This window comes from Mustelus asterias, chromosome 21, assembly GCF_964213995.1.
Source record: "Mustelus asterias chromosome 21, sMusAst1.hap1.1, whole genome shotgun sequence".
Classification (NCBI taxonomy): Eukaryota; Metazoa; Chordata; class Chondrichthyes; order Carcharhiniformes; family Triakidae; genus Mustelus; species Mustelus asterias.
The window spans coordinates 59,512,512-59,758,470 of record NC_135821.1 but is presented as its reverse complement, the minus strand read 5'-3'; the positions used below and the strand labels follow the sequence as shown (position 1 = coordinate 59,758,470).

Here is a 245,959-nt window from a genome sequence, read left to right as displayed (position 1 = left end):
TGTTGCTAACCCTTGAGGAATGGCCTGGAGTGTCCAAGATTTGCAGGTCCATCACAAGACACCATTGTGAGCAACCCAGGAGAAAAATCACAGAACATTTAAAAATGTTTTTACAAAATGGGGCGGCACGGTTGGTCAGTGGTTAGCAGCGCTGCCGCACAGCACCAGGGATCCGGGTTCGATTCCCGGCTTGGGTTACTGTCTGTGCGGAGTCTGCACGTTCTTCCCGTGTTTGCATGTGTTTCCTCTGGGTGCTCCAGTTTCCTCCCACAGTCTGAAAGACGTGCTGGTTAGGTGCATTGACTCGAACAGGCACCAGAGTGTGGAAACTAGGGAAATTTCACAGTAACTTCACTGTAGTGTTAATGTATGCCTTACTTGTGACTAATAAATAAACTTAAAAAAAATATGTTTACCCACTGACTTGCTTTGGACTTTTTTTGTTATTTAGTTATGGTAATAGTGCAGATGGGGAAAAAAATTATCCAATTGTTGTGAGGTGGTGGTGCGCTGGGAGGTTGGTCATGTTGGCCAACCGATGTTGGGAGGCTGGGGATGGGGCTGTTGAAAACAGGGTCATGCAATGAACCCTCCGAGGCAAAGATCCAACCCTATTTGAGGCACCAACACAGAACTGAGCTTGGTGGGGCAATGAGATCAAAACCCTTCAGCAATGGAAACGAGCATTATTTGAACCATTGTCAACCAAGGATCTCCAGACAAAGCACTCGCACATTGCAGTTCCATCATCACCTTTTACTTCAGTGAGTTTAGGAGAATAACCAGAGGCTGGGGATCAGGATGGCTGCACCGATGTTTACACAGCACTTTGTTGTATTTTCTAAGTGAGAAGCGCGAGCAAGTAGAAGAGAATAACATCTGCTGTAGCAAGGGAACACAACATCCAGGACTGTTTATGTTTGATTTAATTTGATGAACGATACAGTGCCTTACCTCTTAGAAATACTTTTCAATGTTTGTACATGAGTTTGTTCATTGATCATTGTTCATCGATTTTTATTTATTCCGCATTGGCAAATAGCCACAATGCCACCATCTCCGCTAATGATAATACACGGGTAACCCGGAGGCCCAGGCTGATGTTCTGAGGAATAAAAAGGCAAGGTGCTGGAAAAGCTAAGCTGGTCTGGCAGCAACTGTGGAGAGAAAAACAGAGTTAATGCTTCAAGGCCAATATGACTCTTTTGGAGTTCCATTCTTGTGTTGTTGGAGCTACACTCATCCAGACAAGTGGAAAGCATTCCATCACACTCCTGACGTGTGCCTTATAGATGTGGACAGACTTTGGGGTGTCAAGTTAGCATGCAGGAAGGCAAACGGCATGTTTGCCTTTATTGCAAGGAGATGGGAGTAAAAGTGTAAGGATACAGCACTTTGGTGAGACCACGTGGAGTAGCATACACAGTTTTGGTCTCCATATTTTAAGGATACACTTGCATTGGAGCCAGTACAGCACAAGATTGGTTTATAAGATGGGAAGGTTAGAGAGAGGCTGAGGAAATTGGGCCTGTACTCTCTGGTATTTAGAATGTGATCTCATTGAAACCTACAATATTCTGAAAGGGTTTGACAGAGTAGACACATTGAGGTTGTTTCCACAGGCTGGGAAATGTAGATCAGGGCAGGGCAGGATAAATGGTCAATCATTTAGGACTAAGGTAAAGTGAGATCTTTGCAAGTCTCTACTCCAGATGGCCACAATGCTCCATCGTTGAATAGATTGAAGGCTTGGGTGGACAAACTCTTGGTGTCTTAGATAATCAAAGAATATGGGGAATGAATGGGAAAATGGAGTTGAATCTCAAGATTAGCCATGATTGTAATGCATGGCGGAGTAGGCTCGACAAACTGTATGCTCTGCTTCTGCTTCTATTTCTTATGTTCTTGTGACAGGGCTATCAATGGTGCCAGCTTACGAGTACAATGATGAGGTCTGAGAAACATCTTCCATCAATCCTCAGACCCCTCAGTTTACTCAAACTTTCCCTAGAGCACAACTGTCACCTGTAACAACTTGCTTAGAATGACAGAACTTTACAGCAGAGAAGGAAATTATTCAGCCTGTCAGGTCTTTGCCACTTGTACTCTTTCTGACGAGACCATATATCAATGAAATCTGCCCTCTCAGGTGAATATAAAAGATCCCATAGCACAGTTCCAAAGAAGCATAGGAGCTTTTACATAGAACAGTACAGCACAGAACAGGCCCTTCGGCCCACGATGTTGTGCCGAGCTTTATCTGAAACCAAGATCAAGCTATCCCACTCCCTATCATCCTGGTGTGCTCCATGTGCCTATCCAATAACCGCTTAAATGTTTCTAAAGTGTCTGACTCCACTATCACTGCAGGCAGTCCATTCCACACCCCAACCACTCTCTGCGTAAAGAACCTACCTCTGATATCCGTCCTGTATCTCCCACCACGAACCCTATAGTTATGCCCCCTTGTCCCAATGTCCTGACCAATATTTAGTCCTCAACCAATATCATCGCAGCTCATTTAACTTGCTATTTATGGGAACCTTATTATTTGCAAATTAGCTGCCTCATTTGAAGTTAGAAGCCTTACAACACCAGGTTAAAGTCCAACAGGTTTATTTGGAATCACGAGCTTTCAGAGCACTGCTCCTTCCTCAGGTGACAACATTTGAAACTACACTTCAGGAGTACTTTGTTGGCTGTGAAGCTCTTTGGGACATCCTGAGGTTGTGAAAGGCTCTATAAAAATAAGAGTTTTTTTAATTCTTCTTTTACTTCCAATGTTTTGCAACATGGACTGCCTCGACACTGCGCAGTTAGCTTCACATGTACAACTGTCCCTCAATGTGAAGTATTTCAATCTAAACAGTCTGTTCATCGTGTGTCAAAGAAATGTCACTTCGTAATGCTGGTACTCAGGTTCAATACCCGTTTGGGTCACTGTCTGTGCAGTCTGCACGTTCTCCCCATGTCTGCATGGGTTTCCTCCGGATGCTCCGGTTTCCTCCCACAGTCCGAAAGACATGCTGGTCAGGTGCATTGGCCATGCTAAATTCCCCTTTAGTGTACCCGAACAGGCGGTGGAGTGTGGCGACTAGGGGATTTTCACAGTAACTTCATTACAGTGTTAACGTTAGCCTATTTGTGATACCAATAAATAAAATTTAACTTTAAAGAACTTTACTCATTTTCATTTGGATTCCAGTAGACTGAACTACCTTCCAGCAGTTGCACGGCTAAACCCAGCTCCTTCATCACAGCAACAGAACTAGTAATCAAAATAAAAATATAGCTTTGATATTAAAAACTGCAGTCCAGCAGAATCCTGTGACTTATGGACTAATAAAAGTCATGAATAATTGACGGCACAGCAACAGAGAAAGGTATGATTGTAGTTTTATTCAGGATTTAAAAATGTCATGTCTGGAATGAGAAATGTATGAGAAAACCCAGCATGTTAAGGCACCTCTCCCTTAAACAAATGAGAAAAGCAACAAGGAAAAAAAAAAATCACATATGGGAGCAGACATGACACACTTGTGTTTTTTCCATTTAAAAACATTAAAAGCAGGGTTACAAAAATAACAACGTTGAATCCACCGAGTTGGTTTCATTGTACAGAAGCCAATTAACAAGGCCATTAGGTGGCATGCCAAACCCTTTCCAACTCAGGACCGTCCCCTGATCTCCAGATGGACAGCCAGCAACAGACCAGAAATATTAAATAAAACCAAGGAAACTACTTAAAAAACCTGAGTTATTTTCCTGTCATTCACTGTTGCATATTTGCAACATGATTTTTTAAAATAATAAAATAAAATCCCTTTACCCTTCCCTTTCCTGTAGGCACTGATTCCCACAGGCATGTGGCTCCATGGGTCCAGACTATTCCCTTGATAACTCAGCTCAACAGCCACTCTTCATGGGTAGCTCTAGAAGAATGAGTCCGAGAAGGTCACTTGGCATTGGAGGGTCTGAGGTGAGTGCATGTTCACACACACACTGTCCAGTGTCACTGGATTACACTCGGGAGTTGGGATCCTGGCTCATTTTTCTCTCTCTCTCCTTTGCAGACGTGGCAAGGACTGCTGCCCCATCACAAACCAAGAGCAAACCTGGAGGACTCTGCTGTGCAAGAGTTTAGGACTGAGGAGGGAGCTCAGCAAATCACTGGGGCATCTATTCATAGCTGTGTAAGGAAAGCAAAGATGCTGGCTTCACAGCACAGTAGAGTCAGTGGGTAAACAGAAAATCCCAAGGCTCCATTGTCTTTGTCAAGACAAAATTTGGTCATTCTCAGGTGACCTGAAAGTGCACCTCACTGTCCCCTTAAGCAACTGGGGGGGTGAGGGGGCTATTAAAATTTGTAAGACAAGACAAATGAGTCACCCATATCCCATGCATACCCACCACCTGCCAGTTATTCACAATGCAGCAACGACTGGTGGAGGGAGGCAATGTGGTGGCAAGTTATCAGCTGTGCAGAGACAAGGGGATGAGAGCAAAATAAAATTAAATACACTTGTTGGTCTCCTGCTCATGAACAGTTTTGGCCGTTGTTGCAAAGGGTTTTTACAGATTTGTTTCTCCAGTCGAGTTAACATGGGTTGAATTTCAAAAAAAAATTAAACCTACACAACAAATGAATATAACCTCCAGTTCAATGCCAGTCAGTCAGATCTCTCCAAAATAGATTGCAATTTTACATATTGCAACCGATTGAGTGTGCTATGGTATAAAATGCCATCAGTAATCCAAATTGTTACGGTCTCTGGTTTACATTTGCTGAAGAATAAAATACCAACCCAGGTGTGCAGTAAGTAACCTCTGAACTAGTAATAGACTATCCAGGTTAACATATAGTAAGAGCCTCCTTTAATCTAGGCCAACACACACACACTATCTCAAAAAAGGTCAACTGTTACAATGACTAAGAGGGAAATGCTTGCACCTAAACTCCAGTGCAATTGACACATTTCGCAAATGGCTATAGGTACCAAAAATATCTTATTCCTATTCATGAGGTGAATTGGATTCTAGTGAAGGTCCTATAGCTTGAGGAGTTAAATAAACTCCAGTAAATGATGAGACTATAATAAATAGAATTACAGGCACAACATTGATACTCACCTGCCTGAATTTGTTTGTAAGAACTTTTAACAGGACTTTGATCTGGGCAAGGGTTTGCACTCAAGGTGGGACTCTCTGATTATTTTAATGAATTGGAATAGTTCTTAATTAGAGCTAGATCTCGGTGATATTTTTTGAACAATGTACCAGAAATTAATTTCCATTTGGACAATGAAGTGGAATGGAATTGAACAACCTCACTGGTCCCACAGTCTTTGGTAGGACTGCGCTGAACAGAACCAACCTAAATCAGACCCCCAAGAGTGAGCGAAAGATGACATGTGGCATAAGGCTATGTCACCTTAGCTCTTTCACTTCTAGGCTTCCTTCATCTTCTGCCTCCAAGCTATTGGTGTGATGGTTTACACACCAGAAACTTCAAATTCCACCATTTCTGGGTTACAAAAAACCCTTCGGAGATGGAATTGCTAAATGGATACTAGATCCAACTTGGTTCACATATCCAGAAAAAAACAATAATTCTCTGCTCACAGCATCCAATTGCTTTCTAAGTGATTTTTGCCTCAACTGACCTACCCAGAGACATCTCCCTTTAATGCTCAATGTCCCTTTATGCTGAGAGTGATTTGTTCAACAAAAACTATGAAAGGCCCTGAGTGACTGGACTGAGGAAGAGGATTTTTGTGCACGTTTGATTTTTAAAAAAATTCAACTGACCTATAACCAGTAGGAATCTACTTTTTTTAATAAAAGAAAGCAGCACTGAATGAGAACAAAATACACCAAAAAACAATATTACATAAGAGCAACAGTAATGTTCAATTATTTACAACTCATGAAAATGTACATACAACAACTATACAGACTGCAAAACAAAAATCAACGTGTGTCTTTCGTTTAAAAAGAAAATTCCCAATGGAGGCTGGATTTTAACAATGTCTTTTTAACCTTCCTCTTGGCACAGCTGCATTTTATAATTGGGGGGGGGGGGGAAATCATTGAGTGGACAGTCTTGACACACCGGATCCCCCCCAAAACAGTACCACTGTGGTGTGGGTTCAAACAAGTAAACTCTCGAGCTGAACCAGGGAGAAAGGTACAAGGAAGACTTTTTTAAAATACCCAATGCCTTACAAAAAGGGAACGTATTAACATACTTTTCTAAAACATTACATACATGTGCAATAATTCTCTTTTCTAAAAAGGGGAAGGGGGAGGAGGGGGGCTGTCCTTAAATCCCTGTCACATTGTATGTGCTGGTTTAAACAAAATAAAAATACTAAATTAGATTCTTAGCAGTTTAGAATGCCCGAAAACTCCAGTGTGTAGTAGCACCCTTATATTCTTGCCCTGTGAATTATTTAATTTGCTCTCCTTTCTTCTTTCTTGCAGTCAGTGACTCATGAAGGAGGGCACAATAAATTGTCTAGTATTACCTCCCCCCGACCCCTCACCCCCTCGCCAAATTTGGCGATTCTTCAAGTGCAAACCTAGTGAGAACTTTGGCAGGCCCTTCAATGACCCAGCACGATCCTGTCCAACATGCCTTAGCTGCAAGAGCTATCATATAGCAATCAGGAGTGGGAACCCTGCCTGAATTTCCTCCTCAGCCCAGGGACACTGCAACGTCCAAGTTGTTATCCTGATGAGATATTGGTTAAAGTAGCATGGGGCAGATTTCAAACTGGGGATCTTTCCAGCCTGTATGGCTCAGTATTAACACCAAACTGGTGCGTTAACCAAAAATCTACTAGGGATCTCATTCGACTGTTATCAGGGAGGCACATTCCTATGTGTATTATTGACCCGAGTGACCAATAATGACATGCAGCACAAACACAAATGCCAAGGCTCACTATGGTTCGACAGCAAGCGAGCCAAAATGTTCATGCTTTTCAAAACTTATTTATTCTCTCCAGTTCCTCCTTACCTTTTATGGACTGTGAAGGACAGAAAGCAGAAGAGAAGCAAGAATGTTGATGCATAACAGGTACCGTTCAATCTATGTTATGAGCAGGCAACAGAATCAAATGTTGTCCATCACTAACTGGGTAGCTGTTCAATGTCAGTGTGCCTGGCCTGCTCTTCACTTCAATGCAGTGACAAATATTTTGACTTTACGCCCTTCCCATGTTAAAACCCAAATACTAACAAAGAGCATATATTTTAGTTGGATATAATGGAGAATGGTGAAAAAGTCTGCCTGGAAACTGAAGTATGATTAAGAGTGTAGTTAACCAAGACAGTCTCACTGGTCTGTTCATATTCAAGAGCCTTGTAATAATGCTGTCCGGAGAATATTACAAATAAAACAGAGAAAGTGCCTCACTCTAAGTAAAGACAAATCCTGCAAGCTAGTCAGCACATTCCACCATGAAACACGACCAGAACTTACTGAGCTGTCCAAATCAACATAAAACGCAGAAATCTATTGCTTGATAATCAGGGAAAATACCAGAGAGAATGATTTTAATAAAAACCATAACAAATCATGATCTCCCCAGCCAAACCTGCCTGTTGTATGCTATCAACCTCGAGAATGAGAAAATAAATTTGCTAAGAATTAAGGCAACTTAAAATGTCTAGGAGATAGAACTTAAAGCAAATGTATATTTGTTTGTTTGAGAAGGAATTCACCCCAAGTAGTGTTTTAAGTGTATTCTGATTTGTTTTTTTTTAAAAAGTCACATAATACTTTTATTTAATAATTAAACAGGAAGACAAATGTACACATACTGACTCAATCTAAACCAATGTTTTATACAGCAGTCGAGAGTGAGGCATTTCTCCCACAGGGGCATGATTAGTAGTCCAGTACAAACCAATCCCTGATTTTGTATAAAGGAATATGTTTTCTCCCCCACAGAACTGTTGTGTCTTCCAGATGGAAAGTAAAAGACTCCAGGTGCTGTAATACCTTCCTTTCAACAGAGGCCTGCTTCAGTGAAAACAGCACTTTTTAATTTAAAGAGCGAGAGAGAGAGGCAAGAAATTGACTCTTATATGGAATTGGTCACATGAAAAATAAAATCGAGTCTTCTGCTGAAGTTGTTCCAGGAATCTCAATTTCCCACTGGAGAAACTAGCAGCTCAAGGCTACAGGACAGACCGTGGATACAAAGACATTGCAGAAATGGAGGTCTGGGACAGCTATTCTTGGACCAAAGATCACATTGACCAAGAACAACCTCCCATCGACGTGTCCAAGCAAAGCCATCATAGATGGTAGGGGCCCAAAGGGTGTGGTGAGTAGGAGGAGGGGAGTCCAACCTTAGTCCGCATACACAGACCTATACTTTCCAGCTCAAGCACAAGAGAAATACAACCACTCCCAAGCACACAATTCCAGCAGCTCTTAAAGTCTTTTTGGCGCTGCAATTTCAAACCGGCCGCAGTATTGTATAAATCTGGAGGTGCAGAGACAGATAGAATCAAGGGGAACCTCCATTTTGAGGATTTGTTAATTGATGAAAGCAGGATTTACATATGATACGGTTATCAAGTATTGATTTTTCTCTCCATGGCACCAGGTTCATCGAAAGTGTATTGAATATATTGTACACAACTGTCAGTACAACACGGCTTCATGTACAGTACTCAGGGATAGACTTTATCCCCATACTGTGTAGCTAGATTTCCATCTGCATCTGTACACGTTCTTATGGTCGATGAAACCTATAGAAAATAAATAAGGGTTAAAACAAGAATGACTTGATGATTTTATTTAAACACAATCCTCGTTTCTTTTTCCTTACAGCCTTGGTTCAGTCAGTAACACTCACTTCCAAGTCAGAAGGTTGAGAGATGCCCTATTTAAGACATGAGCTCATCTACACTATGGTTAAGTGGCGTACTTGAGGAGCCCTGCATTGTTAGAGATGCTGTCTTTTCAATAAGATATTCAACCAAGGCCAAAGTGGTTCCTTGGTGCTATTTCAAAGAGGAGCAAGGCAGATCCTCTAGTGTCCTGGCCAACATTTGTTCTTCATTAAAAACCGATCATCTGGTCATTTCCCTCATTACCGCTTTTGGGATCTCACTGCGGTGCACAAGGGTACTTGCCTATCTTGGCAACCGCTCTTCAAAATGGGCTTTGGGGAGTTGGGAGGTAAGTTACTCATCACAGAAATTTCAACCTTTGACCTGCTCTTGCAGCCACAATATTTATACGATTGGTCAATGGTGAACCCTTGGATGGTGATAGTGGGGGATTCAGCAATGGTACCACCGGGCGGCACAGTGACACAGTAGTTAGCCCTGCTGCCTCTCAGTGGCACAGTAGTTAGCCCTGCTGCCTCACAGTGCCAAAGACCAGGATTCGATTCCAGCCTTGGGTGATGTGGAACTTGCACGTTCTCCCAACGTCTGAGCGGGCTTCCTCCGGGTGCTCTGGTTTCCTCCCACAATCGAAAGATATGCATGCAGGATAGGTTGATTGGTCGTGCTAAACTGTCCCTTAGTGTTCAAAAAGATGTGCAGGTTATGGGCATCAGCCATGATCAATGTGCAGGGCTACAAGGATAGGGTGGGAGAATGGGCCTAAGTAGAGTTCTCTTTTGGAGAGTCGATGCTGACTCGATGGGTCAAATGGCCTCCTTCTGCACTGTAAGGATTCTATGGATTGAATGTCAAGAGAAGATAATTAGCTTCTTCCTTGTTGGAGATGTCATTGCCTGTCAATGGAGTAGCGCAAACATTACCTGCCACTTAGCAACCCAAGTCAGAATATTGTCTAGGTTGATGCAGGGTATCCTCAGTGTGAAGACAGAACTTTGTCTCCAGAAGGACTGTGGAGTAGCCACTCCTGCCAAGACTGTCATGAACAGGTTGGTTGGTGAGGATGAGGTCAAGTAGGTTTACCCTCTTGGTTCCCACAACACTGGCCCCAGATCCAGTCTGGCAGCTACATCCATTAGGACTCAGCCAGCTTGGTTGGTAGTGGTGCCACAAGCTACTCTTGGTGATGGACACCACTTAGAGTACATTGTGTGCCCTTGCTACCCACAGTGCTCCTTCTAATTGGTGTTCGACATGGAGGAGTATTGACTCATCAGTTGAGGTGGTGGCGGGGGGGATATTTCCATGTGCATGTTTGACCTGATGTCACAAAACTTCAAGGGGTCTGGAGTCAATATTGAGGACACTCAGGGCAAATCCCTTCTGACAGTATGCCATTGTGCTACCACTGCTGCTGGGTCTATCCTGTTGGCGGGCTATCACTATTCACCACCCCATTGCCACTCACTCTCGAGATATTAGGGTGCAAACTTTACAATGCTAATGGATGCACAAAGCCAACATTTGGTACTATAAAGCAACAACAGAGTTCATTTTTGGAATTAAAATAGATTTTACCTTGTATACATTCTGCTTTCTTCATGCACCTCCATCTCTGTACTTTTGAATTCATTTAGTTCTTTTCGTATCGCTGCCTGTAAGGGTACAACAGAGAAGGGTTTGAAACAAGTATGTAAATGCGCTCTGAATCATTGCATCACAAAGGTGGCACAGCAATTATTCACTTCAACAATTCAATTGAAAAAACAATATACCTGGTTCTGTACTAGCACCTGTATGCACTCTGCAGCAAAGGGTGCTCCCCCTGAAGCGAGGAGCAGGTACTGCAAGAATAGATAACCTACTGTGTCAGTCCTATTTAACTCTGAGTGATCTGCATCATTCAAGTATAGTGAAGAGTTTATGAAAGAACGGGGCAATTTCTTGTCCCAAAAGAAAATGGGAAGGCAAATGATTTAAAAATTCCAAAGGATGACCCGGTCAGAATAGAGGTCTTGAAAATTATGAAGGGATTTGAGGGGGTCAACCGAGACAAGATATTTGTATTTGTGAGAAGGCCAAAACTAGGGACCATAAAATATAAGATAGTTACTAATAAATCAAATAGGAAATTTCAGGGAAACTCCTTTACCTGGAGAGTGGTTAGAATGTGAAACTTGCTATCACAAGGTTCAAGGGTCATTGAAGTAATTTTAAAGTAATTTGTATATTGGTACTTCGAATTACAAGAAAAATTATTTGTTTTAGCACCACTTCTTGCACGATGCTCTTAACTCATTATTTCAAGTAGCCCCTACCTACATTACCAGCAACAGACCTGCAACTATCATTCCAAAGAACACAAAGAACTCGCTCCAGACCTGAATGAAGCCAAGAGAGACCAATGCATAATTGTACAGCTCTTCTTTCCCCCATTTCAATTGCAAAGTGACCATTACTATCAGGGAGCTTTCGAGTGCAGTGAGCAGAAATCTCAAATGGAATGTCATAAGATGGCATGATGCCAACATGTCTGCAAAACGTGTTAATAATTCAGGATGAGCAGATGGAGTGCGAGAAAAGCATGAAAGCAATAAGGAAGTGCTGACCCCCGCAAAGCCAGCCTGACCCCTCAATGTCTGGAGAGCGATAAAAAGATTGTCAGTGTTCATACGCACAAGGAGGGAAAGCTAATTATTGGTGTACTAAGTACCAAACTGCACAAAAGTACAGCACACTGAGGAATTGTAGGATCTCAAAAGATTGTGAAATGCAAGGGATGTTTATGAATCCCCAGTGTATTTGCGAGCACAAAGGTGTCTATTTCTTTAGTGTATAAGTTGGGTTGCTATAAATTTGATGAAGAATATGGATCCAATGAATCCATCAGAGTTGAAGTAAAAAGAGGTTTGCCCCAACAACATCCATTACGCTTCCCACTAATCCAAGTGACAGTTAATATGAATCCTAATTAATTGGAAGAAAGCAGTCATTTATACGAAGACAAGATCACAGCCAACTCATCGCCACAAACACTCCCCCACCTTATCTGCTGGTGTTAATTTAGTCCATGGTTTGTCTGCACGTCGATCATAGTCATGGGCGTCCGTTACTTCAACGTACTCGTGGAAGCGCAGGATTTTTCTAGCCTGAAGCTCTGCCACTGTGGGTCTTTGACTGAGCTAAAGTAATCAGAGATCACACAAGTCACAAAAACATTTATACTTGCCTTGAAGATCCACAGTCATTTGAAAAATGTTTTTCTATCATGTAACATTTGCCAATGTGACTTTCTCCAGAATTCTTCTACTGGGTATTTGAATAAAACTGATACAAACATACTTAGAAAGGCACAAGGAAGGACTGGGATGAGAAGAGCCAGCCCTGCACAAAACTCAACAGAGCAGCATTGAGAGAGGTGCTGTCAATTTAAACTTCTCAGCTCCCAGATTGGATATACAAGGGCCAGACACTCAGCCTGGAGGGTCAGAACACCGATTTCTAAAACAGGCTTTCATACAACAAATTACAAACGGTCTACTTTAGTACCTTTCTGGTAAGCCGTCTCTTGATCTCTCGTTTCTCTGCCTCATGTTGTTCCTCATCTTTATCTGTAGAGGTAAAAATGTTATTTAATCAGTACAATACATGAGCTGATGAGATTAGTAGTCAACTTTCTTTTTCAGTACATTGACTAAGGTCAATTGGTACACTGTACCAATCCAAGGAAAACTTCTGCCCTTTCTACTGAATCAGTGTAGAATTATCTCCAATACTAAAATAGAGGACTTCAAGAAAGAATATTAACACAAACAAATATACAAAAAAATTGCACAGAGGAGACACGCTGTTGAAGCTTAAAATTAGCCTTTCCCAACCAAAATTTCTAACTTCATTTGGGCTTTTATACCAAAAGAAATGAAATTGCAATACTGGTTAGGAAAATTACAGGGAGTTATCCTATACAAGTAACAACTTGCTTTTATAAAGTATTACTTACATGCTGGAAGAAATCTCAAAAACTTCACAAAAAGAAAAAGAGGGATATGGTGGACATCATGCAAGGGAAAAAGAGGAGAGGACTAGCTTAGGGAAGCAAAAATATAATCAAAAGGGATGATTTTTGGAAGGAATAAGAGATGGTGAGGAAGAGGGAAGCCGATAGAGAGTTCCATGGGGCAAGAGAACAATGTCTGAACCGGGTTTAAAAAAAACCTCAATACTTTGTGTAGTTGGCTTTACACATCCAACCCAAAGAATATTGGTGTTTACAAAATAATATTCAACAATCATGCAATAAATAACTCAGCCTGTAATTTCATAAATTCAGTCTACTTGCTATCCCTCAACGTGTCTCCAACAGCTATGTCTGTTTCAACACCAGCATGTCAAAAATAACCAGTCATGGGTAAAACCACATCAATGTCCTTCTCACTACAATGTGAACTAAATTAGCATCTCATGATATAAGGTGTACTAACTTTTAAGGATATTCCTTTGCTCCAGCTCTTCTGCAGTTGGCCTTTGACTCAGACGCCTGTTAAAATGGAAGAGGATAAATTATTTCAGGTGACAGCTCTGTCTGAAGTTTAGGTTTCTAACATCCTCCCAACACCATGACGACTTAGGGTGTGGAGGTGCCTCGCTTATTAAACTTGTGCCACTGTGGTTAGTTGTAGCATCCTGAACTTTTATCTGTGTGGAAGTCAGCTAATTCAGCACAACCTGGGAACTGAACCCAAGATTGACTAGTGTGTGGGGCTATGGTACACACAGGTCATTGCATGGTGTCTGGAATTTACCCACCTCGGTATAATCGCCCTTATTGGCCATGCATTTATCTTTCTGGATGTCAAAGAGCAATATGTGAGGGAGAAGGGTCGTGGAGTAAACCCCACATATAATGACATGTGTTAAATGATGCCATGTTGGAAAACCTATTCTTCAGTCTACATGGTGTACAACCAGTGTAGGGGTATTGTTGAGATGTCAATCAACTGCCAGCAGTGAACCAGAACACTGTTGTATGCATTGGTCACAATTGGAAGCACAACCAAAGCCCACCATACACCAAATGACAGTCAACACAGGAGTGCAAGCACTAATTGGCACTCTCTAGAATCAGTCTCAAGGGCCATCCACAACCCACAATATCATAAGAATTTGCATTGATAGAGCATTTTTCATGGTCTCAGGGTTTCATTTGGCAGTAAAGTGTTTTTGGAAGTACTCTATGTGTGCCACGATTGTGGTGTAGGGAAACACAGAAGCTAATCTGAGCTTGGCAAGATCCCACAAACAGCACATGATAAGAACCAGATAATGTTTCTTTAAAGTGATGTTGGTTGAGGGAAAAATAATGGCCAAAAGCTGCTTTTCTTCAAATAGTACCACAGAATCTTATATGTCTGCCCGAGAGAGCGAACAGGGCCTCAGTGTAATGTCTCATCTAATCAATGGAGCTTCTGACTGGGTAACAGTGTCTCAGTGCTGCACTAAAGTGTCAGCCTAGACATTCTGTGTTCAAGTCCCTGATTTGGGATTTGAACCCACAACCATCTAACTTGGAGGAATGGGTGCTAGCAACTGAACCATGGCTGATACTCTATTAGGCAGTGAAGCTTGCTCACTATCAAAGTCCTATGACTATTGCACCAGTGTGTATGCAGCAAATATTAATAAGTTAAGTTTAAGTTAAAAAGGCAAAGCAATGTTGTCTGTAGGATTGAGAAATCTGCTGTCCATTTTCAGGGTGGCCTACCTGATCAACGCTGTTCCAATCTGCTGTCGAATCTCTAGTCTTTCCTGATCAGACTGACGAGGTAGGATGTTCTTCTCTATAAGTTCCTGCTTTGTAGGTCTGTTGCTCAGTTTAAGGGCCAAAGTATCTTTCCGCTTTACTTTATTGGCCAATGAACCTAAACAGGATTTTGGAAAAGATTTTACACAACATGAAATAAGATACTTTGCTTTTTCTTCCAAATGACTCTGCAGCTAAACAAGGCTCCTCATTTTTAATTTTTGTGGAAAAGGGTGAAATTAAATTCCAATCAAATTACAAAACGTACAACATTGTAAGTGTGCAGTAGGCTAATATCAGTCCTGGGATAATTAGTAAAATACTAAGTAGCTGTAGTTACAAAGGAGGGATCATGAAAAACCGATCTCTGGACTTGGCGCTCAGGGTAGACAAGATTGGTACAATCTCATTTGGACATATGCAACTGTGACTTCTAATCCTCCTCGACAAAAATAGATTAACAAATGATCTGCAAATAGCATTATCACCGAAGTGTACATATTTTAATTTAATGAATATAAACACATACTGGGTTGATCATCTTCCTCATCCTCATCGTAGTCATCCTTGTATAGTACTGGGCCATCATCATCCGAGTCGCTTACGTCTTCATCCTGCCTCACGAGTTCTGGAATGATGATAACTGATGAAACTAGTGCTGGGTAGTCTTGTTTCTCGGGCCTCTGCTCTTCCTCCTCCTCCTCCTCATCCTCAGTGTTCTCTTCATCAGAGGGGCTAGGTAATCAGGTTGTATGAAACGGGGTTACTTATTTAATGAAAGTACCAGCAACGCCTATCTGTGGAAAACATTACACATTGCACAATACCAAAATGCACAGACAACCTAAGAACATTGAACATGGTTAACTGTGATTAGAACTGTGAGTGACTCCAGGGAGACATGGACAGATTAGTAGATTGGACAGAGAGAGAGAGAGAGAGGGATCGATCACATGAAATTTAATGCAGAGAAGTATGAGGAAATCTATCTTGGGATGAATAATATTGTGGAGACTACAACTTTAAAGAAAATTATGAGGAATTTTGATAGGCTGGACAATAGGGAGAGACTATTAATTCAGGAGGGTCACCGTGGGGCAGCGCGGTGGTTAGCACCTGCTGCCTCTCAGTACCAGGGATCCGGTTCGATTCGGCCTTGTGTGCCTGTCTATGTGGAGTTTGCACATTCTCACTGTGTCTGCACCGGTTTCTTCTGGGTGCTCCAGTTTTCTCCCACAATCCAAAGATGTGCAGGTTAGGTGGATTGGCCATGCCAAATTGCCCAAGACGTGGTTTAGACGGATGGTAAACGTGTGAGGTTACAGTGATAGGGCAGGGGAGGGGGCCTGGACAAGATACTCTGTCTGAGAGTCGATGCAAACTTGATGGGCCGAATGCCCTGTTCTGCATTGTAGGGATTCTGTGAATAAGTAGAGGATCTGGATTTAAGATAATTTGCAAAAGGATCAGAGGCGTGTTGCAAATTTCTTAATGCAGTGAAGTACGCTGATCTGGATACACTACCTAAAAAGTTAACAAAAGCAGATTCAATAGTAACTTTGATATGGGAATTGGCTAATATTTGAAAAAGCAGAAATTTGCAGGGCTACAAGGACAGAGCAGAAAGAGTGCGACTAATTAAATAACTCTTCTACAAGTACGATGGGCCTCATTCCTTCGTTCTATGTAGCATCATTCTCAGAGTAGTAAGACTGATGAGTTTAAAGTAGAAGGACAAATTGATAACGCTGTTAGGTTTTATAAACAGAAGCTATGAAGCACATCAGCAAGAGGCTTGCTGAATTTATATAACACAACAACAAAAAACAAAAGGCTGGAAAATCTCAGCAGGTCTGACAGCATCTGTGGGGAGAGAATAGAGCCAAGGTTGAGAGTCTGGATGACCCTTCATATCAGCTCTGACGAAGGGATCGATCATATGAAAGTTAATGCAGAGAAATTCGAGAAAATCCATCTTGGGATGAATATTGTGGCGACTACAACAAATGGTGAAACCTTAAAGAAATCAGCTCTGACGAAGGGTCATCCGGACTCAAAACGCTGGCTCTATTCTCTCCCCACAGATGCTATCAGGCCTGCTGAGATTTTCCAGCATTCTGTTTTTGTTTCAGATTCCAGCATCCACAGTATTTTGCTTTTATATTATCTGAATTGCTTCTGAAGCTGCAGCCAAAATATTGATTTCAGTTTTGTTCACCCTACTTTAGGATGAAAAAAGAAGAGATTCTCCAAGGTAAAAGTGTGGGTAAGAACAGATGAAAGAAACTGGTGACTTATGTCAATAAAACAGAGGGGTTAAGGTGGGATGTCCTTAAAATTGTGCGCTTTGCTAAGTCAGGGCAAAACCACTTCCACTGACCAACAAGCTGGTAACTGAGGGACATAACTTTTTAAATTGTCTTTCTTCGAATGAAGGGAGAGATCAGGGGACTTAAAAAAAAGGTCGTTAAAGAATGTCTTGCCCAGAACATGAAGGGAGCAGAACCAATAATACTTTTTGAATTTTTTTTTAAGGGTAGGGGAAAAGGAGAGAGAAATGCCACTAAATAGACATGTTCATCAGAGATCTAGTGCCGGTGGAATGAGCTGACAGGATCCCTTCTCTCCTGTCTAGACTCTGTTAAAAGTTGTGCTATGAAAATGCTCCCAACACAAGGTGCAAGCTTTGTTTTTCTCTCCATGGATACTGTCTGATCTGCTGAATACTTCCAGCATTTTTCTGTTTCTAGTTCATGCTTAGTTGGCAGAACAGATTTGAGTCAGGGCAGTTCTACAGAATGTGAACTGGCACGAGAGGCTCTGGGCTTGAATTTAAATTCCGTTGCTAAGTCTGGAATATAAAGCTAGTCTTTGTAACGGTGACCAAGAAACTATCACTGATTTTCATAAAAACCTATGTCCTTTTGAGAAGGAAGTCTGACATTGTTACTTGGTCTGGCCTACATGTGGCTCCAAGTTCACATAATGTGGTTGGTTTTTACCTGTCCTCTGTCAAAGCTAGCGTAGTGGTAATACTATTGGACAAATAATCCAGAGGCCCAGACTAATGCTCTGGTGATGGCTAATGGTGTGGAGATGCTGGCATTGGACTGGGTAAGCACAACACAACACCAGGTTAAAGTCCAACAGGTTTATTTGGTAGCACAAGCCACAAGCTTGTGACTTGTGCTACCAAATAAACCTGTTGGACCATGGCTAATGGCTCAGACTAGCTCTGGCGACACAGGTATACAGCCTGTCAAAGCTCATACACAGATAAAGACAGCCAGCATGGCCCACCCTAGCATGAGTCAGTGTCTTTAGGTGAAGGGAGGGAAGAGAAAATGGAGAAATCTATCTAGCTGAGAGAACTGGTCTTGATGTGGACATGTCGGCGTTGGACTGGGGGTAAGCACAGTAAGAAGTTTCACAACACCAGGTTAAACCTGTTGGACTTTAACCTGGTGTTGTGAGAATTCTTACTGAGCTGGTCTTAGCAGATGCAGCAGTAGGTGACGAAAAGCACACACTGGACAACCCCTAACTCAGGGAGAACATAAGAACATAAGAAATAGGAGCAGGAGTAGGCCATCTAGCCCCTCGAGCCTGCCCCGCCATTCAATAAGATCATGGCTGATCTGAAGTGGATCAGTTCCACTTACCCGCCTGATCCCCATAACCCCTAATTCCCTTACCGATCAGGAATCCATCTATCCGCGATTTAAACATATTCAACGAGGTAGCCTCCACCACCTCAGTGGGCAGAGAATTCCAGAGATTCACCACCCTCTGAGAGAAGAAGTTCCTCCTCAACTCTGTCCTAAACTGACCCCCCTTTATTTTGAGGCTGTGCCCTCTAGTTCTAGTTTCCTTTCTAAGTGGAAAGAATCTCTCCACCTCTACCCTATCCAGCCCCTTCATTATCTTATAGGTCTCTATAAGATCCCCCCTCAGCCTTCTAAATTCCAACGAGTACAAACCCAATCTGCTCAGTCTCTCCTCATAATCAACACCCCTCATCTCTGGTATCAACCTGGTGAACCTTCTCTGCACTCCCTCCAAGGCCAATATATCCTTCCGCAAATAAGGGGACCAATACTGCACACAGTATTCCAGCTGCGGCCTCACCAATGCCCTGTACAGATGCAGCAAGACATCTCTGCTTTTATATTCTATCCCCCTTGCGATATAGGCCAACATCCCATTTGCCTTCTTGATCATCTGTTGCACCTGCAGACTGGGTTTTTGCGCCTCATGCACAAGGACCCCCAGGTCCCTCTGCACAGCAGCATGTTGTAATTTCTTTCCATTTAGATAATAATCCAATTTGTTATTATTTCTTCCAAAGTGAATAACCTTGCATTTGTCAACGTTATACTCCATCTGCCAGATCCTCGCCCACTCACTCAGCCTGTCCAAATCTCTCTGCAGACCTTCTACGCCCTCCACACGATTCACCTTTCCACTTATCTTTGTGTCGTCTGCAAACATTGTTACCCTACACTCAGTCCCTACACTGAGGAGACAAGCAGCCAAGGCTCTTTATCCTAAATGCCATTCAGCACTCCCTGCGCAAACATTCAGCATCCAAAGAAAGAATCTGGCAAGGCTGAGGTCTCATGCCTCCTAATTTTTACCATCTAGGCTTGCCTACAAATAATGCCATCTGAATGGGGGACTGGAGGGTGAATGACAAACAGGCATTGATATGCTGGAATGGAGACAATGCCTTCTGAGGTGGGGGAAATTGAGCTGAGAAACCTTTGCAAGCAAAATCACAGAAACCATGTATTAGAAATAAAAACTGAAAGGCATAGAAATGCAAAGGGTCACAAAGATGGCTTTGCAGTTGACTCAAAATCAGAATTCTATTACTTTTTAAAGGACTTCCACGCAAGTTGGTCAAAAATTAAAAGTGAATTAAATACATCTTAAGGAATTCTGATTCAGCCTCCCCTGTGGGTTCCCTCTGAAATGTTAACCAATCTTTTGTGTTTATGATGCTCATAGGATGAAGCACAGACAGACATTCCTTCTGGTAATCATTAGTATATGCTCAACTACATCCTTAGAAGCACAACTCTGTCACCTATGCGGACTTTTAAACTTCCAAAGCTCAGTGAATGCTTGCTGTAGAGTACTTTCTCACTGCAACCAAGGTCTAGTGATGCACTTGTGACATACCATTCAACTTAACCTAGTTTTCCACTATTTGCTACATTCTGATAAACTCGGGTCAGTTTACAAAGCTCACCCAACCCCAACACAAAAACAATTATCTAGGTTAATTAGAACAATGAACAAAGGCTAAAGGTGTACCAATGCTCACTGAAATTTGGGTACATTTGGCATTGAAAGGGCAATTACATAGAAAGTACAGCACAGAAACAGGTAACTGGGTATGTCTGGTATAACTTTCTATTCTGTTCTCCATCATGTGTTTAATTCACTTCTGCCTGAGTACATTTTTACTATTCACCTCATCTATTTCACTGATAGAGATCACCTTTTAAGCACTCTAGTTTTTCATTGTTACATGCTTCAAACTCAGGTTTGGAAGGCAGTAACAGGCAGGATTTACCATGTTTGGGGGTGGGGGGATGGGGGGGGAGTTAGTGGTTGTCATACTAAAAGAATCAATGTCAAAGAAGAGTAGGGAGTGCTGGTCAACATTCCTCCCTTATCAAATAATGCTGTAAAAGGGTTAACTGAACATCAATTTCACTGCTATATGCGAGATCTTCCTGCTTGCAAAGTGGCTGCTATGTTTGGCCTCCATAACAAATGACTACATTAAATGCTTTGTTGACTGTGACCCTGTGATATGCTTAGAGATTTTTGTAAATACAAATACTTTTTTTTCCCCCCCAAGTGAGTTGGATGCACTGCCTTCCGATCCATTTCCTGACGCCCACAAACCCACTGCACAAGACAGCCCTGAACTTGACACCAATTAGCAGTCACAGAGGCAAAAGTATGGCTGGTGTGGGAAAGGCTCTTTGAAGAGCAGTGGGATGCTTTCTGAGGTTGGGAACAAAGAATAGTACAGCACAGGAACAAGCCCTTTGGCCCTCCAAGCCTGCGCTGATCATGTTTACCGATCGAGACCAACCACTTATATCCCTCTATTCCCCATTTATTCATATGCCTATCAAGGTAAGTCTTAGATGTGGCTCACGTAACTAACTGCCTCAACCACCTCACTTGGCAGTGTATTCCAGGCCCCCACCACCCTGTGTGTAAAAAACTTCCCCCGCACATCTCCACCCCCCCCCCCCCCCGCCTTATCTTGAACTTGTGCCCCTTTGTAATTGTCATTTTTGCCCTGGGAAAAAGCTTCCAACTGTTCACCCTATCTATACCTCTCATAATTTTACAAACTTCTATCGGTTGCCCCCTCAGCCTCTGATTTTCAAGGGAGAACAATCCCAGTTTATTTAAACTCTCCTCATAGCTAATACCCTCCATATCAGGCAACATCCTGGTAAACCTTTCCTGCACTCTCTCCAAAGTCTCCATGCCCTTCTGGTAGTGAGACCAGAATTGGACACAGTATTCCAAATGTGGCCTAACCAATGTTTTATACAACTGTAACATAATTTATCAACTTTTATACTCGATGCCCCGTCCGATGAAGGCAAGCATGCCGTATGCTTTCCTCACCACCTTTTCCATCTGTGCTGACACTTTTAAGGATCTGTGGATCTGTACTCCCAGATCTCTCTATGTGTCTACGCTCCTGATGGTTCTGCTCATTTATTTTATAGCTCCCACCTGAATTGGATCTACCAAAGTGCATCACCTCGCATTTGTCCGGATTAAATTCTATCTGCCATTTCTCTGCCCAGTTTTCCTGCCTATCTATACCTTGCTGTATTCTCTGACAATCTTCATCACTATCCACAACTCCGCCAATCTTAGTATCATCTGCAATGATATTGTGACAGATACTAATGGACAGTGATATCTTCATTAAACGTGAGCTTGGGTGTACTTGGAAGCTGACACTGGGTGCCTGAGAAAGAGAGTTCCATCACCCAACACTGCTTATCTTGAGGGGCACAAAATTAGAACAACAGTCATTTCAAATAACACAAGTACTCACCATTTTAACTTCTCCAAGGTGACTTGCAAAGCCCGGCTCTTATTAGCATCTTCAAAAGCAGTCTCAAAAAGCAATGACTTTGCCGTATTTGAACCGTCAGCTGCAGTGACAACCGGCCGAGGGCTACACAACGCTTGCTGGATCATTATGTGCAAAGGAACTTGAGATTGGCGAGTCGGAAGGAGCTCAGGACAGTCATCAGATGAAGGATGAGGCTGTTGGTCAGGTTCTTTTTCATGTTGCACATTGGCATGACAGAATGTCAATACAGGGGGAGTAACTCTGACTGGAGGTCTTGGGGGGTGGGACTGACGAGGAGCGGGTTCTGGTGCAGAAGGTGGGCGTGAAGGAAATGCCGGCGATGGCGTAGGTGCATGTGCTGACGTTGATATTTGCATTGGCAGCTGTGGTCTCTCCTTGTTCTCGCATGCATTCTGGGTAGTGTTGTTTGGCTCAGCCACAGGCGGGTTGAAGCTTATCCTCCTGTGAGACCCTGGTGGCGAATGCTTACCTGGCACAACCAGGCCAGGGGTCATGATGTGACTAAGTTCCGCTGAAACACAATTTTGCAAATTGAGTCAGCGTTCCAAAACTTGCCTGCTTTAAGAGTTGTACCACTACTCATTGCTTAGTAACATAAACTTCATCCTGATAAGATAAGGGCATTGTGAGACCTTGAGTGTTAAACAAACAGCAAGGCAATTAGTTTGAGTGATGGTCAGCTGGACAGAATAAAATATCCTATGGCAGGCAGTTGTGGTCAATATATGAAAATATTAAATATGGCATTATGACTTGAGCACAAACCATGCTCAGTACAAGGTTGAACATTCCTTTCTTAAATCTTTTCCATTTAACTCTGCCTTGGAAGAACACAGGTTAACTTTCAATCAACCGCACCATCATGCCTCAGGCTTTTACATTAACATGAGATATGTATATATTGACAAAAGATTTATGACATCAGAAGAGCAACAGATTAGTAATACAGCATCAAGATGTTCAGGAGTGAGTAATGCTGCTATATATGGACGAAGGACAATAGGGAAAGGTTATTGGACAAGTTTGAAAGCATTTGCTACAGTATTAGCCTTTTTGTGTGCAGGCATTAAACAGTCACTGTGATAAGTGTAAACTATTTCATCCCTTGACTCTGTTACACCATTTAATTAGATCATGGCTGACCTGTGCCTCAACTCCATTTATCTGCCTTTGTTCCATATCCCTAGATACCTTTACCTGACAAAAGCTTACCAATCTCAGTCTTAGAGGATTTTAATTGACCCCAAACATCCACAAACATTTTGGAGAAGCGACTTCCAGATTTCAACTAGCCTTTGTATGAGAAAGTGGTTTCACTTCTAAGTGGCCACAGTCTAATTTTAAGGCTAAAACCCTGTTCGTCTGTATGCTCTCGCCAGAGAAAATAATGTCGCTGTATGGACACCTCCAAATCCCGGAATAATTTTAAACAATTTAATCACATTGTCCTTAAACCTTATGTTTATGCACCTTATCCTCATAATTTAAACCTTTAAGCTCTGGTAAACTTGTGCCGCACATATATTACAAAGGTAACTATACTTCAAAAAAATGAGTAATTGGCCATAAAGTGCTTTGAATGCTCTGAGAATGTGAAAAGTGCTGTGTAAAGGAAAGTCATTTGCTTTCACTCTCCAATGCCAATATATATTTCTAACAATTTGATTCACCAAACTAACTCCAGATGGGATCTGATCAAAACCATGTACAATTGAAGTCCTGATGTGGAGATGCCGGCGTTGGACTGGGGTAAACACAGTAAGAAGTTTAACAACACCAGGTTAAAGTCCAACAGGTTTATTTGGTAGCAAAAGCCACACAAGCTTTCGGAGCTGCAAGCCCCTTCTTCAGGTGAGTACATTGAAGTCCAACAGGTTTATTTGGCATCACGAGCTTTTGGAGCACTTCAGATTCACCTGATGAAGGAGCAGCGCTCTGAAAGCTCGTGATACCAAATAAACCTGTTGGACTATAACCTGGTGTTGTGAGACTTACTGTGCCCACCCCAGTCCAAGGCGGGCATCTCCACATCATGTACAATTGAAACATCACTTCCTCAGTTGCGCATTCCAATCCTCTAAGATAAAAGCCAATATTCCTTTAAGCTTTTCCGATCACTTTTTGTACCCGTGAATTAGGTTTTTTTTTGTGAGTTATATGCATAGATTCTTAAACCCATTAGCCTCTCCACAGCTCCCATCCTTTCACCATTAAGAAAATATAAATATTCCAATTTGACTTTCTTCAATACAAACTTTATGAATTTTCACTGCCCACATTGAGCTCCACCTGTTAGGGTAATGGATAAGCAACATCTGCAATTGCCTTCCATTTCAGGGTCAAAATCTACCTGCTGCTTACTTTGTCAACTATGCCATGCGGTGATACGTCGAGACTTACCAAACAAAGGATTGCTATTCCGATTGGGCTTTGGAGGCGGAATCGGGGGCTGCTTGGCAGGAGCAGGGGTGCTGGTGGTGGTGGTGGTGGTATTTGTAGCCGTGGCCAAAGAGTCAGTGGTATTGGTGGTAGTGGTGGAACAGGAAGTGGGGAAACAGGAAATAATGGAAGCGACGTCCTTGGCAGTGGTCAAGTTGGCTCCAGGATCTTTCACTTGCCCCTCACCGGCTTCTAGAGTGGGAGCTGACAGGTGCCTTTTAGGAGGAAGCAAAGCCTGTTTGTGGTCACGTATGTGTTCCATCCCTGACATCGGGCGTCGGTCTGCAGCCTCTGCTAATATAAAAAACATTTGCAGAAAACGCACATCAGACAGAGGAAGCACGAAACTGGGAGAGGTGATATGAGAGAATGAAAAGCACAAGGGAACTGACAACTCAAAAAGAACACACCCCTCACTAAAAACTGGAAAACTTATTTCTGGAGAAGAGGCAGAAATGCCATGTGGGACTCTCCTCTCAACTACCAAAATTACTACACTGGAAAGACAAAAAGAATTCACTAAACACTTATGCGGACATTGTCAGTTTTATAAAATGGTTATTTATTAGACAGCAGAAAACAGCGCAATAGAGTATAACCTATTAAGCTAAAACTAGACGTTGTTCAGTGTATGATGATCCAATTACAAGATGGCCTTCTCAATTCCTTGAAAATAGTTTACACAATGCACAGCCATCCTTAGTACAATGGAGGACAACCAAATAAGAATCATAGAATCCCTACAACATCGAGCCTGCACCAACAACAATCCCACCCAGGCCCTATCCCAGTAACCCCATGTATTTAGCCTGCTAGTCCCCCTGACATTAAGGGGCAATTTGGCATGGCCAATCGACCTAACCCGCACATCTCTGGACTATGGGAGGAAACTGGAGCACCCGGAAGAAACCCACGCAGACACAGAGAGAACGTGCAAACTCCAGAAATACTAAGGCACAAAGGGTTTAGCATGAAGGAGGGACTGAAGGAAATCCTTATTAGTCAGGAAATTGTATTCGGGAAATTGCTGGGATTAAAGCCCAGTAAGTCCCCAGGGCCTGATGCTCTGCACCCCAGAGTACTCAAGGATGTGGCTCTAGAAATAGTGGACGCATTGGTGCTCATTTTTCCAGCATTCTATAGACTCTGGGAGAGTTCCAGTGGATTGGAAGGTAGCTAATGTAACCACACTTTATAAAAAAGGGAGAGAAAACAGGGAACCATAGAGCGGTTAGTCTGACATTGGTGCTGGGGAAAATGCTGGAGTCAATTATTAACAATGTAATAACTGCGTATTTGGAAAGCGGTGACAGGATCGGTTCAAGTCAGCATAGATTCACTAAAGAGAAATCGTGCTTGACAAATCTTCTGGAGTTTTTTGAGGATTTGACCTGTAGATGTTGTATATCTGAACTTTCAAAAGGCCTTTCGCAGGGTCCCACACAAGAGATTAGTGAGCAAAATTGAATCTCATGATATTGGGGTAATGTATTGACATGGATAGGGAACTGGTGGGCAGAAGGAAGCAGAGAGTGGGAATAAACGGGTCCTTTTCAGAGTGGCTGGCAGTGACTAGTGGGGTACCGCAGATTTCAGTGCTGGGACCCCAGCTATTCACAATGTACATCAATGATTTGGACAAAGGAATTGAATGCAACATCTCCAAATTTGCAGACGACATTAAGCTAGGTGGCAGTGTGTGCTGTGAGGAGGATGCGAAGAGGCTGCAGGGTGATTTCGACAGGCTGGCTGAGTGGGCAAATACAATGTGGATAAATATGAGGTTATCCACTTTGGTGTCAAAAACATGAAGGAAGATTATCTGGATGGTGGCAGTTTGGGAAAAGGGGAAGTGCAACATCACCTGGGTGTCATGGTGGAACAGTTGCTGAAGGTTTGCATGCAGGTTCAGCAGGCGGCGAGGAAAGCTAATGGCATGCTGGCCTTCACAGCGAAAGGATTTGAGAATAGGAGTAAGAATGTCTTGCTGCAGTTATACAGGGCCTTGGTGAGGCCACACCTTGAGTATTGTGTGCAGTTTTGGTCTCCTAGTCTGAGGAAGGACATTTTTGCCATTGAGGGAGTCCAGTGAAGGTTCACCAGACTGATTCCTGGAATGGCAGGACTAACATATGAAGAAACTGGACTTGTACTCACTGGAATTTAGGAGAATGAGAGGGGATCTCATAGAAACATAAAATCCTGATGGGATTGGACAAGCTAGATGCGGGAAGAATGTTCCCAATGTTGGGGAAGTGCAGAACTAGGGGTCACAGTCTAAGAATAAGGGGTAAGCCATTCAGGACTGAGATGAGGAAGAACTTCTTCACTCAGAGTTTGAGAGCCTGTGGAATTCTCTACTGCAGAAAGCTGTTGGGGCCAGTTTGATAGATAATGTTCAAGAGGGAGCTGGACGTGGCTCTTGTGGCTAAAGGGATCAAGGGGTATGGAGAGAAAGCGGGAATGGGATACTGAAAGTGCATGATCAACCATGATCATATTGAATAGTGGTGCAGGCTTGAAGGGCCAAATAGCCTGCCCTTGCAACTATTTTCTACGTTTCTGTACTTCTATGTTTCCACACAGATGGGCACCCAAGGCCGGAATTGAATCTGGGTCCCAGGTGCTGAGAGGCAGCAGTGCTAACCACTGTGTGCTACCATGCCGCCCAAGATACAGAGATAAGATACCAAGTGAATGCACTGGCTCTATACGTTGACAAGTCAATTAAGTTTAAAGGGAATCAAATCTTTATACTGCCTTTATATCTTTAAGGCAAAGGGAAAGGTAAGGAAATTAAGGCTAGACAGCTCCTGTATAATAGCTAGCACCAACAGATACACACTGGGTCGAATGGCCAGCTCTTGCACAGCAAATTTGATTTTACTGTAATTCAGTGAAGCTGCCAAACTAAAAAAAATTTTAGAAAGATGCAAGTTGCGATAAATTACTTAAAATACATTATGCAATGCTGTTATATTTTGCTGTACTGATGTTGCTTGAATACATACAACAGTGGACCCATCACTCAAAGTCAAACATTTACAGCTTGCAGACATGAAGCGTGAAAAAATATATCCGGGTGAAATAGTTTAATTGGGTCACGCAGCGATGAGGAAATTGACTAGACTTTAAGTATGAAAAAGTTAATTTTCAAATACGGTGTTATTTAAACTGTACAAAAGAGAGACAAGCCTTTCTTTTGCTCATCATTCTACACATTATGTACAATAGTAAAGATGGGTGTTTTAATTACTGAACTAAAACAGTTTAAACCTGATGAAACAAAGTGTTTTAAAGAAAACAGAAAATGTTTTGATTTCTTACCTTTAATTCTTTGTGGTTCCTCAGCAGAGATCTTCACTCTCTCCTCTGCTTCCTGTGGAGTTTTTGAAAAACTCAATCTTTTTTCACCCTTGGCTACTGGTTCAGCCTCTGTTGAGGTAGACAATTCACCCACAGGAACTGTGTGCCCATTCTTTAGTGTACTGTTTTGGGCAGGTTTGCTGTTAATTTCCCCATCTGAAGAATGGAAGAAATAGAAGTTTGGTAAGTTTTTGACTGAGCAGTAGATAAGGAGAAACCATTTCCATTGGCAGCAGAGTCAGTAACCAGGGAACTTTATTTAAGGTAATTGCCAAAAGAACTAAAGGGAAGATGAGCAGAATTTTCTTTATACGGCAGTTTACAACTTGGAATGCACTGTCAGAAAAGACAGTTGGAAGCAGATTCCTTGGTAACTTGGAAACAAGAACTGGAGATATACTTGAGAAGCGGAAATTTGCAGGGCCATGGGCAAAGAGAGGAGAGTGATTAATTAGGCAACTGTTTCAAAAGGGCCACCACAGGCAAAATGGGCTGAATAGTCTTACTTCTGCATCCTCTTAAAGGCAATCAGTGGCACTGCTTAATACCATCTCACTCTGCAAACCAGTAATACAAACCCAAGTGTGGGTTGGGACATGTAAGAAAATGATTTTGTAACCAATCTGTGTTCTCAAAGTTACTGCTCATGCAGTATGACAAGAATTCCTGTGTAGTATCTACTCGCTAAACAGACATTGCAGATAATTTGTTTATACCCTCTTATCAGCTCCTTTCTGTGCCTTACATTTTGCAATGTCTTTATCTCTCTATAATCTGCTTAGAGCCATTGCTATCTGTTTGGGCAGCCTCCGTTGCAACAGTGCTCATCACCGTCCTTTCCAGTCACACTGCATTCTGCTCATACCTTTGTGCTTCAGCCTATCACACCACTGGCTCTTTAAAGGCTTGAGACAATTTCTTTAAAATGTTCCAAGGCCCTCTCAGCAGATTACTTTGAAATTCTTTGCGTTCTTTTCAGCATCAAAAAGCCATGGATCAATGATTTCTCCTTGGCTTTAACAGTGGAGGAGCTGGTGTTGCAAACAAGATCTGATCAGCACCCAGGTCCTCAGAACGGTCACTCAGTCGAGCTAGAGACTCAGCCTGCATTCCATCACTGATGCACCTAATTAATACCCCAAAGCTTGGAGACCAACATGCATCTAAGTTTGTCAACTCTGGTTGGACACATTTCTTGGGCTGTTACCACGTGACTATCCTACCCCACCCCCAAGCTCCCACCACGTTGACCTGTAGTGTTCCACCTTCTACGGTCAAATGGAAAGTGTACAGACTTTTAATTACACTTATTGGATTATTATCGACTTGCTAGTCAAACACCCTTCTCCATCTCTAAAATGTGTAACTAATAAAGCAAATGGCATAAAAATCATTTTGCTTTTAACATTCCCTACCATCTTACTCCAGGGTTACAGAAAGCAATGGGCAGGAGACCAATCTTCTAATGCCAGAGACTCCAAGACATTTCTAGAGGGTTGACAACCATACTTTAATCAGAAATTAATGCATTAAATTAATACAAAGTTTCAAGCTGACAACAATTATTATTTGCAGCAGGGACGCCTTTGGTAAGAATAAAACCCAACTGCATTTCATTTATGGGGTGGGTGGAGGGGAAGATGGGGACATTTATCCCTCTCCAGCTGATCTTCTGCCTTTCATCTATCCGCAGGAATTTCCAGGACATTCATCAACTGCTAAGTCTCCTCCTCTTCCCTTTGCTCTGAACCATCTTCAGCTGGTCGCTACAAATTCTATTTCAATGGGGTACAATTATCCAGCTCTTTTAAAGGTAGAAAACATCCCAAAGCACTGCACTGCGGCATAATTAAAAGAAAAACTCAAATAAACAATCAGAAGGGGCAAAGTAGTCTTACTGCAGTTGTGGAGCGCTTTGGTGAGACCTCAGAGGTATTTGGTCCCTTTATCGAAATAAGGATATATTTTCCATAGAGGGAGTGCATCAGAGCTTCGCCAGATTAATCCCTGGGATGGCACGATTGTTTAATGGGGCTAAAGGGGAGACTGGGTCTGGATTTCTTTGAGTTTTGAAGAATGAGGGATGACCTCACTGAAACTTTGAAAATCCTTACAGGGTGTGACAGGGTGGATATAGATAGGATGTTTCCCCTGTTTGGTGAATTGAAAACAAGGAGAGACAATCTCAGGATAAGGGGTTTGCCATTTAAGACAGAGCTGAGGAGGTGGTGGTGAATCTTTGGAACACTCTATCTCAGAGGGCTGTGGAAGCTTAATCATTGAGCATGTTCAAACACGAAGTTGATAGATTTCTGGAGATGAATGACACCAAACAATATGGAGTTAGTTTGGGAAAGCGATGTGGAGGTAGATGATCAGACATAATCTAATATAATGATGGAGCAGGCTCAATGGGCTGAATGGCTACTCCTGTTCCTACGTTACTAAAATATTTTACAGCACAGAAATCCCTGTAGCCCATCTTGGCTGCCATGATTGTGAAAGAGTTATCCACTTTGTCCCATCTTTCTACTGCATTTCTTAAATTTTCATTTTCAACTATTTATTTCCTTTTTAAAAATCAGTGATGGATTTTGCTCCCACCACTATTTCTGGATGGACAATCCATCTGCTACAGAACCTTCTGCATGAAGAAATTTCTCCCAAACTCTGTTTTATCAATTTGAAGATCTTACAAAGAACAAAGAAAATTACAGCACAGGAACAGGGTCTTCAGCCCTCCAAGCCTGCATGATCAGGCTGCCCGTCTGAACTGCCCTTCCAGGGACCATATCCCTCTATTCCCATCGTATTCATTATTTGTCAAAACGCCCCTTAAAAGTCACTATCATATCTGCTTCCACTACCTCCCCCGGCAGTGAATTCCAGGCACCCACCACCCTCTGTGTAAAAACAATTTGCCTCGTACATCTCCTCTAAACCTTGCCCCTCGCACCTTAAACCGATGCCCCCCCCCCCAGTAATTGACTCTTCCACCCTTGGAAAAATGTTATACTTTCAAGCTACTGAATCTTCAACCAGCAAAAATCTCACAAAAAACTTTCACTATTCTGACTAGTGAACTCTGAACATGTACCAGTTCCAGGTGTAACTCTATTTCTCCCCCTTCTCTTAAAACTTCTTCATTTGTATTGCAGCAACTCACTTCTTAGACAGTACTTCCCAAAGTTCATGACCTCCACAATCTAGAAGGACAAGAGCAGCAGGTACATAGGAACACCATCACCTCTAGTCACAGCATTGTGACCTGGGGCAAATACTGCTGCTGCATTTTCATTTGTTCCAAATCCTTCAACTCTCGAAGAGCACTGTAGGGAACACCTTCATCGCATGGATTGCAGAGGCTCAAGGTGGTGGTTCACCACCATCTTCTCGGGGCAACCAGGGAAAGGCAATAAATGCCAGAAATCCTGAGAATGAATAGTTTTTAAAATTCTGAGCGCCTTTGAACCATTGCCAGTTTGTCAGCATATAATACGAAGGAATGGCTTTTATCATTGGCATTAGGGACTGCTGGCATTAAGCCAATCAGATCATTTCAACAGGTGGAACTGGAGCTCAGGAGAAAGAATATGTTGCAGAGTAGGAATGGAATCAGATATTATTTTGCAGGTGTACCGAATGCAAACTTGATGAAGAAAAGAGTTATAAGGTGTTGGCTTCGGAGTCTAATCACACGTTTATAGAATCGTGCAGCCCACGGTTTGGCCCATACCGCTTGTGCTGGTTCTTTGATCTATCCTTTTGAATTATATATCCAAATCCCTTTAGAAATACTTTTGAAACTCTCTGTTAACCTTTCAGGCAATGCTTTCCAGGTCATCATAACCTACTGTGTAAACAAACAAAAATACTCATCTCCCTCTGGCTCAGTTACCAACTGCTTTAACTCTTGTTTTTTTTACTACTGACCCTCCGGCCAGTGCAAACAGTTTGTCCTCTTCCCTCTATCAAAACACTCTGCTGTTCCTTCATTGGCGCTAGGTCAAAATCCTGCGACTCCCTCCCGAACAGCAGTGTGTGTGTGTGCCTACAGCTCAGGGACTGCAGTGGTTCAAGGCAGCAGCTCATGACCACCTTCTCAAGGGCAATTAGGGATGGGCAATAAATGGTGGCCAGCAGTGACGCACACATCCTGCAAATGAAAACAAAAAGTTTACTCTGTCTTTGCCTCCAAATGCTACATATTACAATTGTTAAAATGCATGAATTAAAATCTTAACTTCCTCAAAAGAAACTTCTAGGGCATGCCAGGTTGTTGCCTTGTGTGAAGATTTACTCATTCAAAATTCTATTTGGTAACATTTTATTTTATAAAATAAAGGTGGCTATTCCCTGTTGTGGATACATTAGTTAGCGTTACTTGACCACAGCTTTATACAGCAATGCAATAAAATATGCTAAGGCACTTCACAGGAGCATTAGTGGATGGAAGGAGGGTCCACGAACAGGCCTCTATAGTGGCCAAAGTCATGATGATGTCTGCTACGTTTAATGACTGCAAGAAGGGGGCAATACATAGATTTTGCTGTAAATGTGATGGCGCATTGCATCAAAATGTCCAAATTCCTGAGGCTCCTGGGCAAGTAGATAAAGTTATCATTGGTGGAAGGGTTGAGAATTGGAGGACACCGATTTAAGGTGATTCGCAAAAGAAACAATGGCAACATGAAGAACTTTAAAAAAAAACACAGCGAGTGGTTAGGATCTGGAGTGCACTGGCTGACAGTATGTATGGTGGAGGCAGAATCAGCCATGGGTTTTGAAAGGGAAATGGATAAACACCTGAAGAGAAAAAATTGCAGGGCTGCAGGAAAAGGGTAGATGAGTGGTACCAGTTGAGTTTGTCTCCTAGAGAGCTAGCATTGACACGATGGGGTGAATGGTCCCCTTCTATGTTACAACTATCATCAGATTCTATAATTGTCATGGTATAAATGACTTCAGAAGCTTAATTACTTGAAAGGAGACCTTCTCACCCACAATGAAAACAGCACGAGACTCATCAACTACAAAGTCAACATTTCCATGACCAGTTTGAAATAGGGTTGCCGATTCTAGCTGACAATTTCAAAGCCTTCCACAATTAAAGAATATCGCAGAAGCATACGATATAGGTGGTGGTAATTTTGCCATTCGCACCCATGACAGCTTTTTGAAAAGCTATCCAATTAGTCCTACTATGTATCTCTGCAAATATTTCCTTTTCAATATTATAGCTACTTTTCTCTTTGAAGGTTACTGTTGAATCTGCTGTCGCCATCCTCTCAGGCATTCCAGATTATATCACATAGTACAGAAATCGGCCATTCAGCCTAACTGGTGGAGCATTTATGCTTCACACGAACCTCCTCCTGCCCTACCTCATTGAACCGCATCAACGAATCTTTCTATTCTTTCCTCCTTCATGTACAAATCCAGCTTTCTCCTTAATGCATCCATGCTATCTGCCTAAACACACTGTGGCCACAGTTTCCATATTCTAATTACTTATTGGATAGAGAAGTTTCTCCTGAATTCCTTACAAGCCAAGTTGACACTTTGTGGGATCTGTCACAGGAGAACATGCCACACCAAGTCACTTGCTCACTCTATATTTAACTTTGCTTACCAGCTGATCTGCAGCAATCATGGAGCTCCAGCCGTGAAGTGTGAAAGCCTCAGCAGAATTGTTAAAGGAACTGCTACTACTGTTGTCACCAGGCTTCAGTCTATTAACACCCGAAACATTATAGGCGCTTACGTTTAAATAAAAAGAAAAATCACACTACCCTGTGGAAGCTGTAGCTTTCATTTGTTGCTGCCAATTTATTGGTGACACTGACACAGACTTGTATCCATGAGAACTTCATCCTGATGCTGTACGGCTCCAAATGCTTTATCATAGAATCCCTACAGTGCAGAAGGAGGCCATTCGGCTCATTGGGACTGCACCGACTCTCTGACAGAGTATCTCATCCAGGCCCTCTTCCCCCACTCTATCCCCGTAATACCACGTATTTACTCTGCTAATCTACACATCTTGGGACACTAAGGGACAATTTATCATGGCCAATCCACCTTTCTCCAGACACAACTCAAATCAGTAATAAACTGGGTACTTTTCACAGATAAAGTGGCAATTGTCAGGGAAGTTTCACAATTCCAAAGTTATGACTTAATGAAATCCCAGTGACAATATACATTGCTATACAAAGGCTATTCAATCACAGAGTTTGGGTGGGACGGGGGACCCAACTTGTTCATTACTTGATTGGACTACATTAGTCAATTCCAGATATATCAAACCTCTCTTAATTCTGTGCACATTATACTTGCCTTGTTCAGGAATTTCTTTCAACACTCCCTTCTTAACCAGTTCAGCTCTGCTCTGTCTCACAGACAACTTCCTGTCCAAAACTGGAATTATAAAAATATGTCCATGAACAGACTTTCAGATAAATGTTTCTCCAAAGCCCCCTTAAGTGACATCATAAAATACACTTTAAAAACTCGAACAGGGGCGCTGGGACAAGTCATTTAAAAAAATTCTTAGGGCATAGAATACCCCTCTAGAAATAGTGATGGAAGCATAATCTATAACAGCTTTTATAAGGAATAAAAATTCAAGTGATATAAGAAAAGGGGATTAAGTGGAGAGCTCCTTCTAAGAGCCTACACAGATACAATGGAATAAGTTGCCACATGCCATGCTTAGAATCCAGTGATTCTATCAATGTAAGCAGATCTGTCCATCTTCAATATAACAAGGCATTCAAGGCTTTAGGCAGACTTTGCTCATGCTTAGCGAGAAAGATCAAGCAGTGTTTCTGCCCGGTTTCGAAACTGGGCCTTTTTGCGTGCGAAGCGAACATGTTAACCACTCTCCTACAGAAACAGTGCTTATATAATAGGCTTGGTAGCTGTGTTAAGTACTTTCAAAGCTAAAACGAGGTGCTTCACAACATTGTCACAGGACTTGCTTGGCAGACAGGAAGAAAACAATCACTTTAACCAAAATACTTCAGCTGTGTACTAATATCCTTCTTGTATGAACCAAAAGCAGAAAATACTGGAGGTACTCAGGAAGTATCCATTGAGAAAATGCTGGACAATGTACATTTCAGATATTACACCTTTCAGAACTGAATCTGGTGTTCTGTGCCTGGTGAGTACTTTGTTTGTGTTTCATGTTTTCAGCTGAAAGTATCTGGGATATTTAATTTTTACTTGTAAATATTCTTTGCCCATCATCTTCTAGCACTATCGCCGCAGTACTTCACTAGTTTTACACAGAACAAAACGCTCTTCAAAACAATTAATTCAAATCCCATAGCTATGTTGTTGGATGTTTTCCATGATTCTGATGGACAAGGCACGGAAACTTGACCCGCTCACTATTAAATTGTACTGAGATTCTTGAGACAAATATGCTGCATGAAATAATTTAGGGACTTTAGGGAATTTAAGAATTTACGATGAGTTTGAAAAGAGCTCCAGGGGAGATGGAAGAGATGGAAAGGAAACTGGACAGGGTCATGGATTCAGGGCTGTGTCAAGGGTTAAAGGATATTTCAATTGTTGGGAAAGAGGAGTGAGTAAGCAGAAGATGGCCTAAAGACAACGAGGAGTTTCTCATACTTGGAGATAAGGGTGGAGGGGGAAGAGGGGTGTTTAAGGAGATGGTTGGTACTCGAGAAAAGTAGTCTGGAGTTAACTCAAATGTGCGTGGCTTTGGTAAATAGTGAAGCCTGAGAGCGAGACATGAGAGAGTCTGATCTGAGGACAGATGACTAATCCAGGGGTTTGCCACATGTACACAAATCTGAGTTGCATGTACTTGGGTTAGTATGACAGACATCAAAGGCATTATTGAATCAGGGACTCAACAAAATTACACGTGTACATACATACCTATGAATTAGGAGCAGGAGTCAGCCACCCAACCTACTCCGCCATTCAATAAGATCATGGCTGGTCTGAATGTAACCTCAACTCCAGCTTCTGGCCCATCCTTGCTAACCTTTCAGCTTTCTTGTTAATCAAGAATCTATCTGGCTCTGTCTTAAAAATATTTGAAGATTCCACTGCCTTTTGAGAAAGAGTGCCAGAGACCCATGCCCTTCAGAGAAAAAAAATTCTCATCTCCATCTTAAATGAGTGACCTCTTATTTTTAAACAGTGACCCCTTGTTCTCGATTCTCCAACAAGAGGAAACACCCTCTCCACATTCACCCTGTCAATATCACTCAGGATCTTAAAGGACTTGCTCAAGTTGCCTCTTCTCAACTCTCCAATCTTTCCTCATAAGAAAACCTGGCCATTCCTGGTATTAGTCTAGCAAACCTTTCCTGATCTGTTTCTAATGTATTTATTTTCTTCCTTAAAGAGACCAATACTGCACACAAGATTCCAGATGTGGTCTCACCAATACCTTGTACAACTGAAGAATAACCTCCCTACTTTTTAAACCAATTCCCCTTGCAATAAACAATAACATTCTATTAATTTTCCTTTACTTGCTGTACCTGCATGCTAGCCCTTTGTGGTTCATGCACTAAGACACCCAGATCTCTCTGCACCTCAGAGCTCTACAATTTCTCACCATTTAAATAAGCTTTTTATTCGTCCTGCCAAAATGTACAATTTCACTTTTGCCTACATTATACTCCATTTGCTAGGTGCTTGCCCACTCATGTAATCATGTCCCTTTGTAGCATCCTTGCATCCTCTTCACAATTTACTTTACCTGTCTTTGCGTCATCAGCAAATTTAGCAACCATATCTTTAGTCCTTTTATCCAAGTCACTAATATAAATTGAGTGGTGTGCCACACAGACATCAAGGGCAATATTGAATCAGGGACTCAACAAAATTACACGTGTACATACATACCTATGAATTAGGACACACCGCTCCTTACATCCTGCCAACCAGGAAGAGAACCATTTATGTCAACTGTTTCCTGTTAGCACGCCAATCTTCAATCTATGCCAATATGTTACCCCCTACAGTATGAACTTTTATTTTCCGCAATAACCTTTGATGTGGCAACTTAGCAAATGCCTTTTGGAAATTTAAGTACAGTACATTAAGTACTTTCACTGGTTCTCCTTTATCCACAGTACATGTGACTCTTTCAAAGAACTTCAATAAATTGGTTAAACATGATTTCCCTTTCACAAAACTATGTTGACTCTGCCCGATGGGCTTGAATTTTTCCAAGTGCCCTGCCATAACATATTTAATAACGGCTTCTAACATTTTCCCTATGACAGATGTTAAGCTAACTGGCCCGTAGTTTCCCGCTTTCTGTCTCCCTTTTCAAATAAAGGTGTTAAATTTGCTATCTCCTAATCTAGCGGAACCATCCTCAAATCTAAGGAATTTTGGAAAATTAAAACTAATGCATTAACTCTCATTAGCCATTTCTTTCACGAGGGTGAAGTCCATCTGGACCAAGGGATATGTCAGCCCATAGACCCAACAATTTGCTCAATACCACTGTACTTCCCTGGTGATTCTAATTTTCCTGAGTTCATTCCTCTCTTCCATTTCCTGATTGAGTTATTTCTGGGATGTTACTTGTGTCCTCTAGAGCGAAGACCGATGCTAAATACCTATTTAATTCCATAGCTCTACTAATCATTATCAATTCCCCAGATGCACTTTCTACAGGACCAATGTTCAGTGTGTCAACTCTTTTCTTATTTAACTATCTATAAAAACTCTATCAGTCTTTATATTACTAGCCAGCTGAAAGCTAGCTGCCCACCTCTTAGATTTACTCAAAGTCCAGGCATCTATCATAGTCTGCGGTAGTGAATTCCACAGACTCAACCCTTTGAGAGGAAGTAATTTTGGGCCCTCCCCTTGGAATTCTTTCTTTCTCATTGGAATGTATCTATTCTGTGTATTCTGAAATATCCCTTTAAATGACTGCCACTGAACCTCTATTGACCTACCTCCCAAGCACATTTGCCATGTCACTTTAGCTAGCTCTGCTTTCATGTCCTTATAATTGCCCTTATTTAAATTTGAATGCCGCCGTACCTTTCTGACAAGCTCCCCATTATCTCTTCTTTTATACTCTGCCCTACCGTGTAGTACAATTAGAGTGCCTGTACGCCACTCTGACAAGTGAATTCTTGCTTTTATAATTTCTCATTTCAATCAAAATTGATTTTAGTTTCATGAACTTAGATCATCCCTTTCTAATGTGCTAATACCATCATTAATTTCCACCTTTTCTCAACCTCCTGTGTTTCTTAAATGTCACATACCCTTCAATATTAAAGGTCCTAATCTATTTCATCCTGTCACCTTGTCTCTGTAATGGCTATCAGGTCGTACTTATTCATTTCTTTTTGCACTATCAGATCATCTGTTCTGTTTCGGATGCTTTGTGCGTTTACATACAACGTCTTTAATTTAATTATTTTTGTGGCATCTAGTCTTACCTGCTGATCTACTCTTAGATATGTACTCTTTGCCCCTTCCTGCCACAGTCTGTTCATCATTTGCCATATTAGTACCTTTCTTACACATTTTGGTCCTACTGTTTGGCATACATCTTCCCAAGTTTGATTCCTTGCTCCCACTATTCAGTTTAAACTCCCCTTTGCTTCCCTAGTTATTGGCTCGCTAGAACATCAGCTGTTGACCGTCTCAATGGTACAGATCCCACTTTGCCCAGTACTGGTGCAGTGCCCCACAACCGGAACCCACTTTCCGCACACCAGTGTTTGAGCCACACATTCATTTCTCTAATCTTATTTGTCCTATGCCAATTTGCACATGGCTCAATTCTTACCTTTGAGGTTTTGCTTCTTAATTTGGTGCCCCCACTGCTCATACTGACTATATCTCCTTCCTCATCCTACCTATATGGACCATGATCACTGGATCCTCCTCCTCCCAACTCAAGTTCCCCCTTGAGCAGATGTCCTGAATCCTGGCACCAGACAGGCAACACAGCCGCCTGGACTCTCGCTCCTTGAACAGAGAACAGTGTCAATCCCCCTCATTATATTGTCCCCTATTACCACTACGTTCTAATGTGTTCCCCCAGTTGAAAAGCTGCCTGTATCACCGTGTCAAGATCAGTCAGCTCATCCAATCTGCAGCCCCCACTCTCATCCAAACAAGCTGAAAGAACCTCAAACCTGTTGGACAACTGCAGAGGCTGACACTCCTGTCCTCTGGGTCCCTTTCCCTGCCTCAACTATAGTCACACCCTTTTGTCCCTGACCACTTTGCAAACCAGTAGACCCTATCTTAAGGGTTGTAATCGCCTCCTGAAATGAAATGTCCAGATGACTCCTTCCCTCCGTCTGCTACTCAGCCTCCAGCTCAATGACATTCCTTCAAAGTTCCTCAAACTGCAAACACTCATTTCACAATGTTATCCAGGAGCTCCCACATGCTGCAGCCTTGACATATCATCTGCCTGCCATCCTTTGTGTTTTAAATAATTACTTAATTAAATTATCTACTTACTTATGGTGCTTTGAATGCATTTTAACTTTACCACCAAGTTGTGTACTGTTTTAAACTTTATGGATAAAGTAGAATTTACCCACTTACCAGATTCTCCCCAAACAGCAAAGAAATGACACAAATGGCACTAAGTCCCCCAGACCAAACAGCTTCCATACCAGGATTTTAAAAGTACCACCCAAACTATAATCCTCCAAAGTTCTTTCAATTTGGAGCAATTCACTTAGATTGGAAATTTACACATGTCGCTCAGTTACTTACAAAGGTGACAGAGGGAAACCATAAAATGAAAGACCAGCTAGCCCATCATTAATTTCCTGACAATTAGAGTCTATTACTAAGGATAGGGTGACTGAATATGTTGAAAATTTTCAGTAGATCAGGCAGTCAACAGGGACCTGTAAATTACTAATTTTCTTTTAAGAGACAATTGAAGTAACAGACAGGGGAATGTCGATTAATCTTTCTTGTATGGTTTTCCAGAAGGCATTTGATAAAAATCCTTCAGAAGAGACTGTTTGCTGAAGTTGAAACTCATGAAATTGGTGCCAAATTGTTGACCTTGTTAGAAGTTGGTTGAGTAGTAGCATCCAAGAGTGGGGATAATGGAGGACAGGAGTTAAGAATAACTGAAAGAGTTTAAATACAATCTTAAATCAAATACTTAATGTGAAGACATTAGTGCATATTATCATGCATGTCGAGGCTCAAATGTCGTCACTGTTGAGCAATTGGACAGAGGGAAATTATGAACTTTACATCTGTGGATTCTACATGCAAATCCATTCCAGTTGCGGACCCAGCACTGATCCCAGTGGATTCTTCCTCACGGAAGGGGTCCAAAACTGTGCGCAGTACTCCAGATTCAGTCTCACCTATGCCCTATACAATTGCAACAGCACTTTCCTACTTTAATACTCTATTCCATTAGCAATGAACGCCAAAATTTAATTTGCCTTCCTTATTACCTGCTGCACCCCTATGCTAACTTTCTATGATTTGTGCATGAGGCCACCCAGATCCCTCTGCACAGAAGCATTCTGAAGCTCCTCACCATTTAGGCGTTGCCTGTCAACAGCTTAGGCTGTATTGATCTTTTCTTCCCCCCACTTCTTTCCTCCTTCAATTCAGGATTTTTTTGACTAAAGAAAAAATTGGCATAGGATGTTTGGTAATGCGCGTGTTAAAAACTGCACTTTCAGAAGCAGATATTGCATTACATTGCCTCAAAAAGGACATGCGAACCGTCCCAGATCAAGACCCTTCTTCAGAAATGAGGACTTAATTGAGACATTAAGTTTCTTTTTACAGGTAAACGCTGATCTGCATTATTCATGCCTTATTTTAGAAAATTTCAGCTTCAGTTTTCATACTTAAGAAAAGCTCTCAATTGCCTCAATTACATTGTAAGATTAAGTGGCAGTTTTCTAAATAAAATAAGTCAATCATCCACTAAACTATAATTGGAACAGCTGCATAAATGGCTTATCTGATGAAGACAGAATATAAAACGTGTTTACAATTTACAGATTACTCTCCTTTCATGTCATGCTATTGGGAACTGCAGGTTAGTGAGCTAGGTAATGAATAAATATTTAATCTAATTAAAATCACAGGATCAGGAATTTCCCTTGATGGTCTCGTGTGCAAATGCAGCACAGAGCCATTCAGACCTAAATGTTCCTCTGTTTACACAGAGTTAACTCATCTCTGCCAAAGTAGCAGCTGAGATGCAACAACCGGTCTCCGAATCCTGCGGCAAAAGGGAGAGAAGAGAAAAAAAATTCAGCTGGGGTTTCCCACTGCTGCTTACAAACCCATGATTCCCACTGTGCTCCATTACACACCCATTTACACGGAAACAAACTGCCAACCTTCACTGTTTTGGATTCTCATAGAATGGCCATTGGTTCAAAGTACCCAGAGTAAACAGCTTTCTAAAATGGAGACTCTGTCTCCTTTGGAGTGGAGAGATTACAAAATAATAAATCACAGAACTGAGATCCAATATAGACCAGCCACCCGGTGCATTACGTACTTCTACTACAAAGCTGAACACGAGGGTTAAAAGTAAAGTTAAAAGTTAAAGCTTATTTATTAGTCACAAGTAGTCTTACATTAACACTGCAATGAAGTTACTGTGAAAATATCCTAGTTGCCACACTCTGGCACCTGTTTGGATACATTGAGGGGAAATTTGACATGGCCAATGCACCTAACCTGCACATGTTTGGACTGTGGGAGGAAGCCCACGCAGACACGGGGAGAATGTGCAAACACTACACAGACAGTGACCCAAGCTGGGAATTGCTGTGCTAACCACTGTGCCACCCTAAAAAATTGGAAATGACAATCTTTGCGGTTTCCATGCCACAATTCAGGACAACAAGGAAAACCAAAGACAAACTCTATTCTAATCAAACAGCTGTAAATAGAATGGTGGCAAGCAGGAGTGAGACGTGATAAACATCTACAGGAGTAAGAATCACCACGAAAGAGTCGAGAGTCACCAATGAGAAGTAAAGAGTGTTTACCCGCTGGCCAGGATACACCTGCAGCTCAGTTTACAAGGAAGTCTCATATCAAAACACACTATATGGTTTTCCATTACTTCAAAGTAGAGCTCTGTGAAAGGAAATTCATAGCCGAAAACAGGCTTTTGCCTTGAAGAATGTAAAGATGGCTGCCCTCTCAATTGGCCATGTGTTCTGATGGAATTCCTATGTCTATTTTGAAAAGGTATTAACCTATTTAAAATAGACAGATCATTTTTAAACTTGATGGAATAGATATTGAATGGTAGATCAAGCTTGAGGAACTATTAGCCTCCTCCTCCTATTTATTTTCTTACCTTAAAGCGATAGACAAAGGAATATATAGAATCATACAATGCAGAAGAGATCCTTTGGCCCTCTGCATCTGCACCAACACGTGAGGAACACCTGAACTCCCACCTAATCCAATCTACCAGCACTTGGCCCATTCCCTCTAGAAGCCTATATAGTTGTTTTCAAGCTGGATACAGGAACGACCAATTCTGATGCAACACTGATGTGAACCACTCCCTGATGTTATTCATCAGAAGCAAGATATCTGACTTGAGAAGTAGAGGTAACCGCAGTTTCACGGGGCTATTACAAACCTAGATATCTCATTGTTACCAGTAGGAAGATCCTGAACTTCTCAGTCAATGAAGAGCTAATCTTAATCACAGCGTCCTTAAAATCTAAGTGCCTTGCAATAACACATTTGTAGTGCAAAGGATGAATGCATTTGAAAGGAAGGAGTATCCCTGTATTACTAAAGCTCCTCAGCAATGCGCTCAGACCCTTTAAGTTAATAAAGGTAACACTCGTAATACTTCCCAAACACTTCTCTCCAGCGTAACCATTTTCTACTGGCAGTGAATACTGCGTACAAGCATTCATCCACATCACTGAGCTAAGGAGAGAGGAGTACAAGGACAGATACCACACAACGTCAAAACAGAGTTTAATGTTTACTCTCGATTTGTATTGAAGCCACAGTGACAGCACAAGTAGATTACAATATGAAAGTATCCTGCAAACACTAACCTTCTAGCCTATTGCGTTGTCACTGCAGTCATTATGTTACATGTAACCAAATCCAATGACCCCTCAACAACTCTTTGCAGTATAAATTTATGTAAATACAGTCACTATAGAAATCAAACTGGCAGATTCCAATTACTGTCATCACCTCCCACACCCACTCCCAATTTAGAAAGTTGATGGAAAACTCAATTAAATGCTAGTTCTGGGATGTGTTGAAAGGTACAGATGGGGTGGAAGCTAAACTGCTGAATTAGGATAAATCTACTCTGAACAGCAGCTAACCGAGGTTTGAAACTAAGGGTTTGTTTTAATAAACTGTGCCTGTGCTGCAATGGACAATGCCTTGCATTGCCAAGATGCAATTTCAATTTGCTGCAAGATTTCCCATCTTCTAACAATGACTCAAGACAGTGACTGCATCGTGCAGTGATATCGAGGCAGACAAACTGAGGCTAACCTCCAGGTTCCATCCCTGGTTTGTTTAGCAAGCCGATTTCAGCTGGAGATCATAGAATCTCCACAGTGCAGAAGGAGGCCATTCAACCCTTCAAGTCTGCACCGCCCCTCCAACAGAGCATCTTACCCAGGCCCACACCCTCCCCACGCATTTACCCCACTAATCTCCCTATACATCTTTGGACACGATGGAGCAATTTAGCGTGGTCAAGCCCCCTAACCTGCACATCTTTGGATTGTGGGAGGAAAACGGAGCACCCAGAGGCAACCCACACAGAGTCACCCAAGGCTGGAATTGAACCCAGGTCCCCAACATGAGGCAGCAGCACTAACCACTATGCCACCATGCTGTCCCAATGCTAGCAGATTGAACAGCTAGCTTTTAGGTTTCTGAGCTGAAGAGGGGAAAAATAAAGGAGAGCTGGGTTTCTTTGTTGCCATTTATATTGAATTGAATTCTGAAGACCAACTTGGACTTGGCTGCGATATAAAGCGATGGCACCATATCCCAGCCTTCAAAACAAAAGAGAGGAAGTAGATATTGGAAAAAGGTTTCTGATGTCTGCCACATTGTAGGAGTGGGATTTAAATTGAGGGCAGACATTTTATCTAAAGGGCAATTACAATCAGCAGCTGATTAGCCCAGACGAATATAAAGTAGCAAGACAGGCCAGAATTTCAATGTACACCATTAGTACGAGACATTGATGGTGTAATCTGTTGCACTCTCCAACCACAGATATTAACATCCGGGGGAAGGCAATTAGATAAAATAAATATCATGGCCAATTTCTGAGAAATTTGAGGGGAAATTCCTTCTCAACTCCTCAAGGCAATTAAGCAAGCTCCAGAAGACCATGCTAATGCATCATACATCCCTAGATGCACATAACCAACACACTCAGTCCCATGAGTGTTTGAGAAGTTATGTTAAACATTCTCTTTGACTATTTTCAATTTGAATTAAGAGACATCAAACAATTATGGTAATTTCCCATTTTCTTCAAGCTAGATAGCTTTTCAATTGTGTGGAGTAGGCAAAGCATTAGAGGGAAATGAGAAATATTTGTTACCTCGAACACCAATAGGGGCACATGAACGGACAGATAAAGAACCTCTGTCCATCCAGCCTATCCCACACAATTACGATACCTTTTGCATCACAATATATACACTCTCAGTTTAGTTTAATTTTCAAAGGAAATAGATGAACAGGTGGGCTTTCCTAGTCCTCCTTCAATCCTGCTACTGAATTTCCAATTCTTTTTCATTTCACTAGACTACTTAATCCTAGAACATTAAAAGTGTGGAACTCTTCCCTTGCTCTGTACAGCCAGTTTAAAGCTGAGTTGATTTATTGTTGTCACAAGCAAGCTTACATTAACACTGCAACGAAGTTACCGTGAAAATCCCCTAACCGTCACACTCTGGTGCCTGTTCAGGTACACGGAGGGAGAATTTAGCATTTCCAATGCACCTAACCAGCATGTCTTTTGGACTGAGGGGGGAAACCAGAGCACCCAGAGGAAACCCACACAGACAGTGCCTCAAGCCGGGAATCAAACCTGGGTCCCTGGCGCTGAGAGGCAGCAATGCTAACCACTGTGCCACCATACCCCCCCAAACTTGAATTCAACTAACAAGACCACTTAACATGTTTTCTAGGGGATTTTCACAGTAACTTCATTGCAGTGTTAATGTAAGCCTACTTGTGACACAAATTTTAAACTTTTCTGATATTTACAAACTTTATGACATTATAGCATCGCATTTTAGGTGGTAGCTGTGATACATTTGTCTAAGGTTCGGACAATCATGTGCCCATGTCCCACTCTAGACACTTGAACACAAAATCTGAGCTGATACTCCCCATAGAAACATAGAAACCCTACAGTGCAGAAGGAGGCCATTCGGCCCATCGAGTCTGCACCTACCACAATCCCACCCAGGCCCTACCCCCACATATTTACCCGCTAATCCCTCTAACCTACGCATCCCAGGACTCTAAGGGGCAATTTTTAACCTGGCCAATCAACCTAACTCCACACAGACAGTGACCCGAGCCGGGAATCGAACCCAGGACCCTGGAGCTGTGAAGCAGCAGTGCTAACCACTGTGCTACCGTGCCACCCCATAGAACCATAGAACCCCTACAGTGCAGAAGGAGGCCATTCGGCCCATCGAGTCTGCACCGACTACAATCCCACCCAGGCCTTACCCCCATATTCCTACATATTTACCCACTAATCCCTCTAACCTACATATCTCAGGACACTAAGGGGCAATTTTAGCATGGCCAATCAACCTAACCCGCACATTTTTGGACTGTGGGAGGAAACCGGAGCACCCGGAGGAAACCCACGCAGACACGAGGAGAATGTGCAAACTCCACACAGACAGTGACCCAAGCCGGGAATCGAACCCAGGTCCCTGGAGCTGTGAAGCAGCAGTGCTAACCACTGTGCTACCGTGCCGTGGTACCGTACCGTACTCAGGACTGAGGAGCATTGCAAAGCCAAAGCTGCTGTCTTTTGAATCAGATGCCCCCACCTGTCCCCTCACCTGGAAGCAAAAGCTCCTACGGCAACATATCGAATTACAGCAGGGAGCGTTCTCCCTGGTGCTCTGGCCAATATTTATCCTTCAATCATCATTTTCAAAAAACTGCGGGTCATTATGACATTTACAGGAGCTTGCTGCGTACAAATTAGCTGCTGCTTTACAACAGCAATGACACTAAAATAGCACATAATTTACTGTAAAGGGGTTTTGGCGTTCCAGAGGTTGTGAAAGACACTATTTGGAAAGACCAAATGCAGATTGCGTGACTGCTTTGCGGAACTCCTCCATTTGGTCCATAAACTTCTAATAACATGCCATTTTAATTCTCTGCCTCACTCCCACCCTACTGTTCTGTCCTCAGCCCCCCTACACTATTCCAATGAAGTTTATTGAAGAACACCACTTATGCACTGTCCAATCTTCTAGAATCAACACAGAGTTTAATACTTTCAGATCATAAGCACGGCTTTCATTTTATTCAGACAACAAATGCCAGTAATCATTCTGCTATTAACTCCACTTTCTTGCCCGTCTCCCCATAACTCTCAGCTCCCACACTGATCAAAAATCTGACTAACTCAGCCCTGAATATATTCAGTGACCCAGCCTCCACTGCTCTCTGTGGAAGAGAATGCCAAAGAGTAAAGACCCTCAGAAGAGAAAAAATTTCTCACCTCCATCTTAAATGGGAAACCCCTTATTTTTAAAACTGATTCTCCCGTGAGAGGAAACATTCTCTCAGAATCTACCATCTCAAGCCTCCTCAGAATCCTCTAAGTTTCAATAAGTTTACTTCTCATTCTTCTAAACACTGAGTATAGGACCAACTTGCTCAACCTTTTCTCACAAGACAACTCCATCACAGGAATCAACTTAGCGAACCTTCTTTGAATGTCTTCCAATGCAAGTATATCCCGCTCCTCCCCTCAGATTATACACGCTACTCAGGTGCAGTCACACCAATGCCCTACACAGTTGTAGCAAGATTTCCCTACTTTTATATTCCATTCCCCCTCGAAATATAGGCCAACCTTCAAACTGCCTGCCTAATTATTTGCTGTATGGACATGCTAATTATTTGAGAGTCCTGTACAATAATGCACAGATCCCTCTGTAACTGCAGTATTCTGCAGTCTATTTGAATAATATTCTGCTTTTCTATTCTTCCTGCCAAAGTGGACAACCTCATATTTTCCCACATTGTACTCCCACCTGCCAAATTTTTGCCAACACACTTATCTATATCCCTTACTTTCCTTCCAATTAGCAGCAAATTCAGCTGCAATATAGTTGGTCCCTTCATCCAAGTCGTTAATATAGATCACAAATAATTGAGGCCCCAGTGCTGATCCCTGTGACATTCTGTTAATTGCAGTTTGCTAACCCAAAAATGACTGTTTCCCAAAGCTCGCACCTTATAACCAATTTTGAATTGTAGTTACTTTGCAATGCAGAAAACGTGGCTGCTAATTTGTGCAAGCTACAAGAAATAGCAACACGATAATGACCAGATAAGTAACATACAGCAGGGCACAGTGGATAACTCCCTGATCAGCTTTGAAATAGTGCCAGAGGATCTTACAGCTGAAAGATCAGACAGAGCCCCGGTTTAAAGTCTAATCCAAAAGATGGCACCTACAGCAGTGTAGCTCTCCCTCAGTGCTGAACTGGGGGCATTTTTCTAGATTTCTCAAATGTCTGGTGTGGAGAAGAACTGTTTCTCTCTCCACAGATGCTGTAGGACCTGCTGAGTATTTCCAGCATGGTCTGTTTAGAGTATAAATATAAGTCTTTCCCCTTTCATCTAAGAGTTTCTTTCTTTAAAATGCATGTTTTTCATCACACAGGTTCTCTGTTCCAATTGGTAGATGCAAGTGTTGACTACCTTTTGGAAAGAATTAATTGCAGGAGGAATCATAACTAGGAAAGAAGACACTTGCTTTGATGATTTGCTGCAATGACTGCCTTCACTATTTTAGAAGAAAAGACAGGGTTTTAGAAAATTCTTTCATGGGATGTGTGCATCACTGGCAAGGCCAGCACTTGTTATCCATCTCAAATTACTCTCAAGAAGGTGATAGTGAGCCAACTTCTTAAACTGCTGCACTACATCTGGCATAGGTACAACCACAGTGCTGTTAGGAAGGGAGTTCCAGGATTCTGACCCAGCAACAGTGAAGGAATAGTGACATAATTCCAAGTCTAAAGGCAGTGGTGTTCTCCAGAGGTTGTTCTTAACAACGCATTAATAACCCAAATTTTGAGATACAGGGCATAGTGTTAAAGTTTTAGGATAATCTGAAAAAATGAAGTATAGTAAACAATGAGGACCGTAACAAACTCCAGGATATAAACAGACTTGCAAAATGGACAAACATATGGCAGATGGAATTTAACACAGAAGTGCAAAATGCTACATTTTGCTAGGAAGTAAGGCAATAGGAACTAAATCGCCCAAACATACAAGGAATGCAGGAAGAGATTCGGACATGTATTTTTACAAAGGGGAGATGGTGGTGTAGTGGTAATGTCATTGGACTAGTAATTCACAGACCCAGGCTAATGGTCTGGGTATAGGGGTACAAAACCCACTATGGCACATGGTGAAATTTAAATTCAATTCATAAAATCTGGAATAGAAGCTAGTCTGAGTAATGGTGACCATGACAACTATGATCAATTGTTGCAAAAACCCATCTGGTTCACTAGTGTCCTTTAGGGAAGGAAATCTGCCATCCTTATCTGGCCTACTGTGGCCTTCTCTGAACTGCCTTCTGAAATGAAAACAGAAAATGCTGGAAAATCTCAGCAGGCCTGACAGCATCTGTGAAGAGAGAATAGAGCCAATGTTTTGAGTCATGATCACCCTTTAGTCAGAGCTCATTACCAGACTCTGAAGACACAGATGCTATCAGACCTGCTGAGTTTTCCAGCATTTTTCTGTTTTTGTTTCAGATTCCAGCATCTGCAGTATTTTTGCAAGGCCTGGCAAGTCACTCAGTTCAAGGCAATTAGGGTGCCTTGCCAATGACACCCTGGAAAAAAGTTAAACAAATCTCTGACAGTGGCAAGATAAGTTGAGAAATCTGAAGAAAATTCAAGATTCTTGGTTTGATTAGTGGAGGAATGAAGAACAAATACAAGGAGGTTACGCTAAAGCTACATAAACACTGGTTAGGTCTCAGCTGGAATATTGCGCTCAATTCTGGGCACGACACTTTCAAAAGAACCTCAAGGCCTTGGAGAAGTTGCAGATTTAATAAAATTGAGGGATTCAGTTGTGTGTAGAGCCTGGAGAAGCTTCAGTTGTTTATGGTTGAATTCAATAGAGGTGTGCAAAATCAAGAACAGCTTTGGTAAGGGTAAACAGAGAAACTGTATGCAGTGGCAGATGGGCCAGCAACCAGTGGACACGGGTTTAAGGTTTTTGACCACTTTCAAAAGAGAATAAGATGGCTACTTGAAGGGAAGAAACACAAAGGGATATGAGGACAGAACTGGGTGCACATGACTAATTGGGCAACTCTGTCAAAGTGCTGATACAGGCACGATGGGTGAACAACACCCTGTATCATTCCAGGATTCTAATTAATGAATGGACCCAGCCAAATGCGAAAATACTTTTTCTCCCTACATTGACTCTGCTCATTAAACATGAATCTTATTTTCATGATTGTTCATTCTTGCTGGGATATAATTCCAGCCCTCTTATAAGTTACCAGAGCAGCACTCTTCATGTACCAGGTCAGGCAGTGAATACGGACAGCTGTTCAGCTATAATAGCTGAACACACTCCAGTTTCCATCCAAAGCCCTTACACACAACATCCAACAGACGCTACTGGGAGCGATCAACTGTTTTTCTGTGAACAGTTGTGAAATTTCAATCAGTCTGCACTGATTGAATCAGTTTTCACTTCAGTCAACAAAATTTACATCGGGGCACAGTGACGTAAATAATTTAAACTTTTGATGTGTTACAAACTGTGCTTTAAATTTTTCCCAGTTTCTTACCTGCAGACGTTTCCTTGAACTTTTCACTGGTTTTCTTTTTCCGCCATTTCCACGGTTTGAATATTTTCCCAAATCCCGGAAACTTTCCTCTTCTCCGTGCAGTGGGTGTGTTCGAGCCAGAGATGTTGTTCTCCGAGCCCATTGGCGGACGCTGCTCCCCTTCCTCAGCTACATAGTCATTGGAAGAGAAAATAAAACCCAATTAAATTCTGGGGTGCAAAATGAGGGAATAGAATTAAACAACAAAGCAAGTGGCATCAAGGAAATCAGTTGTGGAGTACTGGTTTCCAGTTCTTAAATAGCCTTACCTAAAGCAACGTCAACCAGAGCCCACTAGTGCAGAGGGAACATGTTTTAGTAGCTTGTGAATAATGTTGTATGGGGGTGGGGAGGGAAAGAGAGGGGGAAGTTGGGGGAGAGCGAGCGCGCCGGCCCGGGGGGGGGGGGGGGGGGGGGGGGGGGGGGGGGGGGGGAGAGGTTGTGGGAGAGCGAGCGAGGTTGGGGGGGGTTCAAGGCTGGGGGAAAGCACACCAAACGGGAGAGAGAGAGAGAGAGACGGGAAAGTTGGGTAGAGAGAAATGGTGGGTGGGAAGAGAGAAACGCAAATGGGGAGAGAGAAAGGAGGTGGAGAGTTGGAGAAAGGGAAGTGGAGATAAAAGGAGAGAAAGGCGGGGAGATGAGAGAAAAAAGGAGGGCGGGGAAAATGGAGCAGGAAAGGGAAGAACAAAGATATAGCAAGAAAAGCAAAAGAAGAAAGAGGATTGGGGGGGGGGGGGGGGGGGGGGTGGGAATTGATGGGGCACTGGACTCCACACAAGCTTTCACATCTTGAACCAGAATTTGAATCCAGCCTCGGATTATAGGACACCCATTTCTGTTGTCAATTTGAAGATTCCTTGGCAAAATGGGTTCTACAGAAATACCCGGTTTGCTTTAAGTGCTGCCCAATAGGTCCTTTAATCCCAACAGGTGTGTGACACATGGTTTGGGAACCCTTGTTCCCAAGCACTCCGGAATGCTTGATTTAAAACATACAAATGCTAGTCTTCTTTCGTTTGCTTTTTTTACGTGCAAGATAAACTGCTGACCAGAGATTTCATCAAAAACTCAAAAACCTCTTTCACCAATTCATTGTAATCAAATCGATGGATAGACTGCAAACTCTTGCACACATCACTCTTCTGTTATTTGGTTTATTTTTCCATTCCGAGAAGAAGCATATAAACAATTTTTCTTACTCTACTCTTCAACATGCCATACAATAAATTTCTGCTTGGGTCAGTGTGTGTGTGGAGTCTGCACGTTCTCCCCATGTCTGCATGGGTTTCTTCCGGGTGCTCCGGTTTCCTCCCACAATCTGAAAGACGTGCTGGTTAGGTGCATTGACCAGAACAGGTGCCGGAGTGTGGCGACTAGGAGAATTTCACAGTAACTTCATTGCAGCGTAAGTGCAAGCCTTACTTGTGACTAATGAATAAACTTTACTTTATATACATAGAACTTAGTGATCCAAGGCATAGCAGATTCCACTTAAAGTTTAACTCAATGATACGAGAACCTAGAGAGATGATGAGAAACTTGGATCTTCACCTTGCAAGAGGCTGTTCAGATGGCATGACATCTTCATGGAGCAGCAGATTTCCAGTTTCAGGACTACAGAATGACATACAGCAGCCTACTTGCCATTTGGTCCTGCTCTAAACATTGGCCAAAAGCAGCAGTTCAGAATTTAGCTGAAGGAAAATATCTGTTCATGTTTCCATGATCTAAAAGATCATCATGGAAAGTAAGCATTTGTTGGCAGTCGAGATCAGTCATAAAGTTAAATCGTTTCTGACCTCATGTATGCACTAGGTGTTAGGACGTTTAAAACCGAATTAAAATGAGCTCTGCCAACAATCCCAGACAAAAAGGAAAGGCCTGATGAACCGATTAGACAAAACTGTGGCAGATGGAGTTCAATTAAGTGTGAGGTCATATGCTTTGAATTCAAGAATGATAAATCTTCTAAAAACCAAAGGATTAGGAACATTGAGAAAGTGAAGGGTTTGGGGCACCTACCCACACCAATTATTAAAAGGCAGCAGACAGGTAGAAAAGGAGGTGGGAGTAGTTGGGCTCAAAGGTGTGTGTTAGGTAGATTGGCCATGTTAAACTGTCCTGTACTGTCAGGGGAACTAGATAGGGTAAATGCATGGGGTTATGGGGATAGGGCCCGGGTGGGGTTGTGGTCGGTGCAGACTCGATGGGCTGAATGGCCTCCTTCGGCACTGTGTGGCTTTATGATTCTAAATAGGAGAGAGGAAGTTATGCTTCAGAGCTTTGGTTAGACTCCACCTGTGGAGTGCTGCACTCATCTTTGGGCACAAAACCTCGAAGGATAAGTTTGCCTTGAGGGGGCATAGCATGGGCTGAGTGATACTGGGTGTCTGATGAAGTTAAATTATGAGGATAGGTTGCATTAACCTGGCTTATATTTTTCACCATGAAGGCTGAGGAGTGATCCAACCAATGCACTTAAAATGATAAAATGAGTTGATAGGGTAGATAGAGGTGACTGCACCCAGTGGGAAATTCAGGACAAGGGGACAAAAAAAAAGCTTGGTTATTCAGGAGTGAAATCAGGAAGCATATTCTCTCACAAAGGGTAATGGAAACTCTACCCCAAAAAACAGTGGCTCACGGAGCAATTAAAACGTTCAACACTGAAACTGATAGATTTTGGAGGGGAGGGGTGGAGAGAAGATAGAGAGGGGGGTAAGAAAGGAGTTGAAAGGGAGGGGAGAGGAAAGGGCAATTGAAACAACTATCTGTTAGGTAAACACTGAGTTAAATTTTACATAGAATGCACAGTGCAGAAATAGGCCATTCAATCCAACTGGCCCATGCAGAACTTTATGCTCCGAGCCCCCTCTACCCTACTTTATCCTATCTTATCAAGATCTATTGCTACAAGAACAGAGTACACTGGAAAAATTCAGGAGGTCTGCCAGTGTCTATTAGGAGGGAAACAGTTAACGTTTTGAGTCCTTAAACTCTTCGTCAAAGAATCCAAGCATCCTCCTCGTTTCAGATTTCAGCATTCGCAGTATTTTGCTTATTTCAGCATCTACTTTTTCTCTATGGAGTTGGAAATCCAATATACACAAATTATTCACAATGGCTTTGAACAGAAAGGGAACTTGTATGCTTTTACACACCGACAAAAATTCACTGTCCTTGTAAATAATTTTTGAAAAGGTGTTCAACACAATGGAAAACATCCAGCAAAGAAATTTTTCCATCAAAATAAAAGTTTCTTTATACGTGATCATGTCCTTTGTATTAGAGTCAACTAAAGCAGGGTGGGGCATCTTCTACTTATTCAAGTGGCTGACTGAATTTTGAAAGGTATAAAGTCTCAGAGTCAATCCAGCAAAGATTTAAGTTGAGCACGTGTAAAGAGGTTTTCTTTTATACAGAAAGGCTGTATAATGAACATTCTCCATTCTTAGCTTTCCACAGTCTGATTCAAAAGGTTCTTAAGAACTATCCGATGTGTAAATTTACTCCTAGCAAGTGTTCCCTGATATTTTTAAATGCATCAAGAAAAGGGGGCACCTCTATGTAAGCCATTCCTCCAGGGTTGTTTGTGGAGGCATTCACAGTCTGGTTCTGTCTGTGAATTGAACTGCTGCGATGCAAATGTCCTCAGTGCTGTGCATTGCCACTTCACGGTTTCAAAACTCTCAAGCCACCATTGCAAACTTGGTTTGCTGCAACAGTGACAAGATCAGAAAGATCACTGTGACTCCAGACTTAAGACAAAATTTCAGCCCAATTACCATCACTCTTCAATTGCGCTTGGTCCCTTTTACGCAGGGCGAATATACACCTCTAAACATGCGACAGGTCAAATCCCACATTGAGGGCCATCCAATTTTTGGGAGGAACAGTGTGGACAGGGAGTTGATTGATTAATAATGTTGAGAAATGAAAACCAGAGTTTTCTCCTGGTGGTGGATTCTGTAGCAGCCCATCCTCCCTCCCTCCCACGAGGAAAGTGGTTACATACAGAAGAGCAAAGGTGTTCAGATTTGCGAGTGCACGGGGCTTGTAATAAAAAACACACATACCACGTTCTGCCCTCCAGTAGGGTTACCCCAGGCCTCAATGAATGCTGTGCCAGATACTCAGAGCTTGTGGGGCAGGAATAACCTTTCCTTCAATTATCCTCAAGGAACTAACCTTTAGATAGTGACTTTCACATCCTCAGGTCATCTCAAAGCAGTTCACAGCCAACAAAATACATTATAGTCAAATGTGAGAGCCAATTTGCACAAAGCCCGTTCCCACAAACAACCCCAAGATAAATGGTCAGTTAATCAACTTGTATTACTATTGAGCAGGAGTAATTGTGATGGGAGAATGCCCTTGTTCTTTTTCTAATAATCTCATGGAATCTATATTAATTTCTCGAGTTCAGTGCTGATATCAACGCACCTGGGTTCATTGTTGATATCTACCTTAAGCCACCATGTGCCTGCTCCTGAAGCTGCACATCAAACTTCTTCCCTGTTATTAACGGCAACTCAGTCTTCAAATGCTTAGAGAACCCTTTCATCTGTTCTTCTGAGCTTGTGTTGTATTATAATGTATTGTAGGCATTCTATCCCCATGCTCCCCGCCGATCCTCCACTCCATCCCTCTCCAATTTCAGAGTATGTGAAGCATCTTAGGAGTATATATTGATGCAATATCTTGTTGAATAGCCATCCTTCTCAAAAGGGCAACCTTCCTAATACATGAGTAATGATGGAATGAATAATTTTGAAATGCCTCCTCATATGCCGTATAATTTTAAAATTAGTTGCAGATGCACTATGTTTAAAAAGATACAAAGCAAGAGCACACCTAGAACCCAAGAGCTTTCATGTTCGATATGCCAAGACAAGCAAGTCATATAACTTTGAAAATGTTCCAAAATCCTAATCTTTAAGCTCCTCTCCAAAGAATGCAAAATCTTTCCGAGAGAGATCAGTACCAGGACACCAAGATGAGACGATAATGGACCTCAATGGAAAAAATTTTTTAAATTAGCTTCACATACCACATCCAACAGTTCCAAAATTGAATTTGAAGCAGCATTTACAATGCAACTTCTTTGCTTATACAAAGGTCTCCTTTTGAAACACAAGCTCTCTTATTCCTTAACAGGAGAACATTAATATATCCTGATCCTGCAGGCGACCTACCAACTTAAAGACTATCCATAGAGTTATGACAATTTAAGCAGATCACACATCACTACACTGCAAGGACTAGGATTTTCAACATTGTAGCCTTAACAACTTGCATCTATCTGGTTACCTGTTACATGACGTGACATCGCAGCTAACTATCAGGAATCAATTTATTTGGAGGGAGGGAGGGATAGTCAGAGTGTTGGAGCGAGGCAGGGCTGGTCGCAGTGTCGGCAGGAGGGAGGCAGGGCTGGTCGTGGTGTTGGCAGGAGGGAGGCAGGGCTGGTCGCAGTGTTGGCAGGAGGGAGGCAGGGCTGGTCGCAGTGTTGGCAGGAGGGAGGCAGGGCTGGTCGCGGTGCTGGCAGGAGGGAGGCAGGGCGGGTCCCAGTGTTAGAAAGAGGCAGGGCGGGTCCAAGTGTTGGATGGAGATGGACTGAGTGCTGGAGGGAGATAGGGATGGCCCAAGTGTTGGAGGGAGGGAGGCAGGGCGGGTCCAAGTGTTGGCGGGAGGGAGATAGGGATGGCCCGAGTGTTGGAGGGAGGAAGATAGGGATGGCCTGAGTGTTGGAGGGAGGGAGGCAGGGCGGGTCCGAGTGTTGGATGGAGATGGACTGAGTGTTGGAGGGAGATAGGGACGGCCCGAGTGTTGGAGGGAGGGAGGCAGGGCGGGTCCAAGTGTTGGATGGAGATGGACTGAGTGCTGGAGGGAGATAGGGATGGCCCAAGTGTTGGAGGGAGGGAGGCAGGGCGGGTCCAAGTGTTGGCGGGAGGGAGATAGGGATGGTCCGAGTGTTGGAGGGAGGGAGGCACGGCTGGTCCGAGTGTTAGAAACAAGATGCAGCTTTTTTCTAAAATAGCACCCAAAACAATGGAAACAATTTCAAAATAAAATACCCTGCCATGTAAAACAAACAGTTCAAATTATTCACTCACTATTGGTGAATGAATGAATGATAAATTTGGAATAGAAAAGAACATTCTTTGGCTGAATCAGATGATTTAATAAGTTAAGAACATAAGTTCCAGAAATAGAGACCAGCCCATGAAGCCCACTAAATCCAGAGTCTATTCACATCAACATATGGATTTGATGAGTAGGAACACACCAGCTGTTAGCACCCACCACACCAATTGGTAATGTATTCCAGAGTCTCACTACTCTGAAAAGAAACGTCCAACATCCAGTCCACTGCTATTTATACACAGTTTAAACTCAGTCTCTGCTCCTTTCCATTCTGTTACTCTGAAATAATCAATCACCAGGCACCATAATTAAATAACTATATAATTATGTTGCAGAAATTTATCTGGTCACTTCTACACCTATGCTGCTCTTAAGTAAATAGATTTCGGACTGAGTGGGGAAGATTTTTTTTTAAAGCTAAGAATTGCTCTTGGGACTCTCCTTATAGGAGCTAAATATATTCTAATGGGGCGGCACGATGGCACAGTGGTTCGCACTGCTGCCTCACAGCGCCAGGGCCCAGGGTTCAATTCCCAGCTTGAGTCACTGTGCGGAGTTTGCACGCTCTCCCCATAACTGCCCGGGTTTCCTCTGGGTGCTCCGGTTCCCCCTCAGTCCGAAAGACATGCTGGTTAGGTGAATTGGCCATGCTAAATTCTCCCTCAGTGTACCCAAACAGGCGCCGGAGTGTGGCAACCAGGGGATTTTCACAGTAACTTCATTGTAGTGTTAATGTAAGCCTACTTGTGACACTAATAAATAAATTGTACAAACTTTCCTTCTAATCAATATCCCTGGATATCAGCAAGTGCTGGCATTTTCAAGAGAGCAGGAGTGGGAAGAAAATTGGCAGAGAAAGGAGGAAATCTGAGTAAACGGATCTTGAAAACGTGCTTCCCTGTGAAGGGGGTCAATGCCACTCACAAACGCAACACAAAACTGAAGATCATTACGTACCTGCTCTCATCTCCACATATTTGCGGTACACTTTCCTGCATCAATTTAAACCACCTACACAACACAAATCTCACATCTAGAGTAAGCTTTAAAGGCAGAAATTTGCTGAACATTGGTTGGCAAATTCATTTTAAATAACTGTTTCAAAGATTCTAGCCAAAAACGTACAAGCAATTGTTTCTGCCTCTCTGGTAGCAGACAGTGCGCATCTCTTTTATACAATCAATTAATGCCACTACTTTTCATAAAGGCCAAAAAGATTTGCAAGTTCTTCCAGAAAAATGCAGATTCCAGAAATACAACCCTCAGAACATCAGCAAGCATCCTGGAATTTCGTGTTTCCAAAATACAAGGTTAAATTTGACTCCGACACATGTGCCCCACAAATCCATCATTCTCTTAACTAATAACTGGGGAATTTTATCCAGAGGTGATGACTGTTTTACTGTGACGTTGGATGGGGCCCACTTTCAGAAATTGCAATGAAAATCAATCTAAAAAAAGACCCAGTTCCCATGCCCAGGGAGGCATGATCAACAGTTTAAACTTTTGAAGGGAAAAAACCTCTTTCCTCTTGCAAATATTCTCCTCGTCAATCACATGAAGCATCTTTAGTTAAAGTTTATTTATTAGTCACAAGTAGGACTACATTAACACTGCAATGAAGTTACTGTGAAAATCCCCTAGTCGCTACACTCTAGCGCCTGTTCGGGTACACTGAGGGAGAATTTAGCATAGTCAATGCACCCAACCAGCACACCTTTCAGTCTGTGGTAGGAAACTGGAGCACCCAGAGGAAACCCACGCAGACACGAGGAGAACGTGCAGATTCCGCACAGACAGTGACCCAAGTCGGGAATCAAACCCAGGTCCCTGGTGCTGTGAGGCAGCAGTGCTAACCACTGTGTCACCGTGCTGCCCCAATCGCTCAAACAATAACTTGCATTTATATAGCACATTTAACATAGTAAACACAACCAAGGTGTTTCACAGGAATATTATAAATTTTTAACATCAAGCCACATAAAGAGACAAGTGAAAACAATCACGATTGACTCTACCAAAATCTTCTATAATTTTAAAAATCTCAAGAAAAAAAGAGACATCCTTTTCATCCTGTTCTGGTAGTTATCCTTTGCATTTCTGGTAAAATCCTTGGATAAAGCAGGAAGTTTTGTGAAGAATTTTAATTAAGAGGTAGAAATAAAAGGGGAGAAATTCCAGAGCTTAGGACCCAGGCACCTGAAGACATGGCCAGCAATGGTGGAATGAAGGAAACCAGGGATGCGCAAGGGGCCAGAATTGGGGGATGGAATAATTCATGAAAAAGACAAATTAGTGGGACATGCATCGTCTGAGAAAAGGGAACCATTTTCACGCTGTATCCTGAAGCTGCAGTTTGCTAGGTCCAAGGGAGAATGGTTGTTTTCACTATAAATAAAATCGTTTTGCAAAAAACATCGTTCTTACTGACTTGCATAGCCAGTAGAATGTCTGGGCTCGTTTGCACCACACAGTACAGCTTACAAAAGATCTAAAAGCATATCTTAATTTCTTAACACAGGCATGCCATTGAGTGAAATCTGATATACAGCAGCTTTTCACAGCCCTTGAATTCCTATCACCAGATCAGTTCACCTGCACCAGAATGGTGTAACATCACCCAAGTAAACTGAATGCTCTCTCTGTCACACAGCACTTACCACAAATGGCTGCCTCAGGCACCTTCGTAAAGGAAGCCTGACCCATTCTAAACTTTCTTCCTCTGCTATTTATCTTGACAATCATGTAGTCCCAGGATCGCTGTCAATGTAGAAAACTAAGGGCTGCATGATTCAGTCTCGTCCAAGTGTTGTGCTTAGCGGCTTGACTCATTCTAAATCCTCAGGGGCTGTCCTGGGTTCATAAATAAGGTAATCTTACTACTTCCCTTCTCAGATGAACGCCCATCATTCCTCAATGCAGATTACTTGAAGTCAGAGGTTAAAGGGGGAGGGGATTTGATCCACAAATAGAATGTGCTGCTACTGACACTGTGGGTGTGGGTCTGTGTCCCCACGGGTGTGCGCATATGTGTCTGTGTCTCCACCCACCACTGGATTCTTATGTAAACATTCTGCTGTACCCAGGTCCTGCAACAAATGCACTAAACACTAACTCTTTAGTGCCCCGAACAGAGACAGTATTTTAGATTCATTCGCTAAATCCTTCATTAGTGACCACCATTCATTATTTTTCTACTGGCCCCCATCCTGTAACACTCTGGAGGCAGAGCTGGGGGCATGGGGAAGTTAACACTTCCAAAACGATTCCTGCATATTTGTGCCTCTAACTTTAAAACAAAGAGCACTTTTACATCCAGTATGGGGCCACTGCAGCCAAAAATTCTGAAGCGCTCTTAACACAGAAACTTTAACTGTATCGGTTGACAAGCTTGAGTAGTACTGAGGGATTGCCGTATAGGAGCAGCAGTAGACTATTCAGCCCCTCAAACCTGCTCTGTCATTCGACTAAACAATGGTTGATCTTCTCCTAAACACCAGTTTCCCTTGCTGTCCCCAATCCCTTGATACCTTTAATAATGAAAAATCTACCATAGAGTCAGAGGTTTACAACAGGGTCGAGGTCTTCACGTTTTTAAGGTGTCCAAATCACCAACAACCTGTCCTGGTCCCCCCATGCCGACATTATAGTTAAGAAAGCCCACCAATGTCTCTACTTTCTCAGAAGACTAAGGAAATTTGGCATGTCAGCTATGATTCTCACCAACTTTTACAGATGCACCATAGAAAGCATTCTTTCTGGTTGTATCACACCTTGGTATGGCTCCTGCTCTGACCAAGACCGCAAGGATCTACAAAATGTCGTGAATGTAGCCCAGTCCATCACGCAAACCAGCCTCCCATCCATTGTCTGTCTACACTTCCCGCTGCCTCGGCAAAGCAGCCAGCATAATTAAGAACCCCACGCACCCTGGACATTCTCTCTTCCACCTTCTTCCGTCAGGAAAAAGATACAAAAGTCTGAGGTCACGTACCAACCGACTCAAGAACAGCTTCTTCCCTGCTGCTGTCAGACTTTTGAATGGACCTACCTTGCATTAAGTTGATCTTTCTCTACACCCTAGCTATGATTGCAACACTACATTCTGCACTCTCTCGTTTCCTTCTCTATGAACGGTATGCTTTGTCTGTATAGCACGCTAGAAACAATACTTTTCACTGTATGTTAATACGTGTGACAATAATAAATCAAATCAACTCCTGTATTCAATGTTCTGACCAATGAAACCAAGCATGCCGAATGCCTTCTTCACCACTCTGTCCACCCGTGACTCCACTTTCAATGAGCTATCAATTGCAGTCTTATACATGCTCAGTGACTGAACCTCCACAGCTCCCTGGGGCAGAGAATTCCAAAGATTCACCACCCTCTGTGCGAAAAGATTCCTCCTCATCTCAGTCCTAAATGATCTACCTCAGATTCAGAGACTGTCTCCCCTGATTCTAGATACCTCTCACCCCCTTCTCGCCCTCACTAGGGGAAGCATCCTTCCTACATCTACCCTGTTAAAACCTGTAAGAATGATTAGAGATTATCCTGGGAATTATATTGTCAGAGGTGCCATTTTTCAAATGTGACATTAACCCGAGATCTGAGTTATCTGTTTGAGGTGGATGAAGGTGATCTTAGAGCACTATCTTGAAAAGCAACAACCTGCATTTATAATTGCAGAAAGATTGGGGGGAGAAAAACAAACATGACTCATATAACACGCAGAGAGGTCCAGGGAAATAATCCTAGCATTCAGGACCTCGGCATAGAATTACACAGTATATACAGCACAGAACACACTACTGAACCCATCTAGTCTGTGCTGGCATTTAGGCTGCGTACATGATTCATACCATTTAGCATTTCCTTCTGTTCCTTTCTCATTGTGGGCAGCATGGTAACACACTGGTTAGCAGTGATGTCTCACAGCGCCAGGAACCTGGGTTTGATTCCTGGCTTGGGTCACTGTCTGCACGTTCTCCCCGTGTCTGCATGAGTTTCCTCCGAGTGCTCCGGTTTCCTCCCACAGTCCAAAAGACGTGCTGGTTCGATGCATTGGCCATGCTAAATTCTCCCTCAGTGTACCCGAAGAGGTGCCGGAGTGTGGTGACTAGAGGATTTTCACAGTAAGTTCACTGCAGTGTTAATGTAAGCCTACATGTGACACTAATAAATAAACTTTAAACCTTATCCAGTTACCTTCTTAGACCCTACAAATGGAATGGGAAAGGGAGAGGGCGAGAAAGAGTGAAGGGGATGGATATGAGGTCAGAGTCAGTGGAGTGGAGAACCTGAGGAGTGGAGTGAGGGGATTCTTGGACTGGAGAAGTTGAAAGAGAGGGAGAGGAACATGCCATGAATGTATTTAAACATGGTGGAAAATTTTAAGTTTGAGGATACTGGGAGCTTGAAGCCAATGTAGGTCCCTGATAGGGTGACCAGATTTTCAAAAGCCAAAACCATGACACATTGAAAAGCCTTGGGACAATGGAGTGCTTTGTTATTGACATGTTGGATGACCAAAGGCAGGAGTCTGGGGAAGCTGCAGTTGAGTGTGGGAAGTCATGTGGTGACATTTCCCAGAATTAGCAATCCTATTAAGGCACCCAATTATTGGAGAGAGCAATTATGAACCACAGACTTTTATTTCAATGGCATTTCTCCCTCAGACAAAAAACAGAAAATGCTGGAAAATCTCCATGTCTGACAGCATCTGTGGAGAGAGAATAGAGCCAACGTTTCGAGAGCAAAGAAAATCCGGAGAGATTTATACTACGAGGGTGGGGGGGCTTTGATTGGACAAACGGAACGTAAATAAGAATGAAGGAGGCAGAGGAAGGTGCTAAAAGTGTCCATTAAGTGATCAGAATGTGTGAACAGCAGAAGAGGTACAGATAGTTAAGGCAGTTGCCTTTAAAGGGTAGGGATGGGACAGACAGAGATTGGGAATGGAGAAGTGGAAATATTTAAGTGAGAAAGGAGGATGACAAAACTTTCTGCCTCATCCTCTTTCAAAATAAAACAAGGGTTTGTTTGTCACAAGACTCCTGCTAGAATCTTCTATTCTGCTCTAGCTTCACTGTGTAATGCTTCATGTAGATGGGAGTTGGGCAGCTGGGTCCTGGATGAGCTGAAATTTATGGAGGATCAGAAAACGTTGATGGAAGATCAGCATTAACGAGGAAAGCAATGGAGCTATTCATTCTTCGATGACAACAGCATGGCTGAGCATCTCAACAGAAATTAATTAGATTAGGAACACAATATGGAGCGGGTAGGATGAATGCTCAGTAAAACAGGACTTCAGGGTTCAAAATGGTTTAAGAGAACCTGAGACCGTGACTATGGTGATGGGATGTGAGGTAGGGGGGAGGTGGTTATGGGAATGGAGTCATGGGTGAATGTCTGGAGACAGAGGCCAACGAGTTCGGAGGGAAGGGAGGGGGTCACAAAGAAGAATGCAAAAGAGAGGGGAGAGTGAGGAGGGGAAGAGGGAGGCAGGCAGAGGGGCACATGAAGAACGAAGAGAACACACTTCCATCAGGATGAAAATATTCATCTTTTATAAATGGCCATCTTTCCTAACTGCAGAGGGACCCAGGTTGTTGGATTTCCCGCACCACGGGTTGCTTCAGTTCGTTACTGACATGAAACAATTGTTTGGAATGTTGGACATGAAGCTAATGACTGACACCTCTGGGCCATCAAATAATGTATTCCACAACCCATTCCACCCCCATTTTGACTTGCTTTTCCTTTCACCGTTAAACAGTTAACACAATTAATAGCTTTCAAAAACTTTAGTCCCTAATCTGCAGGATGCCAAATGTGAGGACAGGCGCAACGCTGAGGACCCGCAGCTCAGTGTACTGTTTGTATGCTGCCGGGAAAAGGCCCATGAGGCAACGGAAAAACTGAGTAGCTAAATAAACTTTCAATTTGTGTCCCAGCCAATTGCTCTTCCCAGTAACTAAGCTCACTTTCCCAAACCGTTGACTGCATCTCTGCAAAAAAGGACCCAAAAATTAGCACAAAGTTTCTGGCAGAATTGCTTCCTCACCCATCCCAATGTTCAGCACCAATTAGTGACATGCACTGGGATAGCAGTTTCACAGCAGGGTCACCAGTCATCCCGATTCCTAATCTTCCGCCGTTAGAACGGGCGGCCAAGGACGCCGTTGGCCCGGGCAGCCAAGGACGCCGTTGGCCCGGGCAGCCAAGGACGCCGTTGGCCCGGGCAGGAGAGGTCCATTAGTACCGAGGGAGCACTATACAGCAGAGGGGCGTTACTGAGGGAGCGCTATACAGCAGAGGAGCAGTATTGAGGGAGCATCAAACAGCAGAGGAGCAGTACTGAGGGAGCGCTATACAGCAGAACGGCAATCTTTAACAAGACTTAGGTTCCATTTTGCCTGTTCAATTGCAGGTTAATAAAAACAAATCACAAGAATGCTGTTGCACAAGAGCTTGGGAGTTCCCTCAGGCCCTCGGCCAAATTACCTCCATCAGTAAATACTAAAAACAGATTATCACCAATTTTGTTTGTGGGGCTTTGCTGTGCACCAAATGACCACTAAGTTAGCCTACAATCCATAAGTATCTACACTTCAAAAGTAAGCTCGTGGTTCCAAGTTGCTTTGCAAATATAGGACACAAGGTTGTATCTGTAAATGGAAATTCCTTTCTCCTGTTGCTTAGCACCACATGGTGCAATCCATTAGTAATAGAGCAAGACAAGCAGGTTTTTTCGTAGCACTTTTCCGTTTGACACTCTCTGCCAACAAAAAAAGCAATGGTATTGGAGCTGTACTGTTCTGTGCTTCACTGAGTCTGGCTGATCTTCTTCCAAACTGGAGTGAGAGCAGCAAATAAACACACATCCATTTTAATGACCCAGCAGCCAAGTCAGGTCATCCCAGGAACACACACAAAAAAACTCAGTTTCAGCTCCAATGATCTGTTTTTAATACTGCTCAGGTACCCTGCTATATGCTACTGGTTACAGCCAATGGGCAACAGGCAAATGCAATTCTCCCAGGGTTAAGATACAGTATTACTCACCCTCACACAACAGAGTAAAATCATAGATATGTTACACAAGAATCTCTCAGTTCAGAAGGAGTCCATTCAGCCCATCATGCCTGTGCCAGCTCTTCAAAAAAAAGCTATCCAATTAATTCAATTTCCCTGCTCTTTCCCTATAGCTCTATAAAATATGCTACTGGTTACAGCCAATGGGCAACAGGCAAATGCAATTCTCCCAGGGTTAAGATACAGTATTACTCACCCTCACACAACAGAGTAAAATCATAGATATGTTACACAAGAATCTCTCAGTTCAGAAGGAGTCCATTCAGCCCATCATGCCTGTGCCAGCTCTTCAAAAAAAGCTATCCAATTAATTCAATTTCCCTGCTCTTTCCCTATAGCTCTATAAAATATGCCAACTTGTATTAGGAAAAACATTACTGCCCTACATTTGAAACCTAGCCACATAAGGAGATATTAGGAGAGGTGACCCAAAGTTTGGTACAAGAGGGAAGTTTGAAGGTGCAGCTTAAAGGAGGAGAGCAAGGCATAGTGGTGGAGAGGTTTAGGAAGGGAATTCCAGGGCTTAGGGTCAAGATAGCTGAAGGCATAGCCAGCAATGGTGATGCTGTAACGTTGGGGACACGCACGAGGTCGGAGTAGGACAATGTGGGAGGATTGAGAGGCTGGGGGAGCTTACAATAATGGGGAGGCCATAGAGTGATTTGAAAACAAGAACATTTTAAAATTGTGATGCCAGGGGTTGGGGATAGCCAATATGGTGAGTGAGCACTGGGATCGTGGGTGAATGGGACTTGGCGCAGGTTAGAACACTCAAGGAGTTTTGGATCTGTTCAGGTTTACAGAGGAAAGACACCTGGAACATCCAAGTCTAGCAGAAACCAAGGAAGAATGAGGATTTCAGCAGATCAGCCAAGGCAGCAGTGGGATACGTGGTGGGGTGGAGGATTGATGCCAGAGGGGTTACAGAATGGGAGGATTTGATTTATTGTCACATGTATTAACATAGTGAAAAGTATTGTTTCTTGCAGACAAAACATACAGACAAAACATACTGTTCACAGAGAAGGAAACGTGAGAGTGCAAAATGTAGTGTTACAGTCATAGCTAGGGTGTAGAGAAAGATCAACTTAATGCAAGGTATGTCCATTCAAAAGTCTGATGGCAGCAGGGAAGGTTCCCCATGGTAAGCTATTGCACAAAATACGGACACATGGGATTGAGGGTGATTTAGTGGTTTGGATCAGGAATTGGCTAGCTGTAAGAAAACAAAGGGTGGTGGTTGATGGGAAATATTCATCCTGGAGTTCAGTTACTAGTGGCGTACCGCAAGGATCTGTTTTGGGGCCACTGCTGTTTGTAATTTTTATTAATGACTTGGATGAGGGCGTGGAAGGATGGATTAGTAAATTTGCGGATGACACTAAAGTCGGTGGAGTTGTGGACAGTGCGGAGGGAAGTGGCAGGTTACAGAGGGACATAGATAAGCTGCAGAGCTGGGCTGAGAGGTGGCAAATGGAGTTTAATGCGGAAAAGTGTGAGGTTATTCACTTTGGAAGGAGTAACAGGTATACAGAGTACTGGGCTAATGGTAAGATACTTGGTAGTGTGGATGAACAGAGGGATCTGGGTGTCCATGTGCATAGATCCCTGAAAGTTGGCACGCAGGTTGATAGGGTTGTTAAGAAGGTGTACGGTGTGTTAGCTTTTATTGGTAGAGGGATTGAGTTTCGGAGCCTGGAGGTCATGCTGCAACTGTACAAAACTCTGGTGCGACCGCATTTGGAGTATTGCGTACAGTTCTGGTCACCGCATTATAGGAAAGACGTGGAAGCGCTGAAAAGGGTGCAGAGGAGATTTACCAGGATGTTGCCTGGTATGGTGGGAAGATCGTATGAGGAAAGGCTGAAGGACTTGAGGTTTGATGGAGGAGAACCGGTGGATGCGGTGTTTTTGGATTTCCAAAAGGCGTTTGATAAGGTGCCCCATAAAAGGCTACTGAAGAAGATTAGGGCACACGGAGTTGGGGGTAGTGTGTTAAAGTGGATTGGGGACTGGCTATCCGACAGGAAGCAAAGAGTCGGAATAAATGGGTGTTTTTCCGGTTGGAGGAAGGTAACTAGTGGCGTGCCGCAGGGATCGGTACTCGGGCCGCAACTATTTACCATTTATATAGATGATCTGGAGGAGGGGACGGAGTGTAGGGTAACGAAGTTTGCAGACGACACAAAGATAAGTGGAAAAGTGAATCGTGTGGAGGACGGAGAAGATCTGCAGAGAGATTTGGACAGGCTGAGTGAGTGGGCGAGGATATGGCAAATGGAGTATAACGTTGAGAAATGCGAGGTTATACACTTTGGAGGAAATAATAACAAATGGGATTACTATCTCAATGGAAACAAATTAAAACATGCTACCGTGCAAAGGGACCTGGGGGTCCTTGTGCATGAGACGCAAAAGCCCAGTCTGCAGGTACAACAGGTGATCAAGAAGGCAAATGGGATGTTGGCCTATATTGTGAAGGGGATAGAATATAAAAGCAGGGATGTCTTGATGCACCTGTACAGGGCATTGGTGAGGCCGCAGCTGGAATACTGTGTGCAGTATTGGTCCCCTTATATGAGGAAGGATATATTGGCATTGGAGGGAGTGCAGAGAAGGTTCACCAGGTTGATACCGGAGATGAGGGGTTTGGATTATGAGGAGAGGCTGAGGAGATTGGGTTTGTACTCGTTGGAGTTTAGAAGGATGAGGGGGGATCTTATGGAGACTTATAAGATAATGTGGGGGCTGGATAGGGTGGAGGCGGAGAGATTCTTTCCACTTAGTAAGGAAGTTAAAACTAGAGGACACAGCCTCAAAATAAAGGGGGGTCGGTTTAAGACAGAGTTGAGGAGGAACTTCTTCTCCCAGAGGGTGGTGAATCTCTGGAATTCTCTGCCCACTGAGGTGGTGGAGGCTACCTCGCTGAATATGTTTAAAGCGCGGATGGATGGATTCCTGATCGGTAAGGGAATTAAGGGTTATGGGGATCAGGCGGGTAAGTGGTACTGATCCACGTCAGATCAGCCATGATCTTATTGAATGGCGGGGCAGGCTCGAGGGGCTAGATGGCCTACTCCTGCTCCTATTTCTTATGTTCTTATGTTCTTAGGTTGTTTTCGTTAGAGAGAAGGAGGTTAAGAGGTGACTTAATAGAGGCATACAAGATGATCCACTAGGGTGGATAGTGAGAGCCTTTTTCCTCGGATGGTGATGGCTAACACGAGGGGACATAGCTTTATATTGAGGGGTGAAAGATATAGGACAGATGTTAGAGGTAGGTTCTTTACTCAGAGAGTAGTAAGGGCGTGGAATGCCCTGCCTGCAGCAGTAGTGGACTCGTCAACATTAAGAGCATTCAAATGGTTATTGGATAAACATATGGATGATATTGGAATAGTGTAGATTAGAGGGGCTTTAGATTGGTTTCACTGGTCGGCGCAACATCGAGGGCCGAAGGGCCTGTACTGCGCTGTAATGTTCTATGTTCTATGAAACTGTTCTCGAATCGGTTGGTACATGAGCTCAGACTTTTGTATCTTTTTCCCGACGGAAGAAGGTGGAAGAGAGAATGTCCGGGGTGCGTGGGGTCCTTAATTATGCTGGCTGCTTTGCCAAGGCAGCGGGAAATGTAGACAGAGTCAATGGATGGGAGGCTGGTTTACGTGATGGATTGGGCTACATTTACAACCTTTGGTAGTTCCTTACGGTCTTGGCAGAACAGGAGCCGTACCGAGCTCTGATACAACCAGAAAGAATGCTTTCTATGGTGGAGGACTGAAATCAGAAAAAGTACAAGATTGACCAATGTTGAGACCGAGTTTGACTCTGAATCTGATTATTGAGTTGTCCCCTTCAAAATATTGGCCTTTAAAAAAAAAAGTTTGGAAACGAAAAGCATGGCAAAACCTGCATTCTTCGAGGTAAATCATGTTGGAACATAAGTTGGATGAGAACACACAGGAAGAACGAACAAATGCACTGGTCATTATGAAGCTCAAGAGTTCAGGCTTAGGAGCTGACAATTTAATCTACACTTGAACAGTTCTCATAACACATGCTGGGCTGGATGTCAGACATGGACTGGTCAACACAGCATTCTTTTTCCCCATTTCATTTCCAAACCCGCAACCTCGACCACAAGAACAAGGAGAACAAGGGCATCGGATGCATGGGAATACCATTACCTGCAAGTTCCTCTCCCTGTCACACACCATCCTGACTTTGAATTGTATTGCTGCTCCTTCACTGTCACTGGGATAAAACCTGGAACTCCCTCCCGAACAATAGAGGGTGCACCTATCCCACATGGGCTGCAGCATTTCATCACCACTTTTCCAAGGGAAATTAGGTCGGGCAACACCCACATCTATAAGAAAAATCAACTCCACACCCATTTACCATAAAGCCTGGCATATACGACAACACAATTTTCCACCCCAAGAATCCTGCTTTTGCATATACTTGGCATATAAGTTGACCTCCTTTTCAACCATGACATGCTATACTCACATTAGTAGTCAGCCTCAATTTTTCACCCCACGAATACATACTTCATTCGCCAGCATTTTATAACGGCGCAAGGGATCAGGCAGATGATATGGCTGTGTTAAGAAAATGCGCAGGAGTTTGACATGTCTACACTTTGCATCGGGTGCCAATGACATTTCCAAATGGTGACTGCCCACACCCAAATTGGCGGTTCGCCTTTATACTCGGAGTATTAGTCCATCTCTGCTTTGGGAGCGATCTTTCGAGGCTTCAAATATCAACTTAAAAAGGGAGTGTTAATTTGTCATTTTAGATACAGTTCATGCCTTAGAATGACACAGCTCAGGAGGCTGCCATTTGATCCATCATGTCTGTGCTGGTAGTTGGCAGTTTTCTCCCCCATAAAGCTATGAGTTTGGGAGGCCGCAGCAGCAGAAACTGGGGGGTTGGAAGCTATGAACACAGGCTGCTTTACAAATGACCTTTAACATTGAAGCATAAGGAAAATGGGTCAGTAAGCCAAAGATGATATTAGGAGTGCCCAAAGCTTTGGTCAATCACGAGTTTTAAGGAAAATTATATATAACGTACTGCAAAGAAGCAGGCCATTTGGCCCAATGAGTTTATGCTGGTATTTTGTGCTCCAAATGAGCTTCCTCTCAACTCCATTTCAATTAACCTGATCGTATCCTTCTATTCCTTTCCTCACGTACTTAGTTTCTCATTTCCCCTGAACTGTGTCTGTGTTACTAACCTCAAGCGCTCCATGTGGTAAGAAAATCCCACATTCTAACCACTCTCTGGGTAAACAAATTTCTCCTAACTTCCTTACTGGATTCCTGAATGCTTTTATAAAAATCATAGAATCCCTACTGTGCAGAAGGAGGCCATTCAGCTCATCAAGTCTGCACTGACCATAATCCTACCCAGGCCCTATTCCTGTAACCCCATATATTTACCCTGTTAATCTCCCTGATACTATGGTTAATTTAGCACAGCCAATCAACCTAAACTGTGATGCTTGGATAATAAAGGAGGAGACGGAGATGGAGAAGCAAAGGGATTTAAGGAAGAATTCCTAGAGCATGGGGCTAGGTATTAAGACATGGTTGCCAATGGTGTCATGAAAGCACTGAACGGATGCACAGGAGGTCAAGATTTGAAGCTGTGTTTCAAGGCAGACAATGTTGGGGTCATGAAAAAATTTAAATGAGGTATTTGGCAGCCAGCAATGAATGCAAGTCAACAAGCATAGTTGAGATGAGTGAATCAGGTGTGATACAGAACCTAAACAGCAGAGCTGTCAATGAGTAAAAGTTTACAAAAGTTGGATGATGGAGGGCCAGTTAGCAGAACATTTGAATAGTGAAGGCCGGAGGTGACTTTGATTTGATTTATTATCACATGTATTAGTATACAGTGAAAAGTATTGTTTTTTGCATGCTATACAGACAAAGCATACCGTTCATCGAGAAAGAAGGGAAAGAGTGCAGAATATGGTGTTACAGTCAAAGCTATGTTGTAGAGAAAGATCAACTTAGTGTGAGGTAGATCCATTCAAAAGTTTGATGGCAGCAGGGAAGAAGCTGTTCTTGAATTGGTTGGTACGTGACCTCAGACTTTTGTATCTTTTTCCTGACGGAAGATGGTGGAAGATGGAATGTCCAGGGTGCATGGGGTCCTTGTTTATGCTGGCTGCTTTTCCGAGGCAGCGGAAAGTGTAGAGAGATTCAATGATGGGAGCCTGGTTTGTGTGATGGATTGGGCTACATTCACGACCTTTTGTAGTTTCTTGTGGTCTTGGGCGGAGCAGGAGCCATACCAAGCTGTGATACAACCAGAAAGAATGCTTTCTATGGTGCATCTGACAGCAGGCAAGTTGAGGCAGGGGCAGAGACAGATGAAGTCAGTAGTGGAAGAGTGAGCTGCTTTCCGATGGAGGGTATGAGGTTGTTAGTGGAACAGAAGGTTGAATGGGATTCTGCCTAGTAATGTTCCTCTGAAGCGCCTTAGGCCATTTTTTCTGCGATAAAGGTGCTGGATGCTGTAAGCACAAGTTGTGGTTAAGTCTGCTGAGAAAGGAGAGGAGGTAAAATTAGTGGCAAGGGAATTGAGGATGCTTTTCCTTTCATGTTCCTTCCTTGAGTCGTCATCTGACCCCTGCTCCCAATCCATGCGGTTGAGATTTTGCCTCAAATTCTGAGGAACGATCCCACCAGGATTGCCAAATCACTTTCAGACACTCACAGACCTGTTGTTGCTTCTGTGTACGGCACCAATTATACAAGTCAGCTACCACTAGAGGTCAGACTGCTACCATATTGAAATTGGAAAAATTAATTTCAGCCTAGCAGGATGGTGCAATACTGCATACTCCTCAATTACCAACCCTCCCGTCCCCATTTACTCCTGTATTGTCTACCAAAATAAACACCTCTCTGTAAGGGAACCTTGTAAAATAACCAAAGCAACATTCGTGTTGTTGGAGGCACAGAATCTCTTCTTGAGGGACAGTACTGCCGAATGCAAAGAAACAATGCAGGACTTCGCCATCAAGTTTGGGTAATTCTATCTCATGTCTGACTACAGGAAGGCAGGTCTCTCAGCCTGGATGCACAGGCCAACCACACACTTTTCACCTGCAAGATTCCACAAGTGCACACTGTCCATGACACCATCCTGAACCAATTTCCTCCACTCTTGACTGCCAAATCCAGACCATCCAAAACTACCTTCTAATTTCGTGCTCGCCAACATTACCTACCAACCTGCTTCTATCTCGCAATATTCCCATCTTTATAAAGCTGGCACCACCTGCCTTCAGTAACCAATCCTTAAGTCAAGTCACGGAGTTCACTGCTGCCTCTGAGCTGAACTCACGCCATTCCTTAATGGAGGCTCTGTAATCTGGTTTCACCTCTACCTGGAGGGGGGAGACTCCATTGGTTAAAATTCCTTTCTCAATCTCGTCAGCCTCCTCCCACCTTTCACATTGTCGACCATCTCATCCTCCTTTAAGTGTAATCCACCTATAGGGTACTTCTCTCCTCTGGTTCCATTCATGCCATTGCAATGCTGGCATCACCTTAAACAGAAACATTCATGCATCACCCTCCAAAATCCCTCCTCGTTCTTCAGGTACCACACCCCAAGGCGGCATTGGTGACCAGGAACTTCCATTTGTATTGGTCCATGATTAAGCTTGGCGGAATGTTGCCGTGGTTGCCTTCTGCAGTGTGGTTCACCAGGGAACTCCCTCACTCTTACCCTCTGCCATCAGAAATATTTGAAGGATTTACTGGCTGACAATCAATCTGTTTGATCAGGTTATGAACACACCTTCCATGGCCATCATGTCCTGAAGTGGGACTTGAACCTGAAGCTCTGGCTCAGAGATAAGGGATGCTTCCACAAGACCTCCTTCCACGACCTTTGGAAATCCAAAAAGGCACTGCTGCCAACAAAGTATTTTCATAATAACAGCCATTGTTGCAATGTGGGAAACACAGTGGCTAATTTACACACAACATAGTCCCACAAATAGAATGGTAGTACTGACCAGATAATCTGTATTCAGTGATGTTGGCTGAGTAACAAATATTGGCCAAGATAAAAGGGATAACACCCCTGTTTTTCAAAATTGTGCCATGGAATCTTTCAACTCCACTCGAGGGGACAGATGGGACCTCAGTTTAATGCCTTATCCAAAAGACAGCACCTCCAACAGTGCAGCATTCGCTCAGTAATATACTGAGCTCAAGTCCTGGAGTAGGACTTAAGCCCAAAGCTTTCTGCAACAGAGGCAAGAACGCCACAGAGGGGAAGCACAGAAACGCAAGTACTTGTTGTGATGAAGGGAACCAATAAAAGAATCTTTTCCAATGGAAACAATGCTATATTACAGGGAAGGAATAAGCAGAATCCATTGGGAAGTTACAAAGGACAAAAGTCGAGTCTGTGCCAGTTAAAAGCCCCCATTAATTGCAGGCCAAACACAGAGCAGGTGAGAATGAATCTCCCCCTCAATTCAATAAAAGCTGAAAATAAATCACTGAGTTGCTGAGGGTCTCATTCTACCTGCACCCCACTTTTATCCCCGTCTCAGCTCATCTGCAACTGGAACTTTCACCCAAAGCATTGTCATCTCTAGACTCAACTATTCCAACACTCTTAACTGGCCTCTGCTTTGCACAATCTGCAAGCTGGAAATTGTCCAAACCTCTGGTGTCTGATATCCGATATCCAAACTTAAGACTAGATCCCGAGCAGCCAATAACCTCTGGCTCGCAATCCCTTGCTTTTAAACATTTGCAACCCTAAGTTCAACACCCTCCAAGGCCTCGCTCCTCCCTATCCCTGCAATCTCCACCAGCCAATCATCCATCCAAGATCCATACACTCTTCCAACTCCAGCCTCTTGGATATCCTGTTTTCAATCATTCCATTATCGGTAGCTGTGCTTCCAGTTGCCAGGACCCTAAACTCTGGTATTTCCTCCCTAAATCTCTACCTCTCTTCTATTGACATTGAGATACTCCTTAAAACCTACCTCATTGACCAAGCTTTTGGTCACCGGTCCTAATATCGTCTCATGTGGCCCAGCATCAAATTCTGTTCGATAATGCTGCTGACGTACTATATTAAATGTGCCATATGAATGCATTATGCTGTTGTTGATTGCAAAGAACGAAGGAAAAGATGTGGAATCTCAAAAACCCTTCCAACATTTAAAACAGCACGGTGACCAGGAAAGTCCCTCTCATGGGATTAACTCACTCAGAATGTCGGTTGTGCAAGTTTTCAAATATTTGGTGTATTGGAGAACCAACCTTCCATGGGCCGAGTGGCCTAATTCTGCTCCTATATCTTATCAATTTATGAAGGAGGAATCCTTTTCAAGACTGTGATCATTTTTTCAGGATCAGCATACACTGAGGATTTCCTAGATTTTGGAAGAGAATTAGTTGTTGCAGAGGTGTGTGGAAGGCAAGGAACGGTGAAGGGAAGAATGGAACAACAACCACCTACATTTAAACGGTACTTTTAATGAGGTAAAACTTTCTAACGTGCTTGGGGGGGGGGGGGGGGGGGGGAAGGAGGAGAGAGAGAGAGAGAGAGAAAAAAGGGAGGGAGAGAGAAAGAGAGGTCTTGGGAGGGAGCTTTAAATCTTTGGGTCCAGGCAGCTGAAGGCACATCCACCAACATTGTGGCAAAGGAGATTGGGGTGCACATGAGGAGAGAGTGGAGAAGCTTAAAGAATGACCTCCTCCTGTGAGCTGGTCCTTTTCTGGGTCTGAGCGATTTTGTGCAGTAGTTGACTAGCATTAAAATACAACACTGAAAACTGTGTGGATTACAGAAGGGGCACTTTCCCAAACACGGGGTCCTAGGCTTGTGCTAGTCAGGCTGGACTGTCAGGGCACAGGGCTGGGGATAGCAAAATGACAACAGCCCACTCACTACTCTACAGGGTCTGTCCACAGCATGTGGCCTCTAACTGAGTCAGTCGCTGTCCCAAATTCCAGGAATAGCACACAGATTGTTTTCAGCTCGGAAATGTTCCTACTCTACACAATGCAGTCCATTCAGTAGTGAAAACTGACTGGCCAATTCATGGTGCCAAAGAACGACTGTGCTCTCGCGGCAGAAAAATATTAAACAAGCAATTAGATTGAAGTCAGTAATTTGGTTTTACAGATTACCTGATTTCTCAAGTAAAAAAACGGAATGTTTTAAATTACTAAAACTCGTATCGATAGATTGCTTCTAATGTAAAACATAGAATCCCTACGGTGCAGAAGGAGGCCATGTGATCCATTGATTCTGTACCGACTCTCCAACAGAGCATCCTACCCAGGCCCTATCTCTGTGACCCCATGTATTTACCCCACTAATCCTCCTAGCCTACACATCCTGGGACACAAAGGAGCACTTTAGCATGGTTGATCAAACTAACCCGCACATTTTTGGAGTGTCACAAGGTGCTTCAGAGGGGCATTATCAGACAAAAAGAGACAGTATGACCCAAAAGTTGGATCCAAGAGGCAAGTTTTAAGAAGAATCTTAAAGGAAGAGACAGAGGTGGAGGGGCCGAGAGGTTTAGAGGGGCGATATCAGAACTTGGGGCCCAGGTAGTTAAAGGCAAAATGCTCCAAGAGACTTGATAGCCCCACTAACTCTCCATTACCCATGATGGAAGGTTCCAGGCTCAATCTCTCTCTGATCGATGCCAAAAAAGGTGGCATCAACCAGACAGTTGTAGGAAGGATGTTAACATTGATATCAGTGCTTTTTGGTTAGAAAGGATCAAATTAGCCAATGTTTTCTGCCCAATCACTTTCCATCAGGTATCGCTCGAACTGTGTGCAGGGACCTCAACAAATGACAATATTGACATTGGCTGTGATGCTCCCAAAGTTGATATCCAGATGGCACACTGGTTTAGATATTTTAATGTCAGTGCAGTGGGAGGAAGGCTGGACATCAGTGATGGGGAGGGGAGGGGGAGGGGAGGGGAGGGGGAGGGGAGGGGGGGGGGAGGTGGAGCAAGGGGTTGTGGAAAAGAGGCAAGAAGGGGAAAGGGAAAAATTTGCAGGTTGTAAAACAATGAAGAAAAATAATAAGGATGTACATTTTAAAATTGCAACCAGATTGCAGAACATCTTGGAAGATTAAGATTAGTGTTTGCAGTGAAACTGCATCTTAGTTGTCTTGTCTCTCACTGCTTCAAGATCTGAGCTTAACTGCCCTGTGAAAATGGCCTAGCAAGCCAAGGGCAATTAGGGATGGGCAACAAATGCTGACCTTGACTGTGACACCCACATCCCATGAAAAAAAAAATAATTGAGGGTTTTAATAAAAGTTTAAAGTGAAGAGCTTCAAAATTTAAACAGATTCTACATGGAAACCTGATCTTGATCAAAACTTTAACACACTGCACCAGTGAACCAAATTCTGCCTGGAAACCTAACCTTGAGTTAAAGGGGCTTTGTCTTATTTTTGAAGATCTATTAGCAGTAATTAAATCCTTATCACAATAATGACATTTTCAGGCAAGATCAAACATCTTCTGCAGACTTGGCACAACTGAAAACTGATTTTCAAACTAGATTTTTCACAAGTTTGGCTGACTTTGGCCATGAACAGCATGCTCTGCATTCAAGATAAACATTTGCACCCCAACCAACAGTGTGCAAGTGATCCTGGATCAAACATCGGTGCACAGAAGGCACTCTTTTAAGTTCTTTGTTTTTTTTTAATGTGCTCAATGTGATGTTAGCGTACCTTAAAAGGTTTTTATTAAAGCATGCTCTCTGCAGCTCACAGCCTCAGCGGATATCATTAGCACAGGCTTGTCTGGAGATGTCCTTTTATTGCTCCCTAAATGGGGGTTTATTTTTTTACTGTGGGATCTTTTATGGCTCTGGATTGCTCGGAGACAAACTGGTTGGCAGGTCAGGTGACAGGGGTTTTTTCCCCCCCGCTTTCAGTTTGAGCTGCTGTTTAGTTTTAGAAGGGACAACCAGCTGAAAAGAAGTGTTTTTCTCCCTGTTTTATTTGGAAATTCTGCTGGTTATCTGAAAGCAAGGTCTTGTCTTTTTGAAGGGGGTATCTACTGTTGATAGCTTGGTTAGAGCCCTGGTATTTTGTGAAGCTGTTCTGACTTCAAAGTGTTCTGAGTCTATTCAGAGAACTGCAGACTTCATCCAAAGGACTCAATTCCAGTATCACATGAGCATTAGTCTATGCTGTATTAAACCTATTTAAATGGTCTTTTGTCTATGGGATTGGTTTGATTGGAACACGAGATATATTTGTTAAGGGTTATGCATTATAACAGTTGTTTTGTTTCTTGTTTGTAATCAATAAAAGTTCTTGCTAATTTTCTTACTATACATGTTAACCATATTCTTAAATAAACTTTGTCTGATAAAAGTTCCCTCGTGTATCATTTGAATCATACCTGAAGTGAAACATATCATGCTTATCCTAGCCAAATTCAAGATGTGAAACTTATGATCCAGATGGGCTCTATAAAACACTTTGGAGTTTCTGGTCTGAACCATAACAACAATGAGCAAGAGTAGGTGATGTATCTGTAGCACTGAACAAAGCCTGACCCAGGGCAGCATAGTGACAAAACACATGGAAACGCCAAACACCTCAGTCCAATACACAAACAAATACTGAGTAAAGTAGGGGATTCAGGAAGGGAGGAAAATGGCTTCAGGAAGAAGGAGGAAGGTAGGGTGGAGGAAAGAGACAGTTGATGGGGGGAGGAAGAGAGATGGTCGACAGGGGGGGGGGGGGGAGAAGAGGGGAAAGGAAGAAATGAAAGGGGTAAGTGGAAACAGATCTTGTTCCACAGTACCTTTAATGGTTACAGCCAAATACTCCCAGATTTCTCTCACCAGAATTGAAGTCCAGCCCAGAGCAAAACTTTCAATTCCAATGTAATTATTTGGATTTGACTTGAAATCAAACACAGCAATGGCTGGTGTAGTGAGGAAATAAACATTACAGCAGTGAGGTTGTCAGGGCAGTAAAGATGGGGCTTTACTCTGCAATGAACAATACTAGACATAACTAGGGGAATGCAAGCTGCTGGTACTGGGTACCTGAAACCGAATTGTTGCATTCCCAACGTCAATATCGCACACACGTCGCCGAGTTCAAAAATGTGTCAAATAAATTGAATGAGCTCAAATGGAGAGAACATTTAGTAGAAATCCAAGTTGCACGGTGTTTTTAATTGGGGTCATGTTCCAAGTTGTCCTTCAATTAAAAATGTTGATGGCCTCTTGCACATGGTCCATCCATGACAGCCACCATGGGCTGGCACCTGTTCATTGTCCTGAATAATTCACAGAATGCAGCTCATACTGTGCTGGTAGGGCAGGTTTTTAGCATGCACGGGGTGCAAAATAGGGGTAGGAGAAAGACAGCCTTTTAGGAACTACCTTGAGTGATAAATTTCAAACTACAAATTGCTTTTTATCATGTATTGTAGCTCACACTCAAATGCACTCAATCTACATTCAGGAAATCCAACAAGCACACCTCTGGTGTCACCACTGGCTGAGAGATCTGTGCATTGGGGCTCAAGAGCATGAACCAGTATGAAATCAATAGATAACATCAGCTAGTATTTCCAGGCTGAGACACAGAACACGTCATTTGCAAACCACATTAATGAGACTACAACAGTACATTGTCATCCGATTATACTCTTGCTTATCCACTACTGGGAGTGAGAACTATTACAGAAGCATGCAAAGTATTCAACAGAATATTTTGAATTCTATTGCAGTCAGAATGACAGTCTGGTTTGAATGACAATTGGGAAATGGCCTGTGCAAGAAGAGGTCTGAGGCACCATGACAGCACAATACTAGTCAACTAATGGTGATACCACTCTACCTGTTTGCTCAAACTAGGATGTTATCTTTTATCCAGCACATTGTCAATTCACTGATTCTTTCCGTCCACCAACCGACAATAAATTTGGTCAGCACCTTTCATAGAATTCATAGAAACCATACAGTGCAGAAGCAGGCCATTCGGCCCATCAAGTCTGCACTGTCTTTCCGATAGAGCATCCCACCAAGACATTATCCCTTCAACCCCACGTATTTACCCGCTAATCTACACATCTTTGGGCATGAAAGGGCATCTTTAGCAGGGCCAATCAACCTAACCTACACAACTTTGGACTGTAGCAGGAAATCAGAGCAGCCGGAGGAAACCCACGGAGAGACGATGAGAATGTGCAAACTCCACACAGACAATCAACCAAGGCTGGAATCGAACCCGGGTCCCTGACGCCGAGAGACAGCAGCACTAACCATTGTGTCACCATGCCGCCCAGGGCTGCTTCATTTGGAAAGTGTCAGCCATGGTTCAGTTAGTAGCTCTCCAACATGAGTCAGGCAGTTGAGTTGGCTGTGCCTTCAGCTATCTAGAAGACCCCAAGCTCTGGAGTTGCCTCCCTAAATTTCTATCTCTTTACATTTTGCTCTGCTCTTCTCCTTTAACATACGTCTTAAAACCAAATCTTTGACCAAGCTTTGATCATCAGAATATAAGAACATAAGGGCAGGCCTCTCGAGCCTTGCCATTCAATAGGATTCTGGCTGTTCTGATTGTGATTTAAACTGCACTGCCTGATCTCCGTAAGTCATGACTGCCTTGAAGTTCAAAAATATTTCTATTAACCTTCAATGTATCTGATGACTCAGCCTCCACTGCTCTCTAGAGAATTCCAAAAATTCACAACCCTAAGAAATTCTCTCATTCCTGTCTTGAGAGAGTATGGGACCAGCCTTTTTAAAATTTATTTTTTAATGGAATGTGAGAGTCGCTGGCTGGGTCAGCACTTGTTGCCCTCGAGGTGATGATGAGCTGTTTTCTTGAACTGCTGCAGTCCACAGTGCTGATGCACCCACAGTGCTGTTACGAAGGCTCAACTTTTCCTTACCCCCAGGAATCAACCTAGTGAACCTTCACTGAACTGTTTTCAATGCAAGTATGCCCCTTCTTCAGTAAGGAGACCAAAACTATACACAGTAAGCCAAATATGATCTGACGAACGCTCAGTTATAGCAAGACTTTCCTACAGATGAAACTTTTAATTGAGGTAGTGTCTGCCTTCACAGGGGGACAAAGAGGATTTTATGATACAATCCGAAGAATGGGATTTTTTCCTGGCATCTTGACCAATACAAATGCTGGCTTCACCAAATGGTCAGCTAAACCTTGTCCTTAAACTTGACCACACAAGACATATTGTTCCAAATGTTATGCAGCCCAATCCTCCCTCACACAATATCGCTAGCTGACCATCGGTCATTGTCTTGGACAAACTTCATTGGTTTCAAAGATAGGTAGGAAAGTGAATTGCGAAGAGGATGTAAGGAGGCTACAAAGAGACATCAATAGGATAAGTCAGTGAACAGAAATCTGGCAAATGGAGTATAATGTGGGCAATGTGAAATCGTACATTTGGAAGGAAGATTAAGAAAAGCAGATAATCAAAATTGCAAGAGATTGCACAGCTGCGGTGTGAAGTGATCTGGGTATCTTAGTGCATGAGTCACAAAAGGCTAGTTAGCGCACAGGTATAACTTGCAATTAAGAAAGCTAATAGAATGTTATTGTTTATTCTACGGGGAATTGATTACAACAGTAGGGAGGTTATGCTTCAGTTGTACAGGGCATTGGTGAGACCACATCTGGAATATTGTGTACAGCATTGATCTCCAAATTTAAGAAAAGATTAAATGAGTTAGAAGCGGTTTGGGAAAGGTTTACACCGCCCACTCCTGAAATTTTTCGATTCTCTGAGACCATGAATCTATATATCCCAGCCTTAAATGCATTCAATGATGGAGCATCCGCAAATCTCTGGGTTAAAAAATTCCAAAGATTCACAATCCTTTTTGAGACTCACCCTGACCAAGATAGGTTGCAGAAAGATGATGAAAAGAGGGAGAGTCATCACTAGCAGAGGCCTCAAAACATATTGATGCACTTACCCTATGACACAGACCAACGAGAGGGGGAGGAGGAATTTTTAAAAATTATAAAAATAGCATGGATGTCATTTAACATATTAAAGAACGCATTGAGAATATTATCTTGCCATTGAAGTTGAACTGCTGCTGCCGAGCACACCTGCCTGAAGCTGTTTTCATTCTGAGAGACTCGGAAAAAGACAATCCACTACAACTTGCATTTAAATAACTCCGTACATGTCGCAAAACATCCGAAGGCCCTTCGCAGGAACATTATTAAACTGAATTTGACACCGAACCACACAGTTATTAAGACAGTTGATCAAATACTTGGTCAAAGTTGTCAATGCTGTCCATGCCTATCAAAGTTTGACAGAGCATCTGAAAGGAGGAAGGGTTTAGATCTTGGCGGGGGTAGAGGGGGGGGGGGTGGTCGCAGGTGGCTGTACCTTCAGGTTTAAACAATAATGATGGAGCAAAGAAAATCAGGAAATCAGGGCTGCACAGGAGGCCTGAATTGGAGGAGGATAAAGTTCTTTGAATGTTGGGGGAGATTAGAGAGATAGAGAAGGATGAGGCCATGAGGGATTTTGTAGCTCATCACGAGACTTAAAACAAAATATTTGTGCTGCACAACGCTATGTGCCCAATGCTCCCTATTTCCTCATGTGGAGTATGAGTAGCAATGAGGGTGGAACATAGCTGCTGCATTATGAATCCATGGCCCATTTAAAATCTCATGCTATAATTAACATAACTACCAAAGGTTTACGCACTAAAAATATTTCAAAGATGAACATAATTTCACACGAGAAGAAACCTCTACATTAGCAATCAAACTGACAGCATCATTTCAAGTCCAATCAGGAGCTAAAAGGAGAGTCATCAGATATTTAACATAGCCCAAACTCAACCAGTAACCCTACAAATACTACGAGTTTCTTAAAACGTTCTGAAACTACCATCAGAATCTGTTGTAAAACAGGCAGGGCTTAAGCAAAAACAGCAGCTGACACAATGTCACATTTTTAAAATACGATATTGGGTGCTGTCTTTGAGGACTGAAATAAGGCAAGTAAAATGTGAGGTGGTCTCAAAGTAGCAGGTACACACCAGAAACTTAAATTAAATAAGCTTACTTTCATTCCGAGATACCAGGTTCGTAACACACGACGTACAAAACATGTAAACAACCGGGGCAGTGCTCCAGTGGTCAGATGGGTGTCTTTGGCTCTTGTGTTTCAAGTCAGCTGCCGTTCAAGACTAAGAGAAACTGTAGTGGGCGTAGGCTTGACTCAGTGGTGAATTACGTAGAGGAGGAGGAGGAGATGTCTCTCGCTAATTAATCTCAAAGCCAGAGCTTTAGAGGAGGAGGCGGAGGAGACCAAATGTTTTCCAATTTAAAGCAATGCTGCAGTAAATGTCAAAATAACTGGCAGTATTTAAAAACTGATTTGAAGTTTCCTCTTAAGAAAATCAGGACTTGAAGATAATGGGATTAGTATGAACAACAACATGGGTGCGACCAGGAACAGAAATGCAATCAACAACAAAAGCATTTCATTGGCTACACAGAGTCAGCCAATGCAATTTAACTTCTTGCTTAAAAGTGAAACACTGCAGATGCTGAAATCTGAAATAAAGACACACTATGCTGGAAAAACAGAGCAGGTCTAGCAGCCAAATGTGGAGAGAGAAACAGAGTTATCGCTGAGTCCAATTTGACACTGCATTCCGAAGAGGAGTCATACTGGAATTGAAACAGTAACTCTATTTCATTCTCCACAGACATTGCCAGACCTGCTATGTTTTTCAAGAATTTTCTGTTTTTATTAGCTTCTTTCTTACCCCAAGTTGACGCCAGCTCAAATAAAATTCCTATAGCTTCCATGGCTGTCTCAATTGGCACACCAGAGGTGCTCGCCACTGCCTAACAAGCAACAAGTCAAATTGCCAGTTCCATTCTCTCCCTGCCCACTGGAAGATAATCTTACTGATCTCCTTCGCTTTCATTGATCTCATGTCTGATTCGCTGGATCCTGCCAACGAGTCAGTTATCATCACTCCCTTCTATATGACTTATAAATAAACCCATTACCGTTTATGAACTTATTTGGCTGATCACATTGACATTAATGCCTTAACAGGGACATGAACAGGGACATGGTTGAGGAGTGATGACGTTTTTTCCTTTAATGAAGCTTTCCACCACTTGCCCTACTCACATTGTTTGAACCTTCACACTGCTCATTTAAAATTCTTGTTCTGTACCGTAGACTCAAATATCACTCCAAGTTTCTCACTGAGATATCGTCGCTGCTTTCCTTCCTTAGCCTTTGTACATCCTTAGTGCTTTGTCTTTCAATGCTTCTTGCACTCTCTCCTGAACTTACTCTCCCTCCATATTAAACTATCCTGCCCACATACACAGCAATCTCCTCAATCTTGTTATCTCATATGGCCTCACTACTTCTATCATGAGAAGGCAATCTCTGATCCTTTATACGTAATTGCACTCGACCAATATTCCCTCCCAAAACCACTTCTTTCCGTGCCTAAGGAAAAATTCCTTCCTGAAATCACTTACCACTATACATTCAATTTCCTAACTATCTAGTCTCTGGCCTAAAATTCGTCATGACATTTATGCAGTGAGTGAATTTTTTGCAGCCCCCCCCCCCCCCGCCAACACACACTTATGATTTAGAGATGTAGATTTAGAGATGTAGATTTAAATACATCGGCAAACAATTGGGTTATCCTTGCATCCCTAGATCGGGTTGGACTACTTTTGAATCATGCTCCTCATTGCTAAAACTGTTCACTTTCCTCATCCAGGAATGCACAGATATTCACTGGCTTCTCTTCAACTTCTTCTGCATCTTTCACATTCACATCTGACAATAAGTGCAAAAGGTTCATGTATATTTTTTGATCACAAAAATGCTTCCCTCCCTTCCCCTGCTCCCTTCGGATAAACATCCCCAAGCATTTTCTGCTGCCCTGTCTTCCCTGCATTTGGTCGGAGGAAATTTCTGCTGATCCAGTTATGGATGTTCTACGAGTGGTGTGACAAATCAGACAGTGGACAGGTCCAAAGAGGTGGTGGGATAGAGCAGAGTGCCGTCGGTATATATAAGTGTGGAACATTCGGTCCAGCTGTTGGACAATACTCAAGGGTAGGTAAGAAATAGAAGGGGGTCAAGGATAGACTCTCAATCTCATCGACAATATTCCCTCTCGAGTCCCACATTCCTGCTCACTTGATCCTATTCTAACCAAACTGCTGACCACTCATTCTACCTTCCTGGACCAATGTGAGTTAATACTGGTAACTGTTTCCTCTCGAGGTACTGTCAAGTGCGCTGTTATCATCGCTCTCCCTGCAAACTACCACCCTATCTCGAACCAATCTTTCTCTCCAAAGTCTGTCACATCCCAAATTCGTGCCCATCTCTTTCCACAGTTCAGTGTTTGAATCCCTCCAATCAGATTTATACTGAGCCACAGTACTGACACAGTCTTTTGTCAAGGTTGCAAATGACATTCTTCATCACAGACCCCATCATTTTCAACCATTTTGCAGCCTTTGACACAACTGATCACACCGTTCTCCTCCAACACTTGGCAATCATTCTGCTGGGTGAAACTTCCCTAGCTTGGTTCAATTCTTATCTATTTATCATAGTCAAAATAGCAACTGCAATGGCTTATTTTTCCACTCCCACACTGCTAGCTTCCGCCCTCCCCAGAGGGTCTTTCCTTGAACATTTCTTACCTATCCTTGAATATCAGCTGAACATCAAGTTCCACATTTACACATACCGAGGGCACTCCGTTCTATCCTGCCATCTCTTTGGACCCATCCAATGGCTGATTTGTCATGCCACTTGTCTTACATCCATGATTGGATGAACAGAAATTTCCTCTGACCAAATGCAGGGAAGACTGAAGCCATCCCACTTGGTTCTCACTACAAATTCCTGACCACTCTTTCCAGTTCTAGCAACCGTCTTAACTGAATAAGACCCTTTGGTAAAAGCAAAATACTGCAGGTGCTGGAATCTGAAACATAAACAGAAAATGCTGGAAAATCTCAGCAGGCTTGACAGCATTTATGGAGCGAGAATACAGCCAACATTTCGAGTCTGGATGACCCTTTGTCAGAGCCTTTTGGTGTTGTGTTTAACCCTGAAAAAAGCTTCCAACATCTTCCCTTCTTCATCAAGATGACATATTTTCACCTCCATAACATCATTCGACTCCAGCCCTGCCTCATTTACTCCTGAAACCCTCATCCGTTCCTCTGCTACCTCTAGAGATGATTATTCCAATGTTCTACTTGACAGCCACCCATTTTCCACTGCACGGAAGAGGAGCACAAACTTGCATTCATCTGTACGTGAACCCATTTCAAATCCTGTTCACAAATCACTTCTATGCTTGCTGATTTTCATCAGCTCCTGGTCTGACAATATCTCAATTATAAAGTCCTCCAGATCTTTCCATGGCCTCCCCGCTCTTTATCCCTGGAGTCTCCCTCGAGCTTTACAAACTTTCAAGATTTTGGTACTCCTCCAATTGTGGTCTCTTGGGCTTCCCTAACCCTTACTAGCCATGCCTTCAGCTGGCTAGGCCCCAAGCTCTGGAATTTCTTCTCGAACTCTCTCCCCCCTCTTAAGATGCTTATTAAAACCTCTCTCTTTAATCAAACTTTTGATCACCCGTCCTTCTGTGGGTCAGTGTCTTTATTGATATTGTTTTTGTTAAGCACCTTAGGATGTTTTCCCATGTTAAGCAATCAATGTTGGTCAAGTTGCTTTTCTACTAAAATCCACAAAACAGGAGGTTCAGCCAGTACCATCATTAAACGTTGTGTTTGAATAAGTTCTGTGCGCTGATGAATAAAGTGTTATCCAACTCGCCCAACCAATAATTAACTATGGTACCCAGTAAGGCACTGACCACGTGCAATGTGACAGGCTATACTGAACCAACTAATCTCAGCTAGACTGGCAGCTCACAACATTGGAATTAGACGTAGTATCACTTGAGCTACAAAAATACACAAAACAACCGCCTAATCACTGTAAAATATTTTGAGCAACAGGTAAAAGATCCAAAAATCTGTACTTTTTTGGCTGAGGATGATTTCAAAGCAGAACAGGACCTAGTCTCTCTGTCACTTGCAGTGAGTGCTGAATCCCACCCTGCTTCTTGTTTGTGGAATTAAAACCAACACAACTTCAAAAAGTCATGTGACCTACGTTAAGCAGTTTCAAAGGCACTTCTGATCATCTCAATTATTCAACACTGCAACTTGAAAGCTTTGTTCCTTTTGAATAGGGTATGAGAGCTTAAAAGCTTTCATATTCTCAGGTCCTTTAATATGCTTGCGCCCCTTAATTAAGGGTGTCTGAAGCAGAGTTTCCATGGTAGCCAGAAATAAGGTCTAATCTTGAGGTTTAATTTTAAAGAAAAGTGCACATCTAAACAGGAGTGAAGCTTTAAATAGTGGCAGCCACTTTTATAGGACCCTAAGGTTTAGAACAGACGTGTTGGTTTATGAGGCAATCATTCCACTGTAAGCAGTTTCTGGTAAAATAAGTAGCAGGAAGCAGCCATTGAACTTTAGGGGCCTGTACAACTGACCCCGTTATCCAACAGGATGAGAGAATGGCACACAAAGAAAAATGAGGAGGACAAGGAGGACAACAAACTCCCGAATCATTACGAAAGATGAGAAATGGACCAGGAAGGGAATTCCATTATTGAGGCAGGACACAGAAACAAGGTATGCCTGAAACAACCGGCACTCTTAAGATGCTCCAATCATTGTCTTTGTGATCAATTCCTTTGGTCATAATCAGTTAAGTACCATTTTCCAGATAGGAGTGATGGTAATAACCAAGGATGGTGCAAAGGATGGGCAGCACTATGGCACAGTGGTTAGCACTGCTGCCCCTCAGTGCCAAGGACCCGGTTTGATTCCCAGCTTGGGTCACTGTCTGTGTGGAGTTTGGACGTTCTCCCCATGTCTGCGTGGGTTTCTGCTGGGCGCTCTGGTTTCCTCCCACAGTCCAAAGATGTGCAGGTTAGGTTAATTGGCCATGCTAAATTGCTCCTTAGTGTCAGGGGGACTAGCTAGGGTAAATACATGGGGTTTGGACCTGGGTGGGATTGTGGTCAGTGCAGACTCAATGGGCCGAATGCCTCCTCCTGCACTGTAGGAGTCTATGATTCGAAATGGTGGCTATCTGTCTTTCAACTACATGACATCATCACTCCTGTATCTTAGAAACTAGCCATCTTACTGCTTATGAGTTCCTTGATTTCCATTAGTTCAATAGAATCGTGCATAAAGTAGTATTTTTAAAAATAAAACGACCCATAAGGCAATCTAAACCAAAACCTAGCACCTGCTGGGAGGTGGACATGGCAGCATGGGAAATTCTCACCCATCCAATTCAGTGGCAGTAATGCAATTTTTACTTCTTCCACATGTTTGGTGAATGCTGTGTTTTGGAAAGTTAGGGCCCTTTACAATCAACAACAACCTGCATTTATAGCGCTGATTTAACACCGTAAAACATGTCACGGTAGGAGTACTGACAACCCAAATTTGACACCGAGCCACATATGACATTAGGATAGCTTGGGTTAAAGGAATAGATTTTAAGAAGCGTCTGTAAGAGCAGAGGGAGGTAGAGTGGCAGAAAGGTTTAAGGAGGAAATTCCGGAGGCAAGGGCTGAGAAAGCTGAAAGCACAGCTGTCATTGGTGGAGCAATGAAAAATGGGAAGTTCAAGAGGTGGGAATAGGAGTAGTGCAGAGATCTGGGGGTTGCTAGAATGCAGATCAACAAATACAGGGGTGAAGAGTTCATATGTGGTTAGGATATGGGCACTACAGAGTTATGATGTGGAGATGCCGGCGTTGGACTGGGGTAAACACAGTAAGACGTTTAACAACACCAGGTTAAAGTCCAACAGGTTTATTTGGTAGCAAAAGCCACACAAGCTTTTGAGGCTCTGAGCCCCTTCTTCAGGTGATCAATTCCTTTGGTCATAATCTGAAGAAGGGGCTCAGAGCCTCGAAAGCTTGTGTGGCTTTTGCTACCAAATAAACCTGTTGGACTTTAACCTGGTGTTGTTAAACTTCTTACTACAGAGTTAATCATACTGAATGCAGTGTTTATTTGCGGAACACTGATAGGCTTGGCACATCGTCAAGGCCAACACAACAACTGTAGCTTTAAAGAATAATTCTCAAATGTATAAAACATGAGTCAAAATATTTACAATTGAATTAATCTCTAAAGCAAATTAAAAATAAATACCAGAAAAGGTTTGAAGATAACGCTTTATCAAATTCTTAAGACATCCCAAGTGCTTCACACACAAGGAAACATTTTTCAAGTGCAGATATCCAAGTTGCACACAGCACGATGCTACAAACAGCAAAGGAATAAATGACTAATTAATCTGAAGTAAAATTTGCATACTTTTTTCAAATCCCTCCAAGGCCACCACCCACTGAGGCAACTGCGCTTTTCCAATTCTGGCCTCTTGCGTACCACTGAATTTAAAAGTCGCCTTTATATCTTGTTCCTTCCACTGCTGAAAGTTCTGAAACTCCTTCGCTCAACCTGTTTACCTTTCTATCCTCCATCATGATGCTCCATAAAACCTTCCTCACTTGATCAAGCTTTTGGACATATGTGCTGGCACCTCCTATGAGGCTGTGTCAGGTTTTGTTTGATACGGCTCCTGTGAAGTGCATTGTGACATTTTACATGGTTTTGTGAGAGGGAGGTCATGCCTCACTAACCTGGTGGAGTTTTTTGAAGAAGTGACCAGAATGGTTGACGAGGGAAGGGCCATGGATGTCGTCTATATGGACTTTAGTAAAGCGTTCGACAAAGTCCCTCATGGTAGGCTGGTGAAAAAGGTTGGATCTCATGGGATAAAGGGGGAGGTGGCTAGATGGGTGGAGAACTGGCCTGGTCACAGAAGACAGAGGGTGGTAGTGGAAGGGTCTTTTTCCGGCTGGAGGCCTGTGACTAGTGGTGTTCCGCAGGGCTCTGTATTGGGACCTCTGCTGTTTGTGATTTATATAAACGATCTGGAAGAAGGTGTAACTGGGGTGATCAGTAAGTTTGCGGACGACACAAAATTGGCAGGACTTGCAGATAGTGAGGAGCATTGTCAGAAGCTACAGAAGGATATAGATAGGCTAGAAATTTGAGCAAAGAAATGGCAGATGGAGTTCAATCCTGATAAATGCGAAGTGATGCATTTTGGTAGAAATAATGTAGGGAGGAGCTATACGATAAATGGCAGAACCATAAAGGGTGTAGATACGCAGAGGGACCTGGGTGTGCAAGTCCACAGATCCTTGAAGGTGACGTCACAGGTGGAGAAGGTGGTGAAGAAGGCATATGGCATGCTTGCCTTTATAGGACGGGGCATAGAATATAAAAGTTGGGGTCTGATGTTGCAGATGTATAGAACGTTGGTTCGGCCGCATTTGGAATACTGCGTCCAGTTCTGGTCGCCACACTACCAGAAGGACGTGGAGGCTTTGGAAAGAGTTCAGAGGAGGTTTACCAGGATGTTGCCTGGTATGGAGGGGCTTAGTTATGAGGAGAGATTGGATAAACTGGGGTTGTTCTCCCTGGAAAGACGGAGGATGAGGGGAGACTTAATAGAGGTGTATAAAATTATGAAAGGCGTAGATAGGGTTAACGGTGGGAAGCTTTTCCCCAGGTCGGTGGTGGCGTTCACGAGGGGTCATAGGTTCAGGGTGAAGGGGGGGGGGGGGGGGAGGTTTAACACAGATATCAGAAGGACATATTTTACACACAGGGTGGTGGGGGCCTGGAATGCGCTGCCAGGCAAGGTGGTGGAGGCGGACACACTGGGAACGTTTAAGACTTATCTAGATAGCCATATGAAGGGAGTGGGAATGGAGGGATACAAAAGAATGGTCTAGTTTGGATCAGGGAGCGGCACGGGCTTGGAGGGCCGAAGGGCCTGTTCCTGTGCTGTATTGTTCTTTGTTTGTTTACGACATTAAAGTTACTATACAACAAAGTGGTTGTTGCGTTAGAACTGAGAGCTTCTACCTCAAGAAAAGTCAAACAGGCAGGGTTATTATTATTTTAAAGAGAGAAAGCTGAACCAAGATCTTCGAAATTATGAAAAACTTAGACTGCAAAAACAGAGAGTCTATTTAAAAGATGCTATACACTAATGCAAGTTATTTCTGTCGAGATGTCAGTTGAGGATGAATGTCGAGTTACTGGAATGTTGGCAGGATATTGGATTTGATTACTTGCTCTTCTTTGAATATCACTATTGCATCTTCTAGCATCAGCTGAGCTGAGACTCCCTTCTGAAAACTGATGCCATCTTCATGCACCAAGATCAATCAATTCATTTGATTTCTAGCCTGGGTTTACAATGACAAATCATTGGAAGATTGAATAAGAATGATCAAGGCTCAGTTAGATTTTCTAAGATAAAGGAAATGTGAAGAAAGAATGTGGAAATCATATTTCTGGGTCTTGAGCATTTTTAAGCGCTCCACCACAACTGCTATGCCTTCAGTTGCCAAGGGTCTAAGTTCTGAAATTCCCTCGGGGTCTAAGCTCTGAAACACCCCTCTGCCTCTGGGGGCAGCATGGTGGCACAGTGGATAGCACTGCCGCCTCACAGCACCAGGGACCAGGGTTCGATTCCTGGCTTGGGTCACTGTCTGTGTGGAGTTTGCACGCTCTCAGTGTCTGCATGGGTTTCCTCCGGGTGCTCCGGTTTCCTCCCACAGTCCAAAGATGTGCTGGTTAGGTGCATTGGCCATGCTAAATTCTCCCTCAGTGAACCCGAACAGGCGCCGGAGTGTGGCGACTAGGGAATTTTCACAGTAACTTCATTGCAGTAAACCTAATGTGACTAATAAATAAATACTTTCCTCCTTTAAATCAAACTCTTTGACCGGGTTTTTGACCACCCAACCCAAGATCATCTGATGTGGCTTGGTGTCTTATATTGTTTTATACTGCACACGTGGGATGTTTCATCATGTTAGGTGTTTTCTGCAGTCAGATAGCAACATACAATGAGTTTAAAGTTTATTTATTCGTGTCACAAGTCAGCTTACATTAACACTGCAATGAAGTTACTGTGAAAATCTCCTAGTCACCACACTCCGGCACCTGTTCATGTACACTGAGGGAGAATTTAGCATGGCCAATGCACCTAACCAGCATGTCTTTTGGACTGTGGGAGGAAACCGGAGCACCCGGAGGAAACCCACGCAGACACGAGGAGAATGTGCAAACTCCACACAGACAGTGACCCAAGCTGGGAATCGAACCCAGGTCGCTGGAGCTGTGAAGCAGCAGTGCTAACCACTGTGCTACCGTGCCGCCCAAATTTGCAGGGAGAATTTGCAGACTCCGCACAGACAGTAACCCAAGCTGGGAATCGAACCTGGGTCCCTAGCGCTGAGGCAGCAATGCTAACCACCGTGCCATTAAGTGTACAACAACTAACATTTAGAACCTTTAGCATGGTAAATTGTCAAATATTAAAATAAGCTTCCAGATATTCAGGTTTCTCAAACTTCAAAAATCACAATGTGTTATCAAATACTTAAAACCTGCTCTCTTTAACCATGCCTTCGCCTCCCTCCCGAATTCCTTAATTTCCTATTCAAGAGACTTCTCACCATTATAAAGCACTGAGAAAGCCACCTTTATGAGGAGCATTACCCAAATGCAAAATTGCTTTCAGATGGAGCGCAACAGTGCTGACAGCTCCTAACATAGCCAGCTGCAGCCTGAAGTAAAGTTGGCATTTGGCTGCAAGAGTTGCTAAAAAACCTGATCTTTCCAGATGCCTACATCAACAATGGTGGCAGGTTTATATTTGGCTTTCATCAGATTGTGTTGCTAGGAGCTGCTGCCACCATTAGTGCTATAACTTGCATTTAAAAAGCATCTTTGATGACACCCCAAAGAGCTTCACAGTCAATGAATTCAAGTGCTGCTATCATTTCATAACAGCAATAAAAAGACTTAGTTATACAGCACCTTTCATGACCTCGGCATGTCTCAAAGCACTTTACAGTCAATGAAATACCTCTAAAGGGCAATCGCATTGTAATGTAGGAAACAGGGAAGCCAAATTGAATTCCAAAATCTCCCAAAAATCATAATGTGAGAAATGATCAGATAATCTGTTTAAACAATGTTGGTTTAGAGATAAATATTTGACAGGACAACAGCGAGAACTTCCCTGCTGTTAAAAAAAAGCCATAGGATCATTTACATGCACAGATGAGGTCTCAGATCGCTTTTCTGAAATGAATTACTTTTGTAGCACTGTCCAAGATTTTAACCACATGTGCAAGCGTGCTATGCCCTCATGATTAATAAGATAAAAAGTGGTCACGGTCTCAAATCACACTCCAGTGAGTTCGACCAGCAAGGATGTGCGAACATCAGCTACAAAGAAAATCAGGCATGATGTCCCTTAAAATCACAGAGCCTGCCAACACTTGTTATATTGAATCATATATGAAGAACAGCCACTTGGATGCTTTCTCTGAAGACAACTGGACTGTACTGCAGCACTTGGGGAAATGGCGAACCCTTATGACTCCTGATAAACTCACTGAAAAAGGTGACTTGCACTCTCTGGATCTCAGGATAGCTGGGACGAACAACAATTAAAATACCTTTATATACTGGGACATGTACTATGAGGTAGATTAGTGGAGGAATGAAATTAGGTAATACTAAAGCGAGCAGATTTCCTAAAATTAGAATATATTTCACAATCTTATGTCTCCTCCAAAATAACACAAAAAGTCAAAACAATCTATAGCTGTTCACTGAAATATTTCCAGCAACCATGTTTATATATTTTCCTGCAAGAAATATCCTGAACGAAGCCCTCAGCTTGCCATCATCATGTAGGAAGGCAGCCAACAAAGGGAAGTGACGAATTGAGAAAAGGCACCATTTTATCTGTGTCATGCAACATCTGAGCACAAAGCTGCCAAACACTCCTCCTTGCAGCTGAGTAACCAAACTTTTTGAAACAAGAATAGCATTCTAGTCAGATACTACATGAAAGGAAAGATTATCTAACTATTAGTATTTGATCCTTCATCTAGCCCTCAGACCAGTCAGACAGTCCAATGTCAATGCCAATCCAACAGTAGCAGGAACTTGGGAATAAGATGAGAAGTGTCCTTCCATCCGTTCTGCAGCTATGTACTTAAACATAACAGATGTCGTAGCAAAACTGAAAAATTCAAAGGCAGCCTATTTACAAAGTTAGGGGCCAGGAAAATATTCCAACCAGCCAGTCTGTGATCAGTCAGCACAGTAAAAAAGTTAAAAATGATCACTAACACAAGCTCCCACAGAGTATTATTAAAAATAGAGATTTTTTATGAACTGGAACTTGAGTTCCATCTGGTTCTCCTTTAATACGATAATTATTTTCAGTCCCCATTCTGTTGGGAGCTGCAGTTTTTGGACTGTACTCAGACTTTAACTGCATCACAGGAAAGATCCACCGCCCTAAACAAACCAAACACAATCTTATCACAAGTCAGCATAGTTACTATTTCAGGAAACCCAAGATGAAGGTTACACCAAGTAGAGCATCAGTGACTGAAGCCATTACTGTACTGGATAAAAGAACAGGAAGCATTGGGAGTTCACTATAGTTTGGAACCACCACTGCTCCATTATGTCCATGAAGGCTACATATAGTTAAAAAAAAGCATTTGCTTATTGATATTTCTTAGGATTTGGGAAAGATAAAGCTACAGGTGAGGGCAATAAATGTGGATCACACAAGTCTAAGTACTTGCCTTCAATCATGTGAAAATTTCCTAACATATTTGCCAGCAATAATTTGATTCAATGTCAATTATTTACATATTTTTCTCAGCGCAAAATCAGCTTCTGCCTGTACAAACTTGCCACTGAGGCATCATCTATTAAGAGTATTTTCAACTGTGGACCTTAACAACATTAAAATTTTAATTGAAACAAGGTACTTCAGACAATCCAGTTTAGAAAGGCCAAGGATTTATACTTGTATTGGTTTCCACCATGGATCAAAAGCCTGAATTTAAACTTTTTCTGTCCCCTTCAGAATGTCGAAACTCTTCAATCTGAAATGGCCCTGGGGTCAGGTGCACAGCAACTCACCCAGTTTACATTGCAAAGTGGATTTCACAGCACTCATGGGAACTGCAAGATTGCACACGTACAATTTAAAACGGTGACTTACATTTTCTGGCCACAGACATTCCCTGGTGGTGCTGGCAAAAGGTCACATATGTCAACAATGTAAAAAATGTATAGGTGTCAACTTGCACACAGTATCGAAGGAGCAAGATGGAATGCTGATGCTGCTGCCTCTCCGAGCACATCTGATCTGGGGGGGCCTGCAACCTCCCCTGACCACCCGTGGGGGAAATACCAAGTGGCTATTTGATTACCTAGCCTCAGTCACCAATGTTTGACAGCATGAAGAGGAGAGGCATATGAAAACGCTCCGAGGCCGTGTGCATAAAACTGATAAAGAAAACTGCAAAAAAATATTGTTAGGAGAAAGTCTATCGACTGCCTCTCCAATTATAAAATATCCAGGGGCAGAAATTCAGCCTCACCAGTCACAGATTCCAATCAGACATACATTTCAAGCAACAGGGCATTAACTATTTAAAATAAGCAATTTAACTCCAGAAGGAACTAACTTTTACGACTGATATGATTAATGGATGTCAAAAACAGGTATAATTCATCAGCATTTACTGCAAGTGGTGAATTAGGAAACCTTAAGCTCTGATAAGAGTTGTATCCAAGGCCCTATTCACCATGTCTAATGCAAGCCCAAACTAAGATATTAACTGAACCACAATAAATTGAACTAAACACTATTGCATTTGGCCATATTATTCAACACTGCCCCACCCTTGCCAAGTTGCTCAATCCTATGTCCTTTCCTGTTGACTTACCCACAACTTGATTATTTTCTGGGTGAGAAGTTCCATAAAAATGGCTTGGGGATGTTGCTAGGGGCACAATTGGAAAAAGGCAGGCAGAATGCTCTGAGCATGGCATGTTTTGGTGCGGTGGTGTTACACTAATGAATTTGCATGGAAGTGCAAGTACAAACTCTCCGTTAATTCAGTGCAACTGAGCAGAGTACTCAATTTTAATAGATTCAATATTTAATAGATTCATCCTGAGATGAGGAAAGATTGTGCCTGTATCCAGTGAAATTTAGAAGAATGAGAGGTGATCTTATTAAAACATACACGATCTTGATCAGTCACAATCTTATCAAATTGTGGTTTGAGAAGCCCAATAGCCTATTCCTGTTCCTACTTCATGTGTTTGTACGAGTGTGGAACAAGGAATTCTTAAGGGGAGAGGAATGGGGCTGCTGTATGAAATGAGCCATTCGTCAACTGACTGATTTAATGAACTTGGTTTTAGATTTATATTGAATTCAACTGACTGCTAGTCACTGCTGTCTTCAACTAACAAATTGCAGCAGCAGGATAGGACACACATGGTCACTTACAGGTACAGGTAATCAATGCTGGATTTGAGAGCTTGCGTGTCTGTGAGATCTGGGAGGTGACATGAAGAATCCCCCAGGATGGGTGCAATCCACAGAAACTCACCATTCTGTCCTGGAGACATGGTCAGTTTTTTGGGCAGAATGAGCAAATGGACTTCCGATCCAGCGTAAGAGATCCCACATACTGCAAGGCAAAGCAGCTATGGGTTTAACTCATTGCATTTAAAATTTCAGCATTCTTCAGCATTGCTCCATTTGATTTCACCCAGAATACGCTGCCGTCTAGACAGAAATCATACAAGGACTCCAGACCAAATTATTTTATTGACTCTTTTAGCCTTGCTGCCCCAAATCAATTCTTCCTCTTCCATTTCCCAATAATATTACACTTGCTGCCAGAACACTTCATTAACAAGCGTAAGAGTGACTCACGTCAATGCTCAGGCTGTGGCAGATTTTAGTATTAGCATATTCAAAATATATTCAGATAAACTGTTTATCTTGCTGGATGAAATAGGCAAGTTACATAATCCTATTAATTCACATAACATTATGATTCAGGGATTAACATAAATAAGTGTAAAGTGGGGAACAGGCTTTTTAGCCTTATGCTGAATACGTGCAGCTAGTGTGTATGAATATTCATTCCATAGGCTTCCTCCTCCCATTTCCTGCTACCAGTTGATAATCAAACTAAGGAACAGTGCATTCTCTCCCCCCCCCCCACCAATTCTCCCCTGCAACATTTTTCAACACTTAGTATATCTCTAACTCTCAACAAATTAGTGCATCACAAAGCGTACCCACTTCATTGTGCTTCAAACAGGACATTACACAGCTGCTAGAGCAGCCTTCACACATCACAAACTAGAAATGCAGAGCAGGAAAGGATGCCTGACACTTACCCACACGGTTTTCCATTCCCAGCTACACGTCTCCGTAACAGTACTGCAAAAGAGAGAATAGTTATTGTACAGCAGCTCTGCTAAACATGGCTCGCTGTTACGCAATGCTATCACACTGGGTACGCTATGCTTGATAAATACGAGTTGTGTGTCAAGTCCAAAGTACTGCATTGCACACTATGCACTTGGGTGCTGTGCCTAATCCAAAGCAAACAGAGCACTCAATACTTCAATGTTGTTCTGACTTTTATTTCACTCTGCAAAATATAGAGGATTATTTCACTATGTTAAATCACATTTAGATTTTAGTCAGTCATCCATTTTTAGTTCCTCGTCAGAGTGGATGCCTTACAGCAAGCTCCATCTGCTGTGACATAATAAAATACCACTTCAATGATATCATGAGATGATGTCGTCACGGCTGGGCATGCCTCTGTTCTAATCCTTTATGTTGCCAAAATTCATAGAATCATAGAATCCTACAGCGCAGAAAGAGGCCATTCGGCCCATTGAGTCTGCAACAACCACAATCCCACCTAGGCCCTATCCACATATCCCTACATATTTACCCACTAACCCCTCTAACCTATGCATCCCGGGACACTAAGCGGCAATTTAGAATGGCCAATCAACCTAGCCCGCACATCTTTGGACTGTGGGAGGAAACCGGAGCACCCGGAGGAAACCCACGCAGACACAGGGAGAATGTGCAAACTCCACACAGACAGCGACCCGAGCCGGGATTCGAACCCAGGTCCCTGGAGCTGTGAAGCAGCAGTGCTAACCACTGTGCTTGCAGCAATTTACCAAAACACGCTGTGCACCAGAACGTGAACAGATCCAAGGCTTCATAATATATACAAGTTATGGTACACTTCAGTTTTTTAGAGCAATACATCACAGGAGGCCATTCAACCCATCAGATCTGTGATGGCTCTTTGAAAGACCTGGGGCAGCAAGGTGGCACAGTGGTAAGCACTGCTGCCTTGCAGCACCAGGGACCCAGGTTCGAATCCCGGCTTGGGTAATTGGCTGGAATGTGAGGTTTGCACTTTCTCCTCGTGTCCACGTGGGCTTCCTCCGGGTGCTCCGGTTTCCTCCCACAGTCCAAAAATGTGCGGGTTAGGTGGATTGTCCATGCTAAATTGCCCCTTAGTGTCAGGGGGACTAGCTGGGGTAAATGCTTGGAGTTATGAGGATAGGACCTGGGTGGAATCGTGGTCGGTGCAGTCTCGATGGGCTGAATGGTCTCCTTCTGCACTGTAGGATTGTATGAATCTGTGCCATACCCCCTGCTCTTTCCCTATAGCTCTGCAAGTTATCTTTTTCAAGTACATGTCTTTTTGGAAGTTACTACTGAATCAGGTTCCATCACCCTTTCAGTCAGTACACATCGTTGTGCAAACCTTTCTTTACAGGTCACCTCTGCTCCTTTTGCGAATTACCTTAAATCTGTGTCCTCCAGTTACTGGTGATTCTCCAATTGGAAACACTTCATTTACTGTAACAAAATCCTTCATGATTTTGAACACCTCTATCAAGACCTCTCTCAACCTCCCAACATCTCCAGTCTCTTCACATAACTGAAGACCTGTAAGCCCTAGCTTGACTGTCCAATGACTATTATGGTTTAGGGAAAGCGCTTCGCTCAAACACAAAATTGCTGAATCCGTGGCAGCGGCTGACAAACGTCTCCTTGTCTCGATTGTGAAACCAAACATCAAACATAATCACATTGCAAATGAAGAGGCGCTTGAGATTCCAAGGGCAAAAAGAATTCCAAAAAGTGACATCCAGAAAAAAAATGTCAGTATGCCAGCCATTTGATCAGAGCTGATAAACTACAGAGGTCTCCTCTAAGGAGCAAATTGGATGTCAGCGGAAAGTGGCTGACCTGGGCATTGTTGGATGATGGATGTCACATATGAGCAACAGTAGATGCGTGAACACGATGCAAGACAGAAGAGCGTGACATACCATGACAGCAGATTGCCTGGTACGAGTAGCTATGAACAGGACAGTTCATAGCTACAAGTATAAATACTTGTATATGGACAGTTCATAGCTACTCGTTCAAATTAAGCAATTTTAATAAGAGCACATTGGGCGTTTCATTGCACTGCTTTTATGTGAATGAACAATTCAGTCAAATTAATAAATACTGCATGAAAAATAGGACTTCACTAATGCTTGACGTTAACTGCATTCTGCTGCTGACTACACAGACTCTATGGCCTATTATCCAGCAAACCCAATGGAATTTAATGCATGCTCTGAAAACTGAAGGTACAAACATTCATCGGGTTAGACAGCATCAATGGCGAGAGAAACAGAGTTAACATTTCAGATCAATGACGCTTTGTCAGATTTCCAACATTTGCTGCATTTTGATTGTGTATTATAACAGGAAACCTCAGGGCAATCGACCATTGTTTCCATCGCCCCTCCCACTCACCCCCTCCAAGAACGGGAAGAAGCCAGGAGCAAACCTGGATCTTTCTAACAAATCTGATGCATCAAGTATTCTGACTAAGAATGAGTGCTAATGAAATCCATGTTGTTGGCTGCTAACATTTTCCTTCACCCATCTGCTATGAAAGCAGCACTCTCATGGCAAGAGAATCTTCTTGGACACATTATTATTAGTTACACGCCAATTAGATGGCCATAGGCACAGATTCAGTCAGGTTATGTATTTTCAAAGGGCATCCAGCCATTTTACACATTCACTTTGAAAAATTTGCACTAGCCACAACCAACATACTGATAAAATGGCCCTCCGTCCCACATTAGATGCACATTTAGAAACTCGTTTTAATCAGGATATCATCAGTTATTACTAGCAGAATTAAGGCTGCACGCTGCAAAAAATATCCATTATGTTTAGTTCCATGAAATGTACAGCACAGAAACAGACCATTTGTCCCTACTGGCTATGCCAGTGTTTTATGTTCTGCATGAGCCTTCTTCCGCCCAATTTCATCTCACCCTGTTAACATAACCTTCTTTCCTTTTCTCCCTCAGGTACTTACCCAATTTATGCTGAAAAACATCAATGCTAATCATCTCAACCACTCCTTGGAGTAACAAACTTTACACTTGAATCACTCTCTGCTTAAAGTAGTTACTATCTTAGATTTATGATCCCTAGTTTTGGACACCCCCACAAGTGGAAGCGTTTTCTCTATGTCTACCTTATCAAATTCTTTTCCAACAGAATGGAGGTGTGGCAAATTCACTATATGTTCAGCCTTCAGAGGTTCCAGTCAGTTTTGCTGCGAGTATTCAGTACTGCATTGGAAGTTGAATGAGGCTGCTCACATTCCCAAGGTTCTATTCTCATACCCCCAAACGTATGGGTCCCCTCAGCAACAGAACATCCATAACTCCCTCATACGTAACGTTGAGAAAATCAAAATCATGGTTTCCATCCTGAACTATAAATTCCAATTCCTTGCATCTAACTTCACCTTCAACACACCAGCCACAAGATTCAATATTCTGTTCAACCCTGAGGTAAGTCTTAAATCCTTCATCCCGTACATCATCAAGACCACTTATTTCTACCTGCACAGGATTGCTCATTTCTTTCCCTACTGATGCTTGCTTGCAAGTGCTGAAACCTGTTGCTCTCTCTGAACTTAATTACTATGAATCACCCCCTTCTGGCCTTCCATTCGCCCTCCCTCCATTAATTCCAACCTGTGCTGCTCAACTCAATCACACTCACCCATCAGCATCCCCCTCATCTATTTTAATTCTCCATCCAGGATTCCGTTTCTTCAATGCTCCTCCAATGGCATTAGGTAAGGATTGGATTGGGTTCAACTATGGTATCGCCACAAGTTAAAAACCTTTCCACAAATTGGACTGCCTTGGTTGGCATAGAGAGGATGGGTCACTTAGGTGAGAAGTGTGGGTAGCTGTGGGACTACACCTCAGCACAAATCAGCCTCCAGAACAGATCAAACTAAATCTTTTTTTGAAAATAAAACCTCAAGCATAACAAACCGAAGACAATGAAATAACGTATTCGCACAAAACACCAAAAAGACAGCTGCTCAGGCATTACCGAGTGGTTTGGCCTCAGGCATTCTGAGAAAGAATTAATATAACCCACTCAGCTTCCATACACCCAAATCTAAAGGTACATCATACTTTAATTTATTTACTACAGATGTGTACGATTGCACCAAGCTAAGCAGATTTCTGAAGTTTCAAACAGACGGAGCTTCTGTCACTTTTTAACTCTGAACCAAAAGCATTGGGGGGGAATCTTAACAAAAAATGGCAGTGTGTTGTTTATGGCAAAAAAGCCAACACCATATCTTATGCCACTTCGCCTAAATAAAATCAAGGGATCATGTTTCACACCATCACACAGGGGAGTGGGACTCAACACTGGCAAAACCCAGCTACACAGATCAGGGCGCCATCTTTAAAGGGCGCACTGATCATAGCCAGAATAAACCTACCCCCCCCTCCCCCACCATAGAGGTCTCAGGGGCTGCCCTCCCCACCCCCAATTGAAGTCAGCACTTCTCTTCCCCCAATCATCAACGCACCCCCAGATGGTGAGCGCGCACCGCCATTTCTGTAGATGGAGTGTGCAGGCTCAAAATCGTCCCCATTAGGTCAGTACTCAAGTACTAATATTAGTCACATACAGTCCAGGTTATTTACTTAACCGAAGCATGGAGAGAAATCTCCTTCAATTCAGTGTTCATGATTTTTTTAAAATTCCATATCTTTATCAGTAGTGACAGCAGTTACGTGATGTGTATTCTCTTGGGTTCTAAACAAAATGGTACATGGCTATATGAAATAATAACATCTGCCCTATAAAGAGGTTTGATTATAAATCTTGCCTCGCAGGAAAGCAAAGCGAATATACACACTATTATCCGCGGTTAGTGAATTACTGGGCTGTAATTCAACTAGCAGTTTAGAGAGCAAAAAACTTGAGTGGTTTACCAAAGTTATTGGAACAAAGATTTAATTGCTGCTTTCTATCTGATGCAAGACGCATGTTATTTAAACAGCTGCCTATTTTGATCACGTTTTGCTTTCAAAGGAACACACAATGTTGTAGAGGCCATACAATATCAGTGGGAAGGATATGATGCATCATAAATATCTCTAGAACTCATCGGATACAACATTAAAGCTTTCAACATCTCAGCACTCCTCCAATTCCAGTTTCTTGCATATCCCTGATTCGAATCATTTCACTATTGGTTTCAACTGCTTTGAAATTCTCTTCCTCAACCTCTCTGCCTCGTGACCTCCTTCTTAAAGATTGGTGATTTGCCCCAATATTTCCTTTTCTACAGGATGTCAAATATTCACTTGATGACATGTGTATTGGGCCTAGGAATGTTTTACTGCATTAATGCCCCTTTATAAATGCAAAACATTATTGTCTCACCCAGCAGATGGTCAGAAAATAAAAGTTACATTCAAAATAAATGCATGCAACACAAAACCACAGGGGAGAGAACAAGCAAACAATTGGGATCAGTGGGTAGTGTTTGTGTCTCCAAGTCAGGAAGTGGTGGTTTCAAAACCTAACTCCAAAATTTGTGCACATGATCTTGGTTGGCACACCAGTGCTGGGAGACTGCTGCACTGTCAGAGGTGTAATCGTTCAGTACTAGGCAGATGCCCTGGTTACAGATTCAAGTGGATGGAAAAGTATCCCCGTGCAATTTTACAAAGATGAGCAGGGAGAGTGCTCCTGGTGACTAGCTGACATTCACTCCTCAACCAACATAACAATGAAACAGATTAAACAGTCATCTATTCCATTGACAATTGCTGGCTGCCATGCTTGACAAAGTAACAATGACTGCACTGTAAAAGTAACTATTGGCTGTGAAACACTGAGGATGCAAAAGGCACAATACGACTGCAAGATATTGGGTGGGCCATAGCTGGAGAAGGGATACAAAGGGATACTGAAGCCAAGATGCATTTGCGCATTTCCTGGAGTGACAACAGAGTTGAGTGGGGAGGGGGGGAATTAGTGTTCGGAGTATGAAATAGGGAGATTAGAGGCCCTTTTCATGCATGAAAAATATCAGAGCTCCCGAATACATTTGTGTGTGAAGCAGACACAGTCTGTGCCATCAGTGCTTTGGTTCTCGGTAGGGAAAATGCTTCATCTTTGGCAATCTAGCATTACTGAGATCAAGGAGATTGGTAACTTCAGTGTGCTGTCAACAGGAATACTGTGGGTTTGTTGATTTCACAATATCAGCGACTTTTTAAAATTTGTACTTGAGACGGCAAAATCAGCATTTATCGTTCATCTCCCATTTCCCTAGAGGTGGTGTTGGCGAGCCACCTTCTTGAGCAGTTCATGTGGTGTAGGTACGCCCGCAGTGCTGTTTGGAAGGGAACTCCAGGATTTGACCCAGCAACAGTGAATAGATGATGATATATTTCCAAGTCCCAATGGTATGCGACTTGGAAGGTAACTTGATGGTAGTGGTGTTTCCATGCGTCTGCTGCCCTTGCTCATGTTGGTGGTGGATTCTAAATTGGGGCAAAGACAGGAACTTTCAAAAGTTGATTGGGCAGGCAAAGGGACGTCTGGTAAGTGGGAGGCTTTCAAAAGTGTGTTGACCAGGGTTCAGGGTAAGCCCATTCCTTTTAGAGTGAAGGGCAAGGCTGGTAGAAGTAGGGAACCCTGGATGACTTGGGATATTGAGGCCCTAGTCAAGAAAAAGGCGGCATATGACATGAATAGGCAGCTGGGATCAAGCAGATCCCTTGGGGAGTATAGATAAAAGAGAAATCAGGAGGGCAAAAAGGGGACACAAGATTGCTTTGGCAGATAAGGCAAAGGAGAATCCAAAGAGCTTCTACAAATACATAAAGGACAAAAGACTAACTAGGAAGATAATAGGGCCTCTTAAGGATCAACAAGGTCATATATGTGTGGATATAGGTTTGGAAGGTGCTATTGAAGGAGCCTGGATGAGGTTCTGCAGTGAATCTTGTAGATGGTGCAAACTGTGCAGTGGTGGTAGTGAATATTTCAGAATCACAGAATACTACAGTGCAGAAGAGGCCCTTCGGCCCACCGAGTCTGCACTGACACATGAAATGCCCTGACCTGCCCACCTAATCCCACTTGCCAAACTGGTGGAATGGGTTGCTTTGCTCTGGATAATGTAGACCTTCTTGAATGTTGTTCAAGCCGAACCTAGCCAGGCAAGTGGATCACAGATACAGTACGCAAAGGCTACGCCCTTTCTAAACTAACTGTGGTTAAAACATGGGGAGAGGAGACCGTACAGCACCTCATCCCTTGCCCTTTGGCTGCAGGTTATTTAGAGCATGTTGCAGCAGCTTTGCATAAGATTTCCATAAAGTGACGTTTTCTTACAATGAGCAGGCAGCCCTTTTCAGTGTTATGTGGGCCAAGTCTGCAGTTGGAGGCTGAGTTTACAATCCACTGGACGGCACCACTTCACACAAAAAATCCACACAAACACAATTCAGGCCTTTTGCAGGAGCTTCATTAATTTTGATCTTAGCACACACTTCTTGACCCATGCAGCACTGTAAAGTCAGTAAGGATGAGGATGCCACAGTTCTGCCTACTCACTTGTTCTGCATGTGCCTCCCTCCCAGTTACACAATTTGTTTTGCCTCCCAGTTTCATCTTCCAGCAACACCTCGATTTTAAAAATTCTTATCCTGGTTTTCAAGTCCCTCCTCCGTGGCTTTGCGCCCCCCCCCCCCCCCCCCCCCCCCTTATCTCGGTAATCTATCCTAGTCTGAAAATCAGAGATCTCTGCAATCGTCTATTTTCATCTCTCCCCAGTTGATGGCCATACTTTCAGCTGTCTAGGCCCTAAGACCTGGAATTCTAAATTCCTTAAACCACACTCGCTCTTTCTCCTCTTTTAAGATACTCTTCAAAAAACCCACACTCCTTGGAATAATCTACCACACTAAAAATGTTATATAATAAATGCAAATCATTTTTGTATTTACAACCCACTCCCTGTGTTTCTTTATTCCCGTCATTGACATATGGTGAAAAGCTGAGACCCCAGCAAACATTCCAAGAGAATATCACACCAATCAGAACACCGTACCATGGGCCCTACTATATTTATGTCCTCCTAACTGATTTGTAATCCCTGTCACAAGGCTTCCTCCAATTTATTTTCTAATAACCCGTTGTTCACAACCTTAGCAGATGCATTCTGGAACTCCATATGGGCGTCCATAGATAGGTTCCTATCCACTTTGCTTGTCACTAGCTCAAAAAAATTGCTTGGTAATACAGAACCTGTGTACTGCTGGAAAGAAAAAAGACATGTTGAAACTTTGGGCGGCACGGTGGCTTGGCTAGCACGGCTGCCTCACAGCTCCAGGGACCTGGGTTCGATTCCCGGCTTAGGTCACTTTCTATGCAGAGTTAGCACGTTCTCCCCACGTCTACATGGGTTTCCTCTGGGTGCTCCGGTTTTCTCCCACAGTCTGAAAGATGTGCTGGTTAGGTGCATTGACCCAAACAGACGCGTAGTGTGGCGACTTGGGGAATTTCATTGCAGTGCTAATGTAAACCTCACTTGTGACTAATGAATAAACTTTTACTTTGTCTTGCTCTCATCAGGACAGATGCAAGAATAGCAAATTTCAAGGGAACAACAATTTATATTGGGCGACAAAAGGGTGGCGATTGGTTAGGAAGTGAACTCTGATTAGTTGAGGCGTTGCCATGGAGAATGGCACCAGGGAACAGTTATCCCCCGAGCTTCTGTTTAAATATAAAAAAGGCAAGTTAATTCTGATTGGTCAAGGCATTGCCATGGGGAACATGTCCCCCATGCTTTTATCCACTTGAGAAAATCAGAACGCCTGGGCATTTTCTCTGTTTGAAGAGAGGGTCCTGCAGACGAATATATGTAGCTTCTAATAAGTGTAATTGAGCCACATTGTGAGATCAACTGATAATCCTAAATTGGTTATTAGCATATTTCTTAGCGCACTTGGGATTGCTCAGTGTGTGCTCTCCAATCACAGAATCACCTTTAATATTAGACATTGTGCTCTAAGTTATGCAAGCACAGGCTGTTTGAGTATGGACAGCAATGGCTTGAACAATCGGAATCCACTTGCCATTTTTGAATTTAAGAACATAACATAAGAATATAAAAAGGTAGGAGCAGGAGTAGGCAATTCGGTCCCTTGAGCCCATTCTGCCCTTCGATGAGATCATGGCTGATATTCTACCTCAGCACCATTATCCTGTACAATCCCCATATCCCTTGATGTTTTCAATATGGAGAAACCAATTGATCTCCGTCTTGAACATAATGACGGGCAGAGAAGTCTAAAGATTCTGAGCAAAGAAATTCCTCCTCATCTCAGTCCTAAATGGCCTGCCCCTTGTTGAGATGTTCTTAAACAAAAACTTAGGGTTAACTATTCCCTGGTGCATTCTCCAAGGCAATGCCTCGACCAGAATCCACCTGCTAACCAATCAGCATCCTTTTCTCATGCAGCATAACTGTTGTTCCCTTTGAAATTTGGTATTCTTGCATCTGTCCTGATGCGAGCAAGACAAAGTTTCAACAACATGTCTCCTTTCTTCAGCAATACTCAAAAAAAAATAATTAGACATCTACCCTTTGCAAATTCATGTTGACTCTCTAACTTGCCCGAGTGGTCATGCACTCTTTATTGGATGATGGATGCCAGTACTTTCCCCACAACTGGCAGGTTTAATTTGCCTATTTCTCCTCTTCTTTCTGAAAGAACAAAGTGAAATCTGCAATTTAATGCAATGGACATTGAAGATTCCATGGCCGCATTCATTAAAGAATGGAGTTTCCCAATTCTTTGGCCATCAGCCCATAAACAGGACGTTCGGTTTATTGCTGCTAGTGGGATCTCTGCGTGCAGTCGCTTACTGTCTGAGGTGCTTTGAAACATTCAAGAAAATGTTACTAATCAAAATATTCAAGACAATATTACTAATCAAAAGTCTTATCTGCAAACAAAACTGCACATTAGAGGCACCCAGGGAGCAAACATTTGTGCAGATTTCCTTCCTGCATCTTAATGGAAGCGACCCACCCCAACCCCTCACCCCCAATCTTACAACAGGGGATTCTTCCCATAATCAGCTACCCGTGTGACTGACACCATTCTCTGCTACCTCCCTTTATTAAGAATGTAGCATGAGGAATTTCACTAGTATACAGTCCCTTGAAATGAAGAGCTGGCACACGCACTCTTACAATGCTGCTAATTTATGAGTGGGCTATGAGAAAGGTATCCTTTGTGAATTACATGCATAAATTACACTCACGTTGAGAGCACTTTCATTCATGCGTTTTCGATGTCCTTTTTAAATACGTTTTCATCTAGATTGACGTGGAGATGCTGGCGTTGGACTGGGGTGGGCACAGTAAGCAGTCTCACAACACCAGGTTAAAGTCCAACAGGGTTGTTTGGTAGCACAAGCTTTCGGAGTGTTGCTCCTTCTTCAGGTGAGTGAAGGGTTGTGTTTACAAACAGGGCATACATAGATATAGACTCAATTTACAAGATAATGGTTGGAATGAGAGTCTTTACAGATAAACAAGTCTTAAAGGAACAGACAATGTGAGTGGAGAGAGGGTTAAGCACAGGTTAAAGAGATGTGTATTGTCTCCAGCCAGGACAGTTGGCGAGATTTTGCAAGCCCAGGCAAGTCATGGGGGTTACAGACAGTGTGACACGAACCCAAGATCCTGGTTGAGGTTGTCCTCATGTGTGTGGAACTTGACTATCAATTTTTGCTCGGCAATTCTGCGTTGTCGTGTGTCGCGAAGGCAAAATCTCACTAACTGTCCTGGCTGGAGACAATTCACATCTCTTTAACCTGTGCTTAACCCTCTCTCCACTCACATTGTCTGTACCTTTAAGACTTGATTACCAGTAAAGACTCACATTCCAACCATTATCTTGTAAATTGAGTCTGTATCTATGTATGCCCTGTTTGTGAACACAACTCTTCACTCACCTGAAGGAGCGACACTCCGAAAGCTTGTGCTACCAAATAAACCTGTTGGACTTTAACTTGATATTGTGAAACTTCTTACTGTGTTCATCTAGGTTTCCAGTAGCTGCAAGGGGTCTGCAACTAGTGAAATTATAATTTATAATTTATTAAGTGACACATAGCACCACAGGATGTTTGCCACCCAAGTTTTCCAATCTTTTGACTCCAACTTCATGTGATTTCCCTCATTGTAATCGTGCTTTTAACTCACCCTAAAATTCCCTTTTAAAGAGTCAGCACAAATATGAGTCAAATGGCCTGCTTCAGTGCTGTACGTTTCTATAATTCTTTGAAATTCAGTCTCAGCAAAACATGGTTGGCGGGAACCTAATTTTGTCCTCACCGGGCATGGTGTGCACATTCCAGCACGGCTGAATTTGAGGATAGCTGCTCTGGTTTAAATGTTCAATGCTCAATTAAGAGAAGAGCTCTAGGTCTACCTAAACTGATATTTCATCCTGATTAGCTTTAAAACTGGATAGAACCATGTGTTCATCAAAACGTTAAACCTCTGGATAAAATTTCAAGAATTTTTCCTACCAGAAAAGGCAGCACTGACTGAAAGCACTGTCAAAAGGATACCATTAGAAGAGAGCTTTGAGAATCAAGGAGTAAAACAATGAGGCAGGATTAAGGAAGAGAACTCCAGAGTAGAGAAAGTTTATTTATTAGTCCCAAGTAGGCTGACATTAACACTGCAATGAAGTTAGTGTGAAAATACTGAGAGTCGAGTTGTCTGAACACTGCATCACCAAGGGAGCTACAGAGGGTGGTGAGGATGCACATGAGTTCAGAAACAGTCGGGTACAAGTGGAACTTCAGGTAGCAAGAAGCCATGGAAAGATCTGTTGACAAGAGCTCATACTTGGTGCTGGAAACAGATATTCAAGCAGCTGGAGTAGCTTTCCTAAGGTTTGATCGAAGGCATATTATTGAGGCAGAATAGAGAGCGCTTCACTCTGTATCTAGTCTACCAATGTGTGACCGGGGACGAACTGATGCCAACACTGGGATGCTAGATAAGCAATATATGTATTCCATTCCTCAGCACCAACAAGCCTCAACTTGACAAGCTGCACAATTTCACCAGAAAGAAATTGCGCATGAAGTCTTATGTAAAGTCACAGATACATATTGGTTTCGCCAATCAATGAGACCGGGTCGGTATGTGGGAAGTTAATTGATAGTTGCCACCATGGGTCCAATTATACTCAAAATGCCAGTGTTTTTATTGCAGCTTTTCACTATGCACTCACAGCTGGAGACCCTGACATAACACTACATTATAAAATACACTGCTCCTCCGACAGCTTCAGAGCTGTGCTACAGAATTAACCCCGACCTTTTATAATCCATTCATCTTTATAACCTCATGCATTTATTCACAACAGTGCTGACATTTTTCATGTCGAACTGGCTCACATAAAAGCAGTCTTGTTCACAGATCAACTGGAAGGTATAATTCAGCTCCACATTAGCAGATGTCGGCAAGTTTAAAAAAAGACACGTTAGATTAACTCTTTGATGGTGAAATTTCCTTTATTCTTTAAGGGGCTCCTTAACTAGCTGAACAAGCTATTGTCATCTGCCCTAATTTCTCATGTAGTTCAACGTTACATTTGGTTTGATTAAGCTACTAAATGCCTTGGGATCTTTTACTATGCGAGGGACATTATATAAATGCAAGTTGTTTTTGTTTTAAACTGGCTTCAAATGTTACAAGAAAGAAATTGTTGAGCTTGCCATGCTTTTCATTTTCTGTCTCTCCAATTTTACTCCCCTCCTCTCAAGTGTCAAGAGTTAATGGGGTCAACATCATATATATGCAGGTTCTAAGAAACCTAACCAGTTACATAACCGCATCAAAATGGCTACTCTGCGCAAGCACCTAATTAGCATTGTTTTCAGATCAGTGGGCCATGACGATATCCGAACCCAATACTGGGTTTATCCAACACCCACACATCACAGTAAACTAATCACCATGATCACACTGGCCCTCTATCTCTCACAGGACAGGATCCCAGAGTCCAGCTGTAATGCACCTACTGCTGCCCCTGCAAAGATCAGACAACAAAGCACAGACCACAGAATAGTGACTGAGAGCCTCTGGTCTACATGGATCAGTACTGCATTACATTAAGCCTCCCTAAACCTTGTTGCTTCTCTGCACTTATCCCCTCCTTGAAGATGCTCTTTAAGGTCTACCTCTCACCAAGCTTTTGGTCTCTTGCCCTAATATGGCTCAGCGTCAAATTGACTTTTTGTATTCATTCGTGGGACATGTGCGTCGTTGGCTGGCCAGCATTTATTGCCCATCCCTAGGTGCCCTTGAGAAGGTGGTGGTGAGCTGCCTCCTTGACTCGCTGCAGTCCACGTGCTGTGGGTTGGCCCACAATGCTGTTAGGGAGGGAATTCCAGGATTTTGACCCAGCGACTGCAAAGGAACTGCGACATATTTCCAAGTCAGGATAGTGAATGGCTTGGAGAGGAACTTGCAGGTGGTGGTGTTTCCATTTATCTGCTGCCCTTGTCCTTCTAGGTGGTTGTGGGTTTGGAAGATGCTGTCCAAGGATCTTTGGTGAATTGCTGCAATGCATCTTGTAGATAGTACACACTGCTGCTCCTGAGCGTCGGTGGTGAAGGGATTGAATGTTTGTAGATGTGGTGCCAATCAAGCAGGCTGCTTTGTCCTGGATGGAGTCAAGCTTCCTGCGTGTTGTTGGAGCTGCACCCATCCTGGCAAGTGGGGAGTATTACATCACACTCCTGACTTGTGCCTTGTAGATAATGGGTAGGCTTTGGGGACTCAGGAGGTGAGGTACTCGCCGCAGTATTCTAGCCTCTGACCTGCCTTGTCGTCACTGTGTTTATGTGGTGAGTCCACTTGGGTTTCTGGTCGATGGTAATCCCAAGGATGTTGACAGTGGGGGATTCAGGGATGGTTACATCATTGAATGTTAAGGGGCAGTGGTTAGAGTGTCTTTTACCGGTGATGGTCATTGCCTGGCAACACTGTTCCTGTTAAGCATGGAAAGTTCTACTATGTTAAAGGTGCCACATAAATGTATGTAGCTGTTACGCATTAAGGTTTATATTCATGATGCAACACCCAGATGTTAGCAGTACTACATTTTAATAGAGAGTATGTTATTACAAGGTTTTGATAAAATATGGGGCCGGGTTTTAAGGGGCAAATACATGAATAGGATGGGAATAGAGGGATATGGTCCCCAGAAGGGTAGGGGGTTTTAGTTCAGTCGGGCAGCATGGTCGGTGCAGGCTTGGAGGGCTGAAGGGCCTGTGCTGTAATTTTCTTTGTTCTTTGAAAGGGGAGGGGTTTTGCAATCATGCTACTGCTGTTACACAATCAACCAACTATTCTACAGAATATCTGAAAACAACAAATGTAAATTGATACACCACATGTATAATTGTTCACTGTAAAATTGCATTGCTCAGGATGGTCAGTTTTATTTAATGCAAGTTACTGCTGAATCACTATCCTTTCAGGCAGTGCATGCCAGATCATAACCAACTGCATGAAATAAAATATCATCTCCCCTCTTGCTCTTTTGCCAAGGAATATAGGAAAAGGAGTAGGGTTGAAGAGACCACTCCTTTCCGATGTGAATCCACCTTATTGTGGTTTGGTGACTCAATCTCATACAGGAAAAAGCTACAAAGGTCAAAGCATCTACAAACGCCTGCTGCTGACCGGGCAAGATTCACTATAAATATGCTTCCTTGGTGGCTGTGCATTTCTCTGATTAGGTTTGTACCTTAGATCTGCCTGTGATTGATAAGGAAGAATCAAGGCCGGTCCTACCAATCAAAGTGATGGGTCTGCATGGCAGTAACATTCATTCACTGTGAAAAATAATATTTAGATAAAAGCAATTGACAAAAACCACTCCGTTCTATTCAGGCCATTAGACTGTAGGTTGTTTCACTAATGGAGCTTAAGGAGGCATTGCATAATGGAAAGATGCATTGTGCAGTCAATGAGCTGTGTCACAGACCATGACATCACCCAAACAATAAGGATTCAGGCTCACCCATCTTGCAATTGGAAAGCATTGAGGGCAAGGGTCTCAAGTCTTTTGATAAGGGAGTGATATAGTGAGTAGTGAAAAACCACCGTCAGATAATCAATCTTCAAAAAAAAAATTTTGCAACCAGTTAGACTTTTTTTTATTCGTGTCACAAGTAGGCTTACATTAGCACTGCAATGAAGTTACTGTGAAAATCCCCTAGTCACCACACTTCGTGTACACTGAGGGAGGATTTAGCATGGCCAATGCACTTAACCAGCACGTCTTTCAGACTGTGGGAGGAAACCAGAGCACCCGGAGGAAACCCTCGCAGACATAGGGAGAACGTGCAGACTCCGCACAGACAGTGACCCGAGGCCGGAATTGAACCTGGGTCCCTAGCACTCAAAGGCAGCAGCGCTAACCACTGTGCCACCGTGAGGTCTGGAGTCAAGCTTCACACCCGGAAAAATAAAATACAACCTAACTTCGAGGCACCCAAGAGGTTCTTTGATCTAATGGGCTGGATAAGTCTCCGAATACCTAGTCATTTTGACCTTTTCCTCACCCACCAGCTTAAAAAAGTAAGTTGCTGAATGTGTGAGCTGATAAAAAAATGGCAAGCACACTGGGGAATCTGGGATAGGATCAACAGTCAATCTCCTTAACCAATTAGACTTAAAGATTGAGAAAGAAAGACAGGAACAACAGACAAGGAAATAGGGTCAAATAGGCAAAATGAAAGCAGCAAAAGAAAGGTTGGAGTGAAAGAAAGGAGCGATAGAAAAGTAAGGATTTTGTTAAGACTTGCATCTCCAATGACAATTATATACAGGAATGAGATGTAATACTTAAATTGTTCATTTCAATCTGATTGAATGCAATGCATTGCCAATTGATTGGCATTGCATTGATAAAGAGACAAATATACATGCCCTAAATTTTTCTGGCAAGTTTAATGGGCAAGTAAAAATCCAGTATGAGGGACGGAAGGGGAGATGTTGTTGGGGGGATAGAAAGCAGAAGATTTGATTTGTCACACATATTGGGGTGGCGGGGTGACACGGTGGCACTGCTGCCTCACAGCATCAGGGACCGGGTTCGATTCCCCGCTTGGGTCACTGTCTGTGCGGAGTCTGCACGTTCTCCCCGTGTCTGCGTGGGTTTACTCCGGGTACTCCGGTTTCCTCCCACAGTCCAAAGATGTGCGGGGTAGGTGGATTGGCCATGCAAAATTGACCCTTACTGTCAGGGGACTAGCTAGGGTAAATATGTAGGGTTATGGGGGTAGGGCCTGGGTGGGATTGTGGTTGGTGCAGACTCGATGGACCAAATGGCCTCCTTCTGCATTGTAGGATTTTATGATTCTCTGAAAGGTATTGTTACTTGCGCGCTATACAAAGCGCACCAGTCATAGAGAAGGAAATGAGAGAGTGCGGAATGTGGTGTTACAGTCATAGCTAGGGTATAGAGAAAGATCAACTTAATGCGAGATGGGTCCATTCAAAAGTCTGAATGTGACATAAATAAATCAGCAAGCTCTGGAAATTCGTAACAGGATGTGTAGCTTAAACCCCCAAACCTGCTGGCTGATTTGCAACTTCATTGTTGATGTTTTGAGAGACTCCTGAGGGTAACAGATTGAAGAGGCATAAAAATATGCTTCAGTACCTCAGTTGAATACTACAGTTCTTCCCATATTTAGTTAACAGATGACAATCTGCGTGGAGAAACAGAAGGTGATATTGCAAAGCTGTCTCAACTGATCCCAGGCGCCAAAGAAAAGTTAATTATTTTCTACAGGAAGCAGCAGAAATGCTGTAAACATTATGTGCCAGGAAATGATGAATTTTTCCTTGTGGAACTACAAGTTCCTTCTGACTCATGTTAACTATTTATCATTACTAATAGCCATAGTCATTGCACATGACTGGCCGAGATACGCCCTTCAGTTTCTCCTTGCATTTGTTGCTCAGCTACCGTTTCACATACAATTACACATGTTAACTTTGCCCAAAATAAACGTGAGCCTAAACAGCGAAAGTCCTGTAGGTATCTGACTGCAAGCTAATCACCATCAAATCTAATCCTGCCTTCATGCAGCACCCAAACAGCTGCACTTTCCAGTAAGGGTCACGAGATAGCGATGGGAAGCAGGAGCCCTGGCTGACTCAGTTATTCTCTATAAATCAGAGGTATGGAGGACTGGAGATAGAACATAGAACAGTACAGCACAGGCCCTTTGGCCCTCGATATTGTGCCGAGCTTTGTCCGAAACCAAGATCAAGCTATCCCACTCCCTATCATCCTGGTGTGCTCCATGTGCCTATCCAATAACCGCTTGAAAGTTCCTAAAGTGTCCGACTCCACTATCACATCAGGCAGTCCATTCCACACCCCAACCACTCTCTGAGTAAAGAACCTACCTCGGACATCCCTCCATGAACCTTATAGTTATGCCCCCTAGTAACAGCTACATCCACCCGAGGAAATAGTCTCTGAACGTCCACTCTATCTATCCCCCTCATCATCTTATAAACCTCTATTAAGTCGCCTCTCAACCTCCTCTGCTCTAAAGAGAAAAGCCCTAGCTCCCTCAACCTTTCCTCATAAGACTTACCCTCCAAACCAGGCAGCATCCTGGTAAATCTCCTTTGTACTCTCTCCAATGCTTCCACATCCTTCTTATAGTGAGGTGACCAGAACTACACACAATATTAGCACAAGTTAAAGAGATGTGTATTCTCTCCAGAGAGGACAGCCAGTAAGACTTTGCAAGTCCAGGCAAGTTGTGGGAGTTACAGATAGTGTGACATGAACACAAGATCCCGTTTGAGGTCGTCCTCATGTGTGCGGAACCTGGCTATCAGTCTCTGCTCAGCAACTCTGCGCTGTGTGTCTTTATATGCCCTGTTTGCTGTTTACGAGCAGATCTCCCACTCACCTGACGAAGGAGCAGCGCTCCGAAAACTAGTGGTGTTTGCTACCAAATAAACCTGTTGGACTTTAACCTGGTGTTGTTAGACTCCTTACTGTGTTTACCCCAGTCCAACGCCGGCATCTCCACTTCTATGAATCCGAGGATATATCCCATCTGGCCCAGAGGACTTATCGACCCTCAGGTTTTTCAAAATTGCTAATACATCTTCCCTCAGAACATCTACCTCCTCCAGCCTATCAGCCTGTATCATACTCTCATCCTCAAAAACATGGCCCCTCTCCTTGGTGAACACTGAAGAAAAGTATTCATTCATCGCCTCTCCTATCTCTTCTGACTCCAGGCACAAGTTCCCACTACTGTCCTTGACCGGCCCTAATCTCACCCTGTTCATTCTTTTATTTTTCACATAAGAGTAAAAAGCCTTGGGATTTTCCTTGATCCGACCCGCCAAGGACTTCTCATGCTCCCTCCTAGCTCTCCTAAGCCCTTTTTTAGTTCATTCCTTGCTAACCTGTAACCCTCAATCGACCCAACTGAACCTTGTTTTCTCATCCTTCCATACGCTTCCTTTTTCCTCTTGACAAAACATTCAACCTCTTTTGTGAACCATGGTTCCCTCACTCGGCCATTTCCTCCCTGCCTGACATGGACATGCCTATCAAGGACACGCAGTATTTGTTCCTTGAACAAGCTCCACTTTTCATTTGTGCCTTTCCCTGAGAGCTCCTGTTCCCATCTTATGCTTCCTAATTCTTGCCTAATCGCATCATAATTACTCCTCCCCCAATTATAAACCTTGCCCTGCCGTATGGCCCTATCTCTCTCCATTGCAATAATGAAAGACACCAAATTGTGGTCACTATCTCCAAAGTGCTCTCCCACAACCAAATCTAATACTTGGCCAGATCTGACTCAAAAGCTCCAGGTTCAGTGACTTCAGGGTACTTTTGCCCAGTAAGCCGCTGGAGGAGCCAGCATGCCCTCCATTTTCTGACATTTACACACATCCAATCCAAGGCTCCACTGGTGGGCATAATACCCAGTGCAAAGGAAGATGGTAGTTGTTGGAGGCCATTCATCTCAGTCTCAGGACATTGCTGCAGGAGTTGCTGAGGGTACTGCCCTCAGCCCAACCATCTTCAACCACTTCATCAATGGCCTTCCCTCCATCATAAAGTCAGAAGCGAGGATGTTTGTTGATTGGACAATGTTCAGCACCATTCAGGACTCATCAGATACTGAAGCAGCCCGTGCCCACGTGCAGCAAGAGTTCAACAGCACCTGGGCTAAGTGGCAAATAAAATTGCCATACAAGTGCCAGGGAATGACCATCACGACAACATCCAATCACCTCCCCTCAACATTCAGCAGCTTTAAAAATGCAGAAGCCACATCACCATCCTGGAAATTACCATTTACCAGACATCTTTACCTGTCACATAAGTACTGCGATAACAAAAAGGCCAGATGTTAGGAATTCTGTCTTAATTTCTCAAAGCCTATCCACAATCTCCCCTTGCCTGGATGACTGCAGTTTCAACAACACTCAAGCTCGACACCATCCAGGACAAAGCAGCAGCTTATTCATCACTGGGTACAGAGTGATAGCAGCATGTACCATTGAGAAATTGCATGGTGGCATTATGCCAAGGGTCTATGATAGCACCTTCCAAATCCATGACTTCTGCCACACAGATGAGCAAGGGACAGCAAGTGCATGGGAACATCACCATCGGCAAGTTTACACACCATCCCGACTTGGAAATATATTACTATTCTTTGACTTTCATTGGATCAAAATTGCGGAACTCCCTCCCAAACAACACTGGGGGTGCCCCTCCACAACAAGTGTTTGACAGGTTAAAGGCGATGGGCTCACCACCACTTCTGAAGGATAATTAGGAATGAGGGATAAATGCTGGCCTCGCCAATGATGCTCCCAACCCATGAAGGGTGAAAAACGGCCATCCAAGAACACTCCCACCGCTTATGGCAGACATGCTGGTGTTTAAACAATTTGCTCACAATAAGCAGTGTGTAGTTAAAACCACAATTGGTCAAAAGGTTTCTCAATTTGACCTGTGTTAAACTTCATTTTGTTACCTTTACAGACTGCCTAACATATTTAGTAAGAAGCCTCACAACACCAGGTTAAAGTCCAACAGGTTTATTTGGCAGCACTAGCTTTCGGAGCCTCAAGCTCCTTCATCGGGTGAGTGAGGACTTGTGTTTACAAACAGGGCATATAAAGACACAAACTCAATTTACAAGATAATGGTTGGACCATTATCTTGTAAATTGAGTTTGTGTCTTTACATGCCCTGTTTGTGAACACAAGTCCTCACTCACCCGATGAAGGAGCTTGAGGCTCCGAAAGCTAGTGCTGCCAAATAAACCTGCTGGACTTTAACCTGGTGTTGTGAGACTTCTTGCTGTGCTTACCCCAGTCCAACACCAGCATCTCCACATCATAACATATTTAGGACAGGCTCTAATCAAACAACATTCAAGCGCCAAGGTTTCAGTTGCAACCTATTAATTCATGGCCAGTTTCAATTCTATAATTTACTTTTCCTCCTCCCGCACTCCCATCTCTTCAAAGCTCTAATTTGATGAATCATCAGTGAAGGGCCAATTTCACAAATACACTGGATTAATGAGCTGTAAATTTATTGAAATGATTTATTAAAATCGCTGTCGAGTTTAATAAGTTATAAGCAGTGCCTTTGTAACTGGTTCCAATGGTAATGTCAAAAGAATAGAGCAATTCACCCGATAAACTCAGATTCCCAAGATGGGCACTCGATGTCTAATCCCAAATACAAATGCCCTTTTACAGGGATAAAACAAAGAAACTGATCCGTGAAACAGTGCCAAATCCTGCTTCTTCCTTCCCCAGGTAAACATCTCGCTCACCCCAAAACGGGTCTGACAAGTCACCAAACTGCTTGTTATTCAGTCGTTTTTAAAACCTGAATTCCCAGACAATTGGCCTGGTTTGATTTTCTGTGACAAAAACAGAAAGCAGCTACTCGGAAAGCAGTGGAAAAGCTCAAAATCTACAAGAGTATTAAATCAGATCCTTGCATCAGGAGGGCTGCGAGTGAACAGCTCAGAGTAACTGCATATTTAAATATATTTCTTGCTATTCTAGAAATTGCACATTGAGATACAAAAGTATTCAGACATCATTTCATATTTTACTTGCATTTATATAGTATTTTGAATGTGGTAAAATATTCCACGGCTCATCACAAGACTGAAACAAAATATATTTCCAAGTCACATATGATGATTGTAGGATGGGTAGCCAAAAGCTTCGTCAAAGAGAAAGATTTTAAGGAGCAACTTAAAAGGAGAGGGGCAGAGAGGATCAGAGCTTAAGGCAGCTGAAGGCACGGTCACCATTGGTAGTGTGTTTAAAATCAGATGTGCAAAATATCAGAATCAGAGATCCTGTGGTACAAAGAACCTGAATATCCTAAGCTCTGGAGTTGAATAAGTTTATGTCCTGTGTTCCGTGATTGTACACCTGTCATTAAACGAGTGGAAGGACAAAAAAGGACATGCAGACACACGGAAACACCACCATCTCTAAGCCACACACTACCCTGACTTGGGGTTATATCACTTGTTCCTTCACTGTCACTGGGTCAAAGTCCTGGAACACCCTTCCAAACAGTATTACTGGTGCTCCTATACAACATGGACTGCAGAATGGGCAATAAATGCTGGCCTAGCCAGCGACGCCCACAACTCATAACCAAATAAGAAAAAGAATGCGAGTGACGTTCCGGTGGTGTTGTTACAGCCAGTTGTTAAATTAACTGGAATTTTAATTGCTGCCCGGTCGTTGAGAAAGGAGTGGCTCCATTCAATGCTGTGATTCTGCTGATTTGGCTGGCAAATGAAGTTCCTTACTGACTGTGACAGGAGCCTCTTTACTAAATGCAAATCAGGGTCCTGTGATGTAGGGGAGAACCTGGTGCTATTCTAATTCCACTTCTGGATGTGGGAGCACCACAAAGAAACAGTGTTTGTTTGGAGGCCATCAAAATTCTCCCAGATTAACTTCATATTACTAAAGCTCACTATTACTATAATACCAGTGGTACCCCTCAAGAAATGTCCTGGCTTCAGCTGTCCTGGGTCTCCTCACCCTTACTACCATGGGACCCTCATAACAATCCACACCTCACTGCTGACAAGTTTCTCTTGATACCAGTCGGTGGCTTCCGGACAGCGCTTCCTTTTCCTATCCTAATTGAACAGCCGACCTTCTCCACTGGCACTGAAATGAGGTCTGGCTCTCAAAAATGCAGCAAGTGTCAGGACTCAAAACCCACCCAGGAGTTAGACTAAAGATAAATATGCAAGATGGCGAAGGAGCAATTTTAAAAATCTGTTCAAGAGGTTTATTGCCTGCCACAGGATTACATAGAATTTACAGCACAGAAACAGGCTATTTGACCCAAACTAGCTTATGTCATTGTTTAGGCTCCAAACAAATCTGGGTGGAGCCTCATGACTGTTCACAGGAAGAAAAGATTGTGCACATAAAGTATGCACCAATGCGAGATTTTCAAATAATAAAATGAACAGCTTCATTTTTGGAAATTTTCTCTCCTTGATTTACTGAGGTGGTGGTGGAAATCAAACCATTTCAGACACTGAGTGAAATGCTGAATTTAAGACTGGCTTATTCAGCCTCCATGCTCTTTCCCCCTGCCCATACGTCAGTTTAGTCTCCAATAAACCAGCGTAACTAACACACCCCCTAGTGGAACAAAGCGCAGATCCTCAATCAATCTAGGTTCTTAAAAATATCAGCCACATCCGCCGCCGGCAATTTGATTTCCCCATTCAGATTGCGCCGCTCTCGTGATTCAAACTGCTTTGTTGGATTGGTGGGAATCAAGCGATAGCTTTCTCATTCCTCTCCGGGGCTCATTCCTCAGTCAAAGCATACAAGGTTAATGGTTCAAGTTCCACTCCAGACACATGAGTGCAAAAATCTAGCCCATGTTCCCAATTCAATACTGGGGGTGTGCCAGACTGTCAGAGGTGGCATCTTTTGGATGAGACATTAAACTGAGGCACCATCTGCACTGAGGTGAACGGACAAGATCCCATGGCACTATTTCAAAAAAGAATGGGGGAATTCTGCTTAGCTAACCACTAGTCAAACCTCAGTTTATTCATTAGTCAAAGGTAAGGCTTACATTAACATTGCAAGGGAAGTACTGTGAAATTCCCCTAGTCACCACACTCCAGCGCCTGTTCAGGTCAATGCACTCAACCAGCACATCTTTCAGACTGTGGGAAGAAACCGAAGCACCCGGAGGAAACCCACGCAGACACGAGGAGAACATGCAAACTCCACACAGACAATCACCCAAGCCAGGAATTGAACCCGGGTCCCTGGCGCTGTGAAGTAGCAGTGCTAACCACCGTGCCGCCCAATCACCATCGTAAAATAGGTTACCTTGTCATTATCACTGTGCTGTTTGTGGTATATTGCTGCATGCAATTTGGCTGCCGGAGATTCCTGTATTACAACACTTCAAAAAAGTACTTAATTAGCTGTAAAGCCCTTCAAGACATCGTGAGGTCACGAACCATGCCTTATAAATGCAAGTTCACTCTTCAAGGGTGGGTCCTGGTGGGATGCTGTGTCGGAGAGCCGCTGGCCTCCTCCTGCATTTCAGGGGTGCTATGGTTTCAGGAGGATGTTCAGACTGAACCTCTTGTGCATCTTATGACCTACATGACTGAACAGCTAGCAAACTGATTCAGATGTCAGGTTAATACTTTAAATATTTCTTGTAAGATCCATTTAAAGTAACTAATTTCTACCTGTGTTAACTATACATACTGACAATTTACTTTGGGGGGGTGGGTTAAGGAGGAAAGTGCAGAAGTACTTTACTAAATTTCTGACGAAAGGCCATAGACCTGAAACATTAACTCTTTCTCTTTGCACAGATGCCACCAGGCCCACTAAGTCAGAGTCATAGAGGTTTACAGCATGGAACCAGGCCCTTCGGCCCATATTGTCCATGCCGCCCTTTTTTTTTAAAACCCCCTAAGCTAGTCCCAATTGCCCGCATTTGGCCCATATCCCTCGATACCCATCTTGCCTGTGTAAAAGTCTAAACGCTTTTTAAAAGACAAAATTGTACCCGCCTCTACTACTACATCTGGCAGCTTGTTCCAGACACTCACCACCCTCAGTGAAAAAATTGCCCTTCTGGACACTTTTGTATCTCTCCCCTTAAACCTATGCCCTCTAGTTTTAGACTCCACTACCTTTGGGAAAAGATATTGACTTTCTAGCTGATCTATGCCCCTCATTGTTTTATAGGCCTCTATAAGATCACCCCTCAGCCTTCTACGCTCCAGAGAAAAAAGTCCCAGTCTATCCAGCCTCTCCTTATAACTCAAACCATCAAGTCCCAGTAGCATCCTAGTAAATCTCTTCTGCACTCTTTCTAGTTTAATAATATTCTTTCTATAATAGTGTGACCAGAATTGCACACAACATTCCAAGTGTGGCCTTACCAATGTCTTGTACAACTTCAACAAGACATCCCAACTCCTGTATTCAATGTTCTGACCAATGAAACCAAGCTGGAGGCTAGGCTGCGGACTCACAGTGCTGCTGGTACCCCGCCTGCTCCCTGGAGGCTAGGCTACGGAGTCACGTGCTGCTGCTGCTGCTCCACCTGCTTCCTGGAGGCTAGGCTGCATTCTCACAGTGCTGCTCCTCCCTGCTCCCTGGAGGCCAGGCTGCGGACAATCAGTGCTGCTGTTGCTCTGACTTGTCCCTGGAGGCTAGGCTGTGGACTCACATTGCTGCTCCGCCTGCTTCCTGGAGGCTAGGCTGCGGACTCAGTGCCGTTGCTGCTCCACCTGCTCCCTGGAGGGTAGGCTGCGGACTGACAGTGCTGCTTAATATACTTAATAGACTTAATAGAGGTTTATAAAATGATGAAGGGGATAGATAGAGTGAACGTTCAAAGACTATTTCCTCGGGTGGATGGAGCTATTACAAGGGGGCATAACTATAGGTTTCATGGTGGGAGATATAGAAAGGATATCAGAGGTAGGTTCTTTACTCAGAGTGGTTGGGGTGTGGAATGGACTGCCTGCAGTGATAGTGGAGTCAGACACTTTAAGAACATTTAAGTGGTTATTGGATAGGCACATGGAGCACACCAGGATGATAGGGAGTGGGATAGCTTGATCTTGGTTTCAGATAAAGCTCGGCACAACATCGTGGGCCGAACGGCCTGTTCTGTGCTGTACTGTTCTATGTTCTATTAACTGAGTAAGTTCTGCCCTGGTTCAATCTACCAAAATGCATCACCTCACATTTATCTAAATTAAACTCCATCTGCCATTCGTCAGCCCACTGGCCCAACTGATCAAGATCCCGTTGCAATCCGAGATAACCTTCTTCACTGTCCACTATGCCACCAATCTTGGTGTCATCTGCAAACCTACTAAACCATGCCTCTTATATTCTCATCCAAATCATTAATATAAATGACAAACAGCAGTGGACTCAACACCGGTCCCTGAGGCACACCGCTGGTCACAGGCCTCCAGTTTGAAAAACAACCCTCTACAACCACCCTCTGGCTTCTGTCATCCAACGCCGGCATCTCCACATTCTGTCATCAAGCCAGTTTTGTATCCATTTAGCTACCTCAGCCTGAATCCCATGAGGAACCTTACCAAAGGCCTTGCTAAAGTTCATGTAGACACCATCAACTGCACTGCCCTCATCTACCTTTTTGGTTACCCTTCAAAAAACTCAATTAAATTTGTGAGACATGATTTTCCACTCTCAAAGCCATGCTGACTTTCACTCATCAGTCCTTGCGTCTCTAAATGCCTGTAGACCCTGTCTCTCAAAATACCTTCCAACAACTTACCCACCACAGATGTGAGGCTCACCGGCCTATTGTTCCCAGGCTTTTCCCTGCAGCCCTTTTTAAACAAAGACACAACATTTGCCACTCTCCAATCTTCAGACACCTCATCCGTGACTATCGATGATTCAAATATCTCGGCTAGGGGACCCGCAATTTCCTCCCTAGTCTCCCACAATGTCCTGGGATACGCTTCATCAGTGGTTAACACACTTTTGAAAGCTTCCCACTTAGAGTGTTTTTATCACTTTTCTAAAGCTTGCCACAAATGCTCCAGTCAACATAAATTTCATTTTGAGCAACTTGATGCAATTGTCTTCAGCAGCATCCCTCATAGCAGGATCTGTAGCAGTGGCTAGATTGAAAAATGAACCAAAAGGCTGCAGCCTGTCGGGGCAGCACCAGGATCTCACTCAGAACAATATAGACAAGGAGATGGAAAGGAAAGCCAGATCCAAGAGTACAAGCAGACAGTCTGAGAAGCAGGAAGTCCAAGGCAAGTCCAAGGCAGTGCAGATACCCAAGCCAGGAAAGAGATAATTAAACTTACCTGTCCTGTCCCCTAGCCTTCCACCTGCCGATATTCCAATTTTTATCCCATCTTTTCGTTCCACACATCACCCTTAATCTGCACCAGCTTCTGGCACCTCAAATTTGAAGTTCACATCCTGATGAACAAACCCATCATGGCCTCACCCAGCCCTTTAAGATCTCTGCACTTCTCCAACTGACCTCGTTGAATCATAGAATCCCTACAGTGCAGAAGGAGGCCATTTGGCCCATCGAGTCCACACTGACCACAATCCCACCCAGGCCCCACTCCCATAAACCTTCATGATTACCCCGCTATTTCCCCTGACACTAGGGAGAATTAAGCATGGCCAATCAACCTAACCCACACACCTTTGGGAGGAAACCGGAGCACCCGGAGGAAACCCACGCAGACATGGGGAGAATGTGCAAACTCCACACAGACAGTGACCTGAGGCCGTAATTGAACACGGATCTCTGGTGCTATGAGGTAGCAGTGCTAACCACTGTGCCACCCTGTCACCCCACACCCCCACACATTGGCTCCACCATTGCTGGATGTGCCTTCAGCTATTTCGACCCCAAGCTTTGGAATTCCTTACCCAAACCTCTCTGCCCCTCCATCTCTCCTCCTTTAAATTGTTCCTTAAAACTGCTGCTCTTTGACCCAGTCATTCACATTAATACTTCCTGTATTAAATAACCATCACAGATCACTAACTGTCCATCGTTCAGTAATTCATCAGATTCTATTGTGCAGCTTGTTTGTTCCACGCCTTCTGTGAAAGGCAGAAATTTTCCATTAATGAATGGGGACGAATGATGGCTGAAACCTGCTGTTTGCGGATGACACAGAGACAGTCACATGATGAGTTGGTGAGTTCAGTGCGGAGGCGGAAAGACATTTCAATAACAGATTGTCAAGTGGCTGAAAATGTCACACAGCTAGTGAAAATTAAAGCTAATGTGCAGACGCACACCCAGAGTGAAGTAGCTCAAGGTGTCTTAGCTTTGGGAAGTGAAATGCTGTAGTTTATAATTTATTCCCTCAATGGCTCATTCAATCAATCCTACAATGTGTTGGGATCTAGGGCTCGGATAGTCCCCTTTTATATGGCAGGGGCAGGAATCAAAGCTGCAGTGGCAACTGAGCAGCAGGTGCTTGGGTGCAGCCTTTCAGATTACAACAGGTCGGCACGGTGGTTAGTACTGCTGCCTCACAGCTCCAGGGACCTGGGTTCGATTCCTGGCCTGGCTCACTGTCGATATGGAGTTTGCACGTTCTCCCCGTGTCTGCGTGGATTTCCTCCGGGTGCTCCGATTTCCTCCCACACTCCAAAGATGTGTGGGTTAGGTTGATTGGCCATGTTAAATTGCCCCTTAGTGTCCTGGAATGTGTAGATGTGTGGGGTTGTGGGGATAGGGCGTTGGGTGGGATCGTTGTCGGTGCAGACTTGATGGGCCGAATGGCCTCCTTCTGCTCTGTAGGGTTTCTATGATTAAACTATGAACAAGGCCCTGATGTTGAGGGGAAGTCTCCACAGATCAGCAACAGGAAACATTGAGTGGATGGCATTTACCCTCATCACAAAGCCAGACATTTCGGGGAGTCAATGTATCACATGGTGCCTTACTGAGACACACAAGTACAAAAGAATGTAAAATTAAAAAACAAGCGTACATTTCTATAGCGCCTTTCATAATCTCAGTACATCCAAAAGAGTTCAGTCAATGGTATTTTTGAAGTGTGATCAGCATTTTAATGCTGCAAACTCAATGGGAATTTGTGCACAGGAAGCTCCCACAGACAACAAAGTGATAGTGACCGGATCAGTGATGTTGATTGAGGGGCAAATATTGGCCAGGACATCGCTGCTCTTCTTGGAAACAGTGCCGTGGGAGCCTTTACTTCCATCTGGAGAATAGACAGTGGCTCGGTTTAAAGTCCCACCAAAGGACAGGAAAGAAAAGATTTATAGGGCCTCATTATGTTCACATCCAATTGAATATTTTTGAAATCTAATCACTGTAATTTTGGGAAAAACAGCAGATAATTTTCACAAACCAAAGATCCATAAACAGTGGATTATGTATTTTTGGTTGCTTCTGGTTGAAGGAGAAATGCTGGCCAATAAATTCCTCTTTGCTCTTGTTTGCATAGTGGCATGGGATATTTTACATACACCTGAGCAGGAGGACCGAGACTCTGTTTAACTTCTTATCTGAACAATGACCTCTCCCACAGTGAAGTCCCTTCATGTCTGGTCTAAGACGCCAGTCATGAATCGCAGAAAGGTTCCAGGGTTGAGTAAGGCACACAGCGACGGAGGCATTTCAATGCGGCCTTGTGCTCAGGCTGGAAATCACACCAAGGTTTGGCGCCAGTGCCCCCAAAGATACTGCTGCTTTTTGCCTCAGAGAACTGCTTGGGAGTTGTGTATTATTGCAAAGGGCAAGGACGACACTGTCATCAGCACCACATCACGTGTAGTTCAAAACAGGTATGAATTCAGCAATAGTGACCATTTCTGTCTATCCACCTTGGAAGAAGTGACGAAGATCAGCCCATATCTGAGGCACCACATGCAGAACGGAGCTGCCTGTTCCTCTGCCAAAATTCTGTCCTGCTCAATTTTTCAGGAAGTGAAAAACAAATAAAAGGTTGTCTGTTTGAGGTTGTGCACAGATTATCCCTGGGCCTCTCAATCAACCTTGAACTGTGCAGGCAAGAGTCAGGTTTGGCAGAAAAACGGCTTTGGTAGCAACAACTGATTGTGCAAAACAAAGCAGCTAAGGCTGAGTCAGCACCCAGTGGACAAACAGCATCCCAAATTATCGCATTAAAAGTATAACACTGGAACAGGCTTTTCTACTCTACTCCTCCTACTCTACTTCATCTAACCATACCAATACATTCTATTCCTTTTTCCCTTGTATGTTTATCTAGTTACCATTTAAATCTGAGCTTTTCGCCAAAACTACTCCTTGTATGTGATTTGGGCATGAGCGATACTAACCTATAATTTCACCAGCTGACCAAACATTACTGAACCGTTTAAAAGGGACATTTTAAAGACAAGAAAATGCACCAACTAAAGACGGCCGCCACATGTCACCTGACATCTGGTATTGCAGGTTGACTAACTTCTGGAAAGTTACACTGTGAATTGCAATTCAGACATGCCACAACGTCCTTTTCTGGAATTTCATACCCGAGGGGACATCAAGAACCATTTCAAGGCAGTTTACTGAAAAGGATTGGACATGGCACTTGCACTACAGTAAGATTACCTCAAAATCTACCTCAAAAAGACTACTACAAAATCATCTCCATATAACTATTGTTTGAGCAACATCTTCCTATCTCATCAAGATGATACCTCATTCGGTAAGGTGCTAATGGCTGGGACTTACCAGAATTTATTCACACCCCATCCCAGCCATGAAGCAAAAGCAACCATTGGTTCAAGTCCCTTCTGAAATCATTATGGAGATATCAGGTGATTGAAGAAACCATTTTGCATTCTCTTTAATACAAGCTGCTAAAGGAAAAAGCAGCAAATGGTCTGGAAAAGCTGCCAATGAAGCAGTATTATACTATTTTTATTCATTTTCTCTGGCATGAGGGCATCACTGGCTAGTCCAACATTTATTGCCCATCTCGAACTGTCCTTGAGAAGGTGATAGTGAGCTGCCTTCTTGAATCGCTGCAGTCCATGTGGTGCAGGCACACCCACAGTCTTGTTTGGGAGAGTGTTCCAGTATTTTGACCCAGCAACAGTGAAGGAATATCGATATATTTCCAAGTCTAGATGGTGAATGACTTGGAGGGGAACTCTCAGGTGGTGTTTTCATGCGCTTGCTGCCCTTGTGCTTCTAGATGGTAGCAGTCATGGGGTTGGAAAGTGCTGTTCAAGGAGCCTTGTTGAGTTCTTGTCATGCATCTTGTAGATACTACACACTTCTGTGGTTGTTTGTCAGTGCTGGCGGGTGTGAATCCTTGTGGTTGGGGTACCAATCAAGCTGGCTGTTTTGTCCTGGATGGTGCCAAGCTTCTTAAGTGTTGTTGCAGCTGCACTCATCCACACAAGGGAAGAGTATTCCATCACACCTCTGACTTGTGCCTTGTAGATGGTGGACAGGTTTGGAGTAAGGAGGCGAGTTACGTGCCACAGGATTTCCACCCTCTGACCTGCTGTTATAGCCACAGTTTTTATATGGCCAGTCCAGTTGGGTTTCCGGTCAATGGTAACCCGTCAAGAAGTTGATAGTGGAGGATTCAGCGATTGTCAAGGGACAATGGTCAGATTCTCTCTTATTGGAGATAGTCATTGACTGGCACTTGAGTGGCATGAATGTTATTTGCCACTTGTCAACCCAAGTCTGAGGATATTGTCCCGGGCAGGCTGCATTTGGACATGGACTACTTCAGTATCTGAGTTGCAAATGGTGAACATTGTGCAATCACCAGTTCTGACCTTATGATGGAAGGATGGTCATTGAAGCAGCTGAAGATGGTTGGACTTCCTCCTCTAATTTAAGACCAATCTCCCACAGGTGAAAAAATCCAGCACAGAGATGGTGAATGCTCCATTGAAAGGAACCTCAGGTGCAAAGCTCCAACTTCAGGAAGAGACAGATTACAGAGTAATAAACTGTCTCCAGCAAGTTCAGTTACATGGGCTTCAACTCAACTCCTGGAATCTAAAGGAACTTGGAAACATTTCTGGCATGGCCACAATGACCAACCAAGGACTCAAACTTTAATTTAGCTAAGAAAGTAAATACCTACAGGATAAAGTGTAAATTTTGCATACGTGTGCGCGTTTGCAGCTCACAAATGTTCGAGAATCATGGGTTGGCCTTTTAAATATTTTGCTATCTTCACTTGAGTGGCTTTTTAACTCAATATAAACAAATCCCTTTTTGTTTTAAACTCCAGAAAGCCTATCAGACTAGTTTCTTTGCAATCAGCATTCAAATGGTTAGACACAGGCGTTGAGAAAATTCCTTCATCCTCAATTCACAAGGTAACCTGTTAAGGTTAGACTTGGAGAGGTAGGATTGGGGAATCATTACCTACCCTTTCATGGCTATAACACTAATCAGTTCTGCACACCACTTTCTGGATAAAGTAGTTACTTTCAAATTCCTCATTAGATTTATTAATAACTATCTTACATTTATGGTCTCAATTTTAGTTTCCCCCACAAGTGGAAACATGTTCGCTATGTTTCGCCTATCACAATTTTAGATAACCTCTAAGCTCTCTCTTTTCCAGAGATAAGAGCCGCACCTTGTTCAGTCTTTCCTAATTGTTATCACACCTCAATTTCTGGTATAATTCTTGCAAAAACCTTTTCGCACCTTCTCCAGTGCTTTTATATCTTTTGTGTAATATGGAGACCAGAACTGAACAGAGCACTCTAAATAAGTCTAGAAATCAAAACCCACAGCTTGAAATAGCAATTTATGTCACGGCAGACAATACCAAACATTAAGACTTTTTTTCCAAAACTCTTTTAAACTTTACACAATAAGACTTAAAGGGGAGGGCATAAAATGAGTCAGCCATTCCACAGCAAGTAGCTGCATGTCCTGCAGACAACCAGTTCTGCAGTTAAATGTTCAACTTCCTGCTTTATATTCCTGCCTCTTCCTCAGAGTTTCTATTTTCACATGTTCATTTTACCATCAAACGATTACTCCAGGCAAGTATTTTGAACCATTAAGCAGCAACCAACATCCCTTCCCATCACAGCAGCCTCCAGCTACTGATACAACAGTGTGGTGTCAATGCCAGAGTCATCAGCATCAGATCAAATCCAGGACAAGAAGTTTGATTCTCCAAGTGAGATCATCAAGTGCTGTAGAAGGCATGAAGTTGAGTAGCTAGCAAAGTATATGGGAATCCTGGGCTCCATTGAGACAAAAGCGGGGAAATTATACTGAGCCTTTAATAAGCGTATGGTCAAGCCAAAACTAAAATATTGCACCCTGTTCTGGTGACCACACTTCAGGAAGGATGTGAGGGTCCCTAAAAGGATGCAGAGCAAATTTACCAGAAGGCTGCGTTTATTTGTGTCACAACACTGGGCAGTGGTACTTCCAACACATGCGTAAAGGTGGTGTTAGTCGCAGTGAGTGAGAGATGCTTTTAAGTGCAGATGGTGTCTTATTACTCATTTTATTATTTGCAACTAGACAGACATCCTAAATTAAGCTTTAAGATGTAAACTGAAACCAATTATTAAGGAAACAGAATCATGTTAGGATTGACTGTTCCCCAAAATGTTCTGCTCGCTTGCCAGTCATTATTACTAAAATTCTCAGATTCTCATCAGGACACTGGTTTTTGTTTAAATAGGACTTTTTGCAGACGCTATCAAAAAGACTTTGAGAAGCATCAAAACACATGGTCTTACTCTCTCTTGCATTATTTATGATTTTTTTTTTACAAATTAATGTATTCATCAGTAGTTGGGCTCCTCTTGGAGGCCTCCATTAACTACTTACAATTCTTGTACCTGTGCAAGGGCCTTTACTCACCAGGAAATAAAAAATTACAAAAAATCATCTAGTGTGAGGCTCAAGGCAATGTCTCATTAATTAAGAGGCCCATAAACTATCAAATTTGCTCGCTGGACTATACAGGAATTAAGTTTTGCTGTAACACCACACAGTGCAAGCAAAATGTGCATGCACAACTGATTCTAATCTCTTTCCGGTCAGTGGCAGCAGTTAGTATTACAAGCCTGATTCCAGGGATTTTAGTTATAAAGTTAGTTTGAAGCTGGGGTTGTTCTTCTTGGAGCAAAGAATACTGAGAGGAGATTTGACAAGAGGAGTACAAGATTATGACAAGTCGGGGAGGAGGCAAAGCACAAGGCAACTCTCCCGAATGAGTGTGGGACCTAAACTTATAATCTGATTCGCAGTCTCACAGCCCAAGTGCGCCCGACTCCAAATCATTCAGTGAGCTCGTGGAATGAAGAAGAAATACAAGAGCATCTTCAAGGATGAATTAGGCAAAATTAAAGGCCTGCAGGCGAAGGTCTATGTAGACCTAGAGGCGATCCCTCAGTTCTTTAGGAAGAGACCAGTACCATATGCTTTGCGAGAGAAAGTAGATACTGAATTAAAGCGATTGAAAGAATTGGGCATTTTGCAGCCAGGAATGGGCAGCATCCAGAGTTCCTGCATTGAAACTGGACAAGACCGTTTGCATTTGTGATTACAAGTCAACAGTTACCCCGTGGCCCTGGGCTCAGCTCCTCTCTCTGCGACTGGATCCTGAACTTCCTAACCCACAGAGCGCAATCAGTAAGAATAGGCAACAACACCTCCTCCATCATCATCCTCAACACTAGTGCCCCTGCAAGGCTGTGTCCTTAGCCCCTTCTATACTCCTTAATCCACCTATGACCGTGTGGCCAAATTCCCCTACAACTTGATTTTCAAGTTTGCTGATGACACCACCGTAGTGGGTCGGATCTCAAACAATGACGAGACAGAGTACAGGAATGAGATAGAGAATCTGGTGAACTGGTGCGACAACAATAATCTCTCCCTCAATGTCAACAAAACGAACAAGATAGTTATCAACTTCAGGAAGCATAGAGGAGAACATGCCCCTGTCTACATCAATGGGAACGAAGTAGAAATGGTCGAGAGCTTCAAGCTTTTAGGTGTCCAGATCAGTAATACCCTGTCCTGGTCCCTCCATGCACCATAAAAAGCATTCGTATTGGTTGTATCACAGCTTAGTATGGCTCCCGCTCTGCCCAAGACCACAAGAAACTACAAAGGATCGTGAATGAAGCCCAGTCCATCACACAAACCAGCCTCCCATCCATTGATTCTATCTACACTTCCCACTGCCTCGGAAAAGCAGCTAGCATAATTAAGGACCCCACGCACCCTGGACATTCTCTCTTCCACCTTCTTCCATCAGGAAAAAGATACAAAAGTCTGAGGTCACGTACCAACCGACTCAAGAACAGCTTCTTCGCTGCTGCCATCAGACTTTTGAATGGACCTACCTCACACTAAGCTGATCTTTCTCTACACCTTAGCTATGACTGTAAGGGGCGGCACTGTGGCACAGTGGTTAGCACTGCTGCCTCTCAGCTCCAGGGACCTGGGTTCAACTCCCGGTTTGGGTCACTGTCTGTGTGGAGTTTGCACATTCTCCCCATGTCTGCGTCGGTTTCCTCCAGGTGCTCCGGTTTCCTCCCACAGACCAAAGATGCACGGGTTAGGTTGATTGGCCATGCTAAATTGCCCATAGCGTCCTGGGATGTGTAGGTTAGAGGAATCAGCGGGGTAAATGTTTGGGGTTGTGGGGCTGGGGCCTGGGTGGGATTATTGTTGGTGAAGACTTGATGGGCCGAATGGCCTCCTTCTGCACTGTAGAGTTTCTATGACTACATTCTGCACTCTCTCCTTTCCTTCTTTAAGAACAGTATGCTTTGTCTGTATAGCCTGCAAGAAACAATACTTTTCACTCTAAAATAATAAGTGACAATAATAAATCAAATTAATCAGGCTGCCAAGTTTGATAAATATCCAATTCCGAAGATTGAAGATCTGTATGCAAAGCTGGATGGAGGTCAATCTGATACAAAGCAGGTTATGAATCACGCGCATCAGCAACTCAAATTAGACAATGCTTCCTGACGTTATGTCACACAAAGGGTTTTCCAATACATACGCCTGCCTTTTGGTGCATCTTCAGCATATGCAATTTTCCAGAGGACAATGGAGAGTCTGCTGCAATGGCTGCCACAAGTTGTGGTATACCTTGATGTTCTCATAATGGAATCAACAGAAGCTGAGCATCTAACAAACTTAGAGGAGGGGCTGAAGAGATCTAAAGAGGTTGGAGTTAGCTTCAAGCAGGAGAAACGTACTTTTCAAGCCACTGAGGTAACCTACCAGGGCTATCCTGTAGATGCAGAAGGATTACACCCCATGGAAGGGTCAAGGCCATAAAGGAGGCACTGGCCTTCAAAAGCATACCTAAGCTCAAGTCATTTTTGGGAATGGTAAATCACTATGGCCAGAATTCAACACTGGAGGCCATTGGGTGTTAATGGGCCAAATGGCCTCCTTTTGTACCATAAGAACACTTTTGAAGAAAAACCTGAGGTACATCAAAGCAAAAACAAGCAAGTCTCACTCCAAATTAGTGATGCTTGTTTAAAGATATGAAAGGCACATTTATATTCCAAAGTTGGAACTAATTATAAAATATTATCTGGCTATTAGCTGCAATTAGTGATATAAATTAATCACCATGCCCCATGCACAGCAAATGATATAAATGATCTCCCAGTAACAGTTTCTGATGGTTTTAATGGCCACCAAATTCCCACCTTCACTTCTGCCCAAAGTCAAGCATAAAACTTGGCAGGTGGAACAGTGAAGTGCAGCTGTGGGAGGTTGCAATAATATCACTTTGTTGAAACTGGCACTGAAGTAGTGAAGTATACCAAAACCATAACTAAATTTGTAAAGAGACCAAAAAGGGTACAGCCTAACATCGCAACTATTGCAAAGCAGCAATGTTACAAGAATTCAGAAAAGAGAAGGCTGGTAATCGGAATTACTCCAAAAGATTATTAAATCCCATCAACAACTATAAGCAATCATGACAAGCTGGTACAACCACAAAGCACTGAAAGCACCGATACCATTTTGCCCATTAAGCCTGCGGTGGTATAAAACTGCACAAAACACCCACAGTTATCAGATTTTTCTGCTCCCTTCCTTAATTTCTACATATTCTTTATCAAGCTGCAATGCAAATCCATTTAAAATAATTTATTGATGTTGCTTCAGTATTTCAAATCACCCCAAAGCAAATTTATTTTCCCAATTACTCTTTTAATTCAATTTTGTGAATTTGAAATTATGCACTTGTTACTATTTCATCAACGAGCGAGAACAACCCAGCACTTACTCAATCATGGTGGTCACTATCAGGTCACCCCCATCCTTCGCCTTCTCAAATTATGTCTATCCTCCACCTCATTCCTCATACAGTGGGATGCCCAGAACTCTACACAACATTCCCACTAAGTTCAACATTACCTCCACACTTTTGTGTTTGTATGGCAAGTTCAAAGCTGAGAGTATGTTAGTTTTTTTAAAAATGGCCTTACTATTCATAGAATCCATAGTGCAGGAGGATGCCATTTGGTCTATCTAGTCTGCATCGACTCTCTGAAAGACCATCTTACCCAGGCCCTACCCCTGTAACCCCACATATTTACCTCACTTATCTCCTTAACCAATACCTTGGGACACCTAGGGGCAATTTAGCACAGCCAATCAACCTAACCTGCACACCTTGGGACTGTGGGAGGAAACCAGAGCACCCGGAGGAAACCCACACAGACATGGGGAGAATGTGCAAACTCCACACAGATAGTGACCAACGGCTAGAATTGAACCTGGGTCCCTGGAGCTGAGAGGCAACAGTGCTAACCATTGTGACTGAGAGAGAGTCATGGAGCACTAGTTATGGGATCCAATACCGTTGAAAACTTCAAGGCAAATAGGGTCCACAGACGCAACTAAAAATACAAACATTCATCATCAATGATTTTGGCGCATTCTGAAGATTGCGCCCAGTGTTCCTCTAACTTCTCCATTAAGGCTGTGGGTGTAATGTTTCTGCTACTACAACACATGTTGCAATTTCTTAGCACAACAGCTTCAACTCTGTGTTCTTTCATCTCCCCTCTCCTTTTGAGCTACAGCAGGCAGCACACCAAATCATTACAACTGATAAGCATCTGATGAGACATTCTTTCCACGGGCACCATGTAACGAAATCAGGATGTACACTAACTCCATAAAAAATGTATGAGACTTTTCACTCCCATTAAATGCGAATGATTATATATCTAAATATAAAATGACAACCTAAAATATATATGTTTATGCACTCAATCATTTAATGGATTCATAAAATATATATCTGAATGTAACTCAGTGCAATTTATAAAGCTATTGCGCATATTTCTTGAAAGAAATAAAGGGGAGAAAGTATCACAGAATAGTACACACTGAATTAATCCATTTATCCCATTGAGTCTGTGCCAGTTCTCTCAAAGAGCAATTCAGATGGTCTCACTCCCCTGTATTTTTCCCATCTCCATTTAATTTTTACTTCAAATATTTAACCAATTCTCTTTTGAAAGCCGCTTCCTCAACACTCAGTGCATTCCAAATCCGAACCATCTCTTGCATAATCAAGTTTTTTCCCTCATGTTGCCTCTGGTTCCTTTGCCAATCACATTAAATTTGTACCCTCTGGTTTGTGACCCTTCAGCTATTGAGCGGTGGGGAAGACAGTGAGCGCAAAGGAGAAAAGGGGAGAAAGGCTCAGGACATCTCAAAGTATTTCATTGCTCTTGCAATGCAGAAATATCACCCCACAAAACATCAACTAGTCAAGATCACTTTCATAAAGAAAACATTTACAGAATTTGCAAAATACTTGACTTTTTTCACAGCCCTTCTATTTGGTCTCCTGGTATCAACCGTCCTTAACGTGAGGGAAGCTCCAACTTATCTGAAAACTGGGCCCTTGAGTCTCTCACTGCCCTCTCCAAGGTACTCCAGCTCCCCTTTCCCCACTGCATCAAGTTGGGTTTTTTTCTTGGTCTCACCTCAGCCTACCTTAACGATTTCCTGGTTTGCAACTTGTGACCAGACAATACCTCACTCCCTCATTTCTACCAATGACCACCCACTCTGTAATCGGATGACCCCATCTTTCCACACCACCTCTCCTGCTTTCAGAAATTGCTCCAACCATGCCTTCAGCTCACCATCCAAGCCATTAATTCCCCTCACGTCATCTCTATCTTGTTCCTCCTCGTTGCACAAGATGTTTTGAAGTTTGAGGGAAGCTGTATAAATGCAGGTTGATTTTGGTATTATAGAGTTTAAAATGACACACCATGGACACAACCATATCCTGAAACAAAACCTGTCACAGTACGACTTGATAATTTTCACAGTTCACATGGACTCGATGCAAATTTGACCCTGCTATCATGCTTTACTGAAATTCGAGAAAGGGCACAGTAATTTTGACGCAAGATCATATTGCAGAAAATTCAAAAAATGATGAAAGGAACCAGTTCTTATTTGAAGCACTTCTCTGTCCAGCAAGTTTACAGGTCATCTAGCATGGCATCATGTCGAGGAAATGAGAGAAATCTAGTCTACCAGCCATTCATGTCCAGAGATACTGACCAGATTGTACAATCATACATACGCTTCTGTTCCTAATTCATGCGTTTGCATGTTTGCTTGTGCAATCATACAAACCAAATAGAATCCCTGCAGTGTAGGATGCCATTCGGTCCACTGAGCCTGCACCGACAAAAATCTTACCTAGGTCTTATCCCTGTAACCCCACATATTTACCCTGACACTAAGGGGCAATTTAGCATGGCCAATCAACCTAACCCGCACAACTTTGTAGATGGGAGGAAACCAGAGCAGGAGGAAACTCATGTAGACACGGAAGAGCGTGCAAACTCCACAAGGCTGGAATTGAACCCGGGTCCCTGGCGCTGTGAGGCAACAGTGCTAACCACTGCACCACGATGCCGCAATATGTTCAGCAAAACTAGAAATCATATTTTCACACAACTGAACTGAAAGTTGTAAGTTTTTAATAAATTAAATAGGTAAAGTTAGATGCATTTATTAACAGCCTATGTCTTTGTACAAGGAAGTCAATGCCAAATGTCTACAGGTGAAACAGAGATTAAGACAAGGCCTTATAGGTGTGAATCAGTCTCAATTTCAAAGTCACAATCTGTCCTTACTTTTTTATGTATTGCCATTATAAATTCTTAGATTGATATTTATAATAGAGGGGGCCTATATAAATTTGTCACGCTGTAATTATACGCTCCAGCCAGTGGTGACATTGGGGTGGGGGAGGGAATAGCGTGATATTTGTACAATTTCCATTATAAAATGGACTTGGGGTTTCCAAATGGAAAACATTGACAGGAAGTCCACACAGATGCAAGATGTTAATCACAGATTTATATGGAAAGAGAACAAACTAAAGTACAAAATGTGCTCATTTAATCTGAGCTCTCATCTGCCAGTGCTGTAATCATCAGTCAACAACATGAGAAATATTGCAGGAAAGGGTTAGAGTGCAACAATATCAATTTTAAAATGACCGTGAAGTCAATAAAATATCACCATACAAAGTTGGGTGTGGTGACAAGTTAGAGACACGATGCCAATAAAAAACTGAAAAAGACAATGGGGGCTGGTCCTCTGAAAATTTACTTTAGTGTCTGAAGTAATTGATATGAGTCTTTGCACATAGTTCCAGAAGCCAACTTCATTGGTTGTTCCAAAATGATTACCTTCTACAATTTGGTTGCTACACGCCACCTTATCTCTTGCTGATCAATCAGTTGCTTCCAATTATTTTATGAAAGAGCTGTATTTTCCCAATAACATCGTTCCTTTTTATTGATAATCCTGAGATGGAGGGCCATACCTACAATACAAGATATTACGATTGGCAAGCGTAAAAACACAGGACAATCATACAACATTGATTAAGCAGCACTCAATTTGTGTTTTCCAAGTCTGGGCATTGTAGGAGGGGGGAACTATTGAATAAAGTACAGCTTTCAGGTCCCGGGAAAGATTAAGCTGAACTAAAGAGACAGTGCAATTACAATGTATACAAAGAACTTACAGTACAAAAACAGACTATTCGGCCCAAGCCAGTGTTGATGCTCCACATGAGCCTGACCCCATCAACATATCCTATTGTTTCCATCCTCAAATACTTATCTAGTTTCCCCTGGAATTCATATATAGAACGCACCTCAACTGCTTCCTGCAGTAGCAAGTTGCACATTTTAACCACTATCTGGATAAAAAAGTTTTCCTGAATTCCCTATTGGATTTATTATAGATTATCTTATTTTTATCGTCCCTAAATCTGGTCTCCCCACAAGGAGAAGCATCTTCTCTATTCAATGAATCGTGTTTTCAGTGTAGCATATGACCATAAGACGTAGGAGCAGAAGTAGACCATTCGGCCCATCAAGTCTGCTCCACCATTCAATGAGATCACAACTGATCTGAAATGATAATTCTCAACTCCACTTCCTGCCTTATCTCCACATCCCTTGATTCCTTTACCAATTAAAAATCGGTCTCAGTCTTGGACCCAATGACCCAGCCTCCCCAGCTCTCTGCAGTAAAAATTCCCTCACCCAAGTCATCAACACGGAAGGGAACTGGTGTCAACATTCATGGCATTGAAACGCTGTTCAAATTCACAGTAACCAGCAAAACAGGACTTAGTGAATCTTGCCTCAAGCAGTAACTTTTTCTAACTATTCACATTACAAAGCATCAACTGCCTGATAGTCTGCCAACAGGAATGCCTGCCCCAATGTATAAACCTATCACAGAAATTAGGTGATCACACTACAGCACTGTACTTATATAGTGCATTTGCTGACCCAGATGAAGAACTTTGCATGAAGTGTGAACTAGGTCCAACGTGCAAATTGTCAATCATTGCTTCAAAATTCATAACCAGCTGCCTCAGTTGCCCTCAGCATTTGACATTTCCAACAACTCGGAATTACACGTCTTTAACAAAGTAAAACCTCCCAAGGCGTTTCCCAGGAGTAATTATTAAAATTTGATACCAAGGCACGTAAGGAGATACGAGGAAAGGTGGCCAACAGCTTAGTCATAGAGAACAAAATGAGGTCTTTTTCTAAATTAACCTTTTATTTGCCTAAAATAAGCTTGCTGGAATACAGCTTCATTTAAAAGAAGAGCGGTGAGGTCCCAATTGCAGAATGGCTCAACTGATCATTGCAGCTTGGCACAAGTAAACATCCTAGATCAGATTCCAGATTGAAGTCAATTAAGTTAATATTGGTTTGTGTGTTTAAAGAGAGGGGCCTATTGACACACCCCACGTTGTGCCACTGACCAAGATGGGCTTCTAGTCCTTGGTTCACTGATCTCAGCTGAAGCAGCATCACAGGGATGTGATCTCCTTGACTGGCTTCCAGGAAGAGGGGGCTGGATATTGCAGAATAGTTTCATCCTTAATGGTTCCCCAGAATATCTTGTGCATTTTTTTTGTTTGCTCCAGCAGATCACACGGTTATGAGAGCGGTGGAAAATGTTTAGCCATGATGCTCCTTGTGGAACAGACTTGATGGAGCAGCTGGACTCTTCTTGGCCTTCAATTTTGTACATGGGTAGAACAGAGATGGGTTTACCTCCTACAGGAGTGCTGCTGGAAAACAGGAGTGTCTGTTGAGGAACAAACGGAAGCATGCAATCCTGGCACTTTGGAATTCTCACCAAAAATATTTGACTTTGCTAACTCTCCAGAGCTTCATTCAAAAACTGAGAGAAAGACCTGCCCACAGCCATGTTTTTACTTTCCCGCTATGAACTTTTGCATCAGCATTGGCCTCTCTGGTGTGTAAAGGGCTTTGAAAAATCCTCCAAGAGTGATGCAATATAAATGCCAGCTTCTGTGGACTGTGCTCCTGGTACAATGCCCAGATCCATACAGGAGAACAGGTCACTTGGACAATGGTGGCTGTCTATGAAAGTTTCCTCCAGAGGGCACCTCAGAAGAATATAGTTGGCACAGCAGTGAAGAAAGCCCAGCAGCTAGAATCACCAAACTGACCAGGGTTGGCAGTGAGCAAGAAGACAATTTAAAGAAAAATGTTAAATACGTAGGATACAGGAGCGGCCATGAATGACTTTAAGGCGATGACCAGTAGTCAGTAAACAGAGATGCATTCTGGGACTTCCAAACAATGTCCTTTAACTTGCTATCTAATGATGACTCTATTCCTTAATATGTTTTGGGGAGATGGCGAGGTGGAGAAGAGGTGAAATAAAGTTCAGGCTCTTTGAACTTTGCTTCCAAGTGTTTGTGCGTGAATATTTGTATTATTGATCTGTTTTCTGTGTCTGCCATCGTACATTAAATATTTAACTTTCCGAGAGGCTACAATGACAGATAGCTTGATTAACATTACTTAGTTTGAAATAAATTCTTGTACTTCAAAGGCAAGGGTTAGCTTCTGACATTATTGACAGGTGCATCATTTAATTTTTTGCTCACTATAATTTTCCTTCAGAATTTCACTTGTCAAAGACATTACCTTTCTGTAGACCCTGGGAAAGCTTTAAAACCAACTTCAAAAGTAGGCAGTGAATCAATGCATTATGTAGTGCGGACTGAACCAAATAGACTCCAAAGTTCAAAATTCTAGGTTTAATTCTTCACCAGTGCTGACTTAGTTAATTTCAGCTGTGGGAACAGGAGAGACAATATCAATTACCGTGGCACCTTTGGGCAAAGAAAAATATTTGCTGGGGGGGGGGTACTTGTATTTGCTGGGGGGGGGTACTTGACCCCCCCCCCCCCCCCCCCCCCCCCGCTAAATCTAAATGTTGGGTGAGGTTATTGGGTTAGGAGAGAGCCAGGAAAGCCTGCTGTGGTTAAGTACCATGCCGACACTCACCACCTAGGCTGGCACACTAGAATAACCACTCGAATAGGGCACCAGATGAGGGCACTCAAACTGCAGCAACAAATTGCACCATCAAGGAAGCAGAGGACTTTGAATACTAAACAATTAAAACAAATTACAACAAGTAATTGAGTTAGTTTGTGTTCTAATGCCACCATTGTTTTATTTTTCAAGCAAGTCAGACTTCAAATGTATTTCCTGTTTCTGGAAACATCAAAACCAATTTCAATTAGCAAAAAAATCCAAGATTATTTTCACAACTGCAGTTGCTGTACCCTTATCCACCATGCAGGCAAACTCCAGAAACAAACACAAACTTGTCTACAGTCAAATCATGTTGACCCAACACATGAGGCGACATGTCCAGGAATGCACAATGTAAATCAAAGATATCAGAAGAATGATTGTTTGACTGAGTCACATGCATGCTAGTTTGCTGTAATGCCCAAATTAATTTGAGCTGTGTTGTAAAATTAATTGAAAGTGGGCTTGACAGTTGTTGTGAGAGTAAGTATTTAAAATTGTATTGTTTCCCACAGGTTTGATAATGTAAACATTTGACAAGAGAAGGCTCGAAACCCTGCACAAATCAGATTTTTTAAACTAACCTGTTCAGTCTCACAGCTATTTGATGACAGACACGGCCACTGTTACTATCCCCATGAACAGGCTGCAAAAGACATTGAAAGGGGCAGCATCGTTCACAATATTGCTGGATGCCATGTGGAAACTTTCAAGTTTTATTAAAAATGCGATATGAAAAACACAGCTCCAAGGGCATGAAGCAGATCTCATTACTACCACGTGCCAAATTTCCGAGCAACAAACAGTGGCCATCACTTGATTGTTCCAGACACTGAGGTTGCCACGCAGCTTTCCAAAAAAGAAAAATCTTTAAATACACCCCCTCACTACAACTTCAGCAGGGAGGGCAAGGAAGGAAATTTTTCATCATTAGCTGAACTAGATTTAAATACACTTATTGGGCTTCACCAGTCAGTTGGTAAATATATTCTTCATAGAAATAGAAACCCTACAGTGCAGAAGGAGGCCATTCGGCCCATCGAGTCTGCACCGACCACAATCCCACCCAGGCCCTACCCCACATATTTACCCGCTAATCCCTCTAACCTATGCATCCCAGGACTCTAAGGGGCAATTTTTAACCTGGCCAATCAACCTAACCCGCACATCTTTGGACTGTGGGAGGAAACCGGAGCACCCAGAGGAAACCCACGCAAACACGAGGAGAATGTGCAAACTCCACACAGACAGTGACCCGAGCCGGGAATCGAACCCGGGTCCCTGGAGCTGTGAAGCAGCAGTGCTAACCACTGTGCTACCGTGCCGCCCAATTCAATCTGGAATTAAGGATTCCAGACCAAAGTCATGGGGTTAACCATTGTGCTGAGCAGAAATGAACAGCTGTGGGGTACTTCATGTGCCTTCAACATCTATTGGGTAAAGGTGGGAGGGGAGGCAAGGAAGAGAAAGGATAATTAGCTCCTGATTAGCATTCAAGAACCTCTACTGGAAGATCTTCATCTGTGGGAATGGATTTATCCATTCCATTCACCTTTTCCACTGTGCAAGACCCATGTTAGCACCACTGGTTTGAGGATATAGGTCTGAGAGCTGGACTTAACCCAAAGGCAATTACTGGTTCTTTGTGGCTGGCTGCTTCAGTAAATCTAACACATGCTCCTTAAGATCACAGTGTGGATCCTGTGTGTCTAGACCTGAAGCACCAGCAGGTGGCACAGTGCAAGAGCTGTTTGTGATTCAATGCAAAATCAAGATTCGCAAATTGAGAATGGAACTTTGAGCATGGAACCAGAGAGTTGTCTCAATAGAACCGTATCAATCACTGCTTTCAAGGGATTAAATTAGTGGAGACATTTCTAAGGTAAGCAAAAATAACAATCACAGATGGTGCACAAATACACACCACTGTAAAAGTGGTTTCCAAATTGCTCAGAGGAACTGTCATCTTGAAACCTAAATAAGACTGTGATATTAAACTTTGCAGAGCTTTGTAGTTGGTTTTAGATCGGCAATGATACAAATGGAAAAAACTGAATACACATTAAAATTCTGCTCAGCAGAAAAAGCTTTAATGTCTACAGGCAGCTGATAGTCGGTGCAAAAATGCATCTGTAGACTGTCGTATTAGCTTACAGTCTATCATATTGAATAGATGCAGCAGTGGTCGACTTCATTTCCTCTCCATTTGTGTCAGTATCTATTCCACAGGGCTAACATGTCACAGTAACTGGTATTTGAACCTTGGAAACCTGTACTATTGAGGAGAGTTGTACTGCGACTTGAAGTTCAGAACTGGCTCAAGCGTGGTTCCTATTCTCACCGCTGAGTAACAGAATTGTTGGGGTGAAGTTTCCAGTTTTTGGCTGCCCACAGCGATGCTGGAATGCGAGCCTCAGATCAGTTATTTCTTGGTCTTCAGTCCCACAGTTGAGACTCTGCAGCAGTTATAATTTTGCTTTAGAAATTAGGGTCAGATTCCAAATGGCTAATTATTTTTAACATCTTATCTTCTCCTCCTTTCTGTCTGCATTTGAGCCTTGTTGGCACACATTAATGAATGCCCAAGTGCTCTCTGGCATCCCCCCCCCCCCCCCCCCAGTGACTATTCTTCACATACAAGATTGTGACTCTTGGCAAGACATTTGAGCACTGCTGCCTCACAGCTGAGCCTAATCTTTTTCTTATTTTATACATCCACACATACAATTTTCTGGCTATGGTCATCCACTGGACTGAGATTCAGGAAGGCATGCCCAACGGATTTGCCCTTCCACACGCCAGGAGTGCTGAGGTCAAATGCAGCATCCCAACTGAAATAAAGAAATTCAAGGCAATCCACGCCTCTTGCCTGGCTCAGTTATATTCTGGGTGCATAACAGAGTAACGGACAAGTTCTCAGCCCAGTCATTGCACAAAGGGGCAAAGCAGACATGAGATGCTTTCCCTGCAAGAAGGGATAGTTAATCTGGACAAGTACAACTAGCAAACAGCCTGAAGTAGCAGTGGCTGTGGTTTGGATGTGTGACTGGGAAGAACCAGGGTGAAAAATGCAGAGTGTGTTTGTCCACAGATAAAGCAGCCAATCTGTGCCTGATCTGCCCTCATGTCCCTTCATTCTACCCTCCCCTCCCCCCCAGCCAGAATATGACCAACCAGTCACCAATGCTTGTAGAATGCAAAGCTGTAATTTAACATTGTGTCAGCATGAGTTTCAGTTCAACCCCAGGAAGTGAACAAATGTTTAACTATGCACAGCTAAACCAAGGAGTACACATATTTATAGCTTAATGCCCTCCAGAGCTCCTTCCTCTTTTGGCTGGTTCTCAAAGGTGTTCTCCATCCTGAACAAAAACTAACACTTTTACTGACCTTCCTCTTTCAAATGCTGTCTGGCTTCTCCTGTCTTCCAAGCATTTGTGGTTTTTATTTTTAAGCTGCAACTGTACCACGTTTCCTGTGAAAACTCCTCTTCTGAGAAGCAGATGTCTACTCAAACGTGCAGATTCCTTCACAAGCAAGTTCGTTAAGAAACAAATATAATTAGTGGAAGATGCTATGCATCCATGATCTTTTGACTTGCGTGTCAGCATAGAATGATTACAGTGCAGAATCTATGATCCTGTGATTTACATGTTATACCACAACAGTGGAATTTGTATTTTTGTCTTTTTGAAAAAGCTAAGACTAAAGGTCTGAGAGAGAAAGATAGAAAGGGAGGAATAGAGATAAAGGAAAAGGAGAAAAGGTTCAAAATATTACTGGTGTACACTGTGAAGTAATGTATTAGCTGCTCAAAGGCCAGCCATCAATAAAATAAATGCAGCATGTTAAATAGCATTTGAAATTACAATTGACAGCCAAAGAGCTGCATTGTCGCATTATAATTCGTCAGGCACATTAGTTTTGCACAATATTACAACTGGCTGCACTCATGCATGTAATTCTTTGAAAAGTCAATTGTATTACATGGTGTCACTGGAAGAACATTATCCTTTAACTACACAGCTCCCAGTAAACCTTCCCTGCCCAATCTACAGCACAGGTCTTTAAGGGCAACACAGTCATCACATTCCAGCCTGTTCCCAGACTGGGCATGACATTGCTGGTACAGTCTCAAACATTTCCCCCGTCTCCCATCAATTATTTTTCAGTTGTGACACAAGTATACTTTGGTGGCCATGTTCTGACTTTTTACAACAATAGCATCATTGAGAGAAGTACAATTGACTTACACATATATACCAGTGCCTATTACATCTGCAGAGATCTGTTCCTGTAAATGCAGAGAGCAGCTGATTCCAAAAGTGGCAATGTACAAAGGCAGATGTACTCCCACATCAATTGCACCTGCAATGTAAATAAGTTGAACTCCTGCCGTCCAATCAAGTCAGTGAACTTTCCGTTCTTAGATCCCAAAAGCAGCCATCACAAAGCAGAAAGCACACGCCTCATTCCTCGCGGACCTCCAATAGTCCCTGTCGTCACCAGCTGCATGTTCACAAATGGACAAAGGGAAATCTGACAGTTTGCTGGTCTCTGAGCAGAAATATCACATTGTCGCAGCATCAATATAGCACCCGAGGAGCATTCCTTCCCCTCTCTCTTAAAAGGACGTCAAAATTATGCACACATTGGACAATCTTCCTTATTTAGCAGGCAGAGTGAAAGATTGGCAACACGAGCTGTAACACAGCAATTGATTCCTACTTTGGAAAGTGCACAGGGGCACGATTCTCCTCAAAACCATTAGAGTAGGCATTTCACACAAGCAAACCTCCAGGTCACAACAGACGAGGTCAAGAGCTTCAAGCCGACCATTTGCAACACAAGAGGGAATTATGCTGGATATTTGCTTGTAGGGGGCTGTTAGCTCTTGGAACCCACTGATAACACAATCGATGCACCTTTTTCATTCTGCCCCCAGTGCACAGTTAATTGTCTATAAAGATGAGCTCCTCCCTTTTGACCTCAAACACAAAATGTTGTAGGACCAATTTTTAAAAATACAGGAAGAAAAAAGATTTGCATTTCTATATCGCTGTCACATCTCAGAAATACTTGACATGGATCACTGAACAGATGAGTTATGGATGAAGATTACGCTATTGGACATCTACAACTTCTGGCACCACACATTCATGTTTCCCACAGCTGATTCAGATTATTGTGGCCATTGGTATTGGTGCAGCCTGGAACACTATCACCTGGTTTTGTAACCCAAACTATCGATCTCGCTTTCTAAACAGTAAAAAGGAGCCACAGTGTCAGGAATGGAGTGTGCCTGGAGATATTGCCTATCTTTGCCAACAAGGCCAGTAAGAAGCTACGTTTAAGCTTTAGTTTTAAGTTTATGTATTAGTGTCACAAGTAGACTTACATTAACACTGCAATGAAGTTACTGTGAAAATCCCCTAGTCGCTACATTCCGGCACCTGTTCAGGTACACTGAGGGACAATTTAGCATGGCCAATGCACCTAACCAGCACATCTTTTGGACCGTGGGAGGAAACCGGAGCACCCAGAGGAAACCCCACGCAGACATGGGGAGAATGTCCGCACACAGACAGTGACCCAAGCCAGGAATCGAACCCAGGTCCATGGCGCTGTGAGGCAGCAGTGCGAACAGTGGTGGGTTCATGGCCTGTCCCACAGCCACTATGGATTCCTAACCATCTGTGGAGTGGTATGGGTCAAGGGCAGCTAGACCTCCTGAGACAAGGGGATACATAACACTGATGCTCAGGCTTGGAGGAGGGTTTCTACCAGCTCCTTTGCCTCAGTATAAGCAGGGCTCTGTGGGAAGAATAAGGGGACTCTAATATTTCAAAGCTAAGCAATAGATTAACAGGCAAAATCTGAAGCTGACTAACTCCAAAAGATTTATAGCAAAAATCTCCAAGATAACAATTTGCTTTGGATTTATAGAACCGGAAAATTTGGTGCTAGCTTACATTCTGATGCTGCTTCTGAATTTACACGTAGAACCTGACCAGTAATAGCATCCTGTTCACCACCACACTGCAAGGTCATTTAAGTGGAGAAGAATTACTTCTTCATATTAAGCACCTACTTACTCGGGGATCATCCAGTGTCTTAGCGGTGCTTTGGTATTAAGTGATGCAAACAGAAATTCCCAGTTCTGATCCTCAGTCTAATTTGCTCATCTTGACCTGGGCAGTTAAATGTAACACTGCGCTAGATCTTTGCATCCCGAGCTTTGGAGGAGAGACACCAACCCAGGAATTTCTTAATTACCTGTCCAGTCCCCACTGCTGCAATGCTAACCAGAACCAGGCTTTGCTGATGTTGCTTTACGGATAAATATCAGTAGCAATCAGACATGAAATTCTACACAATTAAAACAAAACGAAGATATCTACTGATATCTGATATCTGAAATAACAATAACAAAACAATCATACATTTTAAACCAGTGTTTCCCAAATCTTTTACTGCTGTGACCCCATTTTATTGCTTCATACTTGGTGAACCCTCAGAGGTGAGTGAGTGGGGTTAAGGGGAGAATTGTTGAGCGCAATAGAGTTTCAAACAGCAGGGAGACAGGCACAAAAAACACCGAGACACCTAACATTTGGCAGGCTCTGCTGGGAGTAAATAATCAGGCCTCAAAGCTCATTAGGTTACTGTAATAGGTCTTCGGAGGCAGAAGTCCCTTCACCAAATTCCCTTTATTTACAAACTCTAACAGCAGTACACAGAGTGCTGGTAGTTAGCAATCCGGGATGTCAGAGGAACTGTTGCTCCCGGTTAAGTACAAGGCAAAGGCTCCCTGATTGGCCCATCAATTGGATCCTTAATCAGGGAGTTCATATTCCAATAGGCCAACCTCAATGGACTGACTAAAGTCATTACAGTTAGGCCACAACAGCATATACAACAGGCACAGTTAAAGGGTCTTGCTGTTGATCCCAGGACTGTCAAAACAGAGTCTCCACTCCACAGCCGCCATTGAAGTTACGCACTCCGAGACAGCAATCGCTTGTCCCACAATCCCGAGGGTTGCCACACACATTTTGGGAACCCGTTTCGAACCCATGCACTGCTGTGGGTTTGTTGATGAGGCATCGATCCGATCAACAGAACAGAGAATCCACACACCCAGAGTACCTTGTCACAGGAGAAGAGGAAGAGAAGAACATAACTAAGATTGCTGCTACACAACACCTAGCATCAACTTTCACAGCATCATAGTGACCCAGCTGGTACCACTCCAAGTCTATTTCCCAAAGCTTAATGCTTAATCCAATTCAGCACAGAGGGGGGGCTGCATTGTCATCCTTCAGATGAGACATTAAATGATTTGTTCTGCCTTCCCGCCACAGGGATCCAGATAGACATGAAAGACAGACAGAGACTTGCATTTATGGGGAATCTGACATGACCGCGGGCATATCCAAGTGTTTCAGAGCCAATTAAGTACTTTTTGACGTAGTCATTGTTGTAAGGTAGGCAGTGTGGCAGCCAAATCATAAACAGCAATGAGATAAATGACCAGGCAATGTTTTCAAGCAATGTTGGTTCAAGGATAAACATTGGCCATGAGATGATCTTCACTGTCCTTCAAATCTAAGATCCTTTATACCCACCCGGAGACTGCAGACCCCCTCTGACTGAATTGCCAAAGTAGGTTAGTGATCCTTGCTTAAAAACTCAATTTAACATAATTTTAAAGTCATGTATTCTTTAGGAACCTTTTTGTTTCCAATTTGTATCACTGTTTTGTTTTTACGTCGTTTGTGTACATTGGAGTTGCATGTCAGTACCACAGGCCAGTGTGCAGTAAATGAACAGAAATCCTATGAACATGAATCAATGCAAACTCAGGCAAAGAATACCAGAAACCCATCTGATGGTGATTGAAGGGCTTGGGTAGCCATCCGCGACACAGGATTAAATGTTCTCTTCAAAGGGTGAAGGAAGCTCGGGAAGAAAATCATTAGGGCAACTAGAGATAAAAGGAGATGTGATGAAAATGTAATGCAACATTTCATGAGTGAAAGGTTACGAAAAGATTTTATTTTAAGTGCAGTTAGCTCTCAGATTGGAAGAGTTGTCGAAGGAAGTACTCAGGGGACATGGTTTCCGAACCTTTCAGAGGAAAATATGACAGATTTCCTGTGGAGTTCAGGGAAAGGGTCGGAAGACCAGAGTCAGAGACATCTCCTCAGTGTCTAATCATAGAGTAAAATTATACAGTACAGAAGGAAGTTATTCAGTCTATCATGTCTGTACCGGCTCTTTGAAATACTGTAGCTATCCAATTAGTCTCATTCCCCTGCTCTTTCTCCATTTCCCAATGCAACGTACTCAATTCAATTTAGTGGGTTTTTTTTGTTTAGTGACTTATTTTATTTGCAAATTATTTCAGCTAAGAATGCACAATGTCGCACATGTATGGTACAGTATTGCAACTTGTACATTTTTTTTTCCAGGCACAAAAATGCCCAAAGACACCAACTCCAGTTTTCAACATTGATTCCTATGGGAACCCACGATTGTCAGGAATGCAACTACGACTCAACATAAGAACATAAGAAATAGGAGCAGGAGTAGGCCATCTAGCCCCACAAGCCTGCCCCGCCATTCAATAAGATCATGGCTGATCTGAAGTGAATCAGTTCCGCTTACTCGCCTGCTCCCCATAACCCTTAATTCAGAAATCCATCTATCCGTGACTTAAACACATTCAACGAGGTAGCCTCCACCACTTCAGTGGGCAGAGAATTCCAGAGATTCACCACCCTCCGAGAGAAGAAGTTGCTCCTCAACTCTGTCCTAAACTGACCCCCCTTTATTTTGAGGCTGTGCCCTCGAGTTCTGGTTTCCTTCCAAGTGGAAAGAATCTCTCCACTTCTACCCTATCCAGCCCCTTCATTATCTTATATGCCTCTATAAGATCACCCCTCAGCCTTCTAAACTCCAATGAGTACAAACCTAATCTGCTCAATCTCTCTTCATAATCTACACCCCTCATCTCCGGTATCAACCCGGTGAACCTTCTCTGCACTCCCTCCAAGGCCAATATATCCTTTCGCAAGTAAGGGGACCAAAACTGCACACAGTATTCCAGCTGCAGCCTCACCAATGCCTTGTACAGATGCAGCAAGACTTCTCTGCTTTTATATTCTATCCCCCTCACGATAAATGCCAACATGGGGCATAGAGTATAAAAGTTGGTGTCTGATGTTGCAGATGTATAGAACGTTGGTTCGGCCGCATTTGGAATACTGCGTCCAGTTCTGGTCGCCACACTACCAGAAGGACGTGGAGGCTTTGGAGAGAGTACAGAGGAGGTTTACCAGGATGTTGCCTGGTATGGAGGGGCTTGGTTATGAGGAGAGATTGGGGAAACTGGGGTTGTTCTCCTTGGAAAGACGGAGGATGAGGGGAGACTTAATAGAGGTGTATAAAATTATGAAAGGCATAGATAGGGTGAACGGTGGGAAGCTTTTCCCCGGGTCGGTGGTGACGTTCACGAGGGGTCATAGGTTCAAGGTGAAGGGGGGGAGGTTTAACACAGATATCAGAAGGACATATTTCACACAGAGGGTCGTGGGGGCCTGGAATGTGTTGCCGGGCAAGGTGGTGGAGGCGGACACACTGGGAACATTTAAGACTTATCTAGACAGCTATATGAACGGAGTGGGAATGGAGGGATACAAAAGAGTGGTCTAGTTTGGACCAGGGAGCGGCGCGGGCTAATTGTTCCTTGTTTCTCGTTTCATGGCTTCATTCTATGATCATCTTGCTGGTGCCAGTACAGAGCGAGACTGCGGATAGTTGGGAACCTGTCTCGGGGGCAGGGAATTCATATGGTGTTCGTGGAAGTGGAAATGACTAGGGTTGGGAAGCATTTTCCGATCAGGGCCATTGTGATCTCCTGGACTCGTTTCGATCGCCTCAGGGGGTCGGAGAGGAATTTCCCAGATTTTTTTTTCCCCCATATTGGCCCTGGGGTTTTTCACTCTGGGTTTTCGCCTCTCCCTGGAGATCACATGGTCTGGAATGGGGGGGTGGGGGTGAGTTAATAGGTTGTAATGAACAAAGCATCGTAGCTGTGAGGGACAGCTCGGTGGATAGGATATTGGTATGTAGATAGGCTGGAAAATTGGGCGGGGATCCTGGATTCAGGATTCAATCCTGGACCGGGGAGCGGCACGGGCTTGGAGGGCCGAAGGGCCTGTTCCTGTGCTGTATTGTTCTTTGTTCTTTTTGTTCTTTATCCCATTTGCCTTCTTGATCACCTGTTGTACTTGCAGACTGAGGTTTTGCGACTCATGCACAAGGACCCCCAGGTCCCTTTGCACAGTAGCATGTTGTAATTTTTTTCCATTTAAATAATAATCCAATTTTCTATTTTTCTTCCAAAGTGAATAACCTCGCATTTGCCAACGTTATACTCCATCTGCCAGATCCTCGCCCACTCACTCAGCCTATTCAAATCTCTCTGCAGACCTTCCGCTTCCTCCACGCAATTCACTTTCCCACTTATCTTTGTGTCGTCAGCAAACCTTGTTACCGTACACTCAGTCTCCTCCTCCAGATCATCTATGTAAATAGTAAACAGTTGAGGCCCCAGTACCGATCCCTGCGGCACGCCACCAGTCACCATCTGCCAACCAGAAAAGCACCCATTTATTCCAACTCTCTGCTTCCTGTTGGATAGCCAATCCCCAATCCACGCTAACACCCTACCCCTAACTCCGTGTGCCCCAATCTTCTGCAGCAACCTTTTGAGAGGCACCTTATCGAATGCCTTTTGGAAATCCAAAAACACCACATCCACCGGTTCCCCTCCGTCAACCTCACTAGTCACATCTTCATAAAAATCCAGTAAGTTCGTCAAACACGACTTTCCTCTCATGAATCCATGCTGCGTCTGCTTGATCGAACCATTCTTATCCAGATGGCCTGCGATTTCTTCTTTAATGATGGATTCCAGCATTTTCCCAACTACAGACGTTAAGCTAACCGGCCTGTAGTTACCCGCCTTTTGTCTACTTCCTTTTTTAAACAGCGGCGTAACAGTAGCCATTTTCCAAATCAGCTGGCACTACCCCAGAGTACAGCGAATTTTGATAAATAACCACTAACGCATCCGCTATTACCTCTGACATTTCTTTCTGTACCCTGGGATGCATTTCATCCGGGCCCGGGGACTTATCCATCTTCAGTCCCGTTAGTCTACCAAGCACTGCCTCTCTAGTAACAATAATTGTATTGAGTACCTCTCCTCCTACCAACACTCGATCGCTAATATTCGGTAAACTATTTGCGTCTTCCACTGTGAAGACCGACACAAAAAACCTATTTAAAGTCTCAGCCATTTCCTCATTTTCCACTATTAAATCCCCCCTCTCGTCCTCCAAGGGCCCAACATTCACTCTAGCCACTCTATTCCTTTTTATAGATTTGTAAAAACTTTTACTATTATTTTTTATGGTTAGAGCTAGTTTAGTTTCATAATCTATCTTTCCTTTCTTTATCGCTTTCTTAGTCATTCTTTGTTGTTTTTTAAAGCTTTCCCAATCTTCTAAGTCTCCACTATTTTTGGCCACTCTGTACGCATCGGTTTTTAATTTAATACTCTCCTTTATTTCCTTACAATATGTGTTCAAGCGCTTCAATAGAACTTGAACCCATATATTCTGACTCAGAGGTAAGAACACAACCATTGAGGCCAAGAGCTGACATTTTAGAGATCCCATGTGATAGTTCAGGATGTTACCTATCTGCTGTGCTCCCCCCACTCTGAGACATGTTATAGCATACTACATAAATGTAAATTATTTCTTTTAAGAGCAGCAATCATGGCTCATCACATCTGTCGCAAATCACGAGTGATGTTACCTTATGACATGGAGAGCAAGAACAACTTTGCTTAAAGCATACATGTTCTCATTAGGACTAACCAATGATTGTAGTATTGCATCCAATTCCAGTCACCACACTTTTAGAAGGATGCTAAGGCCTTCAGAGGACAGAGGAGATTGACTGAATGGTATCAGGGATGAAGGGATGTCAGCTGCATAGCGAGACTAGAAAAAAATATTCTCAGGGCTGAGAATTTTAAGGGGAAATTTGATATATGTGTTTGAAATCACACCAGGGTTTTGATAAGAGTAAATAAGGAGAACATAAGGAATAAATACTGTTTCCAATAACTGTAGGACACGGATTTTAAGTCATCAACAAAAGAACCAGAGGAAATACAAGAATTTAAAAAACATAGCCAGTTACGATGGTTTGGTATTGTTAGGATTTTGGACAAGCCCCCAATTTTGTTAGGGTGTCAGACTAGAACCCCAAATTACATTAGGACACCAGACTAGATCCCAACAATCTTTCTATTTTGGCATAAATGTGAGGAAAGGATACTTCCTCCCAGGAATGATTGCACTGACAAATTAGGGATCTTTTATAGTAAAACAAGCTTTTTTCTTATTCATTCATGAGGCATGGGCGTCACTGGCTGGTCAGCATTTATTGCTCATCCCTAGTTTATTTTATAACACAGTTTAAATATAACAAATGAAGCAACTTAACTATTAAGAGTTGTACAATATTTAAAAATGAATAGGAAACTTTAATTTCTAACTTTTCACTGTTTCAGTTCCAATTAAGCAACATTCCTCTTACAGATTTGCATGCCTCTTTTAATACAGTTCACAATCATAAATATACTTACAATGAGTGTAAACAGTCTTGAAGTTTTCAAAAAGCGAGAGTTCCAGAAGCCTGCAAAATCCTTCTAACTTCAACCAGGCTACAGCTGCAAACTAAACTGCTTTCTGCAAAAGCCTTTTCTCTCTGCTACAGACCCAGGACTGCACGTAAACCAAATCATCACATGTACTTGTCAATCACTACAATCAGAAATCCCAGGGGAACTTAAGTAAACAAATGTCCATTAACTCTACTTAACACAACCACTTACTTGAAAGGCTAAAATGAGTAATTATCCTGCTCTCCCAGCATTTGAATTGCACTCACTCCAGGCATATTGAATGTCTGTAGCATTAAGCTGAATTTTTAAACATTCCCCTTAAACATAAAATATATATCTCCACATCAACTGCACTACTACCACAGTAAGCACTACTTGAAGGGTGTGGAAGCAGACTTCTACATTTTCAGAAGAGAATTAGATAAATGCTGGAAGGAACAATAAAGATTAAGGTGAAAGAGCAAGGGTGTGGGGTAAACTAGATAGGTTTTTCAAAGTCGTCACAGACATGGTGGGCTGAGTAGCCTCCTTCTATTCTATGGCTCTCTGATGCTTATATCATAGAAAAGTAAGTATTATGGCTGGGAAGGTTCCCTTTAGTAACCAGTACCCAAGCAGAGCTCATTTAAAAGAAAACTGCAGTGAAAGTCATGTGTATATTTGTAAGATATTTGTAGATATTTTCAGCAATAAATGTTTTCTGTTTCCAAACAGGCTCTGTTTGAAAGGTAATAAGCTCAGTGATTTACGTGCAGAGTTTTTCATCAAACAAGTGGAAGGTTTCTCCAGATGCTGGACCGAAGGCAACACATCAACTGCACGCAAACAAGCCTAGCATTGTGAGAACAAGGCAGTGATCAAACACAAATTAATCAAACAGTAGCTTGTTCAAACTTTCACCACCCACAGGAGCACACAATCCTGTTCTTGATGGAAGCTAATGCCCGTGGAACAAGATGAACATTTAGTTTAGGAAGAAAAAAAGGGAAACAGAAAAAATAGAGCATTGACAGGCTACACTACAAACTTGCTGAGAATCACCGTGACTGCTCTTTTAGGCAACTGACATAAGAAAATGGGTAAGCCACGTAATTTAATACATATTTTTATTCCTTTTCAAATGTAAGCATCACTGCCATTACTGTCATTCATTGCTCATCCCCAGCGTCCCGGTGATGGCAGGCCTTGTTCTATATGATATAACCGAGAGGTTCATTAGACCATGCTATAGCGCAGATCATACTGGTGTGGCACTCAAGTCACATACAACCTAGATAGGACAGAAGGGAACCTCATGTTCCCTAAAGAACATGAGTGAACCAGTTGGGTTTTTACATCAATCCGACATCTTTATGGTTATTTTTCCTAAGTTTTTATTCCTCAGTTCAAGTTCTCAAACTGTCATTGTGCGACTTGAACTCTCATTCTTTGAACTCCTAGTGAAGGCCCTGGATTAACTTGGTTCCAGTGATCACAACAGTGAGATTTAAGCTAGAGGGGGGATCTGGTACTCTTAACCTTCAATTCCATTACAGTGAGTTCCATTCTCAGCTTTCAGAGGGCACATGAAAGCATGACCTTGCTGCCCCTCCCAACCCTACTTGTCACAAGAAGGTTCCAGAACTCTCATCATTGCGCCACCTCCTCATTGGCGGCACGGTAGCACAGTGGTTAGCACTGCTGCTTCACAGCTCCAGGGACCTGGGTTCGATTCCTGGCTTGGGTCACTGTCTGTGTGGAGTTTGCACATTCTCTTCGTGTCTGCGTGGGTTTCCTCCGGGTGCCCCGGTTTCCTCCCACAGTCCAAAGATGTGCGGGTTAGGTTGATTGGCTATGCTAAAATTGCCCTTAGTGTCCTGGGATGCGTAGGTTAGAGGGATTAGTGGGTAAATATGTAGGGAAATGGGGGTAGGGTCTGGGTGGGATTGTGGTCGGTGCAGACTCGATGGGCCGAATGGCCTTTCTCTGTGCTGTAGGGTTTCTAAGATTCTAAGATTTCCATTAAGAGCTCTTTTAGCTAGTGACAGACGTTGGAGGATGCTACCACCTGGTCGAAGGAACTCATCCACAGCCTGTCTCTTTGACCAAGGTTTTAATTACCTCAACGTCTTGTGTCTCTCAGTGTCAAACTTTTGTTTGATAACCTTCCTATGAAGTATTTTAGGATGCTTCATTACATTAAGACTTATATAAATAATTATATATAAAGCTGCTTGGAGAACTACTGGAAGAATGTTCAATAACTAGTGGGGGAGAATTAAGGCAGAGCCTGGATTTGTCCTCGAAAACCTCATGCATATTCTTGCAAAGGTAACTTGTCCTGAATAAAGATGAGGAGAAATGTCGGCTCAGTAAAATATTCTGTGTAAACTTAAAAGGCATTTTCAGAATTATGGAAGATTTTTAAGAGCGCAAATTGAAGACGACTGTTTGGCAAAATTGTTGAATGAGCACAGACTCAATTACCATTATAACAGAGAACAGGAAGTTAGAATTGTTTCCCCTCCCACATAGAGGACTGTTAGAACATGAAATGATTCACAAGTGGCTACTAAGGCATCACTTGAGAGAATTAAGAACTTGAAAAACAATGGCAGGAATCTTACCACTGTTCACGCCGGTGGGATTTTCCCATCCCGCCGCAGTGAACGGAGGTTTGGCTGGTTGCCAAATTCTCCGACCTCGCTGCAGCGGGAGCGTGGTGTGAACAGGTGGTAAGATCGCGCCCAATAACAAAAAACAGGTCTTCTACTCTGCTGTAATTTCCTTGATCATCAGGAACCCCAGTCCAATTCTTACCCTGTCTAGTACAAAGGAACTGAGGCCAATTGTCTTGCTGTTTCTCAGGCCAGGCGCAAGCAGCGAACCCAACAACCATAGTTACATTATACAAAATCCAAATCATTAGAAATGTCTTAATTTTTTAAATATAACCCACTCCAGGTCGGTACAAGGAGCAATTGTCTATTCACTTGATCAGCAACATATTAGATTGGTACCTATAGGTAGTATGCAAAATTTCCACTTGAGTGTTTAATGTTAACTCGATGCTTTTACACCACCTTCATATCAGTGCTATTATTATTATTAGCAGTTCCTGTTATATAATCTGGGTTTCTTGTTCTCTCCCCATCCATCGTTCTGCACCACAGCAAGCATTCAAGAACACTTAACTGCTGGTGTCACATTGCAACTGTGGAAATTTGGCCTCAGATTTTTCCTGATATCAAGAAGGTGAATTACATAACGTGGACTACAAAGAAGCAGGCCACTGGACTCAACTGGCCCATGCTGGTGGTTACGCACCAACGAGCCTCCTACAATCCTACTTCATCTAACCCTGCCAACATATCCTTCCATTCCTTTCTCCCTCATGTTTATTCACCCCAACTGTTCCTTGTGGTAGCAAGTTCCATTTTCTAACCAGTCGCTTGATAAAAAAGATTCTCCTGAATTCCCTATTGGACATATAAGTACAGTAAGAAGTCTCTCAACACCAGGTTACGGACAAAAAGATTTATTTGGAATCATGAGCTTTCGGAGTGCTGCTCCTTCCTCAGGTGAACCACCCACCTAAAGGAGGAACAACACGCCGAAAGCTCGTGATTCTAAATAAAGACTTTAACCTTTGGACTTTAACCTAATGTTGTGAAACTTCTTACTGTGCTCACCCCAGTCCAATGCCAGCATTTCCACATCATGAACATATTGGTGACCATCTTATATTCATCACCCCTTGTATGGACATTTACACTAAACTAAAAGTGTACAAGGATCCCATTTTGAAGCAGTGCGAACTGAGATCAATCAGACATTTATGCCTCCAATTAGACAAATAGTTAAGAGTGCTTTCTCAAAAAAATTAACCACTCATGCGCATCACAAGAAACAACAACAATAACCTCTATTCCTTTCAATAGGTTTGCTGTTTATAATATTCTTCCCCCAACAATTTAACACTGCCATTTTGAAATTCTTGGTCACATTTAATAAACTCTGTATAATAAATATTTCTTCACTGTCCTCAGCCCCTTTGTCATTCTCAACGGCTTTGGAATTGAGCTCTGCAAACAGCACGTACACGCCAATAAAGCAGCTATTAAACATGAGTGGACAAAAGGACTGTGCAGGAGAGCATTACAATGTCTGTACACTAAGATTCAGTGTTGTCTCATGGCCCATGAGTCTCCAGTTACCAATCCTATCAATTCAGAGTGCTTGGCCCAAAAACATTAACACTCCGCTGCAATGAAAGTTGGGAAACATTAATAAAACTGCACAGATGATTTCTGTTTTGCAGTGGCAAATGGAAAGTCATGTGATTAGCTTCCAGGAATATGTCCAACCAGAATTAGCGACCACAAACCCAGGATCATGCCTTAAGCTATGAATTGACTGAAATGGCTTTTATTGACTGATTGAGTGACTCATGTACCCAGAGCACTCAGTATGCAGTTAACAAGCAAATGTTTCACTTATCTATGGGCCTGCTTACAATGGGTCTTGCTGTGCTGATACCGTGCACATATTGGAAATGATAACGATGTTGAACTTTCAAAATACCACTCCCCCAGAGCAAGTAATTGAGCCACACAAATTCCTGGTATATAAGGAAGGGGCCAGTGCAGCAGCTGGAATATTAACATTAGCTCCTGTACCACTGGGTGGGAAAACTGGCCTGGACGCCAGTTGGTCCCTGATGAAGGCCCAGTAACATTTATTGAAGAACATCAAGTGAGGCTAGAATCAGAAATAAAGATTAAAAAGTGCTGGTAATACTCAGCAGATTTGGTAGCATCTGTGGACAAAGAAACGGAATTAATGCTTCAAATCAAATATGAATTTTATGCTGCCAGACCTGCTGAGTATTTCCAGCATCTCCTGTTTTTACTTCAGATATCCAGCATTTGATTTTTTTTGTGTTTATTTCAGAGGCCAGAATTGGGTATGTTAAATACACTGACAAGAGAGAGAGAGAGATGGTTAACTGATCCAAATAGAACCCTGATCACCTTTCAGCAAGCAGATCAACAGATCAGTTGTTAGTTGGAGTGACCTTTCCCAAAGCCTCAGGCAGCACTAACATTGTACTAAACATGAAAACCAATAGTGCCAGCTGCCTTGAATGATCAACACTCACTACGTAGAATTATAGAATCCCTACAATACAGGAGGAGGCCATCAAGCCTGCATCAACAACAATCCCGCCCAGACCCTATTATCCCCATAACGCCATGTATTTACCCTTCTAATCTCCCTGACGCTGAGGGGCAACTTAGCATGGCCAATCAACCTAAACTCCACATCTTTGGGAGGAAACCAGAGCACTGGGAGGAAACCCACACAGACACGGGGAGAACGTGCAAACTCTACAGTCACCCAAGGCTGGAATTGAACCTGACACTGAGGCAGCATTGCTAACCACCATGCCACTGTGTCGCCCACTTCTCAAAGGCACTGGATACAAGTTAATCTTTTTTGCCAGGAATATACATTGAGTAAATAGTGAAAGTGATGCGCAAATATTCAGTACAACAGATTTTCAGAAGCATTTCCAAGTGTGAATTTAGTAGGTGTCTGTGAACAGGGATCAGAAACGGCTTCTATATCTGTACTCTGGCACCATTCAGTACTGGAATCACTTGATTAATACTTTAAGTAGTGACCCTTCCCTTTGAGACATAAATAAAAAGTTGATTGAAGTAATGGCCTAGTTTCGAATTAATTATATATTTCCCCCCTTTTATTTGATCATTTTTCTTCCCGCCTTTCTCCTGGAGCCATGTTCATTTCCTGTGACCACATTACAAATAATGTATTCTTGGCTGCATTGCCCTTTTGGCTATCATATAAATGCAAGCCTATCTTTCGTTGCCAGGCTGGGAACCAATTCCATGGTGTTCCAAATCTGTAAAGCACAGTGACTCATTGGCTGAACCAGGTAAGATTTGCATAAAGTTGGGCACTGACTATCCTGCCTTAATTCTGCTCTATAGGCTTTGCATCACCCATTGAAAACAATCACTGTCTGCAGCTTGAGTAATTGATTTCAATGATAAATGGTGCCGTTCTGGAACTGCGTACATACGAGTTTGGTGAATGGGGGAGTTTAGTGAGGACGGGAAAGATGTTCCTTTCCTTTTGCTTTTCCGAGCACTTGCATCCCGTCGGAATTGTTTCTTACTCTTTTACAAGGAAAGGTAGCTAACTGCTTGGTTAATATCTTGATGAGTGGTTAAAATCTATTCCAGTCCCAAGTTTAAAAATAGCAAACTGGTGGCAAAGTTAATATAATATATACAATTGGAAAATAAGGTGAATAATATAATTATGTAGAATTAAAAACACATTAATGATAGCAGGACAAGTGACGTGTCAAGGCTGCAGCATGTGGGGGCTCCAGGATGCTGGTGCCATTGAGCTGGCTACCAAGCTGCAGAACCACGGCAACATATCATGGAGGGGGAATTTACCTAGATGCTTTGTACCAGGGGGCAGTCACATTTCTTAGGTCTTTTGATCTGGTCAGTGGTTAAGGGCAAGATATTGAAATACAAAAGAGTTAACAAAGTGAGTGTTGGGGATGTAGAAGGTGAATCTGAAGACTCATCAATGGAAAATGAAAGATAGCAGATTAATTGAACGGGTATTTTGCATCGGTCTTCACCATCAAGTACAGAAGCAATACTCCAGAAATAGCCGTAAATCAGGAAATGGAAGGGAGGGAGGGATGAAGTCGGGAAAATTACAATCACCAGGGAGTGGTATTGAGCAACTGTTGGGAGCTGCAGGTTGATCCTTGGGTCCTGCTGGACTTTATCTTAAGGTCTTAAAGGAAGTGGCTAGTGAGGTCGTTGATATATACCAAATATTTTTCGTCCCAATGCAAAAACCCTCCCTCCCCAATGGGCCATCTGTCATTTAAGTTTTGCTACAGCTTTGTTGCAATCTCTCCTAGTTCCCACAAATCACTGACATTCCACTCTGTTCCACCCCCCTCACATTTCTTTAGTTCTGCAGTAATACGAACGTTAACACCATTTTCATTCCACGTATATGTGGCCAGACCTGCTCAGTTTTTCCAACATTCCCTGTTTTTGTTTTGGATTCCAGAATCTGCAGTATTTTGCTTTTATTTGAGATACTTGATGTGCTGGTTTTAATTTTCCAAAATTCCCTAGATTTGGGGAAGGTTCCATTAGATTGCAAAGTAGTAAATGTAATTTAGCTTAACATCTGTCATAGGAAAAATGCTGGAAACTATTACTAAAGGGTAGTAAAGCAGGGCACTTGGAAAATTTAAGAGTAACCATGGTTTTGTGCAAGGGAAATTATGTTTAACCAATTTACTGGAGTTCGTTGAAGTAACATGTGCTGTTAAAGGAGGACCGGTGGATGTACTGTATTTAGATTTCCAGATAAATCTACTGTATTTAGATTTCAAAGATTATTGCAAAAAATAAAAGCTCATGGTGCAAGGGTAACATGTTGGCATGGTGCAAGTGGGGATTTAGAATAACTTGGGACTAAAGGACTAACAAATCAGTAGATTAATTTTGAGTGAAGTCATAAAGTGCCTGGAATATATCTTACAAAGGTACTGTTTGCATAGAGATACATATAGAGATACATATAGAGATACATATAGAGATACATATAGAGATACATATAGAGATACATATAGAGATACATATAGAGATACATATAGAGATACATATAGAGATACATATAACCACTGATAGAGAACTTAGACACGCATTTTTGAATATTCTGTATAGCTTGGTCAATGGCACAATGCTCTGAGGCATGATAGGGCTTAGTCAAGTAAAACGAACCACATTCTTTGGAAGAATACAGCGACTGAGTGCAGGAAGAAAATTCTTATCAACGTCTCTAGGCTGTCTTCCAAGGATTGCTAGAGTTCTCAGACAGGCCAAATGAATAGACCATACATTATACAAGATAAGGGAAAGTCTAGAGTATCAGGAGACTGTGGGAAACTCAAAGTTCATGAACTAATCACACAGTTCCATGCTGTCCAGGAGTAAATGTTATTGGCCAAGGTAAATAATCCATACTAATAATGATTGGCTCACACCTGGCGGGGGTGAGCAAAGAAGCCGGTAAGTGACTTTTGAAAATTGCATAATTCTAATACTGAGAGCAATGTACTTTTACAGTGATTTTGGATCGCCACCAAAACCACCCTCCCTCACTGCACTGAACCGGGCCTGGGAAATAAAGGAACGTCTTTAACCAGAATATTGTCTCCGTAAGTTTTTGTATTAGCTGAGCCAGCTTAATGTTTCATCTCTGTAAAAAGCTCCAACACATGGATTGAAGATCGGCTAGCTGATAGGAAACAAAGGGCAGCATAAATGGGTCTCTTTCCGTTTGGCAAGATGTAATGAGCAGTGCGCCACAGAGTTCGTTGTACAAGATTACTTAAAGGGACTGAAGGTATGGTTGTTAAATTTGCTGATAACCCAAAAACAGGTAGGATAGTAAATTGTGAAGTGGACATAAGGAGGCTACAAAGAGATATAGATAGGATAAATAAGTGTGCAAAGATCTGGCAAATGGAGTATAATGTGGGAAAGGGCGAAATGATCTACTTTGGGAGGAAAAATAAAAAGCATATCTATCAGTGAGAGGGATCGAGGTAGAATTAACATTCTAACGATGACCATAAAACCATTGTTGATTGCTGCAAAAACCCATCTGGTTCACTAAGTCCCTTAGGGAAGGAAATCTTCTGCTCTTACCCAGTCTGGCCTACGTGACTCCAGGTCCACAGCAATGTGGCTGAATCGCAAATGCCCTGTTTAAGGGCAATTAGGGATGGGCAATAAACGCTGGCCCAGCCAGCGAAGCCCACATCACAGGAATGATTAAAAAAAAACCACACTCATCATTGGTTGCCCAACGCATCTCTCCTAGCGCCTTCCGATAGCCAATCAGAAAATAAATACCCTCTACAACCCCTGAATGGTTCATTTCTGACTGCCAAACAGACACTTTTTACCTATATCCAATATTTTTACAATTAGTAAACAAAACTGTTGAAGAAAATTAAAAATATTTTCATGCCCACATGATTTTTCTACAAAATGTTGCTTGCACCAATGTTCTGGAGATTAGTGTTCAATTTCTGGAGACTCTAGGGCAATCCTGGTGTGTTGGTAATCCAACAATCAACACATGCTGGGAGGGAAGAGATAGATTTCCAAAGAAGCACAGAACCATAGAATCCCTACAGTGCAGAAAGAGGCCACCTGGACCTTCAAGTCTGCACCGACTCGCCGAAAGAGCATCCCACACCCAGGCTCTCCCCTCCACTCTATCCCCGCACATTTACCATGGCTAATTCACCTAACCTACACATCTTTGGATTGTGGGAGGAAACCGGAGCACTCAGAGGAAACCCATGCAGACACAGGGAGGTCGTACAAACTCCATGCAGACAGTCACCCCAGGCCGGAATCGAACCCTGGTCCCTGGAGTTGTGAGGCAGCAGTGCTAACCACTGTGCCGTCTCTATCGTGGATGCTTTAAGTGAAGCAGCCATGGTGAGTATTAGTTTTGGTGTAATACAACTGCCAGCTTGCTTGTCTGTTGGCTCATGCATTTTCAGTCCTTTCGTATGGGAATAAAAGAAGAAATTGGTGATTCTCCAGAGCCAAGTAACACCTGAATTTTTGTCTCAGCACGAGTGTCTAAGCCTTTTGTCTTCTGGGCAAAAGGACAGTAAAGCAGGAACAGAGAATGCAGAAAAAACTCAGCAGGCCTGGCAGCATCCTTAGTGTTTTGTTCCTAAATACAACAGGGTTGCAGTAGACAGCCCTAGTTGAGGAATGAGCACAGTGGGATAAACAGTTTCCAATGCTGGAGAGCTCCACAAGATATCAGAAAATAGCTATTTTCACTGATAAACAGCTTGACTGGTTACCACAAAGAGCAATTGAGGCTAGGACACTGAACTCATTGAACAGCTAGCTGCTGTAATGGAAAATGATGGTGCTGCTTTTCCAGAAAGATATAGTCGAATAAATTGATTCCTGGGATGAGGGTGCTATCCTATGAGAGACTCAATAGCATGAGCCTATATTATCTCGAGGTTAGAAGAGTATGTGTTGATCACATTGAACCGTTTATGATTCTTAGAGGGCTTGACATGGTAGTTGAATACAAATTGTTGCCTTGGCTACAGAGTCTAGAACTAAGCTGTCATAACCTTAGAATAAAGGGTTGGCAATTTTGAATTGAGATTAAGAAAGGTTTCCTCACTCAAATCATTGTGGGTCTTAGGAACTCCCTCCCGGGGGGCTGTGGATGTTCGGTCATTGGGTTTATTCAAGATAGTGGCAGGTTTTTGGACACTATGGGAATCAATGGGATATGGGGATAGGACAGGAAGTGGCCAGTTAAATTAGTACAGAGTAGAATTCGATGGGTTGCTGTATTCATCTCAGATTAGTCTGTAGTTTATAGGAACAATGTAGATTCTACATCTGGCTCAAAACTGTCCCTCTACTATAAAGGTGTAAGGTACACATTAATACCAATAGATCCTGCAGAAAAATACTGATGCAGCTACAACATTAATAGCATTCACGTGCACATCTTTTAAACATGATACTGTATTTCTAAACATGAAAAAATAGGTTGTATGCATGCATCATGGACATTTAGATCCCTCCTATATGGGATCATGTTATAGACTTATGTTTTTATTCGCTCATGAGATGCGGGTGCCCCTGGTTGGGCCAGCATTTATCGGCCGCCCTAATTGTCCTTGAACTGAATGGCTTGTGAAGCCATTTCAGAAGGTATTTTAAGAGTCAACCATATTGCTGCGGATCTGGAGCCACATGTAGGCCACACCAGGTAAGGGTGGAAAATTCCCTTCCCTAAAGAACATTACTGAACCAGATGGGGTTTTTTAAAATGACAATCGACAATGGTTCCACGGTTGTCATTAGACTTTTGATTCCAGATTTTTAGTGAATTCAAATTTCAACATCTGCCATGGTGGGATTCGAAACCAGGTCCGCAGAGCATTACCCTGGGTCTCTGCGTTACTAGTCCAGTGATAATACCACTATGCTATTATCTATAAAATCTAGCATTTTGGGCAGAGGTCCACTTTAGGACTTGATGGCCACAGAAGGCAAGTTCATAATGTGGCCAGATTGATTATCAATCTGTAAATCCTATCAATTTACCTAATGGCAGGCTGAGAGTTTCCTATTCAGCTATACTACAGAAAGAAATGGCAAACCACTGTAAGCATAATCATGGACCAATCAAATGGAAGCCCATGGTCCCCAGTGCCCTCTTGGGGCATGAAACCTGAAGCAGGACTGAAAGAGATACTTTGCGCAGTTTGGGAAGGAGTGTAGGTTGCATTTTCTCCTCCTTCAATTTTACCCCACAGTGCTAAGGTCCTTACCTAGCCTGCTTAACCATTCTTTAGCCTATTCAACCACTCTACACCATTGCATGGGCCATTGGCACTGAGCCCGATTTGAAACTCAAGTATATGTTTGCACTTTCAACAGGGTCACAAGACCACAATTGGAGGAGCGAAAGTTTACCTGCCCAGTTTTGGGACACAGAGGTCAAATAAAGACAAGAGATACTGGAAGTTTTAAGATAAATCTAACCCAGTGATTTTACTGCAGATTGCAGAAACATGTATGGACACGGTGGTACTCTCGCATTCCACAATGATAGCACACAAAGGAATTCCTCACTTGAACCCAATGCCAATTCTGTTTATTTTAACCAATTAAGTTCCAACAAAGAATCAGGTTTAACACATATCCTTTCACCACTAGGATATCCATTTGAATCCTGCCTGCATTTACAGATAAGGTCTCCTGTGTCTGCTAGCTATTAGATCTCTATGTGAAATAAGATTGGACTGTTTCGATGGACTAGACCCAACGCACAAGGTTTCTAGCAGTTGGTATTCTCATCCAGAGGGGCCAAATGGAAAACGCAAATATCCAATACAGCAAGTGCAAAATGATCAAGGGATCTGAGACACAGGACAGTTTTTATTTGAAAAACTTTAGCACTGGAAACTTAGCCCACAATGGTCTCTTTTGGTGCAATGCATCCCTATTGAAACGAGGAACAGAGAAACAGAAGTTTCATTCTACAATCAGCTATGCTGAAAATAACCAAATCTCTTTGCATTCCACACCTGGAAATCCATAAAAATGCAAAACATCTTTCTGATCCCACTGGGTTCCTTAAACCACATGGAACTAACAGAGTACTCAACTTTCAACATTACAGTTGGTTCTATTTGTTTTTCCATGTTGCTGCACAGAGTTTAACTTTCCCACAGATAAGATGTTGACCTATTGTACGTAGCTGGCATGACGATTTTTTTCTTTTAAATACTGCAGAGGGGAAAGGTCAGGGTACTTCCTGTTTTGACAGGAGCCCTGCACAAAGCTCAGCATCCATACTTATCCAGTTCCCAACCAAGTCAGTTGTGTACAGTCCTGCTGATTTGGATTTTACAAAGTGTAAATCCCAAAACTGGTGATCTTCTCCCCACCATGTCTCTAATTCTCTCAATTTTGATTACATTTCAGCAAGTTGCATTTGCAAACAACAATTCTCCCCCAAGTCCTACATCTATCTGTATTGGAGGCAAACAGATGCTGATCACTATCTGAGGGAGTATGCAAGTGATGGAGGTGGCTGAGGGGAGAAGGAAAGAGAAACTGTTGATCACGCAAATTACTCCAGGTTTAGTGAGTGATATATACAAACAATGGTGGATGAATAAAGAGTCTCTGGTCCAGCCAGCACATCCACACATTGTGGTGGACTGTGTGTAAAATATGCAATCTCCACCATGTGATCTGGGAGAGGCAACATACATGAAAAAAATACACAGGCCAAATTGGAAGGAAAGAACACGAGGGCCATTCTTCTCTGGCCCATCTAGGTAATCAAAATAACAGATCTTCACTCTGGCCCTGATAATTCTCCACAGTGCCTACCCTTTTTTAAAGAGATGATATCCACCCCAGTTCACTTGCTGGAGTTCAGTGAATCATCATCCATCACACAAGATGACTGCCTGTTCTAGAGATCCAATATTCTCTGGGAAAATTACCATCCCCTGACACAATTTACATCTGGTCTTGTATAACTTAAAATTGTGACCGCTGATGTGGCATAGGGTCATGTTCAGCTGACAAAAGACAGTGACAATGCCTCAAGGTGGTCAACTGGAGGCAGCACTACAGCTAAACACCACTGAGCTTAAAGGTGTAGACAGAATCTCCCACCCTAGGTCAAGAGTCGAGTGAAATGAAGCTTGATGAGCAGATACCAGCTCGTGTTGGTAGTGCTACTGCAGCATTTGGAAAGCTTCAGGCAAGAGCCTGAAAAAAATCCCATTGCTATTATGAACTCCTATGTGCACACTTACAATGGAAACTGCCTATGTAGACTTGCGAAGCACTGTGTTATCACGGGTGTAATTACAGCACAGCAAGTCTACATACAATTGCCCTTTAAACATGGACAAAGGCATCTATAATGTAAATCTAAAAATGACAATATATAATTTTAAAATTGGCACTAAATATCATTTTCGCACTCTTGTGAAATTATCCCTTACCCACAAACCATCTTGTCTCCCCCTCTCTCTCCCAAGTATGGAACACTAAAAAAGTGATTGGTAATAATATTAATTTACTGTATCATGTCGTACAAACCTGGTGTCAGTGCAGCTTATGACATAACTCTGTAATGCCTTCCATTCTACAATGACTCCTTGAAACAGCTATAACTGAATTAGCAAAGTGATACTATGAGGTGATAAGATGTGAAGTCATCAATATCTGGAGTTCCAAATCAGGATGCAATGACATCAATCTTTCTAATCCACATTGATTTGCAGATCACTAATGCACTTCACAATTTGCACACCACCTCCTAAACTGAACTCGATGTTCTGGCAAAGACAAACCATGAAGTTAAAACCTGCTGGGTGTGAAATGCTTATGGATTATGGAACTGCATGAGTGCCAATAGGAAATTTGGTATCTCAGTACTTAGATTCAGAACACAAGGCATCTGCTCAAAAAACACACAAGGACATAAACATGTCAAGAGTATAAGATATAGGAGTAGACCAAACCGTCCCTCGATCCTCCAGACATTTTATCACAACAACAACAAATCAATAGGAACACCATCATCTTTACACTGTCCAAATCATACCGCATCCTAACCTGAACATTTATCACCATTCCTGCACCGTTACTGGGTCAATAAACTGGGATTCCACATGGAACATTGCGATGGGAACACCATCAGCCCACCAATACTTTCTTCGGGAAAATCAGGATGGACAATAAAAATGCAGCTTTGTCAGTGTCATTCACATGATAAGAATGTAAGAATAGGAATGGCCTCTTGAGCCTGCTCCACTATTCAATTAGATAACGGGCGGCATAGTGGTTAGTACTGCTGTCTCACAGCGCCAGGGGCTCGGGTTCAATTCCGGCCTCAGGTGACTATGTGGAGTTTACACATTCTCCCCATGTCTGCATGGGCTTCATCCAGGTGCTCCGGTTTCCTCCCACAATCCAAAGATGTGCGGGGTAGGCTGATTGGCCACGCTAAATTGCCCCTTAGTGTCAGGGGGATTAGGAGGGTAAATAGGAGGAGTTACAGGGATGGGAACTGGATGGGATTGTTGTTGGTGCAGGCTCGATGGGCCAAATGGCCTATTTCTGCACTATAGATTCTATGATTCTAAGAAGATCACGGCTGACTTACTACCGCAATTTCAATTTTTCAGCCCATCGCCATATCTAGGATTCCCTTAGTAATAAGAGATCTATTGATCTCAGTCTTCAACATCAAACATGCACAGATCCCCGGGTTAGAGAATTCCAAAAGTTCACAACCCTCTAAGTGAAAACATTCTCTTCATTTGAGTTCTAAACGACCAATTCCTTACACAGACTCTGACCCCTTGTCCCAGAGTCTCCAGCCAAGGGAAACAGTGCATATTCGACTGGCCACAAGTGAACTCCGCAATCAAAACCACCAGGACTAATGGCAGACACCCACTTAAAAGAATTAAAGCTGCTATCACCAACTTGTGATTTGTGAGATAATGGACAGCTTGCACAGTAGACATATCTTTTAAAACTAAAAAATACTCCAGAATCTCTGTATGGCAAAATTAGAAATTGCTACTTTTACATGGTGATTGTAAAGCAGCCAGTTTCAAAATGAAAGATGAGAGACAAATAGTAAACTATTAACCAGTTTGAAAAATCTAAAATGACTAACAGAGTTGATTCAAAATATTGAATGCTGTTGACACGGTTCTAATTTGTGGTCAGAAATAAAGCTCTGGAAAAATATCTAAAGAAAAAGCCAATCCTTTCAAACCATTGTACATACCATTTGCTTTTGTAACAATTGCAAAGGAACAGCTTAAACTTCAAAGCAAAAGACACCTTGATAAACTGGAAGCCCTCAGATTGTTCAAGTTACCGAGAAACTTGTTTAAAGAGGTTGAATAGAAACGCTGTAAACTGCGTCACAGAAAACCAAAGACTTGTGAAAACATGCTGACAGGAGTTGCACGAATTGTGCGTGTTTTCTGCCAATCTACTTTGTATAGCTTTTGAGTTGTGTTAAATTGCTTCTTGCCCGTCCTGTATTTTATCTATTTAGAAAACCTGAATGAGCAGCTTTTAGCATCTCCAGTGGTTTAACATGCTTATTTAAGAGCAAACAAAACAGCATAGTAGACAATATGACCCCCTCGAGCTTGCTTGGCCATTCAGAATCATGGCTGATCTGATCTTGGCCTCAAGTCTTTTCTCTTGCCTGCTCCTCTTGACTTTGCAATAATTCAAAAATCTGTCGAGCACAGCCTTGAATATATCCGAAGACTCAGCCTCATGGTTCTTTGGAGTAAGGAATTCCAAAGATTCATAACACCCCCCCCACCCCCATCTAATACAAGTGATCCCTTAATCATGCACTCAAGTTCTAGATTCCTCCATAAAGGGAAGCATTGTCTAAGCTTCCACTGTTAAACCCCTCAGAATTGTATACGGTTCCATAATATCACACCTCTTTCTTCGATCTCCAATGAGTATAGGTCCAACCTGCTCTTAAGAAACCACCTTCATCCTGAGAATCACCCAAGTGAACCTTCACCGAACTGCCTCCAACGCAATTATATCCTTCCATTTTTCTCCTTTAAAGCAGCAAGAGAAGAGGGTGGAAATTATACAGTCTCTAGTAAGTGATTTACTGCTTACATGTACTAGATATTAATGGTTTAAGACCTGTGCAGCAATTACGCCAAATAATCAAGATGTAAAACTTTGGTGTCAACTCAGTCAGCTGACTTACGCAAACTTTTGCCCCATCATGAATACAAAAAAAGTGGTGGGTGGGGAAAAGTCAGAGAGTAATACCTCAAGATATCCAAAAACCAGCTGAACATCACCAACAACTGCCAAACTACCATAACCACTCCCCAAACGGGTTACCACCACGCTGAGTACCAAAGTGAACAACCCTGATCTTTGTGACCTAGCTGAACTGTGACTTAATATAAGCCAGTCCGCTTTCCACAGATGGTGCTGTGGAAAATAAAGACAGGTGCAGAGTAAAATATCAGCCACATATTAATATTTAATAGTTGCTGGATAGTACAGAATTAAGCATTCTGAAAAAATAGACATGCAGTCGAAGCTTTTCATCTTGAATTCATGAGGACAGATGCAAGAATGCCAAATTTTACGTTTGAGCAAGGAGCAGAAGACCATTCAGCCCCTCGAGCCTGCTCCATCATTTAATAAAAACATGGCTGATCTGATAGTAACTTCAAATCTGCACCCCACCTACCTCTGATAACCTATCAGCCCCTAGCTTACAGAGAATCTATCTACCTCTACCTTAAATATTCAAAGACTCGTCTTCCATTATCTTTTCAGAAGCAGAGGTCCAAAGTCTCATGACCCCAAGTGTGAAAAGATTTCACCTAATCTCAGTTTTAAATGGATTACCCCTTATTTTTAAACTGTGACTTCTTGTTCTAGACTCTTCCAGCCGAGGAAACATCCTCTCCACATCCACCCTGCCAAAACCCCTCAGGATTTTATATGCTTCAATCAAGTCACCCCTTACTCTTCTAAACTTCAGCAGATACAAGCCCAGTCTGACTAACCTTTCCTCACAAGCCAACCCTCCCATTCCAGGTATCAATCTCGTAAACATTCTCTGAACTGCTGCCAATGTCCTTATATCTTTCCTTAAATAAGGTGACTAATACAGTACACAGTACTCCAGATGTAGTCTCCCTAAGGCATCCAGATCCCTCCAAACCTCAGAGCTCTGCAATCTCTCACATTTAGATCATATGCCTCCTTTGTATTCTTACTACCAGAATCAAAAATTTCAAATTTTCCCACATTATACTCCATTTGCCGGATCTTTGCCCTCTCACTTAATCTAGCTACATCCCTTTGTAGCCTCCTAGTGCTCTCCATACCTTACTTTCCCACCTATGTTTGTGTCGTCTGCAAATTTGGCAACCATTCTTTCATCCAAGTCATTTATATAAATTATAAACGGTTGAGGTCCCAGCACTGATCCCTGTGGCACACCACTAGTTACAATTTGCCAACCAGAAAATAATCCATTCACATCGCTTCCTGTTAACCAGCCAATTTTCTATCCATGACAATATGTTACCCGCAATAACATGACCTTTTATTTTCTGCACTAACCTTCCATGTGGCACTTCCTCTTTCTCACTTGAAGCAACACACATGCAGGGATCTGACCTCTGCAGTCAAAAGGCATGTCTAGACATTGCACCTTTTTTGAATAAACAAAAGCTCCCTGATGCATTTGGCTTGGCAACATATCAACCGCGCAGAGTCTACTTGCCAACCAATCAACACCCTTTTTCTCATGTAAAGTAGTACAAGTTGTTGTTCCCTTTTGAGATTTGGCATTCGTGTGTCTGGTCTGATGGGTGCAAGATGTAAAGCTTCGAGAGTATGTCTTAGAACATAGAACAGTACAGCACAGAACAGGCCCTTCGGCCCACGATGTTGTGCCGAGCTTTATCTGAAACCAAGATCAAGCTATCCCACTCCCTATCATCCTGGTGTGCTCCATGTGCCTATCCAATAACCACTTAAATGTTTCTAAAGTGTCTGACTCCACTATCACTGCAGGCAGTCCATTCCACACCCCAACCACTCTCTGCGTAAAGAACCTACCTCTGATATCCGTCCTGTATCTCCCACCACGAACCCTATAGTTATGCCCCCTTGTAATAGCTCCATCCACCCGAGGAAATAGTCTTTGAACGTTCACTCTATCTATCCCCTTCATCATTTTATACACCTCTATTAAGTCTCCCCTCAGCCTCCTCCGCTCCAGAGAGAACAGCCCCAGCTCCCTCAACCTTTCCTCATATGACCTACCCTCCAAACCAGGCAGCATCCTGGTAAATCTCCTCTGCACTCTTTCCGGCGCTTCCACATCCTTCTTATAGTGAGGTGACCAGAACTGCACACAATATTCCAAATGTGGTCTCACCAAGGTCCTGTACAGTTGCAGCATAACCCCACGGCTCTTAAACTCCAACCCCCTGTTAATAAAAGCTAACACACTATAGGCCTTCTTCACAGCTCTATCCACTTGACTGGCAACCTTTAGAGATCTGTGGATATGGACCCCAAGATCTCTCTGTTCCTCCACAGTCTTCAGAACCCTACCTTTGACCCTGTAATCCACATTTAAATTTGTCCTACCAAAATGAATCACCGCACATTTATCAGGGTTAAACTCCATTTGCCATTTTTCAGCCCAGCTTTGCATCCTATCTATGTCTCTTTGCAGCCTACAACAGCCCTCCACCTCATCCACTACTCCACCAATCTTGGTGTCATCAGCAAATTTACAGATCCACCCTTCAGCCCCCTCCTCTAAGTCATTAATAAAAATCACAAAGAGCAGAGGACCAAGCACACCGCTAGCAACCTGCCTCCAATCCGAAAATTTTCCATCGACCACCACCCTCTGTCTTCGGTCAGACAGCCAGTTACCTATCCAATCGGCCAACTTTCCCTCTATCCCACACCTCCTCACTTTCATCATAAGTCTTTTTTCACCAATACTCATTAATGCATTGACATTAACTTCATGTGCGCTGTTCCAATTCTAGTCTCTTGCTAATCCCAAAATTTCATTACTCCACCATTGGCAGCCACATCTTTGCTGCCTCGGCCCCAAGTTGATGCTCCGTAAAACTTCTCTCTCTGAGCAAACTTTTTATCATTGGTCCAATATCTGTGATTCAGATGCACAATTAAAGAAATAGGAGAAATCAATAGGGCCCCTTGAGCCTGCTCCACTATCCAATACAATCATGGCTGATTATTGGCTTTTACTCCACTCCACTCCTCCTCCCACTTAGCCTTTGATTCCAAGAGGTGAAAAACCTTAATATATTTAAAGGCTGAGATGGACAAGGATGGAGCATCTACAACTCTCGCGGGTAGATAATTCCAAGAATTCACATCCCTGAGAGCAAAGACATTTCTCTTCATCTCAACCCTAAATGATCAGCACCTTATCCTGAGCCTGTGCCCCTGTGTTCTAGATTCCCCCCAGTGAGGGATTTGATAAGTCCTTAGAAAATGTTATGTTCAAAGATGTTATATAAATGCAAACTATTGCTGCTAAAGGCATGTAAACTTGCACACCAATCAGAGAGTACACAGTGGAGGGCTGTTCATACTTTAACTCCTATTCATTTACACATGTTTCAAGATGTTGCTGGCCATCAGACCTTGATGTCCTAATTTAGGAATCATTGATCACTGGAAATGGTTGCACCAAAACAGCCATTTTCTAATGCTCCAGGACCCACAAACGTCAAAGAGAACAAACGAGCTGATAAAAAAAACAAACCGTGGCCCTGGGCTTCATGGGAAATATTGCCACAAAGCTTTTGGCTGTTAGGAGGGGGGTGAGGGTGGAGAAGGGAGCGCAAGTTTAAGTTTACTTATTAGTGTCACAAGTAGGCTTACATTAAAACTGCAATGAGGTTACTATGAAAATCCCCTATTTGCCACACACTCTGGCACCAATTTCAGGTATTCTGAGGGAGAATTTAGCATGGCCAATACACCTAACCAACACGTCTTTCAGACAATGGGAGGAACCTGGAGCACCCGGAGGAAACCCACACAGGCACGGGGAGAACGTGCAAACTCTGCACAAACAGTGACCCAAGCCGGGAATTGAACCCGGGTCCCTGGCGCTGTGAGGCAGCAGCGCTAACCACTGTGCCACCATGCTGCCTTTGTTACCAACCACTTTTTTATCTATTCATCTTTCATGCCACCTGACACACAGCAAAATCACACTACCTGGTGTAAAAAGCCACAGTTAAAGAAACAGCACCTTATTAAACAACTAAACGGCTCTGGGCATCACACACAGTGCCCTGGGCTCTCACATGCCCCAATAGTTGATACCTGCTATTTCAGGTGGAGAAAATGGTGAGGATTGCTAATGTAAATTCTTTCGGTTCTGATTGAAAATGCTGCTAGGCCAGATCTGAAAGCTATCACTCAGATTTTAGGACACTCTGACCCGAGTTATAAATCGCAAAGTCTGACAAAGGAACACTGTAAACATGGAATAGAGGACACCAGTGGCCAGGTCTATCTCAATTCCCCTGCCAACTTCTTTCAGCAGAAATAAGTCATCATAGTCAAAAGCAAGGATATTGCCTGATTAAAACAATGGCTCAATTGGGAGCCTAAACTTCCTAGTGTGATTGTGGCCATTCACATTTGGATGCTCCAGGTCTTTCCCAGGAGCACAGGGAAAAAGATACAAGAGTCTGAAAACATTACCAACAGATTCAAGAACAGCTTCTTCCCTGCTGTTGTCAAACTTTTGAATGTTCCCATCACACATTAAGCTGATCTTTCTCTACACCCTACCTGTAACTGCAAACACTATATCCTGCACCATATTTTTTTCTTCTTCCCTATGCACTCTATGAACAGTATGTTTTGACTGTATAGCAAGAAACAATACTTTTCACCGTATCCCAATACACGTGACAATAATAAATCAAATCACCTCAGACTCAGGGAAAAGTATCGTTATCTAGCTACTCCTGCAGGAAAACTGCCCCATCCATAACTGGCCTGTTGCCATTCAACATCTTGTCTCACACATTTACAATAGCCACTTGGACCAGGCACCTGAATCACAAACTCAAGGCAGTCATTCAGTCCATGATGCCTATGCAAGCTCTTTGAAATGGCTATCTAATTTTTCCCATTCCTTTGGGCTTTTCCCCATAGCGTGCACATGTTTTCCTTACAAACATGAAGCCAATTCCCTTTTGGAAGTTACTACTGAATCTGCTTCCACTATCCTTTCAAGCAGTGCATTCCAGATCATGAAAGCTCACTGTGTCATCTCCCTTTTGGCTTTTTTTGCCAATTATAAAGTGTGGGAACCACAGGTCCTGGGAAGCCACAGTAATATCCTTCTGAATGTAGAAACAAGCCCCTCAGATCAGTAGTATCATTATAGCATGAATCAATACCTCCTCACTAAGACACTCCCTAAGGGAGCTGCAAGGAAGAACTGCTTTCAGTGAAGGGTGCATTACAGTGGCGACCTGTTGGCTTTCTTGATTAATTTGGTAAATATAAACAGCCCATGCATCACAGTGGGGCATAGGGCAGAGCTTCCAGTAGCCATGCATGCTTTTGAAACCTCCTGATCCAGTCCCTCATAAGCTGCAGAAAGTATTATTTCTGCACTGTTGATAAATGGAATACAGACTGTTCTGAACTTGTGCGTTTCATCACCAAACTCCTTGGTACGCTCTCATCCTTCCTTTATTCAAAGGCCTTGGGAGCCCCCATATTTCCAACTCAACTTCAAGGGTTAATCCACTACAATCAGTCAGCACAAATGATATTGTTCTCAGCAAGGTTTTATTCCCATTAGGGGGAATTTGAAAACAAGCTCCTCTAATATGACTTCAAGTAACTACGTGCTTTTTAATCTCACCAAGGAACTGACTGCTTCCAGGAAATTTAGATGTGGCCAGCTTGGGGTCTTCACAGCTGAGTCCAATACACCCCGATGCATTGTTCACACAAGTACACATTCAGACTGGAGTGTCAATGAATTTTTCTCAAAATTTATACTTGATCCATATTATTTATAAGACTACGTTTAGTCACTGAAGGCTATTGTCACAGCTCTCCTGCCACCACAAGGTAAGATCAGCTATCACAGCACAAATCAAAAAACTGGGACTTTTAGGTTGCTATGGTGCCATTGCCTTTTTCCACTGAACAATTGGAGAGGGCAAAAAGAATAAATCTAAAACTTTACAAATTAAAGACAGAAAATGAAAATAACTTTTCCTCCTCTAGCCTCAGCGCTTGTCACACCAATCATGTCCCAGGATGACAGGGACAGATAGATCAGTTGCACCCAAGCTCTTGTCATTACTATTTCACCAACCAAGTCATTGATCTCGATCTTTCCCAAGTCAGAGCCAGCACCTGGGCCCCATCGCTTCCTCACTGCACACACACCTGGGCTCATCCAAAACTCTCCACTTTTATCCTAACTCATACCAACTCTCATTCACCCGCTGGTCTTGTGCATGTTGACAATAATGGCTCCTAAACCAACAATGCCTCAATTTCAAAATCCTCGTCCTTGTGATCAGAACAAGCCTCACCCCTCCCTCTCTCTGTAATCTTCAGTCTGACAATCCTCCATGATCTCTGTGCTCTTCCAATTCTGCCCTCTTGCACACCCTGATTTTCATTACTCTACACACTGGTGACCATGACTTCAGATGTTTAGGTCCAAGCAGCCAAAATAACCTTCCTAAACCTCTCTGCCTCTCTCTTTTCCTTCAAGGCACTCCTTAAAACCTATCTATTTGATCAAGCTGGTGATGATCTTGCCTAATATGTGGCTTAATGTCAAATTTTGTTTCATAATGCTCCTGCGAAGTTCCTTCAGACATATTACCATGTTAAAGATGTTATATAAATGCAAGTTTAAGTTGTTCAATTGCGCAGGATCACAGCTGAAAATAACACTGGCAAACTAAGTTGTCCTTTTTCAGTTTGTGTACTAACCAGTGCGATAACGTACCATATATATTCTATATCAGGAACACTCCAGCTTCAACACAAGGTTTTTGATAAGTTAATTGGCTTCAGTGCACCAGCCTGAGAAAAGGAATAATGAGCCAATGCTCCCAATCCTCTTGATCGTCAGAATGCTGTGCTGGGAAGCACAGGTTTCTGAACCTCAAGTGCGGAAATAAAGATCAGCTTAGCATTGATGCACCTCAAGGTAAAATAACGAACCATACAACACAGCAAGAGGCCATTTGTTACATTGTGTATGTGCTGGCTCTCCAACTCTGCCATTTGTGCCTGCACTTTTCCTCATAACACAAAATATTTTCCCTTCTAAAAGTTACTAATGGATCTGCTTCCACCAGCCTATTAGGAAATGCATTCCAGATCATGATAACTTGCACTTAAAACATTATCACACCTCTGAAGAACTTGCATTTGAAGGGTGCATTATATGAATTCAGGACATCTCAAAGCTCTTCACAGCCAATGATGTGTGGTCAGTCCTGAACTATAGGAAACACAACAGTCAAAGCGAACAAGGAGCAATGTAATAATGACTAAATACTGCATTTACTTTTTGAGATGTTGATTGAGGGATAAATATTGACCAGAATATCGGACAACTCTCCTGCTTCTGCTTCCAAATAGTGCTGTTACACTCGGAGACAACTTGTCAGCTGAATGATGACACCTCTGACAATGCAGCACTCTTTCAGAAATGCATTTGGAGTGTCAGCCTGGATCTTGTGCTCTGGAATGGGTCTTAAACCCATGACTCAGAGGCAACACCCACTGTCTGGGACCACTTATAGAACTGTACCCCTACATGATTTAGCACTGTTGAAAGAGCAGATGAGACAACTAGACAAAAAAATAATCTTGTGCATACACAGTCCAAACCATTTGGTTGAAACTATACCAAATTGTGACAAAAACATTTAGAAAAGGAGCAAATACATTATAAACATCAAAAGCTCAATTAAATCTGTGGGTGGACAACCAAACCACAGTCATGTAGAACATATCAATCAATCAGCATATCAACTCTACAAGCAAGTCAAAGAAACTATTCCAGTAATCACTCAGATATAGCACATCTTTCTCCTATAAAGCCGACTTTTAAACCCTGGCCCACATCGATCACACAGACATAATCAGTTCCTGTGTTGAAGCCCTTGGGATGCACGCCTTCCGTTCTCAGCTCATTATCAATTTATCAGTGCGAGAGGAAGAAGATAAAATGCATATGAAGTCGGCAACAGAATTTGCACTCTTATCTTCTGCGATTATCTGAACTCCATGCACTTTTGAGTTATGAAGACAAATGGCGCAAAAATACTGATGCACATGTATCTGCCGGCATCTGGAACCAAACATTTCCTAGGTTCCCAGAGCTGCTCACAGAGATGTATGGAACATCCTAACATCCTTCTCCACACTGGCACACAGCAGACCATACAATGGGAAGCAGGATGGCACTTGGAGAACGCGAATCACCACTGAAACGCTGCTGTCTTGGCCCAACACTTCAGCATCATTACATTTCTTTTAAATTGTCTTTAATCGAAGACAGCTGAATCAGGGTTCCAACAGCTAGTCATTTAAAAACAAAACATTGCTAACCATGCAAAGTTAACACGAACCTTGAACAGTGAACAATCAACACCTTGATGTTATCAGCAAACGTGTTGCATGATTGGCCTGTCTTTGAGAGCGCATGATCATACTGACCTAATTTAGTCTCTTGCGCAACGAGTTGGATTTATCTCGACACTGGAGCCAGACTTCATGCGCAAACTGTTCTGACATCAGCAAGATGGCCCACTCCAAAGAAAACGGCCAAAGTGTACAATCTTACCACACAGGAGGCAGCCATTCAGCTCATCATGCCTGTGCCAGCTTTGTAAGTCCAATTAGTCCGTTGCTCTTTTCCCATGGCCAAGGAAACTTTATCGCTCTCAACGACTTATTTCAAAAATCATTCCGCCCTTTCAGGCAGTGCATTTCAGATCATAACTCACTGCATTAAAAAATTCTCTCATCTCCTCTCTCTGGCTCTTTTGCCAATGATCTCCAAGCATCCACAGCCACACTTGCCAGGGTTACGCTGCTGCAAAGCAAAGACCGTGACGGGAAACTGCACCTACGCTCACAATCAGTTCATTCCTTTGAGCTAATGGCGGGATTTACTGCCTGAATTATGTTAAAATCCTAGGAGAAACATTACTAGCAAAACTGAAGTGACGTGGACATTTTGTAATCAGGTTCTCAGTCAGGCCTGACTACAAAGAGCCAGGCTACATTAAGCACTGCACATTTTAAGCAAGCTCACCCTCTGGGCTGTACAAGTCTGTTAATTTATTAATTCCCAGGACGTGGAGGGTCACAGGCAAAGCCAGCATTTATTGACCATCCCTAATTGCCCTCGAGGTGGTGATGAAAGCTGCCCCAGTACTTGTTAGGCAATTTCACAGGATAGTTAAGGTACAACCACATCCATGCGGCTCTGGAGTCAGACCAGGGAAGGCTGGAAGATTTCCTTCCCTCGGGACCATTAGTGAATCAGATGGGGTTTGTCAACAATCCAATGGCTTTGTAGTCACCAGCGCTGATGCTAGCTTTTTAATTCCGGATTTATCTAATTAATGGAATTCAATTCACAATCTGCCACAGTAGGATTTGAACTTGTGTCTCTGAATTCATGATCCAGGTTCCTGGACTACTAATCCGGTAAGATAACTACTACATTACTGTAGTCATGTCAAGTGTTTGTTCACATTATATCTATGTTTAAATCAAAAGCCAAACATTGTGTGTGCAGTAAAGTACTGCAGAGTGGCACACATACAACAAGCTGAAATAAGTAAACTAGATTAAAATCTTGAATTTCACTAAAATGCGTTTCAACATGAAAATTCAGCTGAAGTTAAGGAACCTCCCTCCCTTCAGGGGCTCATTCAGGTTTGATATGAGAGGTGGAATTTGAAAGGGTCCCAACCTTCTCCAAACACCATAAAGAAGTTTCATGCCACTTGCTGCCTTTCAAAATATTTATATATACTTTCAAAAATAACAAACTGAAAACAACCCAAGCCGATCTAGTCTCTCCTTATAGTTCAAATGCTCCATGCCAGGCAACATCCTGGTGAACCTCCTCTAGTGCTATCACATCAGTATCAGGATTCCTTCACTTGCTGACCTCCCATACCTGATGCTAAGTTTATCACCCCACTACCCCCATCCTACACCCAATCTTCTTCACAACTTACCTCCCCCACCCGTTCCCCAACTCCAGCTACACTCGTTCAACTCATTTAGGGCAGAGACTTTCAATGTGCGAGGGCCACTATTGCTGGCTGTTCCCGGTGTTAGCTTTTCGGCTGCCATCTCCCCTCCCTCCTCGTCTTTGCCTTCAATCTCTTCCTTTTGCTTTACCCAAACGTGATTTATCAAGGCTCCTTCAACTCAGGTCTCCCCCCCAACTCTCCTCTTAATGGACCCTAGTGCCCATCACTCCTGCAGCTGGACTTCCGCAACTCAATGCCAGTTTTCTCCAGGTAGATGAAGCTCTCAGCCCCTGCCACTTGCCAAGGCTATTTCTTTAGCATCTTCCAAACCTGCAAGCTCTGTCACCTGATAAATAGCACAAGGGCAGCAGATGCTTAGAAGCACCACCAACTGCACATTTCCACTCCAAATCGCACATCATCCTAACGTGGAACTATATCACCATTCCCTCACTGTTTCTGAGTCTAAATCCTGGAATGCTCCCCTCTGGGTCTACACATGGGCTTCAGCTCACTGCCACCTTCTTGAGGGCAATTAAGGATGAGCAACAACGGCTTTTTCCAGCAACGTCCACATCCGATGAATGAATAAGGAGTATTGGTTCCATTCAGAGTCCAGCTGGGCAACTCCCAGGGCTGTGAACGTCACAGATTTGTTAAAAAGAGATTTGCAATGAGAAAGAACAAGACTTGTTTCTGACCCAATTAAATACATTTGCTTTTCACAACGAGATGCATTATATTTTAAAAGCAAGTTGACAAAAACATGCTTAGCCAATTCTATCAGCCTCCAGCCCCACCAACACTGCATCACCAGCTTGTTGGTATCTAGCTCTCTGGATGGATCGATTGCTGCCACAGCTATGCAAGTCCCCAGCTGCCTTGTTTAACAGGAGCTAATTTGCCTGTTTCCACATGCCTGCATATATGAGGACAGACCTCCGGTACGCTCTTCCACCCCCAACCCCGCACCCCCCCCCCCCCCCCCCCCCGCCACCAGATACCCCCACCTCCCTCCCCCAGGTGCCCTCTCATCACATCATTCCACTCCAGGTGCCCCCTCCTCCTCCACCATTTGCCCCCTCCCCAGGTGCCATCTCCTCCATCCTCCCTTCCCCCAAAGGGCCCCTCTTCTCCCCGTGACTCTTCCCAGCGCCCTCACCTACCACCCCCACCAGGTGCCCGCTGCTCCCTTCGCCCCCCCCGGTGCTCTCACCTACCACCCCTACTCCTCCCTCACCCCCAGGTGCCCTCCTCCTCTCCCCTCGCCCCCAGGTGCCCTCCTCCTCTCCCTTCCATCCCTCCAGGTGCCCTCCTCCGCCGCCCCCCCCCACCCCCAGGCGCCCTCTTTCTCTCCCCTCCCCCCCTAAACTGCCCCTTTTGTCTCATCTCCCCCCCCAAAGGTGCCCTCTTCCTCTCCACTCCCCCCCCCCACAAAGGTGTCCTCTTCCTCTCCCCTCCCCCCCCCCCCCCACCCCCATCCCAAAGGTGCCCCTTTCCTCCCCCCTCCCCCCCAGGTGCCCGCCACTCCTCCCCTCCCCGATGCCCGCCTCTCCTCCCCCCCACCCAGGTGCCCGCCTCTCCCCCCCCCAGGTGCCCACCTGTCCCCCCCCCCAGGTGCCCACCTCTCTCCCCCCCCCCCTCCCCAGGTACCCACCTCTCTCCCCCCCCCTCCCCAGGTACCCACCTCTCTTCTCCCCCCCCCTCCCCAGGTGCCCACCTCTCTTCCCCCCCCACTCCCCAGGTGCCCACCTCTCTTCCCCCCCACTCCCCAGGTGCCCACCTATCTCCCCCCGCCCCTCCCCAGGTGCCCACCTCTCTTCCCCCCCCCTCTCCAGGTGCCCACATCTCTCCACCCCCCTCCCCAGGTGCCCACCTCTCTTCCCCCCCACACCCCCCCCCCCAGGTGCCCACCTCTCTCTCTCCCCCCCCCCCCAGGTGCCCACCTGTCGCCCCTCAAATGCCCACCTCTCCCCCCCCCAGGTGCCCACCTCTCTTCGCCTCCCCCACCCCCAGGTGCCCACCTCTCCCCCACCCCCAGGTGCCCACCTCTCCCCCACCCCCCAGGTGCCCACCTCTCCCCCACCCCCCAGGTGCCCCCCTCTCCCCCCCCCAACCAGGTGCCCCCCTCTCACCCCCCCCCCAAGGTGCCCCCTCTCACCCCCCCCCCCCAAGGTGCCCACCTCTCTCCCCCACTCCCCAAGGTGCCCACCTCTCTCCCCCACTCCCCAAGGTGCCCACCTCTCTCCCCCACACCACCAGGTGCCCACCTCTCCCCCCCACACCACCAGGTGCCCACCTCTCCCCCCCCACACCACCAGGTGCCCACCTCTCCCCCCCACACCACCAGGTGCCCACCTCTCCCCCCACCACCAGGTGCCCACCTCTCCCCCCACCACCAGGTGCCCACCTCTCCCCCCACCACCAGGTGCCCACCTCTCCCCCCACCACCAGGTGCCCACCTCTCCCCCCACCACCAGGTGCCCACCTCTCCCCCCACCACCAGGTGCCCACCTCTCCCCCCACCACCAGGTGCCCACCTCTCCCCCCACCACCAGGTGCCCACCTCTCCCCCCACCACCAGGTGCCCACCTCTCCCCCCACCACCAGGTGCCCACCTCTCCCCCCACCACCAGGTGCCCACCTCTCCCCCCACCACCAGGTGCCCACCTCTCCCCCCACCACCAGGTGCCCACCTCTCCCCCCACCACCAGGTGCCCACCTCTCCCCCCACCACCAGGTGCCCACCTCTCCCCCCACCACCAGGTGCCCACCTCTCCCCCCACCACCAGGTGCCCACCTCTCCCCCCACCACCAGGTGCCCACCTCTCCCCCCACCACCAGGTGCCCACCTCTCCCCCCACCACCAGGTGCCCACCTCTCCCCCCACCACCAGGTGCCCACCTCTCCCCCCACCACCAGGTGCCCACCTCTCCCCCCACCACCAGGTGCCCACCTCTCCCCCCACCACCAGGTGCCCACCTCTCCCCCCACCACCAGGTGCCCACCTCTCCCCCCACCACCAGGTGCCCACCTCTCCCCCCACCACCAGGTGCCCACCTCTCCCCCCACCACCAGGTGCCCACCTCTCCCCCCACCACCAGGTGCCCACCTCTCCCCCCACCACCAGGTGCCCACCTCTCCCCCCACCACCAGGTGCCCACCTCTCCCCCCACCACCAGGTGCCCACCTCTCCCCCCACCACCAGGTGCCCACCTCTCCCCCCACCACCAGGTGCCCACCTCTCCCCCCACCACCAGGTGCCCACCTCTCCCCCCACCACCAGGTGCCCACCTCTCCCCCCACCACCAGGTGCCCACCTCTCCCCCCACCACCAGGTGCCCACCTCTCTCCCCCCCCCCCTTCCCCAGGTGCCCACCTCTCTTCCCCCCCCCCCCTCCCCAGGCGCCCACCTCTCTTCCCCCCCCCCACTCCCCAGGTGCCCACCTCTCTTCCCCCCTCCCCAGGTACCCACCTCTCTTCCCCCCCTCTCTCAGGTGCCCACATCTCTCCCCCCCCCTCCCCAGGTGCCCACCTCTCTTCCCCCCCACACCCCCCCCCCCCCAGGTGCCCACCTCTCTCTCCCCCCCCCCCCAGGTGCCCGCCTCTCCCCCCTCTCCCCCCCCCAGGTGCCCACCTCTCTTCACCTCCCCCACCCCCAGGTGCCCACCTCTCCCCCACCCCCCAGGTGCCCACCTCTCCCCCACCCCCCAGGTGCCCACCTCTCCCCCACCCCCCAGGTGCCCACCTCTCCCCCACCCCCCAGGTGCCCACCTCTCCCCCCCCCCACCAGGTGTCCCCCTCTCCCCCCCCCCCACCAGGTGCCCCCCTCTCCCCCCCCCCCAACCAGGTCCCCCTCTCTCACCCCCCCCCCCAAGGTGCCCACCTCTCTCCCCCACTCCCCAAGGTGCCCACCTCTCTCCCCCACTCCCCAAGGTGCCCACCTCTCCCCCCACCACCAGGTGCCCACCTCTCCCCCCACCACCAGGTGCCCACCTCTCCCCCCACCACCAGGTGCCCACCTCTCCCCCCACCACCAGGTGCCCACCTCTCCCCCCACCACCAGGTGCCCACCTCTCCCCCCACCACCAGGTGCCCACCTCTCCCCCCACCACCAGGTGTTTTCCTCCCCCCACCCCCTGGTGCCCTCCTCCCCCCACCCCCCAGGTGCCCACCTCTCTCCCCCCACCCCCCAGGTGCCCACCTCTCTCCCCCCACCCCCCAGGTGCCCACCTCTCTCCCCCCACCCCCCAGGTGCCCACCTCTCTCCCCCCACCCCCCAGGTGCCCACCTCTCTCCCCCCACCCCCAAGGTGCCCACCTCTCTCTCCCCCCACCCCCCAGGTGCCCACCTCTCTTCCCCCCTCCCCAGGTACCCACCTCTCTTCCCCCCCTCTCTCCAGGTGCCCACATCTCTCCCCCCCCCTCCCCAGGTGCCCACCTCTCTTCCCCCCCACACCCCCCCCCCCCCAGGTGCCCACCTCTCTCTCCCCCCCCCCCCAGGTGCCCGCCTCTCCCCCCTCTCCCCCCCCCCAGGTGCCCACCTCTCTTCACCTCCCCCACCCCCAGGTGCCCACCTCTCCCCCACCCCCCAGGTGCCCACCTCTCCCCCACCCCCCAGGTGCCCACCTCTCCCCCACCCCCCAGGTGCCCACCTCTCCCCCACCCCCCAGGTGCCCACCTCTCCCCCCCCCCACCAGGTGTCCCCCTCTCCCCCCCCCCACCAGGTGCCCCCCTCTCCCCCCCCCCCAACCAGGTCCCCCTCTCTCACCCCCCCCCCCAAGGTGCCCACCTCTCTCCCCCACTCCCCAAGGTGCCCACCTCTCTCCCCCACTCCCCAAGGTGCCCACCTCTCCCCCCACCACCAGGTGCCCACCTCTCCCCCCACCACCAGGTGCCCACCTCTCCCCCCACCACCAGGTGCCCACCTCTCCCCCCACCACCAGGTGCCCACCTCTCCCCCCACCACCAGGTGCCCACCTCTCCCCCCACCACCAGGTGCCCACCTCTCCCCCCACCACCAGGTGTTTTCCTCCCCCCACCCCCTGGTGCCCTCCTCCCCCCACCCCCCAGGTGCCCACCTCTCTCCCCCCACCCCCCAGGTGCCCACCTCTCTCCCCCCACCCCCCAGGTGCCCACCTCTCTCCCCCCACCCCCCAGGTGCCCACCTCTCTCCCCCCACCCCCCAGGTGCCCACCTCTCTCCCCCCACCCCCAAGGTGCCCACCTCTCTCTCCCCCACCCCCCAGGTGCCCACCTCTCCTCTCCCCCCACCCCCCAGGTGCCCACCTCTCTCCCCCCACCCCCCAGGTGCCCACCTCTCCCCCCACCCCCCAGGTGCCCACCTCTCCTCTCCCCCCACCCCCCAGGTGCCCACCTCTCCTCTCCCCCCACCCCCCAGGTGCCCACCTCTCCTCTCCCCCAGGCTTGGGGGCCTCTACAAACCCCCCTCCCTCACATTGACCCCCTCAATATCTCCCCTTCCCCGGCTCTCCTTCCCCCGCCTCCTCCCGGGCTCGCTGCCCCGTCTGCCGGGCGGATACCTGTTGAACGGTGGCGGTGTCGGTGGCTCCAGCCGCTGGGATTCGGGCTCAGCTCCCCCCGGCTGCCTCACCTCGGCCCGGAAACAGGCGGGGGGGGGGGGGGGGGCAGGGAGGTGGGGGGAATCAGCCCCGCCCCCTCCCCGCGCGCGGGGGCTGCTGGGAAATGTAGTCGGCCGCCGCCCCCCCCGCCCAGCGCACCTGCGCAGACCGAGCCACGGAGAACTACAACCCCCAGCATGCAAAGCGCCCGAGCCTCCGCCTCCCTCCAGTGGGAAGATGCAATTCAGTGCGGGAGGGCCGAGGAAAGAATCAATGCGGCAAAAAATAGCCAATTTCTGATTCACAGAAAGAATTGTGCAAATAAAAAAACAAGGAGGGTACTAAAATACTAATAAAGAAATCATAGAAACCCTACAGTGCAGAAGGAGGCCATTCGGCCCATCGAGTCTGCACCGACCACAATCCCACCCAGGCCCTACCCCCACATATTTACCCACTAATCCCTCTAACCTACACATCTCAGGACTCTAAGATGCAATTTTTAACCTGGCAAATCAACCTCACCTGCACATCTTTGGACTGTGGGAGGAAACTAGGGCACCCTGGAGGAAACCCACACAGACACGAGGAGAATGTGCAAACTCCACACAGACAGTGACCCAAGCTGGGAATCGAACCCAGGACCCTGGAGCTGTGAAGCAGCAGTGCTAACCACTGTGCTACTGTGCCGCCCATAGATATAATAAAATTATATCTCCCAAGGCTGTAGTAGGCAGGCTGGCATATTAATGTTAACACAAACTCTATTGAAGGAACAATATTAAAGGGTTCAAAAAATAAATAATCTAGAATATAAAATCGTTGAATACAGCACAGAATGAGACCATTCACAGTGCTTAGTCCATCTGCCTCACAGCACCAGGGACATTTTTATGAAGATGTGACTAGTGAGGTTGACGGAGGGGAACTGGTAGATGTGGTGTTTTTGGATTTCCAAAAGGCATTCGATAAGGTGCCTCACAAAAGGTTGCTGCAGAAGATTGGGGCACACGGAGTTGGGGGTAGGGTGTTAGCGTGGATTGGGGATTGGCTATCCAACAGGAAGCAGAGAGTTAGAATAAATGGGTGCTTTTCTGGTTGGCAGATGGTGACTAGTGGCGTGCCGCAGGGATCGGTACTGGGGCCTCAACTGTTTACTATTTACATAGATGATCTGGAGGAGGGGACTGAGTGTAGGGTAACAAGGTTTGCTGACGACACAAAGATAAGTGGAAAAGTGAATTGCGTGGAGGAAGCGGAAGGTCTGCAGAGAGATTTGAATAGGCTGAGTGAGTGGGCGAGGATCTGGCAGATGGAGTATAACGTTGGCAAATGCGAGGTTGTTCACTTTGGAAGAAATAATAGCAAATTGGATTATTATTTAAATGGAAAAAAAATACAACATGCTACTGTGCAAAGGGACCTGGGGGTCCTTGTGCATGAGTCGCAAAACCTCAGTCTGCAAGTACAACAGGTGATCAAGAAGGCAAATGGGATGTTGGCATTTATCGTGAGGGGGATAGAATATAAAAGCAGAGAAGTCTTGCTGCATCTGTACAAGGCATTGGTGAGGCTGCAGCTGGAATACTGTGTGCAGTTTTGGTCCCCTTACTTGCGAAAGGATATATTGGCCTTGGAGGGAGTGCAGTGAAGGTTCACCAGGTTGATACCGGAGATGAGGGGTGTAGGTTATGAAGGGAGATTGAGCAGATTAGGTTTGTGCTCGTTGGAGTTTAGAAGGCTGAGGGGTGATCTTATAGAGGCATATAAAATAATGAAGGGGCTGGATAGGGTAGAAGTGGAGAGATTCTTTCCACTTAGAAAGGAAACCAGAACTAGAGGGCACAGCCTCAAAATAAAGGGGGGTCAGTTTAGGACAGAATTGAGGAGGAACTTCTTCTCTCAGAGGGTGGTGAAGCTCTGGAATTCTCTGCCCACTGAAGTGGTGGAGGCTACCTCGTTGAATACGTTTAAGTCACGGATAGATGGATTTCTGATCGGTAAGGGAATTAAGGGTTATGGGGAGCAGGTGGGTAAGTGGAACTGATTCACTTCAGATCAGCCATGATCTTATTGAATGGCGGGGCAGGCTCGAGGGGCTAGATGGCCTACTCCTGCTCCTATTTCTTATGTTCTTATGTTCAATTCCAGTCTTGGGTGACTGTGTGGTGTTGCACATTCTCCCCATGTCTGCGTGGGTTTCCTTCAGGTGCTCCCGTTTCCTCCCACAGTCCAAAGACGTGCAGGTTAGGTACATTGGCCATGATAAATTCTCCCTCAATGTCGGGGAGGATTAGTAGGGTAAACACGAGGGTTTACAGGGATAGAGCCTAGGTGGGATTGTTGTCAGTGCAGGCTTGATGGGTTGGATGGCTTCTTTCTGCACTGTGGGGATTCTATGATGACTCTATGATTCATTCGGCCCATTGTTTCTGTGCTGGCTCTCCAAAGGAGTAACTTGCCAAGTGCCTTTTCCCGTTGCCATGCAATTTTTTTTTCCTTTTCAGATAGTGATCCAATTTCCTTTTGAAAGCCTCGATTGAAGCTGCCGCCACCACTTTCTCAGGCAGTGCATTCCAAACCCTAACAATTTGATATGTGAAAAAGGTTCCCTCATGTTACCATTTGCCCCAATTACCTTTAATCGGTACCCTCTGGTTCTTAATCCTTACACTGGTGAGAACAGTTTCTGCCTATCTACTCTGCCTAGCGCCGTTATGATTCTGAATATCTCTATAAAATCATAGAACACCTACAGTGCAGAAGGAGGCCATTTGGCCTCTTGACTCTGCACCAACTCTCTGACAGAGCATCTTACCCAGTACCACTCCATCGTCCCATACATTTAATCCCCCTAACCTACACATCTTGGGACATTAAGGGGCAATTTAGCATAGCCAATCCACCTAACCGGCACATCTTTGGACTGTGGGGGGGAACTGAAGCACCCGGAGGAAACCCACACAGACACGGGGAGAACATGCAAACTCCACACAGTCACCCAAAGCAGGAATTGAACCAATGTCCCTTGCGCTGGGAGGCAGCAGTGCTAATTACTGTGCTGCCCATAAACTCACAACTTTCTTTTCTCCAAGGGGAACTGTCTGAACTTCTCCAATCTTACTGTGGAGCTGAAGTTCCTCATCACGGAAACCATTCTCGTGAATCTCTCCTGAATTCTTTCTACTGCCATCACGTACGCCCTGAGGTGTGGTGTCTAGAATTAGCCAGAACTTGAATTCACATAACTCACAACCTAATGATGTCTCAAAACATTTCAGGTGTCAACTCAGTTAGTGGAACTCTCACCTCGGAGTCAGGCGATTGGGGGAAGGGGAGTTCATGTCACACGCCAGAAACTTGAGCACAGAAATCTAAGCTGTCAATTCAGTGCAGTACTGAAGGAGTGCGGCATTATTGCAAATGCTGTTTTTAGTCAGCTGACACATTATATCAACACTCTGTCAGGTGAATCCAAAGTTCCCATGGCACTGTTTTGAAGAACACCAGGTTAAAGTCCAACAGGTTTATTTGGTAGCAAATACCATTAGCTTTCGGAGCGCTGCTCCTTCATCAGATGGAGTGGAGAGCAGGTTTCCACTCCATCTGACGAAGGAGCAGCGCTCCGAAAGCTAATGGTATTTGCTACCAAATAAACCTGTTGGACTTTAACCTGGTGTTGTTAAAACTGTTACTGTGTTTACCCCAGTCCAACGCCGGCATCTCCACATCATGACTGTTTTGAAGAGCAGGGGAATTATCCTTCAACGAGCATCACAAAAACAGATTATTTGTTCATTACCACATTTCTTTTTTGCTGTGCACAAATTGTCTGGTGTGTTTCCTACATTACAACAGTAACTACATTACAAAAGTACTTCATTGGCTGTAAAATACTTCGTGGTAAACATGAAAAGTGCTATATAAGTGCAAGCGTTTATTTGCAGCCAATGGAATACTGCGTGTATAATCAAGATTCAAGAGACTTTTTTTCTGGTGGGGCAACCATTTTGACTACATAATTAGTAACATAACTGGATAATTAATGGAAAAGGATGGCCATTTGGCCCTCCTTACTTCATCTGCTTTCTTCCACTGCAAAGTATCCAATTCATAGATTCATGCAGCGCAGATGGAGATCATTTAACTCTTTGAAAGAATGATCCAATTAACCCCACTCCCCTGTTCTTCCCCTACAACCCTGCACATTTTGCTTTTACTTCCATTTATTCAAATGATAATTAAATGAGTGCAACCTCATTAGTTTCTTTAAGTCTGCCATCCACATGAAAAAGAAGTTCTGATATCAGTCCTTAATTTGCTTCTTATTGGTTTAATCATGTGGTCCAAAGTTGGAATTTAATCGATGAGTGGCATTTTGCTCTTTTTAATGTTAGTACGAGGGCGAAATAATTCTTCACATCTCAGAGGAAGTTAGCTCTGGGGGGGAAGGATTTCTATCGATTGGGTCATGCTGTGTTTAACAAGTTGAGCCATGAGGGTGTGCTGTACCAGCATCATTTCAAGTTTTTTTGGATTAAGTCAAGTATTACATTGGGCAATGTTCTTGTCTTTTATGTCAATCAGAATCTAAAGACATTTTAAGGAATTTACGGCTTCTGTGAAGTTGCTGCTGTGGTAACTCAAGTGTGATCTCCACTCTACTGGAGACTTACGATAGAGTAATCTTTTCTATTCTTCCATTACCACCCCTGCTGCCTATTACATCCACCAGTTCCTCCGCTGGCCTCGCCCATCATCTCCCCAGCCTAAAATCATAACCAGTTTGCAATATATATTCCTTTAGTCACAAATTTCATATAATTGCTACACTGATAGAGGGGGAGGTTACATGAAGACCTAACAGCAGGGAACCTTTGATCTTGTCTCCAAGCGTTTCCAGGCAACAGAAGGTTTTAGTGTGTTGACTTGATGTCAGAGTGCTGCAGGAACTTCAGACCTTGGACTGTTGCCCAAATGAAACTGCTGAATAAGATTCCGTCCTGGTAAAAATGAAACAATGGAATATGATCCGGTGATAAAGGAACTGAACCCAGCTAAATGAATGACAGCTATTGCCCTCGGTTGCATGTCATTACATCACCAATACATTTTTTTTCGACTTCAACATCTATTCCTTTAGACATTCTATTCTATTAATACCTTTTTTTAAGTTTTCCACACAACATTTTTTCCACATTCTGCTGGAGACAGTAATATGAATTCTAATGTGGTTGTAACCATCTATCTTTGGCAGGGAATTCTTCTCCACTATATGGTTCCCATTTCAGATTTTGCAGACTGTCCTACTCTTTCGATCATCAATTTGAATGACTGCATCAATTAAAATAAAAGTGTCGCCTTTTCTAAAAGGGCACAGGCAGTCAACTCCAAATTATTGAGTAAGCACCAAAGGAAATTTATAAATCAAATCACAACGTTGTTCCATGCTCCAGTTCCTCTGATACCCACCTGTTGTGGGAAGCTTCAAACGCATCAGTGGACACCTTTGGCTCTTTATCGTGGGACATCTTGTAGACTGTCCTGTTCTCCAAATAGTCAGAAAATCAAACCCTTGACTTCTGACCCTCTGGTCTTAATGTCTGGGCATCAGCCAGCTGAACAACAATTCAGATCTCTAGTCTTGAATCAGAAACCTTCCACATTGTACCTGTATGTTTTGTTCAACTAAGATCTCATGAGGAAAGGTTATTCTTTAATTTCACCTAATATCCTCCCCGTCATGTACAAACTACCTTCACACTCCTAGGTCGATGTGTTATGAGCGAAATACCATTTCCTCAGAAATGTAGTCAGGATTTAAGACACATTTTTAGAAGCAGGGTTGTTAATTCCCTGTTAACTGGATTTAATTTAATAGAATAATCCTAGTGTAGATTAATCTGAAATCCCTCTCGGACCAATAAGGCAAAAATCCCAAAGCCTGGCAGAGACTAATTGTACTGAAATTAGAGACAAACCCAAAATGTGTTCAGCATAACCGAACAGCACAGCACTCCAGCAGATCAGCACCCATGTGAAGCCTTTAATCCAGGGAGCCCTGTTTAAACATGAGGTTGTTTGTAATGCTTTTCCTCTGCAAAAGACCACTTTCTCTCCATTATGTCCTGCTGACTTCACTTGTTTTTTGTGTGTGTGTGTGGTGGGGGGGGGGGGGGGGGGGGGGCGCGGGGAGGATGGTGGCAGTGGGGCACAAGGGAAGCATGTAACTCTAAAGGCACAATGAACACATGATGCGCAGCCTGTCATATACGTATCAACTGCGCTATCATATTCTTTGTCAGGTTGTTCTTTAAGTCTCATCAGAAAACCAGAGAAAAATAGAAAAGTGGTTTTGTGATTGCATTGTGTATGTGTGTCTGTATATGTCTGCATGCAGTTGTGTGTGTGTGCATATCAATGTGAATGTGTGAATGTGTGTGTATCTATCTTTGCAAGGGAAACTCATGTTAGTCCCAGTTGAATTATGTCATCACAAATGGAATCGTATGCTAATTACTGACGAACGAGCTTTGAGCAGCAGCTTCTGGAAGCTGGCTGCTTTGTATTGAAAGGAGGACTTTTATTTGACAGAAACTGTAGCAGAAGGTGTTTTGTTAGTGAGACACCTAGATAAAGGATGTGGTCCACTGTACAGGACACCTAACGGAGTTGAAGAACAGAAGCCACGATTAATCAAGAGATGCTGCTTAGGTGATGTCAATAGATTTTTGCCAAGTTTGGTGAGGTGCCAACAGAGCAAAAAAGCAAAATCAAATGAAAGGCTATATGTAGATCACATTCTTGAATGCACTAAGTTACCTCAAGTTAATCCAAACATGAATTCTCCACCCACTCGCAAAGCAGGTATGAAGTTATTTGTTGTGTTAGTTGCCTAGGTACTGAGTAACTTCAAATGTTCCAATAAAATCACAGACTCCAACAATACAAGTACTAAGTATACCAGTGAAGGCTCTCAAAAGTATGAATCATTAACATAATCTTAACCAGGAGGTTTTTCCTTGATTGTTTTTGACCTTTTGTGGTACAGAATGGCTACTATGTTTCTTCCCCAACAACATTCATTATATTTCACTGTCAGAATCGCTTGGAGGTATTTTGACATGACTCTACATAAACGCAAACATCTGCAAAGCAACGGCTATGTTTATTTGATTTGATTTGATTTATTATTGTCACATGTATTAACATATAGTGAAAAGTATTGCTTCTTGCGCGCTATACAGACAAAACATACCGTTCATAGAGAAGGAAACAAGAGAGTGCAGAATGTAGTGTTACAGTCATAGCTAGGGTGTAGAGAAAGATCAACTTAATGCAAGGTAAGTCCATTCAAAAGTCTGACAGCAGCAGGGAAGAAGTTTTGCGTTGACCGAAGTAACACTAGAATCACGGGCTCATATACCCCTGGCCATTCAGCCCCTTATACCTGTGTGGGTCTTCAAAAGTGCTATCCAATTAGTTCTGTCCCCCTTGTCTTTCCCCATAATGCTGCATATTTTCCCCTTCATGCGTACACCAATTTCTATTGTAGCATTATTATTGAATCAAATTCCAGGCATTAGTTAGACCTCAGCTGGAATATTGTGGACAGCTCTGGGCGCCACACGATAGGAACTCATTGGAGAGAGCTCAGAGAAGGTTTACAAGAATGGTTCCAAGATGAGAAATTTCAGTGATGAGGATAGAGTGGAGAGGTTGGGACTGTTCTCTCGAAGAGAAGAAGGTTAAGAAGAGATTTGATAGAGATGTTCAAAATCAGGAGAGAATAGATAGGAAGAAATTGTTCCTGCTCATAAAAGGATCAAGAATGAAAAGGCACAGATTTAAAGTGATTTGCAAAAGAAGCAAACGTGATGTGAGAAAAATCTTTTTCTCACAATGAATATTTGGGGTCTGGAATGCATTTCCTGGAAGAGTGGTGGAGACAGATTCAACTGAAGCATTTAAGAGGGCATTAGATGATAGAAACTGTGTGCAGGGGTATGGGGAAAAGGCAGGGGAATAGCAACAAGTCATGATGCTCGTTTGGAGAGCCAGTGCAGACACAATGGGCCAATTGGCCTCCTTCTAAGCTGTAATAATTCTGTGATCCTGTGATTAAATTCCAGATTGTAACAATTGCTGCATTAAAAACTAATCTCTCCTCTCATGAAATAGGTTTTCATTATTTACTCTATCAAAATCCCACATAAATTGGAATACCACAAAGAGAAACATCATAAACATGGTCATAGATGCTACAGGGGAGCAAGAGGAAGAGGTTAGAGCAAGGCTGGCTCCACAGAGAGACTCAAGATCTGGACAAAAAACTGGGTTGTGCTGCTGGAGAGATACACGGCGGCTTTCAGTCAAAGCCAGACATTTTGAAAAAATATGGGAAAATTCCGTCCATCGTCAGGCCTGGTATTCCTCAGAAGGGTGTTTTATGTTGCTGCAGCATAAGAACATAATAAGAGCAGGATTAGGACATATGGCCCCTCAAGCCTGCTCTGCCATTCAATAAGATCATGGCTGATCTTCTGCCTCAACTCCACTTTCCTGGCCTATCCATATATCCCTTGACACTCTTGTGTCCAAATATTTCCCAGTACACTCTTAAATATACTCAAAACCTGGACAACACCAGTCCTGTGTGGTAGAGGGGGAATATTGCTCGTTAGAGAGATTCACTGTTTAAGGCACTCTTGAAACAACACAATGAAAGGAGAAAGGGAGGGATGCAAACAAAATTGCAAGAATGAAAGTAGAGTTTGAGAGGTTTTAACCATCAGGAAAGACTTAACATTCTGGGGTTAGTTCCTCTAGAAAAGAAAAGACTAAGATGTGACCTAAAGGTGTAGAATTATGAAAGGCAGCCATATAGAAGGGATGTGGGCGGCATGGTGGCACAGTGGTTAGCACTGCTGCCTCACAGCGCCAGGGACCCAGGTTCGATTCCCAGCTTAGGTCACTGTCTGTGTGGAGTTTGCACGTTCTCCCCGTGTCTGCGTGGGTTTCCTCCGGTTTCCTCCCATACTCCAAATTGCCCCTTAGTATTGGGGGATTAGCAGGGTAAGTGCGTGGGGTTATGGAGATAGGGCCTCAGTAGGATTGTTGGCAGTGCAGCTCAATGGGCCAAATGGCCTCCTTCAGCACTGTAGGGATTCTATGAAACTCTATGTTTCCATTTCTGAGGGAACAGAAAGCCAAGGGCCATAAATAAAAGATAATCACTATTAAATCTAATAAATAACTCAAGAGCAACCTCATTACCAGGGAAAAGTTAGCCTTGCATTTGATTGTGTCTCTTTGTCCTGTTGACACCTTATCAAATTTGACAAAATCCATTGACATCACCTAATCAGCACCTCAATTAAGCATGATTTCTCTTCCTCAACCTTGCTGGGGGTCCTTCACTGTGACCCACAACCCTTCACCTAGCTGTCTCATTAACTAAATGGAATGATTGTGGTGAATAGCATTGATCCATTTCAGGGGAAGCTGGAGAAATAAATAAACCTGTTAATAGAGCATTAGGATTGGAGGAAGTTCACAAGGACAGGTAAACAACCAGTTGGACCAGGGATCAGCGCTGGGCCCACTGTTATTTGTCATTTATATTAATGATTTGGATGAGAATATAGGGGGCATGGTTAGTAAGTTTGTAGATGACACCAAGATTGGTGGCATAGTGGACAGTGAAGAAAGTTATCTCCAATTGCAATGGGATCTTGATCAATTGGGCCAGTGGGCTGACGAATGGCAGATGGAGTTTAATTTAGACAAATGTGAGGTGGTGCATTTTGGTAGATTGAACCAGGGCAGGACTTACTCAGTTAATGGTACGGCGTTGGGGAGAGTTACAGAACAAATAGATCTAGGGGTACAGGTTCATAGCTCCTTGAAAGTGGAGTCACAGGTGGACAGAGTGGTGAAGAAAGCAAACCTGATGTCTGCCATTTGCCACTTTCACCATTGAGCTTTCAGTTCAAAGTTACGATAGCCATTCTGACTGACTATACCCTCCGGTACCCAAGCACCTTATTTCAACCCACCATTGCCCTCCCTTACTCATTCCCTCCACCCTCGCCAAAGAGTTGAGAGTAGGAACTCTCTATATGACAAGTACAAAGTCCCATTCTAACCAGAGCAAAGCTGTGCTGCTCACGGATTAGTGAATGATAAAGGCAATGTACTCTATTGTCAATACACCAGTGTACTGGACAATAACCATTCACTCTTTCCAGGTATGTGACAAGTGACCTCTGAATTCATGGATGGGATTGCTTTTCAATCATTTGATCTATAGCTTCCTGGATATGCACACCTTCAAAAGCCATCCTCCAAATTGTTTCCTGCGAACTTCCAACCCTAAATATCAGAACATGGAGACTTCTCCATATTAGTTCAGAAATCCTAGCCTTGGTTTTAATCCCCCACCCAAGGGTTGGAAAAGAGTTGCATTGTCCCCATGGGTCCCTAATTGCAGCTTCCTGTCACTGGAGTTCCTTCTCATCGGCTGCTCAGCGTATTTGCCTGGCCAGCTATTGGGTGGGAGGCAGCTCTTTAATATACTTCAAAGATTCTGGATTCAAAATTGTCTCCAGTCTTGCTGGACTGCTCAGTTGATTTTAACTTCCACCTCAACCTCCACAAAAAGTTGCTGAGGCTGGAGAATCAATTGAAAAATTCAAAACTGTAAACGGACTTTTGTTTGGTAAATGATATGGCTTAAAGGCAGGTAAGGAGGCAGCTTGTTCGTAGCCTTTAAGATCCTCAGGGATATTGACAGGGTGATGTGGAGCGGATATTCCTTTGTCAGAGAATCGAGAACCAGGGGTCACTGTTTAAAAATAAGGGGTCACTCATTTAAGACAGAGATGAGGAGAAGTTTTTTCTCTCAGAGGGGCTTGAGTCTCTGGAATTCTCTTCCTCAAAAGACAGTGAAAACAGAAGGCGGGATTTTCCGGCCGTGCTCATCCCAAGACCGGAAAATCCTGTCCGAGGTCAGCATGGTTTGCATGGTTCTGTTCCGCCCGCTACAATTTCCGTGGCGGGCGGGATGGGAAAATTCCACCCAGAATCTTTGAATATGCCTAAGACAGGGCTAGTTAGATTCCTGATTAGCAAGGGGGTGAAAGGTTATTGGGGCTAGGCAGAAATGCAGGGTTGAGGTTACAATCGGATCAGCCATGATCTCATTGAATGGCGGAGCAGGCTTGAAGGGCTGAATGGCCTACTCCTGCTCTTAATTCATATGTTTCCATGTAAATAGAGTTATGGTGCAAATCAGCCATGATCTAACTGGACAGTGGCAAAGGCTTCAGGGGCTGAATGGTTTGCTGCTGTTCTTCTTTCCTGCAATCCATTTTCTCCATGGTTCCTCATCTCTGGGTGAAGATATTGTAGAAAATGTATGTAGAGAAGATAACTTTGAATGCTTGCCAAGATTTTACAGCAGAATATTTATCATACGTCTCCATCCACCTCTGCTCCAGCAATGTCCCATTGCTATGTGGGTGCAACCCTGAGTTTCACTGTATTTGTATTAGGAAAGGTAGCCAACGCCCATGGGACTTTTGTTCCTAAGTGTTATGACATGCAGGCCAGGAATATATTAGGTTTAGAGAATTCAGCTAGTGATCTAATAGTTAGTCATTAACAATTAATTAATTAATAAACAATTAATAAACAAGTAATCAGGCTGGCATTCCTTGAGCAGTACTGAGGGAGTGCTACACTGTCAGGGATGGCAACCTTTGGATGAGATGTTAAACTGAGGGCCCTTCTACCCTCTCAGCTGATTGTAAAAGATTCCCATGGCCCTGTTTCAAAGGAATGCAAGGGAACTCTCCTATTGTCCTGACCAATATTAGCCCTCAACCAACATCACTACTTTAGTAGCGTGGTCCCTTTAATGGGCAGTCATTCACGGACCACATGACCAGGCTGGAACCAATGGAGTACAAGCACGTGAACTGGGCCAGTTGGGAGCAAAGAGGCACATTCCGAGGCTAGAAGGCTTCAGTTGGAGTCAGGGCGTTGTTGGGAGTAGACCTGTACAGTTGTGCTATCAAACCCATGAGGGAGAGGACAACAGAAGCCAGAGCTTCTGCTTTTGATCATTGTCCAGTGAAAAGTGCACATGTCTGGACAGGCTGAAACTCATCTGTAATGCCCCAATGGACATTGTCGATACATGATCACTTGTGCAAGTTACTGATGGGCATCCAGCAGCAGTTGAACTGTCCCTCAGCAGGAATCAAAGACTCCAGGAAAGGAGGGAGAAATATTCACAGACCCAGAGACATCTTTCATTTAAAGGACCCACAACAGCGATTAGTAATTTATTAGCCGCAATGGGTTTTATAATGTAAGTCCCTTTTATCTTACTGACCTGAATGAGCAGAGCATGATGGGATATATTTTCATAAGAAATAGATGCAGAAGTAGGCCATTCAGCCCCTTAAGCCTGCTCCACCGTGCAATATAACACGATTGTGGCTGATCTGATTGTGCCCTTAACTCCAGCCTGCCCCTTCCCAGATATTTTTTAATTCCTCCACAGTTGAACTCATGTTCCCAGAACATCATGGCAAGCCTATTGGATTATTAACCCAGTAACATTACTACTACATTATCATCTCCCTTCAGCTCGTGCTAGCCAGTACAAGCAGGTATAATGCTCATACCAAACTCTATAATGCATTTTTCTTTACCACAGCCATTAATCTGTTCACCACTGAAAAGAATGTATTTTGCATGTTGACGTGACAAGTTTGTAGGGAACATTGTTGGATGATAAATATCACCCTATAATTCAGCACACGTCTATATCTTTTGTCCAGATTTACTGAAACAAGTGAAGATAAAACAATTCACTATTTCTTGTTTAAAAAAACTACCCCCATGATTGCAATCCAATCGTTGCTCACATAGTACTTACATCTAAACAATTCCCCCTTGAATTTTCTAATTTCCAACACAGGGGCAGCACGGTGGCACAGTGGTTAGCACTGCTGTCTCACAGCGCCAGCGACCCGGGTTCAATTCTGGCCTCGGGTCACTGTCTGTGTGGAGTTTGCACATTCTCCCCATGTCTGCGTGAGTTTCCTCTGGGTGCTCCGGTTTCTTCCCAAAGATGCACGGGTTAGGTGGATTGGCCATGCTAAATTGACCCTTAGTGTCAGAGGGACTGGCTAGGGTAAATGCATGGGGTTATGGGGATATAGCCTGGGTGGGACTGTGATCAGTGAAGACTTGATGGGCCGAATGGCCTCCCTTTGCATTGTAGGGATCCTATTCTATTCCATTCTAGAAACAGACCATTTAGCCCAACTGGCCTTACCATATTCCACACAAACATCTTCCCACTCTGTTTACCTCTTCCCATTGTGCTCCTTAAAAAGAATGTGTGGGATATGAGCATTAGGGAATACATATTTTAAAATATTTTTTCATTCTTGTTGTTCTGGAAACAGAATTAGAACATTTCAGCTGGGGGTTTATATTTGTACTTTGCCTGATGATTCACCATGCTTCATCCATTCATGTAAGTCATGGCAGCTGTCATCAGTACACCCACACAGACACACAAGAGAGCAGGACTATTGGAACAGCAAATTTTGCTCTCTGCATTAAAGAGAGATACATGGTGAACATAATGAGCCACGGATGGTACTAATCACAGCCACACCAAAGCTAACACTTATGCTCGAGCAGCTGCTACTCCAGATCATATTGGAAGCAATCTAATAGTTGACCCCAAAGGAAAGAAGCCAAGTAATAAATCTCGATGCCAAGCTCACTCTTCCTAAGCTCTGAACACCAGAATTCTTCACCTCCCTCCTACAACCCACAGATTTCAATAAAAAGAAACATGGGGTGAGATTTTATGCTCTCCTCCATGGTGAGTTTGGAGATGCAGAGTGTAGTCTAAGGGTATCTGGCATAGCAAGGATTAATGTGGGACTGGGAATAGTATCGCCCACAGTGTGATGTAAAGAGAAACATGATGAGAATCTGGAGAGAGTTGTGGACTGGACAGAGACCTGTGCAGAAGCCCACGTGGTGTTAGCTCCTAGTTTGAGCTACACTCTTGTATATGTAAGTAGTTATGTATTATCACTAAACATTTAATGTTTAACGATACAAGATTCAGAAGATATTCATGCAACCTACTGAATATATAACATGCACCATGGTGACAGCTCTTGGAAAAATCCAGAACTTCAGAGAAACTGGAGCAGAAATTTGAAAGCTGGAAAACTAAAGGAGCAGTATTCTTGTTAAAAACTAAAACATTGTGTGCAGTTTTGGTCTCCTTTTCTGAGGAAGAATGTTCTTGCTCTCGAGGGAGTGCAGTGAAGGTTTATCAGGCTGATTCCGGGGATGGCAGGACTGACGTATGAGGAGAGATTTACTAGGTTAGGATTGTTTTTGCTGGAGTTCAGACGAATGAGGGGGGATCTCACAGAGACTTATAAAATTCTAACAGGACTAGACAGAGTAGATGCAGGGAAGATGTTCCCGATGGTGGGGGAGTCCAGAACCAGGGGTCACAGTCTGAGGATTCAGGGTAGACCATTTAGGACGGAGACGAGGAGACATTTCTTCACCCAAAGAGTGGAGAGCCTGTGGAATTCATTACCACAGGAAATAGTTGATGCCAAAACATTGAATGTATTTAAGAGGCAGCTGGATATAGCACTTGGGGCGAATGGGATCAAAGGTTATGGGGAAAAAGCAGGATTAGGCTAATGAGTTGGATGATCAGCCATGATCGTAATGAATGGTGGAGCAGGCTCAAAGGGCCAAATGGCCTCCTCCTGCTCCTATCTTCTATGTTTCTAAAAGAGCAGTATTCTTGTGTTCTGACCTGACCGAAAGTATCTGAAATGAGGGCACAAAAGGAAATGCTCCATAGCTGAATTGATAGCAGAGGAAAGAAGAAAAAGCTCCACTGTGTAGCTGAGGACTCCATAACATCTCATGGACTTCCCGTTTGAACACCCACAGGGTGCAGATTCAAAGGACTCCGCAGGGATCAGCTAAGAAAGTTCTTGGTCAGGACTAGTTTTAAACATTTTCATTCTTTTAAATGTCAGAGCTGCCTGTTTCCGAAAGCACCGCGTCCATCTGGGCTCAGAGTCGGCCCCAGAGTCGGCTGAGCTTGTTGCAAATAGAAAAATAAAAATGGTCAGTTTAACAAAACTCATCCAAAGTCAGGAATCAACCTGAAAATTCGCCATAAGTGCGGGAGGACCCAGGATAGACCATTAAGAAAATTTCTGCACAAACAAGAGGCAAAAATCTTGGGACCACCATCACAGTGGGAACCCCTCAAAACCTGGGAAGACTCTTCAAAGAATGGTTTACTGTTGCACGACTTTTGAAACCTGTGCCTACAAAATTTTTTAACAACCATGGATAAAAAGTCAACTTCACCAGATCAGCTTGGTCTCATCCAAGGCCCAGACCAAACACAAAATTGGGGAATTTGACAGAAAAGTTACTTAGCTAACTAGTAAGGGCAGCATAGTAGTTAGCTCTGATGCCTCACAATGCAAAGGACCCAGGTTCGATTCGCAATTTGGGTCACTATCTGTGCAGAGTCTGCACGTTCTCCCTGTGTCTGTGTGGGTTTTCTCCGGGTGCTCATGTTTCCTCCCACAGTCTGAAAGACGTGCTGGTTAGTTGCATTCGCCATGCTAAATTCTCCCTCAGTATACCCGAACAGATGCCGGAGTGTGGCGACTAGGCGATTTTCATAGTAACTTCACTGCAGTGTTAATGTAAGCCTATTTGTGACACTAATAAATTAACTTTAACTTTAGTATATGATAGCTTCAGGTCTAGACAAGAAGAGAAGCTGAACAAATGAATGCACAGTACTTTATTCAATAGGTCCAATAGCTGATGATCTTATAGTGAGACAAATCAACGTATCCTCAGCTAAATTTAACAAAGTTTTAAAATGATTTGATACATTTTTTAATCGTTGAAGCAACAAAGTCTTAGACAGAATGAAGTTTAACAATATTTCCAAAAGCCTGAGAACCAGCTGACTCTTTTATTAAAAACTGTACAGATTGGCTGAAGGCTATGAATACAGTGACCTGATATCAGAACCAAAAAGGGTTAGAGTGCTGGAAAATTCACTTTCAGACATGCTTCAGGCCAAGGAAGATTTGGCCCATGAAAAGGCCAGTTGTTAGATTGTTGCTAACCAATGGTATTAAGAGATGAGGAGTAAATGTGGGTTTCTGAGGTTAATTCACAGATCAGCCATAATCTCACTGACTGCGGGAATAGGTTCGAGGGGCTAAATTGTTTTCTTCTGTTCCAGTGCTCCTTCCTATGTTCCTAAGTTCTTCTTGATTTATCCTACCCTGTGCAATCCCGGTGGTACTCTCCTCAAAATGACATTGGTCTTTCTTCTGCTAAACTCTGAATTTTCTCTCTAAACCTTTCTGCCTCTCAAACTCTCTCTTCACCTTTATGATGCTTCTTAAAATCTATCTCCTTGATAGATTAAACCTTTAGCCACCTGTCCTAATATCTCTTTGTGTGGCTTGCAATCAAATTTTCTTTAGTAATAAAGCATGTAGGGAGTTTTTACTCTGCTTGCACTATATAAATAAATACAAGGTGTTGTTGTCGATTGCAGGAAATTGACTCATTGGCTGGAATATGGGAGAAACCAAATAAAGACTGACTAATAGATTCAACATCTATTCACACACAGCAGGCAGCACAGTGGTTAGCACTGCTGCCTCACAGCACCAGGGATCCGGGTTCGATTCCCAGCCTGGGTCACTATCTGTGTGGAGTTTGGACATTCTCCTCGTGTCTGTGTGGGTTTTCTCAGGGTGCTCCAGTTTCCTCCCACATTCTGAAAGACGTGCTGGTTTGGTGCATTGACCCGAACAGGCGCCGGACTGTGGTGACCAGGGGAATTTCACAGTAACTTCATTGCTGTGGTAAGCCTTACTTGTGACTAATAAATAAATAAGCAATTTTTTACCACCATATCATTACTTTCTATTTCTTTGTGAGACTGATTTGATTTTTGAATATGAGTCAGCTCTCAACTTGGCAAGAAAGTTAAATGATAAATATACTTTCAACAGCAAATTAAAGTCAATACTCAGTTAATATTGTTAGTAGGTATTAATGCAAAACTCTGAGGTGCAGAGGGTCTGAGTGCATGAATCACAAAAGGCTAGTATACAGGTACAGCAAGTAATTAGGAAAGCTAATCGAATGTTATCATTTATTAGAAGGGGAAATTGATTACAAAAGAATAGAGTTAATCCATCAGTTGTACAGGGCATATGTGAGACCACGGCCAGGATGTTACGACCTCGTTCAGGCGAGGCTCGTAAAATCCCGCCCGAGGCCAACGGAGAATTCCGTTCTGCGTGCCTCGCCCACCCGTAATCGGGTTGGGCCTGGCGGTAAAATTCCGGCACACATCTGGAGTATTATGTACCGTATTAGTCTCCTTAATTAAGGAAAGATGTAAATGCATTAGGAACAGCTTACAGAAAGTTTACCGGACTAATACCAGGAAGGGTGGTTGTCTTATAAGGAAGGTTTGAACAGGTTCAGTTTGTAACCACTAAAGTTTAAAAGAATAAAAGGCGACTTGATTGAAATCTTTAAGATACTGAGAGGTATTGACAGGGTGGATGTGTAGAGGATGTTTCCCCTCATCGGAGAATTAGAACTCGGGGGTCACTGTTTAAGAATAAGGTGTCGCACATTGAAGACAGAGATAAGGAGAAGTTTTTTTCTCAGAGGGTTGTGAGTCTTTGGAACTCCCTTCCTCAAATGGCAGTGGAATCAGAGTCTTTGAACAAGACTTTGATTAAGGCAGAGCTGGATCGATTCTTGATTAACACGGGGCTGAAAGGTTATCAGGGGTAGTGAGGAATGTGGGTTTGAAGTCACAATAAGATCAGCCATGATTTTATTGAATGGCGGGGCAGGTTTGAGGAGCAGAGTGGCAGACCCCTGCTCTTAATTCGTATGATTCAATGAGAGATTTTTTAACCATTTAGGGAATCAAGGGATATGGGGAGCAAGTGGGAAAGTGGTGATGAAGCCTGTGTTGATTGGTGAAGCAGGCTCAATGAGCTGTGTAATCTATCCTGCTCCTTTCTCTTATGTCCTTGCAGTCTCTCTTTGGAATACACCAGCAAATGTCTCACTTTTGTAAAGATGCAGTTGCAATATCCATCAATTCAGAGAAATCCTAGGCTAATTAATTTATTTTTGAAGATGTTTAGAAATGTTTTCAGTTGTGTGCGGTGGTGGTGGTGGGGTGGGTGGGGGAAGGAGAAGGTTAGACTCCAAAGCTACAGGTCATAACTATAAGATAATTACTATTCCAGTAAAGAATTCAGGAGAAACATCTTCATGCAGATAGTTTCCAAAATGTGGAACTCTTTAGGGGTCGTGGGGCAAACAGTATGGGGAGTGAGATAAGTACCTGAAGGAGAAAAGAACTGAAGGTTATGTTGATAAGGTTAGATGAAGTATGGTGAGAGGAGACTCATGTGGAGCATAAACATCAGCAGGGGGCTGACTGCTCTCTTTCTAAACTGTAAATTTTATGCATTGACAGACTTACGGGGAAGGCGGGATCAGGCCATTGAGTTGGATGATCAGCCATGATTGTAATGAATGGTGGAGTAGGCTCGAAGGGCCGAATGGCCTCCTCCTGCTCCTATTTTCTATGCTTCTATGTTTAACCAATATGACTCCATTTTGATGTAAGAACTGCAGAGATTCGGAATCCTACAATGTAATAAGTGTAGCTATAGCAACAGGATGTTATGACAACTCAGTTTTTCTTGATATGTGGTGTGAATTTATGCTCATCAAGGTGAGAACGTGTTAGTTCTGGTGATGAGGCACTTTGCATTTCAGGCAAGTGTGCGTGAGCTTCAAGTTCTCCAAGGTCAGGTACAAAACAGGTTAAAGGGAGAGTGAAGCAACATCTATTCTGCCCAAGTGTCATTTTGTGGAGAGCACCTCCCACTGCAGGAGTGTGTGGTTGCTGCATTTCGTCTTTGTGACGACTTCAATTCTCAACAGAGGTCCACGTATGGAGCTATCCAATCTGCGCAGATATTCCCTGTGAATATTGACTGGCCACAAAACATCCAACTGCTTCCTGTTAAAAATCAAGAGAAAGAAACTATATTCATCGGATGTTTGTCACCGACAAGAAACAGATCCCCAGGCAAGGGTGACAAGTTTGCATATTCCAATGCACACCAGAATGTGGACAAATGATGGCAAGCTCGTTGTTGAAATTAAGGAGCTTTTTTTGATTGAGGTATAATAAAGAAAAAGGATTGAGGGGGAGAATGATTGTACAGGGTCTGGTGGAACACTAAATGGATCTTCAGGTGACTGGTGGTGTGCATGAGGAGGGAAGTAATACATTTCTTTGTCTTCAAAATCATCCTGAAATCCTGTCTCTTCGACAATGCCGTTGGTTATTGTAATAGTGTGGCATTCCTTGGGTGACATCAAGGCATTCCAGGCTTCATTAGAAACAAAAGGTATTTATTGATAAAGAGAAATCGGGGACAGAGGATTGCAGCTCTTAGCTGCCTGGAACAGAGCTCCAGCCTTTACATGTTGACAGCATGGCTGCCCAATGTATTCTGCACGAGAGAGGACTTCATCCTTTGAGGTGATCACTCACTCTTGGTTCCCATTGGTCCCTCAAGTTCATAAGTTCATAAGATTATAGGAGCAGAATTTGGCCATTTGGCCCATTGAGTCCACTCCACCATTCGCTCATGGCTGACATGCTCCTCATCCCATAACCCTTCAACCCATTACTAATTAACAATCTGTCTAACAAGCCAGGTGACCCTCTTCTGCTGTGCTGCCTTAAAGAGACAGACACCACAATCATCACAATTATCACCCCAATGCTTCCCTAATATATGCTCCATGTTTAAGTATCTATCCTGTAGCTTGGATCATTTTTGCAATGCCAGAGGCACGATTTGAGTATAAGATGTTGCCCTCATTATTGTATTCCTTTCTGTTCCCTTTTAATATTGGGTGATCACAGTCGACCTAAGATATTTACAATTAAGAGCACAGTAGTTGTGCGAAGCTTTAGAAATTGTACATCGCAAAGTAAAGGCTCTGATGAATCCTACTTCATGCGAAACTGTTACACATTAGAAACATGTTGTAGATGTTCAAAATCTATGTGCACTAAAGAGGTTTTGTACAAGAAAGTCAATTGGATATAATACAGAGTTCTGATGAGGTCACGGGCCTGAAATGTTAATTCTGTCTCTCTTTCTCCACAGCTGCTGCCAGTTCTGCTGAGTATTTCCAGCACTTTCGATTTTTATTTCAGATTTCAAGCATCTGCAGCATTTTGCTTTGTATGAACCTCTTTCCTCATGAATACAGGAGGCTGAGGGAGGACCTAAAAGTTTTGATAGATTAGCCACAGTGAAAATGGCCAGGATATTTTATATGGCAGGGCATTAATTGGCTGGAGGCAGGGCTTCTGGATAGGTGAGGTGTGGGGGTGGTGGACACAGGGGATTTGGGTTGTTGTTGGAGAGACTGGATGGGCGTGGTAAGACCTTTGGGTCGGGGAGTGGAGGGAGGTGAAAATTGAGGCTGGGTAAAAAATGGCCCTGAAGTAGTCAGTAATTGACCATGTCAGAAATCAGCCGAGGCCAATCTAGGTATTGCCCATCCCAGTGTAAAATTGCAGAGAGCTTGGGGCAGGTGGGAACCGGTGGGAAGGCCCTCTGACAAATATTATGGTCATCCCCTGCCTATAATCCAGCTGGAGGGGGACATAAAATTCTGCCAAATATTTCCACCAATCTTTCACACACTCAGGGGGCCGATGAGTAAATTTTGAAAAGATAAGGTTTGGCACAGCATTAAACATGATTTTTTTTTTAAATGGTTGACATATGAACAGATGTTTGTGTCCTGCTCAATCCAGGTCATGGGGTGATGACTCGCTCCATGCACACACACACATACAAACACACACACACTATCTTGGCGCACTCACCACATGCCCTCTCGGTTGCCCTTACTCTCGCCCTCATTCTTGCCCGCCTTTATCCTATGCACACCTTCACCCATTGGGAGTATGATGAGAGTGGAGGAGACACTTGGAGTAAGGCCTGAGGCCTAGCAACGCCTGAACATGGGTGCCCGCCGAGAGGAGCGTGAAGAGCCGGGAGGAGGGCACGTTGGGCTGGACTGGACATGGGGAGAGATGGCAGGGACTTGGGGAGACACAGGAACAAGTGGCCAGAGCTGTGAGGGGCAGGGCCAGAACTAAAGGAAAAGGGCTGGAGCTAGGAATAAGTAGTGACTGCCAGGCCAGAGCACTAGCAGCTGAGGGAAAGCAGCCGGAGCCATGGGAAACCATGGTGAGCAGGGACTCCATGCACTCCATAGTCTTGCAGTGTCCACTGCTCCTCCAATCACAGTCTGTTTTGTTCCAATGTTTGCTACTGATAGGTTCACTCTTGAGCCTGTAGAAACCTTCAAACTCACTGGCCCCTCTTACCAGCATGGGTCTGGGGACCACATGGAGGGTCTTTGAGGGCTGCATTGTGGGTCATGGGTTGGACAAGCCAGCGCTACATACAATTATATGACATAGGCACAGAAACAGCCTTATGTTAATACTTCATTCAAACCTTCATGCATCTTTACTCTTCTGACTTTATCATCATAATCCTCAATTTCCTTCTCCCTCATATGCTTGATTTGCTTCCCCTCAAGTACGTCAAATGTCCTCTTCATGTAACTATCAATAGAATCTTCAATTCCACTCCCATGCATTTATCTAATTTCCCTTAAAATGCATCTTTGCTATTTTCTCCAATTACTCCCTGAATTATCAAGTTCCACATTTGAACCAGTCTCTAAGTAAGGTTTTTACTAAATTCCTTCTTGGATTTATTATGACTATTTTGTGGTTTTGGCTCATAGCTTTGGACTTCCCCACAAGTGGAAACATTTACTCTACATCTCGCTGATCAAACCACTTCATAAATTTAAAGACCCCTATAAGATCACAGCTCCCCTGCCTGTTCATTCTTTCAGTGCCACTAATGGGGAAGGGAAGTACAGGAAATAATCACCATTGCACAGACGGAACTTTCCCCTTGGTACCTTTAATTAAATAATTTATGGCAATCGACCTTATAAAGAAAAATTGTCCCGATGTCTAAAAGAACGTCTATGAACTTGGTGATGTCATTGAGGTGGCTACTATGACACAGAGATGTGTGGGACATTTCATCCAAAGCCATATCCTTCGCCGAGGGTGCTGCAAGAGCTGGTTGTTGCATGATTTTAGCACAATGTAGGAAAACTCAGACAGTATAATAACAGTAATTGGGTCAGCTTTCTCACTGTTTTGTGGCCGATTCATTCAGTACAGTACAGATAGGGGACCGTGGTGTAGGATGGCAGAGCTGTGGGGGTGAGGGAGCCTGGCTTACATCATGACTAAAGCTAATTTATTTGAGGCAGTGAGTTCCAGGAAATGCAGTAGAAATAGTAGAATATTTAATGACCTGATTTATTGTCAGCATGCTTTATGTACACACACAGACACACACGCACACTCACGCATATGTATATTATATATATAACTTTTTAAAAACTGGCTATAAGTGGGTTACAAATCCCTGGGAGAGTTTGCTTCAATCCTGCCTGTCCTTGAGAGGAAACAGTTTCAAACTGTTTGTGAACAGTCTCCTGCAAGAATGAACAGATTTGTGCTGCATTTATGAGCTGTGGCCTCACAGCAGGAAGTGAAACTCTCACATTCAGCTTTAGGTCAGGGATGCTTCAAACAAACTTTCTCTCAAAAGAAAAAGATATGTTTTGAAATTTGCCTTCTCACCTGCTCTCATAAAGGCACTGAAATTCAAACTAGTCCATCTGTGGGCAAGCAATGGAAATAATCCCTGCAGCTGAATGGTGAGGCCTGAGGTGCCCAGTATTGGGCCTTGGTCCGTTTCAGGGGCACCTAAGGAACACTAAGACTAAGACACCTAAGACTAAGAAAATTTGGCATGTCAGCTACGACTCTCACCAACATTTACAGATGCACCATAGAAAGCATTCCTTGTATCACAGCTTGGTATGGCTCCTGCTCCACCCAAGACCACAAGAAACTACAAAAGGTTGTGAATGTAGCCCAATCCATCATGCAAATCAGCCTCCCATTCATTGACTCTGTCGACACTTCCCGCTGCCTCGGCAAAGCAGCCAGCATAATTAAGGACCCCATGCACCCCGGACATTCTCTCTCCCACCTTCTTCCGTTAGGAAAAAGATACAAGAGTCTGACGTACTAACTGACTCAAGAACAGCTTCTTCCCTGTTGCCATCAGATATTTGAATAGACCTACCTTATATTATTGATCTCTCTCTCTTCCTTCTCTATGAACGGGTATGCTTTGGCTGTATATACTTTTCACTGTATTCTAATACATGTAACAATAAATCAAATCAAATCAAATCACTTGCAAGGCTGCATGTGAATCTGGTTTTGCTGAGTGCTATTGGCTGCTTCAGGACAAGCCAATCTTGCTTTAGGATCTCGAGCATTGTTAGGTTCCTAACTTGCATCAACGTAAGAAGTGTTTCACTCCCCAGATTGCTTGTTTTGTGGCCTTGACCAACATGGAGGGTAGCACACTTCTGGGCATGGACTCCCTGTCTGCCATGTTGTTGCCTTACGAGATGGCTTTGCATCTGAAAAACAGGTGCTGCACAGTTGTCTTCCACCCTTCTTCAAGGGGAATGGTCATTGACCTTGGCGCTCTCTTTAATCAAGTGGCCGCTCTAAACAAGGGAGCTCTGACATAATGATGATATGTTATTTGAATGTTGGGGCTTCAAAGTCAAGTTCAATCCTGTCTGCATCCTGACATGTACATGCATACACACACAGATACATAATAATATATCTCACACAAGGATCAAAAGAATATAATTCTTCCCTTTCCTACCTCAAGGTCAAGTTCTTTGCCATGGCCCCATCATGATGAAGTGCTGAGACCTGCTAACTAAGATGTGGTCCAGGGTTCAAACCTGCAACCACCCTGATCAATTCGGATGAGAGAATTCAGTGCAAACCTCAGGAATGTTTTAGTCTGTGTTTTACACTGCAACTTCATTGGAGTGTCAAACTGGTTTCACTTCACAGCAATGATAAAGTTCAAGCACAAATCTGGAATCTGACCAGATCCAGGGAGAAGAGTTGTAAGACCCAACGATCAGGCTGTCTTACAGCGCTTTGTTCCTGCATGGAATGTCATCCAGGTTTAAATAGACAGTGTTGTATTAATCACCATTGGAGTCGGATATCTAGAAGGTAGTGTTGTGGTTCTGTTACCAGACTATTGGACAGGTAACCCAGTAGATGAAAATTTAAATCACACAATGGCAGTTTGAGAATTTGACTTTGCTTTTAAACAAAAGTTAAAAAGTGACCGCAATGTTATCAGTAACCAAATGACACAGATCTAAGATAATTGGCGAAAGGAGATTATGCAATGAGCTGTTAAAATCTCGTAACACTGCTTGCACTCAAACTTTTCATTCCGATAAACCAAAATAGTCCCAGGTTTTAATCCAAGACCACCACCAACCAGTTAGCTGAAAGCACAGCAGGCAATATTACTGTAGCTTGTGCTACAGAACTAGCTGTGTCCTTAGCCAACCTGTTCCAGCACAGCTACCACACTAGCATCTACTCAACAATGTAGAAAATTGCCCAAGTATGTCCTGTACATAAATAGCAGGCCAAATCTAACCTGACCAATTACCACTCCATTAGTCTACAATTGATTTACAGCAAAATGATGGAAGGGGTTGTTGACAGTGCTGTCAAGTGGCACTTACACAGCAATAACCTATGCACTGATGCTCAGTTTGAGTTCTGCCAGCACCACTCAGTTCCTCATTTCATTACAGCCTTGGTCCAAACATGGACAAAATGAGCTGAATTCAAGACATGCGGTGAAAATGACTGCTCTTGACATCAAGGCAGCGTTTGCCACTGCAGCAATTCACCAAGGCTCCTTCGACACCACCTTCCAAACCCACAACTGCTGCCACCTAGAAGGACAAGGGCAGCAGATACATGGGAACACCACAACTTGCTGTAGAACTATATAACTGCTCCTTCACTGTCGCTGGGTCAAAATCCAGGAAATCCCTCCCTAACAACACTGTTGTGTTCACCTATACCACATGGAGTTATTGAAAACCTGCTCTTAATATTTAATCATGCTGCTGCAGAATGGGAGAATGGAGCACATCACTCTAGGGGTCTAGGAACATCGGAAAAAGAACAGGCAATTCAGCCCTTGAGCTGTTCCACCTTTCAAATAGATCATGGCTGATCTATATCTTAACTCCATCCAGTACTGGTTCCATATCATAGAACCACCTTGCTTCCATATCATAGAATCATAGAATCCCTACAGTGCAGAGGGAGGCCATTCGGCCCATCGAGTCTGCACCGACAACAGTCCCACCTTGGCCCTATCCCCATAACCTCACATATTTACCCCGCTAATCCCTCTAACCTAAGCATCCTGGGACACTAAGGGGCAATTTGGCATGGCCAATGCACCTAATCCGCACATCTTTGGACTGTGGAAGGAAACCGGAGAACCCAGAGGAAACCCACGCAGAGACATATCCTGTAATACCCTTGCCAAACCAAAATCTAGTGATTTCATTTTTGAAATTTACAATTGATGCCGCCCTTGCAACCCGCACCCCCCTCCCCCCGCACCTCCCCCACCACGCCCAACCCCCTCCACCACCCCTCTCCCCCCAGTCTCAACAGCTCTTTGGGGAGAGATTTTTACCACTGCCTTTCGTGTGACAAAATGCTTCCTATCACCTCCTCTGAACAGTTTATTTAATTTTAAGGTTATGCCCTTTATTCTGGACTGTCCCATCAAAGGGAATAGTTCTCTCGATTTGCCTTATCAAATACTTTAACCGTTATGAACAAACCAATTGAATCAACCACCCCCACCCCATCTTGTAAAGGTAGGAGAATACAAACCTAATCTATGCAACCTGTCATCATAAGTTACCCTTTCAGCTATGGAATAATTCTACTGGGCCTGTGTGCACTCTTTCAAGACCAGTATATTCTTTCCGAAGTACAGTGGCCAGAATTAGACACAGGCCACACCAAATGCTGTTTGCGAATTGTCAACATTGTAATTTACAGCACATGAGTTTGCACCAACACCTTGTGCCACCTTCTTCCACAAGCCTTTCAGATTCCACTTAGAGTTATATTGTATTTCCAATCCATCATGCAAACCAACCTTCCATCCATTGACCCCGTCTACACTTTCTGCTGCCTCAGAAAAGCAGCTAGCATAATCAAGAACCCCACGCACCCCGGACATTCTCTCTCCCACCTTCTTCCGTTGTGAAAAAGATACAAGAGTCTGACATACCAACCGACTCAAGAACAGCTTCTTCCCTGTTGCCATCAGACATTTGAATAGACCTACCTTATACTATTGATCTTTCTTTACGTCCTAGCTCTGACTGTAACACTATATTCTGCACCCTCTCCTTTCCTTCTCCACTATATAGTCTATGAACAGTATGTTTTTGTCTCTATAGTATGCAAGAAACAATACTTTTCATTCTATCCCAATACATGTGACAATAATAAATCAAATCAAATCGAACCAAATCAGATGCAAATCAGTCGGTGATGTGCTTTGGTAGTGACTCAGTCATTACCTGCCAGGATTTACGAGAGAGTAGGTAGGCCTGGGATGATTTGGCCATCATTGAACTTCACTTGACTGGCCTAGCCAATATTTGGGAAGTTATCATGGGAGGGGTCTCTGCACTAAAATATTTGTAGCTGTCCTTTGAATGCTGAGATAGCCTCACCTCCATTCTCTTTATTACTCTCATCAGCAAATCAAATACTGGAACTCACACCAATATCCCGTCCGTATCTCCCCCCAACACTTCACCAGTCTTGTGCTGGGCTTGGTAGAGAGGATAACACTACTGGGATAAGGGTTCAGCTTCATACCAGAAATGAAACGTGGAATAAGGAAATAATGAGAATGGAAGATTTGCTACATGACTCTCACTGTTAAACCCCACTTCTGCTTCCTAAATATGCTTCTATTTATAAATGCTAATTGGTTGCAGGATTCTCCAACAGCCGTCAACAGCCGAGATGACATTCAGTTTGTTCTTCAGTTTGTCTTATTTTTCCATATTTCCCTTTCAGCAGTAAACTTTCCTCTGTCGGGTAAATGTTTCAGAGGCTTAATTCCCAATACGTATTCCCAGTAGATCAACCTTGACACGGGGAGCTTGAATTCATAAAATTTATCCCTGACACTGTCATTCTGAAACTTCATTGTATGAAGCTGAACCCAGCTACTGGTGTAATTCTGAAATACTTGCTTTTACTCTTAGTAATGTTCTGATCCCACATCCTCCATAGCACCAAAGGCCGCCTACCCTCACTTCTGTAACACTGACTGGATTTGCCCCTGAAACTTGGATCCATGGCTTTTTTGCCCCCAACCTCAACTAGTCCAATGCTCCCACTTACCACCCTATTAAACTGAAGCTTATCCAGTTCAGCTGTTCCCTGAATCTGAACTCCCAACATTCACCAATTGCCCCATGTTTGCTGACTGACATTGGCTCCTGGTCCAGCAATGCCTTAATTCTCAACTTCACATCCTTCTATTCAAATTTCTTAACAGCCTTGCTTCTCCCTATGTCTGCAACCTACACGAGCTTTATCACCCACGAAGATCTCTATGCTCAATTCAAAGGCGGCATGGTGGCACAGTGGTTAGCACTGCTGTATCACAGTGCCAGGGACCTAAGTTCAATTATAGTCTTGGGTGACTGCCTGTGTGGAGTTTGCACATTCTCCCCATGTCTACATGGGTTTCCTCCAGGTGCTCCAGTTTCCTCCCACACTCCAGAGATGTGTGGGATAGAGTGATTGGTCAGGGTAAATTGACCCTTAGTGTCAGTGGGATGGGTAGAACAAAAAACAAAGAAAATTACAGCACAGGTACAGGCCCTTCAACCCTCCAAGCCTGCACCGACCATGCTGCCCGACTGAACTAAAACCCCCTACCCTTTCGGGGACCATATCCCTCTATTCCCATCCTATTCATGTATTTGTCCAGACGCCCCTAAAAACTCACTATCGTATCTGCTTCCACTACCTCCTCCGGCAGCGCGTTTCAGGCACCCACCACCCTCTGGGTAAAAAACTTGCCTCGTACATCTCCTTTAAACCTTGCCCCTCACACCTTAAACCTATGCCCCCTAGTAATTGACTCTTCCACGCTGGGAAAAAGCTTCTGACTACCCACTTTGTCCATGTCCCTCATAATCTTGTAGACTTCTATCAGGTCACCCCTCAACCTCCGTCGTTCCAGTGACAACAAACCAAGTTTCTCCAACCTCTCTTCATAGCTAATGCCCTCCATACCAGGCAACATCCTGGTAAATCTTTTCTGTACCCTCTCCAAAGCCTCCACATCCTTCTGGTAGTGTGGCGACCAGAATTGAACACTATATTCCAAGTGCGGCCTAACTAGGCTCTATAAAGCTGTAACATGGCTTGCCAATTTTTAAACTCAATGCCCCGGCTGATAAAGGCAAGCATGCCGTATGCCTTCTTGACTACCTTCTCCACCTGCATTGCCACTTTCGGTGACCCGTGTACCTATACACCCAGATCCCTCTGCCTATCAATACTCTTAAGGGTTCTGCCATTTATTGTATATTTCCTATCTTTATTAGACATTCCAAAATGCATTACCTCACATTTGTCTGGATTAAACTCCATCTGCCATCTCTCCGTCCAAGCCTCCAATTGATCAATATCCTGCTGTATCCCCTGATGTTCCTCATCACTATCCGCAAATCCACCAACCTTTGTGTCATCCGCAAACGTACTAATCAAACCAGTAACATTTTCTTCCAAATCATTTATATATATTACGAACAGCAAAGGTCCCAGCACTGATCCCTGAGGAACGCCACTTGTCACAGCCCTCCATTCAGAAACACACCTTTCCACTGCTACCCTCTGTGGTACGGTAAATAAAAGGGGTTACAGGGATAGGGCCTGTGTGGGATTGTTGTTGGTGCAGGCTCAATGGGCCAAATGGCCTCCTCCTGCGCCGTAGAGATTCTATGATTCCAGGATTCTCCTCCAATTCTGGCATTTAACGCATTCCCCACTTCCCTCATGCACTTGGAGGCCATGCCTCCAGCTCAATAGTAACGTTCAGCAGGGAGTTGGATGAAGGGGAAAACATGGCAGGGCGATGGGAAAAGAGACGGGGAGTGAGATTAATTGAATAGCTTTATCAAAGAGCCTTCTGTGCTGTATCGTATGGCCTACTCCTGCTCCTAGTGTCGATGTTCTGTGATCCTATGCTTTAAATCGTACCTTAACAACGACTTAGTGCTTAAAGGGGCAGAAGAGTGATTTTACCCCTTTGCAGGTTGGCTCTTTAAATGCAGCCTAACTAGTATTTTTGTCTCTTGCTCTTGCACACTGCAGCTGCAAGGTTCACATCATTACCAGACTCCAACGCATTGAGATTTAACTTGCTGTCGTATATTGTGGCCAAACAATGGAAATGTGTGGGATTAGGAGAAGTGCGTCATGGCTAAACAATGGCAAGGGGAATGTGCATCACCTGGCAGGGAGACAATCTATCAGTTGTAGTGCCGTCAGCATTTCTAAGCCCACCCAAGCCACCCTGGTCTGCCCCAGTCTGCAAGAAAACCACCAGCCTCCACATCAGCACTTCACATTGCTAAACTCTGCAACTGAGGATCAAACAGAAAACTAACCAGGGTTCACAGCAGCCATGTTGTACAGGAGGGTTTTGATTCCAAAGGACACAGTTGCTGCCACATCTCGGTGGCAGGGCTGAAGGGCAGTGGGTCTGAGCTTGAGGTGTAATTTTACAATGCTTTGTGATTAATCCAATGAGCACAGTGTGAGGTGGGGTGGCTGCAGTCTCTCACCGTCAGCTGTTTTCTGAGTGAGCCTGTCATATGTCAGGTTGTGAACCTTCACACTGGTGTGCTCCATGGTATTCTCACTGTCACGGCCATCGAACACCAGCCAGTAGAATAGCAACAGAGTTCAGGACAGCCTAGGCAGACTGGTAAAATGGGCCTACATAAGGGAGATAAAATTTAACATGGGGTGAAGTGTGGCATGATGCAGTTAGCCTGAAGAAGCAGGAGGGCAATGTAATAATTCTTGTTCGCCAGTTAAGGGGCATGTTTATATACGGGTAAAGGTTATACAGAGGCTTGCAGCCTCGCGGTTGCAACCAGCTCCTGAGAAGGTTCTGGAACAGAAACCTGAGCTCACCAGGGTGACCCCCTACCCTGATTCCTGATTGGTTCCCTGAGTCATGAGACCCTTACTCTGTAAATCAATCCTGAAAGAGACAATCACCGCAGACAATATAAGCTAAATAGCACAGATTTGAGGGAGATGCTGGAACAGAGCGACCTGGGGCGTATGTACACAAATCTTTAAAGGAGGCAGGATAAATTGAGAAGGTTATTAAGAAAAAATTTAGATCTTGACTTTATTCACAGAAGAATGAACTCAAGGGAATTGAATAAATACCGATAGGGAATATTTTAGAGGGCTTGACAAAAAGGGCAGGAGAGTGGGATTAATTGGATTGTTCTTCTGTAGAGCTGGCACAGAAATAATGGACTGAATGGCCTCCTTTTCCACTGTATGATTTTATTTTTCTTTGAACTGTCTATTTGTAGCTTGACTATATAGGGTACTCTTATTTTACAACTTTACTGTTGGCATAAGGCCTCAGATTGGAGCACGTCCAAAAGCCTCTGCCCATATCCTAACGTAACTAGTCCCGTTCACTTATTGTCCATGTGCATGTTGACCTATATTGGCCTCTGCCAAAAGAAGGGAAAGGGAAAGGGTAGGGGAAGGGGAGGATAGGTGAGGGAAAGTTACTCTTGATAATTTTACTGGAAAAAGCTGCTGTGAGTCCAACCTACAATTACCAACAAGAAGAATGTCACTTGCTGGGAGAGAGACAGTTTTACAAGTTAGCACTTGCTATAGTCTACACTCCTTGCAGTCAATAAACCTCTAATCTTTGGGTATAAGCCAACCACGTACTGGTATGCTAGCTAAATAAAAGCAATGTTATTCTGACAGTCAAAAAAAAGCAAAATATGCAGATACTGGAAATCTCAGCCTCTCTTGGTGCCCGACCCAGTTCTTCCCAGCACATGCTGAATCAACAATGCACCTTTAGTTTGAGAGCGACAGATTTACTCAGTCTATAGTGTTCCTGCTTTTGTTCTTTTCTATTTCTTTCTCTGTTTACTCTTCTTCGGCCCTCTATTAGAGACTTCTGCTTACTTTCTTTGTTGGGCATTGGTTTCAACAGAGACCGACCACAAGCCTCCCCACATCCCCAACCAGTTAACCTACCTCCCTCCACCATTCCCATGTTTGAGCCTTAAACAGGGAGTTTGGCGACATGCTCTTCGGCTGCGTGGGGAATCGCCGCAAATCACAGCCCTTGGCATTATCAAATCAGCGCACGCGATTTCCACCCGAGGTCGCTGACACAATCAGGACCAGGAATCCTGGCTGAATTTAACCCTTACTGCCTCAGCACCAGAGAGGCCTATTGTATGTAGTGCTTCCAAAGTGCACTTCAATGGAGATCCAGAAACTCAGCACAGACTGGGGATCAAAGGCCTTTCCACTTGAAGCAGAATTCTTCTTCCTTTACCAACGTGTCCCATGTAACTTTTATTATCCAAAAAAGGCAAAACAGAGCGAGGTCCACGCACATTCCCCCTTCCCCATATAAAGTGGCCTTTACTTGAGATCTTGCTGAACTAACTTTTTAAGGTTTCAGTTGAGCCCTCCTCCTGCAGGTATGAATATGCAGTGCGTGAGAACAATGACATTTTGTAAAGACCAAGGCTTCTTTCCCGCCCCACCCATTTCCTCCCAGGACATGCTGAATCAACTCGTGGCGATCCATTGCTATAGCAACTTGCATAACAATCACCATAGCAACAAGCACAATTAAAATCTGTAACATCATTATCACACTCCTTCTCCTGGGACAGTTTTTAAATACATTTCGATTTCATCTGCTTTTTAACGTCATTTTAGGTTGCGTAAATTTCAGAATTCAAATATCTCCAAGTGTGGAATTATTTATGAATCAGAATCCCATGGCTTTGTGGACTGAAAATGGAGGGATGTTATCTTTGTAAAGATCAGTTCTTTGGGTCTATTTTGGCTATTTCTGTTCTAGCTAAATAATGCTCTAAACACCACCACACACACTTAAAATGGAAGTTTTGACATTCAAATTGAAGATTTTCTCTTGGGTTTCTATAGCAACAGAGAATACCCAAGCAGATGGGTATTTTTAAAAACTCATTCAAGGGGCGTAGGCATCATTGGTAAAGCCAGCGTTTCTTGTCCATCCCTTTAGTTGTGAGCCATCTTATTGAATGCAGCTGAGTCAAGAGGCCAGTTAAGAGTCAACACATTGCTTTGGATCAGGAATCACATATTAGCAAGGATAGCACTTTTCCTTCCCCAAAGAGCATAGAATCCCATAGGATCCCTTCAGGCCATCAAGTCTGGACCGATCCTTCGAAAGAGCACTCCACCTAGGCTCACTCCCCCAACCTACCCCCATAACCCCTCGCATTGGTCATGGCTAATCCACCTAACCTACAAAACTTTGGACACTAAGGGGCAATTTAGCACGGCCAATCCACCTAACCTGCACATCTTTGGACTATGAGAGGAAACTGGAGCACCCAGAGGAAACCCACGCAGACACAGGGAGAAACGTGCAGACTCCACTCAGTCACCCCAGGCTGGAATCAAACCCGGCTCCCCTGAGGCAGCAGTGCCAATCACTGTGCAAGCGTGCCCGCCCAATTGGTGAACCAGGTAGGCCTTAATGACAATCCAGTTGTTTCATGGTCACCATTACTGAGACTAGATTTTTTATTCTAGATGCTGTTGAATTTATGGAGTTGCTATAGTGGGACTGGACCTCAATTTAGGATTATTAGTGCAGGCCTCTGGAATACCAATCTAGTAACAGAATCATTAAGCTATAGTATCCTTGACTTACAATGGGACAAAGAGAGTCTGAGATGACAACAGTTAAGGGGAGACAAGCCATGGCACACAGCCCCACAGAGGCAGATGCTCCTGACCTAGCTGCTCAGTAATTACACTGTGTAACACCAAGAACAACTTTCCATTATATAGTTTGTGATTGTATCACATTGCTCTGAAGCACTTTACACAGGGAGAGAGGAGGAAAATAAACTAAAATAGGTAAAACAACAGTCAACAGTCCACATGACAATGCACCCTTTCACCTCAAGGGCAGTTGAAGTTTTCTAAAGTGTATTTATTTGTTAGTGTCACAAGTAGGCTTACATTAACACTGCAATGGAGTTACTGTGAAAATCCCCTAGTCGCCACACTCCGGCACCTGTTCGGGTACACTGAGGGAGAATTTTTAGCGTGGCCAATGTACCTAACCAGCACGTCTTTTGGACTGTGGGAGGAAACTGGAGTTTTGTTGTACACTCAAAATCCTTGGCATGCCTGGGCTGTAATATGTGAATGGAAAGCGCAAGTTTAAACATGGAGCAGCACCATCTAATGTCAAGTTGAATATTTACAATGTCTGGTTTCAGAAGAACACCTTCTACCATCTGGTGGACGTTATAGCAAAGTACAAAACCAAACCTGAAAAATCAGTACAGCGGAAGAAAACAATTAATAAAAATGTACTTCAATTAAGTGGAATTGTAACAGTTAGTCACTCCATTCTTTTTTCATTCCCCAGTACAACTTTCAGCACCTTTCACAGCATTGTTCCTCTTTATTTCTGAAACCTCTTCCAACCCCATAATGCCTCGGAGATCTCTGCCCTCCTCCAATTTTGAACTCCTGTACACACCCAGTTATCACCACTCCATCAATGTTGGGTGTGTCTTTGTCTGCTTATGCCCTAAGCTTTGAAATTCTCCTCCTAAACATCTATCTCTCCCTACCTCTTACTCCACTTGTAAAATGCTCCATAAAACCTAGTTCTGTGACCAAGATTTTGTTCACTATAATAACTCCAGGAGTCGGCTGTGAAGGAACAGTGCTTTATTGCACAAAATTAAGTAAAGCAAAACCACAAGCCTGTGGTGAACACAAATAAGTCCCAACTGATACAATGGAATAATGGATCCACTCAGGAGTCTGCTTTACACAGGACTCGGTATATGAACAAAGAACAAAGAACAAAGAACAATACAGCACAGGAACAGGCCCTTCGGCCCTCCAAGCCCGCGCCGCTCCCCGGTCCAGGATTGAATCCTGAATCCAGGATCCCCGCCCAATTTTCCAGCCTATCTACATCCTAATATCCTATCCACCGAGCTGTCCCTCACAGCTACGATGCTTTGTTCATCACAATCTATTAACTCACCCCCACCCCCCCATTCCAGACCATATGAGTTCCACCCGGTAAGGTAATTATCAGTCATCAGGGAGCCTGTATTCTATGAGTCCTGCAAGGAGGTCAATTAGGGATTTCCCCACACAAGCCCTGAGGGGGTTATCATAGTCACCTGACCTAATAGCTCCTTCAGTAGGTTGGTGCAAATTTTGTATTGATAATCACTAAAATGCTTTGGAATCGTTTACAATATTAAAGCTGTGTCATAAATGAGAGGGACTGATTTTCCACAGGAGGCAGGAAGTAGAAGCCCTGGATTCAATTCCAAGTCATAAACCTGCCCCCTTGCAAAACTGGAACTGGTGGCAAATTACCTTGTGTCAGGGCTTTGATTGGGTAGGAGATGGGTCTGTCATCAAAAAGGCTTCAGGAGCACAGGAATGGAGGCAGGCTACCTTCAGAACTGCCAGTATGGAAAGGGGTGTGTGTGCGTGTATATATAGTGGGAAAAGATTGATGGGTTCCGTTTATTTGGAAGAGTTGACGGAAAGGAAAAAAAGGTGCTGGACGCACACATTTGTAATACGACTCGCCTGGTCAAGTCAACAGGCTAGGTTCAGAAATTTGCATTAGGTGATATCTGTTGTTTTCAGCTGTTAAATTTCAAAGGTGAATAAAGGCTGGCCGAGGTTTCATCAGTAAACAAGGGATGGTTGTTCAATTTTGCTTGACCAGAAAGATGTTTATCTTTTGTAAATGTTAAACACAAAGAAGTGCTGAGGACAATGGAACCAGAGATAAAAGGTGAAAAGGATATTTAAGGAACAATGTTGAGAGCTTAGGGGTGGGACTATGAGGAAGACTCATTGTTCCACCGGAGCAAAGTAGAGAGGTAGCGATTTGTGTCAGTAGTGGCGGAGGGTAAGAATGATTTTTTTTTTTACCTTACTTTTTAGCAGAGTTTTTTCAGTTAAACAGGAAACCGGAAGTAGGCCGCAGGGAGGCATGGGAAGGTTTTTTTTTGCCCAATAAATTTGAACGGGGAGGTAACCTGAGACGCTACACCTGTAGAGTCCCCCACCCTCCCCCCTCCTCTAACCTAAAAAAAATACTCGAGTGAGAGCAGGTAAGGTTTTTTTTTTCTCTCTTTCGTTTCTTAGTAAGGGAAGTAGCAGGGATGTCAGTGCAATGTTCCTCCTGTGGGATGTTTGAAGCGAGGGACACCAGTGTCCCGGCTGAGTACACCTGCAGGAAGTGCACCCAATTCCAGCTCCTTGAAGACCGTGTTAGGGATCTGGAGCTGGAACTGGATGAACTCAGGATCATTCGAGAGGCAGCTATAGATGGAAGCTACAGGGAGGTAGTTACTCCTAGAAATTATGATACGTGGGTAATGGCTAGAAGGGGTAAGAAGCAGTCAGAGCAGCAATCCCCTGTTCCTCTGTATAACAAGTATTCCGTTTTGGATACTGTTGGGGGGGGATGACCTAACAGGGGTAAGCCATGGTCTCTGGCATAGAGTCTGTCCTTGTTGTTGGGAAGGGGGGAAGAGGAGTAGAGCATTAGTTATTGGGGACTCCATAGTTAGGGGGACAGATAGAAGATTCTGTGGGAACGGGAGAGACTCGCGGCTGGTGTGTTGCCTCCCAGGTGCCGGGATCCGTGATGTCTCGGATCGTGTTTTCGGGATCCTTAAGGGGGAGGGGGACCAACCCCAAGTCGTGGTTCACATAGGCACCAAAGACATAGGTAGGAAAAGGGATGGGGATGTAAGGCAGAAATTCAAGGAGTTAGGGTGGAAACTTGGGGCTAGAACAAACAAAGTTGTTATCTCTGGTTTGTTACCCATGCCACGTGTTAGTGAGGAGAGGAATAGGGAGAGAGAGCAGTTGAACACGTGGCTACAGGGATGGTGCAGGAGGGAGGGATTCAGATACCTGGACAATTGGGGCTCATTCTGGGGTAGGTGGGACCTCTACAAATGGGATGGTCTACACCTGAACCAGAGGGGTACCAATATCCTGGGAGGGAAATTTGCTAATGCTCTTCGAGGGTTTAAACTAATTCAGCAGGGGGATGGGAACCTGAATTGTAGATCCAGCGTACAGGAGGTTGAGAGTAGTGAGGTCATGGATAAGGTTTCAGCATCGCAGGAGGGTCCTGGCAGGCAGGAAGGTGGTTTGAAGTGTGTATACTGCAATGCCAGGAGCATCCGGAATAAGGTGGGTGAACTTGCAGCATGGGTTGGTGCCTGGGACTTCGATGTTGTGGCCATCTTGGAGACATGGATAGAGCAGGGACAGGAATGGTTGTTGCAGGTTCCAGGGTTTAGATGTTTCAGTAAGAGCAGGGAAGATGGTAAAAGAGGTGGAGGTGTGGCATTGTTAGTCAAGGACAGTATCACGGTGGCAGAAAGGACGTTTGATGAGGACTCGTCTACTGAGGTAGTATGGGCTGAGGTTAGAAACAGGAAAGGAGAGGTCAAGCTGTTGGGAGTTTTCTATAGGCCTCCGAAAAGTTCCAGAGATGTAGAGGAAAGGATTGCAAAGATGATTCTGGATAGGAGTGAAAGTAACAGGGTAGTTGTTATGGGGGACTTTAACTTTACAAATATTGACGGAAAAGCTATAGTTCGAGTACTTTAGATGGGTCAGTTTTTGTCCAATGTGCGCAGGAGGGTTTCCTGACACAGTATGTAGAGAGGCCAACAAGAGGCGAGGCCACATTGGATTTGGTACTGGGTAATGAACCAGACCAGGTGTTAGATTTGGAGGTAGGGGAGCACTTTGACAGTGACCACAATTCTGTTACGTTTACTTTAGCGATGGAAAGGAATAGGTATATACCGAAGGGCAAGAGTTATAGCTGGGGGAAAGGAAATTATGATGCGATTAGGTGAGATTTAGGATGCATAGGTTGGGGAAGGAAACTGCAGGGGTTGGGCACAATTGAAATGTGGAGCTTGTTCAAGGAACAGCTACTGGGTGTCCTTGATAAGTATGTACCTGTCAGGCAGGGAGGAAGTGGTTGAGTGAGGGAACCGTGGTTTACCAAAGAAGTTGAATCTCTTGTGAAGAGGAAGAAGGAGACTTATGTAAAGATGAGACGTGAAGGCTCAGTTAGGGTGCTTGAGAGTTACAAGTTAGCCAGGAAGGACCTAAAGAGAGAGTTAAGAGCCAGGAGGGGACATGAGAAGTCTTTGGCAGGTAGGATCAAGGAAAACCCTAAAGCCCATACCCATAGGTATGTCAGGAATAAAAGAATGACTGGGGTAAGATTAGGGCCAGTCGAGGGCAGTAGTGGGAATTTGTGCGTGGAGTCTGAAGAGGTAGGAGAGGTGCTAAATGAATATTTTTCATCAGTATTCAAGCAGGAAAAAGACAATGTTGTCGAGGAGAATACTGAGATACAGGCTATTGGACTAGACGGGATTGAGGTTAATAAGGAGGAGGTATTAGCAATTCTGGAAAGTGTGAAAATAGATAAGTCCCCGGGCCGGATGGGATTTATCCCAGGATTCTCTGGGAGGCTAGGGAGGAGATTGCAGAGCCTTTGGCTTTGATCTTTATGTTGTCATTGTCTACAGGAATGGTGTCAGAAGACTGGAGGATAGCAAATGTTGTCCCCTTGTTCAAGAAGGGGAATAGCGACAACGCTGGTAATTATAGACCAGTGAGCCTTACTTCTGTTGTGAGCCAAGTTTTGGAAAGGATTATAAGAGATAGGATTTATAATCATCTAGAAAGGAATAATTTGATTAGGGATAGTCAACATGGTTTTGTGAAGGGTAGGTTGTGCCTCTCAAACCTTATTGAGTTCTTTGAGAAGGTGACCAAAGAGGTGGATGAGGGTAAAGCAGTTGATGTGGTGTATATGGATTTCAGTAAAGCGTTTGATAAGGTTCCCCACGGTAAGCTATTGCAGAAGATATGGAGGCATGGGATTGAGGGTGATTTAGCGGTTTGGATCAGAAATTGGCTAGCTGTAAGAAGACAGGGTGGTGGTTGATGGGAAATGTACATCCTGGAGTTCAGTTACTAGTGGTATACCGCAAGGATCTGTTTTGGGGCCGCTGCTTTTTGTCATTTTTATAAATGACCTGGATGAGGGCGTAGAAGGATGGGTTAGTAAATTTGCGGATGACACTAAAGTCAGTGGAGTTGTGGACAGTGCGGAAGGTTGTTGCAGGTTACAGAGGGACATAGATAAGCTGCAGTGCTGGGCTGAGAGGTGGCAAAAGGAGTTCAGTGCGGAAAAGTGTGAGGTGATTCACTTTGGAAGGAGTAACAGGATTACAGAGTACTGGGCTAATGGTAAGATACTTGGTAGTGTGGATGAACAGAGAGATCCCGGTGTCCACGTGCATAGATCCCTGAAAGTTAGCACCCAGGTTGATAGGGTTGTTAAGAAGGCGTACGGAGTGTTAGTTATTGGTAGAGGGATTGAGTTTCGGAGCCAGGAGGTCATGTTGCAGCTATACAAAACTCTGGTGCGGCTGCACTTGGAGTATTGCGTACAGTTCTGGTCACCGCATTATAGGAAAGACGTGGAAGCATTGGAAAGGGTGCAGAGGAGATTTACCAGGATGTTGCCTGGTATGGTGGGAAGGTCTTATGAAGAAAGGCTGAGGGACTTGAGGTTGTTTTCGTTAGAGAGAAGAAGGTTAAGAGGTGACTTAATAGAGGCATACAAGATGATCAGAGGATTAGATAGGGTGGATAGTGAGAGCCTCTTTCCTCGGATGGTGTTAGCTAGCACGAGGGGACATAGCTTTAAATTGAGGGGTGATAGATATAGGACAGATGTTAGAGGTAGCTTCTTCACTCAGAGTAGTAAGGGCATGGAATGTCCTGCCTGCAGCAGTAGTGGACCCGCCAACATTAAGGGCATTTAAACAGTCATTGGATAAACATATGGATGATATTGGAATAGTGTAGGTTAGATGGGCTTTAGATTGGTTTCACTGGTCGGCGCAACGTTGAGGGCCGAAGGGCCTGTACTGCGCTGTTATGTTCGATGTTCTAAGACCTGCTGGAAACCGTGCAGGAAGAGTTGAAGTTTCAATCAGCCATCCAGTCAAGCCAGAAAGGTCTTGAGGCTGCAAGAAGCAGTCTTGTTATGAAGCCTTGGATTTGCATAGCAGAGTAGAAGAGTGGTTGAGAGGTTGTGTGATATGCTTTATTAAAGTGACAGCAGCTTTGCCTTGTGGTAATTTTGCTTGACTTTTATAATTAAACATTTATACAAAGAACAAAGCACAGTACAGCACAGGAACAGGCCCTTCGGCCCTTCAAGTCTGCACCGATCACGTCCTATCGAGACCAACTGCTTATATCCCTCTATTCCCCATCTATTCATGCGTCAATCCAGATAAGTCTTAAATGTTGCTAACGTATCTGCCTCAATCACCTCACTTGGCAGTGCATTCCAGGCCCCCACCATCCTCTGTGTAAAAAGAAAAATTTTCCCCGCACATCTCCATTAAACCTTTTCCCTCTTATCTTGAACCAATGGAATGCTGGTTGGTGGTGTTTACTTGTGGGCCTGACCAAGTAGGGGATCTTCTTTTTGGACAAATTGTAAGACTAATTTTAACTGTGTAACTATAATCTTGTGTGCTTAAGTTTCCTTTTCTCCCTGTTAATACACCTTTTAATTTTCATTTCAAAATCCCTGATGTGTAACTGGATTTTGTGCTGTTAAGATGAGTATGTTTTCTTCTCATTTTCAGAATATGAAAGAAGGGTCTGGTAAGCCATGTTACCCTCTGCAATTTGCTTTGCTCAGCAATTAACATCTGCTGTGGTCATAACGCCTGTAAAAAGGCTTCTTAAAGTGTTCCTAGATATCCAAGCAAGTTGAATTGCTGCTTTCAAACTAGATTGTCAGTGAATCATTGACATCCATAGTTTTGGTAAAATCTTTGCCTTCCCAAGCCACTGGACAATTCCACAGAACATTGCTGTGTTCTATTTTGAAGTATTGAGGCAATGCTTTTTGAGTGTAGGACTTTGCCATTATTTCTTTGTGTATTTACCCTCACATGGACTACCGCTGATATGCCCCTTCCTGCCACCTTCGATGATCTTCAATCCTTTGTTTATTGTGTCCTTCTCTAAAGGTGATTAGCTCACCATCTTATACCATATCACTAACCTTCATAAAGCTTTCTCCTCTCTTGACTTGTGTTCGGGAGAGAACTTGTGCAGTCCTTTCCAGCCTATAACCAGGATGTTTGTATGTAAGGTCTGTACATTTCCTTACCCTCGGAGTGATTTTCCCTGATTTTAAAATCATTTCCAGTTGTAGACTTTTCATTGATTTTTAAAAAATAGCGAAGGTTATTTAATATCACATGCTTGCCCCGGTTGTTTAAAACACACTTCCTTTCCTATCATATTATCACATACGCAATGATTAGACCCAGATTAAATTAAAGCCATAATTATAAAAATAGATTTTCTAACTCAGCCTCAATGTTGATGCAGGTCTAATGACCTCTGAGTTGAGTTGATCCTTTAGCTGGAGTGAAGGTCTTTTAGAAACAAATAATTCTCAAGAAGCTGCAAAGCTTCTTGTAGATGAATAGTCAAGAGATGGGTTAGGAAATAGGAGCAGGAGCAAGCCATTTGGCCCCTCAAGCCTGCACCGACATTCAACTAGATGATGGCTGATCTTCTATCTTAATATTATTTTCCTGTATTGTCCCCATATCCCTGATATCTTTAATATCTAGAAATCCATCGATTTTTGTCTTGAACATATTCAATGACAGAACCTCCACAGCCCTCTAAAGTTTTAAAGTTTATTTATTATTGTCACAAGTAGGCTTACATTAACACTGCAAAGAAGTTACTGTGAAAATCCCTTTGTTGCCACACTCCAGCACCTGTTTGGGTGTACTGAGGGAGAATTTAGCATAGCCAATGCACCTAACCAGCACATCTTTCAGATCATGGGAGGAAACCAGAGCACCTGGAGGAAACCTATGCAGACATGGGGAGAACTCACAGACTCCGCACAGTGACCCAAGCCGGGAATCAAACCAGGGTCACTGGCACTGAGGCAGCAATACTAACCACTGTGACCCTGTGCCACCCATGAGGTTAGAGAGTGGCAAAGATTCACCACATTCTGAGTGAAGAAATTCCTCTTCATCTCAGTCCTAAGTGACCTACTTTTTATTCGGAGACTGTCCCTTGATTCTAGAATCCCCACCCTGGGGAAACATGTTTCCTGTATCTGCCCTGTTGAGCCTTGTATGAATTTTGTATGCATCAATGTGATCTAAATTGTAGAGGATACAGGCTCAGTCTCTTCATCCCTGGAATCAATCTGGTGAACCTTTGTTTCATTCCATCTATGGCAGGTAGGACTGGGATCTTATGGTCTCACTGAAAGTCAATGGACTTTGGCCAGGCCGCAGAACCTCCTGAAGTGGGTCCCACCATGATGGGAGTGGAAAATCCAGGCCTATCTCCTTCCTGACGTAAGGAGACCAAAACTATGCATCATACTCCAGGTACTGTCTTGCCAAGGCCCTATAAACTGCAGCATGACTTATTTACTACTGTACTTAAATCATTTTACAATAAAGGCCAACATACCATGTGCCTTCCTAATTGCTTGTTGCACCTGCTTGCCAGCTTTCAGTGACTTATGAACAATGATACACTGGTCCCTTTGGACATCAAAACTTTTCAATCTCTCACCATCTAAGAAAAAATCTATATTTCTGTTTTTCCTAACAAAGTGGATAACTACATGTTTTCCACATTATATTCCACCTGCCACGTTCTTACCCAGTCATCTAGTCCTTAGTGCTTTGGCTGCACTAGAAGACTTTCACCTATGATGGTTCAGCTGTTTCTCAGTGCTTCAGATGTTTATGAGATGGATTTGACTTGTTTCAGGATATTTTAAACTGCAGTTCCTGAAAGCTAGTTTCAGTCACACTTGGTTAACAATTCTGGGGTCCAAACCACCACGATATAACTGCTGTTGACAGTGGCCATCCAATCTTATTTCTGCCTCAATGTGAGCTCAAATGTGGCCAATGGCCTGAACAACTAGGGCCAACATAAAATTGGACACTTTAAATTAATGTACAGCTAAACAGCTTCTGCAAGCAAAAAGCCTGGTGGAACTTGGACAGGACAAGGTTACCACAGGTCAAAAGCCAACAGGGACCAGCCCACCTGTCTTACAGAATTGAACAGAAATGATTGACATTAACAATGGAAGAGTCGTTCTGACCCGAAACCCGTCAAGAAGTATTCAGCCATACCTTGAAAAGAGAATCCAAACCTCTTGCATATTGAACAGAGGTGCTCAACCTTAACAATGGAAGAGTCGTCATGACCCGACATCCATCAAGACGTACTCAGCCAGAAGACTAAAAAAAGACATTATGATTGTGTATTCCCCAGTTTCAGCCAGACCTCCTGCTATTAGCCATATCTTGGAAGGGGATAATGTACACCTAGAATGACCTGGCTGAACCTCATTGGATGCTGTGACCCCTGCCCTGTGACCCCATTGGCTGAAAGCCAGAGAACAATCCAGAAGGGCTCGAAGAGAGGGATGAAAATGGACATCTTAAGACAAACCCCAGCGAAGACTTGACCAGCCTACTGTGGTGACGGAAGAGGGCGATCAAGATTCACCTTTGTACCAAGAAAACTCTGAGTTTGTCTGTCGACATGAGCTGAGTGAATCGAATCCAACAACCCAGTCAGCTGCATAGTATATGTGTTTTTCAGGCAGTCAGCCTGAAAAGTTAACTTAATTTTAAGGTTCTTTAACTTGCAAGTGTTTTTAATAAAGCTAAGTTCGAACCACGGTCTTTTGTCTGTCTCATAATGTAAGAGCACCTGGGTAAACATGTTTTGAGTGATAAACTGTCTGTATAGAGTATTTCACAGGTAACATAAATATTCTCCTTTGTTCAATATGGCACTTGGAAACCAACAGTATACAGATCACATATTCCGCAAATACTGGTTGATCCTTAAACAATGGGATCTTTAATCTTCACAGGTGGCTGCACAATATCCTTGTTTAACTCCATGTTCAACCAAATATTGGTCGCAGAATCAAATTCTGTCTATAATTCAAATGCCCATTGTTGCATTTTTTTATTCATTCGTGAGACATGGGTGTCGCTAGCTGGCTAGCATTTATTGCCCATTCTTAGTTGCTATTGGAGGGCAATTGAAAGTTAACCACATTGCTGTTAGAGTCACATGTAGGCCAGACCAGGTAAGGACGGCAGATTTCCTTCTCTAAAGGACATTAGTTACCCAGATTGGTTTTTCCAACAATTGACAATAGTTTCATAGTCATCGGTAGATAAGTCGTAACCATTTTAGCAGGCTATGTGCCCACTTTCACAAAATATAATCATAGTCCATAATGTGCAATATTCTCATGCTTATATTGAGCACATTTGGATTTGACTCGCTGCACAACTGCCCTCAGTGTCTCTGCAGCCTGAGGGATTTTAAGGCCAGCTAATTCCATCAACGTGCCAAAATGTCTGAGAATCGGGCCTTTAACAATTTTTTTAATACTTTACTTTGCTTGTTAATAAATTCAAGCAAGCTCTGAGGTTCCTGCTACCCCCCCTCGCATGAAAATTGGCAATGCCAGAATTGGAGGTGGGACACCCACCACACAATATTGCCACCATTTTTAAAGGTTGCCTGCCTCAATTCCAGCCAGAATTGGGCCACAAAAGTCCAACCGCAGGTGTTGCTGTTATTGCCTGATTGTATACCAGACTGATGAAATGAAAGTCTACCCGAGTTTGCAGCATTAAGAGTCCTGGATTGAATGTGGACTACCTCCGTAGAGTAAAGGAAAAACATCAGAATCATACGTGATGCCAAATCACTGAGAAGGGAGCAAGATCCTGAAGAGAACAAAAACTCTTACCTTGTGTGGAGGTCCAAATGTGTAAAGTGCACATTTTGCTGGTCTGCCCCGCAATCCTCAGCAGGCCAAGGAATGGGACAACCGGAGAAAAGAGTTCAAAAGGTACGGAGCTACTTCAAGGTTACATACAAAAGACCAGAAAGACAAGTCAATACCCTAATTTATACTGTAGGAACTATCACTGACAACATGATAGGCAGAGAGAGTCAGCTTCTTATGAATAAGTCATACAAGTTTTCAACTCTTATTTCAGTGTCTGCCAGAACCTAATAATTGAGAGGGTTCAACTTAACAGAAGAAAAAAAAGGGTGGGTGAAAGCATGGATTCATTTATTAATTATCTCTAGAGACTGGCAGGGAACTGCTCATACTGAATTTTAAACGATGAGTACATTCATGACAAGATCGTCATACAAGTATTGGAAGAAGAATTATCAGATTTCTCCAAAATAAGAGAGGATTTAAGGGATTTACTGTTGGTGAAAGCAATGCAGATTGGGAGACAAATGGAACTTAGAAAACAGAATTGGGCGTTTGTTCAGGGGAAAGGAGAAACCCCATAGAGAAGATTTAATAAGACCATTGAATCAGTAGGCCATAAAATGGAAAGCACGCCAAAGCCTAAGTTAAGCAAAACAGAGAAAAACACACCTACTGCCATTTTAAAATATCTTTGGTGTGGTGGGAATAGACTGCACAGATGAGAAAAATGTCCAGTGGGGAGGCAAAATGAACCAACTGTGGAGAAATAAAACTGTTTGTCACTCAAAAATGCAGACAACCTGTAAATAGAAGGAGAATATTTTAAAGTAGAGCTATGTTCAAGAAGTGGAAGAACCATAGGAACAGAAATTAACCTTGCTCGGGGAGATAAATGACATGGAAAATGGATGGACATCACACAGAGTTTAAATTAGACACAGGAGCAGGGATTTCTGTTTTATCCGATGAAGTAAATGGCTCAAACGGATCTCATTTCAACATCATCTATTAATTTACAAGGTCCAGGGTGGGGGTGTGTGTCTACATTAAAAGTGAAAGGCCAGCTAATGGCGAAGCTGAAATATAAAGATTGAGAAATCTTCAAACCTTTCGATGTCACTCATAGTCAATAATGCTTTCTACTGAGCAGAAAGACATGCTTAGAACTGAAATTACTCTATAAGATGGATGGAGTTGCTGATGATCACCAGATTCTGAAACAAATTCTTCAAGGGGAGATTGATGGTTTGGTGCTGGTTAGGTACAGTGGCCATGCTAGATTCTCCCTCAGTGTCCCCGAACAGGCGCTGGAGTGTGGCGACTAGGGGATTTTCACAGGAACTTCATTGCAGTGTTAATGTAAGCCTACTTGTGACACTAATAAATAAACTTTAAACTCAATGTCTGACGGGTGGGAATCAGGGATATTTAACTTAAAACTGAAAACTGCTAAACCTTGTATAATGTCTGTGAGACATGAGAAGAAGTAATCAAGAGGAAATGAAATCGGAGAGGAGACAGTCATAGGAGAAGACATGGTCAAGAGGAAGCGAGATTAGGGGGAGAGATGGAGAGTAATAGAAGAAGACATGATTAAGAAGAGATAAGATTAGAGAAAGACAGAGTTGAATGAAAAGATCTAGTTAAAGATGAGGCAGCTGTTCAAGTGGACTTTTGTAACAGGATAAATTGACTGTTAAAAGATTGTACTGCAGAAGTCCGACTCATGAGACTGGAGCTTCTCCTTGCATACTTATAATAAAGATCACTCGCTTGAATATGATGTCTGACTCTCAAGGTGTTTTTTAGGTATCGGGGCAAGCCCACACCCTTTCAAAACTCCAGAGTTGTTTAAAGGGCTAAGAGACCAAGTATCATATTACTCTACGAGCTGATGCTGAAACAATTTGCCTCTTTAACCCAAGGAAAGTCCCTCATCCTCTCTTGGAGAATGTCAAGGTTGAAATAGAAAACAAGCAGCAGGAAGGGGGGGTTATCTCACTGGTCACCATGCCAATAGAATTGTTAAAAGCAAAATATTGTGGATGCTGGAATCTGCTCTGATGAAAGGTCATCCAGACTCGAAATATTGGCTCTATTCTCTCTCTCCACAGATGCTGTCAGACCTGCTGAGATTTTCCAGCAGTTTCTGTTTTTGCAATAGAGTGGTTTTCAGACATTGTTTATGGTCCCAAAACCAAAACTATGAAAATGTGGATTTAACTCAGTTAAACAAAGCAGTGGAATGTGAGATTCATTCAATGGCCTCAGTGGATGAGAGTCCAGCAAAACTAGCCAAAAACATTTTATTCACCAAATTGGATGTGAATTTGATAGTTCTTCCCGGAGAAGGAATCTAGATTGCTGACCATATTTAGAATCATGGAATGCTTACCATGCAGAAGGAGGCCATTTGGTCCATCGAGTCTGCACCAACCCTCCAACAGAGCATCCCACCCAAGCCCTATCCCCATAGCCCCATTTATTTACCCCACTAATCCCCCTAACCTATCATCTTGGGACACTAAGGGACAATTAAGTATGGCCAATCCATCTACCCTGCACATCTTTCGACTGTCAGTTTCAACAGATTGTCCTTTGGCATCATGTTTGCTCCATAAATTTTCCAGAGAATGATGTCCAACAGGGGAATATGCGGCATGATGGCACAGTGGTTAGCACTGCTGCCTCACAGCGCCAGGGACCCGAGTTCGATTCCCGGCTTGGGTCACTGTCTGTGAGGAGTCTGCACGTTCTCCCTGCGTCTGCATGGGTTTCCTCCAGGTTCTCCGGTTTCCTCCCACAGTCCGAAAGATATGCTGGTTAGGTGCATTGGCCATGCTAAATTCTCCCTCAGTGTGCCCGAACAGGCGATGGTGTGTGGCGACAAGGGGATTTTCACAGTAACTTCATTGCAGTGTTAATGTAAGCTAATAAATAAACTTAAAACTATGTCACATGGACAATATACTCCTACATAGATCTACGTGAGAGGAGCTTGGTTGCATGGTCAGAGCAGTATTGGGAGCCTGACAGGACACAAGGCTGAGTGATAAATGTGAGTTTGTCAAATCCATGATTACATTTCGAGGTCACATAGTACATAGTACAAGGAATCACAGTTCATCTACAAAAAAATGAAAATTATAAGAGAATTTGTGAAACCCAGAAACATAACTGAGCTTCAAAGATTCCTAAAGCTGTAGAACCACGGTCATAACAAATTTAGCAGAGTTCAACAAGGCCTTGAGACAGCTTTAGAGACAGAGTCAAAAGTGGACCAGCAAAATGCTTTTGAAAGGATTAAACAATTTTTCTCTTCTGAAAACTTGGCACATTATGATGCAATCTTAACAACCAGAGTATCATAAAACCATAGAACATAGAACATAGAACATTACAGCGCAGAACAGGCCCTTCGGCCCACGATGTTGCACCGACCAGTTAAAAAAAAAACTGTGACCCTCCAACCTAAACCAATTTCTTTTCGTCCATGAACCTATCTACGGATCTCTTAAACGCCCCCAAACTAGGCGCATTTACTACTGATGCTGGCAGGGCATTCCAATCCCTCACCACCCTCTGGGTAAAGAACCTACCCCTGACATCGGTTCTATAACTACCCCCCCTCAATTTAAAGCCATGCCCCCTCGTGCTGGATTTCTCCATCAGAGGAAAAAGGCTATCACTATCCACCCTATCTAAACCTCTAATCATCTTATATGTTTCAATAAGATCCCCTCTTAGCCGCCGCCTTTCCAGCGAAAACAATCCCAAATCCCTCAGCCTCTCCTCATAGGATCTCCCCTCCATACCAGGCAACATCCTGGTAAACCTCCTCTGCACCCTCTCCAAAGCCTCCACATCCTTCCTGTAATGTGGGGACCAGAACTGCACACAGTACTCCAAGTGCGGCCGCACCAGAGTTGTGTACAGTTGCAACATAACGCTACGACTCCTAAATTCAATCCCCCTACCAATAAACGCCAAGACACCATATGCCTTCTTAACAACCTTATCTACTTGATTCCCAACTTTCAGGGATCTATGCACACATACACCTAGATCCCTCTGCTCCTCCACACTATTCAAAGTCCTCCCGTTAGCCCTATACTCAACACATCTGTTATTCCTACCAAAGTGAATTACCTCACACTTCTCCGCATTAAACTCCATCCGCCACCTCTCGGCCCAACTTTGCAACCTGTCTAAGTCTTCCTGCAAACTACGACACCCTTCCTCACTGTCTACCACACCACCGACTTTGGTGTCATCAGCAAATTTGCTAATCCACCCAACTATACCCTCATCCAGATCATTAATAAATATTACAAACAGCAGTGGCCCCAAAACAGATCCCTGAGGTACACCACTTGTAACCGCACTCCATGATGAATATTTACTATCAACCACCACCCTCTGTTTCCTATCCGCTAGCCAATTCCTGATCCAATTTCCTAGATCACCCCCAATCCCATACATCTGCATTTTCTGCAGAAGCCTACCATGGTGAACCTTATCAAACGCCTTACTAAAATCCATATATACCACGTCCACTGCCTTGCCCCCATCCACCTCCTTGGTCACTTTCTCAAAAAACTCAATAAGGTTAGTAAGGCACGACCTACCTGCCACAAAACCATGCTGACTATCACCTATCAATTCATTACTCTCCAAATAACTATAAATCCTATCCCTTATAATTTTTTCCAACATCTTGCCGACAACAGAAGTGAGACTCACCGGTCTATAATTCCCGGGGAAGTCTCTGTTCCCCTTCTTAAACAATGGGACAACATTCGCTAACCTCCAATCTTCTGGTACTATACCAGAGGCCAACGACGACCTGAAGATCAGAGCCAGAGGCTCTGCAATCACTTCTCTTGCCTCCCAGAGAATCCTTGGATAAATCCCATCCGGACCAGGGGATTTATCTATTTTCAGACCCTTCAGAATATCCTGCACATCCTCCTTATCAACTGTAATACTGTCTATTCTACTCCCTTGCAACCCAGTGTCCTCCTCAGCTATATTCATGTCCCCTTGCGTGAACACCGAAGAGAAATATTGGTTCAATGCTTCACCAATCTCCTCCGGTTCCACACATAACTTCCCTCTGCCATCTATAACTGGCCCTAAACTTGCCCTAACCAACCTTCTGTTCTTGACATACCTATAGAACGCCTTAGGATTCTCTTTAACCCTATCCGCCAAAGTCTTCTCATGTCCCCTTTTAGCCCTTCTAAGCTCGCTCTTCAACTCCCTCTTAGCCAATCTAAAGCTTTCTAGTGCACTACCCGAGTGCTCACGTCTCATCCGAACATAAGCCTCCTTTTTCTTTTTAACCAACAACGAAACTTTTTTGGTGCACCACGGTTCCCTAGCCCTACCAATTCCTCCTTGCCTGACAGGGACATACCTATCACAGACTCGCAGTAGCTGCTCCTTGAAAAAACTCCACATGTCGGACGTTCCCAGTCCCTGTAATCTCCTAGTCCAACCTATGTTTCCTAATTCTCTCCTAATAGCCTCATAATTACCCTTCCCCCAGCTAAAACCACTGGCCCGAGGTTCATGCCTATCCCTTTCCATCACTAAGGTGAACGTAACCGAATTGTGGTCACTATCACCAAAATGCACACCAACTTCCAAGTCTAGCACCTGGTCTGGCTCATTTCCCAGCACCAGATCCAATATAGCCATAGAATCATTGAATCCCGACAGTGCAGAAGGAGGCCATTCGACCCATTGAGCATGCACCGACAACAATCCTGCCCAGGCCCTTTGCCTGTAGCCCTAAGTATTTACCCTGGTAATCCTCCTGACACTAAGGGGCAACTTACCACCGCCAATCCACCTAACCCGCACATCTTTGGAGTGTGGGAGGAAATACTGTTTGGGAGCACCCGGAGGAAACCCATGCAGACATGGGGAGTACGTGCAAACTCCACACAGATGGTTGCCCAAGGCTGGATTTGAACCCAGGTCCTTGGCACTGTGAGGCAGCAGTGCTAACCACTGGACCATCATGCCACTCTAGAGTATGGCAAATGCATCATTCAAGGCTTTTGGGGCAGTACTATTTCAAGTGCAGAAAAGTAGTAAGCATAGACCAGTCTACTATGTCTCCAAGTCACTGACAGAAATGGAACAATGAGATGTCATAATGGGAAAAGAAGCTTTGGCAGCAATATGGGTGTTTGGAAATCTTTCAGTCTCTGTTCATGTGATCACATTTCACAATCGAAACATAAACCACTAGTCACCCTTCTGACCATGGAAGGAATTTCGAAAATGCTGCCCAGAATCCAACAATTCCGATTAGGATTGATGAGATATGACTCAATCACAGAGTGTGTGCAAGGAAAATTTCAAATGACACACTGTCAGAAATATCATCAGAAGGAGCTGAAGAACAGGATTTAGATTTCATCATGGACGTTGAAGCATATACTTCTTTAATCACTTAACAGCTACTGCAAGAAAGTTGTAGGAAATAAAGCAACCCCCAGAAATGTAAAGTTAACATTTATTTATTAGTCACAAGTAAGGCTTACATTAACACTGCAACAAAGTTACTATGAGATTCCCCTAGTCGCCACATTCCAGCGCCTGTTCAGGTCAATGCACCTAACCAGCACATCTTTGGACTGTGGGAGGAAACCAGAGCACCTGGAGGAAACCCACACAGACATGGGGAGAATGTGCAAACTCCACACAGACAGTGACCCAAGCCAGGAATTGAACCTGGGTCCCTGGCGCTGTGAGGCAACAGTGCTAACCACTGTGCCACCATGCTGCTCGCAAACGGGTTGAAAAATGTCTTCAAATCCAAGGATGCTGTCTGGAAGGATGGCCTGACTATATCCCCAGTAATCCAATACTTCACCAGTATTTTGAACAGTTCAAAAAGATCCCTTCAACAAGAGATCAGTCATACTGAGAATCCTTCAGCATGATATTCTTCAAAGACTTAATCAGGGACATTTAGGAATCGCTAAGAGTCATGTGACAGTGCAACAATCAGTCCGATGGCCAAGCATTGCTTGATCTATAGAAGAATAATTTCTAACTGTTTTACTTGCGCTGTAAACCTTCTTTTCCTTCAGTGCCGTGGGAATGCCTGCGAATGGACTTATTTGAATTTATTGTTATTGATTATTTTTCACATTGGATTATATAGTAATCTGATTATATAGTATCACAGCAGAAGCAGTCATTCTATCCCTCAAGAGAATTGATTGAATGCATGATTTTATGGACGTCATAGAATCTGACAATGGGCCCCTACTTGCAAATGAGCAAAATTTCACTCTCAAATATGGCTTCCATCAAATAACCATTCACTTCACTATTGTCAGGCAAATGGAGAGGCCAAGAGAGGAGTTGTTAATGACAAACAAAGACCTTAGTTTATCTCTTCCAAGTTAGCAATCCTCATCATTACAGAATGGTTCCTCACTGTCAGAGATACTAATGGGTGAGAGCAAAGCTTCCATCTCGGAAACAAAAATTCAAACTCAACATCACCTTGGTCGACCACAAGAGGGTAAAACAACGTGAGGCAGAGAAAACAACCAGGCTCAGAAATTTAATCACAGGCACAGGGCATGTGAATTACCAGTGCTGAAGCCCAGGGAGAGAGTAAGTGTCTGAGGCCATTGAAAGAGCTCCACAACGAAGATCTTTCAGGGTTGAGAGAGCCCAGGATTTCATAAGGATAAACCTCCATATCCTTGAAAAGAAAGCCGGTAGAAACTTGGGCTTGCTACTCAGAGCATGCAGAAGAGGAAAGACTTACTCCAAGCTCGAGAGTCACCCAGGAGAAGAACGCTCACACTGACAGAGAGGAGGTACTGAATATCCTTGACCTCAAACAGAGATCAGAATAGGATCAGGGAGATTGGTCAAGGCACCTCAGAGACTAACCCTGTACAGTCTGAGGGGGGGAACCTGATGCGCTTCTCAAACACGAGGCCAGATGCTCGGGAAATAAAAGGCTTTTATTTACTGTAATGAAGCAGCCAATAATTATATACACGATCCCAGACTGAAGGGGTCCCAGCCAGAGCAGGGACTTTTATACCTCTCCCAGGAGGCGGAGCCCGACTGGGATGTACCACAACACTACAGTACAAAGGTGTAACAACCCCACCCTAACCCCAACAGCAACAAGTAGCACAACCCAACAGTAACATATGTACATCCTTGTAGTACTGGCCAGACCCTGGCTCAGTACTATCCAGTGGGAACCAACGATGGTTCACCACAGAACCTTACCAGCTCGTCATGCCGGTCGGCGTGGCAAGCCGGTAAGATCGTGAGAGAGGCGAACCGGTTTCTCACCTCTTGCGATATTACTGACCCTGGATTGCCGGCGTGATCAGCCTCAGGCCTGGGAAGGACCTGGGGCTGATTTAAATATTTAAATCTTTATTTAAATATTCTTCGTGAGTACTGGGTGCAATTGTCTGGGCTCGCTTGTCTTAATAGTCTCACCAGGGGATGTCCTCACCGGCGAGGATCATCTATGGTCCTCATCTGTCATGATGGCCTTGCCAGTGGACCAGAGGTCATTGGAGGCCCCCACAATGCTGTTTGCAGACTCCATGGACAGAATATTCCAGCTCTTCACAACGACGGAATTTCCGTTCACCTTGGCGGGACTGGAAGATCCTGCCACCATGAAGGGCTGGAAAAGTTCGGCCTTCAACTTCAAAGTTGAAATCCAGAGAATGGGCATGAAAAGCCCTATTTATTATGGTGGTGTTTAAATGGACGATACTCAGACTGCATTGTTTAACAATAATCTTGCCATCAGAAACCACTTGTAGGACAGTGGAAAGAGATGTTCTGGTCACATGACAAGAAAAAGGGCCAGAATGTTCTGGCCTAGCCTACTGTTGGGAGTCTTGTGGTCCAATTAATATTTTGTTGGCCCACTACATCCGTCACGGAGGAAATTACCACAGCGGGGCCTAAAAATCACACTCTATGTTTCTTCTAAGGAGATTTACTAAGGTACATTTTTGGAGCAGAGAGAAAAAACATCTAGACCAGAGAAGGAACACGACACTGCTGCGGAAACACCATTATGCAGAAACCTCTCGACCTCATAGATCATAGAATCCGTACAGTACAGAAGGAGGCCTTTTAGTCGTTTGGCCCATTGAACCTGCACCGGCAATAATCCCACCCAGGCCCTATGCCTGTAACCCCATGCATTTACCCTGCTAATCCCCCTGACTCTAAGGGACAATTTAGTATGGCCAATCAACCTAACCTGCACATCTTTGGAGTGTGGGAGGAAACTGAAGCATCCGGAAAAAACCCACACAGTCAGCTGAGGCCGGAATTGAATCTGGGTCCCTGGCGCTGTGAGGCAGCAGTGCTAACCACTGTGCCACCATGCCGCACCTGTCGGTAACAACATGGTCATTTCTGGCAAGGTCATAGTTTGTTGTCCATCCCTAATTGACCTCGAGAAGATGGTGGTGAGCTGTCTTTTTGAAATGCTGCAGTCCACAGTGTTGTTCGGTAAGAGCAAAATGAGTTGTTATGGAAGTTTATTCAGCAAAGTAAGTTCATGTTTGGGGTGCAGATCATTCATCAGAACCATTTTAGAATTGATCAATGAAATTTGAAGACTGAGATGTAAAATAAACCAGTGAAAGAAACAACAGTTTTCATTGCTGTACTTTCCTTTTCAGCACGAAATATTTTGTCCAATTTGTTGCATTAATAAAGTCTGGAGCCTGTCAAATTTCAGACTGTCAAAAGTATTAGAAAATAAATTCTCTGTTTTTTCCCTTTGTCTGATAACTTGCCATCAATTCAAGGCCAGGAACCAGTTATTTGCAAGCAGCAGCCAACCTACAGAAAGGTCTTTCAACATTTAGTCTTTAATGCACCACAGCTTCTGTTTAATTAAAGCCAAATATTGCGGTGATGAAAATCTGAAATAAAAACATAAAATGCTGAAAATACTCAGCGACTGTCTGTCTGGAGTTTGCACATTCTCCCCATATCTGCGTGGGTTTCCTCTCACACTCCAAAGGTGTGTGGTTTAAGAACATAAGAACATAAGAACATAAGAAATAGGAGCAGGAGTAGGCCATCTAGCCCCTCGAGCCTGCCCCGCCATTCAATAAGATCATGGCTGATCTGACGTGGATCAGTACCACTTACCCGCCTGATCCCCATAACCCTTAATTCCCTTACCGATCACGAATCCATCCATCCGCGCCTTAAACATATTCAGCGAGGTAGCCTCCACCACCTCAGTGGGCAGAGAATTCCAGAGATTCACCACCCTCTGGGAGAAGAAGTTCCTCCTCAACTCTGTCTTAAACCGACCCCCCTTTATTTTGAGGCTGTGTCCTCTAGTTTTAACTTCCTTACTAAGTGGAAAGAATCTCTCCGCCTCCACTCTATCCAGCCCCCGCATTATCTTATAAGTCTCCATAAGATCCCCCCTCATCCTTCTAAACTCCAACGAGTACAAACCCAATCTCCTCAGCCTCTCCTCATAATCCAAACCCCTCATCTCCGGTATCAACCTGGTGAACCTTCTCTGCACTCCCTCCAATGCCAATATATCCTTCCTCATATAAGGGGACCAATACTGCACACAGTATTCCAGCTGCGGCCTCACCAATGCCCTGTACAGGTGCATCAAGACATCCCTGCTTTTATATTCTATCCCCCTCGCAATATAGGCCAACATCCCATTTGCCTTCTTGATCACCTGTTGTACCTGCAGACTGGGCTTTTGCGTCTCATGCACAAGGACCCCCAGGTCCCTTTGCACGGTAGCATGTTTTAATTTGTTTCCATTGAGATAGTAATCCCAATTGTTATTATTTCCTCCAAAGTGTATAACCTCGCATTTCTCAACGTTATACTCCATTTGCCATATCCTCACCCACTCACTCAGCCTGTCCAAATCTCTCTGCAGATCTTCTCCGTCCTCCACACGATTCACTTTTCCACTTATCTTTGTGTCGTCTGCAAACTTCGTTACCCTACACTCCGTCCCCTCCTCCAGATCATCTATATAAATGGTAAACAGTTGCGGCCCGAGTACCGATCCCTGCGGCACGCCACTAGTTACCTTCCTCCAACCGGAAAAACACCCATTTATTCCGACTCTTTGCTTCCTGTCGGATAGCCAGTCCCCAATCCACTTTAACACACTACCCCCAACTCCGTGTGCCCTAATCTTCTTCAGCAGCCTTTTATGGGGCACCTTATCAAACGCCTTTTGGAAATCCAAAAACACCGCATCCACCGGTTCTCCTCCATCAACCGCCCTAGTCACATCTTCATAAAAATCCAACATGTTCGTCAAGCACGACTTTCCCCTCATGAATCCATGCTGCGTCTGATTGATCGAACCATTTCTATCCAGATGCCCTGCTATCTCCTCTTTAATAATGGATTCCAGCATTTTCCCTACTACAGACGTTAAGCTGACCGGCCTATAGTTACCCGCCTTTTGTCTCCTTCCTTTTTTAAACAGCGGCGTAACATTAGCCGTTTTCCAATCAACTGGCACTACCCCAGAATGCAACGAGTTTTGATAAATAATCACTAACGCATCCACTATTACCTCTGACATTTCTTTCAATACCCTGGGATGCATTCCATCCGGACCCGGGGACTTGTCCATCTTCAGTCCCATTAGTCTACCCAGCACTGCCTCTCTGGTAACATTAATTGTATTAAGTATTTCTCCTGCTGCCAACCCTCTATCGTTAATATTTGGCAAACTATTTGTGTCCTCCACCGTGAAGACCGACACAAAAAACTTATTTAAAGACTCAGCCATATCCTCATTTCCCACTATTAACTCCCCTCTCTCGTCCTCCAAGGGTCCAACATTCACTCTAGCCACTCTATTCCTTTTTATATATTTATAAAAAGTTTAGTGTCAAGGGGATTAGCAGGGTAAATACATGGGGTTACGGGGACGGGGCCTGGGTGGGATTGTTGTCAGTGCAGGCTCAATGGGCCGAATAGCCTTCTCCTGCACTGTAGGGATTCTATGATTTTATGATTCTATGAGTCTGGCAGCATCTGTGGAGACAGAGGCAAAGTTAATTTTTTGAGTCGTATGTAATTCTTCTTCAGAACATCTGCTTACTTGGCAAGGCTGGACTATCTGGGCAGTGGCCTGAAAAGGACAAGGCATATTACAGCTCCTCCATCTTCGCATCTGAACATCAGGGCTGGAATTTTACCGTCCCGCCCGTCACGGGAATCGGAGCGGGTGAGGGGCAGACAGTGGAAAAGTCCATTGACATCGGGTGGGATTTTACGGTTTTGGGACGAGAGAGGCCAAAAAATCCCGCCCCACAAATTGATTCCAGATCACTCATGAGCAATGCCATGGAAGGTCAGCAAGTCATTCCATGTTATCTGGCAAGATAAGTCAGATGTAGTGACAGTGGAAAGCAGCTGGCCACCAGGTACACAGAGCAAGATGCCACACACCATTGGGGATAGCATTTGGGAGTGCTGAAGGAAGTTCTGAAGTTGAACTGATTACTAATCAGAACCACAAGTTTCCCACGCACAAGGAATGTCAAGCAATGCACTTTCCAGCAACCTTGACCCAGCAAGAGAGTGTGAACCCTGAACAGTAACATCTGCTGGTAAGGGACAGAATTAAGGTGGCAACAAGGTTTAGAGTTTCACAGACAGGATAAGCGCTTCGAAAGGTTAGTCATAGCACAAATCAATTCTGGCCTCCCAGATTGCCTGGATCCACTACAGTTCGCCTACCACCACAACAGGTGCACGGCAGACACCATCTCCCTGGCCCTGCACTCAACCCTGGAACACATAGATCACAAAGACACCTATGTCAGACTCTTATTTATTGACTACAGCTTAACCTTCAACACCATTATTCCTGCGAAATTCATCTCCTAACTTCGGGACCTGGCTCCTCCCTCTGCGACTGGATCCTGCACTTCCTAACCCACAGGCCACAATCAATAAGTACAGGCAACAACACCTCCGCCACAATTATCCTCAACACTGGTGCCCCACAAGGCTGTGTACTCAGCCCCTTACTATACTCCTTGTACACCTATGACTGTGTGGCCAAATTCCCCTCCAACTCAATTTTCAAGTTTGCTGATGACACCACCCGTAGTGGGTCAGATCTCAAACAATGACGAGACAGAGTACAGGAAAGAGATAGAGAATCTGGTGAACTGGTGCAGTGACAATAATCTCTCCCTCAATGTCAACAAAACGAAGGAGATTGTCATCGACTTCAGGAAGTGTAGTGGAGGACATGTTTCTGTCTACATCAATGGGGATGAAGTAGAAATGGTTAGGAACTTCAAATTTTTAGGTGTCCAGATCATCAACAACCTGTCCTGGTCCCTCCATGCCAACACTATAGTTAAGAAAGTCCATCAACACCTCTACTTTCTCAGGAAGCTAAGGGAATTTGGCATGTCAGCTACAACTCTCACCAAATTTTACAGATGCACCATAGAAAGGATTCCCTCTGGTTGTATCACAGCTTGGTATGGTTCTTGCTCTGCCCAAGACCTCAAGAAGCTACAAAAGGTCGTGAATGTAGCCCAATCCATCACGCAAACCAGCCTCCCATCCATTGACTCTGTCTACACTTCCCGCTGCCTCGGCAAAGCAGCCAGCATAATTAAGGACCCCACGCACCCCGAACATTCCCTCTTCCACCTTCTTCCTTCGGGAAAAAGATACAAGGGTCTGAGATCACGTACCAACCGACTCAAGAACAGCTTCTTACGCGAAGGTATGCAGGGCGAAATCGACCTCCAAGCCCAGGAGCGCCACGTGCGACCCGCGGGGGCTGCCATCTTGGATGCCATCAGCCGTGTGTGAGCCGTGCGGGCCGCCATCTTGGACGCCATCAGCCACGTGTGGGCCGTGCGGGCCACCATCTTGGGCACCCTCAGCCGCGTGTGAACCGTGTGGGCCGCCATCTTGGACGCCGTCAGCCGCGTCGCAAAATCCAACAGTGGCTTCGGTTACGCTGGACCAATCCAGGCCTCACCAACTCGCCAGGTCCACGATGGACATCGAGGTAAACGGTCGCACTACAAACTGTTTATTTGACTGTGGGAGTACGGAGAGCTTTATTCACCCTAACACAGTGAGTCGCTACGCCCTTCCAGTACTGCCAGTGAAGCAAACGATCTCCATGGCTTCAAAGTCCCACTCGGTGGATGTCCTTGGGTACTGCGTGGCGACCCTGACCGTACGGGGCACAGTGTACAAAAATTTCAGGCTCCTCATGCTGCCACAACTCTGTGCTGCCGCACTGCTGGGGCTAGATTTCCTGTGTCACCTTAAGAGCGTCACCATGGAGTATAATGGGCCTTTTCCCCCGCTCTCCGTTTGCAATCAGCAGTTCTTAGATCGCCCACCGCACACCACCTGCAGTCTCTCGACCCTTAAAGTCGCCCCTCCCTCACTGTTTGAAAATCTCATCCCCGATTGCAAGCCCATCGCCACCAAGAGCAGATGGTACAGTGCTGGAGATAGGGCTTTTATCAGGTCCAAAGTACAACGGCTCCTAGGGGAGGGGATCATTGAGGCCAGTACCAGCCCCTGGAGAGCCCAAGTAGTAGTTGTTAAGACTGGGGAGAAACATTGCATGGCCATTGACTACAGTCAGACCATTAACTGATACATGCAGCTGGATGCGTACCCCCTTCCCCGCATATCTGACATGGTTAATCAGATTGCGCAATATCGGGTGTTCTCCACCATCGACTTAAAATCTGCATATCACCAGCTCCCTATCCGCCCGGAAGACCGCCAATATACTGCCTTCGAGGCGGATGGCCGCCTCTATCACTTCCTTGGGGTCCCCTTCAGCGTCACCAACGGGGTCTCGGTTTTCCAGCGTGAGATGGACCGAATGGTAGACCAGAACGGGCTGCGGGCCACCTTCCCGTACCTCGATAACGTCACCGTCTGCGGCCATGATCAGCAGGACCACGACGCCAACCTCCACAAATTCCTCCACACCGCCACACTCCTAAATCTGACCTATAATAAGGAGAAGTGCGTATTCCGCACACACCGCCTCGCCATCCTTGGTTGTGTTGTGGAAAACGGGGTCGTCGGTCCCGATCCCGACCGCATGCATCCCCTCCTGGAACTTCCCCTCCCCACGTGCCTCAAAGCACTGAGGAGATGCCTGGGCTTCTTCTCGTATTACGCCCAGTGGGTCCCCAATTATGCGGATAAAGCCCGTCCGCTCATCAAATCCACCTCTTTTCCCCTGACGGCAGAGGCCCGCCTGGCCTTCGACCGCATCAAAGCAGACATCGCGAAGGACACGATGCACGCTGTAGACGAATCCATCCCGTTCCAGGTGGAGAGCGGTGCATCTGACTTCGCCCTAGCCGCCACCCTTAACCAGGCGGGCAGACCCGTGGCCTTCTTCTCACGAGCCCTCCAAGGCCCTGAAATTCGACACTCCTCTGTCGAAAAGGAGGCCCAAGCCATAGTGGAAGCTGTACGGCACTGGTGCCACTACTTAGCTGGTAAACGATTCACCCTATCACGGACCAACAGTCAGTTGCATTCATGTTTAATAATACGCAGCGGGGCAAGATCAAAAATGATAAAATATTGAGGTGGAGAATTGAGCTTTCCACCTACAATTACGACATCTTATCCTGGCCCGGGAAGCTCAATGAGCCCCCAGACGCCCTGTCCTGGGGAATATGTGCCAGCGCACAAATAGACCAATTGCAGACTCTCCACAATGACCTCTGCCACCCGGGGGTCACCAGGGTTTTTCACTTCATTAAAGCCCGTAAACATGAATATTCGTCAATGACGTTGAGGAAGTATATGTTGCGGTCAGAAGAGGGGAGGGGGCCCTTGAAGTTGACGCTTAGGCCCTACTCCATTGAGGAAGTCAAGTCTGTAACTAGACACTGCCAGGTCTGCGCAGAGTGCAAGCCGCACTTCTATCGGCCAGACAGAGCACACCTCATAAAGGCCACCCGCCCTTTCGAACGCCTAAGCGTCGACTTCAAGGGCCCCCTCCCCTCTTCTGACCGCAACATATACTTCCTCAACGTCATTGACGAATATTCATGTTTCCCCATCGCTATTCCCTGCCCGGATATGACCTCGGCCACGCTCGTCAGGGCCCTGCACAGCCTCTTCACCCTGTTCGGTTTCCCTAGCTATATCCATAGCGACCGGGGATCCTCCTTTATGAGTGATGAACTGCGACAGTACCTGCTCTCCAAAGGCATAGCCTCGAGTAGGACCACCAGCTACAACCCCAGGGGGAACGGACAGGTAGAGAGGGAGAACGCTACAGTCTGGAAGGCCGTTTTACTAGTTCTGAGATCTAAAGGTCTTCCAGTCACCCGCTGGCAAGAGGTCCTCCCTGATGCACTACACTCGATTAAATCACTCCTTTGCACAGCTACCAATACTACCCATCACGAAAGAATGTTTGTTTTCCCCAGAAAGTCCTCCTCGGGGACCTCACTACCGTCGTGGCTGACGTCCCCAGGCCCTGTCCTGCTCCAGAAGCACGTGAGGACCCATAAGTCGGACCCCCTGGTCGAAAGGGTCCAACTCCTCCACGCCAACCCCCAATACGCCTATGTGGCATACCCCGACGGACGGGAGGACATGGTCTCTATTCGAGACCTGGCACCCGCAGGTGCCCCAGGGACCACTACGACCCACAACCCCACACCCCTAACCCCCCGTATACAGCACGCCTGAGCCCCAGGAGCCGCCACCACGCACCCGACAATTGGAAGGGACTACAGACGACTCGAGCGACTACGGCCTGGCGCCTGAACCAACACCGCGGCCACCGGAACCGACACCACAACCGGCACTACAGCGGTCGCAGTGGCAGATCAAGCCCCCAGAGAGACTAAATTTGTAATTCTGTAATTCTGTAAATATCGTTCCACCCACCTCACCCCCGCCGGACTCTTTTTTAAAAGCAGGGAGTGAATGTGGCAAACCACTGTTAGCTTATTGCCTGTGTGTGTGTGACATGCCTGGACATGCCCCTGCCAGCCCTGCCTGGCTGGTCTAGGTGTCCAGGTATAAAGGTGACTGCTCCCCACCCCTTGCCTCAGTCTCTGGACCAGTTCATCGGCATGGGTGTGCTCCAAGTCTTTTGCTCATAAAAGCCTATTTGTTCTTGCATACAAACTGGTCTTTGCTTGATTGATAGTGCATCAGGTAGTCAGAAATTGTGTGAGATACTGGGAGAAACAGTTGGTTTAGTGAGCTGGAATTCATCCTGACCCATAGGCTGCAAAAGGCAAGGGTGAAAGAAGTGACAACAAAAATAGCTGATCTCTCTTTTATACTGTTGGTAATCTTGAGTTCAATGTTGCTAACATGCAGAAAGCAAAGTCCAAAAACAAAGAGCAAAAGGTAACAAGCAGATTTAGATTATTGTACTTTCAATAACTCACCCCGACAGTGTTTATTTACATTTAGCATGCAACTTCTTATCATCAGCTGAAGAATAATGCAGTATCAATTTATATCTTTACAGTGCTGTAAAAGTGCATTTCAGATCGAGATTAGCACGGTGTCTGCAGGATTGTTTTCAGACCTGCTGACCTACATTGACTGCTGGCTGATTTGAAAATTCTCACCCTTGTTTACAAATCCCTCTATGGCCTCATCCTTCCCCATTCTCTGTAACCTCTCCCAGCCCCACAAGCCTCCCATGATCTCTTCGTTCCCCCAATTCTCGCACATTCCCAATTTTCATTTCTCCACCACCACCAGCCATGCCTTCAGCTGCCGGGGCCCGAAGGTCTGGAATTTTCTCCCGAAATCTCCCTGGCTTTGTAAATCTTGCTGCTTCTTTTAAACAA

General features: G+C 43.9%; 1 protein-coding gene across 9 annotated transcripts; it reads right to left on the bottom strand.

The window, feature by feature from the left end:
- Nucleotides 1–3,379: 3,379 nt before the first annotated feature.
- LOC144509310 (phosphatase and actin regulator 4-like) lies at nucleotides 3,380–183,590 on the bottom strand. Of its 9 annotated transcripts, XM_078237960.1 has the most exons (16): nucleotides 183,505–183,590; nucleotides 135,470–135,606; nucleotides 95,541–95,583; nucleotides 49,726–49,893; nucleotides 43,589–43,663; nucleotides 33,960–34,040; nucleotides 27,582–27,776; nucleotides 24,216–24,548; nucleotides 21,774–22,326; nucleotides 15,198–15,403; nucleotides 14,630–14,786; nucleotides 13,350–13,405; nucleotides 12,418–12,479; nucleotides 11,913–12,050; nucleotides 10,447–10,523; nucleotides 3,380–8,766 (listed from the first exon to the last, which is right to left on the bottom strand). In XM_078237960.1, exons 3-16 carry the CDS (start codon nucleotides 95,554–95,556, stop codon nucleotides 8,751–8,753), a joined length of 2,133 nt encoding a protein of 710 aa, XP_078094086.1. In that variant the 5' UTR covers nucleotides 95,557–95,583; nucleotides 135,470–135,606; nucleotides 183,505–183,590; the 3' UTR covers nucleotides 3,380–8,750. The 9 variants fall into 9 exon arrangements, with proteins under 9 accessions (XP_078094086.1, XP_078094085.1, XP_078094087.1 ...); XM_078237959.1 differs by lacking the exon at nucleotides 135,470–135,606; XM_078237961.1 differs by lacking the exons at nucleotides 135,470–135,606; nucleotides 183,505–183,590 and adding an exon at nucleotides 166,893–166,986.
- Between the last annotated feature and the right edge of the window lie 62,369 nt (nucleotides 183,591–245,959).

What these genes read in the sequence shown, in the direction of transcription:
- LOC144509310 (XM_078237956.1), bottom strand. Translation starts at nt 81,203, where the DNA reads ATGTTTTGTACGTCGTGTGTTACGAACCTGGTATCTCGGAATGAAA. An exon ending in ACCTTGGAGAAGTTAAAATG is followed by an intron (nt 15,404 to 21,773) that starts GTGAGTACTTGT and finishes CTGATTACCTAG; the next exon opens with CCCCTCTGATGAAGAGAACA. An exon ending in ATTGGAACAGCGTTGATCAG is followed by an intron (nt 13,406 to 14,629) that starts GTAGGCCACCCT and finishes CCATTTTAACAG; the next exon opens with GCGTCTGAGTCAAAGGCCAA.